Source organism: Trachemys scripta, chromosome 1, assembly GCF_013100865.1.
Source record: "Trachemys scripta elegans isolate TJP31775 chromosome 1, CAS_Tse_1.0, whole genome shotgun sequence".
Classification (NCBI taxonomy): domain Eukaryota; kingdom Metazoa; phylum Chordata; order Testudines; family Emydidae; genus Trachemys; species Trachemys scripta.
Genome location: NC_048298.1, coordinates 59,275,314 through 59,563,671, shown reverse-complemented (window position 1 = coordinate 59,563,671; position 288,358 = coordinate 59,275,314). Strand labels below are relative to the sequence as shown.

At 42.0% G+C, this 288,358-nt stretch overlaps 1 protein-coding gene across 2 annotated transcripts; it reads left to right on the top strand.

Annotated features, from left to right (window-relative positions):
- Window positions 1-85,296: 85,296 nt before the first annotated feature.
- Window positions 85,297-287,756, top strand: PPM1H (protein phosphatase, Mg2+/Mn2+ dependent 1H). Of its 2 annotated transcripts, XM_034770456.1 has the most exons (10): window positions 85,297-85,532; window positions 184,865-185,033; window positions 195,369-195,713; window positions 207,430-207,542; window positions 233,307-233,391; window positions 242,451-242,569; window positions 257,868-257,931; window positions 262,235-262,342; window positions 271,433-271,584; window positions 282,251-287,756. In XM_034770456.1, exons 1-10 carry the CDS (start codon window positions 85,297-85,299, stop codon window positions 282,396-282,398), a joined length of 1,539 nt encoding a protein of 512 aa, XP_034626347.1. In that variant the 3' UTR covers window positions 282,399-287,756. The 2 variants fall into 2 exon arrangements, with proteins under 2 accessions (XP_034626347.1, XP_034626356.1); XM_034770465.1 differs by lacking the exons at window positions 271,433-271,584; window positions 282,251-287,756 and adding an exon at window positions 263,609-266,077.
- The last annotated feature ends 602 nt before the right edge of the window (window positions 287,757-288,358 follow it).

Sequence of the window (288,358 nt, the reverse complement as noted above, 5' to 3'; positions counted from 1 at the left end):
AACCAGAAGACAGCAGTTTTTAATTTAGTCATTAGAGGTCAGTAAATCCCAGACTATTCATCAGTTTGGTTAAATTTGATTTTTTTTTTTTAATATCTTATAACAAGGAAAGACAAAATAATCACAGTAGTTCTGGAGCTCTTTCTTGAAATACTGGGTGTATCTCTTAGGGAGAAGTCCCCTTGAATTCAATAGGGAGCAAACCACTAGATTTCAATAAAATTAATTGTTGTATAGAGATGACGCTAAATGACAGTATTTCATGACAATCTTTCTGTGTGATTTTTTTTTTTTTTTTTTTTTTTTTAGCTGTTCTACAGATTTTGATAGAAGGGAAACAACTACCTATTACATTTTACAGGATTGTTTTCTACATCTTTTTAAAACTTAACTTTCTAATCAATATAGAGGACTCTTCCATAAAAGATTTTAAATCACTACCACACATATCCAACTTCTAATTTGAGATGAGAGAGCCCAGAAGTATTTGTTGGGCATGTGTGATGGGGTGTCCACCCCACATTGGCCTGTAAGGGGTTAATGGAACCCTAGGGAGGCTGCGCAGAAAGCAGCCAATAGGAGAGGGGCTGCAAGGAGCAGCCAATCAGGGCCTGGCAGGCCCATATAAGAAGAGCTGTAGGGCAGAGCAGGTTCAGTTGCTCCCTTGAACTTAAGGAGGGAGGACTGGTAGAAAAAAGCTAGCATTCTGGACAGAGCAGTGCTGGGCAGGATCAAGGGAGTGACAGCGAGCTCCTGGCTGGCTCCTAAGACTGGCATGCTGAGGCCCTGAGGTAAGAGTGAAGAAGGTGCTAAGGCAGTGGGGAAGTGGCCCAGGGAAAGAGATTGAGCAATTGGAGGGGATGCAGCAAGTGGCTGCTATCTACAGGGTCCCTGGGTGAGGACTCCCCATCCCTGTCATCAATGAGGAAGTGACCAAATAATTGGCTGTGGTTGCCACTGGGAGGTGGTGGAATCTCCTTCCTTAGAGGATTTTAAGGTCAGGCTTGACAAAGCCCTGTCTGGGATGATTTAGTTGGGGATCAGTCCTGCTTTAAGCAGGGGATTGGACTTGATGACCTCCTGAGGTCCCTTCCAACCCTGATATTCTATGATTCTAAGTGGCTGGACAGTGGACTACAGTTTCCCAGAAGTGGGAGAACAGAGTGAGACACAGCTGGACAGCTGTGTCCTAAAGAGGATGCTGCAGTCTTTGGAGTGACACGGGTCCAGGAGCAGAGGTTACAGCAGGTGAGACATCACCAGAAGAGGGCACAGAGCTAATTCCCAAGACAGCCAGTAGGAGGCACCGCAGTGGTGAGTCCCACCCCATCACAGCATGTTCTATTTTTTGATAGAGCTAAAACCATACCCCTGAATATCATGTCCACTAGTGGGGTTATGAAGGGGTAGTCCACCTATAGTGGTGTGGCGGACAGTCTACAGCACTTCTAGCAAGCATTCTCCATCAGATAGAGCCCATATTCTACTGAGAGGCCTGACTACATTTGATCTACCAAACTCTTCCTCCTTCAAAGGGATGGTGGAAAGAAATAGATCTTCACTGTCCAGGACTCTCCCACCAGAGGGATTAAGCCAAAGGGAGGAAGAGAAGGACTCGTCCATTGCTGATATTCAGGGTACTGTAGATGCATGCCTAAGGCAATACTCTAACAGATCCCCCACTCTAAACTCTCAAATGTTGGAGCCTTGTATATTTAAAGCCTTTTCAGGTAAATATATTGAAAGGAATAATCTCCCTTTAGCAGAGATGTAGAGAAGCTGATTTAGTAAATCTCTCTTCATCTCTAACTCCAATGATATTAGGCTCATAAAGTTTAAAACCGGAAGGAACCATTAAATCTAGTCTAACTTCCTACAAAAGCCTTTAAATTCCTTTGATAAACATGGTTTCCCCCCATCCCTTCCCCAAAGATTAGCACCTGTGGGCTAAATTCTGCTCTGTCCAGGATGCTAGATTTTTGATCACTGAAGGTAGATGTTATTTAGTCACAAGGTATATAGAAAGTTACGATATAGTTAATATTGAAAAGTGGATGACATATTCTCATATCTTGCCTCCTATCCATGTGCAGCAGAACCTTCTCCAGTCTTGCTGTGCTGAAGGCCCTTGGTACACAGGAGAGGAGGAGGCTGCAGGGTTTGCCCATATGTACTGGGGTTACACAGTTTAAAGTTATATTCGGTTCATTATTAACGTAATTGGATTATATGGCAAAGTATTGTGTGAAAAGTTGTTTTTAAACCAGAAGTTTTGTTTAAATAATATGCCCCACCCACCCCAAATGCACAATTGTTTAACAGTTACAGAGTTTTAAAAATCATCTCCCCAAAATACAGCCTGGAGTAAATGTTTACTACCATGTCTTCAGCTTTGTAGATGGCATAGCTGAGAGGCAATGTGATCTAGTGGACTGAGATTAGCCCTGGAAACCAGTACTAATCCTACTGTAATTCTGGTTTAATGTGATCTTCGGCAAATCACTTAACCTTGCTCTCTCTTTTCATCTGTAAAATTGGGGTGATAATACCTATTTCACAGGAGCGTTGTGAGCATTAAATAGTCTGTGCAGTGCTTTGCGGTTGTAAAGCATTATATAACTGCTCAGTATTATTATGTTTGCTTATATACCCTAGAGGCTTAAATGGAAATACTGACAGACCTTCAACTACAATAGTATTACTGGCAATGGACACAATTATAATTATTATTTTTAGGGCTGTCAAGCAATTAAAAAAATTAATCGCAATCGCACTGTTGATGATAGAATACCATTTATTTAAATATTTTTGGATGTTTTCTACATTTTCAAATATATTGATTTCAATTACAACACAGAATGCAAAGTGTACAGTGCTCATTTAATATTTATTTTTTATTACAAATATTTGCACTGTAAAAAACAAAATAGCATTTTTCAATTCACTTACTACAAGCACTGTAGAGCAATCTCTTTATCATGAAAGTTGAATGTACAAGTATAGAATTATGTACCAAAAAATCCTGCATTCAAAAATAAAACAATGTAAAACTTTAGAGCCTACAAGTCCAATCAGTCCTATTTCTTGTTCAGCCAATCGCTCAGACAAACAAGTTTGTTTACATTTGCAGAAGATAATGCTGCCCACTTCTTGTTTACAATGTCACATGAAAGTAAGAACAGAGGTTTGCATAGCACTTTTATAGCTGGCGTCGCAAGATATTTACATGCCATATGTGCTAGAGATTCACATGTCCCTTGATGATTCAACCACCATTCCAGAGGACATGCATCCATGCTGATGATGGATTCTGAACGATAACGATCCAAAGCAGAGCAGACTGACACATGTTCATTTTCATCATCTGAGTCAGACCCCACCAAGAGAAGGTTGATTTTCTTTTTTGGTGGTTTGGGTTCTGTACTTTCTGCATCAGAATGTTGCTTTCAGAAGTCTTAAAAGAGCATGTTCCATACCTCATCCCTCTCAGATTTTGGAAGGCACTTCAGATTCTTAAATCCTCAGTCGAGTGCTGTAGCTATCTTTATCTCCTTTGCATTTTGTCAAATTTGCAGTGAAAATGTTTTTACAACGAACAACGTGTGCTAGGTCATCGTTCGAGACTGCTATAACATAAAATATATGGCAGAATATGGATAAAACAGAGCAGGAGACATACAATGCTCCCCCAAGGAGTTCAGTCGCAAATTTAGTTCACACACACACACACACACACACACACATATTTTTTTAAACAAACATCATCAGCATGGAAGCATGTCCTCTGGAACGATGGCCGATGCATGAAAAGGTATATAAATCTTTAGCACATCTGGCACATAAAATATCTTCACACGCCAGCTACAACAGTGCCATGCAAATGCCTGTTCTCACTTTTAGGTGACATTTTAATTAAGAAGTGGGCAGTATTATCTCTTGTAAATGTAAACAAACTTGTTTCTCTTAGCGATTGGCTGAACAAGAAGTAGGACTGAGTGGAATTGTAGGTTCTGAAGTTTTACATTGCTTTTGAGTGCAGTTAAATTGCACTTTCATGATACAAGTACTGTAGTGCAATCTCTTTATGAGGTGAATTGAAAAATACTTTCTTTTGTTTATCAGTTTTACAGTGCAAGTATTTGTAATAAATATATAAAGTGAGCAGTGTACACTTTGTATTCTGTTATAATTGAAATTGATATATTTTAAAATGTAGAAAAACATCCAAAAATATTTAATAAATTTCAATTGGTATTCTATTGTTTAACAGTGTGATTAATCATGATAAAAAATTTTAATAGCGATTAATTTTTTTGAGTTAATAGTGTGAGTCTGCGATTAATCGACAGCCCTATTATTTTTTAAAAGGCTCTTTTCCATAGCTTTTTTATCACAAAAATTACTCTTGCTTCAGCTTCACATGCATTCAATAACCTGCCCTAAATCTTGGTGTTTGTAGTTTTCTATAGCCAAAATCATATATGATCATTCTTTCATAGATTCCAAAGCCAGAAGGGACCATTGTGATCATCTAGTCTGACCTCCTGTATAACACAGGCCATAGAACTTCCCCAAAGTAATTCTTAGAGCAGAGCTTTCAGAAAAACACCCAATCTTGATTTTAAAATTGTAATTGATGGAGAATCCACATGTTCCAATTCAAGGACAGTGTAAGCTAAGCGTGATTTGACTTGCTTTCCTTAGTCTTCGAGGTTTTTTATTTTGCTTGTTTTCATACTGCAAACACAAAGCTGAAGTTTTATGTTGTTTAGTTTTGCATTCTCCTTATTCAGTCATTCACCCTATTTGACAATTAATTTTTAGTGTAGCTACGTGCCACTAGCACCTCCAATGCCATTACAATGTTCTATCATTAATGAAAATGATAGCAGCTTCTAAAGCTACTGTTGATTATCGAACTGATCTATAAACCTGCAAAAGACATACTGCTTGAGCTATGCTACTTGATTATAAACTAGGAGGCCTTCTGGTGGGCCACCATTGCCCTGTGGCCCAGCAGGAGTGCTGACTGGTCCATATGATCCTGCCTGTCCTTGTTTCCAGCTGCTAAATCATATTTGTTATGTTATGGCTGCTTCATGTGAGCAGTAACTGTACTTGCTATTAGGGGTGGCCTTCATGATCAGTAAAGGGAAGGCACTAGTGAACATTCTACTCAGATGTGGACCACCCTATTGAAAACTTTGACAAGTCCACTCTATAGACAGTTCTCATTAACAATAGAAGAAACCAGTGCTTGTGATGTCATTAAAAATGCTCTAAATATTTTTCTATGCCTCCTCCTTCCCTCCTCTCCCCGCACATTTTGGTAAGTATAATCCTAAGTAAGCATGTGTAAGTGATGACTCTGAGGCCATAAATAATTAGCCTAACTCTGTAAATGAAGTTGTGACCCTAAGAGCCCCTTTATGCCAACTGGCAAAGGACGTACTCAACTCACTGTTAGAATATTTAGCCAAACAGTGTCTTGTAAGGTATCATAAAAACTGGTGACATGCTGGTCATGAATATCATAGTGTGATGTATGTACAGGTTGTGTATAAAGACTTAAGCATGTGTGCTGGAAATGTGTTCCTAAAATATGTTTTGGAGGCAACCCTGCCTTAGACAAAGAAATGAGGCTTTACCTGTCAGGGTCAAGCTTTGTAAACTATAGACAATAAAAGTACATTTACATATAAGGTAAACAAAGCAATCAGGCTAACAAGCAGTGGAGGAAATAGCTAGGTGACCACACCAGGAGACATTGGAATCTGAACCCTCAGGAGGTTTTCCTTGCTCTTGAAGCAAAGACAATGGACTTTGGGAAATATAAGGGAAGCAAAAAGACTTTCTAGTGATCCATCAGGTAGGAGTCAGCACCCTTGGATTCTGTGAACATGAGATATTCTTTCCAGGAGGGCTGGAGATGCTGGTAGTTTGATGTAAGTAAGAAACTGTTACGCAAAGACGTAGCTTGCTAGAATTAAGTTTTAGCACAGAATGCGTGGTGGGGGTTGATTTGTCTGCTACCCTTTTCTGTCTTTTATTCTTGCTTGGTATCACTTAAATCCCTGTTCTTTATTAATAAAATTATTCTTAGTTTTACTATAAATGGTGTTTTAAGGTAAAGAGCATGCTCTGCAAGCCAACAGGCTGCTGTGTAAGCTATCTTTGGGGGCAGCAAACCTAATAATTTCCGTAAGTGTCACAGTGAGAGGGACTAGACACTGAATGTTATCTTATGACTGGCAGAATCTCCTGGACTATTGCAGGGAGCTAACAAATGGTTCTAATTGACACTCTCTCTCAGGCAGAGCAGTAACATGGTGGTTTATGGTTCTGGGTGTCCAGAGCAGAGCATCACAGAAGTGATGTCAGTTAATAGTACTTTATGGTAGGATGGGAGTTGTTTAGTTGTCTGTCTTTGATTTGTTTAAAAATAAAAGCTCTGTACTGATTTTCAGATTTTGCAAAACAGACTGAATCCTGAGAGGTACTGGGCACCTGCAACTCCCAATAAAGCCAATGAGGGCTGAAAGTGCTCAGGATTTCTCAGAATCAGGCCCAAGCTGATATTGCAATACAACTAAGTAATATACATCCCCGGTGTATATCTGTTGGCTCAGCACAGTTACACCAGGAGATTGTGGTCCAATAAAATAAACTCAGAACAAAACTATGATGGGTATTATCTATGGTATACAGTCTGCATGCTGGAGATGCATCACAATGGGGAGGCCTTGCAAGGCTGATATCCGTATAGTTGGCATTTGTGTACTACAGTCTAGATACATCAGGCTATTTTCATGTGAGCATCCCAGATTTTTTTTCCAAAGTAGAAGCAAGCACTTAACAGTATGGACCCTCCCACCAGCACATGTTAAATGTACTTTAGGCCCCTCCTACACGATGTTGAAATACCCTCTTTCCATGCCCTGCCCTTCTGCCACCCACTCAAAATGCTCCCCCTTCTTATCACAAGTGCTGCTGACTCTGACCCTCTCCTCTGTGCGCTACAAGTCACAGGCGATGCTATATTTCCTGCTTTTGTCTCTGGCCCTAACCTTACACCATCCTACAGGGAGTCTGAGCCTGGGCTATAAAGGTATTTAGGTGCCTGAAAATACAGATAGGCACCTAAGTGCTTTTGAAAATCCCACTAGGCGCCTATCTGGGTCTTTAGGCACCTGAATAGCTCAACAACTCTGCCCATGTGCGCAGATACCGTAGTCAGTCTCTGGTGGTTTGTAAAAGTGGCAACCATTCCCTGCTTATTCCCCATGCAGGCGGTTAGACCCCTCTGCACATGTATTGTTCCCATTGCCATGGTTGATTCAAGGGCCACTATCAGCAGCAGAAGTTGGCTCTTCTACCTGCTCCACATTGACAACAAGTCCTCCTGCAGCAAGGACAGAGATTTGGCAGCCACCTCTGCACCGCATGGTCCTCAAAGGCCAGTCAGAGGCAAGGAGTAACCTGATTATTCCTTATGTGGGAGTAGCATTTCCTACAGGGACATCATAGCACTGTAGAAGTCACTGGGGTGGAACAAATGCTGATGTGTAAAATGGAATAAACAGATACTCTATAAACACTGCAGTATACAGAACCGGAGGTGGCTCAAGGCAATCTGCTGCCCTAGGCAACACTTCAGTGGGTCGCTCTCCCACACCATTAAAATTTGTCCTGCCTGCCCTTCTGTCATGAAGAGGGGAGGGGAAGGGTCAGATTTGAGTAAGTGGCATTGCGACCTGGTACATGGGGTCACAGTGCAATTCAGGTTTGGTCTAGCTGTTCCTCTGTCATGGTGGAGGGATAGCCAGGCCCAATCTGTCAGTGTAGGCAGCTGCTTAGCTTGCCTAGAGCTAGAATGGCCTCTGCCATGAAAGGTCTACCCTTATTCATGCCTTTGCCCACTTCTAAGTAACACCCTGCACTATGCTTTTCATTTCAAGGGTGCTGAAAGTGCAGCCCGAGTCAAATTGCAGCCCTTGAGTCCTAAAACTCGGCCCATTCTTGAAGACAAATGCAAAATCCTGGTCCACTGAAGTCAATGGTCAAACTTTCATTGGTGTCAGTGAGGACAGAATTGCTCCCAATAGGAGCTGTGGGTGCTTAGCTCCCCTCCCCCCCCACGTTTATTTGGGAGGCCTAAATATGTATTTAGGCGTTTAATTTTAGATCTCAATGAAAATGTTGGTCTCATGCCCAGATCCTCCAAGGTATTTAAACACCTAACTCCCATTGATTTCGCTGGGAGTAAGGCACCTAATTACTTTGAGGATCTGAGCCTCCGTCTCTGCAAATGCTTATCAAATACAAATCCTCTCCATAAACTCTAAGCTTTTGTTCTTTTCTGGACCTTTTAACACTCCCATGAGATGAGACTTTTCCTAGTATCTTAGTTGTTCTCCACCATTCACACTGTGGGGAGAAGGGAGTGCCTGGTTGACATCTTGATCCTACGCAACAGCCACAATTGACCCAGAAACTCCTCCCAGATGGTCCTATCCGCTCTCTGTCATGGAATTACAATGCAGCTTGGGGAAAATATTATAGTTATGTGCAAACAATTACAGATGTGCCAACTTTAAAATGGCCTCTCATTCTCACTCCCACCCCTCACATCATCCACTTCTTTACTCCCTTCACTCCTACCATTTCCATATCAGCGCCACACCATTTCAAAGCTACTGAGGCAGCCAAATCCATTAGGCAACTTTCAAAGTCGCCAGCAATGTCTTCATTATTTTGCCTCCTCTGTATATAGCTTCCTCTCTCATTTTATTATTTCTTCTCCACCTCCTTGTTTGTTTATTCCCTGTCCACACACATACACAGACCATGCACAGAACTTCCCAACCCTTTCTCTCTCTTCTTGAATCTGCACCATCCCATAGATCTCTTCCCCTCACTGCTCCTTCCATCCATACTCTGGAATTCATACCTCCACAAAGCCCATAGGATTTCTGATGTTGCTAGGCACAATTCTTCTGTAATTCATGGCTGTTTTCTAATTATGACAAGTGGAACTTAGTATGAGAGATGAAGTAGCCTAGGAAGTTAGTGACTGTAACTATAGCTAGGAAGAGAGGCCAGCAAAAGGTACCAATGTTCCACACCAGCTCCGCAGGAGCTCTGCTGATTCTATGTTGTATTTGGCTTCCCACCATACTACTTCAGTCAGTGGTCTCACAAGCAATGCAGGGTCAGGCCTTGTCAGTACTTAAATGAAAGACCCCTAAGAAAAATCCAGAGGGTGCTGAAAGAGTGCATGCACATATGCTGGCTGGCACCTACCCAGTTATCAGTAGTAGAGTGCACCGACCCTGGCTTGGTGTCCAAACTCACCCCCTTTACTGGTAACCTCCAAAATAATAACACCATTAAAATTTCAGCCTAAGCTTCTACTCTTAGCTTAGCCAGTCTTCAGTTTCCCTCCAGAACCTCCTTTGTCCCTCTACCCAAAATGACCATCACATCCCCTTTGTATCCTGCTTGGAGGTAATTGGACTCATCTGCCGGTATTCTTCAACATCCCCACTGTAATGCATCAGAAGGAAGAATACCACTTACTGAATGGCCCTGTACTAGGACGGGATACCCACAGAGGAATACAAAGCTCTTATGTTACATCATCCTGGCTCAAGTGCTAAAATTCAGCATTAAGGTTCAGGGCACTCTTCCCTCTGATTCAGTATTGAATCAATGCCACAACATGTTTAGGGATAGCATACTGTGCTATTAGAGGTGCCATATTAAGATGAGATGTAAAACTGAGGTGATGATCACTTGCAGTCACTGAACTACTGTGGCATTGTTAAAGGAGTTGAGATGAGTAGTGCTGTTCTCATTTAGTTCAGTGTTGTGTGTTAGAGTTGGACCCCTTCCAAGGATAATGTTGGTATGTACTCATTTGGAGGTTGTATAAATAAATCAGTTCAAGGAACCAACTCTACTCTGAGTAACCACAGTTTCCCTATACTGCACTTTCTTGCAGGCAATAATCTTTCCTCTGTTACAGCGATTAATACTGCACTCAGTATACAACATGGGGTCTACCAAAAGGAATCACCTCTCTTATAGTCTAATCTGTTAACTCGACGTCACTGATCAGCCAGTTTTACTGGAGCTGTCCACAAGGCTAGCGGCTTCAATCATTTTTCCATATTAATTCGAGAACATCCATAGCAAATCTGTTAGGTGACCTTTGTTCTTAGTCATGTGACAGCAGGTGGAAATATGATTTTTCAGTCTAAAAAGTTGCAGACCCTTCATTAGACAAACCTTTATACCAGATTCTTGAACAGCAGTTGTTGCTGCTGCCACTACTCTCAGATGTGCTCATTTGGCCCTGTTCACTCTCATTATGCCATTGGTCTCTAGAACCCCTATTACCCAGCATTTTTTAAAAAGTGCTCTGGGAATTCATTAAAATATGAAAATACCAAACCATAGCTATCATGCCAATTCACCCTGTTGTAATGATAGTACAAATAGCCTCCATATCTATGCTGACAAAAACGTTCTGAAAATATTTTATTTTAAAATATCCCCTTCATCTGAAGTCTTTGTTTTTACAATGCTATGCTTGAAATAGCTTTAAAAATTATACTACATTTATGGAACAATTGACTTTTGTTTAGTTGCAGTTAGATGTTAACCTTTTTGGCAAATGAAAATGGATTAGCAGCATTACAGTTATTGGGGGGGGGCTATCAGTGTGAAAACAAGAATTGGATCAGGAACTTTTAGTTCTAATCCTGGTTATGACTTTCTGTCATCTTCAGAAAATCACTAAAACCCAGATCCTCAGCAGGATTTAGGTACCTAATAGGAGTTAGGTACCTAAATACTTTTGAGGATCTGGTCTTTGCTAGTTTCTCCATCTGTGAAATAGAAATAATATTTACTTAAACACCTCACAAGGATGTTGTGAGGCTTAATCATTTAATGCTTCAAAGAGCCTTCAAGATAAAAAGTACTATCTAAGGCCCCAATTCTGAAAAGACTTGGGTACGTACTTAAGTTTATGCACCATGAGTAGTCCCACTGACTTCAGTTGTAACTACTGGCTGCATAAAGTTAAGCAAGAGCATAAATCTTTTCAGGATTTGGGTCTAATGGCTAAGTATATTACTTCTTGCATGGATATCAAGCTGATAAATATTTTTATAAATATCCAATTATTGTTAATATCCTTTAAAAATAGAAAAAGCAAACTTTGTTACAAAATTACAACCCCCATGAGCCTGATCTTCCAGCTCTTACGCAGGTAAGTAGTTCACTGAGGTCAATTTAAACTACTGAAGGCTGTAGAATCAGGCCTATGGGTTTTGTTTAAAAAAAAAAAAAAAAAACATTTCAGTGGTATTCCCAGTTTAACCTTAATAGAAGTAAAATGACCCCAACATGAGCTTGTAAGGAGCAGGGTTTGGAAGATGTGGAAAAAGAAACTTCATTTCATTTTAAGAGCTGAAGAATATTTGTGCACCCAGATAATTCTAATATGTATTTGAAGTGACTGTGCATTTGAATCTTCAACATTAAAATGATATTTTGTGTTAGAAAATTCAGATCACCTCTATGGGTGTGAGGCTTATTCAGCCCAGAACAATAATTGTGAAGCGTACAAGGAAGAATTTGGCTGCAATATACAATAATAGAGAAGGGGACAGGGTGTCCTTTTTCAGGAATCACATTTGAAGGATAAGATTAAAAGTGCATTATCTTGATGTAGGATTATAGAAAGACCACTTGCACAGCTGGTGCATTTGCTGTTGAGCGAGACAATCTGGCTTCTGCTTAGCTTTCAGACAGTAATATCACACTTTTTTCATAATACAGTAGGATAACATTGGGGGTTTCTTTTTTAAAATAATTGCTGCTTACGTATAATGCTAGTAATGGTCTTTTATTATTGCCAGCTTTTAAACTGTAACATGTAAAGTTGCAATGCTTTTTAATTTCCTTAAACTTACTACTTAAATGTCTTTCATTTGTTGTGCTTTCTGAAGGAAAGCGCCCATAATTACGCATGGTACTGTAACAATTCAGTGCCACAGCTTTCTGGCAGGGTAGGTAGGAGAGGAAAAGCTTTTTATAGTGGATTCTACAACCCTTACTCCCAGGAGTGGTTCCTACTTATTAGAGAAGTCCCATTAACTTCAGTGGAGCTATTCAAATGAGTAGGGGTTGCAAACTACACCCCTAAAAACACTCTGTGGGGTTCAGAGGAGGGGCAAGGGTGCCACAGACAGCTGAGCACCCTTTCTTTGTGGGATGTAGGCATTCAGTGGACAGATCTGTGGAAGGCACAATCCTCCCCCAATAAATACATAACCATACTATAGTCATCCTTTCAGCAATTGATTTGAATGGGAGTTAGGTACCTAAATACCTTTGATCTAGGCCTTACCCCCACTCTCGAAAACATTTACTGTGTGCACATGCTTAACTTTATCTACATGCAGAGTACAGTGGGACTGCCCTTGTATGTGAATTTATGTATGTGTATAAGTCTTTGCCGGATCAGAGCTTTAGATGGATGGCTGACATTTTGGATAGAATATCATATTAGCCAGCCCAATTAACCCATCCCTAAGTATGAATATAAAGAGCAAGAATAGATGAATTCTTGGGAACCAACTAACTTATTATACAAAATGTCCAAAATGCTGGTGAAAAAAGAGGGGGAAGAGAGAGAAGGAAAATATCTATTATACCAGAAGGATGGTTTGTAAATAGTTTCCAATAGTTTTTTTTCCAGAAGTATCTGCAGCTTTACACTTCTACTTACAGCACTGTAGCACCAGCAGTGAGTACAAGCTAATTGCTGATGTGGGACTAAAGCCAAGACCTTTAGTACATAGTGCAAAGAGTTATTGATACACTGAGAATTCAGGACAAGACCTAATCGTGTAATGTAATGGAACTGTTGCTTGCTTCCCTTTTTAGTATGTAAGATATCTTCTATCATGTAGTTTTCTATCCCTTATTCTGTATGTTATCATTGGCTACATGGACCAAAAACAATGTTAATTTCTATTTGGGTCTTTTTTGAACCACCACCAAGTCCTTGCATTGGTGGTCCATGTCATAGTTTGATACAGCTCATATGAGCTTCCAGAATGTTTGCAGAACAATAAAGGGAATAATGAAGAAGCCAGAGAGGAAATTTGTGACAAAACTTTCATTAGTTAATGCATCAGGAAGCATAACACAAAACATTCAGAAGGAGGTCACCAATTTCTTATTGCTCAGTGAATCATTATACTATTAAACTGAAAGTCAAAATGACAGCAATAAAATGGTTACATAGCCAAAGAGGAGACATTTTCAAAATTTCTGCTATGGCTCAATCACCTCTATTTAATTTTTGCCTGACCTTAATGATAGCATAATTACAGTGGCTGATCACAGCTCTTATATTTAAGATAAATTAGTCTTTCCCCTTGATAGTATCTAGAATTCTTCTGGTAATTCCAAAATTTTACAGCTGTCCTAATAACAGCCCATTGGTCAATTCAGGTTCTAATAACAGTCAATGCTGCCATTGATCTGCAAGTTTGCTTTTTATGAGCTTACTAATGTCTTTCAAAATGACTTGCATAGGTAATTATCTGACTCCAAGGAGTCACATTTGATTTCCTGCAAAGGAAATATAGCTTTAATTGTCAACATTTTGTATCTGAAGCATAAAATGTGAACTGCTTGATCATTCTGATTATAGTCATCATTACTCAGGGGTGTAAATCTTGTGCATTTTTTTTGTAGTCTACAAAATAAGAGGGAGAGATCTAGATCTATGTTGAAAGACCCACATGGCTTAAATAAGAATGGAATAAGCACCTACCATCACTTCCCTGTGCCAGCTACTCTTTTTTGGTACACCTATTGGCTGTAGCCAGCATCTCTACTGGGGATGTGCACCCATCTGCTTGGCCTCTTTTACTGAGCACGCCACCTGAGAATTTTGCCCCACTATGCCTTCCTAAGGTCAGAACTTTGTTCTTCTCTTCAGCATTAGCCAATAAAGCAAGCAGTCTTAATAAACCTTGCTTTATTTAACATAGAAAATAAGGCAGATACTCAAAACAGACTGAATGTTGAGTGGTATACAAAATGTCTCAGTTTAGAAAATATGTTCACGCAGCATGCTAGATTCTTGCAAACTTTGGCATTGCAATGACCCTGCAGCATGTCTGAAATTCCTCTCTGACTCTCTGTGATAGAGCTGTTCACTGGCAATTCTTAAAAAAAAAAAAAATCACAGGAGGGACATCATTTCAGGCTGACCCAAAAACAATGTTTTTCAAAATGTTGGTGACTTTTATTAAACTTTGAATTTTGGGTTAAAAGAATGTTTTTTATCGACAAAATTCTTTATTCCATTTTTGACCATTTAAAAACTTCTGAACTTTTTTTAACTAAAGGAAAATTTGAACGTCTTTTCAAACCAAAAATGTATTGACTTCTGAAGGAGGACTTTGACAAAAAACAGTTCTATGAAACCAACATCAATTTATAAAATGCTTTGGTGTCACTGCATTTTTTGCCAAAAAGATTTGGCCAAAGTATTTTGCACAGCTCTACTCAGTACCCAATCATGGGGTGCTTGATTGTTAATTGTCTCACGTTTTACATCCTCAAAGTACTGTTGTCTCTTATAATTAGGTCTCTTTGTTCTCTCCCTCGGGTTGAGTATCTCCTGCCTGGCTTTTTCTTCCCCCTAAACAAGATTTGGAGCATTCAATGTCTCCTACCCATCTTGGAAGGACTATCAGCCCCCCATAGCCTCCTGTCGCTCGCTGCTTTGTTCCAAGGTTTGGCAGGACTCTTTTCATGATCTTTACATGACTTGACATGCAGGATCACTGATTTTTTTTTTTTGGGGTCTGGCAATCAAAATCTAAAGGCTAGTAGGGTTACTATCAATTGCCAGATCCATCAGATAAAATCTAATTAGGACACAGAGGCATCTTCTGTCTATCCTCCTCAGTTATTAGAAAACCAAATTCTATGTGGCATCATGGAAACCTCAGATAATTGTGTCTGAAAACAAACTAATTTAGGGCTAAATTATAGTTTTGCTACAAACCCCAGGAAGGGTCAGCACCTAGTTGCACTACCTGGGAACAGATCTAGAACCAGACTGACTCAGAGAATCACCATTTGGTTCCTGGTCACCCCATTAGGCCTTGTCTGGGATAGATTACTTCCTATGTCTGCCCTATACCTGGTCCCTGGCAAGGCTCCACCAACTCCTCATCCCTCCCTATCCACTTTACCTGCCTGCACAAGAGGGGGAGCAGTGACCCCACAAAAACTGCTCTTCCACCTTACCTCACTGCCTGTGATATGGTTAGCTGGTGCAGTGGGAACATTACTCCCTTGCATCACAACAAAGCAACATTCTAACCCTTCACGTGTTGCTTTAGGCACTCACAGAATTATTGTATAAAAATAACTCCTACCCCAGATTACTGCATTGTAGTTCTCAAAATAAGATTTAAAAACAGTTTAATATTACAATGATTGTTAACTAGCATACTTAAATGTTACTGTTTTGGCTTGACATCCAATACAACAGTTATTCCATATTAATGGAAGTAAGTGACTATATTAAAACAACTGAGAGTGAGGAAGTGGAAGTTGTCCCCACAAGTTCTCCACTGAAATAAGGAAGACTACGCAAGCCAGATATGCAGGATTTTCACCTCCCCCCGCATGACATTCAACAACTCTTCAATATATTGTGACAAAGTTCCTCCTCTACCTTGGTGGGTCCTGCGTTTATTGGCAGATTTGCTCGCTTCACAGATACACCCTGTGGGTCAGGAAACAGTCCAGAGACCATCCCCTCTGGTAGAAGCTATAGTCCAGATCAATTCCTCCTGTGTTTGATCAGGAGTTGGGAAGTATGGGGGGAACCTGGGCCCACCCTCTACTCCAGGTTCCAGCCCAGGGCCCTGTGGACTGCAGCTGTTTAGAGTGCCTCCTGGTACAGGTGCACAACACCTACAACTCCCTGGGCTACTTCCCCAGGGCCTCCTCCCAACACCTTCTTTCTCCTCACCCCCAGACCTTCCTCCTGATGTCTGATAACGCTTGTACTTCTCAGTCCTCCAGCAGTACACCTACTCACTCTCAGCTTCTTACACACCTCTTGCTCCTAGTTCCTCATACACACTTCCTCTCCTTTAGCTCTCTGGCTTGACTGGAGTGAGCCCTTTTATAGCATCAGAGGGGCCTTAATTAGAGTCAGGTGCTTAACTGCCTCACCTGACTCTTAACAGGTTAATTGGAGTCAGGTGGTCTATTAGCCTGGAGCAGCCCCTGCTCTGGTCACTCAGGGAACAGAAAATTACTTATCCAGTGGCCAGCATATCTCCCTTCTGCTACTCTGCTGTTCCCAACTGGTCTGGGTCTATCAGAATATATATTGTAAGTATGTGGTCACCTGGGACATGTTGATTGTCTCACTATGCTACAAACCACAACTAACTCATAGCAATAGCAGAGACAGAACTCAGATGATCTGGCTCCTACCACTTGAGCGAAAGGAAAGCAGCATAAACCAGAATAGTGGTGATGAGACAACTGATGTTCTGATTCTATCAAGGAGGAGCCAACAGCGGACAGACATCCTAGCTAACTTATCACAGTAGTGTATTTTACACCATTTCTGACTGATAAAAGTGTAATCAGCTTTTACTTCAAATGCTTCCTTAAATATAAAGCCTCCTGAGGACTGTTTTAAAGTAATTGCAAAACTCACTTCACATAAACAGCAAGTCATCATTCAAAGGTTATGTCTCTAATAATTAAAAGGAAGAACCTTGTTTGTCTGTTTAAATTTTAATTACCTAAACTAAGTAGGTGCTGGAGGTATTATTTAGGCAAGGTAAATTGTATTGGTTTAAGACCTGCTTATTAAATCGATCAAGACACAAGAAAGTGAATGGAAGATGCACACAAATCCTTCCTTTTCATTAGCACTGGAGGGTTAACAAAGAAAACAATTGCTCACAGAAGCATGTCAGATGCCAGCCTTAGCCATACACTTCAGTTTCCTAGCTTATAAAATAGTGTTTTGGGGGCCAATCCTGAGAGGTGCCACAATGTAATCTGTAACCCTTTAGACAGTGTTGAACGGTGCTCAGCACCTGTTGTGCACCATGCCCATGCTATGTGTTGCTTTTAAAAGGGAAAACAATCGTGCTGATAAAAACACATGTAGGACTCCAGCCTAGTATTCCACTCTGGCTCACTTGGTGCTGCTCCTTCACAGGAAGAGTTACATCTGCATTTTCATGTCTGGATTCATACATTGCATTACATGTCCCCGAATAACCTCACCCCCAGTAAACCACCCACTCTGACAAATTCCCTTCCTCTCCCCAAGCAAACCATCCATGTTCCATGTTCTACTTCCACACTCATCAGTTTGCCTTGGTAGACGGAAGCTCCATTGCCTATCTGATGAAGAGGGAGAACAGGAACAGACTGGAGTTGGGAGAGTCTAGGGCTACACACAGTGCTCCCCTGTAGGATGCCCCAAAGCCCACCCTCCCTATCTGCAGTAGCTATCTTTAGTAAATGGCAGGGCTGCTCTGCTTCTCCAATGGGAGATTATTTTGGTGTGCTTGCCTCTTCACTCTCTCTGTTCAGGCAGGGCTGGCTCCTTGCCTTGCCCTACTTCGTTAACTGCTCATTAACTCTACTGCCTGTTCTGTCTTCCCAGACAGTAGAGACGGAAAATCCATCTTCAGATATCTTGCCCACCAACCTATCAATCTGGAATTCCTCCTGCCAGTTAGAGCTTTGTCCAGTCTAATCTGAAACATCCTAAATGTCAAGAGTTCTCCCCCTTCGCTTAGGAGATTACTCCATAACCTAATAGATCTCACCATTCCGAAGTTTTTCCTGATATTCAAACTAAACTTCTTTTCCCCTAATTTCATCCCCTTGCTCCTAGTTATGCCCCCTTGATCATATGCCAAGCAGTTCCTTTCTGTTACTAGCATTAGGATTCTCATCACATATTTGTAAATGATGGTCATGTTCTCTCTCACTTTATTGCTTAGGATAGTCATCCATTCACATATGTGTGATTGCAGGTTTGGGCAGGATATGATTTAATGTTAAAAAGTTCATCACCATCTGTTTAAAAGCTAACCTGCTTCTCCTCCCCCCCCCCCACAAAAATACACATTAAAAACACTAAATTTAGGACCTATAATAGATTCACAGTTTCCCTTTCTGGGTTTGTTAGTTTGTTTTTGGTCTGACGAGACAGCTACAACACTATGACTCTGTAATTGTTTGTTATGAAACATGGAGAGGGGAAGGAGGTCAGCTGAAGTAAATTGCACAATATATGTCTCTCAGCTTGCCATGGCTGCTTTCCACAGCACAAACAGGTGCATCAATATCTGTTCCCTTAGGTGTTCACTCAACTGACCCTGCTGTCCTCATACATAAGGGTGGGAAATTAGTTCTTTTTTCACGTTTGAAACCTCAGGTAGACGCAAGCAGCCACTTGAGTTTCTCGGCCTTTGTACACAATGACTCAGCCACAACATCCTGAGGCAACAGCAATATCTTACTTAGACTCCTGTTCTATGATTAAAATAGGGGAAGAGCAGTTTATTCTCTGTGAAGCCATTTAGGAGATTAAATACCAAACTTGAACCCAATAGGAAATCATAAAATGCTCTAATGTTTCAGGATGTTTTAAGTTAACAATCTTTTGAAACAAATTCTCAAGCTTGTTTTAGTTTATTTTAACTTCTTTTTAAATGCTTGGCAGAAAGCCAGAGGCCCTGGGAATCTATTGTGTGCTCAGATAAAAACCGGGATGGCTCATGCTCATAATACGTGAACACATTTTCTCTGAGGTTGAGGTGCCACTGGCCAATGTTTTGTTGATGGAGAAGGTGGGGGAGGGGCATCTTCTCTCCTCTTCCATCCCCTGCCTCCTTTCAGACTAAATACTGGGACACTTTACTGTAAAGGAAAGGGTAGGAGAAAACAATGTAACCCTCTGTGATCCTTTTACTATTCTTTCTCTGAGTCCCAACCAAATCCCTTCTAATATAGCTCTTACCCTACTATCCCCTATACTCTACTTCTATGAGTCCAGTCTTACAGAAGCCTATATTCTCTGCACTGTGCCTTCTCTCTCTGCTCTCTGCAGTCTATTGTACAGCCAGGCTAGAAGGCTGCTGGTGGCAGCCAGCTGTCTTGCATCTTCCAGTACTTGCAGCAGTTCCTGACCCACTTGGAGTTCCCAACTGGCAGAAACTGGTACCACATCCTGCCGTACATATGCCACACTTGTGACATTATTGGTGGGGCTTAGCTCCCTTTTGCCCATGTGACATAGGTGCTCCTGATTATCACAATGTATGGCACATCAGAAGTAATCCCACTGAAGTCAGTGGAGATATATCAGTGGAAAACTAGTGAAAATGAGATAAGAAACTGGCCCATTTTCTTCTGAGAACAATATTTTAGTAGTGGAATCTGAAGAGTCCATACTATTGCTTCCCACATTTTTAGATCTCAGATTGGTGCATCAAATCTATTATTCCACCACAAGGTGAGATTAAGCTAGAACAGTGCAGAAAAACTCAGACATAAGGGTACCAAAGACATAGCAAAGAAGAGTGAGGAAGAAAAGAGAAACTCTTTCAGGGACATGAGTAGGAAGCTAGAAAATAATGCCTATAGATAGCTTTGTGGAAATGCAAGATGTACAATAGTACACAGGAATGGGAAACACAATTAAAAATTGTTACCCTATGATGGCTGTTCATTGGCATATCTAAAATGAGATGAAGGCCTCTATTCATTTTCTTGTGGATAGGTTCCACGTTATTAAGCCACCATCACAATTGTGTAGCATCCTGAGCAATACTACTACAGATTAAAAGAGCTTGAAAACTTTTCTACCCTCTCACTCCTAGGATTAGAATCAAAGAAATGTAGGACTGGAAGGGATCTCGAGGTCATCAAGTCCAGCCCCCTGCCCTGAGGCAGGATCATCCCTGACAGGTGTTTGACAACCTGTTCTTACAAACCTCCAAGGATGGGGATTCCACAACCTCTCTTGGAAACCTATTCCAGAATTTAACTACTAGAAAGTTTTTTTTCCTAATATCAAAACCAAATCTCCCTTGTTGCAGATTAAGCCCATTACTTCTTGTGCTACCTTCAGTGGACAGTGAGAACAACTGATCACTGTCCTCTTTATAACAGCCCATAATGTATTTGAAGGCTGTTTCAGGTCCCCTGCTTCAGTTATCTTTTCTCAAGACTAAACATACCCATAACCTTTCCTCATAGGTCACGTTTTCTAAACTTTTTATAATTTTTGTTGCTTTCCTCTCTCCAATTTGTCCATATCTTTCTTAAAATGTGGGACACAAGATTGGACACAGTACTCCAGCTGAGGCCTCACCAGTGCCGAGTACAGCAGGACAATTACCTCCCATGTCTTACATATGACACTCCTGTTAATACATATTACCCTTTTTTGCAACTACATCATATTGTTGACTCATATTCAGTTTGTGATCCATATAACCCCCAGATCCTTTTCAGCAATACTACTTCCTAGCCAGTTAGGCCCCATTTTGTAGTTGTGCATTTGATGTTTTCTTCATAAGTTTAGTACTTTGCACTTGTCTTTATTGAATTTCATCTTGTTGATTTCAGACCAGTTCTCTAATTTGTCAATGTTATTTTGAAGTCTAATCCTGTCCTCCAAAGTGCTTGCAACCCCTCACAGTTTGGTGTCATCCAATGTTTTATAAGCATACTCTCCACATGAATATCCAAGTCATAAATATTAAATAATTCTGGACCTAGGACTGACCCCTGCAGGACCCCACAAGTTTGACAGCAAATTATTGATAACTATTCTGAGTACAGTTTGTCAACCAGTTGTGCACCCACCTTATAGTAATTTCATGTAGACCACATTTCCCTACTTTTCTTATGAGAATGTCATGTGGGGCTGTGTCAGAAGTCTTACTATAATCAAGATATATCACATCTACTGCTTCCACCCTATTCACTAGGCCAGTAATCCTGCTGAAGGAAATGAGGTTGGTTTTGCATGATTTCTTCTTGACAAATAAATTCTGGCTGTTCCTTATAACCCTATTATCCTCTAGGTGCTTACAAATTGATCGTTTAATAATTTGTTCCAGTATCTTTTCTGGTATTAAAATTAGGCTGACTGGTCTGTAATATGCCGGGTCCTTTTTGCTCCCCTTTTTAAAGACAGATCTATGGCTCTGGAGCTCAGAGATGAGGCACACTGAAAGGCAGTGTGGGGAAAACTTCCAGTGCTGTTGTCTGCATTGTACCTTTTGTGTGAATATACAGTGTAGAACAATGGTTCACTTGCTGCGCCCTTTGCTTACTAGCATTCTGCAGAGAGATCTCGCTGTTCCCCTGGCACTTGCTCTTCTCTTTGTTTCCAGCTGCTAAGCCACATTAAAAGAAACTAAAACTTCATTGCAAACTTTTTCTAATATTACTTTTCCATGTAAACAATTGCTGTACTTGCCAGAAGGATTTTGTGTCACAGGGATTTTATGCAGTGGCCCCATTGACTTCTGTACTGCATCACTTTGAGCTTGGTGCACCAGTAGAAGCAATCTTTTCCATCCATTAGGAAGGCCCAATTTCTCACCATGTTGCTCTTTGCAATCTGTTCCATTCATTAGTAGGGATCAGATCCTTCCCCCGGTACAAGAGCCTCACTCTACAGGTTAATGCAGAGGCTGAGTGGGGCCATCATCCTGGCCTTCCCCACCACCTTTTTAGAGTTAATTTCCTCAGTGAAAAGCAGGAGAGGAGTAGAATCATAGAATCATAGGACTGGAAGGGACCTTGAGAAGTCATCTAGTCCAGTCTCCTGCACTCATGGCAGGACAAGATATTACCTAGACCATCCCGGGCAGGTGTTTGTTTAACCTGCTCTTAAAACTCTCCAATGATGGAGATTCCACCACCTCCCTAGGCAGTTTGTTCCAGTGCTTAACCACCCTGACAGTTAGGAAGTTTTCCCTCATGTTCAATCTAAACTTCTCTTGCTGCAATTTAAGCCCGTTGCTTCTTGTCCTATCCTCAGAGGTGAAGAAGAACAATTTTTCTCCCTCCTTCTTGTAACAACCTTTTATGTACTTGAAAGCTGTCATCATGTCCCCTCTTAGTCTTCTCTTCTCCAGACTAAACAAACCCAATTTTTTTAATCTTCCCTCATAGGTCATGTTTTCTAGACCTTTAATCATTTTTGTTGCTCTTCTCTGGACTTTCTCCAATTTGTCCACATCTTTCCTGAAATATGGTACCCGGAATTGGACACAATACTCCAGTTGAGGCCTAATTAGCATGTAGTAGAGTGGAAGAATTACGTCTCGTGCCTTGGTTGCAACACTCCTGCTAATACATCCAACAAAGATGTTTGCTTTTTTTGCAGCAGTGTTACACTGTTTACTCATATTTAAGTTACTGTCCACTATGACCCCCAGATCTCTTTCCGCAGTACTCCTTCCTAGGCAGTCATTTCCCATTTTGTATGTGTGCAACTGATTGTTCCTTCCTAAGTGGAGTACTTTGCATTTGTCCTTATTGAACTTCATCCTATTTACTTCAGACCATTTCTCTAGTTTGTCCAGATCATTTTGAATTTTTATCCTATCCTCCAAAGCACTTGCAATCCCTCCCAGCTAGGTATCGTCTGCAAACTTTATAAGTGTGCTCTCTATGCTATTATCTAAATCATTGATGAAGATATTGAACAGAACCAGACCCAAGTCCGGAAGCAAGTAGTTCCTGCATCACACAACACAGGGAGTGCAGGGACTGTTATTGTCCAGATGTGCAAGAGAGAAGCTTTCTGAGTGCTCTGGCAAAGGGGCTGCTCACAGTGTGGGCCTCAACATTAACAAGCAGACTCTCTCTCTTTAAATCTACAAAACTAAATAGGCTACTGCCATTCAACACTAAAAATACTGTAGTAAGATTTTCTCTCAAGACATCCAGTTCTTGGATATCCATTTTAAGTTCATGCCTTGTCCATTTATGTGTGAGATGGTAAAATTAAATCTCACTGTACAAGGGTGAATGTCAGCAGCATGCGGCAGCCAGTCCCTCTCAGAGCAGCTGAGGCAGGCAGCAAAAGGTCTGCATTTGCTCTTTGCTTTGATTGCTGATTGGATTATCCATTAGACTTATGACATGACCTGGAAGAATTCAAGCCTGGCTACATTCATCAAATCTAATTTCTTTTTGATTAAAAAGAAATGTAATTATGGAGGTGCCTACCTCAAATCACTTTTCCTACTGGGAACAGCATTAATATCTACCTAGAAAGGTGGCCATCAGTTAAAGCTGAGTCTATTCTGTGTAAGAACCTCCCGGATACTTTTGGGGCCATTTGTAAGGTTCTCCTTTATAACACTCTATATTCTTCTCTTATTCATGCACAGATAATTCCTATTATCACTGAGGGGGGAATAAAAGCCCTCTGCCTGTTATCTGACTGCCTTCCCTTAGCTCCTAACTCAAATTAAATCTCACTGAAAATACTGTACCACTTTGGAATGGTCCAAATGCTTCCCTCATGCAGAGAGGGTAAAACAGATGCTCTGTATTTCCAGTTACCTTTTGGCAAAATACATGGGTGAAAAAAGTTTATTTTTAAATTGTATTCAGGATGCCCTAATTTACTGAAATGTTGGAATAATATTTTTGGATAAGAGTCTCTCCACTTCAGGGATTTTCAGGAATTTGGGACTACTTGGGAATATAGGAAAGTCATTTCCCCTCATGTTGGCATAACAAATTCCCCAGCTCAGGAGCTCTGCTTTGATTCACATATTAGTCTCTGATTTACTCTTTGATGAGGAACAAGTGGATTAGGTAGACAGGGAAAAGGTAGACACTTATTTGATGAATAACTTTTAAAAACTGATCAATTCTTTAATTTAATGCACAGATTTCTAACCCCAATAGGTCATTTTTTCAGGTGAGAATGAATACATCACAATATTTACATTTTTACTATGGCCCTGATTCAGCAAGGTACTTAAGCATGTACTTAACCTTAAATCCAATGGGACTAATTATGCATTTCAAGCTAGATACATGCTTAAATACTTTGCTGAATCATGGCCTGAATTAAGTCTCAGTGGACAAAATTCTGCTCTCAGATACAGCTGTGAAACTCCCATTGACTTCAACAGGACATGCATATGTTTATCTGAAGGTATAATTTGGCCCTGTGAGCTGAGCCACACTGGGATGAGAAGAATGAGCAATACCTGAGGAATGGGGGCTGAGGGCATTATGTCTGCAGATGCCAAGAGCAGGTGTAACCCACACACCTCCTGGGTGTGGTGCTCTGTCCCCTCTAGCGGCACTGAGACCACTTAAAGATTAATGAGTCTGCTCTACAGCCTTAGCTAAGAGCCATATGGCTTTTAGCTCATGTGGTAGAGGCTCATGCACTAAGCTTCAGAGATCCCAAGTTTGATCCCGCCTGCCAATGACCAGGGTCTGTCGGTGTTACACAAGCATAAATTTCTCCATATATGCAGAAGAAAACACAGTTGGCCAGTAGAAGGTGTATGGTATGTGCTTCCCGCAACACAACCCTGCAACCAGTTGGTGGTGTGTAGGTTGGGAGGAACCATGCCAGATCCCCTGTGGGGTACTGAGTGCTGTTTGCAGTGCCCCCACACACTTTGTACTCAGGGAGCACAGAACTCACATTATGACCATCCCTGTTCTCTGTGTGCTTGCCAGTCTACCCAAGAAGTTGCATCCATCATTTGTGTATAAATATATATTATAACTTACACACACTGACACTAGTGAAGGAAGAAGATGACCAAGTGATTTATAGTCCACATACTGCACCAGTATCATCAGATACAGTAGAAACTCAGAATTATGAACACTTCGGGAATGGAGGTTGTTTGTAACTCTGAACAAAATATTACAGTTGTTCTTTCAAAAGTTTACAACTGAACATTGACTTAATATAGCTTTGCAACTTTACTATGCAGAAAAGAAATGCTGCTTTCCCTTAATTTTTTTAGTAGTTTAGGTTTAACACAGTACTGCACTGTATTTGCATCTCTTATTTTTTGTCTCTGCTGCTTCGTGATTGCGTACTTCCAGTTCCAAATGACATTTATGGTTGACTGGTCAGTTCGTAATTCTGGTATTCATAACTCTAAGGTTTTACTGAAGTCACAAAACCATGCTTTGTTTATAACAGTATGAAACTGGCTTTCCCCCCTAAAAAACAGAGTGGATGCATGCGAGGACCAGCACAGTGAAGAATGTCTTATTCTCCCACAGTGCAGAAGTCCGTTGAAAACCATGGGAGCTCATTTCCCAAGTCTTTTGTGGGTTTTTGCAGCATGAAAACATGCCATATAAAATTTTGCTGAACCGAAGCTTTAACAAATTGACTTGATTTCCTATTGTGTGATTGGCCTCATTTTTCAGTGTCAAACCAAGAGAACATAATTACCTTGTGGACAAGCAATCCATAATACTAGTAAATGTGCTGCGTAAATGGAAGTTCACCTTGGGCACATTCTGACTGAAATGACTCTCATTTTGTATGAGAAAACCAGAAAAAACAAAGCTTTACAGGAAAGCAAGAAAATCTCACTCCAAAAAAGAACTTGTGTACTACATGCAGCCTTCACATTTTGGGAAAAATTTCTCAGCATGGATTGAGTCCCAAAATAAAATCATTCTGATGCACTCTTTGCAATGAGATGAACAAGGTTATTGTATATGTACTCATTAGAAAATGTCAGGCAGACCATAAAGCATTGACTAGAATATGGTCTGAGAGTAAATCCAGATTTTGTTCCTTTTAAGTATTTCCTTAAAAATCAAATGTTTTTGCTGCTTCACAACAGCTTACTTCAAACTTTGTCAAAGATGGCTTCTGCTTACAAATAAATTGCCAGATTCAACCGTGATTTATTCCATCAGGGATGAATTTGGCCACATTTCACAGACATTTTAACTAGGCTATTAATTGCTATTATTTTATTTATACCCCACTCTCAGTGAGCTAGGCTAAAACAGACAGTTAAGAAAATAATAGTCTCTTCCCCAAAAATCTTAGTCTAGCGGTCTGATTCTGCAAATGCTTTCTGTTGGGCATAGTACCAACCCCAAATATTCAAAAATCATAAGTCAGGCCTCCCACAATCATGTTACACTTAAAAATCATGACATTTTAAAAAATAATTAACATTGGGTTCTTTTTATTTGCCTTCGGATATTTGAGCCATTCAGGTGCACGTCTTCAAGCGTTTCTCTGCAACTACTAGAACCTCCTTTATTTTAAAGAGAGAATATCATAACATAAGAGTGGCCATATTGGGTCAGACCAAAGGTCCATCTAGTCCAGTATCCTATCTTCCAACAGTGGCCAATGCCAGGTGCCCCAGAGGGAATGAACAGAACAGGTAATCATTAAGGCTATGTTTTAGTCATGGATATTTTAGTAAAAGTCATGGACAGGTCACAGGCCATAAACAAAAATTCATGGGCTCATGATCTGTCCATGACTTTTACTAAAAATATCCGCCGTGACTAACTAACTAAAAATGCACATTGGACTGAGATCAAGTATGGAAAGTTTGTGCCTGAAAGGAATTTGTTTGATAAAGCTATGATAAAATGAAAAGAGGGGATGGAAACCACACCCCAGTCTTAACTCTAGCATGGGCTGTGGGCAAATATTATAACTGCAGCTGTCTATACCAAAGCAAAAGATGGAAGCTTATTTAGCTGTAATGAATCATAAGAAACTCACTTTTCCCCCCCAGGCTAAATAATAAATGTCTTATTAGTGTTGTAATCTCAGGAATATGTTAGGACATGAGAGTCATCATCATCATTGTCCACCCACCTATTAGGCCTCATTCTTTTCTCATTTACAGTGGTTTTATAACAGTGGAACTCCAATGACTTCAATGGATTTCAGCCTTGATCTGCAGAAACAGATGTGAATGCTTAACTTTACACACTGCAAATAGTCCCTCTGATTTCAATGGGCTACTCAGTGCATATGTGTGTGAATCTTTGCAGGACTACGGCCTTAGAGGACAATCCAACCCTTTTCTCTCATTCTCTCCAAAATAGTTTTAAAATTGTTAATAATAAGGAGTTAGGATCACTCTGCCTTCTATATTCGATGACCATAGCATGCCCACCCACCTAGCAGTAAGATGCTAGCTGTAATGATCTTGGAGTTCATTAAATAACAAATCAGTGAATGAGAAAGGAATAAAACTATTAAAAACAAACTGGAGACTACTGTGGTGAAACAGCTGCACACAGCCATGCAGTATTCCCAATCCCCACCTCCAGGGCACATCTCCAAATTCCTATGTTCATAATACTGTCCCTTATGAGAGAGCATCTCCAAATTATAATCTTCTACAAACATATCTCTACTTCTTCCCTCTTAAAGAAAAACAAATTAACTCATATACATATATATATATAAACAGCTAACAGCTATCTAATAACACATTCATTAAATTCTCAACCCATGTAGTAGGTTTCCATAAACCCAGTGTGTCAACTACCTAGAAAGGGAGGTTACCAGCACATCACTCTCGAATGAGTCTTTACCACTCCCTTTCCTCAAATACTCCATCTCCAGGCAGGTCAGCAAGTCTCTCTGAGTCCTTCAGAATGTTTAATCTCCCACTCTGATCTTCTCAGTATCAGCCTTTCATTAGAGTCTGAGTTGTTCTCTTCTTCCTTGACAGTTTTTCTTTTGTGTATCAATGGTAAAGGATCAATCAGATGGGAAATGCAAGAGTACACATCAGCTGTCCATGTGTTTGAACTTTCTGGGATTACTCGTAGATCCCTTCGATTATGTCGAAATGCGTCACCCTGGTCTGTCTGGACGACATAAGACCTTAGATGCAGCTGTTCTTTAATGGTACCCCTTTGGCCCCAAGTATTAGAGGTGTGATTCTTCAGGCACACTCTATCACCTGGGTTAAGAGATGGAAGGACACAGGCTCTTTTGTCAAAATAATATTTCTGCTTCCACTTCTGATTTTCTTTCATCTTCCATATGGTTTCATTGTTATGAGATTTCAGCAGGTTATCAGTACTTGGTAAATTAGATCTGATCCTTCTTCCCATTAACATCAGAGCTATAGAAAAAACATTCTCCAGGGGTGTACTTCAGTAAACCAGTAATGCTTTATACAAATCATTTCCACTGTCAGAAGTCTTTTTCATAAGATTCTTTACTGTCCATATAGACCTTTCCACAAGTCCATTTGATTGGGTGTAATGATATTTTGTGATGAAAATCCAATCTATAGCAAACTACCTGAAAACTGCAGCCCATTATTGCTAAAGACTTTATTGGGAATTTCATGTCTGGAGAAGATTCCCTTCATGCTGGCTATCACTGACGTACTATTACTACTGTGCAGTGTGCAAATTTCTGGATACAGAGAATAACAATCTGACTAATTAAATTATTATTAAATAATTCTTTGATTTCCAGGTAAATAAATCAGTGCCAATCTTCTCATAAGGTCTTTGTGGGACTGGATGAAGTTTCAGTGGCTATGCTTTTTCAAGCAGGAAAAGCAGTTTCCTATCACATTAGTGATGTCCTGATTGATCCATGGCCAATACAGCACCTCTTGTGTTCATTGTTTGCACTTCTCAATTCCTAAAAGACCCTCATGGATCTTCTGTAGCCTTTCTTTTTGGAGGCTTATTGGAATCACAACTTTACTGCCCTTGAAAATCACCCCATCATTCACAGTAAATTCATGTCTGCAGTTCCAATAGTCTCTTATACTTGGACAGCAACTGCTTATTTCTTCAGGACATCCTTTATTGCTTCTTTAGGGATTCCCAATAATTCATCTTTCTCCATTTCCTCTTATTTGTTGTAGTTTCCTGCTAGCTATGGGAATTAACTTTACAATCAGATCTACATAGGCTTGCATCTCTGTCTCTAAAGTCTTCTGTGGTTTTGTGGGAGCCACTGCTCTAGAAAGTGCATCTGCAGTGAACATGAAAGTATCTGGCATATAAGTCAAAAAAGTGTTCCCTCTAATTTTTCCCACACATGTGCAGAATGAATTTTGTTATGTACACCAATTTGGAGGTGATGTGTGACACATCACCTTTGTATTAGTGCACCAGTAGCGTAGCGGGGGGTGGCGAAGCGGAGGAGTGGCTGCTCCCCCACCGAGCACAAGTGGCGCCTTTTTAATTTTACTCACCCAGGAGTAGCGGGGGGGAAAGGTGCCACCCGCTGCGGTGCTTTTACTGACGGGGCAGCGCTCCGGATCTTCGGTGGCGGGACCTTCACTTGCTTCGGGTGTCTTCAGTGGCACTGAAGCTTCATCGGCGAAATGCTGCCGAAGACCTGCAGAGTGAGTGAAGGTCCCGCCACTGAGGTGCTGCCGAAGACCCGGAGCGCTGCCCCATCAGTAAAAGCGCTGCAGCGGGTGGCGCCTTTTTTCCCCCACTCCCCCTCTTCCCTCCACCTGGCTACGCCACTGTAGTGCACGTAACAAAATTCATGTGGTGGGACTGGGGTCAAGGGGTTCGGAGTGTGGGAGGGGGCTCAGGGCTGGGGCAGAGGGTTGGGATGCAGGGGTGAGGGCTCTGGCTAGGGGTGTGGGCTGTGGAGTGGGGGCAGGGATGAGGAGTTTGGGATGTAGGAGGGTGCTTTTGGCAGGGAGAGAAGACTCCCCCCAGTTCTCTCTCCCCACAACAGCACCTGGGCTAGGGGGAGAGGAGCTTCTCCCCACCACGGCAGCCTCTACCTTAGCAATAACATTTCATCGCCCAACGAGAACCAATCACAAAGCCTTCTCTCTGGGGTCAGGGCATGTGAGCCAGCGCAGATTGCAAGTTCTAGCACACATTACGTCTTGGAGTGGGCGGGCTGGCTGGAGGTGCCTGATAGTCCGCGCTCCTTCTCGGCTCTAAACCAATCAGCTCTCTCCACCATGAGGCGTGAGAATACGAACCAAACAATGCCCAAATTGATGTGAGGATTTGGACCAATTAGCGCCTGCCGCAGCAGATCCAGGCTGGGGCTGGGTTCGGGCCTCCCCTCCCATGGCCACAGCAGGTCCCGGCTGGGTGGGTTCTCTAAGCGCCTGTGCGGTGCTAAATAGGCTGCTGCATGGCTGCACAGCTTACAGGGAACTTAGGTCACAATCAAATCATATTTGTGCAGCTGTATGACCATTCTTTGAATCCCTACAGTACAGTCATTTAGCGATTTGCTAAATAATATTATCAGGTTGTGATCCATTTCAACTTCCACTGTCTATGCATAAATATACTGATTGAATTTCTGACAGGCAAACAATATTCCTAAAAGTGCCTTTTTGATCTGTGAGTATCTGGTTTCTTCCTCAGTCAGTGATTTGGATACATATGCCACTGGTTGCCAACAATCGTCATATTTCTGTAAAATCACTGCACCTAACCCACCAGACTCCTTGTTGTTGTTGCATCTAACCCAGACTGTGAAGCATCTGCTGAGATTTAAACAGGCCTTCCTGGTGAATAGAATTTCAACACTGGTTCTTGTATCAGTTATTGTTTTAACTCTTCCCATGATTCCTCCTGTTCTGCACCCCAGAAACATTCATTTTTATTCTCTAGAAGTTTTCTCAAAGCTGCTGCTTTGGTAGATAGGTTAGGTATGAATTTTCTAAGATAATTATCCATTCCCAGGAACCACTGGACATCTTTCTTTGACTGGGGACGTGGCATCATTTCAATGGCTAAAATCTTCCTCTTATCAGGTTTTACACCTTCATTGGAAATAATGTCCCCAACAAAAGTCAGTTCTGTAACCCCTAAAACACATTTCTCCCTACTTAATTTGAAGTTTGCAGCGGTAGTTGCATCCAGGACTTCCCAAAGTCTATGATCATGCTCCTGTTTCATTGAGCCCATTGTCATCCATTCAGGTGTCAACACCATTAATATGGTCATAGATCATATATATGGTTTTGTGCTGAAACTATGCCAAAGGGTAAGTGTAAGAATCTGTACCTTCCAAATGGGGTATTACATGTGCATAGTTTTGAGCTTCCTTCAGTAAATTTTAGCTGCCAAAAACCTGAGGATGCATCCAATTTATTAAAATATTGAGCATTTGCAAATTGAGCCATAATCTCTTCTCTGATTGGTAGTTTGGAATGTTCTCTTTTTACAGCCTTGTTGAGGTCTCTGGGAATCTAAGCATATGCATAGCGGCCATTACTTTTCTCCACAATGACTAGGGAGCTCACCAATTCTGTTGGCTCCTCAATTTTTTGTATTACTTGCATTGTTTCTATCCTTGCAAGCTCAGCCTTGAGTTATCACAGAGTGCAAATGGCACCTTTCCACATGGATGGATAACTGGGGAGACCTGCTTGTTTATCCAGATTGTATGTTCACCCTGCAAGTAACCCAACCATTGAAACAGGTCATGATATCCCCAGAAGAGTGCCTCATAGCCATGTTCAATATGATATGGTAGTGAGAGCATCTGTTTTACCAAATTGAGTTTCTCACATGAAGCCAGGCCTAAAATTTGTGTCACCTTCACTGGTATATTTGTTCCAGAATAACCAATTACTTTTATTTTTGTTGGTCCCAGTTTTGGTCTTATTATTAGTCTCTCATCATCTTGTTTGGACAGAATATTAACCTGAGCTCCTATGTCCAGTTTCAGTGGAATAATTGTTCCATTCAATTTCATAGGCCAGTCCCTCTCTTCAGGCTTGCTTGACCCTATTATATCTATGAAAAACTCCTCAACCACATTGTCTTTAACTGAATGCACTTGAATTTTCTGCATTTGGGATCTGAAGAACTTTGCAAAATGATTATTTTTCTCACATTTATGACAGAGTTTCCCAAAGGCAACACAGTTTGAGGCCACGCTGCGATCCACACCTTCCACGTGACCATCTGTACCCAATCTTCCCCTTAGTACTGGTTTTCATAGCAAGTGGTTCCTCTCTTTTCCACAGAAACTGATTCCACGTTTGACCTATTTTGGCTTGATTCTTTTGTACTTAGTACATGGATAATCCCTTCTGGTGAATACATCTTTTTGGCTTGTGCTTTCACAATTTCTGCTGCCCTGCATCTTCGGAGACCTTTTTCTAAAGTTAAGTCTCCTTCATGGAGCAGTTTCTCTCTTAACACATTGTCTTCAATGCCACAAATTATTCTGTCTTTGACCAGAGACTGTCAGCTCACCAAAGTCGCAAGTTTTACTGAGTTTCCTTAATTCTGTGACATAGTGCTCTATGGTGTCATCAGTTTTTTGCATGCATGTGAAAAAATTTTGTGTCTCAAAGGTTTCATTCCTTTTTGGCATTCAGTGTTCCTCAAATTTAGTCAGTATTTTACTTAACTTCATGGTTTCCCCTTATTCAAATTTAAAATTGTTATAAATATCCAATGCGTCCTCCCCAACAACATGCAAAAAGATAGATGATATAACTTTATCATTTTTCACTTCTGCCCCTCAGGCTGCTAAATATAATTCAAATCTGTCTGAATGTTTTCTGCTACATTGCCTGACAATTGCAGACTGGATGGAGGTTGCAACACATCCATTTTTGGCTTTTTCACCTTCTTAAGCTAGTCAAGCTACTATTGTGCTCATCAAATACATGTAAAAGCCTCTGTGCCTGGTGCTCCATGTGCTTCTCTGGTGCCTCCCTTTATCTCTGCTTTCAGTTGCAAACACAAGAGTTAACTTCAAAATGACTGCAGTTTCTTTCTCATTCAGCATTTCTGACACCATGGAACAATCTTGGGGTTCATTAAATGACAAAGCAGTGAATGAGAAAGGAATACAACTTTAATAAAACAAACTGAAGCGCTACTGTGATGAACTGCTACACAAAGCCATGTGGTGTTCCCACCTCCACCCCACCCGCCTCTAGGGCACATCTCCACATTCCTATATTCATAACTGTCCCTTTTGAGGGAGCATCTCTAAATTATAATCTTTTACAAACATATCTGTACACTAGTTACAAACCTCCATATTATCCATAATGTATAAAAGAGAGTAATTTAACATGGAGTCAGTCAACAAGAACATGTTAGCCTTTGACAGCTTTATTTTCTGATCTTCTGTTGCTGCAGTTCCTGTGGGGAAATCGTTCCCAGAGAACTCCTTTCAAGCCTCTGAAAAAAGTAGCTACAGAGAATAAATATATGCTCTCATCTCAATATGGTACTAAAGGCAATCTCAAAGAAAAATAGCTCCATATCCATATCCTACAGTGGATAATACACTACTTGAAAGCAACCAGAGAAATACTACAACAGGAAAGTATCAGAGGGGTAGCCGTGTTAGTCTGAATCTGTAAAAAGCAACAGAGGGTCCTGTGGCACCTTTGAGACTAACAGAAGTATTGGGAGCATAAGCTTTCGTGGGTAAGAACCTCACTTCTTGCATCTGAAGAAGTGAGGTTCTTACCCACGAAAGCTTATGCTCCCAATACTTCTGTTAGTCTCAAAGGTGCCACAGGACCCTCTGTTGCTTTTTACAGATTCAGACTAACACGGCTACCCCTCTGATACTTTCCTGTTGTAGTATTTCTCTGGTTGCTTTCAAGTAGTGTATTATCCACTGTAGGATATGGATATGGAGCTATTTTTCTTTGAGATTGCCTTTAGTACCATATTGAGATGAGAGCATATATTTATTCTCTGTAGCTACTTTTTTCAGAGGCTTGAAAGGAGTTCTCTGGGAACGATTTCCCCACAGGAACTGCAGCAACAGAAGATCAGAAAATAAAGCTGTCAAAGGCTAACATGTTCTTGTTGACTGACTCCATGTTAAATTACTCTCTTNACCTCACTTCTTGCATCTGAAGAAGTGAGGTTCTTACCCACGAAAGCTTATGCTCCCAATACTTCTGTTAGTCTCAAAGGTGCCACAGGACCCTCTGTTGCTTTTTACAACAGGAAAGTATTTGATACTTTGAACCAGGAATGTTTATAACGGATTTTTGATGGCACTTTACCATTATTTGCATTATTGCTTTACCATTTGCTAATGGACAAATTAATGCTTATCCTAGGACTTTTTAGGGGCAGGTTATATTTGTGTGTGTGTGTGTGTGTGTGTGTGTAGATTTTTTTAGCAATGCAACTTTCAATACCGTCACTTGTAACAATTTTGTTAAACAAGGATTGTATTTTAAATGCTGTCATTATAGTATTTTATTTATGTGTTGGGACTTTCTGTATTAAGAGAGAAACTTACCTCTCCCTGTATAAATCTTGAGTAATCGGGCTTTGTGGTAGGTAGTAAATAGGGGTGCATGGGATAGAACGTATCACCATCTCATACTTGCAGGCAGGCTTCAGATCTACAATGTAGTACTTATTTGAGGCTTTTGAACCATGGGATCCAAGCTTATGTGGAATCAGCAGCATCTCCCCTGCCCTGCCCTCTGTGACTCCAAGAACCCTCAATGCCAACTGGCAAAGGGTTCACTGTTCTGTAACAGCAACTCCTAATGGCCCTAACAAACTCACTATATCTAGCATATTGCTTTCATAGCATTTATCCACAAAGAATACTGTGTGAAGTCTTAAATGGAAGCTAGAATCATGCGGAACATTAGACTCTGTACATACATTTCACAATGACATTATGTAAGAAGTTGTGTGTGTGTGTGTGTATATATAATCAAGGCGGGGTTAACAAACAGGTTTCTGCCAGAGAGAGGAAGTATGTTCATCTGTCTACCATAGTTCACATGTAAATTAAGCATTGTAAGTCAACAGAATGGAAACATCATTTACATCCAAAGTCAACAGGAGGATGTGAAGACAACATGGAGTCAGCACACTGAGGAATAAACCACAGGTTGTCATCCTGACTCAGGTGGAAAACAATGAACTTTGGGGAATATAAGGAGAAGGCAAAAGGACACCCCTTTATTCAGCGCCTGAGGAAGTAACTGGGCACTGCGATTACATTAATGAAAACTGAATCCCAACCTGCCCTGGTTGGAAGCACTATAAAGGACATTTAGGTGAGATAAGATTGCTTTTAGACAGATGGTTAGTCTAAGTTTGTTGTTCCTATTATCCTTACTCACTAGTTCTTAAATCTTAGCCTTTGATAATAAACTTATGATTGTTTTCACTATAAACATATCTCAGTGCTGTGATGTTATATAGGAACTGATTCTCAGTTGAATCCAACAGGCTAGCATGTGTACTGTTACCCAGGAGACAGCAGATCTGGTGTTTCAGTGGATCAGTGGCTGAACACTACAGGGGAATGCTTCAGAGGGGTTCAGGGACTGGGGTGTAACTATTGTTAACCTGCAAGGCAACATAAGGGCTGGAAGAGCCCTGAGGAGATTGTTTGGGTGGCTAACAGGTTGAAGGTCTCAGGGACACCCAGTTAAGCACAAGCAAGTCTCTCTTGCTGAAGGCAGAGGGGTAACAGAGTGATTCAAAGTCCTCAGCACCCAGCGACCCATCACACCCTCACCGGGTCATTCTGTACTGGCCTATTTGGAAGAGGCACAGAGAAACCCTCATGATGCATGACAGGTGCAGAGCCTCCACACCACAGCTTTCCTCCCCCTGAAGAATGGCACTGCAGAAATTAAATGGTGTGGAAAACTGTGTCTTCCTCTGCACCTGCTTGCTCAGAAGTGGAAGAAGTTTTCACAAGAGCAAGTGGATAATAATCTCTCTCAGCATTCTGCTTCCATGTTGACTAGCTTAGATTATTTGAAGTATTTAGTATTTATGGAACTGATTCTCTTTTATGCTAACGCCCCTTTATACCACTCTGGCAGCATAAAGGGGTTTTAAAGTGGATGCCGGAGCAGTGCAAAGGGACCTTAATGTAAATGAGAATCAGGTTCTTAGGCTTTTCTTGAGTCAGATTGTCTAGCATAGTGTGGACGCTCCGCACTGCCCTGCCAGCATAATCTGTGCCCAAAACAGCTTAACCTGCCCATGGAAAGATCTCTGCAGTGAAAGAGAGATCCTTCAGTGGTACCAGCTTTATTTCTTTTTCTTATTGAATAAAACAAGCCACTGTTCAGTAGGACTGTGAATAGCCTGGATGATGGTGGCATGCTATAATGGTAGCATAGCAGACAGGGTTTATTTCTTTATTGAAAGGGCTTTTCTACCATTCAAAAAGACTGTTTGAACCTGCACATGCCTATCAAAGTAATCACTCTCCTAGAGATAACTGCACAAGTGGTGTGCACTATGTATACAGCAAGGTTACTACAATGTTCTCATGCCATGAGAAAATGACTGCTTACTATCAGCTGGACAGCAAGAGTCTATTATAGTTGCTATAGCAAATGAAATGTGGAGAAATCATGCAACACTTGCAAGGAACAAAAACAACTTTAAGCTAAGTAAGTTTTGGTACCTCGCAAGACTGATAATCTCCTGATGAAATACAACTGTTAATTATTAACAAAACAGGCAGGGAGAAATCTAAAACCCCATGAATATGAAATTAACTCATATTTAAATTTGAGACATTTTAGTTTTCTCCAGCATGAAAGTTCCTCTTTAATGTCTTATTGGCATTTAGTTAAAAGCCACATTAACTGATGTTTAATATACCGTACTAGCAACAAAGAAATCATTTACAATCAAGACATTATCTCCAGAAGAAAATGTAAAAAGAAATATGCATTAGACAGAGACTCTCACAGCTTTCTTTTCAGTATCTGGCTCATCAAAGGGCATGCACTCAAAATACAGTTTATAAACTAGAGCTCAGCAGTCCACAAAGGATGATGCAAAGCATAAAATTTCAGCATGATGGGCAGGGGAATTAAACCAGCCATTCACATTAACAATAATGAGTTTTCATCATCTATGTATTCCACTGAAACTTTTCTTGCTCTCAAAATAAAACTTAAGCAGAACTTGAGTGAAGCAAAGGCCTTTTACTGGTCCTCTGAATTTCACTCAGCTCTGTAAGTGGCTTGTTCAAGGTCACACAAGAAGTCAGTGGAAGAGCTGAGACTAGAATCCAGTTTTCCAGAGTCCCAGTACTATGGCTTACTCCCAAGATCATACTTCCCCCACATATAAATACACCTCTACCCTGATATAACGCTGTCCTCGGGAGCCAAAAAATCTTACCGTGTTATAGGTGAAACCACGTTATATCAAACTTGCTTTGATCCGCCGGAGCGCACAGCCCTGCCCCTCCCCCCAGAGTGCTGCTTTACTGCATTATATCCAAATTCATGTTATATCGGGTGATGTTATAGCAGGGTAGAGGTGTATATAGACACATATTGTATCTGCGTGAGTTTTCCTGCAACAGTTTAAGGGTATTCCATAAAAGTTCTTCAGATCTACTTTAAAAACCTTTTTGCAGGTGTCAGGGAGGTTCCATTCATATTCTTTTTTTTTTAAATATGCTCTAGGATATCTGATTCTTCCTGATTATGATTCTATAGCTCTTTCTCGACAGGTCAAACAGCAGGAAGCAGCTTATCATCATAATCACTTAACTCTAGTATGGTGCATTTCTCTCATTAAGGAGACATAAACACAAGACTTCCTGGTACTCAACTTAAGCACACTTTCTAGCTGATAATTATCAGAAACAACAGGGTTCTAAATAACAGCAATTCTGTGTGCATTTAACAGTGCTGTGCTAGGCTGTTACATATTGAAATTAACACTGAAAGATTAAATATTTCAGGTACAGGGATGTTCCAAATAGATTTAAACAGTTCCATGAATGTGAATGCAGGATATTCTGTCAGCAGTTTTGTTCTCTGTAAGTAAATAGCCACATATATTATGTACTATGCCTGCGGAGAGGCAGCAGGAAATTAGTTTTACATTTCCTTTCACTTTCTAATCAATGGGGACATTCTTTACTTGGTTTTTTGTTTCAGATGTCTTTGTTTTATTAACCAGTCCCTGCTGCAGTTACAGATCTTTTCCAGATGGCTTTCAACTCTGGTCTTCCTATACCTACAGTAATGTGCTCCTGTACTGGACACAGTATGAATGCAGAGTTTGAGGGGCATACAGATATTTCTAAGAGGATTATAAGAACTCTAAGCAAAGCGAAGAGCTACTTAACTAGGCTCTGGTCCCTAATCCCTTTAGGATCCATTAACTGTTAACCCAGGGTGGGACTACTCAGGGAGAACAGGGGTTTAAAAAGCCAGTTTCTAAGATACCAGAGGAGCTAATGAACATGAACAGCAAACGGGAATTTTGCAAGGGAGTTTAGGAAGGGTGCATGAGAGCCAGTTACACCTAACATTCTCTAAACATAGGCAATAATCATCCCTCTATCCCCCTCCCCCCGCAACAGAACAAAACAAAACAAAACACAAACATAATAAAATCTACAGGAGTAAAAAGAATCCATATGGTTCCAACTGCATTACTGACCAAACTCTTTAGGTCAGGACCCCTTCTCCCCAAGTCCAAAGGCTGTTTTCCTTTGTCTTCTTAGATACAATGCCAGAAACAGACAGGGAGAGGGCGTCTTTGGGTGTTTGCCCCCACTTTATGTAGTTTTTTAGGCTCTCTTTCAAAAGCATTTCCAGCTAAGAACCAGGAGATGGGCATTCTGATGAAGGAAGGAGATTCCATGCTGTTTCTTTGCTAAGATGCAGATCTCTTTGCCACAGACTCATTTCTTTCCAAAGAATGGCCACTTGGTAGGCAATGGCCCATCAGCTTTGTTGACACCTGGGTAGGGTGTCAGCTTGCCCTTTGTCTTTGAGAAATTGGTTTAACCATTCCTTAGACTTATCTGGAAAACATACTTCAGTCATGATTTCAGCTTATGTTTATATCTTTACATATAATGTCACTATATGCATTTTAACTTGATATTACTGATCAGCAAGTTATGAGTTTTCAAATGATACCTCCAAAGGCATGCCTTCTACAAAGATTATTTCAATAGTGTGTATAGTGTGAATACAGGGATGCATTCCAACACAGGGGGAAGATCCACAGGTCCTTACCCAACAAGGAGGTAGAATCTACTCTTGCCATTAGTAGAGCAGGACTGCAGCCAGGATTGCAGTCTGTCTAAGGGAAAGGATTCCTTTACCCTTTGCAGAGATTCCAGATGCTCTGCTGAGCAGAATACTTGGGTTCTAAAGCATGCATAATTGAGCCCTCTACAACAGCAAGATTCTCTCCTGACTGTATATGTTAGTAATGTACAATAATGCAAAGTTGAGATGGTGCATAAACAACTCTACAGCAATTCCTCTAGTTTCCTGCTCTATGTATGTTGTGCTATAGCTTTTTGCTATATCTTTTCCTTAAAATAACAACCATAGTTAGCACCCTGTCATTTAATAACATAATACGTTGTGCTATCTGCTACTAAAAATTCCTTCCTTCTCTCCTCTTAATGTTCAGACTCAACAGAAGTTGGTGCTGAAATCTCTAAGGAGGCATGTTATGTATTTTATGTCAAGGAAACTTTTACAGCTGTAGGACTTACTTCCAGTTCAGCTGGGTAAATCGGAGGTTTGGGAGCATCAGGATCATGGGTACCCTAGGTTGTGGATCTTGAGAGAGTCCAACATAAAGAGATCTCATTCATTATGCAAGCAGCAAATGTCCAGGCACTTTCATTAAATAGCCCAAAGCAGCTCTGAGCATTGTGTCCAGAGACTGTGATCCTTGAATGGTACTTAGACATGTACCTAATCTCTTACACAAATGGATGGGTTGTGGGATTTTTGTTTGTTTGTTTGTTTGATGTGTTTTGTTTAAGGTGTAGCATGAAATATTACTGATGCAAATTCAAACACGGCACACTTTGTTCCAGTGACATACATCCAACACAGCCTATTTCTAGAGAGTTTACCAGGAACAATGCTGATCATATGCTAACCAAGCTGTCATACCAACCACTAGTATGAACTGTAAGACCAAATTTACTGAAACGTTATTGTGAGCTAAATATAGAGTATGTGGACATGAAGACCTCTATTCAGATTGTATAGGATGACTGAGCATTGTGGATAATAGTTTCTATTTTTTATTATTTATTTATATAGCAGCAAAGGTGTATGTGATGTTTTACTGTTGATTAGAAGACAAGGTTCCAGCTCCAAGGAGCTTAAATGATGTCAGGAGTTAAAATAGAGTAATTTCTATTGCCTAGGCAAATCATAATGTGTATAGCTTTTTCTGTTTAATGTATTTTTTCAACCTTATTATGCTGTGGGACCTCAAATTACAATCTGGTACCAGTTCCTGGAGAGCAGAAGGTTTTCACAGTGTAGACTCACATAGTAAAATATTGCTGAAACTTAAGATGTCCTAGAAGCACATTGCACCTGGGACAAACTTATGGCTTTAAGCCACTGGCCAGATTGTGGGTGTGTGGGGAAGAGAAACTGAGCAGCACGAGGAGTTTCAGATTTTGGCTGACTCAGTGATAAATCCCCCTGAGACCGACTGGGAGCACACACTGAGTGGAAGCTCTACCACCCTTGGAAAGGGTGCAGAGTGGGCTCTATCTCTGAATTGAGCCAATGCCACTTTGGGGAGCCAAGCACCAGCAGCACAGTCTATCAGTAACCTATAGCAGTGCCTGTACTCTTCATCAGTTGTGGCTGAGCCCTGCACAGAGACACAAGTGTGCAGGGAGGGGCCCGCACTGAGCCGCCTCATCCACTTTTCACTTCTGAAATTTCCTAACCTTGCTCATTGTCTCTCCCTAAACTACTACCTCCCTCTGAGAGATTCATAGTTTCCATGACTTTCTCAGGCTTCAGAGTTACGGCTGTCCCATCAGGGAGCAGACAAACCACCTTCTTCTGTCTTCTGCTACCAATCACAACTAAGCAACAGAGCTAGAATTTTGTATAATGAGTATCGAATACTCACAGGAAACCATTTATGATCAATCCCAGGAGTACAAAAAATCATTAAAAATGTGAATAAAAAAGTTAAGAAAATTGCAGTCTGCAATAATTCACCATAAATTATTGCTTTACTAGTGTTTACACCTCCTATAATATGTTTACACCACATGTAATATAGCACTGAACCCTTCAAGAACCAAATGTTTCACTGACCCTTCTAATGAGTGACAAGCAGCCAAAATGAAGCACACAGTGAAAACTAGTGGAGGGAAAAATTTATAGTGATGGGAGCTTATCCTTAGCATATATAACGCTTCATACATCTGGAGTTTCAAGAGTTCTTGTGTGTACAATTAACTGTAAAAAATAAGATAACCCCAGATTTAGAGGTATGCTGAGACTGAAAAGAATGACAATATGCATTTTCCTTAGGCACAGCTGATAGGTAGTGTAACCTAGTCAATTCAAATTAACAGAGTGCTAACTGCTGACACAGAAATTGAATGCTTAAATCTACTGTAAATAATGGGCCAGACCCTCACTCGGTGTAAAATGGCAACGCTCCATTGACTTCAATGGAACCATGCCAATATACACCAGCCCAAGGATCCAGCTGAACAAAGGTCTTTAGAAGCATTTGAAAAAGTATTACCATGCAACTTAAAAAGAATGAAAAATGGAGTAGCGTAGAAAATTATTATGAGATTTATAAATTATCTCCAAACCCTTTGTGGGATATGGATGATATAGTTTAATGAAATGTGACACTTTCTTCCATAAGGTACTTTGGAAAGCAGCTGGGAGAATAAAGGTAATGTTTCAGCAGCTCTCCCATCACCCCAGCTTTTAGTAATAAAACACAGCAGCTAATCAGATGTTACTTTAGAAGACTAGTAACCAAGGCCAAGGAGCTCACCTAGGTCCCTGTGTGCAGGTAACTCTGGGAGGGGCACGCTGTCCCTGGTAGGGAGGGGGAGCCAACGGCAAACTCAGAGTCTGTCAGGCAACCCAGAGGGAGAGAGAAGAGAGACTATTTAGAACAACAGGGGCCCTGTTGGCTTGGGGGAGGATTGCAGGCATGCCTGCTCGGAGGAGGGGGGACAGTCAAAGGATTGACAAGGGAAAGCCAGGGAAGAAGAGCTAGCCCGACCAATAGGAAATGAGATGCCCTCTCTTGGGAGCCCTATGTGGGGTGGGAGAGAAGCCATTTTGGGAGTAGTCTAGAGCCAGCCACAGAAAGGGAAAGACTGGTATGGTGAACCCTAAACCTGCATGCAGGGTGTGACACTGCACCCCATATTCTTCATAGTGATATTATCATAATATGATTATAACATAATTATTACATATTTTATGCAAAATGGGTCATGTAAGGTGTCATTGGAAAAATTATGATTCACTGAATGTGATTATCCTATTTGTATGCATGTAAGTAATGCAGCCTGTAAGTAATGGCTTCTGTGACTCTACAAGGACATGTGACCAGGCCACATGATTCTGGACTCCATCTTGGGATGTCAGTATTTTTTTCACAAACCGGTCTGGGAACCAAGTTTTGAAACGAAGGATTCCCGACATATGCTTAAGCTTTATAAGGCACAGAGTATCATCATCTGTTGTTCTTCACTCTACACATGAGAAGACTCCAGGAACCACATGAGGAACAAGAACTGAACCGGGGAAAGTGCTGGATCCAAACTAAAAAGATTTCTAGCCTGTGTATGAAGACCCGAGAAACCCAAGCTATAAAGCTAATGCAGCTTGAACCTTAAGAATCTACAAGTCTGCCTGTACCATCAGTGAGGGTGAGAATCTGCTATTAATTAACTGGCTATCTAATATATTAAGCTTAGGTTGCGTTTTTGTTTATTTGCTAGGTAATCTGCTTTAATGTTTGCTATCATTTATAATCACTTAAAATCTATCTTTTGTTGTTAATAAATTTATTTTATGTTTTAATCTAAATCAGTGAGTTTTGAGTGAAGTGCGTGGGAATCTTAGCTCAGAAAGGCTGTTGCATATTCCTCTCCACATTGGGTGGGGGACTCTATGAGTTTACGCTATACAGTTCCCTGTTCAGTACAAGATGGTATAATTTTGGGTTTATGCTCCAGAGGAGGTGTGTGCCTGGGGAGCTGAGAATTACCTTGGCTTTAGCCTTTCTACTGTTGGTTCGTGCAGTGGCTTGTCAGAGAGCCTGCATGTAACTGGGTGTGTCCCTACCTGTGTGTATGCTGGTGGAAGTGTAAGACCGGGACCGTATCTGCAGCTTTTCACAGTAGCACAGTGTGAGAGGGAGCCCAGTCTGGCGGGTCAGAGGGCTCAATAGTACCCCAGTTCAGGTGACACCCTGGGGGGAACCTTTCACACAGGGTTCCCCCTGAGAACTGGCCTCTGGGGACCTGGAAGCAATATCCCTCAGGTTGGGCCTTTCCCTCTTCAAGGTGACTCTCAGTTTGTAGAATTTTGTTGAGAAAATCCGCCCCGCTCTAGCCAGGCTGAGTTAGTCCTCCAGCTCCCCAGGTAAAATCATTCACCACCTGGCCAGCTCTGCTCTGGCTACTAGTCCAGCACTGCCCCCTGCTGTGAGTGTTCCTCAGCCTGCATTAGAGGCTAAAGTTTGGATTTTTAGTACAGTTTTGTCCTCTGCACCCAGAGCCCCGCCCCTCTTTTTGGTGAGGGGAAATCCTGGCAGCAGAAACAGCCTGACTCCTGCATGAAGAGGATGCCTGCCAGCAGTGATCATCAGTAATGCTAAGATTATGTCGCAGAGGTCACGGAAGTCATGGATTCCATGACTTCCAGAGACCTCCATGACATTTTCCACTTCAGCCCCAGGGCAGTGGGGGCTGGAGCTGTCAGCCAGCTGGACTCCACAGCTCCCAGCTGCCATGGGTGGTGGTGATGGGAGGGGGACCCCGGAGCTGTCAGCTGCAGTTGCAGTGGGTGATGGACAACCGCCCCACCCCCCTGCATCACTCCTGGAGCAGGGCTCGGGCTCTCATCCCCTCCTCAGCCCCATTTTGTCAGTTATTTTTAGTAAAAGTCAGCAACAGATCACAGGCTTCTGTGAATTTTTGTTTATTGCCCATGACCTGTGCCTGACTTTTACTAAAAATAACCATGACAAAATCTTAATTATCAGCCTCTCTACAGTGACTGAGGAGTCCAGAGCCACCTCTGAACCTGAGTATCATTCTCAGAGCTATGAGTCCCCATCTTTTAGTTAGCTAGTCAGGGAAATTGTTTGGGAGACACCCTATTCCCTGAACTTTGCCTCAAGCCAGGGGTAAGCGTTTGGGGATTTTATTACCTGCTCCTATTACACCTGTGGAGGGATTTACCATCTTATCTCACATGTCAGTCGTCTGGGCTGTACTGAACCAAGTCAACCAAGCTGCTAACTGCTGCACAGACGATGTGGTCATAGGTCATCGAGGGCCCCTACAAAGTACGCGTACCAATGGGACACTAATTTTTACATTTGCTATATCAGGTCACCTCACTGGGGAAATTCATGAGTATTATCAGCATGGGCACTGGTGACCCTGATAATAGTGTTTTACCCACTTATATTATATTTACCTCCTGTTTAATACAATTATGTATTGAATATATTGTATGTGTTTCTATTATTTCTTGGGAATATAAAAAATAAACTCTCCAACTGTTTGGCAAGTAAGTGGGGGTTATACAGTGGTTAGAATTTTCCTCCCAAGCTGCCCTGGTGACCTTGCCAGGAAGGAGTGAGGGTGATGGAGACACTGCCAAATAAATTCTGGGAAGAAAATAAAGAAGTTGCACCTGCCTAGTGGGAGGCGGGATCCAGAAGAACCCAGGCCTGTCCATCAATACCCGAAAGGAGATTGGTGCTAAAGGAGGTAAGTGGATGGATAGGGGGCACTACACTAGTAATACAAATGGAAGAAGTGATCCTAATTCTTGGCAGTATAATCATCTAGTGTTTTGTCTTACTGTCAAATATGAAATGTGAGATCTCAGTAACTTAAGATACCTCCTCTCTGCATTAATGTGACTGTGTTTACATTATACTGATCCTACTTCAGTGTTCTATATGTTTTTCTCTTTGCCTTTTTACAGTTGTCCCACTAAGAGGCCACAGCATAGGGTACCCCAAGAACCGAGCATTGTCTTTCAAATTAAAACTCTTTCCAGAGAACACATAATATGGAGTTCTTTTCTCCAAGTTGTGTTAGAGATAATTATAGAACTAGGACATAAATTTTCAAGAAAAAAGTGACTGTGTATAGTATCCTGGAAGACCAGGAAACTTACAGTCTTAGGGCTGGTCTTCAATAGAAAATTAGATTGACCTAGCTACGTTGCTCAGAGGTGTGAAAAATCCAACACCCATAAGCAATGTAGTCAAGACGACCCAAGTCCCTTTGTAGACAAGAATTCTTCAGTTGACCTAGCTAACATCTCTTGGGAAGACAGATTTACTGCATAAATGGGAGAACCCTTCCTGTTGCTGTTGTAAGTGTCCACTATAACTCTTCTGCCAGTCAGAGTTGGCAGCAACAAGGGCCAGGTTCAGTATCTAGGGGTTCCTTTTCAACAATACAACACAAAACTGGCTTGAGCCCAAACCCAGTGACCTGGGACAATTACACACCACCCCCTGGGCGCCTCTAAGAGGCAGTACTTCCCCTCTCGCAAGCACAGAGTCTGAGTGTAGCAAAAAACTTTTACTAAAAGGAGGGAAATAATGTGGCATTAATTTGGGGAAACACCACAAATAAAGTTTATAAACATAAACCATGAGCAAAAGACCCACCCCCAAGTAAGTTGGACAGTGTCCTTCTCCCCTCACTCTCAGGTTCTTAAGTCCAGCAACCCTTAAGTCTCTTTAACATGCCCTCCCCTTCTCTGCACCCCACTCACAGTTGTGGTCCTTGGACAGTGCAGACCCAGAGTTCAGAGGTGCATCTGTACAGTCTACCTCCCACCTGGGTGGAAGGGGTGATAAGGAGGCACCCTACTTGCTCCACTGCTTGGGCACTCACTCACCACCTCTCTCTACAGGGTTCTGCTCGGCACTCTCTGCCAGCCACCCTGCTGGCCCCTCACCAGGCCTCTCCACCAGCCATCCTGCTGGCCGCGCCAAGATGTCTTCAGGGCCCTCCACTTAACACAGCTCTCAGTGATTTCAGCTATTAGTGGGGGAGACTTACTGCTGGTGCACACTGAGCAGTCGCTTGCGTCAGAGACACTGTCCCAAAGCAGGTCTAATATGTAGGCCTAGGTATCAGTGATTTCAGCTCTGCAGCATGTAACAAGACTCTCAATTAGCGCTGTTATTACACAGTGGAGAGAGGAATGGTCAAATGGTGTGTTAGCCCTTAGGCAAGGCCCACATCACCAGGTACAAGTACCTGTCCCCACCCTCTCTCAACTCACTGGGCTTTGGAACCCATGTCCCCTGCCTAGTGAGCAGAGCTGGCTCCAGCGTTTTTGCCGCCCCAAGCGGCGAAAATAAAATAAAATTTAAAAAAGCTATGATTGGCGGCAGCTCTACTGCCGCCGCTTTGTTCTTCGGCGGCAATTCAGCTGCAGGTCCTTTCCTCCAAGAGGGACAGAGGGACCCACCGTCAAAGAGCCGGAGGTGCAGCCCTCTCCGTTGGCCACCCCAAACACCTGCTTGCTGTGCTGGTGCCTAGAGCCGGCCCTGCTAGTGAGTGTCATTTAGTTGAGGGTGAGTCCCGCAATTGGGAAATGCCAAGTACAGTTCTGCTGCCCTTGATTCACACAACAAGGATAACAACCCTTTATTACTCCTGCCCCAGAAACAGGGAGACTGGGGATCCCATACCAGCCAAAAGTGACCATTTGGGCAAGCAATCCCATCATGCTGAGCACCTAGGCAGGGTGGGTGTCAGGGGAGAGCTCATTCAGACTCTGCTTACAACCTAGCTAACGCCTCTTGAGAAAATGGATTTACTGCACCAATGGGAGAACCCCTCCTGTCGCTGTAGTAAGTATCCACACTGAAGTGCTACAGCCGCACAGCTGCAGCACTCTGGCTGTAGCCTTAGTGTACTATGAAAGCAAGAATGTACCACTTCCTGTTTTTACCATAGCTTCTGTCTTGAGATCAAGGTATGAGATTTTAGGTGCCTCATTCTTTGGTACTTAATAGTAAACTACAGTTTGATGTTTTCAGTGTTCTGTGATATGATTGGCAGAAATTCCCAACATTCCTCTGCCAATTCACAGCCTTCAAAACCAAAATGATGGGGAAAGCTAAGCCAATCCCCAAACAGATTTAAAACGTAAGGATATTCATCACCCAGATGCTTTTAATTTGTGCTGGGCAAGCTTACTTTTATGATAAGTATTGTAGTGAGAAATTATTTATGAATATTTTGTCAACTTCAAAATAGAATTACACTTACTGTATTTACATCCCATTTTATTAGATTTTCATTAACTTCTGTACAAAATATGTTTTATTCATAGGAATCCCATTTTGGAAAGCAATTTTTCAGACAATAGCTAAGTTTGTTCAGTCACAAAATTAAATTCAGGGATGAAAAAATTTCTATTCGACTTAGTATTCAAAGGAATGCTTCCAGTGAATAGTACATGGACAATCCATTCACTGAAATTTGTTAACAAAACATATGTTGAAGAAACTGGGAGGGATTGCAACTGCTTTGGAGGACAGGGTCATAATTCAAAATGATCTGGATAAATTGAAGAAATAGTCTGAGGTAAACAGGATGAAGTTTAACAAAGACAAATGCAAAGTGCTCCACTTAGGAAGGAAAAATCAGTTTCACACATACAGAATGGGAAGAGACTGTCTAGGAAGGAGTACAGCAGAAAGGGATCTAGGGGTTATAGTGGACCACAAGCTAAATGAGTCAACAGTGTGATGCTGTTGCAAAAAAAGCAAACATGATTCTGAGATGTATTAACAGGTCTGTTGTGAGCAAGACACGAGAAGTCATTCTTCCGCTCTACTCTGCGCTGGTTAGGCCTCAGCTGGAGTATTGTGTCCAATTCTGGGCACCGCATTTCAAGAAAGATGTGGAGAAATTGGAGAGGGTCCAAAGAAGAGCAACAAGAATGATTAAAGGTCTTGAGAACATGACCTATGAAGGAAGGCTGAAAGAATTGTGTTTGTTTAGTTTGGAAAAGAGAAGACTGAGCGGGGACATGATAGCAGTTTTCAGGTATCTAAAAAGGTGTCATAAGGAGGAGGGAGAAAACTTGTTCACCTTAGCCTCTAAGGATAGAACAAGAAGCAATGGGCTTAAACTGCAGCAAGGGAGGTCTAGGTTGGACATTAGGAAAAAGTTCCTAACTGTCAGGGTGGTTAATCACAGGAATAAATTGCCTAGGGAGGTTGTGGAATCTCCATCTCTGGAGATATTTAAGAGTAGGTTAGATAAATGTCTATCAGGGATGATCTAGACAGTATTTGGTCCTGCCATGCAGGCAGGGGACTGGACTCGATGACCTCTCGAGGTCCCTTCCAGTCCTAGAATCTATGAATAGCAGACAAATCAGCAAACATTGAAGTCTATTCATAGACGATTCACAAACAGAAAAAATGGGTTCCATTTGTTAAATTAATTGTTCATTGTGAATTGTTCACCAGCTCCATTAAGTGAGTGCTGTAGCAGGGACTGAGATATAGGTGTCACCACACTCAGGTACAACAGTGGCTAACATAAGTGTTGTTGTGTTGTTTTCTGGCACCAATAATGGAAAGGAGAGAGGTGGAAGCTGCTACTGAGAATGGCTACCTAACTCTACTGGCCAGAGTTGCCTTGGAGACCAAGCAGTACTAGAGGGAACTGCTGCTTAGAGCAGAACAGTAGCCTATGAGAAAGGCAACACCTGATTGGTAGAGAGAAGCCAGCAGGAAAAGGGAGTTACTATTTCTGACTAGAAAATCTGTCCCTGTAATATTTACTCCCTTTGTGCTCCAGGAAGAGAATATCATTGTATAGCGGTAGTCCGCTTTCCATTTCAGTTTTACAAAGAGGAATCTGTCTTCAAGTTTTGTTCTCTAGTATTCTTTTACAATCCTGTTCTCTAGTACCTCAATCTGATACCTGGCAACACTAACAAACATGGTAACCTTAGGTATGGGAACAGTCCCACTGAAAGACTGATTGAGTATCATCAGCCCATGTGTAATGTAGCTCATGTGCACAAATGTTTTGCAGGATTGAAGGCTATCATTCTACTGCTTTGTTAAACATCTCCTTGCACTCTTTATGGAATAATTATGGTAGGTATTTCCTGCAAGGTGACAATATTTGCTTTCTTAGTCTTTTTGTCTAGCACTTTTTTATATACCTACTCATCCAACTCTTATCTACCAGTTGACAATTAATTGCCTAAATACATGCGTAGGAGACATTTCTTATCTGATGGCTATTTCTTAGCAATATCTCTCATCATTTAGCACTAATGAGTACTATCTCCCACCTGTGGAATTCAGAGGCCGTCCAGTGTTTGTGCGGGAGGCTCCAGAATTAAGCCACACCCTTCAGCTCAGGCCACCAGAAAAGTTCTTCCAAAGTGGCAGTTATCGGCATTGAGATGACGGCTTGAAACAATTTGCAAATAACCTTAAGGAAATTATATGTTCAAGTTTTCTTGAAGAGAAAGTTTCAATTGTTATAAATTCTATTCCAGGGTGGATTGAATGAAGAACGAAACTACTAACATACAGAAAATGATTGTCAGGAGGGAGCTCCTTTCATCTGAGATTGAGGACTAGCCAACCCAGCTTCAAGACAAATTAATGAATTTAGCTAGGTTGCAGTAGGACTGTCTGAATGGCCAGCCTGCCTGATTGGCTGAAGGGAACCAGCAGGCCTGCTTTTAAGTTCAGCAGCAGGTCCCTGATTTATGCCTGCAACTGCAACTACTACTGTGCAGGCCTTGCTCCTGTCCTGCTCCAATCCTGCTTCCCTGCTTATTCCCAACTCTGGCTCTCACCCCTGGCTCAACTTCTGGTTCTTGAGTCTGTCTCTGACCCTCAGCTCTGCTTCTGAGCTGCTGACTCTGGCTCCAACCACTAGGCCTCACTCCTGTTTTAGCCATTAGGCCTGATTGCCCACTCACAATGATCAGGTAAGAAATTTCTCATTCTGCTGCACAGCTTCTCCTTTCATTCATTACTAATGGGAAATAGTGAGCAGTGAATCACAGAAATAGGGAGAGAAGCAGAATAATTATTAGAGTAATAGACAGAAATAGAATTTCCCCTGCATATAGCTTTGTCATTTAAAGAAATTATATGGAAACCAGCCCAGCAATTCCTTCCTATCAATGGATGCCTCAGTAGAGGAATGGAAACCTACTTTGCAAATCTTCCTCAGATGAGGCGCATACACTTTTCCCCAAAATGCCAGTAGGACCGTAACTCCTTCTTCATAAATAGTAGCCCAGATGCCTAGCATGCCAACTGATGCAGGATTTTTACATCTTGCCTGCAGCAACTTTGGAACCCAAATGCCCTGGCATTTGGATAGAAAGAAATGAACAGGAATGGGGTGTGTGCGTCATATGCGTGAGATATATCTTTAGAATTCCAGGTATGCCCATTTATGCCACAACCTTCTAAAGGCATGCCGAGGATTGGAATCATATGAAAGGAGAACTATTTCCCAGTTATTTGGGGAAAGAAGAACTTACCTTCAATGGACAGGTTTCTGGAGCTATAAGAATAACTTTACTCATGACCACAGTAGGGTCTTCCATGGAAAGAGAAACTAATTCCAAACCCCTTTCTTTTGGAGGCAATGGTAACTAGAAAGGCAAACCGGAGTCTTGTCCAATCTGCCATTCTGAATAATCTTGACATTTTGTTGATACTCAGCTGGGGAGTCTTATATATCCACCTAAAGAATGCTGCTGGAGGTGTTACTTACTTTTCTATGGTGCTTAGTTGTAAGACTCCAGTTGAGCATCTTGGAAAAACTCTAGTGAAGCTGAGCTCACCAGAACGTTTCAGTTATAATAACAACTTGTATTACAGTAACATCTGGAGTCCAAGACCCCATTGTGTTGGGCATTGTATAAATAAAGAAATGGTTCCTGCCCCAAGGAACTTTTTGTTTCCCTTCACACTAGAAATATAATTTGACCTGATCAATGACGGAAAATTTCTCGTTGACTACTGTCTAGATCAGGGGTCGGCAACCTTTCAGAAGTGGTGTGCCGAGTCTTCATTTATTCACTCTGATTTAAGGTTTTGCATGCCACTAATACATTTTAACGTTTTTAGAAGGTCTCTTTCTATAAGGCTATAATATATAACTAAACTATTGTTGTATGTAAAGTAAATAAGGTTTTTAAAATGTTTAAGAAGCTTCATTTAAAATTAAATTAAAATGCAGAGCCCCCCAGACCAGTGGCCAGGCCCCGGGCAGTGTGAGTGCCACTGAAAATCAGCTTGCATGCCGCCTTGGGCAGGTGTGCCATAGGTTGCCGATCCTTGGTCTAGATAAACAGAATATATTGATGAGAGTTTTGGAGAAACCCTATTGAACTATATTTCTCTTCCAATCCCAGCCTATAAACTGTAGATCATTCAGTTCCAGATGAAGGAGTCCCTGCTTCAAGGTAAAAAAGGTAAATGGGATGACCTAGATAATTACAGGGCCTGTCAGTTTGACATTAATCCCAGGCAAGATAATGGAGGAGCTGATACGGGATTTGATTAAAAAAAAAAAAAAATTAAAGGCGGCATTATTTTTATTATCCTAACAGCATGGGTTTATGGAAAATAGATCCTGTCAAACTAATCTGATACCTTTATCAACCAAACTTTAATATAATAAAAAAGTAATAGTGTTGATGTAATAGACTTAGATTTCTGTAAGGTATTTGGCTTGGAACCACATGGGATTTTGATTAAAAAACACTAGCATGACATAAAATGGAGATGGCAACATTAAATGGATTAAAAGCTGACTAACTGATCATTTATGTTTGGATACTAAAAATGTAATTGTAAATGGGGAATTATCAATGAATGGGTGTGTTCCTAATGGGTTCTGCAGGGATCTATTCTTGGCTCTATTTAACATTTTTATTAATGACCTGGAAGAAAACGAAATCATCATTAATAAAGTTTGCTGATGAGACAAAAATTGGGGGAGTGGTAAATAATGAAGAGGACAGGTCACAGATACAAATGTATACATCTAGGAACAAAGAATAGTGTCCATACTTATAAGAGAGGAGATTGTATTCTGGGAAGCAGTAATTCTGAAAAAAGATTTGGGGGTTGTGGTGGCTAATCAGCTGAACATGACCAAAAGTATGATGCTGTGGCCAAAAGGGCTAATAAGACCCTTGGATGCATAAACAGGATTCTTGAGCAGGAGTAGAGAGATGATTTTTACCTTTGTATTTGGCAATGGTGCAACTGCTGCTGGAACACTGTGTCCAGTTCTGCTGTTTGCAATTCAAGAAGGATATTGATAAATTGGAAAGGTTTCAGAGAAGTGCCACAAGAATGATTAAAGGATTAGAAAACATGCATTATACCGATTGAGCTCCTTGAATCTATCTGTTTAACAAAGAAAAGGTTAAGAGGTGACTTGATGGTAGTCTATAAGTACCTACATGGGCAGCGGGCAGGGCCGGCTTTAGGCCAATTCCACCAATTCCCCCGAATCAGGCCCCGCGCCTAAGAGGGCCCCGCGCCCAGTGGCAGGGCTGCCGGGGTGGGGGCAAGTGGCCGAGAATCCCTTCCCTGGCTAGAGGCTCCTTTTTAATTTTCACTCACCCGGCAGTGCTCCGGGTCTTCGGCGGCACTTCAGCAGCGGGTCCTTCACTCGCTCTGGGTCTTCGGCAGCACTTTGGCAGCAGGTCCTTCAGTGCCACCAAAGACCCGGAGCGAGTGAAGGACAAACGGCCGAAGACTACGAGTGCCGCCCGGTGAGAACAAGCCCCACATGTTTTTTTATGTTTTTTTTTTTCAGTCATCCCTGCCGGGGCCCCGTCAAAACTGTTCGAATTGGGCCCCGCACTTCCTAAAGCCGGCTCTGGCAGCGGGTGCAGGTGCCCTTGGGGGAGGCTATTCCCCGGCCCCTCCCTCTCTGCCTGAGGCCCCGCCCTTCTACTTCCCCACTGGAGCTCGGAGCACACTGCCCCCCTGTGGCCACTGGCCCCTCTGCATGCACCCAACCCCAATGCTGGGTGGGCGGGCGACGCGGCTGGAGCCCTCGGGCCCAGCGCTGGGGGGGTGGGCAGGCAGTGCTGCTGGAGTGCCCCCAGCCCCAGCATGGTTCTAGCACTGGGGGGTGCTACCAGAGCGGCCCCGGCCCCAGCGTGGTCTCAGTGCTAGGCAGGCAGGCGGCACCGCCAGATTGCCCCCGGCCCCAGCATGGTCTCACTGCTAGGCAGGCAGCGCCGCCGGAGCACCCCTGGGCCCAGCGTGGTCCCAGTGCTGGGAGGACAGGTGGCGTGGCGTGGTCTTGCGCACTATGGGTCCCATCTTGCCTGCCCCAGCCTCTCAGCCACAGAAGGGAGCAGCAGGCGGGGGAGGAGGGGAGGCTGGTGGAACATAGGCAGGGCCATGCTAGGCTCTTTGGGGAGGCATGGCCGCCCCCTGCCTATGATACCCACTACCCCTGAGTACCTACATGGGGAAAAAATATTTGATAATCGGCTCTTCGGTGTAGCAGAGAAAAGTATAACATGATCCAATGTCAGGAAGTTGAAGCTAGATAAATTCAGGCTGGAAATGGTGTAGATTTTAAACAGTAAGGGTAATTAACCACTGGAACAACTGACCAATGGCCATGGTGGATTCTTCATCATTGGCAATTTTGAAATCAGGATTGGATGTTTTTCTGAAAGCTATGCTCTAGGCATTATTTTGAGGAAGTTGTGTGGCCTATCTTATATAGGAGGTTAGGCTAGATTATCACAATGGTCCCTTCTGAACTTGGAAACTATGAATAAAAGGTCTGATGGGTTTTTTTGCAGGTGCAATGAAGGTTCTACGGCTGCCCTGTCAAATGTCAATTATCTTCTGAGCTAGCAGGGGACTAGGAGGAGGATTTCAACTCTTCCTTTTCCTATTGTCTGCATCCTTTATTCAAACTATCTTTGAAACAGCAGGTTCTTCTCTGTCTAGGACATGCTTTCCATTGCCACAGAGAAGCTGTGGCCTGTGGTTTCTCCCTAGTTTTGGAAGAGATATAAGCACTCATGATTAATCATGAGTCAACTTCTGGTGGGAAGTAGGAGGAAATTTCCCCTGTAAGCACCATAACTTCCCACTACATGATGTCTTGAACCTTCTTCTAAAGCAGTTGGTATTGGACGCAGTGGCACACTGGTGTGAACCCATGTGGCCATGTCTGTATATGTTTTTGTTCAGACATGCCACTGATAGGGATGTCAAAGTGAAATAAAAGGATGTGTACTCTGAGCTTTTGGAAACTTGTCTTCCAGGTAAGGTCCTCACCCTGCAAGGCTTGCTTCCATAATGGATATGCAAGGCCCTAAGCAAAAATTGCTTTGTCAGTATGTAGTTTGTACTTTATTTGGCAATGGAGAAACATTCATATGTGATCTGGGAATAACTCATAATTTTGCTTTGTAGCTAGTGAATGGGTGTATTTGTGGAGGTGCAGTTTGAGAAATCCCATTCAGGATTCACTGATGCACCAGCATGGAAAACCTATCTGCTGGAGATAACTGGCAACATATGATCAGTGCCAGGAAATGGCTGACACAGTGAAGTTTTGGATCTTTGCAAATCTTTACCATTGTGGTAAAATTATGTCCACCTGAGCTATATCTGTTTTGACCCATGGATATACTTCTGTGTATTGTGTTCTAAAGGTTCTTGATTTTAAATTGGTGGGAATGAATCCTTTCCAGCAGCTGGCAAGTATGAGTGGGTCTGCTTTTCTGAACTGGGCACTGATTGGCATGTTGCCCATGAATGGGTATAGATCGGGTCAGCAACCTTTCAGAAATGGTGTGCCGAGTCTTCATTTATTCACTCTAATTTAAGGTTTTGCATGCCAGTAATACATTTTAACATTTTTAGAAGGTCTCTTTCTATAAGTCTATAATATATAACTAAACTATTGTATGTAAAGTAAATAAAGTTTTTAAAATTTTTTAGAAGCTTCATTTAAAATTAAATTAAAATGGAGAGCCCCCTGGACCGGTGGCCAGGACCTGGGCAGTGTGAGTGCCACTGAAAATCAGCTCGTGTGCTGCCTTCGGCACGCGCACCATAGGTTGCCTACCCCTGGTATAGATGCACATCTTGTGATCTGAGCCTTGCTGTGACTACTAACCGCCATTTTTGGGTGCAGAAGGTAGATCAAAAAGAAGAATCTTGTGAGTTCTCCTACACAAATGTTCCATTTTGTTTTCGTCGTTCTAAGGATTTTACTGATGTTGGAAGAAAACTTATATCCAAGTTTTGTTGGGAGCGTCTGCTCCAGATTTTTTCCTCTGCTAGAGGAATAGTCCCTTCTTGAATACCTATGGTGATGGTGTTGATCAACAGATTGCTCTGCGGGCTTTGCTAGTTAGGGTTGAGGCCTCTCTGCTGTCTCCGCTATTAATTTATCTAATATTTTCCCAGACAGCTAGTCAGTTGTAAATTTGGATGCCCAAGGTATCTGTTTAGGATGAAAGATTGCTATTCATGGGTGTAACACAGTTTCATTATAGCCACCAACTTAGAAGTCATTGCTTTCGCCATAAGTCCCACCAAGGATTTGACAAAAATAGAACCCAAGAGCTCCCATTCCAAGTGAACATACCCCTAGTCAATGAGACAGTTGTTTGTCTCCTAGTAGATTTTCCTGACTAAGCACAGGAAAAACATTTGGTCTGAGAGCTACAGTTGAGGCTTTGAAATTTCTGTGTAGTGTGTCAGGATCTTTTGAAAGGAAGTTGCCTTCTGATGATGTGACTGTCTTTCATTGGTGATGCTACTGCCACACCAACATTATGTTCCCAAAATGTCTGAAATCCCTTTAGTTATATCTATCTATCTAAACATTTTAATGTAACTCTTTTTTGTTAGTGCATATGCAGTACTTCCCCTGACCGTTTACAGGAGGGAGCTAGCATGCTGTTCATCCTGACCTCAGAACACCCCAGCTAATTAGGGGAACTGGCAAAAATATTTTTATTGTGGGAATAGTCTGCTAGGTAGGAACCAGAAAGGATTCCTGTCTGTTTCCTCAGGTTGGCTAGTGCCTATCTGAGTCATTTAGGAGACTCAGGGCTTTACTCAGTAAAACAGGAGTTGTTTTGAACACAGGAAGGGATTTCTTACTTATCTCCCAGTAATCTCATGATGGTGCAGCTCCATGGGGAATGGAGTCCTTACGTGCCTCTTCTGGGCACAGACTACTTGAAGCGCTCCTTACACTTTAGTGTCGAGCCAGCCTCTGAAGCGGGGGGGAGGGCATAGAGGGAGACCCCTTCCCATGCATCAGACTCTGAGCCCCTTGACCTGGCAGAGAGAGGATCTGTGGGCTGAAAACCAGAGAGGCACAATTTCCATTACACTTCAGTCTGAGACAGGACATCACAATGGGACAGGCTTGTCTGAATAGCCAGACATGCTGCAGGGTGGGGGAGGGGCAGTGAGCCTGATACGAGCGCTGTGAGGGAGCTTCTGTGAGGAGAAAAGTCCCAGAAACTCTCTCCCAGGGTGGGAAGGCAAAGGAGAAAGGATTTAAACCCTGATTTTGACACCACTTGCTTTTTTAACAATATGTATTGCTGCCTTCCAAAGGAGACATTTAGTTTTGCCTTTTGGGACCAGGAGTCTCTGGAGTTTGCAAGACTCACCTGAGCAGGCTGTGAGAGGTTCCCCCATCCATGGAAATCCTCACATTACTGGTTGAGCCTCCCACAGTGCAGTTGTAGTTTTGGGTGGGGGTTGAGAGCGTACATGCCTGTCCAACTCAAAGCCTCATTCCCTGGTAGAGTGAGGGTCAACAGCCAGTGGCAGTGGGGCATGGCTTGCTTCCTCAAGCCCCATGCCATAAACATACAGCTAAAGGTAGCATAAAATCCCTCCTTACCCTGTAAAGGGTTAATCCATCCTTTACCTGTAAAGGATTAAGAAGCTCAGGTAACCTGGTTGGCACCTGACCAAAAGGACCAATAAGGGGAGAAGATACTTTCAAATCTGTGGAGGAAGGTTTTTGTTTTGTGTTCCTTTGTTCTCTCTGGGTCAGCGAGGAACCAGAGCAGGGAAAATACATCTCCCTAAGCCCTATCTGAACTAAGTATCTAATATTACAGAAATAGTAAGTAATAGCAAGGAAATGCGTTAGATTATCTTCAGTTTTAGCTTGTGAATTTTCCCTGTGCTAAGTGGGAGGTTTATCCCTGGTTTTGTAACTTTAAAGTTTTGCCTAGAGGGGAAATCCTCTGTGTTTTGAATCTTTTGTTACCCTGTAAGTTACCTTCCATCCTGATTTTACAGCGATGATTCTTTAATCTTTTTTTTTTTTTAAATAAACTTCTTTTAAGAACCTGATTGTTTTTCAGTGACCCAGGGGGTTTGATCTGTGCTCACTTTGTAACAAATTGGTTAGGATATTATTCTCAAGCCTCCCCAGGAAAGGGGGTGTAGTGGCTTAGGGGGATATTTTGGGGGAGGTAGGGCTCCAAGTGGCCCTCCCTGAATGTTTGTTTAAATCACTTGGTGGTGGCAGCGATACCAAGGGCAAGGAAGGACTTTTAAACCTAAAGCTGGTAGAAATAAGCTTAGGTTTTTTTTCATGCGCGTCCCCACATCTGTACCCCAGAGTTCAGAGTGGGGAGGGAAACCTGACACCCCATCTTCTTGAAGTACAGGGATCAGGGGCTTACAGCACAGGGCATAGCTTGCTCTCTGAGGCTCCTGAAGAGCTGCCTATAGCACCTCCTGGACATGCTTGCAGGACTTCTCTGTCATAGTGAGGGGCAGACAGAGCCTGCTTGAGAGGTGCTTAGTCCTGGAGCCTCCAGCAACAACACTGGACCATTTCTGAATTCATAGAATATCAGGGTTGGAAAGGACCTCAGGAGGTCATCTCAAAGCAGGACCAATTCCCAACTAAATCATCCCAGCCAGGGCTTTGTCAAGCCTGACCTTAAAAACCTCTAAGGAAGGAGATTCCACCACCTCCCTAGGTAACCCATTCCAGTGCTTCACCACCCTCCTAGTGAAAAAGTTTTTCCTAATATCCAACCTAAACCTCCCCAACTGCAACTTGAGACCATTACTCCTTGTTCTGTCATCAGATACCATTGAGAACAGTCTAGATCCATCCTCTTTGGAACCCCCTTTCAGGTAGTTGAAAGCAGCTATCAAATCCCCCCCTCATTCTTCTCTTCTGCAGACTAAACAATCCCAGTTCTCTCAGCCTCTCCTCATAAGTCGTGTGCTCCAGCCCCCTAATCATTTTTGTTGCCCTCCGCTGAATTCTTTCCAATTTTTCCACATCTTTCTTGTAGTGTGGGGCCCAAAACTGGACACAGTACTCCAGATGAGGCCTCACCAATGTCGAATAGAGGGGAATGATCACATCCTTCAATCTGCTGGCAATGCCCCTACTTATACAGCCCAAAATGCCGTTAGCCTTCTTGGCAACAAGGGTACACTGTCGACTCATATCCAGCTTCTCATCCACTGTAACACCTAGATCCTTTTCTGCAGAACTGCTTCCTAGCCATTCGGTCCCTAGTCTGTAACAGTGCATGGGATTCTTCCATTCTAAGTGCAGGACTCTGCACTTGTCCTTGTTGAACCTCATCAGGTTTCTTTTGGCCCAATCCTCTAATTTGTCTAGGTCCCTCTGTATCCTATCCCTACCCTCCAGCGTATCTACCACTCCTCCCAGTTTAGTGTCATCTGCAAACTTGCTGAGAATGCAGTCCACGCCATCCTCCAGATCATTAATGAAGATATTGAACAAAACCAGCCCCAGGACCGACCCTTGGGGCACTCCGCTTGAAACCGGCTGCCAACTAGACATGGAGCCATTGATCACTACCCGTTGAGCCCAACAATCTAGCCAGCTTTCTATCCACCTTATAGTCCATTCATCCACCCCATACTTCTTTAACTTGCTGGCAAGAATACGGTAGGAGATTATATCAAAAGCTTTGCTAAAGTCAAGGAATAACACATCCACTGCTTTCCCCTCATCCACAGTCAGTTATCTCCTCATAGAAGGCAATTAGGTTAGTCAGGCATAACTTGCCCTTGTTGAATCCATGCTGACTGATCCTGATCACTTTCCTCTCCTCTAAGTGTTTCAGAATTGATTCCTTGAGGACCTGCTCCATGATTTTTCCAGGGACTGAGGTGAGGCTGACTGGCCTGTAGTTCCCCGGATCCTCCTCCTTCCCTTTTTTAAAGATGGGCACTACATTAGCCTTTTTCCAGTCATCTGGGACCTCCCCCGATTGCCATGAGTTTTCAAAGATAATGGCCAATGGCTCTGCAATCACATCTGCCAACTCCTTTAGCACCCTTGGATGCAGCGCATCCAGCCCCATGGACTTGTGCTCGTCGAGTTTTTCTAAATAGTCCTGAACCACTTCTTTCTCCACAGAGGGCTGGTCACCTTCTCCCCATACTGTGCTGCCCAGTGCAACAGTCTGGGAGCTGATCTTGTTTGTGAAGACAGAGGCAAAAATATCATTGAGTTCATTAGCTTCTTCCACATCCTCTGTTACTAGGTTGCCTCCCTCATTCAGTAAGGGGCCCACACTTTCCTTGACTTTCTTCTTGTTGCAGACATTCCTGAAGAAACCCTTCTTGTTACTCTTAACATCTCTTGCTAGCTGCAACTCAAAGTGTGATTTGGCCTTCCTGATTTCACTCCTGCATTCCTGAGCAATATTTTTATAGTCCTCCCTGGTCATTTGTCCAATCTTCCACTTCTTGTAAGCTTCATTTTTGCATTTAAGGTCAGCAAGAATTTCATTGTTAAGCCAAGCTGGTCGCCTGCCATATTTACTGTTCTTTCTACACATTGGGATGTTTTTTTCCTGCAACCTCAATAAGGATTCTTTAAAATACAGCCAGCTCTCCTGGACTCCTTTCCCCCTCATAAAGAACAGGAGTACTTGTGGCACCTTAGAGACTAACAAATTTATTAGAGCATAAGCTTTCATGGGCTACTGCTCACTTCTTCGGATGCATATAGAGTGGAACATATATTGAGGAGATATATATACACACATACAGAGAGCATGAACAGGTGGGAGTTGTCTTACCAACTCTGAGAGGCCAATTAAGTAAGAGAAAAAAATTTTTTTTGAAGTGATAATCAAGCTAGCCCAGTACCGACAGCTTGATAAGAAGTGTGAGAATACTTACAAGGGGAGATAGATTCAATGTTTGTAATGGCTCAGCCATTCCCAGTCCTTATTCAATCCTGAGTTGATTGTGTCTAGTTTGCATATCAATTCCAGCTCAGCAGTCTCTCATTGAAGTCTGTTTTTGAAGTTTTTCTGTTGTAAGATAGCCACCCGCAGGTCTGTCATTGAATGGCCAGACAGGTTAAAGTGTTCTCCCGCTGGTTTTTGAGTATTATGATTCCTGATTTCCCCCTCATGTTGTTCTCCATGGGGATCCTGCCCATCAGTTCCCTGAGGGAGTCAAAGTCTGCTTTTCTGAAGTCCAGGGTCTGTATTCTGCTGCTCTCCTTTCTTCCTTGTGTCAGGATCCTGAACTCTACCATCTCATAGTCACTGCCTCCCAGGTTCCCATCCACTTTTGCTTCCCCTACTAATTCTTCCTGGTTTGTGAGCAGCATGTCTAGAAGAGCTCTGCCCCTAGTTGGTTCCTCCAGCACTTGCACCAGGAAATTGTCCCCTACACTTTCCAAAAAACTTCCTGGATTGTCTGAATTCCATAGGTGAGAGGCATTAATCATTAGTGATGAATGAGGAGAGAAGCTGTGCAGCAGAAACATCTTTAGCATCTGAGAATTCAACTAACCATTATTTGCTCAACCTTATTGTTCAGCCAAATACATCTCTTTATTGGCATATTGGGTAAATATCCCATGTCTTCTACTCCTGAATTCCTTCTGTATTACATAGGATTTGCTTAGGTGATCAGACTGCATAGCTCAATCATGCCTGGTCTTCCTCTGGATGTCAGTGCATCCAGTATATCATAATACGAAGGCTTCTCTATTGTGTTACCAATCATTCCTGGTCTGGGGCAATTATAGCAAGTAGGCAATCAGACTATAAAAGATCATCAATTAATGTTTCCATCTTCATTGCTGTTTGCCATGGTAGTGCCCACAATACGATTACTGTCTTCTGTCTAAATATAATCAGCTGTTGTTTCTTCTTATGAAGCTAGGTATCACATCTCCATTGTAGATTAGTCACACTTTTAAAAACATCTTTCTCCTTGGTTTGCGCTTTCCATTTGTTTGTTTTCCTATCTCTCTTTGTGATGCTGAGCATACCTCTTTCCATGCTTGCTAACCATATTTTGCTGTCTCCTCCATCTCCTGGGTTTCTAATTTACATGCCATGACTTACATGGGCAGCCAGTATAATAGGCCAAGGGGAGGCTAGGCCTCCCCTAAGTCAGGCTGTGGCCCCGCCCTCACTTCTCCTCTCCCCCGAAGGCAGTGGGGGGGCTCAGCTCAGGCCAGTGGCCTGGAGCTCGGGGCTTGGCTGCCCTGTGGCTCAGGCTGGCTGGTGGCCAGGGGTGGCTCGGGCCTGCCCAGAGGTCAGACCAGTGCTCGAGTGGGCTAGTCCGGGGTGGCTGGCAGCAGCCTGGGGCTTGGGAAGACTGGGGCAGTTCATCCAGGGCTTCTCCAGCCATGGGTGGGGAGGAGTTCCAGGGCTCTGGCGGGCAAGGGGAGGCAGACAGGGCAGGGCCTTAGGCAGAAGGGGCAGTGCCGGGGTCTAGCTCCCAGAAGGGGAGGTTCACGCACCGCTCATGATGACTTAGCAAGAAATAGGTTAATGAATCACACAATCAAACTGTTGGAAAGAATTATCAAGAAAAGACTTTGTGAGGAACTGGAGCACCAAGTAAGTGACAACCAATTCAGGTTTATGCCAGAAAGGTCCACTATGGATGCAGTACTTGCAGACAGAATATTGCAAAAGATGTACAGTTAGAAATGCAAGGAACTGCAGTTAGTGTTTGTGGACTTAGAAAAGGTGTCATAGGGTAGCTGGTCCTCAGAGGGAGTCTGATAGGGTCTGCAAGAGAATTGAGCCAACCCAGGTCCTCCTGGTTATAATTAACTGCCTAGGTAAATGGCACAGTTAACTAAACAATGAAGCATTTGGGCCTAATAAAAAGCTTCTGATAGCTGAGTTGAGGGAGACTCCAGAGGAGGGGAGCTCCCAGAAAGCCTGAGTTAGGCAGACGCTGTGCTCCCGGGGTAGTTGGTGTGAACTAAATCGAAGCTGTGCTCCCTGAGCAAAGAGCTATTCTAGGGTGAACTGAGCTGAACCTGTGCTCCTAGGGCAGGGAACGTGAGTTGAGTGGAAGATATGATCCTAAGATGGAGAGCCTGGATGAAGGTGAATGGTTGACTCATGTAAGGGCAAACAGACTGAGTCTCTCAGAGAGGAATCTGAGACAAAGGATTTTCTTTGTGCTTTCTGCAGAACTTTCTGTTAAATAAATGAGACTCTCAAGGGATGGTGCACCTTAACACCTGAAGCTTGTTTGGATTTAATTGTACTCCAGGCTGTAGGGAGCCGGGTCTCCTGAGATGTACTATGTCCAGATGCAAGGGTGGGCACTGGGGACACCCTGCATGGTGACACATGGCTTATAACAGAGTTCCGAGAGAATTGATATGGTGGTGTCTGTGGTCATGCAATCAGCTGGAGATATATGTTCAGACAATCATGAATATGTATGAGGGTAGCACAACAGTAGTGAGAAGCAGCTGTGGCTACAGTGAGCCATTCATAATGAGGGCAGGGTTGCATTAAGGATCAGTTTTAAGCCCATTCCTCTTTCTGATTGTAATGGACATCTAGATGCAGGAGATTAGGGGTGAGGTTCCATGGGGCATGCTTGTCACTTATGACATGTTGTGTTGCAAAGATAAATACAAACTGGAAAGGGATCTAGCATGATGGAGGGCTGCACTAGAAAAAAATGGTTTACAAATCAGCCAACAAAAGACTGAATACATGCGATGCCTTCTTGAAACAGAACAACAAGAAGCCAGTAAAACTAGATTATATAAAGCTAGTCTGTGCAACAATTCAAATACCTCAATTCAGTATTGAGTTATGATGGAAGTCTGGATGTTAGGAGTTGCATGAAGAGTGCTAGGTGCAAATGCAGAGAGTTGATGGGAATCTTCTGCAATAAGAATATGCCAAATAAACCAAAGAGCAAAGTGTATAAGACCATGATTAGGCCAGTCATGACATACAGGTCGGAATGCAGGCTAATAAGGAAGAGAGAAGGACAACTACTTCACACTGCTGAAATGAGAACGCTCAGGTAAAAACAAGAGCTACACAGTAAAATTGTACGAGCGGTGGTGCAGGTAGCCCCCATCATGGAAGATCTGAGGGAGTATCAACTGAGGTAGCTGGGTCATGTGAAACTACGAGATACAGGATATATTGGTCAGAAGTACAAGCTCTAGTAGTCATAGGACTAAGACCATGTGGAAGACCTAGAAAATGATGGGTTGAGTTGCTAAAGGAGGATATGAAGAAGGTTGGTGTCAGCTTGGAAGGTATACTTCACAGGAATGCTTGGAAATGAAGAACAAGAGCTGCCAATTTTTAAAATGAGCTTGTTTGACTAGGCTCTGTCCCCTTTTTTGTTCTCCCTCTTTTTTTTTTTTTTCCTCTTTTTACTAACTTTTTACTCCAATTTTTACTGGCACCGGAATATCTGGAAAGTAAAGTTGAATGATAGAATTTCTGTCCTGCAGGAAATTCTGATAGTTCAATGTTTGTTTTTGTCTCAATCAGTATGAAACATAAATATAATTTTTTCATGGAATGAAAAGTGCAGAAAATTTCAATCTGGAAATGTCCAAATGTTTTGATACACCTGCAGTCGTGTATGTATTATGGAAGTCACATGGCTTAGTCAAAGAGACCATGGTGCATCATAGGAGATCTAGTCTGGCCAAGGAGGCAGCTCCAAAGAGGAGAATGAAAGCATGAGGCACTGCAACAAATCAAATTTGGGTTGAACACAAAACAAGATATTTCACTTAAACTTTTCTGACAAAAAAAAATTCTGCTAAATCAGTTTTGAGAACTCCATTTTCTGTTGAAAAATCACTTTGACCATTCCTAACCAGCTCTAATGGAAAGAGAATTTCAATTTGCAGGTAAAAATATGAACTGAAACGGAATTTTAAATATGCACATGCAAGTATTGGCATAGAAAGTGCATATTCATCCGATCAGGGAACAGAAACAATACCATGTGACTTGTCTGACCAACTGTGGTGTATTGAGGACTGTGTTGGAACTGCAAGCTATCACATAAAGACTGTGGCCATGGCGTGGAGGTGGCTGGGGGTTCCTGGTCCAGCTTGCAGGTTAGGGAGCTCTGTAGGGAAGTGTGCAATCACAGTCAGTCTGGGAAAAAAACAGCCTAGAACTATGTGCGATCAGTTGTCCCCCTCTGCCTTAGGGAGCAGCCTGCTCTCGCTCTCTCTCTCTCTCTTTGGTTACTGTGTATTATCATTCTGGATTCTAAGTATAAATAATGGTACTTTGCAACTTTCCAACAAGAGTGTTTGATGTTTTTTTTCTAACATTTCTCTGTGTATTCCATGAACATAACACCAACCATATCCAACCAACAGAGCCTGAACAGATAATACTGGAAACTCAGAACTGTTGGTGTTCAGTCCACAAAGGAAGACAATTTGCAAAATGAAATTGTCCAATGAACTGAAACAACAAATACATTTGAAGAAATTATGTTTTGCTCTCAAATTCTACAAAAAGAAAGAGGCTAAATTTGTCAGATAAAACATTCGTTGTGAGTCATTCACCCAGCTGTATTGTCCATAAAATGGTTTCAACTGCAAGATAGCAAGGAAATGATTACATCTGATTCACCGAGAGAAATGATTCTTCCTAAGCTCATTCTACTATATTAATTTGCATTTGTATCCTGTGTGATGTCCAGCATAAATATTCAACCATGAAAGAGATATTACAAACACAATATCGTTGCTGCATCAAATGGTTCCATAACACATTCTTCTTTGAAATAGAAACAATCCTTCTTTCACAAGGTTAAACTTCATTATTAATACCCATAAGGGTATAGATAAAGCATGAAAATATAATGAGCAGTCTAAAGGGAGGAAAGAGGAAATGTGGAATTATAGATGCACATTACAAACCTCAGCTGAGGACAGAGAAGCCTATTTTTAAAATAGCTAAAAAAGTTTTAAGTATGCTGATCAATGTAAGCATGCTGTTACATCAATATTCACTTTATTGCAAATACAGTCCCATTCAATGGACAAAGTCCAATAACGGATATATAACATAGGGCTATGGGTTGCATTAAAGGGGTAGCACAGTAAATAGTTCACATTTCCATTGCCAATGGTCTTAATTCTCCATATCACTAGTTCCTAACTACTGTACTGGTATGCTTAGGCTTTTGTGCCTCTGATGGAGCCCACTACTGGTTCCATAAAGGAACTTAATGACTTCTTACAACTATCTTAAATCAAGGAGAGTGGTTAGACTTTTGTAAATCATTTGACTTAGTACCACACAACATTTTGATTTAAAAACTGAATGATATAAAATTAACTTGGCACACATTAATGGATTAAAAGCTGACTAACTGATGGGTCTCAAAATGTAATTGTAATTGGGGAATCATTACCGAGCGAGTATGTTTCTAGGGGGGTTCTATAGGCATCAGGTCTTGGCCCTGTGCTATTTAACATTTTTTATCAGTGACCTGGAAGAAAACATAAAATCATCCCTGATAAAGTTTGTAGATGACAAAAAAAATTAGGGGAGTGGTAAATAACGAAGAGGACAGGATACTGATATCGACAGATCTGGATTGTTTGGTAAGGTGGGCACAAGCAAACAATATGTGTGTGTGTGTGTTTGTTTTAATGTGGCTAAATGTCTTAATGTATATGTATAAGTCTAGGAACAAAGAACAGAGGCCATACTTACAGAATGGGGAACTCCATCCTGGGAAGCTTTAACTCTGGAAAAAGATTTGGGGATACTGGTGGATAATCAGCTGAACATGACCTCCCTGTCTGACGTTGTGGCCAAAAGGGCTATCCTGGTCTTTGGATGAATAAACAGGGAAATCTCAAGTAGGAGTAGAGGTAATTTCACCTCTATATTTGGCACTGGTGCAACCGCTGCTAGAATACTGTGTCTAGTTATGGTGTCCTCAATTCAAGAAGGATGTTGTTAAATTGGAGATGGTTCAGAGAAGAGCCACAAGAATAAGAATAAAAAAAAGAGCTCAATCTATTTAGCTTAACAATGAGAACGTTAAGGGGTAACTTAGTTAATCAGTAAATACCTTCATGGGAAACAATATTAAATAATGGGTTCTTCAGTCTAGCAGAGAGAGGTATAATATGATCCAGTGCTGGAAGGTGGAACTCAACAAATTCAGACTGGAAATAGGCTTGAAAATGTAGAAAAAAATCCAGAAATATTTAATAAATTTCAATTGGTATTCTATTGTTTAACAGTGAGATTAATCATGATTATTTTTTTAATTGCAGTTAATTTTTTTGAGTTAATCGTGTGAGTTGACTGTGATTAATCGACAGCCCTAATGGGAACAGAACTGTAGTGTCAGTAAAACTTGTCTTTAGCACACTTTTATTTCCTTGGATTGTTCTGGTAACTTGCACTGCTGGTTGGTAGCGCTGAACTTACAACCTGTACTTAAAATAAATTCCTCTGCAAAGCACATTCATTAATTGGTGATCTACACCCCTGGGGCATCAGTCAGAGCTGGATAGATAATAGGCCTGATTCTAAACTTGCTTACACCTGTGTAGGTCAGGAGTAACTCCAATGATATCAATGGAGTTAAAACACTGTAAGTAGGGAGAATCAGGCGCGCTGAATATATAATCCTTGAAGACCGAATTAGTTGAAATGCCATGGCTTTTGTTTGCATATGCAGATTGGTTTTGAGACTGTGGACTTTCTCTTTGAGAATTCTATCATTTAAAGAATTTGAGGACAATTGTCTTTACAGTATGTGACCCCAGGCAAAATGTATCATATTAATTGGTACTTTATTATGTATCAGTACACCAATGGGGTGTGGGGGTCCTTTGGTGGTCCAAGCAGAGAGCTTTTGTGCAGCCTTCTCCTAGGAGAATCAAAGGGGTGGGGTACAGTAGGGTTCTGAGTTCCCTTCCAAGGGGCACCTGTACACCCCTGTCAGAGTTACCTACTGACTGTGTTCAGAGCACAGCAGTGAAATCTGGAGCTAACATGGCACTGAGTGATATGGCTTCATATATCAACTACAAAAACATAATGCGGGGTTTTTATATGAGCAGTATATTAAAACCTCTACACAGAACATTTCCCATCCATACTGGATAATGACAGGTTGTAAGCCTTGCAGCAGCTTCTTCACTATTACTACACAGCACATAAAACTGATATTCAAATAGAAATTTTACTATGAATCATATGGTCACTTTGACGCATCAGTATTTAAGTATGGAACTCCCCTTGGCTTTAATGAACGTTATGAAAGATACTTTAAATGTTAAGAAGTGCAGTATTGTAAGGTAATATTTTGTCTTCTGTCTATTTTTACTATTGCATTTACCTTCTGCAAATGGGGGGGTGGGGAGTCAGACTGGAAAGACTTACAATATCTTTCTGTGTATGATCCTCTTGCTGCCCTAAAGGCGACTCTCACTGGAGAGGAGTTTGTCTCTACCTTAAAGAAAATATCAGTTTTCTGAGTAGGTCTGTTCTATGATGGAAATTATATATGTAAAGCTACTCGTGTGTAAATTTCTGCAGGGTTAGGGACACAAGATGAAATTGCTCTTTCAAACCTTTTGTTTAAGGCACAGTGTATGGTAGGTGTGTTGGTGGGATTTCTCAGGTGCTGAAGCCAATGGCAGTTGTAATTTTATCAAAAATGGAGATAATGTCAATGATAGTTATAAAAGTGACTATTTACTCCAGACAAATATGTCATACCTAGATGCCTAAATCCAGATCCTAAATTCATATTTAGGCAGCTAAACATCAATGACTTTATTTTCAGAACTGCTGAGCACCCACAAATCTCACTAATGTCAATGGAAGCTGTCGGTGTCCAGCACTTCTGAAAACCAAACTTGCTTTCTCAGAGAAATAGAACCTGAGTTCTATCTCCATTATCACTGGGACATTCTGATGCTCATGTATGACCCAGGGACCTCTTGTTGCCAACTGGCAGAGGGTACGGGGTGCATAGGGTTTTACAGAGAACCCTGGGTCAGATATATGCATAATAGTTCACCAAAAGGTGGCAGGTAAGGTCTACTGAGAGCTACTAACCCACAGATCATCATAACCATTGTGAAATGTATGGATGGATAATATTTAAGAAGTTATGTATCTATACGGAAAATGATGTTCTTAAAGTTAAGGCAAGTCACCAGAGGTCACATGCTTCAGACCGGTTCCTTTCAGGTGGAAGGTAACAGATACTTTTCTCCCTGTCTGGTCATATGTGTATTATGTTTTGTCTGCCTCACACTGGAGGCCTTTGTGTCTAAGCCCAGCGCCTGACAAAAGGTTGTAAAATCCACAAGAGAGAAAATCTACAGGAAAAAACAAAACAGCACTCCTGGTTATGAATGAAGACAAAGAATGGGAGGCAAGGGAACACACTTGCTCCTTCACTTAGCAGACGAACAGCAAGCTGACAGAGTTTCTTTCATGAATGAAGGACCACAGCAAAGCCTGGCTGTAAAACACCACAAGGATTCTAGGTGAGCAATACTCCACAAGACATGAGATTATCTTGTTAATTAAGACTAGGTTATAGAATGTGTTATGAATTCATTTTATATGTAACTATTTGTTTCCAATGCTACTGCTTGCTATTACTTGAATCTCTTTGCTTTGTTAAATAAACTTATACTTGATTTCACTATAAACATATTTCAATGCTTTGTGTGTTAAGTGGAGCAGTGATCTGAGGTAGAACTGGCAAGCTCTGGTGTACTGCCTCTTTGGAAGCAGTAAATCTGATTACTGCAAGTGTTTACTGGAGCAGGAGCTTGGACCTCCAGGGAGACGCTCAGAGGGCACAGGGATAGGAGTGTGCCTCTTGCTAACCTGTAGAAAGGCAGTGGGGCCTGCGTAGACCTAGAGGGGAGTGCTAGTGTTGCCTGTAGCCAGTGGACATGGAGAACTGGCTCCCTGAAGGGCACAGACAAGGCTTCCTCATGCTAAGGGCACATGGTAGCAAGGTGCCTCACAGCCCTGGGTAACCCCAGAAAGTGTCTCATCAAGTTGTGCAATATAAAGGCAATTAAAAAGTCCTAAATGGCCAGATGTTGCAATAACAGCATTTCATGCCTGGATATAAACATTTGGGAGAGGTATTGCTGTTTACATCACTAGCATTTGTTATTATCTGCCAAGTCAATCTGAATACTTTTTTAAAAAAAAAAACAGCTTCTACTACTGCCTTCTATGTTGTTGGTGCCACTGCCCACCTCTGGGAGCTAGGTTAAAGCGCCCCCTGTGGATCTCAAAATACTATAATGATGAAAATCAATTTCAATCTCTACTTCTGAAAGCTGCTGGTACAGAATGTTACTTAATGCCAGCAGGGACTTTATAGAAAAGATAGATAGAAATATAGTCCTGTATTGCAAAATCCTATATGAGGAACTCAGGGAGACAAACATCAATGTGGAGCATGATTTTGTTTGCATTTTTTCCAATAGGTTTTTAAAAAATGCTATGAGTGATAGATGTGCCACATGCAGTTGAGAAACTTTTCAAAAGAGTTTCATCCTTGAGAACCTATTATATCAACCTGGCTGCCAACAAGGTCAGGGAGACCTTTTGTTATCAACATCTTAAATACTTGCTGTGCTGTTAATCTAGACCTGTCTTAGGCTGGAGAAGCTTTGAACTGTTTTCTCAGGTTCATGGATCACTGTAACCCTTACTGATTAAATGTTTTCTTTGATCTCCTTTTGAGTTTGTGAATTATCACCCCAACATCACACTAAGTAACTCTTTGAACCTGATTTTCAAAAGTGCTGAACCTCTGTAGCTCCCTTTGACTTCAGCTGGGTGCTCAGCACTTCTGAAAATCAGGTCCTTTAGTCCTAGGTACCCTATATGGACATGCCCTTTTAGTTCAATTACAGTCATTTTACTTCATCATGCCATTAAATCATTCATAATTGTAGACCTTACACTTCCCATCTTTCTTTACACTGTGCTTCCTATGAAATTGTAACTTACTGTAGGTCACTCCCTTTTGATACAAAAAGTGTAAACTGAAACAATGCAGGTGTATATTTTTATACTGAATTTGGGGAAAGGGACAGTCCTTTTGGTATATATTTGTTCAGGGCTGAGCAGTGCAGATGTAGGGGTGTCCAGGTGCTAACACAATATATATAATAATAATTAATAATCCATTTGGTCACTATTTTTCACAGAAGCATCAACCTCCAAGGTGATGAGTGCAAGCCAAGTACCTTCGCCTCTCATTAACATCAAGGGGGGTCATGCCAGGTATGCAGGGCCGGCTCCAGGCACAGTGGAGCAAGCAGGTGCCTGGGGTGGCATTCCGTCCATTCTTGGGGCAGCAGAGTCCGGGCGGCTTTTTTTTGCGCTTCGGCAGTTTGGGCGGCAGCAGTCCAAGCCGCCTTTTTTTTTTTTTTGCTTGGGGCGGCAAAAATGGTAGACCCGGCCCTGCAGGTATGGGGTCTGGCCTCATACCTGTAGCTGAAAACACCGGATTAAGTAAATTATAAATCTACCTAGCCCATCCCCTGCCTCATGGTGGGAATTCTTTTCAAGGGGTATATCCAGAAATAGTGGGCCATATTCAGCCCTGCTGCAATGAGGCACACAAGTCTATTGAAGTCTAAGGAGTTACTGGGATAAATTCAGCTCCAGAGAATGACACTCTAAATTTTTACCTGTTAGTTCCTTAATATAATTGAGAAAAATTCACAACTCACATAAGGGAGTCACTGAAGACTTGTTTTTAAAGCACAATATATTAAAACAGATAAGGAATTTCATTTTCAGTAGCTGAGGATACTTACCAGATCTCCCATTATTTAGCAGGAGCTTGTAATTAAAATTTTATCCATCAGAAAGTGTCTCTTCTATTTAACTTGTTGTATCGCACAGCAGTTGAAAACTTATAAAGCATAGATTTCAAAAGTTAATTTGGTTTTCAAATAGGTCAGCTGGTGATTAACTGGCAAAACTGACAGGTCGTGGAGATTTCTTATTGTCAAGGCAGTTTGATGGCTTAGAGCCAACATTTGTTGAGGTGATTTGTCTAGCAGAGCTGTAGGTGATGTGCAAGTGGTGCTTTTTTGCAAATGGAGTTTTTTGTTGATTATCCAGTCCAGATTTTGCACAGACTGACTCGCAGTGAAATCTCCACAGGGTGCTAATCAGTGCAGAATTTGGCTCTTCATTTTCTTCTATTGTGGAAGCACACGTAATGTAGGGTTCACAATTACTGTGATCGGAGAACTCCTCCTAAATCAGCATGAAGAATATGGAAAGACACAACAGCAAAAACAGTCAAGCATTCTAACAGTCTAGAAAGTGAAATGTAGAAGTTCAGTTTGACATTCAGGATGACCACAACTAACTTATTGATAACTAGAGATGAAAAATCTGGAAAAAAAAAAAGTCTGTTTGGTTTGAACTGATTCTGAAAATTTTGGAATTGTCTTGCCAAAGTGAGAAACCTAGAAAAAATATTCATTTAGAAAACACCACCATATCCTGTTTCCAAAATGATATTTGCTTCCTGGTACCAGCAGCTACTGAGTGAAATTGACATTCCTGTGTATTGGGGGGGACGGGACATCATGAAACTAACAAGAATATTGGTCTCACTAAGAAGCTAGCAGGGATCCCAGGGTCTGCAGCTCCAAGGTAGCCCCCTCTCCTCAATGTGACACCAGTGCTTCCAGATTCCTGGCCAGCCTGGAGCTCCAGTTAGTTGGATCTCCCAGTGTTTCTATACTTCCCATCTCCTCAGCAGGGAGCCTAGAAACCCCTAAAGCCCTGGCATGGGTCTGGCCAAAGCTGCACACCTTGGAAGCATGCAGGTCTCCAGCCTTAGGACAGACCACAGGTCAGGCTGCCTCAGAGCCATGGAACCTGGAAACATGGAAGCCCTGGTGGGTCTGCCCTAGAGCCGTGGAGCAGGAAGCCTACTAGCCCTGACAGACCCAGCTCTTGCCAGGGCTCTGCAGGTTGGCAGACTCCCTGATACAGAGCTGTGGACATTGGAAACTAAATTTCATCAGAAAATTTCCAACCAGCCCTATTGATAACATTCCATTATAGGACAGTCCCTCAGTTTTGCTACTGCAATACAAAATTAAGTCCGGAGTTGCAACCACTGATCCAGTTCAACTCAAGAAAAAAAATGGCAAATTAATCCGCTGCATCTTTTTGTTCTCAATGCTATTGGGTTTAAGTAGGAACATAGCTGAAACCATACTTGGAGAAAGAGTGGCTTTTTTAAAATATAAAAATAAGCTACTGTAAATAAAAGATTGTAAGAAACCAGACTTTCCATGCAGTAGAAAATATAAGGAAGTAAAAATAAGGAAAAGTCAAGCTAAAAAAACAAGATGAAGAAACAACGCATATAAATAAATAAGTTCAAACCTGTTTGGACATCATAAACTCTTAAATAAAGAGGATCAACCCATGAAATACAGGACTAGGAACAGGAAAAAATGTTTCATGTCTAAGATCAAAAAGGACCTAGAGCACACACTAGTGATACACATCTTTGCAGAAAAAGCAGCAGATTCTATGCCAAGAGACCTTTGAAAGGGTTTGTAAAATAAGGAATTATATACTCAATGCTTTATTGGAGAACCAGTACAGGAGAGCTCATAAGACTAGTCAATAAAGCAATTTTTTAAAGCCATGTCTTAATAAATATTTAAGTGCTTTCATCTGCTCTGCTTTCATCAAGAGCTCTGTAAGAGCCTATACATTTTAAATGCTCACCTTTGCCTGGAATTTAATGTGTTTGTTATGCTGTGCTTTGGGGATGTCCTTGCTTTTCTTAATATTGACCAGACACTAGGGGCTGATTATTCAATACCATAGCAATCTGTTCATTTAAAATGGAATGCTCAAATCCTATATATTTGGGGTACCGGTAGCCAAGCTGATTGGTATGTTGGTCGTCTTCTTAGTGTATGCACAACATGCCTCAGGTGGCACATGACCAGGATTCATCACCGAATTTGGTCCACTGGTTGGATCATTAGCTTCCCCGGCCCAGACCGGGTACTGATGGGGAGTGCGACGTGAACGCTGATCCATGCCCGGTGACTCTGCACAGTCAGAAGGATAAGATAAATGGGGAAAACAGTTCCTAAACTCCTGCTTTACAAAAGACTAGCAGGTCAAGATTCACATCTGGGGATTAAGTGAAAATATAAGACTATTTTTAACTGACCAACACCATAAATTGGCTTGAAACTCCTTAATCACAACTCAGTTACAAATGTTCATGAGGCCCAATCTTTCAGATGTTACTTGGGCAAAATCCCCAGTTACTTCAATGGCATTTTATCTGGGAAAGACTGCAACATATGGCTTTATTTGGCACCCTGTGTGCCCAGGCTGACTTTAAAATATTATGGCTGTCTTGCCAGGAGTATTTATTTAAATTTTAAAAAAATCTAAACTCCAAAACACAAAATTAGAAAAAATTAGGAGAAAGTACCTCCATCTCTTAAATTTATAGACACAATGGGTGGGATTTTCAGAAGACATAAAGGTGTTAAATGTCCAGCTCCAGTTGAAATTCAGTGCAATGTGGGTACCTTGCTCTTAAGACACTTTTGAAAATCTCACCCGATGGTATCTGCATAGTAGATCACAGAATGTTTATCATTAGTACTTCCGATTCATGGTCACGGTCTCGCCACAGCAGGAATAGATCCTTCTCCCTCTCCTCATACCTGGAACAGACTCCCTCATTTTCTCCATCTTTTTGTCAAATTGACTCCCAGACCCCCTCCAAATTCCCATCTCAAGACTTATGTCTTCTGCCAGGCCAAAAACTCATAAGTCTCATTCTAATAAGAAAATCACCTTTTTTCCCCCCGAGCTTCCACTTTTTCAGATACTCGGTCATTTTCCTCAGACTTTGGCCCCTGTAGTCTCTACACCTGTCTGCTGCTCTGCAGATAATATTTCTTCACATTTATTTAGAAATGGGTTTGCACTGTGAAGTTTCACTCCAGATCTAAGTGCCCCAATGTTCCAGTGGCTGGAGTCAATATCACCACCCTCGGATGAAGGGTAGTGTGGCCTAGTGGCCGGAGTCAATACCACTGCCCTGGGATGCAGCGTTGTGTGGCCTGGTGGCCAGTACCTGGGGGCCATCACAAGGGGGGGAAGCAGCCCCAGTAGGGGGGCCTGGGCCCACTCTACTCCATGGGGCCCCTACCTGGGGCCCCTACGCAGGGCCCTAACACTGGCTGAATGATCAGCCATTGGGTCAGTGGGGAATCCCACCGAAACATGCTGAACTCATGAGGGTGGAAGGTACCACTCACTCACCCTCTCTGGGTCACTTCCTACCAACTTTCCTGCAGCAGCGATACATAGGGCATCGGGGCCTCCAGGCTCCCCAGTGCAGGACAGTCCCTGGGGTTCTGATGGTGGCAAGCCTCTGGTCCGCGTCTTGGGCTCTTCGGCTCCTATAGGTAAGGGCTGTAACAGCTCCTGGGCTGGAGCCTCTACCAAGCATCCTTCCTCCTTGGCAATCAGCCTGGACTGAGCTAGGCTGCTCCCTTTTGTACTGCGGCAGCAGTTGGAGCATGCCCAGCAGGGTCGAGGGTGTGTGGCTTCTGCTGCTAAGAGCGCTGCCTTAATCCCTGCCATTCCAGTGCGGGGCCAGTCCACCCCATCACAAATCCATTGCATATCTCAGGAGCCACCCCGTCCCTCTTGAATGCCCCCACCCCATACATGTATTTACTTTCAACATTATACACTGAGGTCAGTAGCACAAAGCTTATCAAGATATTCTCTTGCTGAAAGCAGAGCAAAGAAGCATAAAAAAAGTAGCTGATCATTTTTGCTCCATGTCCAGCACAAAAAGTGGCCAGTTAGAGCACATAAGCAGGCTAATTCCTATTCCATCCCACTGTTAGCAGATATAGCCACAAGCAGAGAAAAAGGAGAGACTACAGAAAAGAAAGTAACAGAACACTGGCTGAAGCAAGATCGCTCTGGTGACATTTACAGCAGTATTAAGTGTCATTTCTGGTACTTGCAGAGGGATTCTCTGGCTCCAGGTAAATTTAAAATGCCTGGAGAATCATGAAAATCATCCACCCCATTTATAAATGAGTACAAAGGGCTCCTTGATAGTGGTGATGCTTCTCAGGCACCCAGGGCTGTGAGCCACCTTGTCACCACTTGCCTCTGGCACAGGGGAGTCTTGCCTATACTAGCTGGGGGTTCGTTCCCTTCCACAACTAACCCATCAGCCACTCAAGCACTCCCCTCTGGGCTACACCAGCCCAGTCTTTGCCTTGCAGGTTGGCAACAGATGTTGCCCCTGAATTATGGTTGCATATACAAGCTTTATTCTGGCATTTCCTCACTTGAGTGCTTGACTTTGTAACTAAATAATGTTGTTCTCATGTAGTTTTTGTATTGAATACTTGCCTGGGGACAAATCACACAGGACCAGATTCTGCTACCTTTATAGCACCTTAGTCTTCAAGAATCCCAAGCAGACATAATAGGACTATGTGTGGAGTAAGGTTCTATTCAGTGAGTAAAGGGATTAGATTTGGCTCACAGGCAATCTGAACATCATACTGGCATATACATTGCCAGAAAAACTAACTCTACCCTCCAAACCCTGAACTTTCTCAACAGCAGAGTCCACATATCAAATTAATATTGACTAATTCATTTCTAACTTTTCATCTTCTGAATATGCTGCCACAGAGGTCAGGATCAGATGAGGAAACATATCCCCTTAAGTATTGCTGGTGGTTATTTATTTTTAAAGCCGCCTCTATTTATAGAAGAGCACTGACAATAGCACCTCTGGCAGCAAACCTGTCATATCTGATAAGCAAAGCAAGGCTGGGCTTGCTCAGTGTTTGGATGGGAGCTATGGTACTGCAGGAAGTGGTACTGATGATTTAATACATGGCATTTTCCTTGCTGACTCACTGTGTTGCTGTGGGCATCATGCTGCTGGAGGTTCTGTCTCCCAGATGAGATGTAAAACTTCTTATTAAAGATCCCATGACACTTTTGTAAAAGTAAGAACGACTTCATGAGGATGCTGGAATCTCCTGAGCAGAGTCATTTGTAGTAACAGGTTTCATTTTGTCTACTAACTCACGGGACAAAATTTGTCCCTTAAAATGACTTTATCGGCACAGATACTTGTATAACCCCATCACCATAATAGCCGAACAGCTACTCTGACATACTCTCAGACCCAGTTCAGTAACAGCTCTTCATACTGGTGCACTCTTTGTACATTTTTTGGTTAGTGTTCTTCATGACTGAAGATGACACTGATAACAGTATTACATCTTTTGAGTACGAGTGTGGCTAAATAGGCCAATGTGCAAGTGGCAGTCCTTTCTGCACTGAGTGCATATGTAGCTCAATATCGAGAAAGGGATTACAGTCTATGCCTGCTCAATCTGCTGCTGTTTACAACTCAGTCTCTGTGCTTCAAGATCCATACGGTGGTTAATCTCAACAGAGTATCCCCATCATTGACTGCTGCTTGGTGGGATGATCTACCTATATCTGAAGACTCCCAGCTGTCGACATGAATGTTGCTCTTTTTTCAAATTATGCTTCACTGCATCTTTGAAGTGTTTCTTCTGGTCATCTTGTATGCAGTTGCCACTTTAAGTTCACCATACAGCAACTTATTTGGCATTTCACTGTCATCCATCCTCAACACCAGCATAACTGTGATGCGATAAGCATGGCTTCAATCCTTGTGGACTGACTACATTCCAGAACCTCATTATTGGTAACTTTATCCTGCCATTTGAAGCAGAGTATGGCATGCAGCTGTCATAAATGGAACGTATCTAGAAGCTTGATATGATGCCTGCAGCAGGTCCAGGTCTTGCACCCATACTACAAATTGGACAGCATAACCGCTTGATAGATTTTTAGCTTGGTTTGAAGCTTAATACCATGTTGCTGCCAGACTCTGTCTTATAGTCTGCCAAATGATGAACTGGCTTTATTGCTGCGACTTGTCAGTTCCTTGTCTATAGCAGCATCATTCAACCATGTGCTGCCAAGATAGCAGAAGTCTGTAACAGCTTTCAGTGTTGCTGATGGTGACTTTTGGTTTCGTGTAGGTATTTCCTGGTGCAGGCTGACACAACTTCTGTCTTTTTCATATTGATTGTCAGCTTGTACCTTTCTGCAGACTCTGCAAATCTACCCATAATCAATTCTCTCTCTTCTGTAGGATGTGCCACTAGGGCAGTGGTTCCCAATCTTGGTTCGCGGCTTGTTCAGGGTAAGTCCCTGGCGGGCCGCGAGACGCTTTGTTTACCTGAGCGTCCGCAGATACGGCCGCTCGCAGCTCCCAGTGGCCGCGGTTCGCTGTTTCCGGCCAATGGGAGCTGCGGGAAGCGGCGCAGGCTGGGCCACCGCTTCCCACAGCTCCCATTGGCCGGAAATGGCAAACTGCAGCCACTGGGAGCTGTGAGTGGCCGTACCTGAGGACGCTCAGGTAAACAAAGCGTCTCGCGGCCCGCCAGGGACTTACCCTGAACAAGCCGCGAACCAAGATTGGGAACCACTGCTCTAGAGCACAATCATCAGCATACAACAACCCATGAACAATTGCCTCAAAGACTTTTGTGGAAGATCGCAGCCTGTTGCGGGTTGAATAATCTTCCAGAGGAACTATGAGTCTATGAATATCCTGATACTCGCATTCAGGTCTCTTGTAGCATCATCGACAATTGCTACATAAAAGAGATTGAACAGGATTGGACCAATTATGCAGCTTTCTTTAATACCATTAGTGACAGGAAATGGGTCAGACAGAATAGCTCTACACAGACTTCTCTGAGCATTCAGTCATGAAACAGCCTCATAATGTCAGTGAATTTTTCTGGACAACCAAACTTACATAGGAATTGCAAAAGTGTAGGTCTACTGATGGTGTCAAATGCTTTAGCCAAGTTGATGAAGACAGCGTAAAGGTCCTGTTGCTGTTCTCTGTATTTCTCCTGCATCTGACAGACTACAAATATCGTGTCTGCCATTCCTTGCTTTGGTGTGAAACTGCACTGTGACTCAGATAGCACACAATTAGTGATGTTACGTAATAGACAATCAAAGCGTACTCTGACCGGAACATTTCCAGTGATAGAGAGTAACAAGATACTGCAATAGTTGCCACAGTTGGACTTTTTACCTTTCCTGTTGTGTATATGGTAACAATAGTGATATCTTTGAAGTCATATAATATAGTATATCTTCAGTTCTCCATATATTGAGAAAGAGTCCAGACAGTTACCTTAACAAGGTCTCGCCTCCATACTTGAATATTTCTGCAGGAATGCCATGAGATCTTCAGTACCATGAAGCGTTGCCCACTCACAATTTACATTAGCATGAGTAGTCAATCCTGCAAGGTCAGACAGAGCCACGGTGATGTTGTTGCAGAGCTGTGCTTGTGTAGCTTCATCTTGTAATTGCTTTACATTGAGCCATCTGATTGGTTTAGATGATGACTTATGATGCACTGGTTGTATTATCAGTAAGAGTTTTGAGCACATCATGCAATGGTTTGTCCAGCAGCCTGTCCCACGCATGGCTGTAGTGATTTGTACATCCTGTAGAATTTGTCCCAGAACAACGATGTAGTCAATAAGATGGCATTGTTTGGATCTTGGGTGCATCCATGTTGGGTTGGGTATTTTTGTCTGGTAGGTGGAAAAAGTATTAATGATTGCTAATTGCTGCTTGTTGCACTCACTGAGTAGCAGAGTTCCATTGCTATTCTCTTTCCCAGTCCTTTGCTGTTCAATGGGTATGCTGCCCGGTTACCACATTACTTACAACCCTTGCATTAAAGTTCCCCATGATGATCAGTTTATCTGATGCTGCTGTAGATGTTATGAGTTTGTCTAAATCACCGTAGAACATTTCTTTCTCATAGTTTGCATTTGTCATGGTGGGAGTGTAAGTGTTGAGGACGGTAGTGTACTACTCGTGTTTCAATTGCAATCATAGAAACGTAAGACAGTTACTTATGCCATCGGGTAGACTTTCAAGCTTGGCAGCAATGGAGTTGCTAATGGCAAAGCAAACACCCGATTGTCATGGCTGTATGGATGGGCAGCCTCACCAGAAGAATGGGTACTCTGCACCGATCTCTGAGAGCTACCCTTCATCAGTGAGTCTGGTTTCACTCAGTGCAGCACTGTCGATCCTATACCCAGCCAGTTCTCTTGCAACAAGTGCTGTGCCTATTTCAGGTCCACTGGTGGTAGGGTTGTCATATAGAGTCCTAACATTCCACAAAGCTATTGTGAGTTTGCTCATTTTCTGACTGCACACCTTTTCTAGCCCCATATGGGATAAGCAGTGTAATCATGAACAGAGCTGCTCAGATGCCCAAGATGTTGCCGAATGGTTGTGCTACTTCCAGGCACAGCACCAAGGGACCAGCCCATGAGGGCTGCCTGCATGACTATGACCACCAGCGTCACCATGCCTGTCACTTCGCCCTTCACTATCACCGTAGGACTTTCCTCCACCCTCAGAACTCATATGCAAGACGTGGTAATGGCTTGCATGGCACCATCCACACCCACCCACCCATTCTCTTGAACTCCAATGACACGAACTCCCAAGACAACTGGCAGGGGGTAGGGTGCAGTTTGTGGCCATGAATACAGAATCATTCAATGTGCCCTCTGTAGTAGTGGATAACTCCTATGCCTGCACCTGCTTGTTACACTGTTTGAGTGTAGCTCTCATCTACCATAGAGACCGTTGAGGTCTTCACCATCAATCCAGTAGCTGGGAACATGGGTTAATGAATGTCAGCATGTATTCCACACACTGGTGGACCTGCTCATTACACCGATGGTGCCCCATGCTGCTGCAAGATCCCTTGCAGAATTAGCCTGGGCAAGCAATGTCCTAGTTACCGGGTCTTCCTGGTGGAGAGGCTGTGTACTATTTTATGCATTTGGTCTCCTTTTCACCATACGAGGCTAGCTGGTGGCCAGTGATGATTGTCATACACACACTACATTGGTCACCAGCACTAGGTGTGGCACACAGTCCTGTGCCGTGGCACTAACTGATTTTGTACATATGCAGCAGGGTAATGACACTTGGTCCTATTAGAAATGCTGTATTCCTCTCATATCAAATTCTGCTTCTGCTCTCACTGAAGTCTTTGGGAATTTTCCCCTTGATTTCAATCAGAGCAAGACAGAGGCCAGTGATGAAAAATTAAATAAAAGAAAGTACTAAAATGTACAAGCAAGTAATATTAACACTCCTGCAATAAATGCTTTGGGTCCAATTATGCTCTCGTTGACCTTGAAGAGTGCAGAAGTAGGCCTTTGGTGGTATGGTACACACACTATCATCCTTTCTTTATACATGTAGAAAACAGGTGTATTTGAGAACTTATTTAAGGATTTTCAGAAGAACTAGTGCCTCTCTTGGAATATATTCAAGAACATCCTTAAACTCTGCAAAAGAAACAAAAAGGACCTGTATCAGGATTGTTTTTATGAACAGTGATTGAATAATCTTCCTCCAGAAATACATTGACTTGATGCTCATTCTTTACATACACCCATTCTTCCAGTAACTCCTATAGGATAATCTCTGCTTAAGCACTCCCACACTCTTGACAGACAGAACAGTGTACAAATACACCAGTATTCTACATCATTTATAGGGGTCTTTTTTGCAAGCACTATTTTTTAAGTTGTATTTTGTTGTGTTTTCTTGAAACAATGAATGATGATAAGAATACAGTGTAAATCACTTGGGTGGTCTAAACAGAAATTGTGATGGCTTAAAAATATTGTATCCTTTTATTTTCTTTAAAACATCCCTATGCATAGTAGAGCTGTTTCTTTCCTTTCTGCAACATGGGGTTTCGTATTAGTACCCTGTTTGTAAATTTTATTGTATTTTTTCTTCTCAATAAAAAGTTATTTCTTCCATTTAAAAAATGTATAGGGCAAGGTGGCAAACCATGGTGAGCTCCATGAGAGTATATTTCTGGCCCTGACTTGCAGATGAAAGGTTCAGCCTGTGTAGAATTCACTGCAGGATCAGGATCTCTGTTTTGTATATATATCAGTTAGAGCAGTGCAGCACTCAGAGAGAATATTTACAAGTGATGTAGGATAAAAAAAATTCAGTTTGAGTGGCCTTTTCCTGGCTTCAGCCACAGGGTTTTAGAGAGGGAGAGAATCAGGTTTAAAACATTTGGCTAGACAGCTTGGCACTTGGATGTTTCTCTGAACTAAATCTCCATACCTTTTGAGGTCTTTCTCATCATCATATAAAGGTACCAGGATTGGGCAAGCTGGATCACAGGCCAGGATACTATTCTATATGCCCAGGCCACATAGAACATATCTCCAATATGGCCTGACCATGATCTCCTGCAGTTTGATGTTGGGGCGCACTGTTTATGTAAGAATGAGGTATTTTTTAATGGCCTTCTCTCAGGTAGTAATGTAACTGGAGCATTTCCACGGGACTCTGTGGGACACAATAGATATGTTTACCATTTTACAACAATCAGCTGGGCTCAGCCATAGTATAGGGCCAGCCTCTTCTGTGATATCCTCTGATTCACAGATCAAAGTCAAGTCACCTTGATTTGCAGATGATGTGAGAGGGAAGATGGCTAGAACGCCAATTATGGAAATGTTGGGTTGAAACTGACAGACTGTGTCAAACATTTTTTACACTATTACTGTGGCTCTGTGGGAGGCAAATACGAGGTTCTTTGCCTCCAACATAGCATCCACAGAACCTCAGTCAGCACACAGATTTGTTTTGTTTGGCAAATAGAGTAGTTAGTCCAGGCTGTTTCCACTTGGTGTCTGATTGGAGTTCCTCCCGCTGTGAGGAAATCTCTTGTTATCTTGTTGAGAAAATCATTCAGATTCTAACGGGCCGATGTTTCCCTTTGTTCTTCTTTACATTTTGTTTAAAATGATGCCTATCAGGGCACGGGGGACAAATACTACATAATCTCTATCGAAATTTTGCCCAGTGATGCTCTCCAAAGTACTGGATTTGTTGGGGAAATTTCATGCAACAAGATGTGCTCTGAATTCTGGATCTTCTTGGCCAGTAATGGCCAAAGGGGTATGGGTGCTGGGCCTCGTGCTAATGGAGACTGTCAATGGCTCCCTTAAAAAGTAGGCTCGCTGTCTTCTCTTAAGGAATCATTCAGGGCTTTGGAGTGGCGCCCGGAGCTGGAGCACAGCTCCAAAGCCCACAGATTTTGTTCAAGAAATCATGTTAGTGTTGACAATCTGATTTTCATCCTGTAGCTAATCTTTTCTCAGTGGTTAAGATTATTGAAAAGGTTGTGGTGAAATAGCTCTTATGGTATCTACAGGCCTCACATTTCCTTGGTCCTTGTGAATTTGGGAACCAACTGGGTACAGCACGAAGTCTGCATTGTGGTTGCATGGGCTGATGATCTCTTCCTGGTAATGGCTGAAGATGACATCTGGGCTGATATTACATGTCAGCTGCCTCTGACACTGTTGATCATAAGGTGCAGTTGATATGCCACACTGGAAATGCGTGAAGTTGCTCTTTAGTGACTTTGTTCTGCTCACAGAAAGATCCAAGATTGCTCGTCTTCCCCACAGATACTTGGGTGGAGTTCTACAAGATTCCATCTGCTTGCTTTTCCTATTCTGCATGTTTAGGGACTCTTAGAAGGGTTAGTGAGGCAACATGGGCTGCAATGTTCATCCAGTGAAAATTATAGGTCATTTAACAAGCAAGTGAAAAGGATAGTGAGTGATCTGCAGCTGGAAAGAGGCTGGCTGAGGGATAATTGTACCAAGACAGTCAAAAATACAGGACATTTAACAGAACCCCAAACATCCTGGGCTTGTCTTCCTCTGTCAAATATGGACAACCCTAGATAATTTTTTTGCCAGTAGTGACACCCCAGTGGAGACATTTAAATTTTAACATGCCTCTATTGAACTTTGTTTTTTCTTCACATTTTGTTTAAAATGATGACCTATGCAACTTGACCAGGGAGATAAAACCTGAAATGCACAATTATAAGTACTGGAAGGTTTACAACATGTTTCTATCAACCTGTGAGGCGCTAATTTCAAATACTTTTGCATGTGTAGGTCCTAGAATATCAATAGTGAAGTACTAGCGCCATACCGTACTAAACAAACACACATGTATATCGGATATTTGGTGTTTGTGGTTCTGTATTTCATGGGGCCCTTATCACATACTTAGTCTTAGCTTCATTAATCTACCTTTGGTTGAATAGGCTTAATTAATGTCTCGAATAAACAACTTTGAAATGAAAAACTAATGAATATCCTTCAAATTCCTCAGGCTTCCAAATAAGGGCTCTGAAACAGACATAATTATTGGGGTTTAGAAATTATCATTCCTATCTAAAACACTCACCCTGACCTGTTGTTAAAATTAAGACAAGAGAGCCTACAGGTAAATAAGGTCTTAGATCCCAGTCCTGTAAAACATACATGCATTTACTTGCCTATGTAAGTGTTTTGAAGGATTGGGATCTTAGTTAATGACTAAGTTTTGACTTACTTTGTCCAGCTTTTTTTTTTTTTTTTTTTTTTAAACAGGAAAATGTGCGGTGGTGAACTTTATAAGGGAAGGAGGAAGAACTTTATCATTATATAATCCACTGCCTTATACAAATGTAGGCAATATTAAACTGCACATGTTATATATGACCCACATGTTTTAACAAGTTGGTTCTAATGGTGTAACCCAACAGACACCAGCAGTTCTGATCCAAACTGCCACCAGTCCTTGAAGTATAACAATCCATACAATTAAATTTAAATACTGTAAACAAACATTCTTTTAAAATATGACCTTCAAAGGCTTTTGTAAGGTATCCCTTTTGTCAGGATAGTTCTGAGCTTCCTACCTTTGACTTTTAGATTTATCCCTGATTTCAATATCACAGGATTCAAAAATAAAATATCCCACAACACTAGCTGCACTGCATTGATTGTAAAGTTGAACCCACAGTTAGATAAAATTGCAGTGTTAGAGGGAAAATGTGAACATACCGTTTTACCATGATAGGGAAATATTTTTCTTTTTAATCTCTCCCCAGAATTAGCCACTGCCTCAGGATTTCCCTGTTTCCACCATGCAATCCTAATTGCGGGGCTCTTTATTTACTTAAAGGGAACCCCACTCACACAATCACTTTGGCCGGGGCCACATTTTGATGTCTTCATTCAAGCTGACTTTAGGGGGATCACTGATGTCATAAGGTGCGCTCCCAGAGCCCTCCGGGCAGGGCGTGAATTCACACCTGTTTTATTGCCAGCTTTCTGATTACCCCAACCTGTCCACGATCCTAACCACTCCTCCCCCCTGAAAACATTCCTCAGTGCACCTAACGTGCCTGCATTGCTGCTGCCGGGGAAGGGGTAGAAGGGGTAGCTGCTGCCCCAACCCCTCTGCTGCCCCTGCTAAGCCTGTGCCAGGAGTTTTTTTGCAGCAGGAGGAGCAGGAAGCTGCCCGGGTAAATCACATGACACAGCCGCCGCCGCTGCTCCTGGGCTTAGTTCAGCGCTCCTCGCACTGGGAGGGGGAACCTGCTGCTGCTGCAACCAGCGCTCCACAGCCGCCGCTGCTCCTCGCTCGTCCCTGCTGGTGAATTTCCTGGCCGCTCGCTCCATGCAGCTCCTCCATTGCGGAAGTGTCGCGGGGGCAGCCTGAGGAGCGGCGTACCGGCTGGGCTGGCCCTTGGTGCGCCCGGCTCCCCGCGCTGGAGGGTGCTGCGGGGGCGGCCGGCGGGAGTAACATGCTCACTCGGGTGAAGTCTGCCGTGGCCAATTTCATGGGCGGCATCATGGCTGGCAGCTCGGGCTCGGAGCACGGCAGCGGCTCGGACTTGCCCCTGCGCTTCCCCTACGGGAGACCCGAGTTCCTGGGGCTGTCTGCGGACGAGGTCGAGTGCTCCGCCGACCACATCGCCCGGCCCATCCTCATCCTCAACAAGGAGACCAAGCGCCTGCCCTGGACCACGGGATACGCCGAGTGAGTACAGCAGCCTCCCCGGGGCCATGCGTCTGCCCCGCAGCCCGGGCAGGGGGTGTCACCTGGAGGGGGTTATCGGAGGCGCTCCGGGGAGGTGTGGGGGGCAGCGGAGTATACACGCTAGTTGGTATCCGGGCCCATCAAGGGTAATGCATATCAGCCCCTCACTGCTCCTGCCCCCTTCTCTTCTCGTGCCATGGGGCTAGGCCCCCTGGGGGCCCGGCAGTGTCTCTTGTAACACCCTCTTCCCCCACCCCCCACACACCCACCTCAGCATGCCCATCTAGCCGGGATGGTTTCTGTCCCTGCTAAGGGTGGGTGGTGCATGTGTTGAGTTGAGTAGGTCTCTTGTTTGGAGCCTCTCACAGGGCAGGCTGCTTTCTCCCTTCCTGAAGTGAACCCCCTGTTTTGCAAAATAATGTTCTGCTTTTCTCTCTGGGCTGCCCCTTTAGGCCCCGGGGCAGGAATTCTTATAGACGTTTAATAACAGAATTTTGGCTAATCCAAAATTGGTGCATAAGCGTGTTTGAGTGAGAGGACTGTGTTAGGTGGCTATCTCTGGTTGTGTTGCTGGAGAGGATGGGGAACTAGGATTTAACACATCCCTTCCCAGGCCTGTGCAGCTCAGAGCGCAACACCAGTGTTTGTTATTGATCACTCCCATTCTAAAAAATTTCCATCCTCCTTCCTCCAACATATTGGCTCTGGGAGCTGGGCTAGGAAGGTGGAATGAAGGAGACTACAGTAGTTCTCTGGTGCTCTTGCACCCCAGCTCATCTCCTGTATCTCAGGCTCCTGCACAATCACAACTGATGTTTACAGCTGTACTACATACTTCCTTTTCCTCAGTAAAGGATTAAAATGATAAACTGCTCTTCTAAACCTCGGTGATAATTGCTGGTGACCCGATGTATTGTGAATGCCCAGATAGGAGGGATTTGATGAAAGTGAGACTTACTCATTTTCAAAGATTTTCAAAGAGAATCAGCATTGGGCTGGGGGAGGAGGGGGGAATAAATCAGTTGAGCAGCTTTATGTGTTTATTGCTGACTTGAATGAAAATATGCACCGACACTAAACTTGATTTAGGTAGTTTGTGGAGACGCTTATTAACGAGGAATGGTGAAGCGACACGTTCTTGGGCAGCTTCCTTTAGAGCTAGCTGCATTCAAATACATTTTGTGCTAGCCTAATATCCTCTCTCTGATGCACTGAAGATCCAAGACTTCCCATTGCAAATATTATATTGAGATCCATGTTTAAGAGGGACTTGAGGATCCCAAGCTCTAAACGAATGAAAAGGAAACATACTGTGAAGATACAGACAAGCTGAGAAATGAATAGTTTTGGCCACTCACAGCAGTGCCCATAGTTCATTGCCTTGAGTCGTATCATTGCTGTTTATTTTGGAAGGAATTGTGTATCTGGTCAGTAGCCAGTTCCAGTCTTAAGCAAAATCAAGGCAAGTGACCTCTTAAGGCCGGTTCTTCAAGAGCAGGACACAAAGTGCAGAGCTTGCTTGGATGGGAGGTCCCATCCCACTGTTCAACAAGGGAACCAGTTACAGAGAGAGTTATGTGCTGGTGCATGATTTAGCTCCCGTTGAATTCAGTATTAGTTTTACCATTTGCTTCAGTGGGAGCATGATTGAGGTCTGGAGATTACAAACTGTAAGGCCAACCATGGCAATAGCAATGCATATTACAGAAGCTACAAACAATCCAGGGGTTGGGGGAGAGGTATCTTCTCTTCTGTGAGGCTCTGTCTCTTAGGATCTAATGCAATGCCGTGTCTACGCTAGAGAGCTTATAGGGCACAGCTGTACTGATGAGCTGCACTGCTATAAGGTCTCCTGTGTAGCCGTTTTATGCCGACAGGAGAGAGCTCTCCCGTTGACATAATTAAACCATCCCCAACGAGTGGCAGTAACTATGTCGGCGAGAGAAGCTGTCCTGCCAACATAGCACTGTCCACACTGGCATTTCTGTTGGTGTAACTTATGTTGCTCAGAGGGGTGTTGCTGTTTTTTCACACTCCCGAGTGACATTGGAAGCTCTTCCACTGCTGAAGAAAGAGTGGAAAATAGTCTCCTTAGCAAACTTTTCCACTGTTTGTCTCTGAAACGAATTTCTAGAACGTTCAAAATTGGGTTTCACAGAAGAATACCAAGGTATTGGTTACAGAAGCTGTGGTGAAATAAGCAAATGTCAAAATTGCACCATCTTCCCAATGCAAAGCAGGAAAAACAGTCATTACTGAGCAAAGAAAATGGTTGTGGGTTCAGGGAATTGTTGTGTTACAAAGGAAACAATGGCAACTTCAAATTTATTTTTTGCGGGGCGGGGGGGGATGTAGGCTAACAACTTTGACTTAATCATGACAGTATTTGGTGTTATATATAAAATGGCCTGTTCTTCCCTCAGCTCAACATACAATTTGGTGATAATGGGTGTTATGCCCATATATCAAAGGAAGAATAGAGATGGCAGAAATTTAAAATTGCCTGGAAAAGGGATAGGAAGGTGGAATGTATTTTTTTCAAAAAGTTGATTTGCTTTATTGTAAAGAACTAAGTCCTCCCACAATACTTTTTAACATTTGTACTGTAACGGAATGTTTTCTTTTCTATAGAGATCTCCCTTAGTAATTAATTGAAGGGATATCAGCATGGAGTCTGCTATCCCTGTGCAGTAACTCATGACATAATATTTGAGGAAGTGACTTAGTCCTTGCTTCTCTAGTTTTCGCTCAAAAGGCAAGGCTAGAAAAGACTGTTCTCCCTTAACTCCTTTTCCATTGTGTTTTAAAGTGCATCTTCTAGATGCAGAATTCTCTATCTGTGATCAACTCAATGTCTTTATTTCCATATTGGAATCCCTTTACTAACTTCTTTACTGCAATATCTTGTCAGCTCTTTTCATAAACAAGTTCCCTACCTAGAAATCAGCAACAATTATGAAAATCTAGGCATGAGTAAAGAAAGCAAATGCACTCTTACTGTGCATAGGGATGAAATCAATTTTCCTATTACAGATAGTAGGATCCTTTTTAGGTTTCACATAATGTGTAGTAATAGACATGGCAGTTTACTTATGGCTCCAGAGGTCCTTTTCTTGTTGGCATCCATCTTAAAGACATCATACAAATTTGAGTCGGCATTTAGAATCTATTCTGATAGGATAGGGATCTTTATATAGATATATATTTTTAGTACTGGCTGAACTCAAACTACTGGGGCCACAGACAAAATAAGGACTCCAGTCACAAAGATGAAGGAAGCCTTTACTTCAATGATTTCTTCCATAAATGATCCCCAAAGAGACGGGATCTTCATGATCTCTCAGTATCTTGTGACTAAAGTGATGATGGTAACTGCTTGGGTCCCACCATATATTGCCATAATGAAATGGTATTTGCTGTCAAGTCTGGAGTTATCCCTTGGAACAACCCATCCTTCTTTCCCCTTTTCTCTTGCATCTCCCATGTTAGAATTTCAGGATGTTTTCTTTTACAGAAATGTTACGATTTGTTCACAATTTAACTTATTTGTAAGAATTTGCTACACAACAATTTATTAAACTCAGCAAAATTAAGGGACAACATTCTAGTTTGTTTCTAATTTTGATTAAGCTACCCTTTCTTAAAATCTGAGATTTGCAGTCTGGTATCATTCTCTACATTCCCCATTCAGGTGGAATTGTACAACAATGTGGATACTATGAAGAGCAAAAAAAGAAAAAAATCCTCAAAAATATATCTTAGAGGCAAGGGGTAAAGTATTGTTCCTTCCTGGTATTTGAGTACAGGATCTGCAGGGACTTGCTGAGGTTTCCTTATCTGCTTATTCACTGAACAGTTGGAAAACAACCTCCCTTCTGGCTGTTACTTCAGCCAGAAGAATTGACACCTATCAAGCTTTGACAGTAGATCCACCCCTTTCTTTAGAATGACAAAAGATAGTTATTTCTTTCAACTAGACATTTCCTTTATTCCAAAGGTAACTTATAACGTTCATGCAATTTTGTGCAAAGAAAAAAAAAAAAGGTCTCTCAAATCGGTGGTGTTTTGGGTTTTTTTTTCGTTTGCTTGTTTTTACTTTATGATGAGAGATGTTCTGACTCACCTGATACAGGCCTATCAAACTATCTTAAAGCACTCGTAACGTTAGAATAAACATTAGGCCAATGTTTCTTTGATATAACACCACTGACTTCTGTTGATTTACATCAAGGATTAATATGTTTTTATCAACAATTCAGGATACAATTTCTTTTTTCCTAGATGTACCTCTAATCAAAAAGAGTAATTGTTTTAAATGCACTTGCTCTTCTCTACCTAACATGCCTTCTTTCTTTTTTTGAGAAGTGGTCAGCTTGAGCATGGAAAAGTTCCCATTTGACATCTAGCCATCTGACATTTTGCAAAGTACCTTCTGTTTTCCTGAGTGTTGGGCCATTCTCAAGAGGCATTAGGTATGTGATCTTGATGGCTTTACATTCTGCCATCCATAACTTGTCTGTTGGTCTTTTGCTTATTTAGATTACCCTGTTAATAGGAGGGAAGCTCACTGTGAAGTTATTCCTATTTTCTCTTTACAACAGTTTCCTCAATGTATACTGCTGTCCCATCACCCCCTTCTCAAGAGAATGTGTGCTGACTCTGCTTTCAGCCTTGGTTTCACACTTGCTAAACAGACTAATGAACTAAGGCTACTAATATAACTTTATAATTTTAAAACTATATGATACAAATAAATAACCTGTTTGACACTCAGTGGTGTCTTAGCTGTGCACATAGCTAAACTAGATAACTACATGTTCCTATCACATTTACTCTCATCCTTCCTCCTACATTCCCTTCATTTGTTTTACACTCATTTGTTGTTGTCTTAAAGTAGATCAGAAACTCTTTAGTACAGAGGTGTTTCTTCTATTTTGTGTTTGTATGGGGCCTTGGTACTGGTTAAGGTTTTTGGGCTAACCTATAATACAGTAATAAAGGTCAGTCCACTTTCTTTTACTCCAGAATATATTTAGGGCTAGCAAACTTTTCTTGGACTTACTGGGGAATAGCCCAGCTAGTTGTTCGGAAGGAATTTCATTCAGGAAATAAGCAAGCACTTTCCCGTACTAAGAAATCATTCTTTAACAGCTTTGACAGTAAAACAATGTTCTAGTTCTAGTCCAACTGGCTTAAATGCTAACGTGCACTTCTTGTAGCTCAAAACTCAGTGCTATAATTTCTTTTGTAAATTAATAAGAGTCTAAGTGATGAGGTCCCAGCCAGCCTTGTCTGGCCTTCTTATTTCCTCATTTCTCAGTATCTCACCTTCCTACGATCTCGCTGAGAAACTCCTGTAGATGCCCCTTCAAAGTATTCAATGGTTGTCTTTGATACTGTTCTGAACTGGATTATCTATGACCATATGCAAAAAGCAAATTTTGCCTTAACTCCTTTCTAAATTGTGCTTTGATCTCTGCTGTTTGTTTGAATAGTTGGTATGGGCAAGGTGGTTGGGGGGTGTGTGTGTGTTTCCTTAATAGCTTTGAAACACTGACTTCTTATTATCCCAGTGGTGCTCTTCTTTTTTTGATGAAACACATGTCCAGTGTTTCTGGCCTCTTTTCATAATGTTACACTTTAGATGTCTTGCAATATTATGTTTTGTCTGCACTGCAGGCCTGCACTAGCAATTACATTTTCTCTGCGGTGTGGTGATCACTGACCCATAATGGATGTAGAGCTCTAGGTGAAGTATTGTGTAACTGTTGCCTTATACAGCATCATTATAGTGCCACGTTGTTACAGCAATAATTTTGTGGAAACAGGGAGGAAAAACAGGATATGATTTTTTTTCTTGATGTGCTGGTCCTTTTCTTAAGCTGATGACATTGCAATTAATTTTCTCTTACTGTATTACTTAGATTCATTGCCTTTAAGCTGGGGGTACAAGAATGTTGCTTGAAAGACTAAAGATCAAAATATAAAGACTGAAAGTGTCAGCCCAAAGTTTCTAACTTATCAGACAAGATAGTGAAGATATGTTGTATAGGAATGACTTGAATTACCCTTCATATGAAAATACTTAGGATCTTAACATTACATTAAGCCTTGTAACAACCCTCTGAGGTAGGAAAGTACTATTATTTCAACCATGCCAATGGGTATACTGAGGTTATTACTTGTCTACGGTTGATGGAAGAGTCTGGAATAGAACCTATAAGTCCTGACTCCCAGTCACTTGTTCTAACCCCCAGACCACACTGTTAACAGGAGATAACACAGCAGTTGTGCTCATGTGAATTAAAAGTAGTTTATCATTACTGGGAGCTGCTGTTTCCAATAGTCAGTTAGGAGCATGACTCATGTTCCCACTGTAAACAGGTTTCTTATAGGCAGTGCTAATTCTGTGATTTCAGTAAGAAGTACGTATGATAAAAGAAGAACTCTGAAACAAGCCCCCTGCTCTTGTTCTCCTGGCCTCTGTCTACTCAGGGATGAACACACACAAAGTTGAATTTCAGTATTTGATTTAAATTATAGAGAACGATGAATTCTTGGTTTCCTTCTTTAGTTGAGCACTAGATTTAAAGTATGGCCCGATGAATTACTTTAAAATTCAAATCCTCTGGGTATGTGGTCTTCTTATGTAATGTAATATATTAAACTTCTCTTCAAGCCCATATTCCTTCAGCCTCCTGCAAAACAGACTACAGAAATGACATATTTACAAGGGCTTTAGAAAGTCCACTCCTCCCATGAGAGCTAGCACTTAACATTTATGTAATGCCTTTAATCTGCCAAGTGCTTTGCAAATATTAATTTATTTTCAAAACAATCTGGGGAAGGGCATGTGTAGGTTAATATTTCCATTTCACAGGTGAAGAAATTGAGGCAGAGAGGTTGAGACCTGCAAAGGGTATGAGCACTGGAAGTGGGTCTCAGGAGTTCCTGGCTCTCAGGCCTCTGCTTAGACCAGTGCTTTCCATGCCTTTGGGCACTTGGCTTTTGCGGCACAATTTTTGTCATTTTCAGAACTAAAGGGAGTAAGGTAAAATCATATGTCTTAACATTTTCATTGTTGTGTAGTGTGAATGCATGCAGTTCTGAAGGAAACAAGGTAGGAATGCAGCCCTGAACTGTTTTAATTGCCCATCTACAGCTGGAATGCTGGAGCTATGACTTATGAAATTCAGAATGAAGTTGTGAAGTCTAGGTTGGAGAGAGAGGGTCTAGAGCAGCAATCCAGGACTGCTGAACTATAGTAAGAACTGTATCCTAGGAGATCCTGTGGTTTCATGGAATTAAAGAAGAGATAAAAGAACTGTCATCTGAGAAGCCAATGCAAGTCATTTCAGTTGTTTAGAATCTGTTTCCTAGTTCATTGTAATTTTCATTCTTCTTTTCCACACTGGGGCTTCCTTCACTAGCTGAATTCCGTGAAGCTCTGGCATTGATAAGCAATCTCAGAGGAGGAGTACCACCCTATAACCATCTCTAAGACTGGTAGGAATGGAGCAGATCTGGTGCAAAACTGTGTTACTCTGTTGTCTTTCCCTGTTGTTTAGAAAGAACAGTCTGCCAGTTTCACTCTGAGATAACGTCAGTTTCTTATTAACTCCAGTGGACATATCTGTAGGATAAGAAACACTGTCAAATGCTTTGGGCTCAAACTTTGACTCCATGTTTCTTCAAAAGAATTATATTCTGGTGGAGGAAGTTCCCAGATCCCGATATGTTTAGTTTTTTTTATTTTTAATTCTCCATTTTACCATTGAGAAATGTATAGCAGCCTCCAATAACTGTTGCTTTGGAAGAACCAATATAAAATGATCTGTTCTTTTTGGTTCCTTCTGTGTGTCCCTGTGCTGTTAAGGTCCCTTTGCAGTTAACAGTTTTCAGAGCATCCACGTTTGTGGTGACATTGCTGATGCAGCTGCATCACCAACTAATAGTAAAACTAAACGGAGCCAGTTTGTCTTCTGCTGTAAGAGGTGTGTGTGTGTGTGTGTGTGTGTGTGTGTGTGAGAATTAGTTTCTCCTGAATAAAACAAGTAAAATTCGTAGGAAAAATAAATATTATAAAATTTCAACAGTTAAATCATAAAAAATAAGTCGTCATTTGTATTTAACTTTTTTTTTTAAATAAGACACTATCTTGTATAACCCATAACTAGTAAGAATTGTTTGCATTTCGATAGCATGTTCCATCTGTGGTTCTAATACCACTTTACAGACACTAATGAATTAAGCTTCATGGTGCCAATGGATGGAAGGTAAGTACTGTATTAACATGCCCAATAGATAGAGGGAGAAATTTAGACGGGGCTAGGGTGGCTCTAAGGTTAAGCCCTCCTTATCCTGTCCTGCTATGGGAGCTAGAAAGACCCTCAGCCTAATTTGGAGAACCCCTGGGGGCCTGTCGAAGATATGGTAGTCTGTTCCCAGCTGCCTGTGGTGAGCAGTGCTGTTTGGAATCTCTGCAGTGCTTTGGGCTGCAGATAGATCCCTGAGATTCTGCTCTTACCTGCAGCCTCATTCCGGCACACCCCCTCTGCTAGGGTTTGTTTGTGGGTCCTTAGAAGGCAGCCTCACAACAGTCATCTACAATTCTTGAACTGGGGGAATCTGACCCTGGCTGGAATTGCGGCTTTTAAGGCCCCTTTATGTCTCTGTCCCTTTTACCTGGCATAAAGGGACTGGGAAAGGGGTGAGGATCTCACCTAGGGAGATTAAGACCTGCAAAACGGGGTGCTTCAGATTAATTTTCTAAATCCATTTTTAAGCATCTAAATCAGTGGCTTGACTTTTAGAAGTGCTAAGCACCCAGAAGTTCCCAGCCCACTGATTTAAGGTCCAATCTAAGGTCTTTATCCTCCAAAGACTTCATTGTGTGCATAACCGTATGCATGGGGGTAATCTCCTTCATAGATACTATAACACAGGCTATTGAATTTCCCAGAAATAATTCCTGTTTAAACTAGAGCATATTGTCACAGTTCAGGGCAACTGCACCTGTATTCCCCATCTATGGTCTACCAAGGGCACCAGCTCTCAGGGTTCCAGCTCCCTCTCCTTGGGGGTATTTCAAGGCTGCAAAGTTCCCTGCCTACATTGTGAATTCCCTAGTAAGTCAGACAGCCTAAGGAGGCCTGCTTTGCCTTCTCCTCAGAGGCTATAAACAGCGTAATTGCCTATTGGAATAAGTTACTGAACTTTTCCTAAGCAAGCACATTTATTTCTAAGGTGAAAGCATTACAGAGAGAACCTATTTAAAGAACCTACACATATGCAATAAGATTAGCAGTGATCACTCCAACTCCAACAAGGACTCCAGCTGGTGGTCAGTTCTTCACACCCCACCAAGGGGTTTTCCTGTGGTTACAAGTTCCTAATAGCTGTTAACTCAGAACAAGCCTACCCCTGAAATTAGGTTAAGTCCTTCCAACTCTTCCCAGAAAGGACTGGAGCTTCCCTTGCTGGATCAGAAAGTAAGTAAGTTTAAACTCAGGATATTTATCTTAAAGTTCTTTCTTTGTCTGTCTGTTCTCTAGAGAATCCAGTTTGAACTAGTATATATGTCAGCAACCAGGATGTGGGTGGTCAGGCCTAGTGGTCAGAACAGAGTTGGGCAGAGCTGGAGTCAGGGCCAAGGGTCAGAGCTGGAATCAGGAACTGAACATGGCTGGAGAGGATTGGGCAGCGTAGGAGCAAGGCAGGATTGGGACTGGATCAAGGCTAGGAGCAGGGCAGGCAAGATTTTTAGCTCTGTGTGTGTGTGGGAGGAGGAGGTGTTGAGCAGCCAAAGACCAGTTGTTGCTGCTGGGCTTAAAAGCAGGCCTTTTGAGTTCCTCAGCCAATCAGTTGGCCCTGTTGTGGCTCGGCTGTGTTCATAGGCTGCCTGGAGACTGGGCAGCTGCAAATCTGCATTGCACACAGTACCCTCTCTCCCTCAAGGACACGGCCTAGAACTCCCCAGATCCAGCTTCTCTGGATGAGCTCGGTGCTCATACCAGCTTGGGGGCAAGTACATTTTCCGCCGGTTCCCACAATCAGTCCTTAAGGTCATAGACTTTTCAGCTCACCAAGTAGAGAAGCTTACCACAAACTCATTTCAAGTTGAAAATCTGGTGGATGAGAAATCCTTCTTGTTATTGCACCATGATGGGTATTGGCAGTGGGTTGGATTGACCCGAGAGGGGGTTCTCATGATCGGAACATGGGGTGGATTTTCATTGATTCAAGCAGATGAAGCATGGAATTACAAGTCTGTCTCATCTTATGCTGGGGTTACGTTCCGCAGTCAGCACCTAAAGCGAAAATCGTGTATAGTCAAAATTACATTGAGTGTAATGGAGGGCGAAATTGCCCGCACTACAGAAACCGTATTTAAATTGTTATTTTTCTCTTTTTGTTTTTGTTTTGTTTTTTTTGCCCACCATGTAAAGCTGAAATCGCACATGTTAAATGCGCCTAAGGTGTGACAGACCAGTACATACAATCTCTGGCCCACAATGGTACATAAATTTAATATAGTAAGATCACCCAAAGATATTGCAGGAAATTGCTGGATTTGTCTTACGGATCTTTTAGAAAAACATCTGATCTTGATTTGAAAACTGCCAGTGATGGAGAAACCACCACAACCATTGGTACAGAGTTCCAGTAGTTAATGACCCTCATGTTATGCTCCTAAATCCTTTAGTTCTAACTCTGAGGACCAATTTTTGCAAATTTTGACCTAAATTAATTTACTAAGGTCACAGAAGAAATATGACTGGCGATAGAACCTAGCTCTTCTGACTCTTAATCAAATCATACCAGATGTTACACTTAAAAGTAAATTCTATAGAATTGGTGTTTTATTCTGATACATCAGTATGTCAGTGGACTGCCATGAGCAGTACAGGCCATGGTCCTGCAGTTCTTCGCAGGCGCACAGACTGAGCCCATGTGGGTCATGACTTGAGTCACATGAGTCCCCACTTGTACCTTCCACCAAGAAAAGTTGGTCTAATAAAAGATATTAACTCACCCGTCTTCTCGCTCTCAAATGTTTATATCGCAATTTGCATATATTGGTCATAGGCTTTGTTTTTATGGTACCTCGCTGTCTTCTCCTTGAGCACATTGGGTCTGTTGCTGATCTGCTACGTGTTTGTGCAAATCCTAATAACTCCATTGTTTCACTGAAATTACTACGGTTTTACACCAGTGTAGCTGAGATCTGAATCTGTCACCTTCTATTGTTGGTCCAAAGTCTGTAGTAAGCTTTAGCCTTTTAAACATGGTTCATGATGTTTTAACGTAGTTTTTATGTATTTTTGGGAAGAGGTAGTATTCAGGGAATGCTAACTGATCTTGTCAGCTGTGCTCTAATTAAAAACATGTATCTAAGCAGTACATGGCCTTAGGCAGCAATTTATTGAGTAAAAATTTCCAAGTTCCCTAAATTATTGGTTATGGACACTTTTAAATAGCATGAAAATGTTGCCTGGTCTCAGTGCTACCATTACAAATCTGATATTTCAGGGGTATGTACCATTTGGACTGAAATTTGGTGTAAGATCTTAACCCAGAATTTTATTTAAGATAAATTTTATTTTCCTTGAGTTAAATATTTGTAAGTGGTATGTGGCAAGAGGAGGCAGTGGTTAAATAAACTACAGTTGGACCGAGTGCTATAGATAAGGTTTCAGATTAGTTTCCGTTCTAACCCCCTGTCTTCAATTTGTCATAACTTCTTGAAACCTTTGTTTTTCAGAAGTTTTCCATGTCTGGTTTCTGCCCAAAGCTAAAATTATATAAAATTTAAAAAAAAAAATCAAATTTTGAGCATTTAACAATGCAGCTGGATCACTGTATAAATGTTCTTTGTATGGAATACATCCTTGGATTCAGATGTTTACAGTTCTATAACTTAAAAACTAGTGATCACAAAGTTAAATCATGCCAGTGATCACTGCTTATATAATCATGAGTTAAATCATAAAGTTGTGAAAGCTGTTAGATGGATGAGTGACTTTGGAATTCTTTAAGTGGCTGCAGTAGCTGTTTCTGTAACACTGTAAAGTTCCATGGTACCAAATATAAGACTGCCGGAATCTGGTGAATGCCAGGTTCTTGCCAGCCCTTTCCCTCCAGCTCATATGTTTGGGCAAATGCTCTGAACAATGGGGTGCTGAATTTCATTCCTCCCAAGAAAGTCTTTAATTGAGATCTGTGTCCTAAAATACCTTTGCAAAACAGCCTTTCCAAAATGTACGCTGAAATGCACCTTCTTTCAGATTGCGTCTCCCTCCAATTTACTCCTCATTGTCTGTTTAAGGCCTCTTTACTCTTTACCAAAAGCACAGAGCCCACAAGTACTTCTTGGTGGATTATTTCAGCATCCCCTCCTAATCCTCTAAAATCCCAGGTCTGAAGATGATAATTCTATTACTTATTAATAAACTAATGTCTCACAGAATGCAGTTGGCATGTGAAAATGTGGGAAGTTTCATATCTCTAACTTCAATACTTTTAAAAAAAGCAGTTCTAGGCTAATATGATTAGCTATAATCCTGTTCCTTACTTGGTCTCAGAAAAGTTTCTGATTTGTAATTCACCAGTTGTGAAATAGCCCAAGTGCTTTTATGTATGGTGAGTGAATTATTTTGCAATTCAGCTGATTCAGCTTTGAATATACACTATTAGCTACAGTGGGAAATAAGAACCCTTGCAACCTACTGTATGCTATAGTATTGTTACTCAGCATAATTTACGTTATTCTGTTTTTCAGCTTTCTAAATGGAAATGGAAGAACAATGTAAAACTTTGCAATAGAGGGAATTCCCAAGCACTCGACATGAACGAGAAACAATTTATGCACAGGCTATGATTGCTCCATAAATATTGGTGGGTCCAATGGTTGCTATACATTGATGGGATCCTATTTGCTATTTATTGTTGGTGCAGTGGTATGTTAATCCTATTCAGGGAAAATGTAATATTTTTATTCAGATCTGTCCCTCCTAAATTTTGCAATTTCTGGTACACAAAGTAAATAAACTGGGGAAATATTTTCCATTGATGCACATATTATTCCCAATGATGCTAATAGCCTGTATGCAACCATATGTTTGCATATCAAAGACAAATTTGCTCCTTTATGTGGAAACATGACATAATAAAGGGCTACAGGGAGTAGTAAACCAACATACCAGAGATATGGAGGGAGAATGAGAGTCAAAGGTGAGGAATGGTTTAAAAACTGCACCAGTATTCCTGTGTGCAAGCAACATTGGTGTGCAGAGTTGATTAACAAAATATTTAGAAGTCATTATCTTATGATCTTTATGGCAAGGATTGTCTTTTGATTGTGTGTATAGTGCCTCTCACAATCAAGGGTCTGGGTCTTTAGATGCTACCATTCTGTAGTAATAAAGAGCTTTACGAAGTTTAAATCATGCTCATGATACCCCTGTGAGATAGGGAAAGAAATCATATCCCCCATTTCACAGATGGGGAAACTGAGACAGGTTATCACCTGCTCAAAGCCACACAGAAGCAGTATCAGGGCTGGGATTAGAATTTGGGAGTGTTTTGGCTCCCAGTCCTGTGCTTCAATTTACACTGCTTTCCCATCAGATTGAATTTCAGTTTGTTTGCAGAAGGCAGGGCTGAGGTGATGAACAAGAGAGAGAAAAGATGTGGAAGCTTGCAGAAAATTTCCCTTTGTGTAAAAGGACTGACTAACTTGGAAATTAATTGAATAATATTTAACTTCAAGATTAGCCAAAGACTTTAGGATTTTATCATGTGACATAATCTATATACTGGATGGATTGAAAGGATTGCATTAGTTCATTTTAAGCAATACATTGTGTTGCTGTAGAGTGATCCACAATTTTAGCTGGGGAGAATTATTATTATTATCTCTTTGCAATACGAACTAGACTTCCTTCTCCTCCCCTCCCCCTCAATTTCCTAGGGGTACGACTCCAACAGAATTGTGATATCAGGTTGTGCCTGCCTCTGGAATCTCTGGAGGCGGAGGGAGAATAGAGGTTCCAATTAAAAGATTATATAGACACAAGCTGTATTATCACTTCTGGGTAAACTCTGTGGGGCTAGGGAGGGGAATGATTAGTTGGAAGCAACTGGAATTAATTTTGCCCAATATTATTAACGGGCTGTCATAGGCCTACAACTTCAAGATCCACAACGTTGATTCCAATGCAAGAAGAGACATTGCTGGTGCAGAGATCATAACAGTAATTGAAGACTCTCATACACATAAAAGGGCTGGGTCAAGGTTGCATTTTTGGGAGGTACTTTGATTTTACTGCATTTACAAATTAACTCTAATCTAATAAGAATTAATAGTTGCTTACAGTATTAACAGGGAATTTCCAGGTGCTTGTGTTTTTTAACTAGAACATTCCTTCAAAGCCTTTTTTCGAAGTAATTGTAAAAAACTAGTTTTAGGACTGGATAAGGGCTGCAATTTAAACAACCACTGTATAACATCTCCTCTCTGATCACATCTTAAGAGAAGCCTGTCTAATAATTAAGACTCAGGTTTTTGAATGTCCTTTAAAATGTATTTTACTGTCTGGGGAAACAACAAAAAGGGAGAGTAGAGAACTGCGTAAAAGGATTATTTCAATAATTTCAGGCCAACATATTTAGTGGTTGAAGTAACAAGGAAGTGGCAGTGCTGTCTATACTTGCATTCTGTTTCATAGTTCCATGTGATGTGGTGGCATATATACAAAGGAGCTGAGCAGCCCAATCAAATAGAGACTTGGCTCTCTCAAAGATCTGAATAGCCTGAGTTTCCCTTTACATTCACTGTATTATCACTTCTGGGTAAACTCTTTGGGGCTAGGGAGAGGAATGATTAGTTGGAAGCAACTGGAATTAATTTTGCCCAATATTATTAATGGGCTGTCATAGGCCTACAACTTCAAGATCCACAACGTTGATTCCAATGCAAGAAGAGACATTGCTGGTGCAGAGATCATAACATTAATTGTTTACATTTACATTCACATGACCTTCTCCTGCTCTCTTGCTGACCCTATAGAGTTCAATTACAACTTTAAATTAAATTACCCTTTCCCCATCATATTGATTTTTCTTGAAATGTTTCTTTATACAGGCAAGGCAATGTGAGCAGTTGGGAAGAACTGTGAAAGGTTCTGACAGACATCTCCACACTGACCAGTTTATCATTCCCAAACACTGTAGATGAAACACAAAACTTGACCAATAATTGTTACGATTTATGTACACAATACCACATACACACGCAGCTTTTCAGACAAGAAAATGTCCCTTTCCTTAAACAGGTATAGTTAAAGTCCCTGATATTGCAAACATATATACATGTTTAACTTTTAAGCATGTGAGTTGTCATTGAAGTCACTGGGGCTATTCAAATGCTTAGTATGTGTGTAAAGGTTGCAGATTGGGCTCTAGGTTGTCAATAAAATCTAATATCAAAGTTTAAACATACATATACAGTGGGTGACATTAAAACCTTAACAGTTGTTGCCTGGCAGTAGTTAAACTTACTGCAGTATTTCTAGTTTTTTCCCTTTCTGACTATATGGAATACCATAAGTACTCTGGCAGTAGTACATACACCTCTACCCTGATATAACACGGCCCGATGTAATATGAATTTGGATATAACGCGGTAAAGCAGTGCCCCAGGGGGCGGGGCTGCGCACTCCAGCGGATCAAAGCAAGTTCGATATAACGCGGTTTCACCTATAATGCGGTAAGATTTTTTTGTCTCCCGAGGACAGCGTTACATTGAGGTAGAGGTGTAAGTACTCTGATAAATACTACAGAGTAATAAAAATCCATTTTTTACACATTGTCCTCTATATGTACTCTATAGAAGCTTTTCCTTTAAAGAAGCCATTCAATCTACTAATTTTTTTTGAGCATGTTGGCAAAATAGTGGATAAAGAAGAACTGTTAAGTTTCCTTAGTCCAAATTGTATTAAGTTGTCATGGGAGAAGAGAGAAAGTTCTGCTGTGGTTTATAAACTACTTAAAGGTACGGCTCACTAGATCTGGAGGGTGTAATTTCTAGCTTGAGTAGACAGATCTGAGCTAGCATGCTAAAAATAGAAGGGTAGCCATGACGGTGGCAGCCAGACGGGGTTATACTCAGAATGGCTATCCCATCCCGCTGGTCATGCCACTATGGCTATACTTCAGTTTTTAGAGTGCTAAATCCATGAGCACTAATGTGGGTATGTCTAGTCGAGCTGAGGCTTCCAGCTCCAGCATAGACATACCCTAAGAAAGAGAAAACAGTGAGTAGGATTGAAAGGCCTATAGTCAACATTGCCAAAGGCAAACAGTAGGGTGTCCCAGAGTTCTGTGCTCAGACTGTTAGTATTTAATATAGCAATCAATTATCTAGAAAAGGGAATAAGCAATGAGGTGGCAAGTGCTGGTCACATAATTATTTAGTGAAAACGGTTGAAGTTCAGAGGGACCTAATAAAACTAGTTGAATGGGCAACTGGATGAAACTCATGGATAAATGCAAAGTAATGTATGTGGGTTCTGAAATTACTGTAACAGCTCAGGAAAAAGACCTGGGCATTGTTATGGTGAATTCTCTGAAAATATCTGCTTATTTTGACCACCACTGCACACTTAGCAAACAAAATGTTAGAATGCATAAGGCAGGGGATAGAAATAATATTGAAAATGTATTGCCTTTCAAGCATCTGGTACTGGTGACTAAAGCAGAAAGTATATTGGACTTGCAAGACCACTGAATTGATCTGCTGTGGTAATTCCTGCAGTCCCATATATGTATGTGGGGTTTTTGTTTTAAATAACCACCATTTTTTAGTCAGAGACCAAAATGGCTAACAGAGGACAGGCAAACAGGGGGAGTTTGCCGGGGAACTATCTAAGGCTTGGTCTACACTACCCCCCTAATTCGAACTAAGGTACGCAACTTCAGCTACGTGAATAACGTAGCTGAAGTTCGAAGTACCTTAGTTCGAATTAGTTCGAACTTACCTTGGTCCACACGCGGCAGGCAGGCTCCCCCGTCGACTCCGCGGTACTCCTCTCGGCGAGCTGGAGTACCGCAGTCGACGGCGAGCACTTCCGGGTTCGACTTATCACGTCCAGACTAGACGCGATAAGTCGAACCCAGAAGTTCGATTTCCAGCCGTCGAACTACCGGGTAAGTGTAGCCAAGGCCTGAGAGGAGCGACGGTGAGTGCTGCATTAAGGGGTCTGTGTTGTAAGCTGGTGGGGTGAATAGCTGAGTGTTTGTCTGCTGGGACCATTTGTTTCACTGGAGCTAGTTGTAGGGACTGTTTGACTGCGTGTTTGTTTGTTTGAAAAGTGTGAATTGGGAGTGCTTTGTTTCAGGTGGGCCTTGAATGGCTGATTGGAGGGAGGGCTTTGAGCCAACAGCCTTATAAAAAAGCAGCCAGTTGTGAACTAAGTGAGCGGCAAACAAAGGACAGGCAAAAGAGAGAAGAATCCCCCCATGCATCGCTACAGGCTAGGGACTGACTGGCTAAGCAGCAGTTCTGCAGAAAAGGACCTGGGGATTAGAGTGGAGGAGAAGCCGGATATGAGTTAACACTGTGCCCTTGTTGTCAAGAAGGCTAACGGCATATTGGGCTGCATTAGTAAGAGCATTGCCAGCAGATCAAGGGAAGTGATTATTCCCCACTATTCGGCACTGGTGAGGCCATATCTGGAGTATTGTGTCCAGTTTTGCCCCCCCCCTCCCCCCATTACAGAAAGGATGTGGATAAATTGGAGAGAGTCTAGCGGAAGGCAACAAAAATTATTAGAAGGCTGGGGCACATGACTTATGAGGAGAGGCTAAGGGAACTGGGCTTATTTTTGAGGGGGGATTTGATAGCAGCCTTCAACTATCTGAAAGGGGGGTTCCAAAGAGGATGGAGCTTGGCTGTTCTCAGTAGTGGTAGATGACAGAACATGGAGCAATGGTCTCAAGTTGCAGTGGGGGAGGTCTAGGTTGGAGATTAGGAAAAACTATTTCACTAGGAGGGTGGTGAAGCACTGGAATGGGTTACCTAGGGAGATGGTGGAATCACCATCCTTAGAGGTTTTTAAGGCCCGGCTTGGCAAAGCACTGGCTGGGATGATTTAGTTGAGGGGGGGGGGGGGTGGGGCTAGATTTGGACTAGTTTGAGCATAGGGTTGGACTAGATGACCTCCTGAGGTCTCTTCCACCCTAATCTTCTATGATTCTATACATCTTGGAGTGCCTCCTGCTGAGTCTGCAGAAGCATAGCAATTAACATTCCCAGAGCTGTTCTGAGATGGTGGCTGATGCTGTACAAAGTGATAAAACAATTTATTTCCAGCACCGGGTGGGGGGGATTTTTAATAAAATGGTAGAGAAGGAAATATGTCCAAGCTTCTATGAGGATATGGGTGGGACATTGGGCAACTTAAAAATAGTTTATCTTCTAAAATATATTCAGTCCATACTGATTGCTATTGTTTAAAATATAATCACTTAGGCATTGCGGAAAGCAACATTTTTGGACCAAGAGAGGGTGACTTTGATTATGGGATACAGAAGTAAGAGCTGCCCTCTTTGAGCCAAGAACTCTGATAAGCTATAGTATAAAAATATAATCTGTGTTGAGATGCTTCTTGCCAGTGGGATTTTGTCATTTTTATTCCTTATCTATCAATTCTTACTGGCTTAATCCTCCACACCACATTTCTGAAAGCAATAGTAATACAGACATTTTAGAGAGAAAGCAGGAATAATATACGCAAATGTCTTCCTTTCTGTTTTTGTTCACTGTGCAACCTCTCCCTTTGCGTCCCTGACGTGTGCTTGAAAATGTTTGGTTTAATTGGTTGTATTGCTTTGAGTATTAGGATTTACATTGAAGTAGCCATCTGAAGTAATTTTTCATGGAAAATTCTATGTAGGTGAATGGGAAGTATAAGAGTAGCTACTGGAGTAATTGGATAGTGACACTTCGTCATATGGTAGGGGTCTTAACCTTTTGTATCCCAGACTCATGACAGGCATCTGGGACCCATGAAATAAAGTTATTTGTTTCCCAGCTCTCTTGTACATGTCACCCTTATTACAGGGTGTCAGAAGAAAACTAAATCTTTGCAAAAAATGGAGTGAATGAATCACTTAATCTAGAAGGAGACCTGAAAGAGAACTGGAAGCAATGAGTACAGCACTCCTAAGCTTTCCTGGAATCAAGTGGTATTGCAAAGAGATCTGAGCAGGTGAAATTCTCCATGCTGCTGCATGTGTCAGGCCCAGAAGCGTGGGAGGTTTGCAGTTCAAGCCAATGGGAGCATGAAGGGCTTGCAAAATGCTAGACAGTTTTTCAAACATTTCTTCTTTTTGCGGATACAGACTAACACGGCTGCTACTCTGAAACCTTCAAGAATATTGTGATTCACACAAGAATGGCATTTAGGAAGGACCTTTTTTTTTTTTTTTTTTTAAGAAGTAATGAACTGCCAGATTAGACAATTGAGCATTGTTATAGACCTATGTAAGGTAGATAAATCCTATGAATTTGAAACAGTTAACAGTTGGACTAATTATAGACTGGATTATTTGTAGTATAATATAATAATTTCAATAAATGGACTTAACTTTGTAAAGAACAGATGGATTTTGAAAACTGCTTCCCAAATGAAAGTTTTAAGAAGTGAAAGAACTGAAGTGCCTTTAATTAAAAATTCTTACTGAGACGCCCAGATGGAAGATAAGGGTAAGCAAATGGGAGAGACCAGATTTGTTTGCAATAAATAAGGAGTCACTTGCAATATAGTAGTGTCCAACACTGTCTCATGCACGTAGTAAAATTAACCATTTTGCAGGAGAGTTTCTATTAGCACAAATTGCAAAGAAATAGAAAGGGAAATACGTTCATGACCGTGCAGCCAGAAAACTAGGAGGAGATACTGATGCAGAAACAGAGCTTTTTGTTGGTTTCCATATATTTAATAATATCCAGTGGAACCGGTGATTGCTTCGTTGCACTGGAAATTAACAAAAAGTAAATGAATACTGGAATGGAATGCAATACAATCACAGTGAGAGGATATGTAACGCTAAAATTGAAAACTAAGCATTTTTAATAGAAGAGAGACTTAATGAGTTCGTGTGGGAAAGCTACACTGGAATGTCTTTACAAGGACAGATGCCACTCACTAAAGGTGGAACAGGAAATACCTTGTGTTGGTTGATGAGCAGTCTGCAAATGCAGGTGGGCGTAAAATTTCAAATGAGTGCAAAAAGTTTCTACAGAACATTATGCAAAAAATATTTTAAGGAATTTATTGAGGCATTTAATGGACAAGGACATTTTGAGGCTATAATGCATTACACTGATATAGTTCTAGTGTGTGACCAGAAATGTATATCTTATCATGTCCTATTAGCAGTGAGCAGTAAAGTAAAAGCGAAATTAGACCAGATGGTTAAATTAGATGCTGTTGCACAAATACAGACGTCACCTGTCAGTTTTCAGAATGGAGAGAGGTAAATCGTGGTGTCCCGCAGGGGTCTGTTCTGGGAGGAGTCCTATTCAACATATTCATAAATGATCTGGAAAAAGGGGTAAAAAGTGAGGTGGTGCAAAACTACTAAAGATAGTTAAGATTCAGGCAGATGCAAAGAGCTATAAAAGGATCTCTCAAAACTGGGTGACTGGGCAACAAAATGGCAGATGTAATTTTATGTTGATAAATGCGAAGTAATGCACATTGGAAAGCATAATCCAAACTATACATATAAAATGATGGGGTCTAACTTAGCTGTTACCACGCAAGACAGAGATCTTGGAGTCACTGTGGATAGTTCTCTGAAAACATCCACTCAATGTGCAGTAGCAGTCAAGCAAACAGAATGCTGGGAATAATTAAGAAAAGGATAGCTAATAGGACAGAAAATATGTTGCCTCTGTATAAATACTGTGTGCAGATGTGGTCGCCCCATCTCAAAGATATATTGGAATTGGAAAAGGTACAGAAAAGGGCATGATTAGGGGTATGGAACTGCTTCCGTATGAGGAGAGAGTAATAAGACGGGGACTTTTCAGCTTGGAAAAGAGACAGCTAAGGTGAGATATGATTGAGGTCCATAAAATCATGACTGATGTAGAGAAAGTAGATAAGGAAGTCAAGTATCAGGGGGTAGCTGTATTAGTCTGTATCTACAAAAACAACAAGGAGTCTGGTGGCACCTTAAAGACTAACAAATTTATTTGGGCATAAGCTTTCGTTGGCCCTGTCAACACTGGTTCTCCACTTGCTAAGTAACTCCCTGCTCTCCATGTGTCAGTATATAATGTCTGCATCTATAACTTTCACTCTATGCATCCGAAGAAGTGAGGTTTTATCCACGAAAGTTTATGCCCAAATAAATCTGTTAGTCTTTAAGGTGCCACCAGACTCCTTGTTGTTTTTGTAGATAAGGAAGTGTTGTTTACTACTCATAACACAAGAACTAGGGATCACCAAATGAAATTAATAGGCAGCAGGTTTAAAACAAACAAAAAATATTTCTTCACACAACGTACAGTCAACCTGTGGAACTCCTTGCCAGAGGATGTTGTGAAGGCCAAGACCATAACAGGGTTCAAAAAAGAACTAGATAAATTCATGGAGGATCGGTCCATCAATGGCTATTAGCCAGAAATGGTGCCCCTAGCTTCTGTTTGCCAGAAGCTGGGAATGAGCGACAGGATGTATCACTTGATGATTACCTGTTCTGTTCATCCCCTCTGGGGCACCTGGCACTGGCCACTGTCAGAAGACAGGATACTGGGCTACATGGACCTTTGGCCTGACCCAGTAGGGCCATTCTTATGTTCTTATACCTAAGTAAACAGTGTGGTCATTGTAATAAAACCAGACTAGTTAAGGATTCAAATAGATCTAGAAAATTCAAATTAGACCTTCAATATGAGTGTTACCCCCATGGAAATACTTGAGGAGGTCTTGGCTAGACTGGAAAATGTAAAAATATTTTCAGCTTTCAATGCAAGCCAAAGGTTTTATCAGGTCTGACTCAGTACAGAAAGTGCAAAACTCTGCACTGTATACCACCCCCTTGGGATAGATACAAATTTAAGGGTATATCAGGATTACTTTGTCACCAGAAGAAGTTGCATCCGAAGAAGTGAGGTTTTTACTCACGAAAGCTCATGCCCAAATAAATCTGTTAGTCTTTAAGGTGCCACCAGACTCCTTGTTGTTTTTGTAGATACAGACTAACACGGCTACCCCCTGATATTTGTCACCAGAATTATTCTAAAGCATCATCTCCTGGATCTCTGATCTGCATGGTATGGAAGTCCTTATTGGGCTGCTGATTTGAGATGAAAATGATCAACATCGCAATGAGAGCATGCCAAAGGAAAGAATCTTAAATTGAACAGGAACTAATCCTCCAATGGGCTCTGTGAGATTGGTTATGTTGCAGGTTAAACTACATCAGGGATAGTGGACTTTTCCAGGTAATGCAGAAGGGGGAGAGTTTAGGAGAAGATGGGAAGTTCAGATTTTGCCTTATTTTAGTTTAAGGAAGTGGTGGGAAATCTTTGAGGAAATACAGAGAGACAGGAAGTATCTAAACTATCTAGATTTCAGTGCAGCTTTGGTAGTGCACTGATCTGAAGTCTGCTTTTCATGTCACAGGGGCATTGGGTTGTGAGCACTCTCCACTTCTAGATGCTTGTGCTGATTGAGTGAGTGTTTTCCTCCTTGTCCTGTGTACACAATGCCTTGCTGCTGTGGGGCAGGGGGCAGGAAGCAAGCAGCCTTCAGCCAAGTATTCCTTTTGCAGCAGAACTTGATGGCACATGCTGTTCCTTTGTGAAGCCTGGTTAATTAAGCTATGTTCCTTGTTTTAAAAAAAAGGGAAAGTTATTAGTTATTTGCCTTTTAGCCAAAACCGCTTCTCTCCTGTTTTTTTTTAATATTATTCAAATTATTTTAACTTGCAAATATGAATTAAAAGTATTCTTCTGTAGCTGGCTTTATTGGTGTTAGAAATTCTCTTCCAGTTTTCTTGCTGTTATCTTGGTTACCGCCAGTTCTCCTGCATAACGATTGCTCCTTGCTCCATTTTTGTTTTTTCCCCCTTAGTCATTTCCTGGGAAATGAAACATAAACTTGGAATTCAAGTAAGTAAATAGGCAGTAAAACCAGTTGTGTTGGTGCTCTTAAGGTAAGTGTTTTAAGACAAACCCATATGTGAAGTACATGCTGTAAGTAGTTTTCATTGTAGGTGATTATTAAGGGCTCAGTGCTCCCCATTTGCATGGGTGATGAGTGAAGAAGCAGTTCTTTGGGAGATTTCCCCCTGCAGCCAGAAATGCATGGAGGTGCCCCCATCGTCATTCTGTGTGTTGAGGGCTCCATGAGTTCAGATTTCCAGGGCCGGGGGTCCCCATTGTCTGCAACAGGCTCCACTTGGGACCTGTTGAATATCCATGCAGATGTTAAAGCTGCTTGCAATTTGAGAAAAGGGGATTTTGTATACTGGGGAGTCAATGGCGGCATGGCTCCTGAGACAGATAGAATTAAGTGGGAGGTATTACAGTACATTCCCGTGGATCTGACTGGCCTGGGAAACATCAAAAAGTTTTAGATAACCAGGTGTTTGGATAAACAAACATGCTATTTTGAGCTGCAGTTTCACGAATACAGAAATATGGGGAATGAAGGGAGTACTGCCAATGTTTAATAATGTACAAAGTATTTAGCGAAGAGTGTAAAAAAACTTCTTATAACACTAACATTGTATTAAAACCTCTGTGTACATAATTTAATTTTGAATTATTTATCTTTTTGAAAACAATTGTCATTTGTGAGCATTTCTTTTTGCACAGCCATGACTGATGCAAAAGAGCTGCTATACAAATACAAAGCCACTGATTAGTGCTAACAGGTGCTAAGAGGCTAATTGAGCAGTTATTAGTAGGTGATTAAAAAAGGGCTACCTTGCATGTAGGATACACTGGATTTGGATAACTAGGATTTTCTGATCAGATTACTGGAATTATACAACATGTCTGTTGGTATATTGCTAAGAGGAAGCATTCAACACCAGAAAGGAGCTTGCACGTCACCAGTTTTCCATGGGGTCTGAAGGCTGTGCCTGCTTCTGTAGCCCTTCAAATCTTTCTCCACTGAGCATCAGAAACTCTGCAAAGTGAACCCAGTTGATTTTCCTTGGTTCTCTGTCCTCCTGCCTACGCTCCCACGCATGCAGGTTTTACCATTGGAGGGTGAAATAAGGCTCCCAACCTGCAAAATAATCTAACGATGCTTATGAAATTACATTTCAGCTCAATCATAAATAATGTATTTACTCTCATTTGGTCAGAGTCTGGGAATTTAAAAATAAAAATCTGACCACTAATTGGAATCTGTGGTTAATAATGAGCGTTGCTTTATTATAAATCTAGGCTTTGTCCTGGGGGGGCTTCTGAAAAGGAATCTCTTCCTGTATAGCTTTAGCAGACCTCTGTAGTTGGAGAGGGGAGTGAGGACACCCAGTAATTGGCGGCATAGGTTTCATCTGTATATGTACTGAGGATGACAAGAATCAGGTGAAGTTTAGAGGACCCTTTGTCATTGCTAGCAGAAATTGCTCTCCTAACCTTCTCCCCAAAGAGAACCTTTTAAAAGGAAAAAACAAACAAAAAACTCTGCTCTTTCTGAGAAGCACAGGCTTTATGCCAGATGGTACTCGGCCTTCTGTCAATACACAGAGCACTTGTGTTCTTGAAACGCTGTTTATCTTACTCCTTCTCTCACCCAAAATAGCAGGTATAAAAACAGTTGATTGAGATTTCTCCCCAGCATGGGTTGCAAACACTTGTGTAATATATGCAGCTAAAATGTTCTTGATGTCTCCTTCCGTAAGAATGTTGCCACTCATTAGTTAGCAGTTGGAAGATATAACTGAAGCCTTGTTGTTGCACTTCTCAGCTGGAACATTGCTCTGGTGAGACAGGACTATTTTATCTGAATTTCCCTCAGTCTCTCTGAACTCTTATTGTTCCTCTTTAAGTGATGTTCCCTTCTAGAATCTTCATTGCTAGACGATCAGATCCAAGGGGAACCAGTTCGATTTTCCTAAACTAGGGTTACCATATTTAAAGATTTAAAAAAGAGGACACTCCCCTTTCCCTGGCCCTGCCCCTTCTCTGGCCCCGCCCCAACTCCACCCCTTCTCTGCCCCCTCCCCTGAGTGCCCCACATTCCCCCTCCTCCCTCCCAGCCATGCAAAACAGTTTCCCGAGCGCTACTGGCTTCACGGTTTGCCTGGCAGTCCCCAGACCTCCAGACCCTGCGCCCCCGGCTGGGCGCTTCCCCAGTGCAGCCGGAGGTCTGGGGACTGCCCAGCAAACCGTGAAACCGGTAGCGCTCGGGCAGCTCGGCTCTTCAGCTACACAAAGCTGAGGTGTCTGGGGGCAGCAGCTGCAGCCGCCGCCGCGGGGGAATCGCCTGCAGCTCGCAGCCTGATGGAGCCACTCTAAGGTAAGCAGGGGACGAGTATTTTCCCAGACATGTTCGGCTTTTTGGCAATTCTCCCTGGACGGGGATTTAAGGACCAAAAAGCCGGACATGTCCGGGGAAAATCCAGATGTATGGTACCCTACCTAAACTAGAATCTGTTGTTACAAAATCCTTCTGAATGCCCTTATGAATTGTGGCAATGTGTCAATGGGAGACTCTCCTGTGACAATGGTTGTCTGTTTTTCTTAGGAACCTAGTGTAACCCCCGCTCCTGTTTTCTGTCCCAGTGCGAAGTTGTTCAAGATAGGGTAACTCTGCTTTGGGGCTTTTTGCACAACTTTGGGAAACTTGGCCTAAGGGTCCTCAGTGTGCTCTGTGTTGTATGCCAGTGTGTATTCACCTCAGACCAGATCCACTCAAACCACCAAGAGCAAAGTTTTCTTCTGTAAGGAAACATAGAACAGGATTCCAGTCCAGCAGCCTCCCCTCTGCTTGACTGCCATGTGCTCCCAACTTCGGTCAGAGCTGAAACTACCTGCTGGGAGGGCGGAGGATTCTTCCTGGCAGGACCTTGGAAGTTCTCCCAACGTGCCGTAGGTGGTAGTTCATAACTTGTAGTTCCTGCTGCTGCCGTTGAAGCACACTAGACTTTGGGCTACCCCAGGAAGGGAAACAAAGGGCATATGGGATGGGGGGAATCATATTCTCACTTCTGTGTGTCTCAAAAAATTCTTGGTGTCATCAAGCCTCTCAGGCCCTAATACTTCCTTTGTTGTGGTTGAAAATACGATTGTTATAATATTGACTAAGGACCAGGCTGTTATAAGACCTGGCAGAGGTACAGCAGGTGTGAGAGACCAGTTTGCAGGGTTGATGGTGATGTCCTATGCTGAGTGACACACAGGCCTTTTCTACATTGAGGTTTTGTGAAAATCTCCTGTTGTGGTAGTAGTGCTAAGGCAACTCATTGGCTCGTTATGATAATTGCAAAGAATAGGGTGTTCAGCAGGCTCCATGACTTTCAGTTTTCAAACAGTTCCAATATGCAGCTTCCTACGCCCACATTCTGATACCCTTATTCATTCTGAATGTTGGTAGTCTCCCTGAAATCACCAATATTGTTCCTGGACTGGTCAGTACTGTTCATTGGGAGTCAAGATATTGAAATCTGGCCTTAGTGAGCACTGTTTCTTCCTATTAGAAAAAGCTGCTTCCCTTTATCTGAAATTTCTCCCTCTGTTTCCAACCAATGCTACTTTTACCTGTGTATTTCTTAGGTTTTTAAAAAAGGAGTGGAACTGGGATTAGTGGGTTTTTTTGGGGGGAGAGGAGGAGGGGAGAGCAATTGATGTTTAATTCTTCATATATTTTCTAATATTTGTATGTGCACCTAGAGCAAATGGGGACACACATTTAAAAAAATGGAATAAAATATGCAATAGTTTCCTTGCTTTAAACAGTAGACACATCACCATTTTTCAGGGTACCTTGGTTTGGGCATGCTAAACCTGCCTGGTATGTCTACTTATTTCTGAGTGATTCTTACAAGTGAGAGAGTTTTAATAAAGGATATTTGTCAATCATTGAGTCTGTTGATCTTTACTTTTCATTAGGTTTTTACAGGTTGTAAAATGCTGGCAGTCATTGTACCAGATAATTGTGATGGTGTAGAAGCAGAGACCATGTTAGTCTCGGGTTGTGATCGATCTCTCTCTCTCTCTCTCTCTCTCTCTCTGAGAGCAAGAATTTAAATTGTTCATAGTCACAATGTACCAAACTCTCTAGTCCAAATGTGGTACTGGTATAAGCCTGCACAGCTTCTATTAATTCAGTTGCATTGCAACCATTTGCTCTAGGGCTGAATTTGGTCCTTGCATCTATTCAGTCTTTGAAGGCAGAGTATCTCTCTTCTAGCATTATGTGATTATATTCTTTGCTGCAGGAATTGAATGATTGCATGACCCAGAGAGTGGTCCACAAAGGGGATAGCCGTAACCAGCAGCGCTGGACTTCTGGGCAGAGGATTTCATTTGATTCAGGTCGTAATGCGTTAGCTTCTAACTTTGCTATCATTTGGAAGCTGAGGAAAGGAGTAAAAGCAAATAATCTCGCCTGTTTTCATGTGAAATAATAATAAAAATCCATCATGACAATGAATTTTTTCCACATCATTCAATGATTCATTCCTTGATAATTATTGTTGTAGAATAACACTGCCACTGGAACTATTGCCCAATTAGTCTAAAAATCTACAGGGACTAAGATAGCTGACACTTAGTAAAGGGAATAGATTTAAAATATAGATTTGGTTTACTGTATTTCTTCTGGAAATTTTAAGATGCAGAATTGAGGGAGCATGTTCGTTTTGCATGTTAGATAAGATTTTACTTTGAAATCACAAACTGTTTTTAACATTTTAATGCAAATTAAGATGGTCATGCTTGCTAATAGCATCCGAGAGAGGCTCCTCAATCATCTTAAGAGGGCAAACAGTCATCATGGGTGACTCCATAGAAGAAGGGAAAAGGAATTTAGCAAAGGACATAAGGACAACAGGAGGGTGAGTTGTCTCCCCAGAGTGAAAATATGAAATGTAACCACAGTTTTGGATGAGATTATGAAGGCACCTGGCAGATCTCCGCTGGTGGTGATATACCTTGGAACCAATGACTTGGTATCACATGGAACTGCACAGATTATAGACTTCAGGATCCTTGGAAGGGAGCTGAAGAAATAATATTCTTGGAGATCTTTCCAGTCCCAGGAGTGAGAGAAGGCAGAAAGTACTGGAGGTGGACTATTAGCTGCATGACTGTGAAGCTGAGGCTTTTATTTTGTAGAACATTGAGCCACATAGTAGCAGGGAGAGGGCTGTATGAATGGGATGGACTGCTGTGACACTGGCAGGCCAGATGCTAGCTCTTGCCCAGGCTCCATGCATTAGCTAAGAACTGACAAACTTATGTCTGGAGACAGGACCCGTTCACCTGTATGTTAATTTGCTCAAAATAGGTATTAGCCTTATAAGAATGCATTTAGTGTTTAGCCTGTATGAAATGCTTGTACATTGCTGCATGCATTAATCTCACTTGCAATGTCTGTATTCCATGCTATAACAAAATATGTATGTTTTGCTGTATACTAGGGCTGTCGATTAATCGCAGTTAACTCACGTGATTAACTAAAAGTGCAATTAAAGAGGTGGGGCAGGGGCGGGGCCTCATGGAAGGGGTGGAGTGGAGGCGGGGACGAGGGCGGGGCTTTTGCACCTTTGTGTGAAAAGGTGTCAGTGATGCGGCTTTCGGGCCAATGAACTAGTCCTCATGTGGCCCTTGTGGTGATTTGAGTTTGAGATCCCTGATATATGCTAAACATTCGTATGTCCCTTCATGCTTCGGCCGCCATTCCAGAGGACATGCTTCCATGCTGATGATGCTCATTTAAAAAAAAAATGCGTAAATTAAATTTGTGACTGAATTCCTTGGGGGGAGAATTGCATGTCTCCTACTCTGTTTTACTCGCATTCTGCCATATATTTCATGTTATAGTAGTCTAGGACGATGCCACAGCATATGTTCTTCATTTTAAGAACACTTTCACTGCAGATTTGCCAAAACACGAAGAAGGTACCAATGTGAGATTTCTAAAGATAAGTACCGCACTCTTCCCAAGGTTTAAGAATCTGAAGTGCCTTCCAAAATCTGAGAGGGAGGAGGTGTGGAACATGCTTTCAGAAGAGTTAAAAGAGCAACAGTCCGATTTGGAAACTACAAAAAAGGAAAAAAAGAAAATCAGCCTTCTCCTAGTGACATCTGACTCAGATAATGAAAATGAACATGCATCGGTCCGCACTGCTTTGGATTGTTTTTGAGCAGAACCTGTCATTGCATGGACATGTGTCTCTGGAATGGTGGTTGAAGCATGAAGGGACATATGAATCTTTAGTGCATCTGGCACATAAATATCTTGTGGTGCCGGCTACAACAGTGCCATGGGAACACCTGTTCTTACATTCAGGTGATGTAAACAAGAAGCGGGCAGCATTATCGCCTGCAAATGTAAACAAACTTGTTTGAGCAATTGGCTGAACGAGAAGGACTGAGTGGACTTGAAGGCTCTACAGTTTTACACAGTTTTGTTTTTGAGTGCAGTTATTTTTTGTACATAATTCTACATTTGTAAGTTCAACTTTCACGATAAAGAGATTGCACTACAGTGCTTGTATTAGGTGAATTGAACAATACTATTCTTTTGTTTTTTATAGTGCAAATATTTGTAATAAAAATAATATAAAGTGAGCACTGTACACTTTGTATTCTGTGTTGTAATTGAAATCAATATATTTGAAAATGTAGGAAATATCCAAAATTATTTAAATAAATGGTACACCTCTGACCCAATATAACACGAATTCGGATATAATGCGGTAAAGCAGCGCTCCCGGGGGGTGGGGCTGCGCACTCCGGCAGATCAAAGCAAGTTCAATATAATGTGGTTTCACCTATAATGCGGTAAGATTTTTTTTTTTTTTTTTTTTTTTTTTTTTTGGCTCCCGAGGACAGCTTTATATCGGGGTAGAGGTGTATTCTATTATTTAACAGTGCAATTAATTGCGATTCATTTTTTAATCACTTGACAGCCCTACTTTATACCTTTTGAAAATGTTTGCTCTGAACTTGTGAACCCAGGCATGGTACTCCTCTCCCCCGCCCCGCCCATCCAGAATGACTATCAAAATCAGATGGGCCATCAAGGAACATCCCAATACAAAGGTTTGGTTAATGGCCCTATCACACCTTGGAAATGCTATTGCACGGAAACTGGTCCTGTGGACTTAGAAGCTGAATGAAAGAAATAAAACAGTCACAGGAAAATTTTCCCATCTCTGTTCCTGTCAGAATTTACACAGTGAAAAGAGGCTCTAACCTGAAACCAGGGATTCCCCAAGGGCTGCCTCCTGGGCCCGCCCTGAAAGACACTTTTAATTGACAGATCACTACAGCTTTGTCACTCTTAAGATTTAGATGGTAACTCATTTGTATGTATATGTTTACTTGCTTTAACCTGTAAATAATTCTCTTGGTTTTTTTTCTACTTAATAAACCTTTAGATAGTTCATTACAGGATTGGCTACAGGCATTGGTTTTGGTGTAAGATCTTCTAGAGTATCAATTAATCTGGGTAGGTGTCTGCTCTCCTGGGACTGGAAGCGACCTGAATATTGTGGTGGGTTTTTTTGTTTTTTTGTTGTTTTTTTTTTTCCGTGTAAGGGACCATTTATCACTAAGTCCAGTTTGTCTGGGTGGCAAGATAGAATCTAAGGGAACTGTCTGTGACTCCATGGTAAAACTGTTCTAGTGAGCCAGGAGTTCCCATTTGTTACTGGCTTGGTGAAGTCTAACACACCTCTGGCTTGGGGTGTTTTTGCCCGTTTGCCTTGAGATAAGCACTCTGTCATGAGCCACTCCAGACAGTGTTACTCCTACATCTCACCGGGAGCAGGAAATCTTAGTTGGGAGACTAGCTAGCTGCAGTACCCAATAGGGCATTTAACAATGCAAAGGGAGGGTGATAAGGAGGCAAATGTGTGTCAAATTCAAACTTAGTGAGTTGCAAATAAATTGAACTGATGCTTATATACCAATGCTAAATGTCTAGGTGACAATCAAGAGGAATTAGAAAGCTTCATTGATGAGAAGAAATTTGATATAATTGGCGTTACTGAGACCTGCTGGAATGAGTCACGTGATTGGAATGTCTCTAAATCATTGGTTATAACTTGTTTAAGAAGGATAAAGTGGGTAAAAGATTGTGGGGGTGGGATGGCAGTACTCTACATTAAACACGCCATTACCTGTTTTAAGACTATTGGAAAAAGTCAAAAACTTGGGATTTTAAAAAAATCATATGGATTCATGTGCTAACAAAGATCAGGAGGGATCTGTTACATATGACTAAATCAAGCTAGAGAACAGAATGAATTATTCCTTAAGCACCTGTTAGCTGTAACATGTAGAAAGAAAAATTGTGTTGTTAGAGAGGACTTCAGTTTGAGGGAGACAAGCTGGAGGTCGCATTCAGTCATTAGACAAACATCATTCTATAATTTCTAGAAATTATAGATCATGGTTTTATAACACAACGTATTACATCCCACAGTAAGTACATCTATGTTGGACTTCCTATGACAAATAAAAATTAATTAATCACTGGTTTGGAGGCTGGTCATTGCCTGGGGGCCAGTAATCATGACCTGATTACATTAAATATGATCAAAGAGAGGACAGTACCGATCAGTAATTTATGTTTACATAATGCTTCAAAAGCACTAATTTCTCAAATCTGACAGAAATTATGAGCAAAATTAATTAGGAGGGAAAATGCTAATTTTATTTAGCTTATCAAAAAGAATATTGGGAGGTAACTTGATTACAATGTATAAGTACCTACACAAGGATAAGATATTGAGTACTAAAGGGCTCTTGAATCTAACAGACAAGGGCATAATGAGAACCAATGACTAAAAGTTATCGCCAGACAAATTAAAATAAGGCACACATTTTATATGGTGAGGGTGACCATTGGAAAGAACAACCAAGGGATTTGATAGATTCTCCACCTCCTGTTGTCTTCAGATAAGACTGGATGCCTTTCTGGAAGATACGTTTAAGTCAAATACTAGGAATGCATCAGTTATACCCAAGTTATTTGCCTCAGTACAGGGGTAACTGGGTAAAATGCAATGGCCTGTTACATACAAGAGGTCAGACTAGATTATGGTAAATAATCAAGAGGCTAAGTCACTGATACAGAGCAATCTGAATTGCTTGGTAAGCTGGGTTCAAGCAAGCAATGTGTGTTTTTAATACAGTAGAACCTCAGTTATGAACACCTCGGGAATAGAGGTTGTTCGTAACTCTGAAATGTTCATAGCTCTGAACAAAACACTATGGTGATTCTTTCAAAAGTTTACAACTCAACATTGACTTAATATAGCTTTTAAACTTTACTATGCAGAAGAAAAATGCTTTCCCCTTTTTATTTAGTAGTTTACGTTTAACACAGTACTGTACTATATTTGCTTTTTTGTTTGTTTGTTTCTACTGCTGCCTGATTGCATACTTCCAGTTCCAAATGACGTGTGTGGTTGACTGGTCAGTTTTGTAACACTGGTGCTCATAACTCTGAGGTTTTACTGTACAGCTACATGTATAAACCCAAGAACAAAAAATGTTGGCCATATATACAGGATGGGGGACTCTATTCTGGGAAGTGGTGACTCTGAAAAAGACTTGTGGGTTGTGGTGGATAATCAATTGAACATGACCTCCCAGGGCAATGCTGTGTCCAGAAGGACTATCCTTGGATGCATAAACAGGGGAATCTCAAGTGAGAATAGAGCGGTTAGTTTACCTTTCTTTGGCACTGGTGCAACTGCTGATGGAATACTATGTTCAGTTCTGGTGTCTACAATTCAAGAAGTATGTTGATTAATGAGGGGGTTCAGAGAAGAGCCACAAGAATGATTCAAGGATTAGAAAAACATGCCTTATGCTGATAGACTAAAGGAGACTATTTACCGTAGTTTAACAAAGAGAAGATTAAGGGGTGACTTGATCACCATCTGTAAGTACCTACATGGGGAACAACTATTTGGTAACAGTCTCTTCAGTTTAGCAGAGAAAGGTATAATAAAACGATCCAGTGACTAGAAACTGAAGCTAAACAAATTCAGAATAAGGAGTGCATTTTTAACAGTGAGGATAATTAACCATTGAAACAGTTTACCAAGAGTCGTGATGGATTCTCCATCTCTGGCAATTCTTAAATCGCGACTGGATTTTTTTTTTTAAGGATATGCTCTATTTCAAAAGGAACTATTCGGGGAAAATTCTATGGTCTGTGTTATACAGGTCAGGCTAGATGGTCACAATGGTTCCTTCTGGTCTTAAACAACCTGAATCTCTGAATTTCCTAAAAAGATATCACTACCAATAAACACAGTAATTGGTACATTTTAACTGTCCAGAAAAGAATCCCCTCCCAGCTAGAGATTGACTTTGCAGTTGAAGTGTTAGTTTATAGCAACATGGCTATAAATCTAACAACGTAGCTGGCCTTAATAAGCTTTTCTACAGTTCTGAGTACGGATTGCAACACTGTACGAATATAAGTGTAGCGTACCAGCCTTATTAGTAGCCATGGAGACACTCTGCACTTTCACCTTTTAGAAAAATTATCCAAAATAGGTTTATAATTGAGCAAGAAACCAAATCAGGTACTGCACCCCCAAATTTGATATATGTACCATCCAGAATAGTTGTGATAAGAAAATTCTTGCACCTGATGACAGTTATTTTTAAAAGCCTGAGTTGTCATCCCCTACCACACTAGCATTGGATAATAGTTCTCAAGAAATCATTGCTTAGAGATGTGATGGCAATGATACTTCTAGCTCTGTCACTGATTTGCAAAGTGGTAGCTTTAATACTTCAAAAGAGCAGCAGCCTACAGTTTGAAACTGCCAAGGTTGAGTTTTAAATTTAAACATTATGGTAGAAAAGATCTTTTTAGCAACTACCATGAAAAGCATCCACCTGAAAGGACTTTAAAATATTTCTGTCAGTTTATAGCTTTGAGAAACCTTTTTAATTAGAGAGCATTTGTATTTATTCGGGCACACATTTACCTTTGTGTATCTTTGACAGCTAGAAGAATACTGATAGTGTTGTGTGTTTTTTCCCTTCTCTGCTTAATGAATGGAAAGCTTTTTCATAAGATACTGTACTATTACATCTCTCTCCTTTTTACATTTTCCCAAGCAATCATAATATAATATAATCTTCAATATCTACATAAATATTTGTCAGATGAGTGAATAGAAACTTTTTGCTCCTCATTTTAGTTTGTTATATATGTTGTTTGATAGCAGCTGAAATTAAGGCCTTTTTATTTTCATGTGTGAAAGTACCACTGGATTTAGGGTAGATGGCCCCTGGGATAGGGCACTGGATTGACATTTGGGAGATCTGAATTTCTGAGAGAGCCACTGAGGGTATGTCTACACTGGAGCAGGATGGTGCAACTTCCAGCTCAAGGAGACATCCCATGTTAGCTCTGATTGTGCTGGCATGCTAAAAATAAAAGTGTAGCCAGTGCTGTGGGAGGGACAAGCCACCCTGAGAGTGATCCTACCTGAGACCCTACGTATATACTCAGGTGGCCAGCCCCTCCTGCTGCCAGAGCTGTACTGCTATTTTTAGCACACTAGCTTGATCGGAGCTAGCATGGGTATATCTACTTCAGTAAGCAATTACACCTTCCAGCTCCAGTGCAGACATACCCTTAATCTACTCTCTGCTTTAGTTCCCTCTCAGCCTGGGAAGAGATACTAATACCTCTCTACTTCAGAGGAATGTTGTTAGGATAAATTTAATGAGTGTGAGGCGCTCAGATATTATGACGAGGCAGATCATAAAAGAATATAGATGGATAGCTTGGATTGCATGAACCCTCCTTATTTGGGCTGGGAATGCTGCAAAAGTAGCAAGGCTTATCCCCGCCATGCAGGAAACAAATTTTTTCTTCGCTTCCACTCATGACCTGTACTCAGATTTTCACTGACAGGCTCTAGAGAGTGACTTGTCCAGCCCTTCTCAACTCATGGGAGCATCACCATAGCAGAGGGCCCTTTAAGGAGGCCAGTGCACATAGGAAGTGCAGGAAAGGTAGGAGCCCAGAAAAGCCTTCCCCATTTCTTCACTCAATCTCAATCCCAAATAATTATATGTAGACAAAAATGCATACCTTCTGGTAAAATACACCCCCCCCTCCCAACATATGGTGGGAAAGGGGTGAAGAGTATGAGATATTTGGGAGATTTTGCTGTTGAAAGCAAACACTCGATAGCCTGTCTCCAGCCAATGTTTAGTACATGCTTCCTCACAGAGATCTGCCAATAAAGTTTAATTGTGACCTGCTACTTAACCGTGCTTTTCCAGCCTTTAGCCTAGAGGCTAGTGCTTGACCACGAGACTCCTTCCTCGTGTTACCTTATCTCTAATGCTTAGATACCGAGGTGCTAGGCACCTTAGAAATCACCTAGATGGATAGAAAGAACCAAAAGAAGTGCCCTCACTTATTCTAAAATGCCATCATTACAATAATGTGGTAATTCTCTGTATAGGATCTGTATCTACAGTGTTTCTTAAAAAAAAATACCATAAATATATAATATTTACCAAATATACCCCCAAAATGCCCATAAACCTCCACAAGGTTGCCACTTTTGCAGCTGACCCCACTTGGGCCAACAGCAGGGCTTAAACCTATGTCCTCTTAGACTGAAAGCATATCTCTACCACTTAGATCTAAGATTGATGGGGGAGAGACTCAAGGCATGTACTGAGGGAGGAACCCCAGAAGCAGCCAGTCCTGAGAGAACTTTATTATTGTTTTTGCTAATAATTTCAAACTGTAGGAAGGGGGTGAGTTTTTACTTCGTCCTATGTGGGCTGTATTTGTAGAGCTGTTTGGGAAAGTATCTGCCCTGAGTACCCTTGTTAGCTTTGATCAAGATAGTGCACTAAATATAGCAGTGTAGCTGGGGATATACTGGTGGCTAGCTCATGCCACTAGCTGAGTACATACCTAAAGCACTGGGCAACGTTATAATCTCCAGCTGCAGTGTAGATATAGCCATGAGACCAATTGGAGAGAGGATGAGATATTGTGGGTTCCACTGCAAACATGTGAATGACGTACAGCTTTATATACTTCTGTATACTCATGTAGTTCTATAGACCCAACCAATGCCCTCCGAAAAATGTCCTAATGTCTGCAAGCACTTGGAAGAAGGGCAGCTGTCTCCAGCTAAATCATTTGATGCTAGGCCGGAGAGGGGACGTTCTGATAGACTGAAAAGGCATTTTGTGACTCTTATCACTTTCTAGGTGTCCTTCGTGTTTTATTTTGAAAATGTATTTAGCTGGTTTTCTGAAATATTCCACTCCCATAATATGAATTTGAATAAAAAAATAGTCATCAGATGGAGCTTATCCATGTTTGCAGTTAGTGTATCTTTTTGTTCATAGCAGAATAGCATCGATGAAATCATGCTGACATTTAGAAATGAAATGTTTGCAGTTTAAGAAAATGAACCATCAGCGAAAGAACTGTTGATTAGAAACCTGAGTTTGAAATAAAACACTTAAGGGAATTCTTCGGTAACTTTGTAGCTGAGTATAATCTGTTTTTTTACAATATTTCTTTAACTGTTGGAGCATTTGTTAAAAAAGGATTGTTTGGTATAAATTTATCCTGGAGTTTATAATTAAATTCAGAGATTCCAAGTGAACAAACCTTTTGTATGTGCCAGGAGGGCAGAGGGAGAGTGGAAGTGCACCGACTTTGGGGTTCAGTTTCCTCTCTTTATATCTTTAAAGATAACACTGCGACTGCCGTAACCAGTTTATTCCCTTCTTCCCCTTGGCACTCCTTTGATCAAAAACTGGCCTATAAGAAATGAATATGTTGTCGCTGACTCTTCTATGGGTTCTTTATTGGAACAACATAACTGCTTGGGTACCACGTGACACATTACTATGAAGAAACTTTGTGTTTTGTTTTTTTTTTAATCTTGTAAACTAATCTTGGAAGTCGTCATTTCAACCCAATTAGTGTCTTACAATTAAAAGAATTTGCAACAAACATGTTTACAGGCTTGCAACTAGCTAAAGCAGAAGGGTTCCGAAATAGTCACTAAACCTCTGGGTGTTAAAAGCTGTTCTTTTTTTCACTTGTAACAGGAAACAGCCCAAGGAACCTCCTATAAAAACACTTTGATTTAAAAAAAAACAGAATATGTAATTAAGAATAACTACATAAGTAAGTGTAATAATAATGTGGTCTCTGTGTATATGTTAAAACTCATAAAAGGTAAACAATTTACCATAAACATAACCCAAATAATGTAGATGTAAAGATTTCATCCTCCCACACTCTACTTACCTTTTGTGCTCTGAACACTGGGAGTGGTGTAGTATAGCAGATTTTTATCTTGCAAAATATTTTTTTATTCCTTTCTTGACACTTCTAAATGTCAGGAAGAAAGTAGAGGTTGTAACTCCATCTACCTGAGCAGAATTTAATCTTAAAGTATGATTAAAACTATAAAACAGAGTCGGATTTTGGACAGATGGGCCAACCTTGTTTTGTAATTAACTGTTTAGACATTTCAGTTGATTTTAAACTATATAACTCCTGGATTTTCTGTAGTTATTTATTGCTATTTGCAGTTGTATCAGGGGTTGCTACTTTAGGGCCTAATTTAACTCTTCCTGACACCAATAAGAATCTTTCTGTTGGATCAAACCCTCTGAGAGGATAAATTATGGGAGACACAAGTGAGTCTGAAAAATAGCTTTTAAAATAATGGAGAAAAGCTTCCCCTGTATTTTAGCATTTGCCTGGTTTAAAGGATGTTGGGTTTGAAATTAGAGACAGGTAACAACTCTAGATTTGCTCCTCTATTTATCATTTTGCTACATGGGAATAACTTTACTACAGTCTGGGGAACTGGGAATAAATATCTGATTGCCGTACTGCTAACCAGAAAATCAGTATAGCTAAGAATTATGCATCCTACACACTTTATGCATGTATACAGTAGAGAGAAAAACAAACAATCTTAATAACAAAAACATAGAACATCGTTGTAAAACAAATGCTGCTAATGAATTGACAAGACTCTGCAAAAAGGGATGTGCGAGCCTAGAGGTAATGTCTTTGCTGAGATTTAAATGAGCTTCTTACTGATTAGAATGAAAGTCTCTTATGGTCCAATGAGTGTTGCAGGCCTAGCACACTTTGTGTTTCTTCTTTTCATGGGGATTATGGAAGCTGCAGTGTAGACTGCAGACACCAGTGCCAGGGGTCACACAATAATAATATATTTTTCACTGCCACTTTGTATGGTGTATGTACACTGTGTAACCTTGGGTGCCTCACAATGCTTTGGTGCTGTAACTCCCAACCTGAGCCTCTCACAAATAGCCTGCAGATCACACCCTGAGTGTCTGTGTATAGCTGCAGCCTACCAGCACACTTCAGTCATACTCTGGCTTTCACCAGCCCTGGTTACTGCTTGCAGGGTGACCCCAGCACACTCCCAGTCCCAGATTTCCTCCCAAAACATGTGTTCTGCACTGTCCAGCCCTCTCCTGCACGGTTCAGATATTAGAGGTCCATTGCCCCTGTATGGGGTCATTGTACAACACTTTGCTACTTTAATTGGAGTTACCCACACCGTTCAATTTAAATGCAACACTGGATTAGTTTTGATTAAAGAATAAAACAAGTTCATTTAACTACAGAGAGATTTTAAGTGAGTACAAGTATAATGCATTAAACTCAAATGGTTACATGAGAAATGAAGTTAAAATGACGGTAAAAGCCTTACCACATGTTCCCAGCAACACAGCTGACCAAATTCTCAAGTCAAGATCTGCCCTCAAAGTCCAAAGGTCTGGTTCCTCTGTCTTTTTAGGCAAAAGAGTGAAGTGTGAGAGAGAGACAGAATACCTGGGGTGTTTTTGCTCCTCACTTTTATAGTCCAGTCCCCCTTTGAAATGCATTTTCCTGAGGCTTACCCTATATACTTTTCATTCCAGCTATGAGGATGGAGACATGGAGTCTCGTGGTGAAAGAGGTTCCATGTTTTTTAGAATGCAGATTGATCTGCTCCTGCCCCACTCCATTGCCAAAGAATCACTTGACAGGGGATTGGCAAATCAGTTTTGACACCTGGCTAGAGGTATCGCTTGTCCTTTGTCTTTGAAGGACAGATTTACCCATTTCCCCCAGACTAGTTTGGCAAACAAACTGCAGTTATAATTTCAGTGTATGTTCACAACTTTATACACTACACACATTTCACCATGATATTATTGACCATCAAGATATTAGTTTTCAAATGATACCTCACAAGGCATATTTTGTACTAAGATTATTACAATAGCGTGCAGGATGTGAATCCAGAGTTGCCTTTGGTCACAGCGCATCATTTCTAATGATATGCAAATAGTTAATCAAATGTTATCTTTCCAACATGTGACGGTAACTATTTTCCATTCTGGCATCCTGATCTTTTCTATAAAGAATGTGTTTGTGGTGGAACCACAGCTTGTTTGCAATAATTTATGAATACTGTATGTTTACCTGGCTATTGGGATGTTTACTGTCTGAATATATTGGTTTAATTTAATAGAGATCAGTAAGGAAAATCAAGCAAGAAAGAAAAAGTATGCGTTAAGATAAATTACTTCCCAGCAGACACTAGAGAGCTGTTAAGAAACAAAGCCAGGATAAGAAATGACCTGGGAGAGCCAGAAGATCGAAAGGACTATGGCAGGTTTAAAAAGGAACGCTCTCTCAAGTGAGCGGGAAAGTTCTTTGTGGGAAACCAGCAGGGCCGGCTCCTGGCACCAGCTTACCAAGCAGGTGCTTGGGGCTGCCACTTCGGAGAGGGGTGGCACATCCAGCTGTTCGGCGGCAATTCGGCGGACGGTCCCTCACTCATGCTCGGAGCGAAGGACCTCCCGCCGAATTGCCCCCGCAGATTGCAATCGTGGCTTTTTTCTTTTTGTTTTTGTTTGGCTGCTTGGGGTGGCCAAAACCCTGGAGCCGGTCCTAGAAACCAGACTGACACAAAGCTACCTATTGGGGTGTCTGAAGAAGTTAGACTTGCCTAAGTTACCCGCAGGAGATGGAAAACATTTAGGGAAGATAGATATGCAAGTAGACTGTTTTTAAAATCCTCTTTTCTCTGGTGTTAAAATAAACAATACTTTGGTTTGAGGAAAGCTGTTTTATCACTGGATACCACTAGTCACAGATTCACAAAGGGAAGAACTGCAAGTGCCAGAATTCAGTCAGACTTGTTGGGTCAATACACAGGGCTTTGTAGTCCAGGGCTCAGTCTAGGAGTGGGAGAATTGCAGAATTCCACCCTGTGATAAGTAAAGGCACAAGGCTTGATGCCTGAGGGGGTGCATTCAGAGAGACCAAGAAGGGGACAGAGATAAAACTAGCTCTGTAACTCTGATGGGATAATGAAAGAAACTTTCAAAATGGCAGGTGCGGGATCAGAGTATGGTACTATTAATGTTGTAGAATTTGGATTCGAAAAACAGTTTATGCTGAACTGTATCTTTGTTCATTCAGAAAGCTTTCCACTTCTCATTACATTAAGATGTTGACAGTACATACTAAAACATGGAGACTTTATTTTAAAATTATAGAAAATTACTTGCAAAATATTCAAGCGACACATATACAGTAAGAAACATTAGAGAATGCTGCAGTCTGCGATGCATCTTAATGACCTTCAGACCAGTCTGGTTACTTCACCCATCTGATAAAATTAAAAGTCTGTGTTCGAGGATAGGTTCTGATTTAGGGGGAGAAGGTCCAGGAAAAAGGGAAAAGAAGGTTGCAAATGTATGCTGGGCTAAGAGGAAATTCATTCCAAATCTGCTATTTTTCCTCCCAGTTTCCCCTGGATGAAAGATGCTAATATCCATGCTCAGGTGTCACTAATATAGAGGGAAGCAAATCTGAGAATGAAAACAATAGAGAGAGCTTAACCAAGCAACTTTCCCTTGGTGACCATCAAAGTGCTCACAGTTCCTGTAATGGCTATGAAAGTACAGAGCCATGTTAGTGTTTAAAAAACAAATGCTGCTAGTATAGCTGGGACTGCTACAGGTCATTGATCAAGAAGCTGGTTGGATAGCTCAAGGCTGTTCTTTTTCTAATATGAGTTCTTTAAATACCATTAATGTGTTCTTTAAGAACATAAGAATGGCCATTGAGGGTCAGACCAATGGTGCATGTAGCACTGTATCCTGTCTTCTGACTGGTCAGTGTCAGATGCTTCAGAGGGGGTGAACAGAACAGGGCAATTATCAAATGATCCATCCTTGTCATCCATATTCCCAGCTTCTGACAGTCAGCGCTATAGAGACAACCAGAGCATAGGGTTGTATCCCTGACCATCTTGGCTAATAGCCATTGATGCACCTATCCTTTATGAATTTACTTAATTCTTTTTTTAATCCATTTATACTTTTGGCCTTCACAACATACCCCAGCAATGAGTTCCACAAGTTGGCAGTGTGTTGCATTAAGAAATACTTCTTTATGTTTATTTTAAATCTGTGCCTGTTAATTTCATTTGGTGACCCTGGTGCTTCCGTTATGTGAAGGGGTCAATAAAAACTTCTTGATTCACTTTCTCTGCAAGTTTCATGATTTTATAGACCTCTCTCATATCCTCCCTTCATCATCTCTTCTAAGATGAGCAGTCCCAGTCTTTTTAATCTCTTCTCATATGGAAACTGTTTCATACCCCTGATCATTTTTGTTGCCCTTCTCTGTACCTTTTCCATTATATCCTTTTTGAGATGGGTTGACCAGAACCGCACACAATATTCAAGGTGCAGGCGTACCATGGATTTATATAGTGGCATTATGATGTTTACTGTTTAATTATCTATCCCTATCCTAATGATTCCTAACATTCTATTAGCTTTTTTGACTGCTGCCTCACATTGAGTGGATGTTTTCAGAGAACTATTCACAATGACTCCAAGATCTTTCTTGAGTGGGAATAGCTAATTTAGACCCCATTGTTTTGTGTGTGTATAGTTGGGATTATTTTTTCCAGTGTGCAGTATTTTGCACTTAGCAACAGTGAATTTCATCTACCATTTTTTTTCACCCATTCACCCAGTTTATTGAGATCCCTTTGTAACTCTTCACAGACCGCTTTGGACTCAACTATCATGAGTAATTTTGTGTCATCTGAAATCTTTTCCACCTCCCTTGTACCCCTTTTCCCAGACCATTTATGAATGTGCTGTTCAACATAAGTCCCAGTAGAGATCCTTGGGGGACCCCGCTATTTACCATTCTCCATTTGAAAACTGACCATTTATTCCTACACTTTGTTTCCTATTTTGTAACAAGTTACTGATCCAGGAGCCGACCTTTCCTCTTAGCTCATTACTGCTTAATATTCTTAGGAGCCTTTAGTGAGGCATGATTTCCCTATACAAAAGCTATGTTGACTCTTTCCCCAATGTATTGTGTTCATTTATGTGTCTGATAAATCTGTTTGTTTGTTTTAACTATAGTTTCAATCACTTTGGTACTGAAGTTAGGCTTACTGGCTTCTAATTGCCAGGATTACCTTGGGAGCTTTTTTAAAAAATTGGCATTAACATTACCTATTCTCCAGTCATCAGATACAGAGACTGAGTTAAGCGATGGGTTGCATACTACAGTTAGTAGTTCTGCAATTTCATATTCAAGTTCCTTCAGAATTCTTGGATGAATACCCTCTGGTCCTGGTGTCTTACTACTCTTTAATTTATCAATTTGTTCCAAAACCTCCTTTGACACTTCAGTCTGGGACAGTTCCTGAGGTTGTCACCTAAAAAGAATGCCTTGGATGTGGGGATCTCTCTCACATCCTCCGCACCGAAGACCGATGCAAAGAATTCGTTTAGCTTCTCTGCAATGGCCTTTTCTTCCTTGAGTGCTTCTTTAGCACCTCAATCATCCATTGTCCCCATTGATTGTTTGTCAGGCTTCCTGCTTCTGAAGTACTTAAATTTTTTTTTGCTGTTAGTTTTTGTGCCTTTTGCAAGTTGGTCTTCAAATTATTTTTGGCCTGCCTAATTATACTTTTACGCTTGATTTGCCAGAGTTTATGCTCCTTTCTATTTTCCTCAGTAGGATTTGAGTTCCAATATTTAAAGGATGCCTTTTTGCCTCTAACCTTTATTATTTTACTCTGGTTGGCCATGGTGGCTTTTTTTTTTTTTTTTTTTTTTGGTTCTCTTACAATTTTTTTTTATATGTGGTATACATTTTAAGTTTTGAGCCTCTATTATGGTTTCATATAGCTTGCAGGCATTTCACTCGTGACTCTTCCTTTCAATTTCTGTTTAATTAGATTCCTCATTTTTGTGTAGTTCCCCTTTCTGAAGTTAAATGCTACCGTGGTAGGTTTCTTTGGTATTTGCTCCCCTACAAGGATATTACATTATGGTCGCTATTACCAAGCGATTCAGCTATAATCGTCTCTTTGACCAGATCCTGTGCTCCGCTTAGAACTAAATTAAGAATTGCCTCTCCCTTTGTGGGTTCCTTGACTAGCTGCTCCAAGAAACAATCATTAATGGTGTCTAGAAATTTTATCTCTGTATCCCTTCCTGAGGTGGCATGTACCGCATCAAGGTCAGACTAGATGATCGTAATGCTCCCTTCTGACCTTAAAGTCTATGAATATGGGGATAGTTGAAATCCCCATTATTACTGGATCTTCTATTTTTCGTAGCCTCTCTAGTCTGAGCATTTCACATTTAAGCATCTGCTATTGGAAACCAAGTTTGGCTGGAGAAGGATTTGTAATGCAACATTCTTAATAGTGGCAAACTGTTATGGTTTATGATTTATAGTGTGGGATCACCCAAAATGTGCTAGGTGCTGGACAGATAGAAAGGAAAATGCAGGATCTGTTCCAAAGAAGTTTCAGTTTGTAAGACAAAAAGAATTAGTGTGGAATAAATGGCTGCAACATACAAGCAAAGTTATTGGGTGATGACAGGGACATGTTTTGTGGGGAGAGGGTGCAGTAGAAGTGGGATTTTAGTTGTGATGGGGGGGGAAGTGGTAGATGTGGTATATCTTGACTTTATTAAAGTTTTTGATACTGTCTTGCATGATCTTCTCATGAACAAACTAGGGAAATGCAATCTAGATGGAGCTACTATTAGGTGGGTGCATAACTGGTTGGAAAACCATTTCCAGAGAGAAGTTATCAGTGGTTCACAGTCATGCTGGAAGGGCATAACGAGTGGGGTCCCACAGGGATCAGTTTTGGGTCTGGTTCAGTTCAATATCTTCTTCAATGATTTAGATAATGGCATAGAGTACACTTGTAAAGTTTGTGGATGATACCAAGGTGGGAGGGGTTGCAAGTGCTTTGGAGGATAGGATTATAATTCAAAATGATCTGGACAAACTGGAGAAATGGTGTGAAGTAAATAGGATGAAGTTAAATAAGGACAAATGCAAAGTACTCCACTTAGGAAGAAGCAATCAGTTGCGCACACACACAAAATGGGCAATGACTGGCTAGGACGGAGTACTGCGGAAAGGGATCTGGGGGTCATAGTGGATCCCAAACTAAATATGAGTCAACAGTGTAACACTGTTGCAAAAAAAGCAAACATCATTCTGAGACGTATTAGTTGGCGTGTTACAAGCAAGACACGAGAAGTAATTCTTCCACGCTACTTAGGGTGGCCAGACAGCAAGTGTGAAATTGGGACGGGGATGGGGGGCAATAGGTGCCTATATAAAACAAAGCCCCAAATATTGGGACTGTCCCTATAAAATTGGGACATCTGGTCATCCTAGCTCTACTCCACGCTGATTAGGCCTCAATGTGAGTATTGTGTCCACGTCTGAGTGCCACATTTCAGGAAAGATATGGATAAATTGGAGAAAGAGAAGAGCAACAAAAATGATTACAGGTCTAGAAAACATGACCTATGAGGGAAGATTGAAAAAATTGGGTTTGTTTAGTCTGGAAAAGAGAAGACTGGGTGTGTGTGTGTGTGTGGGCGGGGGAATGATGAACATAACAGTTTTCAAGTATATAAAAGGTTGTTACAAGGAGGAGTGAGAACACTTGTTCTTCTTAACCTCCTGAGATAGGACAGGAAGCAATGGACTTAAAGTGCAGTAAGGGCGGTTTAGGATGGACATTAAGAAAAACTTCCTAAATGTCAGGGTGTTAAGCACTAGAATAAATTGCCTAGGGAGGTTGTGGAATCTCAATCATTGGAGGTTTTTAAGAGCAGGTTAAACAAACAGCTGTCAGGGATGGTCTAGATAATACTTAGAGTCCTGCCATGTGTGCAGGTGACTGGACTAGATGACCTCTTGAGGTCCCTCCAGTTCTATGATTCTATGATTTGTGGGAGAAGGACACACCAATTTTTGGCAGGTCATTCCAAGCACATAAAACAGCCTGGAAGAAGGTGCAGTGGTGATTGAGAGAATGGGTTTAAGGGAGGATTAAGGCTTCTGTCTCCAATGGATGGAGAGGAGGAGGGACACAAAAGGATACCAACCAGAGATGTAGGAAGGGGATGCAGTGTGGGCAAAATGCTTAAATGTGACACACAGCACAATGGGGAGGTACTTTAGTGACTCAGAAGGGGCGACATGGTTGAAGAAAAAGGGGCTGCAACCATTTGAATTAACTGGGGTTAGACAAGGTTAGTATCACAAAGACTGGAGGAGGAGATGACAGGGCACAGATTAGCAATTTCACAGTGGAATGGAGGGGAAGCGCTGAATTTTAGATAACATAAGGGAAGAAGAAATTGGACTCTGTTACAGCCTGGGTAGGTGGAGAGGCAATAGAGGGAGGAGTCTAAGGTGGCCCTGCATCCATGAGTGACAAGAAGCATGGTGGTGCTGTCGTCTGTAATGAGCAAGGGTGTAGCTGATAAGGTTTGGGAGGAGAATTAAGTAGTTCGGTTTCGACAGGGTTACATTTGAGATGGTATCAGGCTACCCTAGAGGAGGTGTCCAAGAACAACAAGAGATGACAAGATTGCCTGACAATCGTCACCTTTTATGTAGTGTTGGGGCAACTGACGTAGTGACTCAGCAGACGAACTCTATATTCCAATGCAGAATCATTGGAACCTGCCACTCTCTGGAAGTACTTTTCTATGGAATTAGTGCTCTCAGCTCCTGAATAAGGGAGTGTGTCCTCTGTTCTTCCCCCACCCCAAACCCCAGGCAGCCTTCGTGTTTCATGGGGGCCAGAGTGAGTGTCATAATACAGAGTCTTAAGGATGGGGGAAGTAAACTGAAAAATGGAGGGAGAATCCTTCAAGACTTTGTTGTACCTTCACTGAGAAAATGGGTCTATTTGCAAATATATAATTTAATTGCCCTATCCTAGGAGAAGGCTGGAATCCAGTACTAGACATCACATTGGTGTCTTGGGGGCTATTAAAAGAGTTCCAGAACTGTGTGGTAGCTGAAGTCAATTGAACTCAGTTTGGCTTGAGAGAACTGGAGAGTTAAGAGTGGGCTTTCCTTTCCAGGTTCAAGAGAATTGGAATTACCATTTGTATGTTTCTCTTAACCAGAATGCCTCCCAGAAAGGAATAACTACAAATCTGCTCCTCATTCGTATCAGCACGTTTGTGTATTGGTTGTTTCTGATGTGTATAAATGTACATGTGAAAGCTGCAATGCCATGACCTGAGCACTCTGCTGGCTGCTTGTCGAGCTCAGAAATTTGCAGTGGTTGGGGGAAGTAGAAATGCATTTGAAGCATATAACAAGAAGTAGGCCCTTTGAGGGTGCTGTGCGTTAAGGAGGGAGAATTAATGGATGATTTAACTTCTGTATGTTTATTCAGTAACTTTAAAAAAAAAAAAAACTATTTAATTTGTAGCAGTCTCGTAGTCCAAACTAACACCATGTAATAAAATTTAAGAGCACCAAAAGAGCCATTTCTGTCTATCACATAATTGATATGTATTTAAAAAAATGCATGAAGTCTATTACGGCTCTGAAAAGCTGTTACTCTCTCAAGTGAGTAAAACTAACTTTACGGGGGAGAGAAAAAACGATAGCAGCTGTGGAGAACTTGAATAAAAATATTGGTTAAAAAACTTAATTAATTAATAATCAAAACAAGGTCATTAAGGACATTATATCTCACTCACTGTTCTGGCTGAAAAATTGCAGTACATATGATCTGTAATAGCACTAACTTTTCAGATTTCTTTGCAGGAGCCAGGCACTGAGCAATGACTTAGAAACAAATGTCAATCTAATTCTACTCTTAATTCTGAATGTCTTTGTTTTTGTGGATTCATCACACTCTTGGGATTAGTTTTTCAGCTGAAGCCTCTATACTTGGGAATATATTTTATCATACTCTAAGGGCTTGATGATGAGTCATTGGTTAAATGCAGGTTTTGCCATTCACATCAATGGGAGCAGAATTGGGCCAGAATTGTGTAAGTAGTCTATTGCATGATGCAAACTCTGCTGTCTTTCTTCCTTCTCCCAGGGTCAGACAGTCCTTTGGAACTGCTTTTTGATGAGATGTTTTTCATGGTTCCTGATATTTCCTCAAACTATCTTTCTTGCAGTTTCTTTTACTGTCTCAATCTCTTCTGTCACACTGGATGCACACTTGCTCCTCTTTGGGTTTGGACTGTGTTTTGTGCCTTCCACTTCTTCTGTATTTGGTGATAGGCTGCCTTGGCTTTGTACTTTTCACTGGAATTCCAGTGCAAAAGGATGGCATTATGACAGAATCTCAGAGGGGAGAGCCAGAAAGTGTGTACTTCAATAATAATGAAACCAAACAAAATAGAAGAGAAAACAAAAACTGTAAAAGGCTTTGACTTCAGGACATTTTGCTGCATCTTCTTGCGGGTAATTCCTGAGAGCTGTCAATACTCTGGCAGCGTTTACTTCTTCAGTACACCGTCACATCAATAAACATAGTTTAAATTTTGAGCAGTTGGGCCATCAGGACTTCACCATGGAGTTGTTAGTTTTATTGATAACCTGTTTTGGAAATCAGGAATTGGAAGCATTAGTCTAGAGACAGGTTTGTTACTAAACCTGGAAATTTTGTGCTTCCCAGCTGTGTAGACAACGTGACCTATGCCATATACAGGGCTTTGTTACTCTCTTCATTGTTGAAGCATTATCTGTTGTCCTGCAGGCCAGGTCAAGATGCATCCATCATAGGATCAGCATTTCCATCTAGAAGATACAGAGAAGGAGAGGCCTCTACTTGGAGGAGACAAGCTAACACAAATACCGATCTGTGAACAAAGCATATTGTGTTTTCTGAGATCTTTCAACCTAGAGATTTTGACCAGACATCCCTTAGATTTATACTTTTAGGCATTAATGTATTGCTCTAAAATAATTTTTATAATTTCTGCGTAAATTAGATTAAAAAGTCTCTAACCTGTTGTTCTGTCAAACACCACTCTCCTTCACGTGTATTTAATACGTTGTCCTGTCTGATAGTAAGACCGTAGACAGGTCTTCATGTTTAGCAGCATCTTCCAGTTGCTACTGCACATGCTCTGTCTGTGTGGTCTGGCTTGAGGCTCAGCAGTTGCAGACAGGACCTTCATTGTAGCAGCATCAGCTGAATGCAGGGGAAGACTTTTTCTGGCCATTGCTTTTTGGAGTTGTGCTTAGTTTCTCTGTCGGAATCACACTACACACATCTTTAATGTGTGTATGTTTCAACCTTGATTATTGGATAAACGTATTGAAAACACCCTCCATTATAAGAAATTCAGTGTCCCCTGTGATATTTGGAATGATCCTACTGGGGAGAAGAGCATCAGGAGCTACGTTAGGACTGAGTGGGTGGGATGGTGTGACAGTTCTCGGGGTTGAGAGTTACCTTGTTAGCCCCCTGCCTCTAGCATGAGGGACACTTGCTTGTACTTGGTATCAGCTTCCTGATACCACTAGCTTGTTAGCCACCCAAATAATCTTCTCTGGGCTATACTAGCCCTTGCTTTGCCTTGCAGGTTAATAGTAGGGGTATCACAGTCCCTATTTGAAGCATTCCCTGTAGTGTCCAGCCCCTTATCCACTGATCACTCACAGAAATACCAGATCTGCTATTTCCAAAGGGACAGTGCATGCACCAAACTGTATGATTCAACTCCGGATCAGCTCCTTGTGTAATACCATAGCACTGAGATACATTTATAGTGAAAACAAGAACAGGTTTATTGTCAAAGGTTCAGTATTCAAGAGCTATTGAGAAAGGATAATAGAAACAAGGGTTTCATATAAAACAAAATCATAACCTGATTTCTAGACACTATACTTAAAACTTCTCGACGGCAGATTATCCTGTTATCTCACTCCAAATGTCCTTTGCTGTTTCAGCCAGGGCAGGTTGTGATCCCATTTACATGAAGATAATCACACTGCCCAATAAATTCCTAGGTGCAGGGAAAAGAGGTGTCTTCTTTGCCTTTTCCTTATATCCCCAAATGTTATTGTCTGGACCCAGAGTCAGGATAACTCTCTGTAGTTTATTCTCCAGCGTGCTACTGCCCGATTGATCTCCTATCGTCCCTGACTTTGTATGTAAATAGATAGGGCCTTACCAATTTCATGGTCATGAAAAACATATCACATACTGTGAAATAAGAAGAAGAATTGTCCTTCCCCTGCATGGCTGCTCTTGGTGGAGAGATCAGATCCACCTCCAGAGGCAGCGCCCCCCATTGCTCCAGCCAGGGTTTGGGGCTTCTGCCCCCCACAGCTCCCAGTGGGGCTCGGGGCACCCAGGTTTCTTTCCCCAGGGCTTCTTCCAGGGCTCAGGGCACCCATTTTTCGGGGGGTGGGGGGAGAGGGTGCACAAAATTGACCAGGGTTCCTGCATTAATCCACCGCTGGCCAGGACTAGCAGCTAGGGGCCCTGGTTGGGACACACTCTCACCAGCATGGAGGAGATTGTACCTACTTAGAAGTGAGGGTGGCAGTTTTGCAACCCCCCCCCCCCCCCCCCCCACTATCCCATTTTCGGTCAGGACCCCCATAGTTACAACACTGTGAAATTTTATATGTAAACATCTGAAATCATGAAATTGACCAATTTAAAAACCCTCTTGCTGTGATATTGACCAGAATGTGGTTATTGACTGGGAATTTGGTAGGGTCCTATAAACCGAGCTTTCCACTTGTTAGCTTACAATGCATACTTTACATGTCAATCAGGAGACAGGTGAATACAAATTCTTTTGTCTGACAGAAAAGCTCTTTATCAAGTCTGCCTTGATACAGACTTCAAAACATTTTCAGCATTCAAAACTCTACACATAGCATCTGTACATACATTTCACAACAATATTAATGACCACTGTGACCCTGGCTTTTATTTAAGACCTCAATTGGCCTTCTTTGGTGACTCGGAATGTACATATCAGAATCAGAATATTCTTGTAACCCCATTACCAGTTGGCCTTGAGGGTTTCATGGGTTACAGATGGCCAGGCACCCAGAACTGAGTGGAGTTTTCCCACATTTAGAACTCTAAAATTTCCATGTGATTGGCTGCACCTAATCTTTCCCTCCCAGCCCTAGCATGATAGTTGGAGTGGTGATGCTTTGGGGGGAATAGGAAGGCAGGACTCAAAAAGGAGGTGAATTAAAACGGGTTGGGAATGGCTGGTTGGGATCACTGAGAGAGCTGCAGTGGAAGTTGGTGATTAAGTTAAGTGAATAAGTAAAGCTGAAGGTACTTAAACTACTAAGTAGAGAAAGAGTTGAGGTAGTTAATTAAAAAATAATAGGAGGTAACAGAAAACAAGCTTATCCCCCAGATCAATTTGCTTGTGTGCTTCCCTTTTCTCACGCTCCTCTTTTTTTAAGATCGTATGCTCTTTAGCACAGGGATTGGTGGAGATGTTTTTTCCCTGTGTTTTGAAAAACACTATTGATATTCAATATACATGAGTAAATAATCATCACAGTGGGGTATGGCTTTACTTAAAGCTTACAATTCCTATTGCACCTGTCAGAGGATCACAAAACATTAACACTACTTAGTCCCTGCCCCAGAGAGCTTACTGTCTATCTTTTTGTCCTGTAATTGTACAGCACCTGGCGCAGTGGGGTCTTGGTTCATTACTGGGGCTTCTAGCTGCTACTGCAATACTAATTTTAATAATGATGATTGTACAAAATAAATTCAACTTCACAAAATCCTGTAACGAAGATAAGTATTATCCTGATTTTGTGGCTGGGCAAACGGCAGCTCAAAGAGGTTAAATGGTGAATCTGATAGAGCTGGGAATAGAATCCAGAGCCCTGACTTAGTTCACTGTTCTAATCCTCCTACTGCCTTCTCCAGGTAAGTAGAGCCACAGTTCAAGTTTGGGGTCACTTTGCTCTAAAACACTCATGTTTGCAATTTGAAGCAGCACATGGAACAGTTGTTGATGGTTTTTTTTAATCTGCTGGAACAGTATTCTACTTAAAATGGGTAGCTCTGAGCAATCAGAAGTTTCTTTGAGCCCAGTGATGCAAAATATACAAACCAGATGAGTAAAGACACGCTTGAACCCTTAAGGTATGTACCCTACGCAGCTCTCCATATGCCCAAGCAGTGCCTTACCTGTGTCTTTTTAGCAGTGTAGTGTCCTGCTGCTAGTCTTTCCCTGCCTTCCTGTGAAAGGGGAATGTCCCACAGCCTGGACTGCAGTCCGAGCCTGAATGTCTACACAGCAATTTTTAGCCCCGCAGGCTGCAGCCTGACCCCGAGTTGGCTGACCTGGGTCAGCTGCGGCTGTGCCGTGCACCTTTTTTTCCAGTATAGATGTACCACTAACTGCACACGGATCAGCCACGTGACATATTGTGGTTACAAAGAGCTTTACATCATTGAAATGCCACCTGCCACTTCATTAAGAGGCAACTAGTGAGAACTACTGCAGCTACTCTTGCAAAACTTTGTGTCTGGTACTTAAGTGGTTGAGCGATCGCTCTAAGTAATGTTTCATTTCTTTTTGTGTAATATTTCACAGTAGTGCTTAGCTACATTGATATTCCCCTAGATCCCTAGCCCGTGTACTTCTGTTCCTATTATAGCGTACTTTAGGCCATAGTGGAAACTTGGTAGCTGTTTGTAAGAATATTGACCTTTCAACTCAAGAGCATGGTTGTAAGAAATAGTCATCTGGATTTGTGAAATGATTACAAAAATCCCCCATTAGTCTCTGTGCCAGCAGGCGAAAGTGCTGATTATATCACTGTGGATGTAAATCTTACTTTGCTTTGCTTTTGCATGTTTAGGGACCCGTGCATGAGGATTTTGTAAATCAAAAAAATGATCAGGAAGGATTATCCTGCCTAAGATATATTGACCACCTTAAAAAAGAGAGACTGTTAGCAATGAGGTGGCAGTATTCCCTAGAGAACTATTTTTTAAAGCTCCAGAAGTGTTTTGGGAAACTTCATTATTTTCCTGTTAAGTTTCTTTTTCCAGATCCATATGTGGGACTTTATTAATACAGATCTATAATCTGGTGAGAGGGATTGAATGAAAACGGTTGAATGTTTAAAGGTTTTTTGTAAATAACCATTGTGGTTGTTCCCCTGTTCCTCACACCTTACTGTGGAGTTTTGGACTGTTAACAGTTATGTGGAAATAATTCAGAATGTGTTTGTCCAATGACTGGCATAGATGGAACAGAGCCTGACTGTGGCCTTTAGATAATGAGCACATAGCAGATAGAGGTCTTTCCTGTGGGTAACTGGAAGCTCTGAAGGGCAGCTCTCCTCAACCTCTAATGTAGCAGTAGCCTCTAGAACAGGCATCAAGGCTGGCTCCCCCACTTGGCTTCCAGCTGCTTCTTACAGGTATTCACATTCTCCATTGCAGGATCAGCACTGTGTGAGCCATCAGCTCTCCAGCGGTCTGATGGGAGCTGTAGCCTCAGGGTGGTTATCTGACGACAAGTGACACTCAGAGCACTACATAAAAAAGAGCTGCTTATCCTCAGTAATGGGCAGGAGGTGGCAGGAGAAACTAGCCAAGAGGAATCAGCCTGATGAATGGCTAGAAGAAATCTCCAGTCATAAAGCCCTGGTTTAGGATTTGTAAGGCTATATAGGAAATGGTCCAGAAAAGAACTCGGGTTTGGAGTGAAGGGACGTGCTGCTTCATAATTGTCTTTGGTTGGAAGGCACCCAAAGTTGAGGGTGGGGACTGGGTTTCCCTACCCTGTATCAGCGCCATCAGGAGGGATGAACTGACAGCCCCAGCTTGAACAGGTATAAGAGGGATTGTCTCAGAGCACACAGTCCAGTATCTGACAGGACTGACTGAACTTGGCCAAGGCTACTGGCCTATAGAAACTGGAAAGGGCAGAGTGAAGGGACTGTTTGTTTTTGTTGACCCTGGAAGAGGAAGGCCAGAGGACTAAGCCCAAACCCCATCTTCCCACCCATCTACCAGGGGAGGTGGTGGGCCAATAAGAAAAGTAGCTAAAATGAGGAAACAACGCCAGAGAAGTGAAAATGCCATTCCACTAAGGCTGTGTTTATGTACCGAGATGACAGTACAACAGTAGAATTACTTGCAAACTGAAATTAAGCTCAAGCCCAGTATTTCTGTGCAGGCATTTTGTTACACTTATTTTTCATGTTTAGGCTGTTTGTTACTGTGACACACTTTATCCCCACAGTTACCAACTTCCAGCCCCTACACGCACCCCCACAAAGCAAGTTGTGCTAGTGGCAAATCATGAAGGAGAGACACTCTTCAATGCATTTGCAGAGATTTCTAAACATTAATAAATTACATGGTATTATGTAAATGAGCTTCAAAGAGACACAATGTGATTGGCCTTCTCCCTGCCTCCCAAAGGAATGGAAGGAAGGAAAGACAATATGGAAAATGTTAATAGAAGGGAAATATATATATATATAGTCCTCTTGTCTGCTCTTGCTGTACCAAACATTTAAATGATTACTTTGCTCATCTCCTTTATGAGCCATTTTGCCAGTTTTGGCATTGCTGAAATACCTAGTGATTTCCACTCGTATTCAATGTGTGCAGCTCTGAGTGCATGTAAGATTTTGATATTTTTACGATAAGAGCCAGATGGTTACTGTAGTGTCTGTCCAGGAATGACGATAATGTCCAGTTAAGCCGTTCACGATGTGTGTCAGCTGCTGGGGATTCTGTTTACATCACAGTCTTTAAAACGAGCAGCATTAGCCTGGGCCTGCCATATTAGCTAATGGAGTATTAGACTTTATTTTGTAACCATGATGAACCCTTCAGAGTCAAAACTTATTTCAGAGGGAGTCAAGGTTTTAATTACAAACTCAGGGCGCGACAGCTGTAGAGGTGGGCATACCTGTTGTACAATATTTTACGTCTGCTGTGGTTATTTTGTTCCAATGTAAACTGATAGTGAAATAGTCCATGTTCTAGAACATGGTATCAATGTGGGAGTTATGACCCCCAGGATAGGTCAAAAATGGGTCTAGGGTAGTGTAACGGGGCTCGACTCACCACTGTGGTGCCTCCTGCTGGCCGTCCTGGGAATTAGCTCTGGTTTACTAGTGCGCCTTCATTTAGTGGCATCTCGCCGCCGTTGCTTCTGCCATCAGGACTCGTGTCACTCTCAGGACCACGGTGTCCTCTTCTGGACGCTGCCCTCCAGCTGTGCCCCCACTCAGTTCTCTCACCCTTCCTACTTCTGGGGGGCCGGCAGTCCTCCACCCAGCCACTTATCTCAGTGGCAACTGGGGCCAAAGGGGGTGACTGGCAGTCATGCGCTGCATCACCTCCAGGGCCGGCTCTAGGATTTTTGCCGCTCAAAGCAAAAACAATTTTGGCCGCCCCCCTCCCCCCCGGTTCTTTAATTACCCCACCCCCGGCCCCGCCTCAACTCCACCCCTTCCCCAAATCCCCAGCCCTGCCTCCTCCCCCCAGGCTCTCAAGCCTAGGAGGGAGGGAGGGGGAGAAGCAGCGCCTGCACCGCGGCCGCTCGGGATCTCCCCCTCCCTCCCAGGTTTGAGAGCCTGGGAGGGAGGGGGAGACCCCGAGCTGCCACGGCGCGCGAAACAGCTGATTCGCGCTTCTGCTCCCTCTCCCTGGGAGGGAGGGCGAGTAGTGGCGCGCGAATCAGCTATTTCGCACGCCATGGCAGCAGCAGCGGAGGTGAGCTAGGGCGGCCGGGGCACATTTTTAGGGGCAGCAGGGGCAGCATTCTGGCGCCGGCCATGCCGCCCCTAAAAATGTGCCGCCCTAAGCACCAGCTTGTTTTGCTGGTGCCTAGAGCCGGCCCTGATCACCTCCAACCCCTGATGTCTGTTTCCCTGGCCCACTTCCCTGCAGCCCTAGCACCTTCTCCGCCCTTGTATCAGGGCCTCAGTCTGGCAGCAGTCAGCCAGGAGTTCACTCATGCTCCCCTGACCCCGCCCAGCACTGCTTGGACTATGGTGCTGTCTCTTCTCCCTCCTTCAGGGTTGCCAGGCCTCCTTCCTTGAACTTCAGGGAGTGACTAAAGCTGCTCTGACAGGTTTCAGAGTAGCAGCCGTGTTAGTCTGTATCCGCAAAAAGACACAATCAACTCCGATTTGAATAAGGACTGGGAATGGCTGAGCCATTACAAACATTGAATCTATCTCCCCTTGTAAGTATTCTCACACTTCTTAACTGTCTGTACTGGGCTAGCTTGATTATCACTTCAAAAGTTTTTTTTCTCTTAATTAATTGGCCTCTCAGAGTTGGTAAGACAACTCCCACCTGTTTATGCTCTCTGTATGTGTGTATATATATCTCCTCAATATATGTTCCATTCTATATGCATCCGAAGAAGTGGGCTGTAGTCCACGAAAGCTTATGCTCTAATAAATTTGTTAGTCTCTAAGGTGCCACAAGTACTCCTGTTCTTCTTAAAGCTGCTCTATTCAGCAGATCTTACATGGCCCAGCCTGGCCCTGATTGGTGCTCTCTCCTAACCTTCTCCTGATTGACTGACTGTCTCTCCAAATTGGCTGCTTCCTGCGCAGCCTACCTGGGGCTGCTTTAACCCCTCTTCTGCCAGTGTGGGGCAGACACCCCACCACAGGAAGTTACATCTCTTTCTTTGTGGCTAGGTGGGAGAGGAGTCCCAGAACGACCTTCTCCATTTTGTGACCCTGTGTTACTAGAGAAGTTTGAAAACCGCTCTTTTTAGACAGATGTGTTTTTAACTCTTCAAATTGTTTCAGGTTTGTCACAGCTTCTCCTAGGCAGACAAAAGGCCTGAATATAATTGCTGGAGGTTGCCTATATATAGGGTGGCGAGGGGGCAGTTTATCCTTGTATTATGAGGCCTTTGGGACTACGACCACCTTCTTGTTCTGTTTGTACAGCACCTGGCATAGTGGGGTCCTTATCTGTGACTGAAGTACCTAACTGCTATAGTGATACAAATAAATGATTAATAATAAATAATTTTGCTACTAGTTCTGTTTTTCTAAATATAATGCTGTTTGCGTGACTTTTTATTATTTGAAGACTGTGATGGTGTAATGTCCCAATCCTGTAGCACTCCTCCCAAGCTTATTACAGGATCAAGACCTAGATTTTTTTCAAAATGTTTAGGGTTTGCGCACACACAATGCCAACAGTAACGAGTGCATATCTGCAGGCAGCCATCTAGGGTACTGGGAAGTGGGGGGAAATTCTCAAACTGAGTGCAGAGAGGCATGCTAGACAGAGTTATTTATGCCTCACCTGAGTGGAAAGTGAATGGGAGTGGGTGTAGCTACAGTTATTGTTGTCTGTCTATAACTGGTGAAGGAAAACTGTGTGGGCAGCTTCCACTATTCCTGGACAACTCTGTATGAATGAAATAATTGATTAAGGACCTCTTGATATTTAGGAATCTAAATTAAGAACAGAAAGACCTCAGTACACTCTTTTTCACAGCCAAGATGCCTTACATGCTTTTGATTTAAATAATCATAAGGCAATAATCCAGATAGGACAAATTGTACACATTGGAACAGCAGCAAAATCTTTTTGGATCTTGCAAAGGAACAAGTTGTTGATATTTTCCTAATGACTTTTTCAAACCAATTCTAAGAATTATAGGTTTTTGCCTTATACTGTAGAAAACTGACACAACCTGAGAATGAAAAAACCACGTGCAAGTAGGAAAACACTTCATCCATTCAGAGTGCATTGTGTACAGGAGAATTGAGATCGTCTGCCCTTTGGTAAATTGAAAGCTGGATTTTATTTCTTTAATTTTGCTAAAATAGAATTTTTTTGGTTATACTGTTGTCCTCCTTCCCAGTAAGGTTCTGCTATTGGATTTGGTGGCTATTAGGTTATTTTATGTGGCATTAAGCTTGCCAATCAGAGAGCACAACTTTACATTCTGTCTCTGCCGTGACATTTATTCACTGCTCTTCCTGGGGACCAGGCAGTCAAACCACAGCTTTCCTGGCTCTGAAGCAATGAAAAGGAAACCAACCAGGTACAAGGTGTCACTCTTCGGGTCCCAGCTGTCAGGAGTGCTTCCATTAGCCGTGATTTTCCACTAAGTCCTGCTGGGATAGCAAGTGAAGACTTTATAGTCGCTATTGCTTTGTGTTTTATACATGGCAATATAATAAAATAATTGATTAAAAGTTAAGTAATTGACCAAAATAACATATATGTTGAATAATCGAGGTTAAATTCTAATGGAATTGCATTATTTCCTCACTTCTACATAATGGTATTGAAGAAACATAATAAAGTGTTTCTTTGTACATTTCTTGCATAATTTCTACAGAATTTATTTAAATCCTTTGCAAACTTTCCACAATTATTTGAATTGTCTGATCATAATTTTCAATAAGTTTTGGATTTAAAGCGTTCTCATACCAGGGAAGAGGAATCACTAGTATTACTTATGTTTTTCACTCATTACAGAGTATAAATGAAAGAAAAAAAATCTTGTTATGGATGTTCTGCAGTTTGAGGGGGGTAGCGGTCTCTGGAACCTCTTCTTTAAAAAAACATTGATTGCTTTAAAATCTTCTGCATTGGAAGACAATTGTATAATTGCTTAGAGGAGGAAAAAATGATTACCAGTTCAATCACCAAATAGTTTTATGGGATACTTCACAAGTTTACTAAAGCTACCCTAGATTAGTTACCAAAACATCTGTGCAGTTTGGATTATTATTATCCACTTAACCAAAGTTCCTGTCCTACAGAGACTGAAGTACGTGCTTAACTTTATGCACATGAGTAATCCCATTGCACTTTAAACAGATATACACATTTTTGCAGAGTTTAGGCCCAGGTAAGCCATCCCTCAACTTTTTATTCTTAAATTATTTCCTCTTAAAATTTAAAAAAGAGAAACGCTCCAGAAGGGATCAGGGCGTACGTTGCAGTTATGAGTTACTATTTACTTTACAAAACATCACATTTTTGCTAAAGGAAAATAGTTAACTCCCTTGTTATCATGTACCTTTGGTATTGCAGCAGCTCAATATTCATGTCTCTATTATAAAACATGCAATTATTACACAATAAATGCTTTTGTTCAAATTTAAGCAAATGAAAAGCATTTTCACTTTTTTTTGGTCTTTCAGAGGATTCATTGTTTGGCATACCAATATTACCGTAACTTAAATTAGTTCTGGGTCTCTAACAATTTGCACTCACTAAATTGGGCTCTTGACACTGGGTTTCTTTTTTAACCAACTCAAATTATTTAAGGGAAAAGTGATTACAGTTCTGAGTAATTAGCATTAACTGCTCTTCCAAACTGACATTAAAAACTCCTTAGTTATTCCCCGGTAGGCAAAGCCTAAATCATTATCACTCCATTTTAATCTGCAACTGATTTTAACTGTTCTATCTGTTAGACTGAACACTTCCATTTTAAATTGCGATTCTTTTCTAGAAGAATTATGGACCTGGCATCTGCCTCATTCAGAACCCTTACAGCTGAAAGGCACAGTTGGCAGTTTTTCTTCTCAGCCAGTCAAATTCTGTTTGCTTATTTATTAGCCAAACTCTTCAGCAGGGTTTTGTCACTCCTTTTTACTTCACTTCTCTTTGTACTTGTCCTGTCTCTTGGTGGTGTTGGATTTATTTTTTTAAATCCAACCCACTCAATTACAATAGGAGGCAGATCAGGGAGAGACCTTTCCACAGCGAATTACATTTTAGGATGGAAAGTTATTTTGGAGCTGCCAGTGCTTGCTCACTGTCCCTCATAGGTCTGAGAGGAAAACAATAGTACTACGTGCATTTCCTTTTGTACTCCCTCCTACTGGGGTTTTCAAAGCTGTTTCCTATTTATATCCAGTAATTTAGGCGTAAAGTGATCCATGAAAGCAAATATGTCCGATTAGTCCTCCCTGGTTTCACGTTACAGGACCAGATCTTACTTTCTTGGAGCTTTAAATGTTGATCCAAAATGACATTACTAATAATCAAAAGCTTATTGTGTTGAAACAGTGTCCACCAGCTAATAGGAACTGAGTCTTGAAATCCATTTGCATGATCTGTTGACCCACGCCATCATTTTTGTCCTGTGTATTGTCCGTGCAAATGCCTGTTGGTTTTAGCTTTCTCTCCTGAACATGTTAAAGGTCTATCTTGTCTCAATTTGTTCAAATGTTTCTTATAGAGAGTTCATTTTCCTTCCTCCACCATGCTCCCAGATTGAAGAGGTAGGGAATGCTCAAACCTACCAAACAGTTTGCTCAGCAAGTCAACTCCAGAAGCATAAATTGACCTAAGTTAGTACATCGCTTGTGCGCGTGCATACTTGGCTCCTTGTGTTGGCGGTATGTGTGATCACCAGAAGTGCTGGTACTAATGCAGAGTGCAGTGCACCAATGGTAAGAATCCCACTGTGCAACTCACCACCATCCAGCGTGGTGTCTTTTGGGAAATTTTTGTAATGCCTGATGGGGCCAAAATGAGTCACACGGGGTGACTGGGAGCATGGGGTTGAATTCCCATAATGCAATATTCTCTATCCCATAATTTCATCTGCATCCTGTATTTTTTGCGCCTTTTCAAACTCCCACAAACCCGCACCTCTCTCCTCGCTGTCCGCCATCTCTGACAGAAGCATTAAGGCCTGCACAGCTCTATACTATTGTCATGAGCATTGCAATCATAGGCCGCGTGATCCTGCAGTGTTTGCAGAGTCTCAAGAGGAGCAACGGGGAACATGACGATTCCTTGAAGGCCAGATTGCAGTGGGACACAGAAAGAAACAATTCAAGGTTGTTGGTTGAATTCACAGAGCAGCTGAGATGGTGGGGCGCGAGTTCTGTGCCCGAAAAACAAACACTGACTGCTGGGATCGCATTGTAACACAGGTTTGGGTTGATGAGCAGTGGCTGCAGAACTTTCAGATGAGATAGGCCACATTCCTGAATCTGTGTGCAGAACTCACTCCAGCACAGGGACACCAAAATGAGAGCTGTAGTGACAGTTGAGAAGCCAAGTGGTGATTGCACTGTGGGAAACTTGCAATACCTGATTGCTACCAGTCAGTCGAGAATCAATTTGGAGTCGGGAAATCCACCAAAGGGGCTGTTGTCATGCAAGTGTATGGGGCCATTAATCACCTCTTGCAACACAGAACCGTGACTCTCAGCAGTGTGCAGGGCACAGTGGGTAGATTTGCAGCAGTTGGGTTCCTGAACTGCTGTGGGGCAAGAGACAGCACACACATCACTATTTTGGCACCAGACTACTTTGCCACAGAAAGGACTCGGGTTTTTATGGTTACGTAAGCTCTAGTGGATCACTGGGGATGCTTTACCGACGTCCATGTGAGTTGGTGAGGGAAAGTGAATTGGCACTTGTGTCTGTAAGAACACTGAACTGTTCAGAAAGCTGCAAGCAGGGACTTTCTTTCCGGACTGGTGGATTACCATTAGGAATATTGAAATGCCAATAGTGATCCTGGACGACCCAGCCTACCTCTTGCTCCCATGGCTCATGAAGCCATACACTTCAACAGCCCATGAGCTGCAGGATGAGCAGGTAGAGAATGACAGTTGAATGTGCCTTTACTTATTTGAAGGGTCACTGGTGTTGTTTACTCATGAAATTGAGCCTCAGTGAGAAAAATATTCCAGTGATATTTCCTGCATAATATCAGTGAACCAAAGAGGGGGGAAAGCTTTCGCTAGGGTGGAGGTGGAGTGGCTCTCTGCTGAATTTGAAAAGCCAGATACAAGGGCTATTAGAAGAGCTCAACACAGAGCTATACGATTCAGGGAGGCTTTGAAAGACCATTTTAATAGAGATCCCAGAGTAGTGTGTGTTACTGTAGCATGTTCTGGCTGGCCTTGCTCTTTTGTGGCCCGGTATGAATCTTGCAGTGAGTGCTGTGTGTGTAGGATATTGTTTGTGAATGATGTTATGCGACACAGTTCGGTAACGAGTAATTGGTCACTTTCAGACCTGCTCAGCACCAGCCAGCATATGTTGTGAACTAATAAAGATGGATTATGTTCCAAAACATAGAATTTTATTCTGTAACATGAACCAGGCAATTAAAAATATTTAGAACTTAATAAAACTTAATAAATTAAGCAAACAAAACTTCTGAAGGGGAAAGAACAAGCATGTCTGTTTCAGGTACACACAAACCAAGCATGGCTTTCACAGGTCAGTGTACATGAAGCTGTGATTGTCTCTGTCTCCTGTGGGTTGGACTGGGATGGACTGGTAAGGGTAGTGCATGGACCCCTGATGCCATGTGGAGTGTTGGGCGAGGGTGGGGTATAGGGAAGTCCCGATACTGAGTTCTTAATGGGCTGCAGAGGGAGGCAAGCTTGGGATTGTGGAACCTACCAGAGTCTGCAGTATCTCTGTTGCTGTTTAAGAAGTGCAAGCATTTCCTGCTGCACATACTTCTGTTTCCTGCACCTTTCTCCTCTCCATTTTATCCTTCTCCATGCTGCCTGCAAGGGAAATCCTCTAGGCCTGTGCTCATTCTCTGATACAGCACTGGCTTGCAGAATCTCCTGGAACACGTCATTCCAAGTCCTCTACTTTCTCCTCCTTATCTAGTTCAGACATTCCGTGGGTGGGGGGGGGGGGGGGGAGACCCTGAAGGCCACAATGTGAGCAGTTGCAGATACAACACATAGAGTGCACCATTGTCAGTGTATTTATGATGGAAATCAAAACGTACGATGTTGAACTCTCTCCCCTTGCTCCCCAGAAGTTGTAAGCTCTACAGTCTCACTTCCTCTGCTTGGGATTGATAGAGCTTGGCACTAGTCACAGAACCAGCCGTGATGAGTATGGCTCTCCAGGGTTGGGGAAATGAGGATAGAATAGCTTGGTTGCATGATTCTTGTTGTACAGGGCAATGGAACTGAATACTAGCTCTGTTTTTCCACAGGCAGTGGTGATTTTAGCATGTATCACACCCCTGAGGGTAATAGAGGCAGAGACCACAGCTACTGCTAGGGTCCTCATGCCACCTGGGCCTATATGCTGCTAGCCAGTGTTCTACAATGGCGCCTGCTGAGGTTATGTCTGAGTGGCGTGGGAAAGTGTCCTACTGCAGCAGGAGAAATAAGGCAGCGCTCCCCAGAAACCCTCAGCAGAGGGTTGCAGAGTTCCTCCATACAAGTTTAATCAAGATCTATGGAAGATTCACGGGACATCCCAGTGCATATAAACAAATTACTCCACGTGGTCCCACGGCCGGGGAATGAAAAGCAGATAATAGCTCTGCCTTGCTTGGTTGTTCCAGTATGTCTTGTAGTACAATTAGAGATTAGTAAATCAGAAGCTGTGTCCTGCTACTTTGGGGTGCCATCCCTGTAATTTCAAAGTAAACTGCATACCTACCCAGGGTTCTTTCCCTTGCATCAGGCTTGCCCATGTTCTACTGTCAGGATTGGCTGGACTGCAATGGAGTCAAAAACAAGTCCTGTCTCGCTGTACAGCTGGATCCCCAGGTCACCTGTCCCCCATACTCCTCCTCCTCCTCTTCTTTGTCCTCCTCCTCCTCTCCTTACTGTGCACAGCAGGGGCCTGTGACTTGGGATCCTCAAAAGTATCCAGGTCACTTTTAGGGGAGGTGATGGGGTCTCTGCCGAGGATAGCATGCAGTCTTTGTAAAAGTGGCAGGTCTGTGGCTTGGTATTGGATTGATTGTTGGCCTCCCTGGCTTTCTGGTATGCCTGCCACAGCTCCTTTTGCTTTCACACAGCACTGTGGGTGGTCCTGGCCATAGCCCTTCTCCTGTGAGAGGAGGAGGAGTAATCTGCTCGTAGATGTCTACATTTCTATGGCTGGTTCAGAGCTGTGCCTGCACAGCCTCTTCTCCCCATTGGCTGAGGAAATACAATATTTCCTGTCTCCTCCAGGCATGATCAGCTGGGCAGTCAACAATGGAAAGCTGCTACGTGTGCTGGCCAACCCAGGCAATCAGGAAAAGGACTTTCAAAAATTTGTAGGACTTTAAAGGTGTGTGTGTGGGTGGTGGTGCTTCCCATCTACATGACCCCTGGGCATTGGAGTTCACAATGTTGACCAGAGCGGTCAGTGTGGGGCACTGTGAGACATCTGCTAGAAGCCAGTAATGGTCGACATAAGTAACATAGTATCTGCACTCAGACTGCATCGACCTCACTACATTGATTGTGACTCTACGTCTCTTGGGGAGGCGGAAGTTGGTGTAAGGGGGCATTTATGTTGGTGGGAGCCAAATTTAAGTGACGACACATGCACAACCAGGTCAACATAAGCTGTTTTGTGTCAACCTAACTTTGTTATGTAGACCAGGTCTTAGTAACTTTTTTTTATTTTAAGAAAATACTATTTCTGAGAGTAGAGATAAGATGCTACCTGTCTGTTTTATTTCTCACCAGACTTGACTCCATTAATACTGATTTTTGTCCGAAACAGAAAAACAAACCCAGCACTCTTCCGGATCTGGGCTTCGTTTTGTCACACTCCCAAAGTTCAGGGAAAAGGTTGTGTTTAGGATAAATGGTTCCTTGTTTTGGATCATCTGATTTCTTACCAATTCTTCATCTTAGAATCCACACTGCGAGGAAGTAGGAAAATAAAGAGAACTGTGAATTTCAATATCTGCTTTCTGCCAATGAACCCTCTGGGAAAACGCTATTTTAAGCAGCTGAATGTGTTCAGTAATTTTTTTAAAAAATCTGGTTTGGGCTATGTATAGTGAAATGAAATTTATTTGACCTACCTACATTGATACTGTTCCACAAACCGCGGTACTATTCTTCCTATGTGATCACAGGAATAACTTCTATGACTAATAGATTTGGTAGAACTCAAGGACACTACCTTTTAAAATCCATGGAACAGTAACAGCTGTAATATGTTTTGTGTTAAGAGTCACCCAGTATAGAAGAGTCAAGGTACAGGAGTAACTGAGAACACTTCTCAGCTGTTAAATGGTAATGATACTAATTTAGAATCCTGTGGTATATAGCTTTCTATTTGGTTCAATGCACAGTTTTTAGAAGAAACAATAAGATGCAAATTACTGAGTTGCATCAGCTGGCTCTTCCAACACTGTCCAAACAAACCCTAAATTTTAAAGTTTTTTAGTATGTTACCTCTAGCTCAGCACTTGTATCCCAATTTAGACTCCATTTCTACAAATACTTACTCTGCAAATAGTCCTATTGAACACAAGTATTGAGGTCAAGAACTAAGCAAGATTCAAAGATGTTTTGGAAATATACATGAATAACGAGCATATTCCAAGTTATAATGCTGACAAAAAGAGTACTGGAAGGGAGATAAAGCTTCGTGTTTCAGAGTCTGACTATCTCTAACTATTAGGAAATAGGAGGAAACCTTCATGAGGGGCAGTTTACCCAATAACTGCTTCCTCTGGGGTTTCTTGCACCTTCCTCTGTAGCATCTGGTGCTGTTTAGATGGGCTGGACTAGATGGACCATGTATGGTAATTCCTATGTTCAGTGGGGCTACTCATGTGCATACTTAGTCATGTGTATAAGAACTTGTCCACCTGAGAAAATTAGATGAACCCAACTGTGCTGCTCAGGGATGTGAAAAATCCATACCCCTGAGAGACTTAGTTAAACTGACCTAAATTCAGTGCTTAATTTGTGCCAGGGCTGAGTCACAGCACCTCTAGGCTTAGCAGTTCATAGTCTTGCACCTCTGGGCTTGCTGCGTCAGTTAGGAATGTTTTTTGTTGTTGTTGTTGTTGTTTTTTGTTTTTTTTAAATGCTTGAGCCCCAGCACCTCTTTATTACAAATTAAGCATTGCCTAAGTCCCTGTGTAGACAGTGCTAAGTCGACAGAAACATTTGCCCGTTGACCTACCTGCTGCCTCTTGGAGACGTGGGTTACCTTCGCTGATGGGCGAACCCCTCCTGTTGGCATAGGTAGCATCTATATTGAAGTGCTACAACTGTCCCGCTATTTCAAGTGTAGACAAGCCCTAAGCGTTTGCAGGCCTGTGCCTCTGGAAGTAGTTAAAGAAAAAAAGGACTCCATTTGGTGTCAATATCAGACTAGAAACTTGTGGCATTAATGAATATAGGAAATTGTATGCATTGTTTAATGTGGAAACTATAAACAAGTTGGAGATCTTAGGGAAAAACTTAATTTCTCCTCTTACCAGCTGCAGTGCTACTCTCCTGCCACAAACCTAACCTGTCTGGTTTTCACTTGGAACGTTAGTGTGACTGCACTAGCCCAGGCTAGTCACAGTGCACCCAGCTTCCTTTATAACGTGTCCTGTGAATGGAGGAAGCTTAAGCCTTTCCTATCTAGACAGGGCAGTTTCAGAAAATGCTATATCCAGCATGTACAGATTGGAAAGTAGGATAAGCTACGCAAACTACTTATGGACATTGGCTGGGATTTGGTGCCCAACACTCTGAAGCTCATTTGGAAATCTCGGCCGTTGGGGGGAGGGGAAAGTGATCAGCTGGTTTTATTATTCATCCAGCTGGAATGATCTCTGCCCTCCCAAGAGGAAATCTATACCCTGATGAGTCCTTGCACAAAGATGTAAATCCTTCTTAAAAGCTCTTCTTGGAAAAATGTACACTCTTAAGTTTTCCTGTCATTGTGATTGTTGTGCCATCTAACTCAGCTCAGTGAGCAATTCAAAACGTGATTAAATGTGGCTAAATAAAGATATTGCTATAATTGTCATAGTTCAGCTCGCTACCTCTCCGTCAGTGCCTGTTATGAATGCGTGTTTTTAATTCTGAGTAGCCCTGAGAATGACTTTTACAACTCTCCCAACTGTTCTCTTGAGGGATTATTTACCCCCTCTCTCCCCCCACCCCCCCAGCTGGGTTTAGTTATGCCCTCAGCAAGGATTGATTTTGATTTTTCTAACCTGATTAACATATTTGGACTATGGCAGTAACGTGTGGACTATATAAATCTATTGATTTAGCACTTTTTGAAAAATGTAGAGCAATTTGCAACGGTCATCAAAGTTAAAACTGCATCCTTGTCAGTTCAAATCAAACTGTGTGTGTTGCGTTAAAAGCTTTCTTGCAGGTTATCAATGACTCACATGCCAGCTTTGCATCTTTTCAGTTTGATTTTTTTTAAGAGTACAAAAAACTCCTCTTGTATTTAATAATGTTAGGATAACTTTTAGCCCTTTAGTTTTAATCCTTAAAATGTTTTGCTTGAGTGAATGACACTGAGATTAATTCCCAATGGACAAGCTCTTTTTGATAGATAATTTCAAGGCACAGGATGTAAGTAGAATCTATACTTCAGTATATACCTGCAGTACATGAGCACAGTGACAAGTGCCAAAAGGTGTTTAAAAAGTCTAGCTTGTGCTCTGTTGGATTTGGCGGCTGGTTATTTTTAGTAGAAGCAGGCAGATACCAGAATTCTCATTAACCCCCTTTTAAATTACAAAGAAAACAGAAAATATTACATGCCTCATTTTCCGGCACCAGCTTTACCGCATTAGAGTTCAGTGTCCATTTTAACTGTGTCCATTTCTTCATTTTATGGTTATTTTCCACCTCTATAAAAATTTATTGTTTCCCCTAGATTTTAAATTGTTTATGCTCCCTGACAAGCTTAGTAATAACTCCAGTGAGTTCCATTTATATCAGCTAGTGTTGGACTCTTATTATTATTCTCCTCGCTTCTGGTTTTTATAGAGCATTTCTAAAACATGCAGCAACTGCTGGCAATTATAAGTAATGAATGTCCAGGAAAATACTGTGAATGTGGGCCATGTTGTGTCCATTTTTTGTTAATCAAAATGTGGCTCTGGACACTGTCCAAAGGCGAGCCCTGATTAGCTGGTTCTATTGACTTTTTTTTGTTGATGTCACAGCCATATATCAATGTCCAGCTGTGCCTGTGACGATGTCCTTGCCAATCAAAACTCACAGCCATGTGCCTTTTATGTTAAGTGGGTTTAAATAAAAAGGTAGGAAAAGGGGAGAGGAAATGGTTTTGTATCCTTCCTCTTTTACATCCATTTTTCGTAATAGGCACAGAGATTTTTTTCCTCAAAATATTTTATATCAGATTGTGCCTGCATTAAGCCATCACGCCTACAGTTAAAAACAAGAAGAAAATAGTAAGAGTTTCATATAGAGAGTACAGCACAAGGCTCCTGTTTTTATAGTTGCATCCAGTTCTTTTTCCTACTCTGCTGCACAGAGTTCTAGACTTTAAAGCTGCACAGATAACAAATTCATCCCAATACATAGCTACACACATCTCACCTCAAAGCCTTTATCTGCAAAGGCAACCAAAGTCTAGGACCCCCTGTCCACTCGGCCATGCTTCCACACAACCCTTTTCTCCTTTGTCGTCTTCTGCTACTTACTGTCCCCATTCCTCCATCTAAGCTTGGCTTGGACTCTTACATCTAGAAACTGAACTAGCAGTGTTTAAAGCAACGTCTTCATTCAGCTTCCTTCAGTTAGGGAGCAGCCTGTGAAGTACATGCATTTTGCAGACATGCTGTTTTATGTTAATATTGGAAAAAAGCATTCTGATCTACAATTGAATTTATCTGGCCTTGTCATTGTTTTAGTGTCCTTATTCTGCTCCTGGATGTGTTGGATTTTTGTCCTGGGAACGCAAGTGTAATTTAAGAAGAGTTATCTTTATTCTCTTGGACAATCTCTACAGTTGGAAGCAAAATAAGAATGATACCACCCAGAAAAGAATTGTCCTGTAAAACAGCTGAGTGTGATTTCAAGAGGTTTAGATGAACTTGAGCAGAGCTTCAAGCATGGACCAGGTAGGGTTGAAAGGGATGCTTCTGGAGTTGACTTGCTGAGCAGACTGTTTGGTAGGTTTTGAGCATTCTCTACCTCTTCGATCTGGGAGCATGCTGGAGGAAGGAAAGGGTTTTCCAGTGATTCCTTCCATTTTCCTATCTAGAGAAGCTCCAAATAGGGCACCAAGGACATTTTGGAGGGTAAGTGGGTAGGATTGTGTTCTCTCAAACCTTCACCTACTTTTGATCCTTTTTGCCTGTTGCAGAAGTAAAAGAGAAGATGTTTGCCATATTACTTGAGAAGGGAAGGAAGGGTAGGTTTAATAGTTTGATCGCCCTTTATTTCACCTCTGGATTTATAATTTTGAAATGGCATTTGAAAGCGAGGAAGGAAACTTTCGCTAATATAATAAGCAACATGCCACAAGAAATGCAAAGGACAGCTCTCCAGGACTCTGCCACTTCCGTCATGTGGGCCAATAGTAGGGGAATGTGCTGAGCATGAGACCTCTGGATACAAACGTAGGTTCCTTTTTTTCTACTTATCAATTTTAAGGGATCTTGGCAGATTTATCAGACAGTCGTCATTATCGGTTTTATCCGCAGTATAATCTTTGATTGTGGAAGCAGAAAACTGGATTGGACAGTTTTGAAAGAAAATAGACCATGTATTTGGTAAACAGGTGCTATTAATTAACATTGTAGACATTTGGAGTTAGTCTCAATTGGCAGAATAGAAAAATTTGTCGCTACAGTAGTGCAAAGTAAAAAAGTTGGTATAATTTGGTGGGCATATACACCAGCTGGGGAGTTAAAATAAAGCCCAAACTCCACTTTAATTTGAAGTCCTTTCCTCAGGTCAGCTTTATTAATATAAAGAAGATTACAAAACAAGAACAAAGTAACACACAACACTTGGTAACAGCCAACTGAGGCCCTTCCAGCAACCTGGGAGCGGAGAGGATACATCCTTTCCTAAAACATCTGCTCAGTTTCTTTTATAGCCCCTCCCCAGACCACAGGTGTAATGGGCAGGGAATCTAGATTCTATTTGAAATACCTTACATTCTGGAATGTAAAGAGCTCTCCTCTGTGCTTCTTGATGGTGAGGGACGGAGCTGAGCTAAGCGAGGAGTCTTGATATAAAAGTCACTTGCTAGGGAAACTCAAGAGCTGTGAACAGAGACAGCTAACGAGAGTTTCAGATGACAAGCTGCCGACTGTGCTTGGAAGTAGCAGGACATGGCGAGCATGCAGTTGGTCTGTCTATGGATTATTTGGTTGACTGTGTGGTCTCTGTGTACAGTCTGTGTAGCTGAGCCAAAGGCCCTGAGTAAGCAGCTAAGAAAGGTCCGTTTGGTGCCTTGGTAAAGGCTGTGAAATTCTGACCTTCCCCTGGAGCTTTGATCATCCCTGCTTAATCATCAGAGGTGCTGGAACAATTTATATAGTGGGAGTGCTGATAATGGTAACCATGTTTGGTGTTATTACTTCAAGCCAGGGGGAGCAGCAGCCCTCACCCTCCACCCCACCCCCGCCAGCATCCCTAGTTCCAGCACCACTGTTAATCACTCCCTGGGACAGCTCTGAGTGAGCAGGGAGATCTGGTATAAAAAGTCACTTGCTAGGCAAGGTTGACTGAGCTATGAACAGAGGAGAGTTTCTGAGGGAGTTGAGGGAGGCAATGTGAGAGGCTTTCCTTGTAGGTTCAGCTCTGTATGATTCCACATCAGCGGGTGATGGAACAGTGCTGGTGACCTGCAACGGATGTGCCATATTTGGAAAACAGATCCTGTCAAACTAACTTGATATCTTTATTTTATGGGCATAAGCTTTCGTGAGTAAAAACCTCACTTCTTCGGATGCATAGAGTGAAAATTACAGATGCATATCTACTCTGGCAACAGCATCAGAGGACCCAACCACATCAGCCACACCATCAAGGGCTCATTCACCTGCACATCCACTAATGTCATATATGCCATCATGTGCCAGCAATGCCCCTCTGCCATGTACATTGGCCAAACTGGACAGTCCCTCCGCAAAAGAATAAATGGACACAAATCGGACATCAGGAATGGTAACATACATAAGCCAGTAAGTGAACACTTCAATCTCCCTGGTCATTCTATTACAGATTTAAAAGTCACTATCATTGAACAAAAAAACTTCAGAAACAGACTTCAAAGAGAAACAGCAGAACTAAAATTAATTTGCAAATTCAACACCATTAATCTGGGCTTGAATAGGGACTGGGAGTGGCTGGCTCATTACAGAAGCAGCTTTTCCTCTCCTGGAATTGACACCTCCTCATCTACTATTGGGAGTGGACTACATCCATCCTGATTGAATTGGCCCTGTCAACACTGGTTCTCCACTTGCGAAGTAACTCCCTGCTCTCCATGTGTCAGTATATAATGCCTGCATCTGTAACTTTCACTCTGTGCATCCGAAGAAGTGAGGTTTTTACTCACGAAAGCTTATGCCCAAATAAATCTGTTAGTCTTTAAGGTGCCACCAGACTCCTTGTTGTTTTTGTAGATACAGACTAACACGGCTACCCCCTGATACTTTATTTTATGATAATCCAAGTTTGGTTGATAAAGGTAATGGTGTTGACATAATATACATAGCCTTCTGTAAGGCGTTTGACTTGGTACCAGATGACATTTTGATTAAAAAAAACTAGGACAATAGAAAATTAGCATGGCACACATTAAGTGGATTAAAAGCTGGCTAACTGATAGGTCTCAAAATGTATTTGAAAATGGGAAATCATCAAAGAGTGGTTGTGTTTATTATGAGGTCCCACAGGGATCAGTTCTTGGTGCTACACTATTTAGCATTTTTATTAATGACCTGGAAGAAAACATAAAATCATTATTGATAAAGTTTGCTGATTACACAAAAAATGGAAGCATGGTAGATAATGAAGAGGACAGGACACCGATGCAAATGATCATTTGGCAAGCTGAGCGCAAGCAAACAATACGAGTTTTAGCATGGCTAAATGTATACCTCTAAGAACAAAAAATGTAGGTCATACTTACATGATGGAAGACTTTATCCTGGGAATCAGTGACTCTGAAAAAGATTTGGGGGTCATGGTGGATAATCAGCTGAACATGACCTTCCAGTGTGACACTATGGCTAAAAGGGCTAACGTGATCCTTGGATGCATAAAGAGGAGAAGCTTGAGTAGGGCTAAGGGTTATCTATATTTGGCATTGGTGCAACCAGTGCTGGAATACTGTGTCCAGTTTTGGTGTCCATAACTAAAGGTTGTTGATTAATTGGAGAGGGTCAGAGAAGAGCTAGTAGAATGATTGAAGGATTAGAAAATATGCCTTGTAGTGTTAGACTCAAGGAGCTCAGTCTATTTAACTTAACAAAGAGAAGGTTAAGAGATGATTTGATTACATTTCTAAGTATGTATATGGGAAATAAATATTTAATAATGGACTCTTCAGACTAACAGAGAGGTATAATATGATCCAGTGTCTGGAAGCTGAAGCTAGATAAATTCAGACTGGAATAAGTTGTACATTTTTAAGTGAGGGTAATTAACCATTAGAATAATTTACCAAAGGTCATGGTGGCTTAGCCATCTCTGGCAATTTTTAAATCAAGATTAGATGTTTTTCTAAAAGCTCTGCTCTGGGAATTATTTTGGGGAAGTTCTATGGCCTGTGTTATACAGGAAGTCAAAGTAGATTATCACAATGATTCCTTTTGGCCTTAGGATTTATGAATCACCATAATTTGCTTAACCAACCACCTGGAAATTTCCACTGGCCACGAAAATGTGGGTGGCATAAAGCAGGCTTAATGGTTTTAAGTGTTTTAGCTGGGCTTTTGGCATAGGAGGGAATATTTGTGCTTTTACCCAAGCTTGGTGAATTTTAGATCGTGTAGAAAGGCTGTTTTGTTCAGTCAGACTTTTAACTGAATGCATGTTCTGTATTTGATATTTTAAAGCAGATTAATTCTATGAGTATTGTGGGCAGTGGATTTTGAGTCAATTTTGATTTAATGTTACAGGTTTTTAATAGTATAGTGCATTGTATAGTAACATATAATAATAAGAGATATATATGAAAGTTGAAAAATACTTAACTCTACAACTTCAAAGCACTATATACCAGAACTAATTAATTTGGACTTTCATAGATGTTACTAGAACTTAAAATTGTCTTCCTCTTCTGGAGACCTATCCATGGCCTGAAAAATTAACTCACCAACTTTCTCTCCTTGGATTTGCTTACCATTTTGCCAGTTCATTCATTCATTCATTCATTCATTCATCTTCTCCCCTCTCTCACAGTTAGTGTTCCTGACTCCATTTGGCCTGTTACTCTGTGTAATTATATAGTTACTGTGCTTGAGGGAATTACCTTACATGGGTTCAGGTATGCTTTGCACAATGGGAATGCTGCTCCTAAGTAGCTCATTAGCACTCAAGACAGTTCACTGCAATGTTGCCTCCCTATGGAAGTTATTTTAGGTGTGCAGCATATGTGAAGCTTGTCTGTGAGGGAGATGGATCTTTCTCAGGGGCCATGCTCAGACTGTGGAATGATCTTCCACACAAACTAAGGATTTGTCTACTTGGGGAAAAGCCTGAAGTAGCTGGTGTACACTAGCTACTCGACATTTTTACTGTGCACCGAGTGCCTTTGTGCACATTAGCTTAATGTACTTTGGAAGTGTACTAATCTACACTGCTTCAAGGTAGTCTTAGGCTATGTTTACACTACCACAGTAAGGGTACGTCTTCACTTACCGGAGGGTCCGGCGGCAGGCAATCGATGTTCTGGGATCGATTTATCGCGCCTGGTTAAGACGTGATAAATCGATCCTGGAAGTGCTCGCCGTCGACACCGGTACTCCAGCTCGCCAAGAGGAGTACGCGGCATTGACGGGGGAGCCTTCCTGCCACGTCTGGACCCGCGGTAAGTTTGGACTAAGGTACTTCGAATTCAGCTACGTTATTAACGTAGCTGAATTTGCGTACCTTAGTCCGAAGTGGGGGCTTAGTGGGGACCAGGCCTAAGTCGACCTACACTACGCAACTCCAGCTACATGAATAACGTAGCTGGAGTCGACGTACCTTAGGTCAAGTTACCGTGGGGGGTCGATGGGAGAAAATCTCCCGTTGTCTTACCTTACTCTTGTCGTCGGGGGTAGAGTACAGGGGTCAACTGGAGAGCAATCTGCTGTTGATTTGGCGGGTCTTCACTAGACCCGCTAAATCGACCGCCGGCGGATCGATCTCCGAGCATCAATCCCGGCTGTAGTGTAGACCTGCCATTAGTACGCAGTAAGAATGTCCATACAGGACATTAGTGCAGAATAGCTAGTTCACTTTAAATTCACACCGTTGCTTACTGTGCAATAACTTCCCCAGGTAGACAAACCCTAAGGATCATCACAAACCTCACCACGTTCCACTCCAAGTGCAAGGTTCACTCTTCAACCTTACCTTCGTCTCTTCATGGACACATAGCAACATTACAAACAACCCCCACCGCACCAAAATAAAATACTCCACTGCATACACAGGTCTCCCTTTGGGGAAAGGATGAAAATAAGAACAAATGACACGTGACACATATTAGTCATGCTATTTATTGCACTACTGAAAGGTGCTCAGATAGTATGGTGATGAGCACAGTATAAAAACCTATGTAGGATAGAGTAGAATAAAATGGTGGATTGTCCAGTAGTCAAAACAATAAAATAAACTTCCCTTAGTAGTTGCAGGAGAAGTCTAAACCTAAACACTACTTGGCATGTGCCATGATTACAGATCTCTTCAGCAGTTCCATATGTTGCCAAGAGTTTGCTCTTCTTTTAGGTTGATACAGCATTTGTTTTACCAGCTGAATAAGGATCCAGTTATCGTTTTTGGACCAGACTGTACCATTTAGTTTTCTCTTCTTCCTAAAAAGGAAAATTTCGCCTACTCTTGTGTACCTGCAGAACAAGGGTTTTATTGCCTGCCAGATTATTCTGTGGTGAGTTGAGTTGCTGTAGGCTGCTGAAATAATATTCTAGGCAACAAAAATAGAATAAATCATAATTTCTGAATGATATTTTTGGGGGTTGTTTTTGCTTTGTCTAGGAGACAATCTGCTAGTATTTCATTAATATTGTTAATTCTGCATTTATCTGGCTGGCACAGTCTCTTAACGGTCAACTGAAAGGAGGAGCTGCACTTAATTCACTTTTACTATATATTAGAGACCTAGATAATAGGAAATTTACACCAAGTATCAGATAAAATGTCCCATTAGAACATGAAGTAGTCTCCCAAGGGAACTGGTGGAATCTTCACATCATTTAGGCCTAGATTCGTCAAAGCTCTGGAGAATATACTACTGGCAGCAGTCATGCACTGCCAGGGAACAAATGTGGATGATAGGTCTCTTCTATTATGGCCAATCTCTAATGTCCATTAGTTTCTTCACCTTCTTTTCTTAATCTTCCTTGCCAATTCTTCCCTCCCTATTTTTATTTCCCCTTTGTAGATTACACAATTACATCCTTATTCCCATAAGCTGCCAAAGCAAGTCAGGTGAGCTTTTTTGTGCCATCAGGAAGTTTAATATTTCTGTGTGGGTTCTTGGCTTGTTCTTAAGGATCCCATAATCCTTGATCAAGACCTTCTAGAAAAGATGAGGAATAAATGCAACAAAGGAACATAGTCCAAGCTCTATCTCTCTCCCTTGAGCTGATGAACAAATGATTAATGCATGAAAATTTGCCAACTTTTCATGACCAAATGAGCATCTCAATCTCTTTTTTTCTTTTCCCCTCTTGTGTTTGGCAAAAATATTCTGCATTTTATTTTGTGTTTTTATTAAAATTTAATGGAAAGGTGTCTCTAGTGACTGGAATCAGGGAGAAAACTCTTAAACAAGAATTTTTAGGATTATTTTTTGAGGCCACAAATTATTTAAAAAGATCATTGGGCAGAAAATTAATTATGAGAATCACTTCTGTTGCTAATGTAATGATATACAGATGTAAAAAAAGCATGCAGCTGACTCATATAATTATTTTTACATATATTTTAAAACACAGAAACCCAAATTTAGTGTTAATTTGAATCCATTGTAATAAGTTGTATCTCTCAAATGGATATAGAAACATGATATAAGAAATATTTTTAAGGCTAATAAGTTCGAGCCCAAGGCTCTGCTCATTGTTAAAACATGTGATTTTAGGAGCCTAAATTGACTTTCAATTATGTCTTGGATGCATTAACTTTCAATGAGACTTAGGGGCTTGTCTACATGGTACCACATTGTGGTCTATGAATTATAGAGCACTCCAGTGTGCTATTCTCTAACTGCCCCCAGGTAGACCCTGCTGGTGCAAACTAAAAGGTACCTAGTTTGCGCTGATGTAGTCCCATTTCAAACAGGACTACGTTAACATGCACTAGGTACCTTTTAGTTCTCATCAGCAGGGCCTACAGGGACAGTTAGAGCAAAACATAAACTACAGTTGATGCTACCACAGACCACGCTGTGATACCATGTAGACCAGCCCTTAGGCTCCTAAGTCAGTTAGTCATTGCTACACTGAGTGGACCAATTCCAAATACAACTTAAAATCTGGGCCTTACTTCTAAGAAGAAAGGAGAGTATCCTGGGTGTGTATGTGTGTACATACATGTACGTACAGCAACTAAGAGAAAGGGACCCTGTTCCTGATAAGGGCTTTTTGGTGCTATAATAATAAAAAGACTTGTCCTACAATCAGTGCACTAGCGTTTTTGGTCAATGACTCTTTAGTGTTGCTGCCAATCATATTTTTCTGCTGTTTCTCTGCATCCAAAAGATAAATCCTAGGTCCTCATATCTTGTACATGACAATGTGTCTGTGAGAACCCTGTGTAGCCATCTCGTTCATCTGTCAACTACTGGGCATTATTGCTATAGCCTACATCAATAGATGTAACCTTGTCATCTTTTGCACAAAATGCATTTTATTTTGAATATTTAGACATGGTTTGAAGAGCATTTTTAAGAAAATTACCTTAGGCGGGATGGTGCTGGTGTACTTCTGAAAAGAAATTGTGTGGGGGGAGGAGGGAGGGAGGAAGGAAACAGAGCTGGCAGACTAGAGCCAAAATCAAATATTTCAGCTCACAGCTGAAATTTTTGCATATATAAGTAAATGTGGAAAAATGAGCTGGCAGTTCGCTTAATCCTCAGGATATCCATAGACATGACTTTATGGAAGATGGTCTATTTCTTTTTAGTATCAGAGGGGTAGCCGTGTTAGTCTGAATCTGTAAAAAGCAACAGAGGGTCCTGTGGCACCTTTAAGACTTGCGTCTGATGAAGTGGGCATTCACTCACGAAAGCTTATGCTCCTATATTTCTGTTAGTCTTAAAGGTGCCACAGGACCCTCTGTTGCTATTTCTTTTTAGTCAATTGGGTTTGCAAAGTACAATAAATCCAGATTTAGTTTCCTGTGTGTGAAAATACAGATATTAAACAATTTTCAATAACTTATTTGTGCTAATAGGAAATCCATGTGTTCTTAAACAAAAAATTTCACATAAAAACAAAAGCCAATCATCCCACCCCAAAAAAATCCTTTCCTTGCTAATAAATTTTTTTCAGCCAAAATAAATTCCATGAGAAGGGCCAGGATCTCACATATGGGGACTGTAACTGATGTGTAAACTCAAATGATAAAACTTGGTGATTCAGATGAAAATGGAGGTACTATAATATCCATTAGGAGAAAACAGAGTAGGAAGTAGGCAAGTATCTAAGAGTTTAGTTTGAGATGTCTGATGGTTTTAAAAATTCCCCAAGAGGTTTAAATTCCACATTTAAAAAAAGTTTTGCTGTTATTGAAATTATTATTTTTTCCCCAGAGTGCGACCTTCAAACATTCTGATTGCAAGGATAATGCAAGTATGAAGGTAGCTATGAAGATGGTTCAAATGATGGTTCTTTTGTAGTACCTGCTATAAATAGAAACAGGTGCTGAGAGAACAGAGAATTCTGAGGAGCAGCCTACAGTGAGAGTCAGGGTAGGAAGCAGGCCAGGAGAACAGTAAAGGATTGGGCTGGACCCCAGAGGAGTGGATAGGCCTGGATTCCAGCAAAGGGGCTTATTAAGGCCTTGAACAAATGAGGCATGTTTGAAGAGGTTAGGGACTGTGTGACCTTCATCTAGGGCAGGGGTGGGTAAACTACGGCCCGCGGGCCACATCCGGCCCATGGGACCGTCCTGGCCGGCCCCCGAGCTCCTGGCTCAGGAGGCTAGCCCCCGGCCCCTTTCCTGCTGTTCCCCCTCCCCCGCAGCCTCAGCTCGCTCGCTCCGCTGCCGGCGCAATGCTCTGGGCGGCGGGGCTGTGAGCTCCTGGGGCAGCGCAGCTGCAGAGCCAGCATGACTCCGTCTCTGTGCTGTGTGGTGGTGGCGGCGGCGTGGCCCAGCTCCAGCTGGGTGCATGGCTGTAGCGCCACCTGCCACCGGTGCTCCAGGCAGCGTGGTAAGGGGGCAGGGAGCAGGTGTGGTTGGATAGAGGGCAGGGGAGTTTGGGGTGGTGGTCAGGGGGTAGGGGTGTGGATGGTGGTTGGGGGGGAAATGGGCTTGAATGGGGACAGGGATCCCAGGGGGCAGTCAGGGGCAGGGGGTTCCGGGGGGCAGTCAGGGGACAGGGAGTGGGTGTGTGTGGATGGGGCAGGCATCCCAGAGAGACTGTCAGGGAACAGGGGGGGTGGATGGGACAGGAGTCCTGGGGGGGGGCAGGCAGATAGGAGGTGGGGGCCAGGCCACAACCCCTTCCCTTAACCGGCCCTCCATACAATTTACGAAACCCAATGCGGCCCTCGGGCCAAAAAGTTTGCCCGCCTCCAGTGACCAGCCTCCAGACACACTGAACTCTTTACCATCCTGAGAGGGGAAGGGACTACCAACAACTCAGCCAGAGGGCTGAGGTTGTGACAAGTCAAAATTGACTCGATGGTGATCAGTCCATCAAAGAAGGAGGGAAACAGAGGCAGAGGGGTTTGGAACGGGTCCCATATGCGGAGAGATTAAAGAGGCTAGGATTTTTCAGCTTGGAAAAGAGGAGACTAAGGGGGGATATGATAGAGGTATATAAAATCATGAGTGATGTAGAGAAAGTAAATAAGGAAAAGTTATTTACTTGTTCCCATAATATACGAACTAGGGGCCACCAAATGAAATTAATGGGCAGCAGGTTTAAAACAAATAAAAGGAAGTTCTTCTTCACACAGCGCACAGTTAACTTGTAGAACTCCTTGCCTGAGGAGGTTGTGAAGGCTAGGACTATAACAGCATTTAAAAGAGAACTGGATAAATTCATGGCGGTTAAGTCCATTAATGGCTATTAGCCAGGATGGATAAGGAATGGTGTCCCTACCCTCTGTTTGTCAGAAGGTGGAGATGGATGGCAGGAGAGAGATCATTTGATCATTGCCTGTTGGGTTCACTCCCTCTGGGGCACCTGGCATTGGCCACTGTCGGTAGACAGGATATTGGGCTGGATGGACCTTTGGTCTGACCCAGTACGGCCGTTCTTATGTTCTTAATTGCTGTTATCTTCTGATTGCCACAAGGGGGTGACCAAAGGTCAAAAGCAACCTCCAATGGAGGCAGCTTTTATTTTTGTATGCTTATAATTAAATTATGTTGTTCAACTTATTGTAATACATTGTCAGTGCCCCGCTGCATTATTATTATTATTATTATTTATTATTATTATTATTGGGAAGGGATCTCACAACCGTAAGTGATCTCACACACTAGTGCCCTGATCCTGCAAACAGTTGTTTAACTTATGCCTATAAATAGTCTTACTGACTTCAGTGGGACTGTTTATCTGTTAAGTGTTTGCAGGATAAGGGTCTATAGATGCTCCTATAGATAAGAGGGTGAGTTAAATATAGAGGGTTTTTTGCAATCCTAATTGTAACTTTTGCAGTTTAGTTCAGACTCTTAAATAAGGGATAAACAATTATAAGTTGTTGAATCAACTAAAAAACAACTGATTATTAAGAAACTTTCAACACTTCAAATTATTTTACAGTAGAACCTCAGGGTTACAAACACATCAGGAATGGAGGTTGTTCGTAACTTTGAAATGTTCATAACTTCGAACGTTATGGTTCTTTCAAAAGTTTACAGCTGAACATTGACTTTATAGAGCTTTAAAACTTTACTATGCAGAAGAAAAATTCTGCTTTTAGCCATCTTAATTTAAATGAAACAAGCATGGACATAGTTTCCTTACCTTATCAAATCTTTTTTTAAACTTTCCCTTTATTTTTTTTAGTAGTTTAACACAGTACTATACTGTATTTGCTTTTTTGGTCTCTGCTGCTGCCTGATTGCATACTTCCAGTTCTTAAATGAGACGTGTGGTCGACTGGTCAGTTCGTAACTCTGATATTCCTAACGCTGAGGTTCTACTGTATGTTAACATTTTTGGTTCATTAATTGTCAATTTCCTGCAAAAGGAAACCGGTTATATGAAGTCTCTGAAGATTGGTAAGTTTTAAATGAATGGTTTAGTGGCAGAAGAGCTGATGTAATGAAATGAGTGAAATGATGGGAGAGTTATGTAAGCAAGCTGGGCTAGCAGGACCTTTATAGAAATTATGGTTAGAGAAGAACAGCTCCTTTGTATTATTCAATAAGAGTGATTAGTTACCATATCAGAAAATCAGTCTTGGGTATAAAGCTGCTTATAAGTGGATCAAAGAGGGCAGGAGTGGCGAAAGCTCCCGAACTGTGAATCCCCCGTCCCACACTGCCCCTTCCCCTGAGACCCTGCCCCTGCACTGACCCCCCCCCCCCCCCCCCCCAACATCCCGCCCCGGCCCCCCCCCCTCATGTCAGTTGCCCTTATAGCTGGTAAAAAGTCTCTCTCCCCCCCCCCCATTCCAGTACCCCTGCAAATCCTGAGCTACAAGAAGAAACAAGTGTGCATTGCGACAAGCTGAAACCTTGTAGAATTGCTCCTGAAGGGTTTGTAGGTCAGATTGAGTAAGGGGAGGAAACAAGGGAACGAAACCTGAACCCTTGTTCCTCTGGGGCCTAATTCTGACCTGGTATGCTCATACAAAGCACACGGGCGCTTTATAGAGGAAGGTAAATACACAGCATTTATTGAGAATACCACAGTTAGCATATGCTTTTCAGTCTCTCTCTCTCTCTCTCTCTCTCTCTCTCGCATACTCACTCACTCCTGCCAGTGATGTTCATAGTTACCAGTCTGTTGTAAATGGAGTCAATCTAATGGCCAGTTAGATTGAGCACGAGTGTGGATCTGGGTTCTGTCGGTCGCGATCCGATGCTCCGAGGCCTTGCAGGACTGAACCCAGAGTTCCATGGCAGCTTTATAGTTCTAAATTCTCATTTGAGTTCATGAATTTTGCAATGTCATCCTGTAATCATTAGTTCTTAAGTGGTGTTATCATTTGATGGTTATTATCTGGCTTCCTATCGTTATCTCCTATTTGTTGTCTCGCCTTCGGGGGTGCCTGCCTCACCTCCTGAGTATCAGAGGGGTAGCCGTGTTAGTCTGAATCTGTAAAAAGCAACAGAGTCTCAATCTGCCTCAATGTGGTAGCCACCAAAGCCTTCCTCCCAACACAGAGGTTTACCACCCTATTGAATTTAGTCTTTATAGTCCAAATCAGGGTCCTGTGGCACCTTTAAGACTAACAGAAGTATTGGGAGCATAAGCTTTCGTGGGTAAGAACCTCACTTCTTCAGTCGTCAATGCTGCTAACATGTTTAACATCGGATACAATGGATGTTTTCTGATTGTCTCCTGGTCTTTCCAAGTCTCACTTCTTCTTGACCATCTGGACATTTGTGATGGCTTTCACACCTTATCTTTTCCTGATGCATGCATTCCTCATTCACACAAACAATCTCTTAAAGAAACCTTCAAAGGTATACAGACAGCAGCATTGTATATTTAGCAGGATACATTGTAAATCAAGCCTTGCTAAATCTTATAACTAAAACAATTCACACTGGGGCTTCAGGCTCTCAACATTCCTCTAATCTTCTTAACATAGATACAATAGAGAATCATGTCTCTTACTTCCTAATTTGTAATACATATAGGAAATCATAGTAGCTTTATAACTCATTCTAAAACAAAAGGGTGACCATAATTAGTCATAAGGATTGTTCTGTCTGTCATTCCTTTCTGCTATTCAAAAAGGGTGGCTGACAGGATGAAATCAAATCATACATTAATTCTCATAGTACATTATAAAATCCAGCTCCTACACTGGTGCCAGTGAATGCCAGGCCATTACAGCAGAATTGAATTTGGCCCCCTCACCATGGTTTCTGCTAAAGCTGGAGGTAAGTCCTGAAGCATGAGCTGTAATATACTTTCAAACATTCTGATTATCAGTAATTATGATAACTGGATATACTGGATTTTTTAATTTAATGACTGAACTAGTGAATTTCCTTCCAGTTTCATCCCTTGGTCTGCTTCCCTGGTTCCTTTAAGGAGAAGTTGTCAGGATAGCTCAATCAAAATCATAAATACACAAATAGTATTTGGATTCCTTGAAGATGACTGACCCACTTTTGTGGGTAGAGGATACAAGTTGAGTGTAGACTTTCAGCAGAGAGGCAAAATTCCTTTTCCCGCTCTGAATTTCTTGACATACATCAGAGGACAAGTACATTCTTCTATCCTGGAAACAAATTTCTCTTTTTTTCTATTGTGGCATTCATAGTTTTTACCTATTTAACTTCTCACGACAGAAGTCACAACAAGTAACGTTGGACAGCTAATTTTAATTTAGAATGTGGCATAAACTCTTCATGGTTTTCTCCAGTCAGTCATCTATGTCTTGAATACAGCCAGAGCATTGTACAGCCTTGAGGATTAAGCCCCATCACACAATCACCTGTAAGGTGGGGAGAGAATCTAATTATTTATGCTCCACACCAGGGAGGTTATTGATTGCTTCCTGGCCAGAGGAGGTGGAGCTAGGTTGTATAAGGAGCTGGGACTCAAAAGAGGAGAGGGATCCAGGAGAAAGGAGCTATGGAGCATTCCCTCTCCCTGGGAAAGGCCTAGAGCAGGGGTCCCCAACGCGGTGCCCGCGGGCACCATGGCGCCCACCGGGGCATCCATGTGTGCCTGCTTACTGGCCGCTGGACAAGCAGCCGTCGAAATGCCACCGAGAAGCGGCAACGTCAAGAAGCGCTACCGCCGAAATGCTGCCAAATTTCGGCGGCATTTTGACGGCGACACCTCTTGACGTTGCCGTTTCATAGCGGCATTTCGGCAGCTGCTTGTCCGGCGGCCACAGTCCTCGGCGGCTAGTCATCTGGTGCCCACCCCATGGAAAAGATTGGGGACCATTGGCCTAGAGGAAGATCTGGTAGCTTGGGAATGGTGGTGACCAGAAAGGTAGAGCCACAGGAGCAAGGTTAACTCCTGCGATGGGCCCCTAGAGTGGAGAGCAACTCCAAACTGGGGTCTGTGAGGATAAGCAATTGAGATAGAAGCCCATGAGGTGCGGAAGGCCAGCTTGAGTGAAAAGTGGAAAACACATGGGGGGTCAGTACGCTGTCAAGTGGGAAAAACTGAAGTTAAGTCCGGGAGGGGGAAAGGATCTTTGGCTTGGAGCTGAACCCCAGAAGGGGACTGAACTGTTGTGCAACTTGGTTGGAGGGCTGAACAACAGAAGAGTCAATAAAGGAGTCTGGAGTAGAGATCAGCTGGGAGTGGTCACTGCCGCTGAGCAAGTGGCCACCAGAGGTGGTGAAACAGGCAAAGTCCCCTGCAATGCTGGGTCTCCAGGCAGGAGCGGGTGCCCTAGAGATAAGGACATGAGCTTACACTTGGCAACTTATTTGCAAAGTTACTATACTTAACACTGAGCATTTTCGACCTGAAAGCAGATTCTCTGTTTCTTCTTTAGTAGCAACATTACCTCTTAAATCTCACTGGTTTATCCAACATTCTTGTCTGTCTCATTCTATGTGCTTATATGACCTTAATCACCTTAGTATCTGGGGGCCTTGTATGTATTTAAAAATAGCAATAGGAATGGCAATCTCTTGCTTTTTTCCTTCCCAGCCTGTAGAAGAAATAGAGTGATTAGCTAATAGTTGTATTTTTTGCTTTGGGTGAAGAATAACTGGAGGTGCAGCTATGTTGACATCTGTTCATAATCCTAATTTCCAGGGTTTCTATTTCCCTGGGAAGAAAAATCGTTCTCCTTCATTAAACCCTCTGAAATTGTCCATAGTATTTGTTTTCACAACCAAAGTTTGCACGCTTTACAAAATGTGCTAACTTTCTGCTCCACTGAAGCTAACTTTGGCTTTAATCCCTTTAAACCTATGTGTAGACATCCTCAATGTCACCACTATGCTGAAAGCATTTAGGGTTTACCCTGCTGGCCATGTTCAAGTTGATTGCACAGTTGCTGCTCCCCCCCCCCACCCTGTAAAAGAAGGGTAGGGACTGAGATTGTTTTACTCAACAGACCCAGCTCCACTGTTTGGTGGGTACATACAAGGAGGAAGCAGAAAGGAACGATCCTCTATAAGAATGACTGATGGAATTCTAAAAGCTAAAATCTATAGGTTTTAGCACCTGAAGGTGTGATGTATCCTGTTCTTCATAGCTCTTTACTGTAGGGCCTGTGGTAAAGTACCAAGGCTTGTTTTTTTAGAAGTATTTGTTGTTGGAACAAAGAGTTTGAAAATTACTGGAACTTAGCATGTGTACATGAGGCGCATTCCATATATTAATTTACACATTAAGAGCTTGGTCCAGCTCTCATTGAAATTACTTCGACTTTTGTCGTTGACTTCAGCAGGAGCCAGATCCGAACTCTAAATATACCTAGTTAGCCTAAAAAGCAGACTCTCCTCCTTTAGAAACTTAAGGTTTCTAAATTATCATTATCATCCTTCCCTAAGATACGACCTCGTAAATACTTGTGGGACGGAACCTTATGGAATGAAGATAAACTTTACTGAATTAAGTTAAACCTTATTGATTTAGGGTTAATATCTTTGGGCTACGTTGTATATGAAAAAAGCAGTTGGGTATGTGGTGTTGTGGCATTGTAAGTTTCTGCTTTAGTACAAGGGAGATGCTAATTTACTACTTCTGCTATCAACCCTTTGAAGTTATCCCCTGGAGAGGTTCGCATATATTAGTTGAAACTGGATTCTCCATGGACCACCAAACAAAGAAAGGATTTATGGATAAACACCCTGGTTTTAAACTGGTTCATTCCTGACTCTTCCGGATCCAGCAAATGGACCAGGGTCCCGTCCACAGAAGACCCCAATCCTTAGGGTAAGGTTGGAAGGACTGGGCCTGCTGAGATCCCATAACGCTGAGGGCTTGTCCTAAGCTGAAGCTGTGATGAACTCGTAACCACAAGGAATTCTCTTGATTGGGGGGTTGAAGGACGGCATTCTGCCAGAATCCATGTTAGAGTTGGGGTTAGCTCAGGTAAGCTTATTAGCCTGCAGGTTCTTTTATTGTTGTTTTTTAATGTTTTCTCTAATGTAATGCTTTTTCTCTTGGGAATAAAGTAGGCGTTCACAGGAACATCTTTTCTGGAAGATCACACAGGCAAAATTTCAGGTGGGAAGGGGGTGCAGGGGATAAGGTAAAGCAGGCATATAAGTCAAAGTTGTGCTTACAAATGAAAAGGAGTCACAAACTTAACTATGGGGTTTGTACCCCACCATCATAATACAGAATAGTAAAGAAACAAGTACATCACTTTATAGAACTGTTGACAATCTGTTATGTGATCGTGTGCGCCTCTCTGCAGTTATGCCTAGGCACTCACGCTAAAATGAAGCTTCTCTGCTTCATGTTGGGGGAAATAAATTGCAGGGGAAAAAACTTGAAAGGTTAGCACAAAAACAGGGACAAACCAACTGGTCATGTAGCCTCTAACTCCTAGTCTGCAAATAAGCACATCAAGTTGTCATAGTTCAAGCCAACTGCACCTGTATTTCCCCTCAGTTGCCCAGCAAGAGTACCCACTCTCAAAATTCCCAGCTGTTTCCTCTCTTGGGCAGAGACCTGCATCTCTCCCCCTGACCGGGGTATTTCCAGCCTGCACAGTTCCCTGCCTTTACTGTGTATTTACTAGCACAGTCAGGTTGCCCATGGACACCTGCTTACTTTCTCTTCAGAGATGGTTACCAGGAGTAATTGCTACAGTTGGAAGGAAGATACTTGGGTGATGGGAATTTGAAAAATTAGTGTTTCAAATTAGTTTACATTTAACATGATACTGAATTTCAAACAGCTGGACTGAGAAACTGCAATTGTTTTTTATTCAGCTGTATTAAAAACCTCACTTTCATTTTTAAAATTGTGAAGGTACTTTTTGGAGACTGCAGTGACCTAGGATATTTTCCAAGCGGTCACAATGAAGCTTATAAAATACCTGCTAGGTCATTAACATTAAAAGGCAATTCATACCTCTGTCAGCTATTGTTTCAGGCTGCCTACCTGTTTAGGAAGACAACATTGCATTGGTTTGCACTTGGCTTTTGTTTTTATAGTTTTCATCCATGGGGGCTTTAAAGTTGATTTTAAAAAATAATAATGAAAATGGAAAACTTGGATTCTGGACCACAATTCTATGGCAAAGAGTGAATCTGTGGTATATTCTGTGCATGGTTCCCTGCCTATAGAGCTGCCATTTAAAGTGCTTACAAAGGAAAAGTTATTAGTTGTAAAATTCCTGCATTAGTACTTACTTCTGCTCTGAGCTATTCCACCATGTGTCAGTGATTTCTAGGGTTCCGAGTTCACTTTCTAGGTGCAGATTCTTGGAGGCAGAAATTGTACTTTTTTTTTTTTTTTAACTTGCCTCTCAGATTTTTGGGTGCTTTCATACAGATGTCTGCTATTCTGATTTTTTTTTAAATAAAAAAAGTCAACTTACTAATATTACTTTCTTTCAGATAATACAATTTTACAATACCTGCTATGTTAGATGAATATTGTGAATAAGAAATGAATGCTTATCTATGGAAATGTGTAAACTCTTTCTGTCACACTTGTGAAGATTAGCTTTGTGCTAATTTAAGTTGACAGCTGTATAAAAGGGATTAGTACCATCACCATCAAACCCTTGAGGTTAACTTTCACACATGTTAAATATGAAAGATAAATTTCAAAAGCTTGGAACAATTTTGCATAAGCCATTTATCTTGATTCTCTTTAACCCTGGGAGAGCTGAGACTGCACTTCGCAGCATTGCAGAGTGATGTTATGGGAACTACTGCAATTTCTTAAACAAAGGACTGGCTTCCATGTAAGAACAAGGAGAGATTATATAATAGCTGTGAGAGAAAAGGCCATGTCTATGCATAAATCTTCAAAGAGAGCAGCAGCAAGGGAAATATGAAAAATAATTCAAAGGTAAATGGCCTGTGTGTTTTATTTTTACTACTTTGAGTGCAATAGTTCACTTTCAGATCTGCATTTTGGAACAGAATATTTAGTCCTGACTTTTCAGAATTCAAGTTAGCAAATGTTTGGATATTTCTGGTTTTGTAGTGCTGGTTTCTTAGCCAAAGTTAATATTACTCATCCTAGCGTGATATCTGTTAAGCTGACAAGTTTATCTTCGGTAGGTGTACATGGAATAGGGTGGCTCAGTGGACTAGTAATGGGATAGTGTACTCTTTCACCTCTAAGTTATTCATTTGAGTGTGGGCACGAGTATGATCACAAGACACTTCAGTCTGATGGACAATGAACTTCCTTCCCTCCTAAAGATTGATGCAACAAGGTCAGGCTGGCAACAAATTGGTAGGACAGCATGAAGAAAACTCAGGCTTCCACTGCCTATGTCAAACCTCTTCTGCAGATCAATGGAGTACTTCAGTTTCCAGAGCTGTCAAAGACATCTATAATGATCTTATAAATGTCTTCCTTACAAATTATTCCTTGACTTTGTTTTATATATGTATTATATATACATATATAAAATGTTTTATATATTTCATATATATTCAATATAACAATTTTTTTATTTATACATGATTTTGTACTAGTCTAGTCCCTTAAATACACACATTTGCCTTTCCAGTTCTCCTTCCTTGTTGTTAATTTCTGCTGCTTCAATTTTAAGTCCCCTAACATCTTGTTACTACTTATAGCCTTCACCAACGCTGATAGGTGCTCTTTGTTTGCCTCCTAAATAGCAGAAACCTAGAAGTGAGATTTAGTTCTCTTTGGTGTTTTGATTTGTTGTTTCATAAACACAAATGTCCACCAGTCTGAAGGCAGAGCCTACCAGGTTAGATCCTTACACAGAAAGCTCCACTAAAGATCTTCCTAGGTGTTAGAGATCACTGGTCTTGAACCTGGGCCATGGATTCAAGGGGAGGAGGGATAGCTCAGTGGTTTGAGCATTGGCCTGCTAAATCCAGGGTTGTGAGTTAAATCCTTGAGGGGGCCACTTAAGGATCAGGGGCAAAAATCAGTACTTGGTCCTGCTAATGAAGGCAGGGGGCTGGACTCGATGACCTTTCAAAGTCCCTTCCAGTTCTATGAGATAGGTATATCTCCATGTTTTTGTCCCCAGGCAGTGATCGGACTGTGGGTGCCACCTGGCAGCTCACCAGTGGAGAAGGGGGTTAGTGGAGTTCTAGTTCATAAAGGGCTCAGCTCGCAAAGCTCCTGATTGGGGGAGACATCCAGCCCCACCAATTGCTCAGATGCACTACTTAAGCCAGGAGGAGATGCAGGAAGTTGTCAGAGCAACTAGGTGGATCTCTGGTTGGCTGTCATTTTGGAGCCTGCCTACTCAACTGAGCCCTGTCTTCCTACTTGTTCCTGGTTCCTGCCTCCTGGCCTGTTCCTGCCCTCCTTATCCCAGATCCTTCTCCGCTTCCAGGTTCCTGCTTTCCTGCCTCGCTCCATCACTCTCCCCCTGACCCTTGGCTTGACTCCATCCATGACCCCAGCTCTAGTCCTGACTCTGACCATAAAGCTTGACCACCCGGGCCCCAGTCCTCACAGCTTGCTCAGACCACTCCAGCTCCTTGGGACCGAGGATGGGACCCACTGGATTCCCTTGTTCCCTAAGGGGCATTGGCACTGCATGAGAAGGCAGTCCATCTGCAGACAGACAACTGAGCATTGCAAGCGCAGAACGAGCAGCCGGCTGCTGAGAATTAGGCACTGGGGGAGAGGCAAGCCCACCAGCTCCATGCAAAGAACAGTATGCACAAGACCTGTCCAGCTGCACTGTCACCCAAGCTGGTACGTGCTGTCCCTCAGCCCGTTGAGTCAATGCAGGTAGATTTGACCCGACAGCAACTTGCTCCTAGAGAGAGCACCAATGACACCTTACTCTGCCTTAGTATGACCTGGCTCACCATAACAATATTTCCAATTGTCCCACAAGGAGCCCAGCCTGAAGGAATCTGAGAAATGAGCCAGCCCAGGCTCGGAAAAAGGGGTTAACCCGGGGCATCCTGACAGTGTTCCTCTGAACCCTGCACTGAGGTCCTGGCTGGAACACACGGCGGTTCCTGTTACCAGCACTGACCTACAAGTGCTAGTTGAGTTATGAATCCTGGGGAATCCCCAACCACAACCTCCAAAGAGGACTTTTATGGACTGATGTAGCAGACAACTTTATTAATACAGAAGCAGCCCAGGTACTACAGATTCCCCTGTCGACCAAGCCTTTCCAGGGCTAATAGAGACGTTCAATGGGTTCTTCTTATCCTCTGCACCAGTGATCATGGAAACCGTTCCTCTCAAGTTTACCTATCCAAAATCATTGAGAGACCCTACAGTTCAGTACCATCCGTTCCCCAACTTCCCTGTGACCTTGGATATATTGTGGTGGCCCTCCACAACCCCCTTGTCTGCTGGCAAAAACTAAAAGTTGACTCCCCTCCCCACCCCCGAATCCTGCCAGCAGCACTGCTTGAGCCCAGGAAATGGGCAGCGCTCAGTAGTTCCCCAGCTGTTGCAAGCTGGAGTAGCCCAACAGAGCCACCCACTGATCCTGGTCCTTGATTTCTATCCAAATACCGTGACTACAGTGATGTCTTCAGATGGAAAGAAAACAAAAATGCAGGCCCCTTGCCACCACACAAAGACTTTGATTGCCCATTTGACTACAACCAGGGGCAAACATTCCATTCAGGCATCTATATGCCATGTCCAAGCCTGAACTAGCCGGACTGCACACCTACGTACAGGAGAACGTAGGGCTTTATGCATAAGTCCACCTTGCCTGCCGGGGTGCCAGTCTCCTTTTTATCTCTGTCTGTCTTTCTGTCTTAAGGAAGCCTCCAACTGTGCATCGATTACACTGCTCTACAGCCAAAATGCTTCTGAAATAAATGTAGTCAAACTTTACTAATTTTGGGTCACTGAGAACGAAAATGATGCTTCAAATTGTTGATTGGCTCTAGTTTTCAAGATCTGCTATTGGGTCAGTATATACGACCCTTGACTTGGGAATGGCAGAGGATAAGTGAGTTATAAAGGAAAGGGATCTCAATTTAAACCAGAAATGACTAAAATACATCTTTGACTGGATCTATGAATAAATCTGACTGGGTTTGGACAGTACTTGCTTTTTAGGCAAAACAATGAATGATGCAATCTGAAGCTGGTATTGCGTCATACATGATATGAATTGCATCATGTTATTCCTAGAAGTCATGGATGATGCAATCATAACGAAGTTTACATCACTCTGCTGAACAAATTGCCCTATATCAGCTCTAGAAATCATACAGTGTTGTGCTCTCTTATTTGTCAGTGTTTGATTTTGCAAAGGGACACATTTCTGTTTAGCCAAAGTGAGCAGAGATGCCTCGTACTTGTGTGAACAGTGCAGATAACTTCTGCTATGTTTGTGGTCAAGTGACTTTTGCATCACAAAAGTGCAGTATAACCACTATGGTTAAGAAAGCCTATCCCCTTTATTTTGGCTGCAAAATTGGAGATCAGGAAAGAGGTGGGCTCCACACATATGCTCCAACACTTGTGCAACAAATCTTCACCAGTGGTTGAACAGGAAAAGGAAATCTATGCCTTTTGCAGTGCCAATGATTTGGAGAGAGCCAACGGATCATACCAGCAATTGTTACTTCTGCATGGTGCCTCCAGTTGGGAAAAATGTGTCAAAAAAGAAAAAGTGGACTGTGCATTATCCAAACATTCCATCAGCTATATGCCCAGTATCCTACGGAGAAGGACTGCCGGTTCCTGATGCACCAGAATCATTCTCACTTGAGTCAGACGAGGAAGAGGATGAAACTTCTGGTCCTGAACCATCAATGTCACAGGACCCACATTTTCTCCCATCCTTCTCCTCTGAATCACACCTCATAAACACAAGGTGAACTGAATGACCTTGTCAGGGATTTGGAACTACCCAAGAGTAAGGCAGAGCTGTTGGGCTCCAGACTACAGCAGTGGAATCTCCTGGCAGGTGATGTTAGGCTTTTCATGTTCCGTGATAGTCAAAAGGATCTTGTTCCATTCTCCTTCATGGAAGGTGATCTTGTCACCTGCAACAACATCGATGGTGTGATGGCAGCCCTCAACATCGTTCACGATCCAGATGAGTGGAGACTGTTCATTGATTCATCGAAGATGAGTCTTAAAGCTGTTTTACTGCATAATGGCAATGTTTTTTGCCATCAATTCCAGTTGGTCATGCAGTCCATATGAAGGAAACCTATGACAATATGAAACAACTTTTGAGGTGCATAAACTATGACCAACATCAGTGGCAGCTTTGTGGCGATTTGAAGGTTGTTGCTCTCTTGCTTGGTCTGCAGACTGGATACACAAAGTACTGCTGTTTTCTCTGCGAATGGGATAGTCATGCAAGAGATTCCCACTACGTCAAGAAAGATTGGCCACTCCGACAGTCATTGGAGCCTGGGAGGAAAAGTGTTCAGCATCCACCACTTGTTGAATCAAGAAAGATTTTTGTTACCATCCTTACACCTCAAGCTGGGTCTGATGAAGAACTTTGTCAAGGCCATTGACAAAACACAAGCAGCTTTCAAGTACCTCCATGGAAAATTTACAAGGTTAAGTGAAGCTAAGATAAAGGAAGGTGTCTCTGTTGGTCTTCAGATTCGTGAACTTCTTCAAGATGATGCATCTGACCATGCACTGCGTGGCAAGGGAAAGACGGCATGGAAAGCCTTCCAGTTAGTGGCAATAAATGTTCTCGGACACACCAAGGCAGACAACTACAGGTTGTTGGTGGAAAACCTCCTCAAGGCATACAAAAGCCTTGGTTGCAACAGGTCACTAAAGATACATTTTTTGCACTTTCATCTAGATTTTTTTCCACTGAACTGCGGAGCAGTGAGCGACGAGGACGGCGAGTGATTTCACTAGGACATTGCAACAATGGAGAAACGCTATCAGGGCAAATGGAACCCAGCAATGCTTGCAGACTATTGCTGGTCAGTGACAAGAGATGCTCCATTTAATGAATACAAGAGATAAGCCAAGAAGTGCCGAGTAGACACTGAATAGGACTAAACTATGTACATAATAGTTTTTAGCCTTTTGTTTCATAATAAATTTTATTTATATAACCCTTTTGCTGATTTTTAAAGTGTTACATAAACAGGACAGGTGAAATATTATCATGTAAAGCAACCATAAACCCATGAAAAGACCTAGGTTTACAATTTATGATTAAAACTCTACTATCTACACAATATACATAGACATAAAATGTAAAAACTTAAATATCTTAGAAACAGTAGCCAATCAGTTGTTTTAATTGTCATATTTGAATTCAGCCCATCAAAATACATAATAAATAGCACATTTTATCTCTGAAGCAGACGGCTTCTCAAAAATTGTAGACCAGTGTTATCAGGCTGTGAAACAGGTCAACATCTGAAATCAATACCTATTAAAACTACCCTGAACTAATGGACTGAGTGAATGCTGCTCAGGAATACACACAGCTGGACCACAGTGGGTCATACAGCCTAGTATGTGTTAGAGTTGGGGATGAATGGAAGACTGCCTTTTGAACTCATTACAGTCACTTTGAGTATCGTGTGATGCAAGGCAAGGTTCCAACATTTTTATTAATGATTGTATTGCGAGACATTCTGGATCAATATGTGGTTGCATACCCGGATGACATGCGTTTTTTTGTTTTTTAACAACACACCATGCATGTCCATTCCATCCCAAAGAGGCCATACCAACATGGCCTCTACAATAAGCTAGAAAAATGTACCTATGATCAATCCGCCATAGAATTCCTTGGATTCATCCTATCTCCTGCTGGTATTGAAATAGCCATGCTAGGTAAAGACAGTCCTTCGGTTGCTAGTGCCATAGAACATTCACAAATTACAATGTTTCCTGAAGTTCACAAACTTTTATCGACTATTCACCCTGAAGTTCTTGGAACTGATCACTCCCTCACTGCCCTTCTCTGCAAAGACACCATGTTCCTCGGCATTCCCGAGATCCACCAGGCCTACAAGCAATTAAAACTTGCATTTACCACTGCTCCTATATTAGTCCACACAAGCTTTCATCATTGAAGCAGGTGTTTCTAACTTGGCAGTTGAAGTGGTGCTATCCCAAAAGCGCAGTCCTCAATGATTGCTACGTCCATGTGTCCACTTTTCTTTTATTTCATGAGACTCTCACCCACAGAACAAAATTTAAAAATTTGTAGAAAACTCCTGGCAATTAAGATTGCCTTTGAAGAGTGGTGCTCCTATCTAGAAAGGGTCCTGTACCCTGTCCAAGTGTACTCTGATTATAAGAACCTGGACTATAGACTTAAAGGCCAGAAGGGCCCATAAGGATCATGTAATCTGACCTCCTGCACATTGCAGGCCACAGGACCTCACCCACCCATTCCTGAAACAGACCCATAACCTCTGAGTTACTGAAGTCCTCAAATCATGATTTAAAGACTTCAAGTTATAGAGAATCCACCATTTACACTGGTTTAAACCTGCAAGTGATCTGTGCCCCATACTGCAGAGGAAGGCAAAAAACCCCAGGGTCTCTTATAGTCTGACCTGGGGGAAATTCCTTCTCGACCCCAAATATGGTGATCAGTTATACCCTGAGCATGTGGGCGAGACCCACCAGCCAGACACCTGGGAAAGAATTCGGTGTAGTATCTGCATAGAGCCAGGTTTCTCAACCAGTGACCACTTCGGTGGATCTTATTCTTTTTGTGCTTTGATTTTGTATTCTTAATGCCCAGGAACCAAAAAATAGCAAGATCGACACTCTGACCCAGAAAAGAGACTGTTACGCTGACTTAAAAGATGCAACCACTAAAACCTTCTGAATCCTCAAGTCTCATAACTTTCTGGCCGCACATCTGTCTCTATAGGTTCAATATCAATCAGTTTTGGACTATTGCTTATTGCTATAGAAGTAACAAAATAACCACCCACCTGGGTACCTACTCTTCATTTTTGCAGAGCTGGCAGGAGGTGGTTGTTGCTAAATGCTTATTGCATTTACCTAATTTTTGCTTGCACTTCCGTTATTCCAAATGCTTTTTTTTCATATTCCCTGTTGCTTGGGAAGCATAGTTAAAGATGTTGTGACATTGAACAGCTTCTTAAGCAATCCCTGTGCAGCTAGATTTTTTTTTTTTCATGGCATGAATAACTCTTAAATATTCCTCGTTTCAAGCAATGTCACTTTCTTTAGTCCCAGAGTCACTTCTATGGTTCATACCAATTTGGTTTCCCCTCACTTTTCTTATTCAAAATTAGTTACAACAGAAATTTAAAAAAATGAAACTGATCATAGAAAGGATTATTTGCACTAAAGGAAAGAATCCCTTGCCATTTTGAGTTCCCAGGATTAATAGTTTTTAGTGGCCTTCATTTTGGGTCTTTGTTGTACATTGCATCTAGGGTGACCAGATGTCCTGATTGTATAGGGACAGTCCCGATATTTGGGTCTTTTTCTTATATAGACACCTATTACCACCCACCCCCTGTCCTGATTTTTCACACTTGCTATCTGGTCATCCTAATTGCATCCCACAGTTTTGTCCATGGCAGGTTTATATATATGGTGGAGTGGTCTCCCATTAGTTCACAATGTGGACTTAGTCCAGCAGTTCTGACAGAAATAATATCAGAAGCCAAATTTTCACTATAAAAACAAAGTTTGTTGTACTTTCTCCAGTTCATAGAGCAAAATGCAGGTACACTGACATTTGAAACACAGATACACAAATAGAACACTTGTGTCGGGTAACAGAAGGAAAGATTGTACTGTTTCAGTGTGGAAAAAGAAAGCATATTCTGCTCTAAATAAGGTGAAAGGAACTTTTCTGAAACTTAGTAATACATCTTTATATTATCTGTTTCATGCACTATGGTTGTACACCTCTACCTCGATATAACACTGTCCTTGGAAGCCAAAAAGTCTTACCATGTTATAGATGAAACTGCATTATATCGAACTTGCTTTGATCCACTGGAGCATGCAGCCCTGCCCCCCCCCCCCCGGGAGTGCTGCTTTTCCGCGTTATATCCGAATTTGCGTTATATTGGGTCGCATTATATCAGGGTAGAGGTGTATAAGCAAGAAACTTGGATGTTTTGCTGATGTATCTTGTTGGATTTCCTCTCCTTTTTATATATATAAAGTCTTTGTTTATTTTTACAAATATTTTGAGTTTTTTTAAAGCTCTTTGATCGTATTCTGCTTTCTAAAATACAATTAAGCAACCACATTTTGGAGTGATATTGTAGTTTTAAAGCCATAGCTTTGTGGGAGTGGGAAGTGGAGGGAAAAAATACCAGCACTATTCTCTATAGTCTGATGGTGGAGGAGAGAGGCAGACTCACGACTGCCTTTGGGAGTCGGAGAGGAGGGGAGCATGCACATCAGTAGCATCTACACCTGCTTGTACATCATCAGCTCTGGGCCAGTTATGATCTGGATCTTTAATAAATAGGCCTCTTTTAAAATCACATCCATAAGGGAGTTAGGTGCCCAAATCCATTGAATTTCATTGAATTCCCATAGGTTCAGGTTTTCAAAGGAGCCTATGTCTTTAAGGTGACGTACAGTTTGTTTAAATACTTTAAAGACAATGTTTTGCATACACTAGTTATTTGAGTTATTGGGCAAAACTTTAAAACACTGATTTCTAGCTTTAAAATATTTTGTCATCTCAACTCTAAGCCAGCAGATACTTATGAATTCCAAATTCAGGAGCAATTTTCTTTTGTCTTCATGTTGCAGTGCAAGGCTCATCTCTTTGGCCAAGAATTTGCTTAAAGGATTTAAAGCAGGAGAAAACACCCAGAGCTGCTTGAAGCTGTCCAGAAGGTGTTATCGGTTTCTGTGCTGAGCATGAAAAGTTGGTATTACCAACAATATATGCTCCAAATGCACCCCAAGCTTTGGGGGAGGACGGGGAAGCCTGGACCTTCACTGAATCCCTTTCCCAAAAGTGGCAGAAGTTCAAGGCCTTTTTGTGTGAGGGTACGGGGATGGTCCAGCATCAGGTTAGAGCCACATTCAGTGCCTGGAAGCTGCAGCATTTGATGCCTAGGCACTGAATGGAAAGAACTGCTACATTGTGATATTTCAAGTTTCCATCAGAATTTCCAGAATAAGAGAACCTTTTCAGAGAAGACAGAGTGGAGTTAATCAGACAAAGGCTAAAGAGGCATTGAAATCCTTCACAGAAGAGTTAGATGGCCAGACCATAGCTTTCAGGGTCCTCCTAAGCCGTAATTTGAACGTGTCCCAAGTTCCTTTGTTCATGTCCCTTTCTACCAACTAGTTCCACGCATGGGCACATCTGACTAGTGAAGTACAAAGCTTCAGATATTTAATGGTAATTGCCTTGCCAAACCAGGTTACTTACTATTGGGTCACTTTGTTTTTTCAGCCTTTTGGAACCATTCAGTTCCTTGAGAGGTTTGCTTGATAAAGCAGCTTTATAAAGTGTGTGTGTGTGTGTGTGTGTGTGTGTGTGTGTGTGACCTAACAAGCCCTGAAGGGCACAATATGTCTCTCAATAGTAGTTCTTAGTCTAGCATTAAGTACAGAGTTAGGGCAGTTCTGGGATCTATGCAGAACAGGTGCAGCTAATAGTATTGACTCACAGTAAAGAACACCCTATGTGCTCAGCTTTGCTGCTTTAATGTTTCTTTTCCTTTAGCTTTTTAAGTTCATGATTTAAATGGTGCTTTCAAGCCACGCTGAGGAGAAAGTGATGGGCTAAGCTACTGGAAGATATTTAGAAGCCATAATACAGTACTTTAGTTAGGCTTTCTGTTGCTCAGTGATGCTTTTAGCTAATTGGTCACATTGGCAGTCAGGGAGTTAATATCCACTGGCTTATTTACCCTGATGTCTTTGTACTTTCATGTCTTCTGTTTCAAATCACACCGCAGCCTTCCAAATGCATCCAGAAAATGATGTGCATTCAGACCAGAAACCCATTATACCCAAAGATCTAAACTCCATCTTGGCAAATATTGGGCATAAGAGTTAATCAGAGTTGCAAAACTGCTGAAAGATAGCTTGAAACTACACATCCTTTAATCCCTTACTTGCAAGTGTCTCAAAATGGTTTCATCCACAGTTGATATTTATGTACAACAAACCCTTGCAAACAGCTGGTGGTATATGCATACAGATGTTAACTGCAATCAAATTCTTGTATGTCAGATTGCAGCGTAGTAACATTTGGTGGTGTTCAATGATCTGTTCATTCACGAGTATGGTTATGGTTAGTGGCTGTGTCGTTTTTCAGGGTACAATTGAGTTGCTTTTACTAAAAGAAAAAAATATTCATTTATATACAATAAAGAAAGATATTTGTATCTTAAAATGGGGTGACATGAAATTTGGAATTTTTCTAATCTGGTAAGAATAGGTAAGATGATGCCCAGAGTGGACTGTTGGTCTTTTTGTGTGTGTATGTGTGTGTGTGTGTGTGGTTCTCCTTCTCCCTCCCCATTTAAAAAAAACCCACCACAATTTGGATTAAGGATTTTCAAAGAGTGTAAAATGTGGTATACAAATTGTGGTAAAAGTATCAGCGACCGAGGAATCAGGTGTGTTTGATTTTATTAAATGGGTTGTGAGATGCCTCCAGGTTGTTCATGTACTTTCACATGGTTATCAGGAGTGTGCAATGTATTTAAATAAATAAAAGCCCCATCTGGCCCAAAACTCCCTCCACACAATGATTTGTCAAGAACACTTAACAGTTTGGAGAAAGGGTGGGATGGGTTAGAAAATGTGTTCTTGGAAGAAGACAATCATTTAATCAAAAGGGAAATAACTTTATATTATAACGGGACATAATTCCATGTTGTACAGGTTCCTCACACATCTGAGGCTATTGTACATCCAGGTCAGTACACACTCACCTTCCAGGACTGTTGAACATACATAGTACAAACACACACATTGAAACAATGCATAATTAATCTGCATCTAAGGTTGGTTTGAGCTTGTTCATTTGTTTGTTAACTGACGTCCAAGCTCTGAAATACTCGAATCAAATACACCTCTACCTCGATATAACGCTGTCCTCGGGAGCCAAAAAATCTTACCGCATTATAGGCGAAACCGCGTTATATTGAACTTGCTTTGATCTGCCGGAGTGCGCAGTCCCCACTCCTCCCCTCCTCCCCCCGGAGCACTGCTTTACTGCGTTATATCAGAATTTGTGTTATATCGGGTCGCGTTATATCGGGGAGGTGTACTTATGCTCATGGTTTTAAAGCTCTTTTTTATGGAATTCGTACTTCAGAGTATCTATCATTTTGTTTCATAAAGTGTCTGATAGAGCTACTGTTAGCAAATATTATGACCTGTACTTTCTGTTTGCGGACTATTGGGTGTTGAGATTATCGTCTATCTTGAAATTCACAGAACTGCCCTGGTTTCATGAGTCTGCCCCAGGTTTTACAGGCTTGGCACGCAGAACTATGAGAATTCTGCATTTACTTGGGCTATTGACACAAATGTGATAATGTTGCCTCTGAAAAACAATGTTCTATCATGCAGTGACACACATTGATGCAACAATACACCACCATGTCCCAAATGCGCACGGCATTACAAACTTTGTGCCTAGAGAAATGAATTTGGAAAGAGAGAGCTGTAAAATGCACGCCTTTCACTTCATCATAGTACAAGTAACCTCTGGCAGCCTGTCAAAGCAGGAAACAGGAGTACCCTTTTTGAAGTTTGCATCCCACATACCATCTCTCCTACTGTTTCTTTATTTTTTTAAATTTAAGAGTAAGTGCTTTATAATTGTCACTTCCTTCCATTCTGTGCCATCAGTATGGAGAGCATTCTATTTGGTAGATATGTTCTGCTTGTACCACTCAGAGGAACTGGACAGAGTAGATTCCTGGAGCTGACCTATCCATTATGAACCATAGCTATTAGAGGGTGATTGTAGGTATATGAATTAAACTGAAAGAGCAATTATAAATTTCTTTTTTGTATTTTAGCTGGGAAGTACAAACATTACCAGACTCATCCATTCATCAGACATCTGTCCAGTATAATTTTGGTTTAAAATTGTTTTCCTTGTATGGATAAGTCGTAGAAATATTCAGTTAATTAATGCTCATGTAGTTGTCTGGAAATGCTCATTTACATTTTTCAATTTGTACTGCTCCAAATGCTTGCTTGTTTATGAAAAATCTCATAAAGAAATCTTGTGCTCATAAATGTCAAAGGTCAAACTTTAAGTTTATGAGTATTTAGAAACCTTCTGGCCACATTCCTTTGATTTTTGGTAAGTCACTTAGCAAACAGTGATAGAAGCTTCTGAGGTTTGCTAAAACTAACATGCCTTTTGCTTTTTCTAGGGTAATAAATGCAGGGAAGAGCACACACAATGAAGACCAAGCAAGTTGTGAAATGCTTTTTGTAAAGAAGAAAACTGGGGGCACCAATTCCACACCAAACAAAAACACGTCCACCAAACGAAGATCCTCATTGCCAAATGGAGAAGGACTACAACTGAAAGAAAACTCAGTAAGTAACCTCCACTCATCTTGCTGTCAGAACAGAAATACAAACTAACATAAGTAGACAGTGGTGTAAGACCAATGGAAAATCCCAAGAATTCTTGCTAAGTGTTGCAGATTTTCTTGTTATCCCTCTGTAGCCTAATTGGCTCTGCGCTATCAAAGAAAGCTTCACTCATTTTACTTAGCTCCACTTTTGGATTTTGAATTTCACATACTGCAAAATGTTTCGCACTTAGAGGGCTTTCTAATTTAAAGAGGAGACAAAAAACGATAGGGGACATGCTAGAGGTATATAAAATAATGAAGGATCTAGAGAAGGCCCATTGGGTGGACCTGTCGATCCTTTCTCATAACACAAGCCCTAGAGAACGTAACCAAAACTTAAAGGCAACATATTTAACACAGATAAAAGGAAATACTTTTTTACTATAATACATATTTAACAAGTGGCATTCACTGCCACAAGATATTATAGCGAGAGCTTAGTAGGATTCATAAAAGAAATAGTCTCAATATTTATATATAAATAGGAGTTAAAAGGATATATGTATTTCATGATATAAGCTAATCATTGAGAGCCTTGGGTATGGAAGAAATTTCTCCTGTGGGCAGATTTTGACATAAATAGTCAAATAGAGGGTTTCTTGCAATCAGTGGGAGATTGGCCATTGTTAAGGCTCAGATTTTGTCATGGATATTTTTAGTAAAAGTCACGGACAGGTCACAGGCAATAAACAAAAATTCACAGACGCCCATGACCTAGCCATGATTTTTACTAAAAAGTATCCTTGACAAAATGGAGAGGAGGAAGGTCCAGCAGCCACAGCGGCTGTGGGCTTTGGGGTCTCCTCCCTGCCCACCGTGGCTAAAATGCTGTGGGGGGTGCACCGCCGCGGCTGAAATACTGCGGGATCCCCCGCCGCGGCTGGGCTGCTGCAGGGAGCCAAGTGGCGAGTGGGAACTCTGGGGGACCCTCAGGGAGCGCCGGGATCCTTCTGCTGCCCAGTGCCTAGGAGCTGCTGGGAGCTGCCACTAGCAGCGGCTGAAAGCTGCGGGGCTGCCTGCTGACAGCTCCAGCCCTGGTGCATAATCGTAGCCTTAGCCATTGTAGAATATACTGTATGTGGTATGTGTAGGCAGACACTATACGACACTGAAATGTGATGTGTTGATAACAGAATGCATGCGTTGGTGCCATTTAGGTGCTTGTTTGCCTGTCAGATCAGCAATCTTCCCCATGATGTTTTCAGTTTCATTTCTCACTCAGTCTTTCACAAACTAGGATTATTATTTTAAAGGCACCATAAATATATGTGGAACTTCTCAATTACAGAAACGTATGTACAAACAAGTAGAAGACAGTCTCTGCCCTGAGGGTCTGAACAGGTAAAAGGTGGTGTGGGAAGGTCTTAAACATCAAAACCAAGAAAACTGGGACAGAGGAATCTTTTTATTTGATCAGAGTGGGTTTGAAATTGTTCAAGACATCAGGACAGCAGAGAATGATGACATCAAATAGTAATAAGACTCTTTTTTAAAAATGTTATTCAAGCTCCTCAAGATTTTGTCAAGGTCCTAACAAGTTAAACTTTCAATTGCATAGGCAAAATAGTCATTCAGTTATGCATTGAACTAATCTTGCTTCAAACAAACACTGAGATTCAGCAAATCTATTCAGTATTTGCATGCACAAATGATCATAATAGCCATGTAAACATGCAATGCATGACTTGTACACACAGTAATTGCACATGTGTACCTCATTTGGTATTTCATTTTAAAACAAGTGAAGACCATGCTAGTATCCTGCAGTATAGTACTAATTTGTTACATATACAGTTAACTGTTGCATCTGTTTTTGTCTTCCTGCCTAATATACTGTTTTGATGTTCATGGAGCATAGGAAGCATCATGCCAGATCACACTAATATTCCATCTAATCTAGTTTCTTGTCTCCAACTGGTGCCACAATCAGATGCTTCATAGGAAGGTAAAAACCTTATGTTTGTCTATTTACGTAATAGTTTACCCAAAGGGAATATGTTTTTCCAACTCAAAGGCAGTTAGTGGTTTTTTATCCCTCGTTTACACGATTTTTAATTCTATCTAAATGTAACTCATTAATCAGTAGATGTTCTCATTGTCTTCTCCATGACAGAGTTCCACAAGTTAATTACGTTTTTAAACTATTTCTTTTTATCAGTTTTAAACTTGCTGACTTCCAGCCTAGTTAAATGTCCACATGTTCCCATGTTATGAAAAACGGTTTATAGAATCTGAGGTTTACTTTCTCCATACTATTTGATATTTAATTTACTACTCTTATGCCCTTTCTTCTCTGAAGTGAACAGTCCTAATCTTTACAATCTTCCTACACACAGAAGTTTTACCATAATTCTAATTTTTGTTACCTGTGTGTGGGCCTCTTCAATTTCTGCTGTATTTGTCTTTTTGAAAGAGGTTGACCACAAACACAGTATTCCAGGTGAGGCACCATAGGTCTCTGTGATAGCATGACAATATTTACGGTATTATTTGCTATCCCATCCTTGATACATTTTCTTTATATATCCTGTCTACAGATCTACCTCCATATTTGCTAAATAGAGACCACAAGAGGATGCTATAATATGTATTAGCACTATGGGGCAGTGCACCTTACAAAGTCATGTATCTGACTAGTGCTTGCAGTTTTAAAATTGCAAATATAATATTTTCCCAAAAGAGGGAGCATATGGCTAGAGAAATTTTGCTACTAGAGGGCAGTCTTGCTCCAGCAGATAGCAGAGGTGGTTTTTTGGTTGTGTGTGTTCTGGACTGAACCTATGAAAAAAGACAAGATGTCACATCGTTGTTGTTGTTGTTATTATTATTATTAATTATTTGTATTATTTAAAGCACAGCAGATCTTTTATCTGTATCTGCCTTTGGTGTTGTCTCAGTGCTAAGGATACTGTATTTTTAATATGATAGGATTTTGTTTTTTAACAAAAGGAAGATTATATAAATTCAGGCACTTCTGCATCACATTAGTATGTAGAATTAAAGAGATGAGACGCTTCATGCATGTGTCTTGCTGGGGTGTTATTTCACCTCATGGGTTGTTAGGAAAAAGGCCAAAATTGAGTTCTGCAACCACTCAGTAGGGATATCCCAGCATGACACACACTCTGAAATCTTGCTCGGATTATTAAAGGGTTCCATGTAAATAGAGGAATGAAGAGGGGAAAAGGAAAGGATTTATTAAATAATTGTTTAAGGAAAAGGTATTTAAAATAGTTAAAACAATTAAAAAGAAAATGCAAATTAAATTTTAAAATCTTTTGATTTATTAATACTGTTTCTTTTCTTCAGATTCTTTACTACTTGACAGAACATGCTCTGCAAGCTCACATGCCTTTTCTTGCTTCTCCCATCTTCCATTTTTCTCACATTCCCTGGGACGCTTGTATGACTTTTAAATGGCAGCCAAATTTGGAAGTTGTAAAATCCTTGTCATTTAACATTTGATCAAAGTAACTGGAAATCCCCGGCCCCCACAAACCAGGGTGATCGAAGTGTTGCTTGGAGATGTGTGAAATGCCTGCCAAGCAATACTAAAATGTAGTTTTCAAGAGAAGTTGCCATCTGGTGCAGTATCACCAAGTGGCTTTCAAGCTGTTTGCACACGTGTGGGAGTCTGTCCACATGGGGAATCCCCATTGAAATCAGTGGGGCTCTGCATGGGGACAGGAAGCTGCCTGTGTGCATCAGCTTGAAGGACTGGGACCCGATCCCTCAAAGCTGAGCTGTAAAGTTAGAACCTCCGAAGAGGAGGAGGAGGGGGAAGGTGAACTATACAGAGGAGGAGAATCAAGAAAGGGATGCAAGGCTACTTTTTTGCCCACAAAAAGCAAGGAAACCTGGAAAAAGGAAATTAACATTTTTTTAAAATAAAATTGACAAAATAACGACAAAAGCAGAAGAAGAAAAGAATCCAAAAGCCTGATCCTAAAGTAAATAGGATTTTTCCCATTGACTGACTGACTTAGGTTTGATCCCAGATTGGACATTTGTTTTAATTGCAAAGATTATACTTAGAAACTCTATTAAAATATCATTAAATTCTGTGTTTTGGATCGTCAGCAGCTGGGAGGAGGAGAGAGTGCCCTGACAATATTAGATACAGTTAAGTAAATAAAACAAGTTCCAACCTATTATATTGTGTGAGGATATTGCCATGGTTGCTGACCAGTCAGAATGCAGGATTTAATATTAGTACGTATAATTCACTAATATAAGACAATATTAACTCAAAGCAGGATAATTTTGATTAGTTAATACTATAGTGTCATTCATGCACATCCAGTTTCAAAGAATATTTATTTTTTGTGTGACTTAAGGTTCATTGCACAACAATGCCTACTGTACATGTCATTTGTAACATCAGGAAGTGTTTCACCAACCATTTGGTTAGTGAAGGTGACAACTGACCCACTTCTGTTTATTGTTAGACCCACAGGTATATATTTTCAGTGGTCCAGCTTGCATTTTGAGGGTGCATTTTGGGAAAAAAATTGGGTGCATTTTATTGCACTTATGATTCATTGCAGGAGCCATTTCTAAAGAATACATTTCTAAATACCAGATTGCAGGTGCTAATCAAGTAGTTGGCTATGTAACTATTGAGATTTGCCCCTGCATTTCATCTGCAATGGGAGGCTAGTTTCCAGCCTGCTTGAAAGTTTGCCCCAAATTGTATTGCTGCGTACTGTATGATTTTGTCAGTGATTCAAGCTCTTATTGTGCACATACATGCAGTCTCACATATGATTCTTTGTCTGTTGCTTTGTTAAAAACAAAGGCCACATCTCTAAAGCCTGCATATTTTTAAAAGGTCAAAATTAATTTATCTTATAATTACAAAACCAGGTCCAGTAGCAGAGGAGCCTGAAGCTGATTACATTTCACAGCAGACTAGAAATGCATTTTGGGATTCAGTGCAGTGAGATGGCTGCTTCTTTTTATTTTATTATTATTATTATTTCTCTGGTGCCTAGTCAGAGATCTGTATCCTTCCCAAATTTAAAAAAGAAACACTTTCGATTTTTTTTCATATTATTATTACTGTGTTTTGATTAATTAAATTTCCAGTTGAAGGACTCTGACCAGCCAAACAAGAAGTGGAGGGGGAGAGGCCGGATGGAGAGACAGTTACTTTATAGAATACAACAGACTGAACCGATATTTTTAAAGCTAATTTCACAGGGAAAAAATTTGTTTGTGAACTGTGTGCTTCACTCTTTCACTATCCTGCCACAAAAACAACTAGCTAGCCATTCCGGCTACTCAAAGCTTTGCTTTGTGACGGCCACTGAAATAAAAAAATATGTGACCAAGTCACTAAGCAGCAGCAGAAGAAAGTATTTTTTGGCCCTCATTACCATAATATCTGAATGTCTCATAATCTTCAATATTTTGATCTTCACATCTCTCTATTGTAGGGAACTACCATTATTCCCATTTTACAGGTGGGGAACTGAGGCAAAGAGAGTAAGGACTTGTCTACACTGGCAAGTTTTTGCACAGTAAAGCAGCTTTTTGCTCTCAAACTGCAGACGGGAACACACTGTCAAGCCACTTTGTGCGCAGAAACTTCTCAGTTGCAGTGCTGCAAAAAAAAAACACTTCGCTGAGAGTCGTAAGGCTATTTGCACAGAGGCTCCAATGCTTTATTGCCAGTGTAGATACTTGATTGCTTTCTGCACTGTAATTGGCCTCCGGAGCTGTCCCATAATGCCTCAAGTGACCTCTCTGCTCATTGTTTTGAAGTCGGCTGCCTTGGAGACGTGCGCCCCTTCCCTTTCAAAGCACCGTTTCTGACAGCCTTTGCATGTTGTGCCGATCTGCTCTGGGACACAAAGCAAACCATTAAGGTGGGATGCTCGTGCTGTTGAACACAGAGGGGTGTGTAGAGAGAGATTGCTATGCAGAGAGCTCAGGGAGGGAGGCAGAGGCTGATGTCGGGGGGGTTCCCGCTCCCCCTGCCTCAGGACTGATTGCTTCCTGCCGCTGTCTGAACTTACAAGATGGCATGCTGATACACTCTGTCCCCCCAAACACACAGTCTCTCTCCCCCCCTCCATACACACACACACTTCTTGTCACACACTCTTCCTCCCTCCCCCCGCCCCCCACACCTTCAGTTGAAAAGCAGCTGGCAATGTAGTAGGATGCCCATGGAATAATGGGATTGGGAAACCTGCATCATGTGACGATGTGCCTGCTCCATGAGGCATTGCAAACCCTTCCCAAAGGACCCTGCGGCCCGTTGCACTATGAGATAGCTACCACAATGCACTGCTGTGGACTCAGGAGTAGAACTTCTAGCTCTGCTCCTAAATCACCTGAGGCAGCAGTTCTTCTCCTCTCTGCCCCATCCTGGCACCTTCCCACTATAGCAGACAGACAGCCACCAGAGCATTCCTATGGTAACTGAAGACGAAGAATTACACCACCAGTAAATGGCCAAAAAAAAAAAAAAAAAATGTAAGCGCAAACTGCCAAACAGGGAGAGGCAAAATGCGGTCTGCTGTGGACATCTCTGCACAGGTCTTAATGACTTAGTATGGGTGTTAATATTTGTTCTCCTTTAAAGAGCGAATTAGAGCTAGTCAGAATGGGGGGGGGGGAGGGCTTCTGCTGAAAATTTTGACAAAACCCTCTAAACTTTTTGGAATATCAAAAACCAAAATACTTCAGCTGAAAAACAAGTATTTTTATTAAAAAATGGAGCCACCTAGTCTCATGCGAGTTGTAGTTCAGTTATGCTCTCCTCTATGGTCTTGGCTCTTTGGCCAGACTGCATCTTCCAAGATGCACCACTTTCTCCTCTCTTTGTGAGGGAAGGGCATCTGTGATAGGGGTCACTGGCCACGGTACTTCATGGGAAATTATAGTCCAGCCAGAGAGCCAGGCCTACAGAGGAGAATGGGAGCATAAGTAACTCAAACTACAACTTCCATGAGGCCAACAGCACCATTTTGAATAGAAATATTTCTTTTGGTTTGTTAATTTTTGTTTTTTTTACAAAATATCAACATTTTCCAAGGTAAGCAGACAATAACCCAATTTCCTATGGAAAAACAGCTTGAAAGAATTGTTTCAACCAGCACTAGTGTGAACTTTGAGTGATTCTAAGCCATGGGTGAAATTTTGGTCCCGCTGAAGCCAAAGATGCCTGAATTTCACCCCGTATTTCTAGTTAATGAGATTGGATGGGATGTTGCTTTCACAGATATCTAGAATTTAAGGCCAGAAGGGACCATTAGCTCATCTAATCTGACCTCCTGTATATCACATTGCATTAAATTTTTCCCAGTTACCCCTGTACTGATCCCCATAACTTTGGTTTGACTGAAGCCTACTTTGCATTTGGCTAAAGCATATCTTTCAGAAAGGGAGCCAGCCTTGATTTGAAGATATCAAGAGATAGGAGAATCCATCACCTCCCTTGATAGTTTGTTTCCGTGGTCAATCACCCTGCATGATAAAAATGTGTGCCTTATTTCTAATTTGTATGGCTTCAGCTTCCACCCATGTGTTCTTGTTATGCCTTTCTCCTCTAGATTAAAGAACCCTTTAGTATCTGGGTTTTTTTCTCCCCTTGAACATACTTATACACTGTAATCAAGTCACCTCTCTTCTTTTCGATAAGCTAAACAGATTGAGCTCTTCAGATGTCTCACTATATGGCATTTTCTCTAGCCCTGTAATTGTTTTTGTGGTTCTTTTTGGCGCCTTCTCTAGTTTTTCAAAATCCCTTTTTAAAACGTGGACACCAGAACTGGATTCAGTATTCCAGTATGGGTTTCATCAATGCTGTACAGAGGTAATATCACTTCTCTACTCCTACTCACTTCTCCCCTCTTTGTACATAAAGGGTTGCACAGTGGTTTGAGCATTGGCTTGCTAAACCCAGGGTTCTCAGTTCAATCCTTGAGGGGGCCACTTAAGGATCTGGGGCAAAATCAGAACTTGGTCCTGCTAGTGAAGGCAGGGGGCTGGACTCGATGACTTTTCAAGGTCCCTTCCAGTTCTAGGAGATAGGATATCTCCATTAATTAATTAACCCTTTTTGTGACAACATTGCACTGGGCGCTTATGTTGGGTTGCGTGTCCACTATTGACCGCTAAGTCCTTTTCAGTCACTGCTTTACAGGAGGCAGTTTCCCATTCTGTAAGTATGGCCCTCATCGTGTTTTGTTAAGCTAGAAAAAGTCATAGTCAGAAAAAGACAAGGTAGGTGAAGTAATATCTTTTATTGGACCAACTTCTGTTGATGCAAGGGGACAAACTTTCGAGCTTCACAGGGCTCTTCTTCAGGTCCAGGGAAGGTAACCAGATAGAGAGAGGTTTACTTAATCATTTTATAATTCATGTCTTGAAAGATGCATGCAATTAGAGCAGCATTAGGATTAATAATGAAATGTTAATTTCAGCAATAGAGCTCATTAGCATTTTGAATTGCAAGAATTTACGGTGATGGGGTAACCATGTGATATTGCAAAGGGGATTTTGTGCTAGGATTGGGATGTAGTAGCTCAGATTGACTGCCCTTTCTTGACATGCTGATTTGTGACACGCCTCTGAGAAATTATCTAAGTTTTTTTGTTTTTCATATGGCCGCCTTTGCATCTTGGTGCGTCTTGACTCATTGCTCATTTTGGGTAAAAATGCATCCTGGTGTAGCAAGCCAGCACAAATCCTATGGGACTTAAGTTGTGTGTAGGCCTTGTGCTTGTTTGTGGTGGGGTGGAGGTGGATTTTTTTTTTTTTCCCCTTTGTGACAGAATGAAGTAAATTTCTATCACAGCAGTGGCTGTGGCTATAATCACATTGCCTGTGGGTGTCTGTCAATTTAAAGGTTTCAGAGTAGCAGCCGTGTTAGTCTGTATCCACAAAAAGAACAGGAGTACTTGTGGCACCTTAGAGACTAACAAATTTATTAGAGCATAAGCTTTCGTGGACTACAGCCCACTTCTTCGGATGCATCCGAAGAAGTGNTTTTCCTCTTTTGATAAGGTAAAGACACTGCTGGAAATGATATGGCACATACCTTCATATCATTACATCCTGCATGTTCTCTGCAAGTCACAGGGCAGTAATATATATTTCCCAGATCTTTCTCTTTTTAAAAAAATGAATGATAGAAAAATACAGCAATAAGAAATTTGTGCTCCTAAGTCACTTTGGCACTTCTGAAAATCCTACCCTAAAATCACCACTCAGTACAGCACTTCAGCATGTGCTTAAAATTAAGTCTCATTGATGCCAACAGGACCTAAGCACCTGTGTATGTGTTTTGCTGACTCAGGGCTTAATTTAAATTGACAAAAAGAACAGGAGTACTTGTGGCACCTTAGAGACTAACAAATTTATTAGAGCATAAGCTTTCGTGGACTACAGCCCACTTCTTCGGATGCATCCGAAGAAGTGGGCTGTAGTCCACGAAAGCTTATGCTCTAATAAATTTGTTAGTCTCTAAGGTGCCACAAGTACTCCTGTTCTTTTTGTCAATTTAAATTAAGCCCTGAGTCAGCAAAACACATACACAGGTGCTTAGGTCCTGTTGGCATCAATGAGACTTAATTTTAAGCACATGCTGAAGTGCTGTACTGAGTGGTGATTTTAGGGTAGGATTTTCAGAAGTGCCAAAGTGACTTAGGAGCACAAATTTCTTATTGCTGTATTTTTCTATCATTCATTTTTTTAAAAAGAGAAAGATCTGGGAAATATATATTACTGCCCTGTGACTTGCAGAGAACATGCAGGATGTAATGATATGAAGGTATGTGCCATATCATTTCCAGCAGTGTCTTTACCTTATCAAAAGAGGAAAAAAAAGATTGTAAAATTATAAACCAGCAAACTGATGGAAGCAGCAAAGAAGTGAGATTTGATGTTTATCTCCACAATGAGAACTGAAAAGTTACATTTGAATGAAACAATGCAGAAGTATCTAGCCTCACTGCAAGTGGCCCATTTGTCATTCACAAGGGAGAGAGATGGCGAAGATACAGTGGCATATTTAACTAGCCTCCTATCCCAGAGGTGTCTTGCCTCCTGGACATATTTGGTGCAGTATGTTGAAGACTGTAAATTTGTCAGCCTTTTCAGAAGAGGGAAAAAAAAAGCCAAGTGACATGACATATTTCTCCTTTCCAGAAAGAAACCTACTCTTTGTATCGTGGAACAGTTAGTTGCACCTTAACGACTGTAGCTGACCTGTCAGTGGTGCTAGGGTCACTGACAACACTGATAATTGTGTACATTGTGATTTTCTTCTTTTCATAAACAGGAAAATGATGGCATCAATTTGTACTACTGGTCACTGTTTGACGGACATGCTGGATCTGGGGCAGCTGTTGTAGCATCCAAACTGCTTCATCACCATATTGTGGAGCAGCTGCAGGAGATTGTGGAGATCCTGAAGAACTCTGCTGTCCTTCCCCCAACCTGCCTAGGAGAGGAGCCAGAAAGCATGGTCACTAACAGCAGAACTCTAACCAGGGCAGCCTCCCTGCGTGGGGGGGTTGGGGCTCCGGGCTCACCCAACACCCCTCCAACACGCTTCTTTACAGAGAAGAAGATCCAACATGAGAGCCTTGTTACTGGAGCTATTGAAAGCGCATTCAAAGAAATGGTAGGTGTATTTCAGTGCTGTTGACTACTTGTTACTCAGTTTAATGAGTAACATGGGTTGGGGGAGATGACTTTCTTTTCACCTGTTCAGTCTAAAATTAGGTGTGTATTTGCTGGCTCTCAGTCCTGTGGTATCTGAGCACCTCACAATTTTCACGTACTTATTCTTGCAACACCTCTGTGAGTGGGGCAGTGCTATCATCCCCATTTTACAGATGGGGAGCTGTCGCACAAAGAGGCTCCTTAGCCCAAGATTATACAAGAACAAATAATTGAACTTAGGTCTCCTAAGTCCCAGGCAGCTGCATTAACCATTGGACCATTCTTCCTGTCACATTGTTGTCTATCTTACTGACATGGCTTTTAGAAGCTGTTTTTTAAAAAAGGAGATGTATTGTGTAGAAAGCTACATTGCTCCACAATAGTAGATATCCGCTTTCAATGATGAGATAAATTATTTACGCTAGTCTGTATGTTTCCTAATAAAAAATGGTGAAATTTACCCTGGTGCAGTGGGATGGCCTCGGGCCCTGTATAGGGGGTGTGGGAGAAAGAGCTGCACAGAGGATGCATCTGTACCCCTCATGCCACAGGCAGGGTCTCTGCACCAGCCCTGCCTGGGCTGATGTAGGAGGCCATGTTCTGGCAGGTTGCGGGTGGACCAGGGGAAGAGCCCCAGTACCCACTGCATCTGGGTGGAGAAGCAATGGCGGTTGTTCTAGCTCATAGGCTAGAATAGGGGCTGCACAGTAGCTTTGTACCCTGGCCCATTGTTGCGGGGGTGGGCCTCACCCCTCCACTCATTTATGCTTTATTCACATGAATACTTGGGGTGAAATTCTGGCTCCACTGAAGTCCGTGGCAAAATTTCCATTTGACTTCAGTGGAGCTAGGGATTCACCCTTGAGTGGATATCCCCTGCGGGAGCCTGGTTCTGCAAACTCTTGCCACTACGCATAGTGCTTGCTCGCCTGAGAGCGCTCCTAGCAGTTAGAACTATGCCTGGTAAGTGCTTGTGGGATCAGGCCTTAGGAAATGACTATATTCTATGTCTTTAAAAAAAGCTTCCTCTTTGTGCAGAAAAGTTTTAAACTAAGCATTTCCCAGAGATTTTATTCTCAAGGTGAAGTACAAAGGCAGGACTCAATCATAGTTTTTCCTCATATATGTGAATTAGTCTTAGTACATGTGACTAATTGGCAGACTGCAGCAGTCATTCCAGAAAAGAACTGTTTCATTTCTGCACTCAAGTACAGTAATTACAATGATTAGCTTTTTGTGTAGTGCTTTCCTTCCCAAAGAATCAGAAAGCTTTTTGCAAACTACCGTACAACTGAAAATATTCACTGTAAAATATGTTGTACATTTTTATTACAAATCTTTTTTTACTATTACACAACACGATGATAGAAGTTGCACAGAATCAACTATATTTAAATTAGTATTATGAAGTATACACCACAACATCATAAAAAATGCACGTGGCTTAGTATAGCACTGAGGACCCTGCCTGAAAATTGGACTCCATTGTGCTAGGGACTGTGCACACAAATCATGGCAATTTGTCTTTCTCCATGTCACTAGCTGGCATTGTGGTAGGCTTTATTCAGAATGAGCATCTCCTGCCCCATGCCTTTGATCAAATGCTGTAAGCTGGGGCCCTTTTACCCCCACTTCTGCCTCTCCATCATTGTCTCCAGGAATGGCTCTCAGTGGTTACCCCAGTACAATAACAATTCTAATTAAAAAAAGCAGTTTTATTAGGGAAAAAATAGGAGTAAATACAATATATCCAGTCTAAGGTCTGGATAACATCTTGTGCTTATAATTAAGAATAACATTGCAGTGTGTGGGGGAGGGTGTGTGTGTGTGTGTGTGTGTGTGTGTGTGTGTGTGAGAGAGAGAGAGATTTATGTAACAGCCTTTCTAAGGCTGACACACTCCTCCTACCTCTCTAACTCTGTCCTTCTTCTTTATACACCTGGCGCTCTCTGAAGTAACGGTGTGAGCCTCCTTGATATCACTGTGGTCATTCTGTATTAGTACCTCATCCGTGTTTTGTCCAACCCTTTTGAGTTAGCTTATTTACATGGGTTCCTTAGTAGCACAATGTATCATTGCACCCAATGTTTAACAAAAAACAGCATTCCTAAAGTAGGCAGGCACAATTCTCGGTTGTCTTTCCTGCAACACACAGCGCTTCACGGGAACCCTTTGAACCTGGATAGAGTGTTGGGTAGGTACATATAACCCTCTTTGCACATCCCTTCAGGTACTGCCTAATAGAAGGCCTTCAACTCTTCTCTTCCCCTGGAGTGTTGTGTGCCATTACTCCTTTCTGCCCAGCCTCCTTTTAAATGCTAATTAGGTCTTCCCTGTCTTGCCTGAAGTGTCAGACTCCGTGTAACTCCCTTTTAGTCATAACTCAATTAATAATTCCAGTGTCTGTCAAATCTGATTTCTTCTGGAGAGTGCTCACTCTACCACACCCCGACACAGTAAACCACATGGCACCCTGTTTATTTTCCATGGAAGGCTGTTATCCTACTCAGTTATTTAAACTACTAACCTCTCTCCTGTCTGTTTTTTTCTAGAGTACAAATGTGTTAATTTATTTCCATGTTGTAACCTGAGATCACAAATGTTTATTCCAGGCCACATTCAGTTGAGTGTTCACTGTTAGTATTTACAATTATATTTGTTAACTCGAGTTATAGTACAACCCAAAACAGTAGTCTGGGCAAACCCTGAGTGGTTTATAAGCCATGTCCTGGGGAGCTAGAAGGGTATTGCCAAGTGTTCTTCTATATTAAGCTACTCAGATAATGTAATCAAACTCAACTACATCAAACTTAGCTTGCTGAACTGAGCAAAAGGGGGCTTATCTGAATTTCACCTGTTGGGGGTGTATGCATCGCTTTGTGCATCACAGGTGAGCCATCTACATCGTCTTTCTTTTTTTGTTTTAAAGAGAGATTAAAGGAAAGAGCTTCCACTCCACACTCAGCCTTATGTAGAAAAAGTGCCACTCAGAGTACACTCCCATCTGAAAGGTATATCCTCACCCCCAGTTATCCTGCTCTCAGGTCATGACTTAGTTAATAGCTTTTTGTTTTTGTTATATTGGGGTGAAAATTAGTGATACAAAGCTGGCTTACTGCTAAAATAACAGATGGGCTGAAGAGGTAGTGTTCAAATCCAGAACCAGGTTTGGATTCAACTTGAGATTCTAAATCAGGACTAAGATTTGTATTCCGTGTAGATGAAATATAGTAAACTGTTCTTGTAACAGATCAAAATGGTGACGATCTTGAGAGATGAGAATATGTCGTCATATTTCTGCCATTTTGAATGGTGGAAACACTTGAAAGAATCCATTGTTTAAATAACTGACAAAACAAGAGGAGGGTTGACTTGGTGATGCAAACATTATATTTCAGAATATCGGGTTTTTTTAGCATCACTCCTGGAGCCACAAGTTCAAATCCCAAGAGAGTTACCTCAACCCTTCATCCTTCTAATGTAGATTAAATAAATTCCCATGTTTCTTTTGGGAGACTGAGAAGCCTGGAACCTGCATAGAAACAGGACATTACTTTCTGGATGGTCTGTACAGATAGACTTGCATCTGCTTGATAACCTAAAAAGCAAATGAATCCATATGTGATGTTTACAACCATGTTTAATTGGGTCAAGATCAAACTTATTTACAAGCCCTACTTCTGAGTCTTACTAATGGATTTCAAGTTCATTGAAGGGGGGGAATAGGTATCGCTACTCTGTTTTAAACTTCTGCTAAGGACAGAATTGTTGCACAAAGAGGAAAGATTGCTTGTTCTTTTGGAGGCCATGATTAGCACTGCTTGGCCTTCCCTTTTTTGGAACTGCGAGGCCCAGGCAATGAATGAACAAATACCCTTTTATTGGTCTTATACTGTGACCCATCTACACTACAACTCTGACAGTATTAGCTCATGGTTGTCTGGCTTGGCTAAGTGAGTCTGTATTCTAACAGTTTTTCCTGTAGCACTGTGGTCAGGACAATGCAACCTAAACTATAAATAGCATCCCTGTGATGATTCTTACAACTGTTTTGGCACATCCATGCTACAAACAAAAATCCATTTTTTTAAAAAAATTAAGTTTTGATTTACATACAAAAATAGATGGTTATCTCAGGCTCTGGAGGTTTAAACACTTTAAATTGCAAATCTGTACAACCAACATAGCAAACCCCACACACAGGAGAAGCACCAGCTGCCTAGGATGTCAAAGTGAAAATGCAGGTGTACCCCCCCCCCCCAGAAAGATCCTTATCCCACCCTCTCCACAGCCCTCCCCCAACCCTGAACAGATAAATGGGCTTTGCAGTGTGTCCTGGAGATTAACATATATGGACAGTTTTGGAGCAAAATGGCAATGAGGTCCAGAGCTGAGGAGCCCTAATGGAAAGTGTCTGCCAGAAGCCCCCCTCCCTCTTTTTTTAGCAGAGATGGCTTCATCTTGAGCATCTAATTTTAACAGTAACAGTCCTAAACCATTTCTGATCATGACTAAAACCAACATGAAACTCCAGCTGGAAACCAATAGGCAGGCGGGCTAGTTCATGAAGCACTAATGGCATGTGCTTCTAGTATGGTACTCTGCTTAACAAGTAGACAGCAGCCTACTGCACCAGCTTCAGTTTCCAAAGGGATTTTAGGGACAGCCTCATGGACAATGCAGATGTTAAAGTGGCAAAATATGGAAAACGGTCCATATCCAAGAGACTAGGTCACAACCTTGTGGAATTTAAACATCTCTCTTGCTGAGTGCTGTAATTTTAATCCTCTAAAAGCAAATGGTGATCTAACACCACGCTGAAGTTGTGAAGTCGGGCAGTAAATAGCAGATGGATACCACTGAAAGATGCCAATACAGTCTCTGTCATGTTCTCGTGATGCTTTCCCTAATCTACCATCACCTCCGTATTGTCTGGACTGAACCTTAGCCAGCTTGCCCACATTAGTGTCCCAAGTTCAGCCAAGAACTGGGTCAGGCTTGTATGGTGTGAAAAGTGTACTGAAGGCACTGCCACACATGCTGAATCATAGATATGTTGAATGAGAGGGGTAAAAAAACTGAACCCTGCTGTACCTCAAATGGGAGCCCTTAGGTAGAGCACCAGTTACCCTCTGTGGCCACTCCAAGGGAAAAGAACAGTCATCTAAGAACAGCTCCATCTGTTCCCCACTAGGTGGCACAAGCAAGCCAAGCAACATATCATGGTTGATGGTATCAAAGGCAGCTGATCTGCATAATTTGAACTTCGATACCTGATCTGCATCCACTATCAGGAAGAGATCATCCAGTGTAACCAACACAATCTGTGCCAAACCCAGTCTGTATTTGGCTTGACACGGATCAAGGCTAACAGAGACACCGTGAAGGTTCTCATCAGAACCTTCTCAGCAATCTGAAGAATGGAAGGTGGAACAGTGGCCAGAAAGGGTTATTCTCTCCACCTCAAGTGACAGCTGGTTGATCAAAGGCTGCAGAATGCTTTCTTAAGAGCAGTTGGCTGCCAGCTCTCTGTAAGGGCAGTGGTGGCAATCTTTTACCACAGATATTTCCCCACTGGCCTTCACCAGCCAGGAAGAACATAGATCCAATTCTTAGACTGGAGCATAAAGTTCTCCCAATATCTGAGCATCTCAGGGAGTGGCACTGGGTGAAATTCAGGCAGAGAAGACTTGAGATTTGTCCCATTACAATATTGCTTGGCTCTCAGGGATGCAGGCAGCTTGCTCGCTGTGAGGTGGTTGCAAAAATTCACTGAAAGATTGACCTTGTCACAGTTGGAAACGAGAGAGTTATTGAGATGTGCAAGTTTTCATGGAAGTCAGTTACTGTAGATAGAGAATCTGGAAAGTTTCATGCCCCACGGGCTTTACCCAAAATGAATCCCTCTACGGTGCTTCAGAGACACTGAGCAGTTGAGAATTCTATACTCTGTCAATGCAACATACATACTGTGACAAAGATTTTCCAAGTAGTATACAGAGACTTAGCTATCTTTCATAACATATAAATACCTTATCCAGCAATGTGGGCACAATTTGAGGTCACATTTCATTTAACAAACCATGGTGACTTTGGCACGTCACAGTAGTAAAATTTTGAGCTCTGAACAGAAGTTGTCCCTGCATCTACAGATGGCTACACGAGTCACTGTCAAAACTGGTAAGGAAAAAAGATGGTCATTTTTTCAATGTATCTGTTTGCAGAATTAGTGGTGTTATTAAAGTGCAGGCCATACTTACACACTCGGGGACTCTATCCTGGGAAGCAGTGACTCCAAAAAAGATTTGGAGGATCATGATGGATGATCAGCTGACATGAGCTCCTTTTGTGATGCTGTAGCCAAAAGGGCTAATGCAAACTTTGTTATGTATAAACAGGAATATCAAGTAGGAATAAGTAGGGTAATATAAACTCCCATACTTGGCACTGGTGCAACCATTGCTGGAATACTGTGTCCAGTTCTTTTGCCCACAATTCAGGAAGGATGTTGATGATAAATTGGAGAAGGTTCGGAGAAGAACCATGAGAATGATAAAAGGATTAGAAAACATGCCTTATAGTGATAGACTCAAGGAGCTCACTCTATTTAGCTTAACAAAGGGACGGTTATGGGGTTACTTCATCACCATCTATAAGTATCTACAAAGGGAACAAATGTTTGGTAACAGGCTCTTCAATCTAGCAAAGAAGGGTATAACAATTCAATGGCTGGAAGCTAAACAAATTCAGATGGGAAATAAGGTGTACATTTTTTAACAGTGAGGATAATTAACTCTTGGAACAATTTACCAAGAGTTGTGGTAGATTCTCCATCCCAGGCATTGGATATTTTTCTGAAAGAGATTCTCAAACAGGAATTAATTCAGGGAAGTTCTATGGCCTGTTATGGAGGTCAGTCTAGAGTGATCCCTTCTGGTCTTGGAATCTATGAAACTATTAACGGCCAGATTCTCAGCCCTGGTCAATGCAAGGCAGCTTACATAGACCTAACTCTGAGTGTCTACACTAAAATGTCTCTCCCACCGATGTAGCTTGCGCGCTGCGCTCACTTAACTCCACCTCCATGAGAGGTGTAGTGCTTAAGTTGGTGTAATTCGCTCAGTATTAATGTAGTGTATGTATGTAATGTAATGTAGACACTGCATTACATACATTGACTTCAGTGGCTTCCAGGCGGTGTCCTCCAATGCCTCAGCATGACCACTTTGGTCACTGTTTTGAACTCCGCTGCCCACCGGCCAGGTACACGTCTCTCCCCTTTAAAGCCCCATGAATTTTTGAAATTTCATTTCCTGGTTGCTTGACATGGAGAGGTCACCTAGCAACTGCCCAGCTGACCATACTGGCTACACGCTGCAGACGCGCTTCTGCCTGGAGTGCACAGGAGGTGGTGGATCTGTGGGAAGAAGAGGCTGTGCAGGCACAGCTCTAATCCAGCTGTAGAAACATCATTATTTACAAGCAGCTCATTTGGGACATGAGGGAGAAGGGCTATAAGAGGGACCCACAGCAGTGCCATGTGAAAGCCAAGGAGCTGCGACAGGCGTACCAGAAAGCCAGGGAGGCTAACAGTCATTCTGGTGCAGAGCCACAGACCTGCCACTTCTACAAAAATCTGCATGCCATCCTTGGTGGAGACACCGCCCCACCCTCAAGAGCACCATGGATACTTCAGGAAGCCCAAGTCACAGGCCCCAGCTGTGAACAGTGAGGAGGAGGAGGAGTATGGGGGACAGGCGACCGGGGGATCCAGTGGTACAGCAAGCCAGGACCTGTTTTTTGGCTCCTGGGCAGTCCCTACAGTCTAGCACAGGAGAGCCTGTTACAAGGGAAGGAACCTCTGGTAAGTATACAATTTGCTTTGATATTGCAGGGACACCTCCGTTCATTTACTTTTTTTGTTGTTTAAACTTATGCTAGAAGAGGTAGTGAAATCACCAGTAGAGTGAGAAGCAGATTGTCTAACTATAGAGGGGAAGCAGAGCTGCTGAGGGGGTCCTGCAGAATAGTTTTTGTGTGTACCAGGTTGTCCCATGAATCCTTCATAGAGATCTCAAGGAAACTTTTGTGAAGGCAGTCTGCAATCCTCTGCCAAAGGTTTCTGGGGAGGGCTGCCTTATTTCTCCTGCCGTGGTCAGACACTTTCCCAAACCACTCAACAATTATTTCAGCAGGCACCTTGCAGCGTGCAGGCTAGCAGCATATGGCCCCGATCTACAGCCGGATGCCTGCAGGAGCTATTCCCTTTCACCTACTGTTACCCTCAGCAGTGGAAGTTCAGCTAAAATCCCCACCACCTGTGGAAAACAGTGCCAGTATTCAACTCAGTTGTCCTATACTCATGCCTGTGAACTATCCCCGCTGCTTATTTTCCCAACGTACTGACCCTCCGTCACCATCACTGGGACTGCCGCTCTGCTTTATGAATCTCAAAGAGAAGTGAGAATGTAGTGCTTACAACTTGTGTGGATAAAAGGGAGTGAATGCAGTATACCAAGTTTTAATTTATCTTGTGAATACACTCACAATAGTACCTCTGTGCATGGTAACTTTTGCAGCTGGAAATGTGGCCTTGAGGATCTCTGCATCCGCACCAGCAGAGTGGCACAGCCAGATAAGGAGAAGGAAGAGGACGCAGGATGGCATGTTCCAAGAGATCCTGCAAGCCTCTGCTGCTTTCGATACTCTTGCAGACAGCATGGATGGGGATAGAGTGGAAAAGAGAACAGAGAGGGACACGCAGCAGCAGATGCTAGCACTTTTCAAGCAGCAAACAGACATGCTGTAGACTCTTGTGGACCTTCAGGTTCAACAGTTCCATGCTCACCTCCCTCTGCAGCACATAGAGAACTGCATTCCATGTGGCATCCGGGGTCACTGCACTATGCCTACCACTCCACCCTGGGGGAGAGTGCAGGCAATCATAGCAGCACATGCACTGACCTGTGAGAGACATGGTTGGTGTACGTGTTTGTGAAATGGAAATGACTGTTCTTTCTCCTTCAACAGTTCTTTCCCCTGTATTTATAAAGTTTAATTCAATTATAAACATGTCTGTTTGCATGGGTTTGTAATAAAAGTCTATTTATGGAAACTTAATTCATCTTTATTAATTTACAGCATATGCTGGTTGGGGCTGACATCATTCACAGTTAATAGCAATAGCTGCATATGCAATGTTATATTGCTACACACACGGCACTCATTACAAGGTTCATACTGGGGTGCCAAAAAGCAATGCAAGGCTGAGCACGTTAAAACAGCACACATAACCATGGCTCACTATTAAAATGGTATTTCAAAGCCTCCGTGAGCTGTATAGCTCCACATTGAGCTCTTCTTATAGCTCTGGTATCTGGCTGCTCAAAATCATCAGACAGCCACTTCGCTAAGGCAGAAACTTCTCTCCCTTTGTTTCACAAATATTATGAAGGACACAGCAGCCAGCTATAACCATTGGGATATTTTTTTCACTGAAGTCTAATCTCAAGAGTAGACAGTGCCAGCGGCCTTTCAAACAGCCAAAGGCACATTCAACTGTCATTCTGCACCTGCTGAGCCTGTAGTTGAAGCACTCCCTTGCAGCTGTCCAGGGCTTCGTGAGCCACAGGAGTAAGGGATCACTATTGGCATTTCAACATCCGCAGTGATAGTCCTCTGGTCTGGAAAGAAAGTCCCTGCTTGCAATTTTCTGAACAGGCCTGTGTTCTTAAAGATGCATGTGTCATGCTCCTTCCCTGACCAGCCCACGCTGATGTTGGTAAAATGTCCCCAGTGATCCACCACTGCTTTCAGTACCACACAAAAGTAGCCCTTTCTGTTGGTGCACTCTCTGGCAAGGTGGTCTGGTGCCAGAATAGGGATGTGTGTGCCATCTATTGCCCCACCGCAGTATGGGAACCCCATTACTGCAAAACCATTCACTATGTCCTGCACGTTGCCCAGAGTCCTTTGTAGCGAGATGTGATTAATGGCCTTGGACACTTGCATCACAGCAACCCTCACGGTGGTTTTCCCAATTCCAGTTGATTCCTGACCGATTGGTAGCAATCTGGTGTTACAAACTTCCACACAGTGATCGCCATCTCGCTTCTCCACTGTCAGTGCAGCTCTCGTTATGGTGTCGCTGAGCCGGAGGGCAGGCGAAAGCTCTGCACGCAGATCCGGAAACGTGGCCTTGCATATCCAACAGTTCTGCAGCCACGTTTTGTCATCCTAAACCTGCATGACAATGTGATTCCACCAGTCAGTGCTTGTTTCTTAGGCCCAGAACCGGTGCTCCACCATCTTCAGCTGCTCTGTGAACACCGCCAACAACTTTGAATTATTTTTTCCTGTGTCCCACAGCAATCTAGCCTCTAAGGAATCGTCATGTCCCCCACAGCTCCTCTGGTGACACTGCAAATACTGCAGGATCAGACGTCCCTTACTTGCAACACTCTTCATAGTAGTAAAGAGCTGTGCAGGATTCATGCTTCTTCTCACTCAGATGGCATGCACACAGGTTTATGGGGCTTTAGAAAAGAGGCGGGAAACATTATGCGATGGAGAAAACTGCATTATGGAATGTTGAAATCATGTTCCCAGGCACCCCTGTGCAACTTGTTTGCCCCCATGAGTCATTGCAAACCCTTCCCAAAACACCCTGCACTAGGGGGTGGCAGGTTGCACAGTGGGATAGCTATGCACGAGTGTACTGCTCTCTGCTCTTATATTGATGCAGGTAGTGAAGAGGTGCACTGCTGACACAAGGAGTGTGGACACGCAAAAGTGATTTTAATTACTGTGGTGTCTGTACATCGACATAACTTATGTTAACATAATTTTGTAGTGTAGACATACTCTCTGAAAAATCAGGCTCATTGTAGTAATCCCTCTTTTGCATCATAACAAATATTTTTGAAGTCATCTTATTAAAACGAAATAAAACATAAATGCCGTCATCCTTACAGTCCCAAAGCATATGCACGCCAAACTGAAAATGGGTAAGGAAACAGACAATGATTTCAGATTTTAAAAGGATCATTATAAAAAGCCAGTGAATAAAACCGTTTTAACATACTTGGAAATGCCTTGAAAATCCACTTTATGGGTTGAAATTATTTTGATGGTTAAAAATTTCTGCTTCCTTTGAAATACTTTGTAGCTTGCTAAAATTGTAAAAATTCATAGGGGGGGGATATCAACTTAAAACTTGTCTATGGCAAAGATGATATAAAATAGGTATTTTTAGTGTATATACGTGTGTATGTCTCTGACAAAAGACTGTAAGATTTGATTTCTTTTGGATTTTCTTCCTCAGCATTGATTTGTAGGCAGTAACAGAAATTGTGAATGTAACAGAAACCAGAGTGTAATTCAAATATTAGTCAGAGGATGGCCTCCTTGGGTAGCACTACACTTGGTTCTGCTATGCCTGGCACGATATTAGCCAGGTTACTTTATCCATGGAACAAACAGGATTGGGCCCTATGTACATTGCTCTTTGATGTTCCGTTTGTTTCTCTGAATATACAGTTGTGGCAGCAACAAGTAAACAAACTCAACAGGAATTTTGATTTAGCAATACGAATATGTAAGGTTTTAATGAAAATCTTCTCTTCCCAAATGCCAGTTGCAAAGCTATTTTATAAACTCTCTTCTGTCTTCCTTAGGATTTACAAATAGAGCGAGAGAGGACTGTTTACAGTATATCTGGTGGCTGCACAGCCCTTGTTGTTGTGTATATGCTGGGGAAGCTCTACGTGGCAAATGCTGGTGACAGTAGGTAAGCAAAGCGGATCTCTAGGCTTTTTTGCCTAAAAATAATTATTTCCTTTGCAACAGGCAGTTAGCAAAGTAGCTCAACGGGGCCCTGCTCCTTGGTTTCTATGAATTGAGATGCATTCCAGAGTAGTAATAATATGCCTTACTGTTTATATTGAACAGTTGCAATAAGTATTTCATAGAAACTAAATCTAACGTAAGCCCGCTATTCAGATAAGAGTGGTGTTTAGAGAAGTTGAATTTTCTGCCGTTCCTTATTAACAGGCTCTAAATGACTCAATGGCTCTTGTGCAGTGTGAAATAAAAAATCATTTACTGTGTGTTCTAGTGGAAGTTTTTTATTAACCACTGTTTGAAATGGTTCTGTGTTTGTTTATGAGAATTGAAAGAACATTTTGAACTAGAAGTTGCTGTTGTCCCCCAGCCTAGTCTTGGAGGATCTCCTAGCTAATCCTTGATGGGTTCAGAGCCAGTCAGTTATGACAGATTTGGTTAGTGCTTTTGTAACTGGCATATGAACAGCTTAGGATAGAATTAAATAAATAAATCCTGATTCAGATATTCACCTACCCCTCAGACTGAAACTTGATGGACTCCTCGGAAATTCAGGTCATTTAGCTACCCCCTTTTATTTAATAATAATGATGATAATTATAAAATGTTGGCCACTGGAAATATCACAGAGAAAAAGCTGTTTTTCAAAGTCTTCTGAATAAGTCAAAACCAGGAACATACTGGAACACTCTCTCTTTCCTCCCCACATGACCCCCAGAGAGAGAGAGAGAGAGACCTTGTAGATTTCCAGTCTTTTTGCTGTTTGTGCAGCAGCCCTGTCATATTGGGAAAGAAGAACAAACTGAGAAAAGTAGGGAGGAGAAGAAGGCTATTCTCTGGGTGGTATGGAGCAAGACTTCATAAGCCTGAAAAGGGGAGTAGGCAGCCCTAATATTAGACAGAAAGTCATTAAAAGAAGAAAAATGTATCTATACTTGTGTGTGCACACGCATGCTGGTGAGTATATATTTTTCACAATTTCATTATGTATATGCATGTAGTGACTAAGATAGTGAGATAACAGCTGTAGTGCTGCTCAGAAGCTTTCGATTTTTAAGGGGGCAGCAGGTCCAGAAATCTCACAGCTAGCAAGAATAATCTCTTGTGCACACTGTCCCAGGTCTCTGCATGCCAGTGCTATGATTCTTCTTGATGTTTGTAGGCACACATTGAATTCGGAACAAGGTATTGCATGCTTTACTCATTAATTCCATGTTCACAAAAGAGACTAAAATGTGAAGCTCAAATCCCCCTTGGACACACAGCATCAGGCCAAGGTGAACCAGGGGTGACAGTAAGCCGGTATGGGCCAGTACCGGCTTGTATCCAGCCTCCCCTTTTGCACCCCCCGTCGGCAGCCCTGCTTAAAGCACTGCCGCGGCTTTAATGTTGTTGCCCCTTTTGACCCCCACCTCCCCAGCCACCGTACTGGTAAGTCTTCGGCTTTACTTTCACCCCTGAGGTGAACAAATAAGTGACATGCACATACACATTACATCACACTGATACTAGAGTTAAACAGTCCTCATAAATATTAGCCGCATCACTCTTAATGTCTCTTGCCTTGTATTCAGAACAATTACAGCTGGTTTCTGCTAGCTCTATGGATAAGAAATTGGATCTCTGACTCTTCCATTGAGCTGGCTAAGTTAGAGGAGAAATTACGGTGTTGTCTTTTACAATCTGAACAAAAGTCTCCTCGTCTTCTGCACTTCCTAGTGCTGTTCACACAATACATGCTCAGACTTAGAAGCAACTGGGATCGTCAGTCCTAACATTGTAACTAAAATCTGTGCATCAGCTCCTTTTAGATCTTGCTTCCAGGATTAAATTTCTCTAGGCAGACTACAGACACAGGGCACCCTTTTTAATCACACTAGTAAAGCTCAGAAGACACTATCCTGAATTCAGCTCCTGTCACTTCAGCTATTCACTCAATCAGCTAGAATTCTCCCTTCTGCATGACTAAAGGAGTATGATTAGAAAGTAGCAGTCATTGACTATGTCATATGTGATCTTATTGGAGAGGGCTTTGCTTTTTATTCTGCCCCGCAGATTGTTCTGGAACAGGTACCTTGATATCGTAAAACCCTGTATGACTGCCCCTAAAGGTTTTTTGAGGTGTTCTTTTTGCTCTGCAGTGATTTTAATTTTGTACCATCATTGCCAAACCTTAAGTGTTTGGAAAGAAGAGAGCACTCATCAGAGTGTACTGCCCCTGTATCTTTCTCATCAAGACCTGAGTGAGAATAGACCACAGCCTCAAAGCCTTCTTTATGTAGGAGGCCTTGGTGGTTCTCGGAACTGAGTAGAATTTTTCTATTGGGGTGGGAGGTGCTCTGGGTGTTAGGCTTACTCCAGAAGATCCTTTTGGCATTGTGTAACTAAGTCCTCAGATCCAGCAGGGAACAATATGAGATGTTCCAAGATTTTGAACGGGAAGTGAGATTTTTGATTATTCACTTGAGTTGAGTTACTGAGAATTCTGATGGATCTGAGTGCCCTTGGGGTCCCTCCAAAGTCCATGCTCAGAAGAAGAGGAAGCATAGGAATAGAGAGGGAACTAATTGGGCTACTGGGATAATCAGAGAAATGGAGAACCTGCCTTACAAAAGGAGACTTAAGGAGCTTAGCTTGTCTAGCCTAACAAAATGAAGGCTGAGGGGAGATATGATGCTCTCTACAAATATATCAGAAGGAGAAACACCAGGGAGGGAGAGGAGGTACTTAAGTTAAGGATCAGTGCTGGCACAAGAACAAATGGCTATAAACTGGCCATCAACAAGTTTAGGCTTGAAATTAGATGAAGGTTTCTAGCTATCAGAGGAGTGAAGTTCTAGAACAGCCTTCCTAGGGGAGTACTCGGGACAAAAAAACTAATTTGTTTCAAGATTCAGCTTGATATGAAGGGGATGGTATGGTGAGATTGCTACTGTGGCAGATGGCCCATCCATCCATGTCTGCTATTAGCAAATATGTCCAATGGCCAGCGATGGGACACTAGATGGGGAGGGTTCTGGGTTACTACAGAAAATTCTTTCCCAGGTGTCTGGTGAGTGGGTCTTGTTTACATGTTTGGGGTCTTAACAATTTGCCATACTTGGAGTGGGGAAGGAATTTTCCTCCAGATCAGATTGGCAGAGACCTTGGAGGGTTTTCACCTTCCTCTGCAGCATGGGGCACAGGTCATTTGCATGTTTAAACTAGTGTAAATGGTGGATTTTCTGTAATTTGAAGTCTTCACATCAAGATTTGAGGACTTCAGTAATTCAGCCAGAGGTTATGGGTCTGTTACAGGACTAGATGGTTGAAGTTCTGTGGCCTGCAATGTGCAGGAGGTCAGACTAAATTATCATGATGGTTCCTTCTGGCATTAAAGTCTGAGTCTAATAGCAATCATAGGTCTGATGGATTGGAGTTGAGTTGCTGCCAATCATACATCAGTGCATATGACCTCCTTGGATCCCAGGGGCCCATAGAGTGAATAGGGCCTTTTCAAATCACTGGCAGTTGGATCTTTTATCTGTACCAGTGGGGCCATCACAATACGTTTGTCGTGCTGAGTAATGGCTAGAGGCCTTTTCAGAACCTAGAGAGGGAGCGCTCTTTGACTGGCATGGTATCTCCTGCATCCAGTTCTAGATCTTTGAAAACTGAACAAGTATCTCCAACAAATAAAGTTATGCAAGGTTTTGCTGGAAAAGCTCGTTACTGCTTTAAAATCTCTAGATTGAGTTGAGTGTCTCAAGCACCTGATGCATACTTCTCACACCTCTGCAAGGTAGAAGTAAGAGTACCAGGTTCAAGTCAGGTGCCAATCACCAAGATGGCAGCAGCTGAGAGAGTGCCTGCCTATTGCCAGGAACTTCAGGCATATCCACATAGGGACAATTGGACATAATTTGTCACATGGCTAATAAAAATACTGGTTCTCCACTGGCTTACACCTTGGTGGTCCTTTTGGCCTATAGAAAGTGGGTACAAAATTCTACTAAATCAGAATAGTTGCTGTTTACACCCACTTTGCAACTCCTTTTGAACAAATATGAATGACTGCAATGAAAACGGGAACAGAGAAATTGTAAACTAAAAGGGTAGGCTTATCAAACATAAGTGGGAGACTTTTCTTTCCTGGTGCTGCATCTACATTGTGGAATTCTCTCAAGAGAAAAGAAATTCCTCACTACTTCCAGAAGTAAATGCAAAACTAATGTATTTAACTTAGCTTTCGCTCAGTTTTTCTCATGCCACTCTAACTCCCATTCTCGCACACCCCTATTCACTTGCATGTTAACGCTCTCTCTCGCTTGCTCTCTGTAAAAATCTACAAATAAATCAAGCTCTGTTTCCTATAGGCTAGAATACAGTACATAGAAGATCATCACGTGTTGCAGTGATTGGAACTGCATACATACTAAGTTTCAGCGGGGTAGCCGTGTTAGTCTGTATCAGTATAAACAATGAGGAGTCCTTGTGGCACCTTCGAGACTAAAATTTATTTGGGCATAAGCTTTCATAGGCTATAACCCACTTCAGATGCATGGAATGGAAAATACAGTTAGCAGGTATAAATATACAGCACATGAAAAGATGGGAGTTGCCTTACCAAGTTGTGGGAGTTAGTGCTAACAAGGCCAATTCAGTTAGGGTGGATGTGGCCCATTCCCAACAGATGACAAGAAGTGGATTATAGCCCATGAAAGCTTATGCCCAAATAAATTTGTTAGTCTCTAAGGTGCCACAAGGACTCCTCGTTGTTTATACGTACCAAGATAGATCTAATTTGTACAGACTCTCTTGTCCTGAAATAGACCTAGGCTTGAAATTCAGTGCAATTTCAAAACAGCAGGAGTTTACAAAGGTGGGTTTTAAAAGGCTTTCTGGTATCATAGAAACAAGGTAAATGAAGGAAACTGTTACTATCACAATGAGAATAAGGAAAGACTAAGCGTGAGACTTGAATAATAATGGGTTGTGCAGTGCTAACTACACTTTGGAGTTATGTCTTTGGTATTCAGTTTAACCACTAAAGCTTCTCAAATCTAATCATTTCATGCCATGTACCCTGGCACTGTTGTATAGCAGCTGTCCCTTTGTAGTTGATATGTAATTACATCATGAAAAGACTTTAATTACCATATTACTAAATTACCAGCAGGCAGTCCTCTGGTACAGCCCTAGCTCACTTCTGCATGGACTAGTAGGCTTACCCAAGCTGAACATTTTCAGTTGGGTATGGAAGGGAGGAAAACTGTGCTAATTCTAGGTTTTGTGATGTACTCTTATTGAGCATGATGTTGTGTCCTTAGCAGATAATACTAATGTCAATGATATAATTAATTTTTTTGCTAACCAAGGAGTCACAGTTCTACAGTAACTGAATATGATGTCAGCATCATACTAAAAATGAGGTGACATCTTCACAGTCTGATAAACTACAGAGAGAGCCACTTCCGCTCTTTAATTGGTGGGCCTGGTCATACTTAGATTCTGTCATAAATATACCTTCTTGTACAGTGAAAATCTATATCTGAACCTTGGCCAAAGATTTTTAATGTGTCTCTTTCTCTCTAAGCTAAACATCAGCCTACTTGGCACACTTTCACCTCCATGGGGGAAGGGAAAATGAAAAGAAAGTCTTTCAGTGCTTTCCTTTTAAAGGTACAGGTCCCAAGGTCAAGCCATCTATTTGGTTCCCTTCAAACATTGTGTGAAATGAGTGCTGGCAGGAAGGATATTCAGCAACATTCATGCAAGGTTATCTGGGTAGCTGACTGCAGCACTATTGGTCTTGTATTCAATAAAGTTTCCAGTTTATATTGGTCTCAGTCTATTACACCGCACTTTGCATACCAGTGATACGTACACAATCTATAGTCACCAGGCCAGAGTGTCTGAATAGCTGCTTTGTAAAAGACAGTAAAACTTCACTGCTCACTTAATTCAAATAGAATTATGTAATTGTGTATTGTTAGAGTAACTTCTAATTTTAAAAAATGACAACAAGTCTTTAGTTTATTTTTTCCTCGCTTTGGTGGGTTTATTTGTTTTTGTTGCTGTTTTTTTTTTTTTTTTTTTTTTTTTAAAGTCAGTCAGTAGTTTAGCGATAGAGGGATAGTAAACCAGGAAATGGACGGATGTTCTTTGCTGATTACTAGCCAAGTACAGTGATGGCTGACTCAGTGTAACAGTTGCCCAATATCACATAAGAGTCATCGGAATGATATTAAGAGATTAGCCCTCTTTGCCACAAAAGTTCCTTTAGTTTTCATGGTGGCCCCAGCATGGATCTGCCCATTTTATCAGAGAATGCAAGTATCACTGTTTTGTGCTGCATTATATACAGTGGTGCTACGAAGTCTTTCAACAGCTGCACTTTTATCACTCCATTGAGAAACAAAAGACAAGCTGATTGGTTTCCCCACGAAGTCCCCAAACTCTGGCTAATCTGCAAATAGATTCTTGAACTTTTTTTATTTGTGTGCAAAAGAAAGGATCAAAACAAGGGATGAGAATTTCAAAGGCTTTCACAAATTGGAGGGTCATTGGACTTTACTTCGCTTAATCAGATTTTCTTACTGATATTTTGTTTTGTTCCCTTCTCCTCACTCCACCCCTCTTGTTTATCTTTGGAGAGCTCTCTCCTTTTAAAAATGTCGGACATACCTAGGTTTCCAGGAAAAAATGTCTCTTCCATTTTCTAATGTACTTCAGATAGTTAGATGACAGTAACATACTGGGTAATTGCTTTACACAGGGTATTCACATTTGGGTTAAGAATAATCTGTCTCACCACTGTTGGAAAATAAGTGTGTCATATCCACACTTCTTGCCATTCACAAAAGAGGAGAAAAATAAAATAATGAATAATGAATATTGGTTGAAGTTGAAGCTATCTTCTCCCAATACCAGCTTTGGAGCTCACTGAGTTTCTTCTCCTTTCCCTTCTGGGTCATATCTACTTGCTTTCATTTCATCACCAGTCATTAATAGTCCTCAGAAGGCGAGTTCACTTTTAGAGTTAATGATTGTACAAACTAGATGAGAGAGGCAGGAAAATAGCCATGTGTCCACTGGCTGAAGCACAGTGCTATAATGGAAACAGAATTTTTAAAAAGGGAGAATTGAAGGAGCACTATGATTGCACTACTCAGGACAGTGTTAGCAGTATGATTTGTCCTTATATCTATATGCCTATTTAAAAATAAAGCATGGGGAGGCAATTTACATAGCCTCATACTATTTTTGTTTTATTCTTTAAGGTTTATAATTAGGACCCTACCAAATTCACAGCCATGAAAAACACATCACAGACTGTGAAATCTGGTCTTTTTGTTTGCTTTTACCCTATACTATATAGATTTCATGGGGGAGTCAAGCGTTTCTCGAATTGGAGGGCCTGACCCAAAAGGATGTGGCAAGGGAAGTCACAAGGTTATTTTAGGGGGGGTTGTAGTTATTGCCACCCTTACTTCTGCACTGCCTTCAGAGCTGGGCAGCCAGAGAGTGGCCGCTGCTGACCAGGCATCCAGCTCTGAAGGCAGTGCCCTGCCAGCAGCAGTTCACAAGTAAAGGTGGCAATACCATACCATGCCACTCTTACTTCTGCGCAGCCGCTGGTGGCAGCTCTGCCTTCAGAGATGGGCTCCCGGCCAGCAGCCACTGCTCTCTAGCCACGCAGCTCTGAAGACAGCACCGCCGCCAGCAGCAGCACAGAAGTAAGGGTAGCAGTACCACAACCTCCACTACAATAACCTTGTGACTCCCCCACAACTCGTTTTTGGGTCAGGACCCCTAAAATTACAACTCTGTGAAATTTCAGATTTAAATACCTGAAATCATGACATTTACGAGTGTTAAAATCCTATAACCGTGAAATTGACCAAAATGGACGTGAATTTGGTAGAGCCCTAGTTATAATAGTATTTAAAAAACCTGTAAAATAATCTTATCTTTCTCTTCTGATTTTCTTCATTCCCTATTAGCTAATCTGGATTTACTTTGTCCTTTTTATTAATCATTAGTCTGCATGGCAGTCTTAATCGTCTTATTTATGTACCACTAAACAATAATAATAATCAGCAATAATAATCATACTTCACTCTGAGAGTCCATAGATCCCAAAGTGCTTTACAAAAGAAGGGAAGTATCATTATCCCTATTTTATGGGTTAGGAGACTGAGGCTCAGATAAATTATCTGACTTGCCCAAGGTCACATATTGTGCTGACTCAGCAAAAAAATCCACAGAACCTTTGGAATAGCACCCGTGCTTGCTGCTTAAGTCCTCCTGCACGGGGAGCAGAAGAGATCTAAGCCATTTATTTTGTGTAAGCCTTTTTCTCATTTGAACCTTAAAAATTTCTAGGTAACAGGATTATGTCTGTTCTTTAAAATCTATGGCCATTTAGAATCTTCAGGATGCTCTCTCACCAAGTTCATTATTAAAAATAGTTGTAGGTCCTATCTTGGCCAAACTATCTGTGCCCTTTTTAGATTATTGAAACTTCCTGGGGCCATAACTGAGGTGCAAAGACCACGAAGATATTGAAATCTTTGATTGCCTAGCTTTAGCCCATCCAGCTCAAATGCAGTGCAGACTGGATTGAAACTACCCTTTTAAAACAAAGCTGGTGTTTTAAAAATAAATTTGAATTTCTCTCTCTCCTCCGGCTACAGTCTGGTGTGCAGAACAGTCTGTCTTCACTCAGCAGAAAGTCTTGGAAATAAATGTACTGTCATTCACCCTGGGAACATATAAGCAAATCCCGCATTCCCTCCATTTTTTCTTTTTGCCTCCCTTGCTTTAGAAGCCTGGCTTGTATGCATGTGGGAGTCACTGTTGCTCCCAGTTTTCCATCCTCTTTGTGCAAGAAGTTAGAATTGCAGAAAGGTTAAAAAGAACAGTAGCAACTTCAGGTTTTACAGCATTTTATCCTGATGAAACTGTTGGAGGTGATTTCGAATAATTGGCTATCCTCCTTTAATGATTACTTGAATTTAAAAGTAAATAAAAGTAGTTGACAAGAAATAAGCCTTTACATTTAGTGGTGAGAAAACAGAGACTTTCCTGATCTCAGTGGACAATGCGTTTCAGAAGACAGGTTCATTATATCTGAGTGACTGCCTACAATGATCCATTTTGCAATGAAGAGGCACAGAGGCCTGTATCAGCAGGTCAGGAGAGTTAAAGAGAAAGGAATTAGGTTTAAAGACAAAGCTGAATGAAAAAGAAGACTCTATTGAGGATGATGCTGTGGCCTTAGCAGATAATACTAATGTCAATGATATAATTAATTTTTTTGCTAACCAAGATTAGAGTCCATCCCACGCATGGATTCCTTTGAAGACAAAACAGCCTTCTTACCTCTTCCCCAAAGCTTATTCATTTCTATGAGAGGACTTGTATTATGTTCATAGTCCTCTAGCATAGTGTTTGTGGCATTGCAAACAGCCCTGCATACTTGGTAGTTTGTGTAAAATGGGTCTTCAGTCCTGACCATCTCTCCTTCTTCCATATGTGAACTACTGTCATTGCAGGTTACGTGGAAGTGGAGGGTATTTACTTTTGCAGTAGCCTCTGCTAGCCACTTTCTGCTTGTTACCAGCTCCCAAAAGGCATGCATTTTCTTGCTTTCTCACTCCTGGGATTTCCCTTTTTTTAAGCTACATTAGCCACTGTAAATGGAATCACTCCCTATTTATTTATATTACAGTAGCACAAACTGAGATTGTGTTGCCATTGCATTAACATTGTATATGTACATAGTAGGATAGAGAATCCATGCCCTGACAAGATAGACAAATGATGGGAGAAAGGAAGTTTTCTCCCCACTTTATAGTTGGAGAACTGATGCAGAGAGGTGAACGTCATACAGGAAGTCTGTGGCACAGCTGAAAACTGAATCCAGGTCTCCCAATGCAGTGCATTAACCACAAGACTATCCTTCCACCTATGCCTTTTTGACACATCACACAAAGGAGGTGTGACGGAGCAGGGAGCAGGGCAGATTTGACCTGGGAATGTTGCAGGGGGGTTGCAGTGGGGATGTGGGACTTCCCTTGAAGGAAGCTACCTGAGCTGTAACCTGAGCCAGGAACGGGGGTGGGGAGAATTAACACCTTCTGCCCGGGAGACTGAACAAAGGAGAGGAGCAGCGGGAGGAGTTGGGAGTTTAGTTTCGGTTGGGGCTGGGTGGTGCAACGCAGGGAACCCCAAGCTGGGGTCTAAGCTCCCTGAACCTCCCAGAGGGACCTAATTGAGGGGGTCTGGTCGTACCTACACGCTCTGCTTGAGACTGTGTTCCTGTCCTTAAATAAACCTTCTGCTTTACCGGCTGGCTGAGAGTCGCAGTGAATCTCGGGAAGAGCGGTGCAGGGCCCTAACTCCCCCACAATCCGCAACAGGAGGCTCTTGTGGAGTCTTCCTTAATCTTTTCAGAACCAATGCTAAGGCATATCAAGTAGGAAAGAGTTTAGAGGGAAGCTTTCCAGATTCACTTGGAGTGTACCTCAAGTCTGAGAGCCCTGCTTTGCTGGAAGCCTCTTTCAATTTCTCCTGGCCCTTGGAGCCTACAGGCTTTTCAGGTAACTTAATCAGTTACAGCTCATCAGCTTCTAGCTAAACTACCTTGAGTCTAGTTTCTTAGAGCTTTATTAGAGACAGAGGTTCCTCATCAACTCTGAGTGTGTATATGTGCAGGAACCCTAGATGAAAACTCTTCCCATAAGATCAGGCAGATGATATTGCCCAGGCTATAGCCAAGGAATGGAGACTTCCACTGAGGTGAGCTGAGATTACTTGTTTAGGTGGGTTGTAGAAAGCTGTGCATTGTTCCCACTGGATCAGTACTTAGTGGTATGTGTGGTGACTCTAATGTCCCCTTTTACTTTGCATGTAGGTTAGAGGTTTTCTTGTCTGTCTGCAAGGGTACCCTCCGGTCCAACCTGTCCACACATTCTATAATCATGCCTTGAAATGTTATACATAGGTGGATCTATACCAACATAGACTTAACTTTTTCAGGTAGTTTTCAGCCATAGGGATCCTTCTATATTATTCCTTGATGCTGGATACCCAAACAGGGACAGCAACAAAAAAAACCCTTACCTTTATTCCACTTTTAGGTGGCCAGGAAACTATACGCCAATGTGAAAGATATAGACTTGCCCAGGGATCTGATCATTCTGGCTTATTACTATAGGGCACTTGTCTTCGGAACTAAAAAAAATTAATTAACCAACCAAAACTGTCCCAAAACCGCCAGTTGGTACAATATGTAGCAGCCCACCTCCTAACAAAAGCAATAAGGTTATACTACTGAGGTTCTCCTGATATTTCTCCAGCATACCCAATAAATAATAAAACATGCTTAAGGTCATAGGCTTGATATTCAAACCTCTCAACAAGCTGTTCTGTGCCAGAGAGACACAGTTGTGTACTGTTCTGTGCCAGAGAGACACAGTCACTGTAACACTGTTGTCGACTTTTACTACTGCTTCTTCTTTCTTGCCACTTCCTTATTCAGGGTCAGCAACTTTTATAGCTTTCTTCCAAAACTCATGATCATCCACCAGTCTGTCACACACATCGGTCTCTCTGAGATCCACTGAGATATCCAGTCCACTTACCAAGCCTTTGGACTCCCACTTCGTTGTCTTCCGTTCACAATCGTTGCAAGAGTCATCCTACTGATATAGTGGTCCTATATCCAATCAATATGCCCCTACCAACATAGCCTACCCTCCCTCAACTTGTCTTCAATAGGAAAAACCTACTTTAGGTGACGTACAACCTCATTTTGTTTCCTGTCATTGAATGTCCAACCATTTGATGATATCAATATCTTCATTTCTGTGGCGGAGACGTACTGATTTCCTTTCTTGTGGCTGGTCAAGTCTGTGTTCCGTATGTTAAAATGGTTCAAATTACAGTTTATACACTCAACTTTATTGGCATATTTTTAATTTCAGAGAACTGGGGTCATTTCCCACTATTTGCACCAAGCAGCTTTGGTACAATGCCAGATATCATGCAGGAGAGCACCATTGTCAGCCATCCTATGTATTTAAATTCTTTCACTCTTCTAAGCTGTGTGCCTGTGAAGTGTGGGCACGATCCCCTCACTCAAAGAAGCTAGACCCTGTATTTAATGCTGTCTGCCAGTATGTTAGAGGATGCTTTAAGCCTGCCCATGTCAACAGCCTATCCATTCTGGCAGGTATTGCTCTTCCTAATATACTCCAGGAAGTTGCTAGTAGAGTTGAGTCCACAAGGCAATGCACAGATCCAAGACATCTGCTATGTGACATAACACCAATGTTGAGTCAACTGAAGTCACAACAAAGCTTTCTTGCCGCTGTTAAACCCCTAACACTGTCACCCAAACAGACAAGGGTTCAGTTATGGCAAATGAGTAGAGAACAATCCTGTAGCCTGTGTGCTTTGGCATCCACAAGTCAAGCACCTTCCACACAATACAGATTAGCCCTGGTCTATCTAGCATTGCCTTAATTGACTCTGCACTGGAGTTGACTGGTCTGGGGAGGCAGTGATTAGGTGGGACTACATCACTAACCCCAATACCTCTGACTGTGGCAGAGAGCCTCAAAATATGAAGCATCTCCTGAAATGCCAGCAGCTTGAGTGTAGTTGCTCTTCCAGTGACCTGGTGGAGTGCAGTGATTCGGCAATTGCATGGGTGTGGAGTGAAAGCAGTATGAGGACACAAGAAGTAGCAGCAAAGCATGGTCCCGCTATTTGTTTTAAGTAATCAAATTGGACAAGGATCAAAGCTAAAGCAAGGAGTCCAGATGAATATGGACAAATCTTTTCAAAGCTGAGATGAACTCCATCAGAAGAATACCCCCTGGGAGCAGCTTTTGCAATCAAAAGGCCAGTGAGACCAGCCTGGAGAAGACTCGTCCTGAAGAAGACACATTCACTATTGGAATCATTTTAAAAACATCTATTAATTGTGAAAGCCAGTCTGAATTAGTCAGTCTGTGCTGGATAGTGTACTTGCAGAGTTGACTATTGTTTGTGCAGATAACATCTATTGACCTCAGCCATAGTTATTCATTCTGTATACCTGCATACAATCCTGGTATAGAAGTTGATAATCAAACTCTATGTATCTTTCCAGACACATTCCCTTCAATTCCAACAACTTCCAACTCCTGGAGATTCCTGCTAAACCATGGCAACCTCTGCACACAAGAAATAACCAGGGCAGAGTGAGTGAGCTAGGAGTCCCCTCTAATTGATGATGATAGGTGTTGGTGTGTTGATTGACCAGGGGAGTTCAGTATGAAAATCCATACTCATTATTCTCTGAGGCAGTGAGAAAGCCGATCAACTCAGGAGTTAGTATGAATGAGGAATAAGCCCTCCCATTGAAATGCACAAGGACTGCTCCTCTACTGTAAACAGCTTCTACTTGGCTATTGTTATTCTGCATTAAAAGTAGAATAAATCTTTTTGTAAAAATCAACCAATCAGAATAGAGGCTTTGAAATATATTAGCAACCCTTATTTTGTCCAGAGTGCCATACAAGGAGTGTGAAATAAACGTTCAAAAGTAAATGTGAGTAAATCATACAATTTGAAAGAAAATAAAAACTGAAAATTCTGTATATTGTGTTGCAGACTTGTGCTTAGGGAGATCTGCTAGGTTTATAAGCTCACCTCTTCCACAAAATCCATACAGTGGCAGAACCACGTAGCTTCTCACTGCAGCTCTCTGACCCTGGGAATGCAGAAGGAAATAGCTGTATATCAGCTATATTGGGGGGAAGGAGGGGAATCTATAGTAGATGCTCTTGCGCATCTTGCCTTCCTCTTTGGTTTGTTGGTTGGTGAGCACTCCCCCTCCCTGTTTCAATCGGCATAGGGAGCTAGCCCAAGAGGTTATGGAGCAGGCCAGAAGATTGTACTCCCTATCAATGAGAACTACAGTAAAAGAAAAACTTTTCTGTTCAGTTGAAAGAGAAATTATCCAGTATTTGTGATCTGTATATGAATAATTATATATGCAAGGGTTAGGTCTGCTGCTGCCACTAAGGAATGTAAAGAAACCAGGGTTGAGAGATTGTCTTTCTTTCCATCTACTCTCCTTTCACAGTGAATTTCATCTGCTCTGACTCTTCCTGATTCTGGGTTTTGTTGATTGTATGTTATGCTTGTGGAGGCATTGAGGAGAGATGAGGCATTTGCAAGCTTGTCTGACATGAGTGGGTGACGCCTCCAGTGTAAATGGAACATTCTTGTTGAATTGTGGGAGTTTTGCTATAGCCTTCATTGGGACAAGGATTTCACCCCTTGTGGGTTTTGATAATGGACATGTCACCATTGGAACTCATCCTTCTTAACCACTAACTAAATTTCACACCATGGTCTATTTTAGTGTCCTGCTGGGTCCTCCTTAATCTGTAAAATTATAGTGCTGGTGCTATGGTTCCATGAATGTCGCTGATACAGCAAGATGTTTGTAGAAGCCAGCTGAAGTAAAACACTGAGAAATTAATCTGTCGTATTAAAAGCAGACTAGTCTAGTTAGTAGTAAGGGAAACAAAGGTTGTGTGTTTTAATATATTTAAACCCCATCAAAATTCTTACACAATATTTCTCTTTTATATACGGGAACACCTAAACAATTTTATTCTGGTCATTTTCTAAGCATTTGTATTTATTAGAAATTTGTTAAAAAGATAAATAGAGCTGATTTGTTTTAAGCATCGCAGAAACCAGCAGTTGTGATTTCTGATCTTTATTAAAAAGTACTCTTTAGACCAATTCCACAGTTACAGGATTTACATGTTTTTCTCAGCTATTTTGTGACACAGCTAATTAAAATCTACTTCTTTGTTCCCCTTTGAATGTAATAAAACCTTGCCTTATTCTTTCTGTCATTCTAATCCCTCTTTCTTTTCCATTGACACATTTCTAATACCTCTTCAGATAAGTCAGACACTTCTGCCTCACATGTACAGAATCCCCACTGCTCAACACCTTTGGACAAAATGGATACATCCTCCCGTGGCTTGGAAGTGATATACGCTGTCAAAAAGTGTTTTCCAAATGGTTTCTCTTTGTCACCTCTACCCGATTTTATCCTCCATTGTAGAAATGTGCAGTTTAATGTTGCATTTCACATCATTTTCGGCTGAAAAAGTGTGTAATGGAATCACGGCGTCCCATGAATACTCTTAACAGTAGGAGATGCTTCTTTTGTTTTGAACACTAGATTCCCAACAGACCCGCGACAGCAGTGAAATTACACTTTTGACCTTATTCACTAAAGTGTTCCTTTCTCTTTATGATTAAATGAGAGTAACCAACAATGACTTTCTATAAAATGCATGAGTTTCCCTCTTTTATATGGTTTTTACACGAAAGGATGCCTGGCAGTTCCCAGATGATTGCCTCCTCTTAAGGGGACTCCTCTGCCCTGTGCGTGCATTCTTTCTTTCATGGTTTTATATAAAAAGTGTTTTATGCATTTTTTAAGGGATAAAAGATTGATTTTCCTCATAATCCTTAGTAGCAGGAACAACACTGAAATGCAGTGACCAGTTACCCATTTTTGTTGCCTCATGAACCATTCAATTTAAAGGCAGAAAGTAAAAATCTTGCCCCTACTATTGCTTTAGGGTATTGGCACCGAATATGACAAATAAACAGAACTTTAAATGTGTGTGGGAATGCATTGGACACAGTGCTCACGTGCTTCAGAGATCATTCAGTTGGCCATAATGAAATGCACAGTTGAGTCAAACTGAAATAAAAATGGTAACATTTTATGAAGAATTCACATGTACCCCTCTTACGCTTCCACCTTGTGCATGTTTCCCTTCATATACTTGTGCACTGGGCTTTGGCCCATCCAACCAGTAGGTAAATACAATACTGCTTGGATTTCCCTCTGCACCACCTGAAGCATGGACATTCGGGCACATCAGTTGTATGGCTTTTTTGGAGGAGGGAGTTTATTAGATCAGGCAATATGTTCCAGGGATTAATCTGGTCAGAAAAGAGGTAGCAATAACAGGTTTTGGTTCATCCAGTTTTAAATACTTGAATTGGTTTTTATTTCTTAAATACATATTTTTCTCTATATTTCTATCAGCTCTAGGCTACTAAAAATAACTTCCCTTATTTGTAGAACCCACGTAGATGTGCTGTGAAATGCACATGGTGCAATTTCACAGTATTATTTATGTAGGGTCTACACTAAGAATACAAGTTATTGGGCTCAATACAGGGGTAACTGGGTGAAATTCTATGGTCTGTATAATAAAGGAATCTAACAGTGATCTAATGATCCCACTACCCTTAAAATATATGAACAGTTTTTTTTCCCCCATTTATTTAATTGCTATGGGATGAAGTGGTGTTTTTCTGGGCGGGGAACAGCACAAAGCCAATAAGCTGGAAGAAAAGTGAACTTTCAAAGTAAATACAATTTGGGGCCTAAGGTGTGACAGTGCACCCCATAAGGCTTTATGGGGAGGGGGTGCTTATAAATGTATGTATGACATAACTGGAATATGTTTTGTGCTGCCTGTGCCACGTAACATATCTCCGTAAGGGTTATGGTCTACTATATCTATTCATCCTATTTGTACATATATATCATTTTCTACTCGAGGTTAAGAATATGGGCTGTATGCTTGCCTGATTTCTAAGTAAGCTTTGTGAGGCATTTGGTCAGCTTCTTTAGGAAGGAATTTGCCAGGTTAAGTACCTGATCAGGAGACACTTAGGGAACAATGCATCTTGGAATGCTCCAATCCACATGAGAAGCCATCATGAAGAATCCCCTAGCTACCACCTGAGCTGCAACAAGAGCTGTACCAGGGGAAAGAATTGTGCCCAGGCCTGGAAGGTGTCCAGTCTGAGAAAAACTTACTGAAACATCTCTGAGGGTGAGATTATCTGTATTTAGTTTGATTAGGCATAGATTTGCGCATTTTATTTTATTTTGCTTGGTGACTTACTTTGTTCTGTCTGTTACTACTTTGAACCACTTAAATCCTACTGTCTGTATTTAATAAAATCACTTTTTATTTAGTAATTTACTCAGTATGTATTAATACCTGGGGGAGCAAACAACTGTGCATATCTCTCTGTCAGTGTTATAGAGGGCGAACAATTTATGAGTTTGCCCTGCATAAGCTTTATACAGGGTAAAACGGATTTATCTGGGTTTAGACCCCATTGGGAGTTGGGCATCTGAGTGCTAAAGACAAGCACGCTACTGCGAGCTGTTTTCAGGTAAACTTGCAGCTTTGGGACAAGTGATTCAGACCCTGGGTCTGTGTCTGGAGCCAAACAGGAGTGTCTGGCTCAGCAAGACAGGGTGCTGGAGTCCTGAGCTGGCAGGGAAAACAGAAGCAGGGGTAGTCTTTGCACACCGGGTGGCAGCTCCCGAGGGGGTTTCTGTGATCTAACCCGTCACAGAACTAAATACAGATAATCTCACCCTCAGAGATGTTTCAGTAAGTTTTTCTCAGACTGGACACCTTCCAGGCCTGGGCACAATTCTTTCCCCTGGTACAGCTCTTGTTGCAGCTCAGGTGGTAGCTAGGGGATTCTTCATGATGGCTTCTCATGTGGATTGGAGCATTCCAAGATGCATTGTTCCCTAAGTGTCTCCTGATCAGGTACTTAACCTGGCAAATTCCTTCCTAAAGAAGCTGACCAAATGCCTCACAAAGCTTACTTAGAAATCAGGCAAGCATACAGCCCATATTCTTAACCTCGAGTAGAAAATGATATATATGTACAAATAGGATGAATAGATATAGTAGACCATAACCCTTACGGAGATATGTTACATGGCACAGGCAGCACAAAACATATTCCAGTTATGTCATACATACATTTATAAGCACCCCCTCCCCATAAAGCCTTATGGGGTGCACTGTCACACCCTCCCCCTGAACTTACTGCCAGAGACTTGGACACTGTCCATGGCGGAGGCAGTACCTGTAAAATTTCTGTTTGTTTCTGGTCACACTTCCTTTCAGTACCTTGAAACCATATGTCACTCCTGGGGGTTCTAGCCCGTTTTGGGGTCCCTGGTCCCCAGATGCTTGCAAACAGGTAGGGATATAGTATTGCTAACAGAATGCAGGCAGCAATACTCATTAACGTGGAGGTATCTTGGCATTTAGCCACCAATGCCATGAGGCGGTGTGCCTCAGTTTCCCCTTCTACACAGCAGCATAGGCCTGTTATGCTTTTGCTGCTTTTTACAGGTATGGGCTGTAAAGTAACATGCTGGTGGGGCTGTCCAGTCACCATCCCCAGCATGTATAACAGCTTATTCCACAAATCAAATATGTTCCACATCTTTAAAGGGTTTACCACTAGTGTGAATTCTTTTGTTTTAACCCATAGGTGAATTAGCAAAAGACACAAGGTTAACAGCAAATCTACAGTGGACAGGCTTCGTTCACTCAATTTGACTTGTTTAGCATCTATTGCATTTTCCCAGTTCTCTGTGCCCTCTGGTAGACCTTCTGATGCAGATTCCTCTGCCTCTTTGGGGGAGACTTCTAGTTCGGGCATGTGCTTGGGTCTTTGGCCAGGAAAGGGTGTACTACAACCATACTTGTCCTCGGCCCCTCCCTCTGGAGTTTCTCTGGGCTGGGCCCCACTCCCTCGTGAAGTTCCTCCCATGAAGAGATTTCCCCCCCCCTGTCTTGGAGAGAGAGTTTTATCTCTTGCAAGTGTAGCAAGAACAGCAGCTTTCCCTGGGGTGCTCTGGACCCCTTTGGGCACCCCACTTTCTGTTTCCAATGGGTCAGCTGGATAGACCCCCTCATCCTGGAGACCTGACCCCCAGGTTTCCCTTAAACCCTGATCCACAGGAGAGGGGGCTGGCATTTCGAATGCAGACTTTTCACCCTCCTCCTGGGAAAGCCCCTCCCCACAAAAGGTGGGTGGACTCTCTGGCCCCCCCTGACCTTCCATTTGGGCTTCCCTCTTTGGGCTCCCCGCTGGGTCCGACACTCTTGTGTCCCCTGAAAGGGAAGGTGATCCTGCCCCAGCTGTGGACTCACAGCTACCAGCTACAACAGACCTCTCACTGGCCCGCAAAATCCCTCCCCTTCTACTCGGGTTGGGCTGGCACTCAGCTATAGAGTCCTTGGGGCCTGTTCCCACCACAGTGGTCCCCAGGACCCCAACTTCCACCTTTGGGACACACACCTCTGTGCACCCCAGGGCAGGCCCGGCCCTCTGCTGACCTGCAACTTCCTGGCAGTCAGCAGCTGTGGTGGCCTCCTTGCTACAAGGTGGTACATCCCCCTCCCCCGGGGAGATGATTAGGGGACAGGAGCTGGCTTCATCCAGCTCCTCCCTCTGGAACTTCCCTTGAGCCCCAGAGCTACAGGAACCCAGCTCCTCCCTCTGGAACTTCCCTTGAGCCCCAGAGCTACAGGAACCGGCTACAATCAGCCCTGCCCCCGAAGCTGCATCCTTTACTGCTGCAGAGGAATCTAAGAGACACTCTCCTATTCCCCCAGCAGTCCGTGTGACTTCACCCCCCCCTCTGGGGCTTTTAGCACAAGATTCCTTCTCACTGCTAACCAACCCTGGGGCAGATTCTGCCACACTAAAGAAATCATTCCCCAGTAGAAACGGTGCAAAATTGTTTGCCACCGTTGCAACAGTCAGCTCAGCCTGCAAATCCCGAGTTTGCATGTGTACTTTAGCTAAAGGTGCAAGGACTTTGTAACCCCCTACCAGCTCTAATTCTGCCATTTTACCTGGCAACAGATCCTTCTCCTGGATTAGGTCCCTCCTGACCACAGAAATCTCAGCACCCGTGTCCCTTAATCCAAGAAGCATTTGACCATTCAATTTAACAGCATGCATATGCTCATTGCTTGGTTGTGTGGAAGCAAGCTTTACAAATCCTGTGTGGAAAGAGGCCACAGCCTGGCTCTGAGAAGCCGCAGCTTCACTCAGTAAGGGACACTTATTCCTCAGGTGCTCAGTGGACTTACAATGATAGCACCTCTTGGGCTCCTCTGCTTGCACAGGAAATTTGGGTCGAGTACCAGGGTGTTAGAACAAAGGCCATATACTCGCCTATTATCCCAGCTGTTCCCCATGGCTATAAACTCCCTTTCCCATATATGAACATATAGCACGACAATCAATCAAAAAGGCTCAACAAATGTATCCTATTTACAGCCCCAACAGATGTATTCTATTTACCCCTAAAAAGGAATTTAAAAATTCCTTTGGTCAGCAGAATGTATGCACGTTAAGTCATTTGTTAATGGGTATAAAAAGGCTTGCTCTACGCTTGTAAGGTGTGCTCCTCCCTCTGGCATGAGTCGAGGGGGACACCCGCTCAGCTGACTGATCAATAAAGAACTTGAAGCCGTCTTCTAGACTCCCGTGCCTCCTTGGGGTAATTGGGCAGCTCCAGGGGGAAACGAGCCCATTTGGCTAACAAGGGGAATGGGGAGGTGACCGCCCAGCCTCTTTTTTCCCAGACCCAGGGGTAAAACGGTGATTCTGCTTTCCCCCAACCTTATACCCTTCTGCCAGTGGTTTGTGTTTGATTGCAGCTTGGGCTTGTTCATAAGAGTCAGCATACTCAGCTAATTCACCCACTGCATTTACCTTTTTGTCCCACAAATACTGTTTTACCTCATCACTGCACATATTCAGGAAATGTTCCTGAGTAACTAGATCACACATCCCTTCAAAGCTGGTAATGCCTCTCCCCCGCACCCATTTATCTACCAAATCTCTCATTTCATTGGCATAAGCCACATTACTTAATCCAGATCCCCTCTTAAGGCTCCTGAATTTAACCCTGTAGGTTTCAGGTGTAACCTGAAACTGTTTCAAAACCAGTTCCTTAAATTTACCATAGTTTGAAGCATCATCAATAGGCATCTTATTGAATATGTCCAGAGCTCTGCCAGTCAATTTTGCTATCAATGTGGTCATCTTCTGATCTTCAGGGATGGCATGGAGGGTGCACAGTCTCTCAAAGGTGATGAAATATTCGGCGATATCACTGGACTCGTCATACTGTGGACATAGCCGCTCCCATTTGTGGATTTTTGGGGAAGTGGAGCCAGCAGGGGGAGGGTTTCGTCTCTTTGACTCCATAACAGCCAGTTCATGCTTCCAGGCCTCCCTCTGGGCCTCCATAGCCCTCTCGTGGGCAGCTGCCTCTGCCTCCGCCGCCGCTCGCGCCCTCGCTGCCTCCCTCGCTGCCTCTGCCTCCATGGCACTAATTTCTAATTGTCTTAGTTCCAGCCGTCTCTTATGTTCACTTTCTCTCTCTTTTGCTTCTAACCTGGCCAGCTTTAGTTTAATAGCAGCGTCACTGGTACTCATTGTCCTGCTTTCTCGTGCTGGGCTACAACCCCTCTGCAGTTCACTGGAACTGAGATCACTGGTACTCATTTTCCTGCTTTCTTGTGCTGGGCCACAACCCCTCTGCAGTTCACTGAAACTGAGATGCACTCAGCTCAGGGGATTCTTAGTTAACAGAGAGCTTCCTTTTCTGTCCCTACTTCCCTTGCCCGAAATAAGCAAACAGAAAATAACAAACCAGTAACCAAGTGAAGGTATTTGACACTTCTTATTTCATTTCCTGCAGTAACTGCTTTTTTTATTTTTTCATAGCTGATAAAAATTAATGATTGCTCTGGATCTGAAGTAACCTTGTCATCAAGGAATATTCTGTTAGTGTTGACATACTCGTTCCCTACAAACATGAATCACCCAGCCTCATATAGCAGCCTCACCCTCTGGCTGTACTATAATGTTTCACTAGTGTAGTTAAAATTAAAATGTCAGCATTAAATATGGCAGAACCAGATGGGCTGTGGGAACAATAGCCTCTCCAAATCCAGTAGTTTTCTATCTAGCTATTCCCTTAAAGAGGGGGACAGCCTCCAAAACATAAGTGTTCGGCCAGTTGAAATTCTAGTATAAAATCACGCAGCCACAATCCCACAATATTCTGGGACCTAGCACTTCCAGAAGCCATTGTGCTTCATTTTACACACTTACACACACACACACACACACCCCTTTGTGTGTGATGAAAGCAATAATGCTATAACATGACATTGCTGGTATGTGAAATACAAAGTTAAAAGCGGAGTTCCCCGAGCACCGTAGAAATGTGTATTTTATACTTTTCAAAATAGTTATTTTAATGTTTTTAGTTCCTACGTCAGTCTTCAAGATTGCACCTTTAAAATTAAGTCATTTTTAAAGTGACTGTAGTACTGATGTTGATCATACTGGAGATTGAGGGCCTTGTCCACACAACAGACTCTGTTTAGGCAGCAGCAGTACTTCAAGGGTCATGGAGGGGTCGGTGAGAGGGTACTTCAGTCTCCATGTCCAATTAGGGCTGATCCAGTATCCTTTGGATTCATTGGAAAGATTCCCTTCTACTTCAATGAGTACTAGACCAGAACTTTAATCCTTAGCTTCCTTGGTGAGATCGCCAATAAGCTTGCCAGTTGTGGTGCCAGCATCTGTGATGTGGACTGAAAGTAATAACCTTCAGCGATATGTAGCTGTTAAATGGCTTGGACCTGAGTACTGGATAGCTTGAGAGAGTGGTAATGGGATATTGAGCACTATTATTGATCTGAGCTGAATTCAAACCGGTGACCTAGAAGTGAAAGCCTGAGTGTCCCATTTCTAATCTCTTGAGCTATCTAGTCCCTCAGTCCAAGCCATTTTACTCTTATGTGCAGTTGCAACTCTCTCTCACGTTAAGATAAATTCTAGATTTTTATATTTAACACTAATAAAATTCAAGGAAATTCAGGACTTAGGCTCTGTTCCATCCTAAAGTCACCTTTTTGCTTTGATTGTTCCAAGGTTCTCATGCTGGGCTGTATTGTTTCACACCATATGGCTGTAATATCTAGTCAAACCAAGCTGGGCCCCTGAAACACTGCCTTTCCTACCTTAGAATTTCATTGTGTGTGCGCAATATTAGTCCCTTGGGCTCAGTTGTACCCTCAGATATATGCCTGAGACAGGCATAGAACTTAAACAGGAAATATTCCAGTGTCTTCCGGGAAGGACCTAAACCCTAAAATGTATTTTGATATAGATCTCTTAAGTGGTAGCTTTTTGAAAAACAGTAGAACTCATAAGTTAATAGTCTAACAATAGTACTGATGTGAGTGATGCTTCCATTGACTTTAACACTAGCTCCTTCAGACCAAATTTAGGATCCATGGAATCCTTCCGATTCATTCTTTTAAGATAAAAAATTCTGTTAACGTCTGTTGATCATTCTAGCATGGCTCACTACAGACTATTTATCAACATGCTGAAACCCTAGACCCTTCAAACTGTGTCAGACCATTACTCACGAGTCAAATTACAGATGAAAGGGTTATGAAAACTGGCTAATGTATTTGAGCAGTTGTCTCTGTTTCAAAGCCACATTAAATTAACCATTAGCAAAAAATAAAGCAAAGTTGCCAGCACACAAAACAGTCAGTGCTGTTCTTATTTCAGTTTTGCAAATGAAGGTGTTGCACTGGGCATACTGCAAAGCCTAATTGTGACTTCCACCATGTCATTTTTACCAGACTGGAATGAGGAAGGCGGGGGGGATCCATTACTAATTTAAACTATATTTAGAAGAAGATTCTGCCAAAATTTCTCCGCAGTGTTCTCCCCATTTTAAAATGATTGAATTATTACCACTAGGGGAATCCCTCCCCACACAGAAAATACATGAAATTTCTGGTATTAGTAGCAATGGGCTTCTTAGCTTTCATGAAGCAAATGTGATGCTGTTGGGTGGGTTTCTGTGTGTACCCCTCTAACTTCCACTAATAAACCTGTAGCATCATTTGCATGTGGAGTTCAGAAAAACCAATAAGCAATGAGCTCATGGTCTCTGTCAAAACTATTTCCCCTCTTCCTGCCCCCCCCACATTTTCCTCCCACTACAAGACCCCTTGCAACTGAAGCCCCACATTTCTGCATTCTCTGCAACATAGATTCAACCTCTCCACGCATCCCTGTTCATTTCCACATAACCCCTACAATCCCACCCAACCCATTTGTTCCCTCTATCATTCCATTATGTCATTGCTATATTTGCATATTAGCTAGTGATTTGGCGGTTACATTCATCCAATATAGCATTAAATGACTCATGGGGATGTGATGTATTGTAGTTCTGCCATAGACCTAATTGTGAAAAGCAGCACTTTAACAGGTGTTTTCCAAGGAGGGTCTGTCTTTTAAATCTCCGCTTAAGGTTCATCAAAACGTATGTGTGTGTATATACAATATACTTTGATGGCTTTTCAGTGCCACTAGGATACCCAATGTAGGGTAGCAGTCAACAAACGGATCAAATTATCAAAGGAATTAAGATGTGAATAGCACAAGTAAAAAGGGCATAAAGGATCACAAAAGGAGGGATCAATATGCTGTTGGAACTGTAAAGGCTTGCATTCAAATAACAGTAACTTGTGTATGCGTAGTGTAATGTCAAAAAAGGGGGGAAATCAATACAGCACCAAGTGTTCCCATTTTAAGATACACCTCTACCTCAATATAACACTGTCCTCAGGAGCCAAAAAATCTTACCGCATTATAGGTGAAACCGTGTTATATTGAACTTGCTTTGATCCACTGGAGTGCGCAGCCCCACCTCCCCACCGGAGCACTGCTTTACCGCATTATATCCGAATTCGTGTTCTATCGGGTGGCATTATATCGAGGTAGCGGTGTACTCTAATAATCTAGATGGGCAGATTTGAAGCTTATAAAATCTTTGGGACCATGTATGTCTTCTCTAACCACAGTATAAAGTACGATGAGTGCACCACTTGAGGGACTGCATAAATAATAAAAAAAGTATGAGAATAAAATTCTATTATTAGAATGGATACATGAACAATAAATACAGTAGAAACATTATGGACCAAATTCTTCCCTGGTGTATCTCCCATTAGCTGAAACAGTTACAGAAGGGACAAATGTGGCATTTTATTTTATACAGATATTTTATAGGGATGACAGAAATATATTCATTGTGTGGTAGAATTTTCTTTTCTCTGTGCCATTTGCAGAAATGTGTGTGAAATCTGCCAGATGATCTATAGCCATCCCATTACCTGTCTTCCTCTGGCAGGTAGCTAGTTAGATTTGTGTTAAACAGGATTTGCTTTGCCATTTCCATTTGCTGCGAGAATGGAAATGTTCTGACATGACATACGACCAATCAATAACTGGAAAGTGGCTTGCATGAGTCATCTGAAGCCAGCAGGTTGGAGAGTATCAGCCCCTACTGGGATTAAAGCCTGCAAAGGGTTGTTCTGCAATCAGTAATTCTGCAGTATCTCCTCTGGGTGTCTGACTTTCACGAATAAGAATATACCCTGTAGACTTGGGTTGAAATAACTCCTGTCCTTATTATTTGGGTGTCTGATTTTTCTGAGCTCTAAGAATGAGGTGAATTTGACTTAAGCAAATCTACAGTTTTGCTATTCCACCAAAAATAAAATGGGGCAAGAGTTGGCATCCTGTTTTTATAATGTTTTGGGGGGGGGGGGGGGGAAACTTTTTTGTCTTGCTCTGATCCGAGCAGAATAAGCACCCAGCTAATGTTAGAAAAAGACTACATGTCCCAGTATTTTCTGTAGTCTCTACTGACAATGTTTTATGACAATTGCAGGGCCATAATAATCAGGAACAAAGAAGTTATTCCAATGTCTTCAGAATTCACTCCTGAGACTGAGCGTCAGCGACTACAATATCTGGTAAGAGATCTGAGGATTGTACAAGCTGCTGCTGAATGTTGCTCTGTCATGTGTTCACAGGATTGTTAAGTAACATTTTACTATAGCACATCTATGAGCAAACTAAGTAGGGTACTTAACTCCCTCCCAGTGTTTACTGTGCAATGGTATTTAATGTAGCAGTCTGACATTTGTGTGTGAGAGACACTGTGCATATTGTTTTCCCGTGTTTTATTAGCATGGCTGACAGAGATCTCTTACCTAGGTTGGATCTACCATAGAAGTGGTTTCATTCAGTGTGGGTGGTCTCATTCAGTGTGGATAACTGTGGATTGGGAGGGATGGATGCTTTACTAGTTTGCTTAGGGCAGCCGAACCCCCTGCAGCCAATGACTAGCTGATGAGAGACAGGATGGTTTATGTACAAAGCACTATTAGCCTATAAGCCATGTAACGAATAACTAAATATATTTTTACTTCTTTCTGACTCAAACCGCCATTTAATTTTTACACCATTAAAACTAACAGTTGAGCCCATTGATTGCTGTATGATTGTAACAGGGCGCCGATGGGCCCCTCTAGCTTCTGCCCCTGCTGCACCCACAAAGCAGGCTTAGACCTCTGCTTTGGTGCAATCACCCGTGCTCTTTATTTAGGGTAGAAGTTCCCACCACCTTGTAGCTACAGAAAGCATCAGGCTTGCAGCCTCAGGGACTGTTGGCTTCTGCAGCCAGCAGGGGAGAGCGGCCACTAACTCCCTGGCTCCTCCCTTTCCTCTGCCCCGGCTTCCTTCCTGCCAGCGTTTATGTAGCCGCTGGCTAACAAGGCCAGCAGCTGTTCCCCCATTTGCCATTTAGGCCTGCGCTTACTCCACCTGCTCCAATTCCCCTTTCCTGATTGGAGCTGTTGTGACAGAGGGCTGGCTCAGGGTGTCCTAGCCAGCACCCTGTCACACACCTACCCCCTTATGAACCGTGAAGTTCGTCCTTCCTCGACCTCTCCACCCACATCCAGTAGGGTTCGTCCGGGGAAGCCTCTCCCCCTCTTTCAGGCAATCACCGGCATCATCTCCTGGAGGTTCCTTCATCCCCCACCCACAAAAAGTACACTGGTGGAGGGGTGGATGTCCCCATAGCTCTGCCGCCACCCACAGGTCCTCACACCAATCGCACCCCAGCAAGCATCCCTTCTCCTTTATCCCCTTTTCTTCTGGTTGAGGGTCAAGGCCAATCCCAACCTCCTGCAGGACCCCTCGGGTTCTCCCAAGCCACCATGCGGGGTCCTTGTTTCTTCTCCTGGGAGCTGCATTGTGGCGAGCTCCAGTTGCTCCTTTTCTGCCTCTAAGGGACTTGGGCTAGCCATCTCCCCTGCACCTCCTTCCCCTCGATCTACCCTGTCCGGGCACTGTTGTCTAGAGTTCTCATGGTAGCTATCCTGAGGGCCTTGCTCCTCTTCCTCCCCAGGGCTTCTCAGTCTAGGGGTCCCCACCCCTTCTACAGGGAACCTAGGCCTGATGGTCTTCTGTTGTTCCTAAAATACCTTTTACGTTCAGCCTACTCAAACTGTCTCAGTATTTGGCGGGGTAGAGAGGCAAGGTTGTTGGGATTTTAAAAACATTTTTTTGAAGAAAATGCCTTTTTGTTTTTCTGTTCAGATTTAATTCCTATTCCAGTTCATTGCTTGAGTCTGAACATTTCAGAGGAAAGAAATACTTTGGGATGTATTCATATTCAGAGAACCAAATACAAAGCAGACCTAATAAATATTTATACTTAGTTATATTTAAAATAATTTGTTTTCCTGTAAAATAAAGAGAATCTGTAGTATCTTGGGAGCCTGGCACTTCTCTAGGAAAATAAGAGATAAAGCATTGCCTACAAGGGATTTTGCTCTTTTGATGTCCTTTCTGGCTTCTATTTGAAAAAAGCAACTGATTTGAAAAGCACTTCTGCTGTTTCCCCTGGAATTTTCTTTACCTTTTTTTGTTTATTTCATTTGTATATGTAGCAAATGTGCCTGGGCCATGGGTATCATGTTCAAAGGAAATACACGCAAGACAGCAAGAGCGTGAAACAAAATTAGAGACAATTTCAAACGTTCCATCGGTAACACTTTTACTCCAGTGTTTAAAAAAAAAAAATAGTAGTAGCCATCTAACAGTACTTTTGAGGCACTTGGAAAATGTGTTAATTAGGGAAAACCTCAAAAGAACCCCAAGCTTATTTAGCATGAATAAGCATCCAATTCTAAAAGTTCAAATGCTTGGTTATAATGTATCTAAACCACCTGAGATTTCTGGTCATCCTCCTTATCTGTCCAGGGCTATCACCTGTCTCTCTTCATCCTTACATCTCTGGAAACCAATATTAACTGCACTTCCTTGTCTTAAGGGTATTTACTTTGGATTTGTTTGGATGCAAGTCTCTGGCTTCCAGTTTAAATGTAGTTTCCCAGTTCCTTCTCCCATGCATATCGAACAACAGGAAGAAATGCACATTCTGGTCATTTTAACATAAATGTTTCACTCTGCAATTGTCAGTCCCAATGTAATCTTCCTTCTCGTAATATGTGTTTAGCTCAAATGAACTATAAACCCACTCCAGTCTTGTCTCCTCCAGAAATAGAGAAGAAAGTGGCATGGGTCACTGTTGCAACTAGAGCTAGTTTAACAATGCAGAAAAACCATTAGACAAAAGATCTTCTGACCAGGCCAAATTATAGCATAGTTTTTGGTATGGCCTGTCCTACAATATCCATGAGCATGAACCTCTTTCTTAGCAGCTCCAAGGAGCACTTGGGCTTCCATTGATAGTCATTCTCACCCCAACCATCTAGTAAGGACTAGTCTCACCTAGAGTTTTACTTCTTTAGGAGAAAAGTGTACATTCAAATGCAACCTGCGTTTAACTGAATGCAGCCCCTGGATTCCTCTCACTGATTCCATATGGATGTTTGCAGCAGAAGCAATCTGCTCTGTCAATGAGCTAGAAACTTCTTGGAGCTTCCAGTTATAGATCCTCTCCTAGCAGTCATCTCCTCTTCAAGATATGACACCTTAAGACACAGATCATTTAGCAAAAGATGTACAAGTGTTACATTCACATTCCCTTCCCTCTCCAGATTCACAGCACTTGTCTTCTTGCTCCCCAATAGGTTCCATTCATGTAGTAGGCCCTTCTTCAGACAGGCTTTTGCCAGCCTACGAAGCGTTGTCCTTTTGCTTTGAAGTTGTAGGGCTCAGCATTTGTGACAACCTTTTTATTATGATCCGTGAGGCACTCTGGAAGGAAATCATGGTGCTTCCCTTGCTAGCATGCTGTGAAAAAGATGACAAAATCCAACCAGATATTGACTGTGCACTGATTTGTTGACTTCTGAAGTTTTCTAAGACTTCAGCATTTGGGCTGGCAAAAAATATATCTGTGGAGATTACCCCAGTCAATTTCCCTTTTATCTTCTGAAGAGACTTTTAATATGAATCATTCTAGATTTTGCCATTTAGTGCATTTTTGCAATATATATTGTATCATGTATTCCCTCTAGAAACTTCTGTTAATATTGACTTTTGCAGACAGGTACAACATTATCATTTGCATTACAGTCAGCCTAAATATTGTCCGTACGCAATTCAAGGCAGGGTTCCTGCTTCAGAAAGTTTGCAGTCTAGAAAGACCAGGAGTGGGCAGAAGGAATTATTGCTATTCCATTTTACAGATGGGGAACTGAGGCTCAGAGACATTACATGACTTGCTCTACAATACACAAGAATTTTGTGCCTGAGCTGGGAATTGAACGCAGATCTTCCGAGTATGTCTAATGCATTGACTACAAGGCCACCCGTCCCCTCATGTAATTCTTTTAAATAGATACTTCTCTGTCTGAAAGATTAGTTTACAAAGTATTACCTGAGATATGGAAATATTTTGTATGGTTTGGGGAGCGGGGGCTCCTTTCATCTTCCTAACAATGAGTGTTGGTTAATGGTAGTACAGTCTACTTCCAAAATACCCATTTTGTCCAAATTTCTTACTCTTGTGTTTCTTTACACACTCCCCTTAGATCAAAATCCTTCAATCCAAATCTTCAGAGGCACCAGAACTCTGCTTGGTACATTGGGCAGACGGTGTCTATAGGCCACTTTTTGTGCTCATCTTGTGCTAGAGACAGCCGGTGTCAGTTCTCCACCAGTTGGAAACTTTCCCATATAAAGGGAACTACAACTGTCCACCAAAGACCTGGCCCTATATTTCTGATCCTGGAGACTTGTTTTCTTTTTCTAATGTTTTCCCCTATTTAGATTTCCTGTTGTTTGGCTTTGAATATGGATCCAGCCCTAGAGTAACTGACCAGTATGCTTGGAACCTCTCCTGGATGCATCACACTTAACCTTTTCCAGTTTGAGTGTAGGGTCCTGAACTAAAATGTAATGCTTGAGGAAAAGGCACAATGATAATTGTCCTTGTATTAAAGGAACAGTACTATTCCTTGAGGCTTGGCTATATGTATGGGTGAAAATGGCAACCCTGATAGTACCATGAGTTGCAATGAAACTTCTGATATTGGATGTCACAGAATGATGCATTCTAGGATAGCCTGAGTGAAGCAGTCAACATTAAAGGACTTCGCAAAGAGAATTGTAAGGCACACAAATGCTTTCTACAGCCTGATTTGTTGGGATATTGGTACATAAATGTGAGTTAACTTAGTTTTCACATTTGCTTTCCAGATCAATTTTAATAAAAAGGAAATGGGGAAACCGGCCTGTTGAAAGAAAAGTGACTCATATTTCCATGAGTGGGTTCTTTTCTACATGGCTAACTGTTAAAAGAGCATAACTAACACTGAATTTTTAATATAGACAACCATAAAATGGCTGATTCCCAAAAGCATATAATACAGAATACTGTAGATTTGTGCCAAAGCAGACAGTAATAACTGTTGAAAGACCAAAATGGTGGAAAATATTTTTTGTACCCTAAAGCCAGAATAGTAGAGTGAAGCTTTCTTAACTAGCCTGGTAAGGATACAGAAAGTAAAGTATTTGATATTCACCAAGGTTGGTTGTTTTTGCTTTAAAGCTAAGTAACATTTTTTCTGTGAAATATATTTTCTCCTTAGCATATTTTTAAACCTAGACTGAGTATATGTAAAATCATTGATAAATGTGATGTCTAACCACTATTTAAATGTTGTTAGAATTGATTCACATTTTGCTTTTGTTGATCAATTAAAGAGATTTCTTTGTGTCTGCTTGTGGATCTCCTTTAAAGATCTGCAGATGTTGAAGATTTTTGTTTTGTATTTATTTTCTTTTTCTATTGCAAAGCACAATCTGTCACCAGGAGGAAGGCGAAGAGCCACGCCTCGTAGTAAATAGGGAACAGTTCTCAATAAGTCACTCTGAAAGGAGTCAAGCCTGTGTTTTATAGTGGCACATTCATATCACTTTATAGAATTACCAGGGAAACTTCAAGAATAACTGCAAAAGAAATGTTTCTTCACATAAGAATTCAGCTCACATTCAGACACCAGCAGCTTCCAAATTCCTCTTCTCCTTCTCTGTTTTACTGACGTCAAAAATACTAGAACCAAGTTAAGATTCTTAGATTGTAAATCAAACATTGAGGGTAGGCTGCGGAAGAGAAATCTTATTTGAACATTAGCAGTCCACTGGTAGCTCTGCCAGCTTTATTAATCTTATTTCACGTGTGACCTTAGACTTTCCATCTGAGCAAATCTTTATGAAACGCAGTCTCTCACAATCACTTTCCCTTTGCAATAAGGGAAATTCGTATTTTGCAAGAAAAAATGTTGCTAAAAGCCTTATGGATTTAGTTTCTTTTGGAGTTGTCTATACAGTAAAACAAGCAATTTGATAATCTAAGAGGGAAAAAACTCCATTGGTGGTAGGGTGTTTTTGTGTTTTAAATAGTGCTGCCTGTTTTAAAGGCAGAGAACACTAAGCTTTAAGTGGACTGGATTTGTAATTATTTGCTCAAGATAATCCATGTATTTTTTACAAAAACTGAAATCAACAACATTCTAAACTGATTATTGACTTCATTTTTTCAACACAGCAGATGAAAAAAAAAGTGAATATTGGAAAAATCCAGAAAAAAATGTAATAGAATACTGAGTTTCTGGAATTTATTTAGGACTTCAGTAAAATATAAAATTATCTATTAAAATTAGAAACCAGGTTTCTATTCCATCTCTTGGATGTCAAAAATTACCAAATATATTTTATACTGCAATATACTGAATCAAACTCTTTTAGATGTGTATAGTTTTCAATATAAAAGAAAAAAAGATAAACACAATGATTATACATAAATTTACATATTGGATATCTAAAATACTAAAGTAAAAGTACAGAAGACCTCTTTCCAAGATGTATGCTATAGGTTTGATCTCACTAGACATTTTTAAAAATCAGTAATACCTTACAATAATTTCTTTCTTTTAGCAGGGAACAGTGATCCATCTACATGGCCCGTTAGGACAATATTTTAGGGGAACTTTATTGAAGACTACAGTTTGCAGATAAAGTAATATTGTCCTGTGCTGAGAAGGGATTTGATGGAACTCTTGTTCCAGCAAAAGAGCAGAAGGTCTCCATCAAACTTGAAAGTTGGGCCTTGAAAGTAGACTGCACTCTAGTTAGCCAGTCAGAACGTCATCTGCCTTGACTCCATTTCAGTGAAGCTGGAGGTTTCTTCTCAAAAGATATCTGGATAAAAGAATGGAAGCAATCGGTTTCTTTAGGCTAGAGAGGTGATGTGTTGAGCCTGATCCAACTCCCACTGAATTCAGCAAGTTCACGCCTTAAATGAAGGAAATATTTTATTTTGACGTATTTGTATGAGAGCTATTGGGTAAATCAGTAAAGGTTTCAGATACTCCCAACTGCTCACTTTTTATGAGTACTACATTTATGTCATCGCTAGAAACTAATGCCAACTCATTTGATCTTCCCTGACTGCAGCTGCTGCTGAAGATAAGGCAGATTTTATTCCCTTAACCAGCTGAACAGGGGGGAAAGGGGCATTTCCAGAAGGCTAAGGGGAAATGCAACTTTTGTCTGTCCACCTTAGGCCCAGTGATCCCTGGCTAATTTGACTCAGTTTGTCTCAGGCAGGAGCTCACTGTCAGTAAATGCAAAAACCCCACCAGAATGCACATGTAATTAAGCCTTAAATGTTTTCTTTCGTTTGTCTTTTTGCTGCTGCTTATGGTAAGATGTGTAGGGGAAACATAACTGTTAATGTTGTATGTGAGCTCAGGCACAGTGTTAATAGATTAACTTTTCACATCTGGAGATTTCGGTGTAACTTCTTTCTAGACCCCAAATGAAAACCAATGGTTTAGTCTGAAGTTGGTCCCCATCACAGAATCACCAGACCCTTTAGTAACATTAGCAAGTAGTCTTTGGTAGAGAGACCAAAAATCTCAATAGCTGGAGTGCAGCAGGGCACAACTGAGGCACGTTGGCAGAGCTGTGTAAATATTAGGGCTGATCAAAAAATTTTCGCCAAAGCTGTTCTTGACAGAACATTTCGTTTTTAACTAAATTAAATTTTCTGTGAAAAGTGTCCACTTTCCACAAAAAAAATCAATTTTTATTTAACATCTGAAAGCCAAAACCCAAAATATTTTGGCAGAAAACAGAAATATTTTGATTCTGAAATGCCGCCATAGTGCCTCATGAGAATTGTAGTTATGGTGCCTCATGCTCCAGTTCTTTTCTATGGGCCAGGGTCATTGGATGAATTTAATCTCCCATGATGCACCACTGCCATGCAGCTACCATGATACACTGCCTCCCATCTCCAAGAACTGAGACCACGGTGCTTCATGTGGAAAGATGTCGTTTGACCAGGGAGCCGGACACACAGAGGAGAAAGGGAATATTAGGCACCCAAACTACAACTCCCATGAGGCAGGACTGGAATATTTCAGTTTTTGGCTGAAAACTTGATATTTTCTTTCAGGGGGAGGATTCCATTTTCTGACTAGCTCTAGTAAATTTGTTTACCCATACTATGATTGGATCTGTCCAGCATGAAAAATTATTAACTTCCGGGAGGACCAGATATACTCATGGTAACAGAAAATATTGTATAACCCAGAGTTTATTTGTTATAGGCAATTTGTCAGGAACTGGTCCAGGTTTAACAGGAGAAATGGGGTCAGTACTGCTTTTTTTTTTTTTTTTTTTTTTTCTTCCCTTAGAAGAAGGAAAGCAATTAATAAAAATGCTACAAAAATGGGAACTGGCTGGCTGACTGAAGATGGGCCTTGATCTCTCTCTGATTCTGCAGATGTAAAATGGGATGATAATTAAGGCTATGATTCTGTCACAGAGGTCATAGATTCCATGACTTTCCAGGATCTCTGTGACTACTTCTGGGGCAGGTCTGGAGCAGCTGTCAGCCCCAGGGCTGCTAAAGCAGTGGCTGTCAAAACAGCTGGCCAGCAGCCAGCCCTGGGGCCGCCAGAACAGCTGGGGTTGGGTCAGCCCCACTGGGGCTGGAGCAGCAGCGGTCAGCCCCTGCCACAGGAGCAGCGGCGGGAGCAGCTGCAAGCCCCAGCTGAACTTTGTTTGCCCCCCCTCACATCTCCAGGTATTTTTAGTAAAAGTCAGGGACAGGTCGTGGGCTTCTATGAATTTTTATTCATTGCCTGTGACCTGTCCGTGTCTTTAACTAAAAATACCCTTGACAGAATCTTACCCTTAATGATAATGCTTATCCACCTTGTCAAACTGCCTTGAGATAAATGGATGAAATATGCTATACAAGTACTAAGTATTAGTATTTATTAAGTGGGAGAAAATAGAAGACTTGGGGGAGATCTCACTGCTGATTATGGAGGTATCTGATTAGCTTTCTGCGCTAACCACCAAATAGTCTGTCAGATTTTTGTTCATGTGTATGAATACTGTTTGCTAGGATAGTTACTCATCGCCTCTTTTTAAAAAATTAAAAAATACATAAAAATGGGAGAGGGGGAGAGAAACTATCTTGTAGATGAATTTTGTTGTAAGCTATGAGCATGGCTTCTGTTTTTTTTGCCCATAGGCTTTCATGCAGCCCCACTTGCTGGGTAACGAGTTCACACATTTAGAGTTTCCAAGGAGGGTGCAGCGTAAGGAAGTTGGGAAGAGGATGCTCTACAGGGACTTTAACATGACTGGCTGGTAAGAACGTGCCGTTTCTGAGCATTGAAAGGGGGGAAAAATAATGCATGCATTCTTGATTAGCATAAATCTGTCTACATCAAAACAGCAGTGTGTGTGTTGTGAAAGGGGTATCTCCCTCTATCCAACCTTTTATTCTTTTTAGAAAACAAAATCTTAAATAAATCAGAGATTGTCTAGAGTTATGACCTTGGCTCATTCTTGGTGTGAGGAGTGATAGTGAGGCAAGACCCTCAAAGGACATACCATGCGAGTCTTTCATGTGTTTGAAATCATTCTGTTTTATAAATATTGTAGTCTCTGGTTTAACATAAATTCATTTTCTTTAATAATGTGCTTGAAGAACTCTTCAATAATGTGCCACTGAAGTGGTTGTAGGGTAGATACCCCTAGACTTTCAAAAGGACTTGGACAAGGTCCCTCACAAGAAGCTACTAAAGAAGGTAAGTAGTCATTGGGTGAGGGGCAAAGTATTAAAAACTGGCTAGGAGAAGGGAAACAAAGAGAAGGAATAAATGGTCAAATTTCCTTTTGGTAAAGAGTTAACAGCAGGGTGACTCAAGATTCTGTAACAGTTATCGCATTGTTTAATATATTTATCAGTTCTCTGGAAAGGGGAATGAGCAATGAGGTAGCGAGATTTGCAGATAACACAGTCATTTAGGTTAGTCAGGAGCAGAGAATAATGGGAGGAACTTCAGATACCTGAACAAGCTGGGTGAATGGGCAACACAATGGCAAATGAAATTCAGTGTTGATAAATGCAAAGTAATCCACACGGGAGGGAAAAATTCCAACTACTCAAACACCTTATGGGGTTCTAAATTAACTATCGACTCAGGCAAAACCTGGGCATCATTGTGAACTGCTCAGTGGAGCTGTGCAGCTGTGGTCAAAAAGGTAAACAATGTCAGGATGAATAAGGAATTGGATGGTGAATAATACAGATAATATTATAATGCCATTATATAAATCAATTATGTCCTATTTCAGTCATCCCAGCTAAAAAGAACTTTTGCAAAATTAAAGGTGTGTTTAAGGAAGGGCAACAAGAATGATCAAAGGCCTGGAAACACATTCATATGAGGAGATTGGGGGGATGGTATTTTTAAATAGCTTTAAAAAGGAGATAAGTAAGAGAGGACAAACATTTGCATAGCGTTTACACTACAGTTTACAATCCTGTTAGTTAACATGTCTTAAACCATGACTAAAAATTCACCTATAAGTACACCACAGGTGTACTGACAGTTGAAGAACAAGGGCATGGAAAGAGCCACAAAAATGCAAGTGGAAGATGACGCCACGTCTTCCCTCTAGTCCCTTTATTTATAAATGTGAGCAAAGAAGGGGGGACCACTTTTGTACTGGAGTCGTTGGTCAGCAGTTGAGTATCTTGTAGCCGTTTTCTCAGACTAAGTCCGGTGCTGGAGTATCAGCAGTCTCTCTTGTTTCTCTGCTTCAGAGCTGAAAACAATCTAATGGTGAAGGGACTGCTATGTCCTCGTGAAGCTTAGCTGATCAGATAAGGGTGCCATTTCCATTTTAAATGTGCTTGGTCAAGGAAGTTGTGCTTCCCACTACCTGTGTGTTCTTATGTAATAATCTTCTAGGCAGGAGTCTTCTGTTTAGCTCATAAAACAGGCCCCTGAGGTCAACGTTTGGAATCCTTTTAATGGCTAAAAATATGGTTAAGATGTTAGATTTCTAACATACCTACAGGCTCAGTGATTGTTATTTCATGATGATGATTTTTCTCCTCAGGTTACTTACTTCTCCCTTTCCCTCCTTGAGTTAAGGTAGCTATTATAGAGTTTAAACCAGCATATATTTCCTTACCTTCTCCACAAGACTCACTATAGTATAACCTGGTGTACTAAGCCACTGCCAAACCTAGACCTCTTCATGCCAAATTTGAAGAGAGAGAGGGTCATGGGGGGGAGGGGATGAATTAATTCGCAAGATCTTTGATCAGCAAACCTCCTGCACAAGTGAGTAGATGTGTGGATGGTTTTTGAAAGAGAAACACTCACTCTCACACTTAATTATTGAATGCAAAGAAAACTAACAAAGTCCAGTGGTGTAAAACATAGCCCCCAGGGTTTCTCTTGAAAAAGGAACTGTGCTTGATTTTAAAATTCAGGGCGTTTTTCTGTGTTTTCTATTAGAAGCTATAGGATTTTTTTTTTTCCCTTCTACTGTGCTCTGGAGTTTTTCAGAGGCTCAACAATAGATTGGCTTGGCTAGCTTGTTTGGATTACAAAAGGTTATTGTCTCTGGAACTGTCATAATGCAGTTGGGCTTCTTTTTTCATTTTTTTTTTCCCTGTGAAGTTTCCACATTGGCTTTGTTTCAGCAGCTCACAGTGGTAGCAGAGCTGCCAAGCTTCCTCATAGCATAAGGACAGCCACCGATCCGGCAACATACACTGCCTCACACTAGTCTAAGGCTGCCTGTAATTGCTTTGAGACCAACCCTTTCCCTTCTCCCCCAATCCTTACCCGACCCCCACCCCAACCTTGTCTCCTTTCTCTGTCTCGTGTGTTCAGATTTTGTGCCAAAAATTCCACTATAGCCTTAAGGTGGGAGCTTAATGCAAGTCACCCCCCTCGGCGTTGTGTTGAGCAGCCATCACGGGATATATATTGTAGCTGGCATTGTATCTTAAGAGCTCTGTCTCCTGCTGAACAAGCCTCTGGGCTATCTCAAGCTGCAATTTTCTGGCAGACGTCTGTATTACTAAGTTGAAAGAGCAGTTTCTCACAGCTGGATCTGTGGTACTGGGTTCCCAGGCCTATGGCTGGGAGAAGTTAAACCTTGTCATGAAGATGGCATGTTTGGTATCTTTCCACATGTCCTGCTGGGCTGTCCATGAGACAACAGAAACACCAGTGATGTTTCTTCACTTGTGGCCATAAAGTCTAGCAGCTGCCAACGTTCCATTTCATGGCAGCTCGTGAGGTTTCAGAATTTATTTTCAATCCGTATGGGAACAAAACCCAAACCTTTGGAACATTTTCACAAAAACAGAATTGTGTTGAAATGGCTGGTTTGAAACTGATACCTGAGCTTTTTGACTCAGGAAGATTTTTTTTGTGTCAGAAGTGACCAAAACCTTGGACAAAAAATCCTTCCTGGTGAAAATGTATGTCTCCGCAAAATATTTTGGCTTTGACGAAATTGCATTTTATTGAAAATGTTCCAACCAGCTGTAGTCCCAACTACATGTAAGGGATTAAAAAGTAGGAATAAAGTGAATAGAAGTCATAAGCAGAATCTGAGCATTCTGTGTACCTAATGGTACAGCTGTTCCCAGATCATTTGTGTCTGTGAGGTTTTGTGGTTGTTGTATACAATTAGCCACCAATGGCCATCACGTTTTGGGGAGGGATCTCTGTGTGCAACTTACTCCATACCAAAAAGGCTGGTATCCTACGACTAGCACTAAACAAAAAACATTTTACTCTAGGGTCAATATTGTCCACCTCATGGAATGCTGCCAACCTATTTAGTGCTCTCTCTTTCCTTTCTAACAGGGAAGATCTTTCAGCCTCTGATCATCTGATAAAATGAGTTTAAAGCGAAGTTGTTTTTTTAATTTTGTTTAGGGCGGATGACCTTTGCTTTTATTGTGCAGCCTGCACTGGCGTCTGCAGCTCAGACTCCAGCTCTTAAAAATAAGGTCTCATTAATCACTTAACGGGGACCCAAAATCCCACACCCAAGAGCCAATTGCACACGTTTTGCTTGGGAACACGCAAGTTGATTTGAACAATAATGTCAAGGTGGATGCTGTCCTATTCGTTATTGCTCTGTTCAATGTCCTCTGACAGCACATTCAGGTAGCCTGACAGAGAAGTGGATAAGCAGATTGAGAAATGCCACAGAGTGCTTTATGAAGCAGACGCCAGCGCTGCACCCCTGTTTAATATAAATTGATTTATTGAATCAAGCACAGAAGCCTTGTTACAGAAACCTCAGGCTTTATCCTCTAGAGAACCACCTAATAAAACAGCCCCAACTGACACTCCTCATTAGCTTTCCCTCGGATCCCAAGGCAGTATTTAAAGTGGCAGTGTCCCTCTTTTAGGCCTGAATTTATCTGCTGGTCAATGCCTGTGGGTCTAATTAACTTAGCATTATTAGTCTTATTCAGATAAGCTGCATTTCCTAACAGCTTGACTCCAAGTTGTAAAGAGTAATTGGAAGTCTGCAAACCCTGCATCTTCACCCACTTGATTACACCTTTTAGCCAAATTCATGTAATTTACAATAAAAAGTTCATATTTTTATGAGTATTTTATGGGCTTTTTTGTCTAGTGGAACCCTGTGTGCTTCCTCTGTTGAAATTCTGACTGTATTGTTGTGCTTAGACCTCAGTCTCATATCCTTTGTAGAACTGCCAGGGAGAGATCAAATTTTAATTTCATAATTACTTCACAAGAAAGCAGCCTTTTCCTGGTCGTGCCTGGTATTAATTTCCTCCCAGCGACTTACATTTTCATAATTTAATGATTATGGCAACCTTGGCAGCTTTAGGCCTTTCTAGAGAACAGGGGGGTAGGATGTCATTTTTGCAGCAGGAACTGTAATCCAGAGCTACTAGCAAACAGAGCAAGAGGGAGAAAATAGCAAGGCGAATTAGCCGCTTGCAAAGCTCCTGTAATGGGAGAGGGGCTGGAGAATGGTTCTTTCACATGTGCGGATGAGGCAGCTCATTGCCTGGTTGTCTGGAGCACAGCTCTGGAATGATAAATGGTTGTTTGCAATGTGCATGTTCTGCATCTTTTCAAGATTTGCAGCTCTAGCTGCAGGAACAGCGGGGGATGAGACCTGACCTGCTGTGTACAGCACATCTCCTGACAGTGACGAATGACTCTGCTTTCCCCAAGTGCACACATGCCACAGGAACTGAGCCAGTGTCTTTGGGGCAGGATAAAACAAAGACAGGACAGAAAAGTAATAGTTATTGCTGCACCAAAAGGAGAAAAGTAGAGCCACGAGATGCCTTAGCAGTTCCCCACCATTTGTGCAACAGACCCCTCTCCGCTGGGTTCTCTGTGTATAAAAAAAAAAAAAGGATTTTACCTCCTCGAATATATTTTAATGTGAAAATCTTTTCTTTAGTTTGTGTTGCTTATTTCTGACATCTTCCCCTCCCTCACAACCACCACTCCGTTGTACAGGCTTTTTGAGTATTTTTAGCTCCTCTTTAGCACCTTCCATGTTAGGTTTTCAGTTTACTTGTACACACCCATTCAACCTCATGACATGAAGATGACAGCTTCATGTCATGAAGCATCAGCCGATTACAGCAAACGTTTTCAAAGACTGCTTAAAGTCAGACACCTATATCCATATATAGGGTCCTAACCAAGGTTCTGATCCAAAAAAAGCAAATAAGCATGTGCTTAAATTTAAGCACATATTTAAATACTTTTCTGGATCAGGGCCTGAGTTGCCTGATTTTCAAAGATAGTGTGGTTAAGGAACACTATCATTCCTCTCCTTTGAAGGCATGGTAATAAGTGGCTAATTATTCTGGTTCGGTGACAGTAATCAAATATACTATATAGAGAACCAGTTCTTGTAGATTAATGATTTGAACACCCTTTATTCAAAGAATTAGTTCCAACCTTTGTTCCCCTTCTATCCAGAGACAGGTAAATAAGGGATCATTTCTAGTCAGTTTCATCTATATGTTGCTCAAGGATTAAAACCCCACTTTCTAGCTGTATGAGCTGGGAATGTTGGTTAGAGAGAAGTAGTGTAGGGGTATTGAGAACAGCTTGTGTTCTCAAACCTGTCTGGCTTTGTCTCTCAAACCTGTCTTAAAGGGATGCTCCTAGCCTTGTTATCAATGCAAACAGAACATGTCTGAAACTGCTGTCCTTTCTTTTTACTTAACATAAGTGGCTCGTGAAGTTGCGTGTCAAGCGATATCCCCTTGAAACCACGCCACGTGCCATTAACTGTTTCCATTGGGTTGTTTGTTCAGGTTTGTACTGGATGTCTCATTGGGGGGACTCAGCAGTGCAAGTAGGGCAGTATGGTCTGCTGTGCCGTACCAGCAAGGTATTACAGCCAGTACGGCATACCAGAAAGAGACAGGAGGAGCAGAACATGGGGCTGACGGGAGGCCCCACGTCGGCAGCTCCTCTGGCGCACCTCCAGCCCTTACACTCAGGGTCTCTTCTGTCTGTACAGCAGCCCTGCCAGAGGTCAGGGCGGGGGGCGGTACAGAGGCACCATAGGAGCTGCCTGCGTGGGGCTGCCCTCTGGCTCCACGTTCTGCTCCTTTCCCCGCTGCAGTTCCCAGGAGAGCTGCGTCTCTCTGGGATCTGTACAGCAGCCCCGCCAGAAGACAGGGCTGGGGGAGCGGGACTGGGGGTGGTAGAGCTACGCCGGAGGAGCTGCCGGCGTTTTGCTCCTTTCCTGGCTGCGGTTCTGAAGTCTCCGATACACACAGCAGGAGGACGACAGAGACCCACTTCCTCCCAGATAAGGGGAATGTAGGGTGACCAGACAGCAAATGTGAAAAATCGGAATAAAAATCGGGTGGGGGGTAATAGGAGCCTATATAAGAAAAAGACCCAAAAACCAGGACTGACCCTATAAAATCGGGACATCTGGTCACCCTAGGGGAGTGGGTTACGGGGAGGGGACGGAAAGAGTGTGGGGGCCCCGGGCTGGAGGAAGGATGGGGAGGAGTCACGTGAGGGGGTCACGTGCCCCCCCCGTTAGCTGCTCCTCCCTCTGCCCCCGTACTGGTAAGAAATGGATTCCACTTGCACCACTGGAGGAACTTGCAATGGGCTCTGGCAACTTTGTAGTCAGTCTCAGTAGAAAAGGAAAGCATGGAATGGATGTGAAATCTGAACTACCCTCTCATCCGCAGAGCTGATCCTTCCCAGAGTAGGGCTGAGGCCTGTTAGCAGAACTGCAAGGGATAGTTTGTGTTATCAGTGCCAATCTGTTCATGCCCAAGGGTGTCAATACGACACTTTTCACAAGTGATAAATTCACTCAATTTTCTTTTTAAATGAGTATATTTAAACAAAGTTGATTTAAAATGCAACATATTTTTTCATGTTTTATAAAGCCAATTTAAAAATTGTGTCTGTAGAAAACTAACAGATGAGACAAAACTCGATCCATATTTAGGCACTAACATGTTTTTTTGTTTGTTTTTCTTCAAAATTCAGCACCAAACGGTTCCCACTGATATCAATAGGATTCACTGGGCACGCAGGAATTTTGAAAACCAGACAGGTTCCTAAGTTTAGGTTCCTGTTTTTCAAAATCTGGGTCTTTGTGCCTAAAAGAGAAGATGTGGACATTCATAACCTTTTAGAGGATTTTAACTATTTAAAGAACACTTTGTGGTAGCTGCTGTCATTATCAACGCATGGGAAGTTTGTTCCAGAGATTGCCCTGTGCAGGACATTTAGCAGTGTCCTCCTAATTTTCTGCAGCGTGCTTAGACCAGATTCCACTTAGCATATGAGTAACATCATCTAGGTCAGGGATGGGCAAACTTTTTGGCCCGAGGGCCACATTGGGGTTGCGAAATGATATGGAGGGTCAGGTAGGGAAGGCTGTGCCTCCCCAAACAGCCTGGCTTCCTTCCACTTCCCGCCCCCTGCCTCCCCCCCCCGGGACCCCCCCCCCTATCCAACTCCCCTGCTGCCAGTTCCCTGACTGTCCCCCTGACCCCTATCCACATCCCTGCCCCCAACAGGCCCCCCGGGACTCCCACCCCCTATCCAACCCCCCTCCCTGGCCCCTGACTGCCCCCTCCTGGGACTCCCTGCCCCTAACCGCTCTCTGGGACCCCACCCCCTAACTAACTCCCCCTTCCCTGTCCTCTGACCACCCCCTCCTGGGATCCTCTGCCCCTAACTGCCCCCCTGGAGCCCCTCCCCAGCCCCTTTTGGAATGTGGCCCTGAGAACATGGGCAGAGGACTCGGGGGGGGAACAGGGGTAGCCGCACAGCCGGAGAGAAGCGGCAGTTTCCCCTTTAAATGCCACTTCTCTCCCGCCGGCTGCGCGGCCGCCCGATGCTTCTCCTGAGTCCTCCAGCCCGGGCTCGCAGCACTCCTGCCACCTGCACCGTCTGCCTGCTCCCCTGAGGCTGCGGGTGAGCCTCCCTCCCTGCTCTCCCCTGCCCCCACCCCCTGCAGGGGGTGCGCCAGTACTGAGCTGCCCGGCGGCGGGGTGAGCTGAGGCTGGAGAGGAGAGGGAACAGCAGGGGAGGGGCCGGGGGCTAGCCTCCTGGGCCAGGAGCTCAGGGGCCGGGCAGGACGGTCCCGCGGGCCCGATGTAGCCCGCGGACCATACTCTGCCCACCTCTGATCTAGATCTTGGTTGCTTCTAGTTTTGGCGCTTCTTTTGGCTCCTGATGCAATTTGGCACTGTTTTCCAAAATGTTGGTACTGAATCCAAATGTAACTTGTGGGTGGTGTGTATGCTAGGCCTTTACTGAGTATTTCTGGACTGCAACAGTCTTTCACAATTACTTTCTTTTAAATGAAAAAAAAAAACAAAAAAAACCACGAAACCAAGTAAAAAATACCAGTTAGATCCATCCAAGTACATGCTACCCTTCTTTCTTTACTTTTTCCTTTTTCCCTTTTAAACCCAGTTTGTGATGGAGGCATTGAGAGGATTTAAGGAAGCTCAGAGCAGTAAGCAATATCACAGCCTTGCTCTTACTACTACTTTTGTCATGCTCTTGTGGCCATTGCTTTTTTCTGAGACATTGGTCAGGAAAATAAGGAGAAAACTGAAGGGCTGTGTCATGCACTTCATATCTGGTACAAAACTGGCTACAGAGCTTGCTTATACACACCAGATGTGTTCATCGTGAGATCTTTTAATGCTCTGCTAGGTATGGCTGAGGTTCATTTGGATAAGGTAAATATTGTGCCACCTGAAAAGTATAATACAGTTCAGCATTCCATTCCATTTCCCCTTGCAAGTTCTACATTCCTGCCATTTACAATATTTACACTATCATGCTGTCTTTGAGGTTGAGCACATATCAGTCTGTCAAGTGTCTCTGAATCATACTTGTTTTCTAATTATATGAACCAAATGTGTAATAACTTGGTCATTTGGCTCTCCATTAGTTGCAGCGACTGGCTGTGGTCAGTTTGAGTCATCATCGTCTTGTTCTGCGTCTGCCATCTGTAGAGTTTTTGTTCTGTTGTTCTGTCTGAGGAACAAACTGTAGATATCAATGGTTTCTGCTGTACTCTCCACTGTCAGTCTCGATCACATATGATCTGGGTGCTGAATTCTTTTTCTTTACAACAGTTCGAGTTGTCCATCCTTTTCTCCATCCAGTTTGACATCAACACAGTCACCAGGCTCTAGACCTGGCAGTTCTCTGAGTGACATCTGTTTAAAAGTGTACATAAGCTCTTTGAGCCTTTTAATCCAATTTGGCTACTCTCCATGTGTGGCCACTTTGGAAACAGGTTCTTTTCCAAAGTTGGAACAATAGTTCTGAGTTGTCTTCCCATCAGGAGTTGTGCTGGACTGTATCCTATAACTGTTGTGTGTTGATCTGTAACTCAGAAGAACAAGTAATGGATCTTTCTGCTGTAAGACTTTCTTGGGTGTCCGTACAGCTCTCTCAGCCTCTCCATTCGCTTATGGCTAATGTGAGCTGCTAACAATATGATCAAAGTCATATTTCATTTGGAATGACTTAAATTCTGCTGCAGTGAATTATGGTCCATTGTCCATCACTAATTGTTCTGGAACACTAATATGAGCAAAAGCACACTTCAATTTCTCAAAAGCACTGTGACATGCTGTGTCTTTTAAGTAAATTATTTCTATATACCTGGAAAAACAGTCCACTATGACCAGGTAAGGATGTCCTCTGACTTTGCATAAATCTGCAGCTAGTCTCTTCCAAGGTCTGTCTGGTAGAGGTGTTTGTACAATATATGGTTCAGCCTTGTCTCTTAAGTTGATTTGTACTGGATCTCTTTTCAAAAGTCTGATATCATCAAATCCTCTGTCAAGTTCTTCCACCTTTCTCCATAGGCCCATTGTGACTGGTATGCTGTCTTTGATCCTTTGATCACATGCATTCTAAAAGCATTGCTGTTGTCTTTGTAATTTGTTTCTGTGGTGAACAAGCCCATGTGGTTCAGAATACCTCCAGGGCTAATCAGAGCTGTGTCAGATGACTTCAGCTGTGGAAAGGGCTGACGGTGATTGTAAGTCCCTTCTGAGATGACTGTGACATCAACTCCTGAGTCAATTTTAAAGTCAATAGTCCTGCCACGAATATTCAATTTAAGTGATAGATCCCAGAAACAATGGCTCTTGATTGTCTATAATACGAGTCAATTCCCTAACTGCGTTGGTGAGGCAAACAGCTGAAAAATATCCATATTTCATGCATTTATTATACTCTGTGCTCTGGCTGGACATGCATCATTTCTTGGAATATGACTTTTTTTCCACACCTTGTGTATGTAGGGAAGTTCTCTCTCCTTGCCTCAGGGGTTTTATGATGATGACTTTTAACGCATAAATGTCTTTTTACAATTTCTAAGCTAGTTTTAGGTTTTTTAAGTTTGTCAGATTTCTCTAGGTTTTGCTGTTTCACCAGTTCAGAGTGTTTTGCTATTTGAATAGCTGTGACTAGGGTTAAATCTGTCTTCAATTGTAGCTTCTGGGGAGGGTTTTCATCTGCTAATCCAATAGCCAGCCTGTCTTTGATATTTTTATGTTTTGCATTCTGAAAATCACAGTTTTCAGCCAATGTGTGCAGCGCTCTTATAAAACATTCAACATTTCCCTCTCGTTCTTCAATTCTCTGGTGAAAACATGCTCTTTCATAAACCACATTTCTCTGGGGTATAAAGTATGTATCGACATAGCCTGAACCCTTTAGCATAGACACCTTTGTGACTGTCTTCAGTAAAATCTAAGGATTTAAAGAGATGCGCTGCTTGCATCCCCATAGTATAAATTAAAGAAGCTGAAGTTCTCTGGGGCATTGAAGAATGGCATGTTGATGAGATCCTGCAACCTTCATTGCCATAGGTGCCGACTCCATGGATGCTCCGGGACTGGAACACCCACAGGGAAAAAAAGTGGGTGCTCAGCACCCACTAGCCCTCTGTCAATCAACTGTTTGTTTGGTGGCCCCCTGCCAATCAGCTGTTTGGTGCCCACTCTTCCCCACCAATCAGCTATTTGGCGGCAGGCAGGAAGTGGCAGGAAGAGGTGTAGTGAGGCCAGGGCACTGGAAGAGGGGGTGGAGCAGGGGCAGGAAGAGGCGGGGCGAGGGTGGGGCTTTGGGGGAAGGGGCAGAGTGAGTGCGGGGCTTTGTGGCAGAGTGGGCATGGAGCACCCACCCAGAAAAATGAAAGTCAGCACCTGTGTTTATTGCTGTTTTCCTTCTTTCTGAAACCAGTGTTGCTCTGTTCCTTCTGTTTCTGTTCTTAATTTACTCCTGACACCATGTCATGTACTTCTGTACCAGATGTGAACTGGCTACAGAGCTTGCTTATATACACCAAATATGTTCATCATATGATCCTTTGATGCTCTGCCAGGGACGAAAGAGGTTCATTTAAATAAAAAGCCACCTAGTGGCTGAACAGTATAATACAGTTTAGCATTTCATTACAAGTCGCAACGAAACTGCATTTGTTTTGTTATCAAAGGGAGCTTAGGTTGAATTATATGGATGTTTCAAGGGGGCTTGTGCTGGCATTTTTTACAAAATGGAAGGTTCCTCTACCTCCGCATGCATCTGTTTTATGACATACCAATGGCCATATAGTATTTTTATATATACAGTGTTCTCTCTATAAACAACACAGGCAAGCATAAATGCAACTTTATTTCTTAAAGTCAAGTGAAATAGCCCAGAAGGTTGTAGCCTATGTGAAATCAACAGTAGGTTTCACACAGTATAAATCAAAAGGAGCTTCACAGTTTCCTTCCTCCTCCCCAGTGGAATCACTAAACTACTGGCTGAAAAGCTGTCCTTTATCATTCTCCTGCGGTCTGAACTTCCCTACACACGCTTCTCCCTCTGGGGAGAGGAAAAGAGACCAAACAACATTGCTTAATGCCCAATTGAAAGATTCTCAGTCATTATGGTGATGAATATATAATAAAATTAATGATGAATTAATAACAAAAGTTATTAATAATGTTATCTTATTTTAGCACCAACCGTGTGTCTAGCACTGTCCATTAAGGCATAAGGACAGACATGCTCCTTGCTCCAAGTAACTTACAGCATTGTAAGAGAATGGGAGAACCAGAAGCTTAAGCATTTTTAACTTTTCTGTAGTCTTGTGGCTCAAGATCAGGCTCAGTTTGTTATTAAAAAAGGAAATTGTCAGGGAGTTAGTGCCATGGCTTAGTGGTGTTTGCTATTTGAAATATAACAAGCCAAAAATATTAGTTTAGAAATCTTTCGTGGCTTGTTGGCCTTACTAGATTATGATATGAGAGCCATTTGGATCCATCCGGTATGTAATATGGAATCACATAACATCCTGGTTACTTGGGGTCAGATTCTGACTGGCCATATTACAGCCATGCTGGGAAATGAAACCTCCCCAGTCCTCTATGGGGCTTGCTTTGGGCTCCTCCCTGCATTTTGGGTTTAATTGGGGGTGGGGAAATGTGCTTCAGAGCAGGTGGGGAGTGAGTGGAGCTGTCGCAACCGTTCCCCTCAATATATCAGCCAAGTTGGGGGAATGGGAGGAAGTAATCTGCATCCTTTTCAGGCTATAGTTAGTGACTTTCTACTGGAAACAAAATAGAGAGCAAGTGAGGGATTTGTGACTCTTAAGACCTTGCACCGGTTACCTAAGTTAAAGGCGGTCACCCTGTAGCTTTTTAACGGGCAGTCAGGAAGCTGCCACTGTTTCCCTGTCAGCTCTGCTCAAACACAGTGGGAGAACTGAGCCCACCTTGTACAGTGGTGATAGGTGTTATAAGTCCTTCCCTGGGCTGCTCCTGGGCAACACACCTACATATGGCTCCATATGCAGACGGGTCTCATGCTAGCCCTAAGGTTGCACATGAGGTGATCTATGACTCCTTTTCCTTTCAGATTCTGGATCTGATCTGCTTCTATCCCCCATAGAAAACCCCAGGAAGACATCACTCAGATGCTTTCTCAACAGTACATTGCTGCTGTGCACTTCAGCTCAGTAGCCCCACGTGCTCTCCTCATTGAGATGTTCACCATGTATTAACTCTGTTCCTCCAGCTCTAGAGCATCCCCCGTTCATTCACTCCTGTAAAAAGACACCCTCTGGGCTGTCCCATCATGGACTCATGACTCCTGTTCTTCCACAGATTCTGCTAGTATCTCATCTTGGTTCTTTCTGCTGTACAACTGACTTTGTTCCTTCCATCAAGAAACTAGCTTTGCTTTTGAATTGAATCAGTGCACTAAGTTTACTTGGTGTGTCTGACAGAAAAATCTTTTTTTTTTTTTTTGGTTTATTTAGGGTGTGAGAATCACATAATTTTTGTAATGGACAGTTATTTCTCCCCAAGAAAGTGGAAGAACATCAACCCAAGAAATCATCCTTTGGCTGTACTAGCTCAATAGCTTAGAGCATAGAAAAGACTCAGTTGTGCTTCCTACAGCAGAGCCAATATTTCCCCAGTTTGTAGCTGTACTTTTCAGTCTGTAGCACGAATGCCTTCTTTAACTGTAGCATCTGGGCAGTAGCAGCTACATAGAACATAGATTTCACCAAAAAAAGTGGCTTTCATTGTATGATAGACTTTATCTGCTCCAGGAGCTTTATTCAATGCACAGGGTAAATATGCAATTATTATTATTTTCACTCAAATACATTTACCTAACTTTTTAATATGGAAACAAAAATTGAAAAAGCTAATTTTGACACCAGCTGACCATGCAAGGCAAGGTAAAGATGAGGCTTAAATATCATGCCTGTGTCACTGCCTCTTGATCATTACTTGCCCGTGCTGTGCCAAGGTAGTGCAGCACAGGTACGTAATGTAACACCCTGTATTAATCCCAGCTCTATACAATATTTCAGGGTAGCAGGTGGGGTTGTTACAGGCGGGTTTCAGCATAGGATTTCAGCCTTAAACTTTAATTTCCTGGCTTCTGCTGGTTTGTGTCACAACCTTAATGTTGTTTAAACCTAATTGCATTTGATTCCCATGACTTCAAACAACCAGTCCAGCTCCAGAGCTGAACATTAGGTGTTGAGGCTCTGGGTGAGACTGACAAGAGGGTGCACTACTGTGCATTCTTTTTTCACACTCGTGCATTCCAGTTCAGTGCTGAATACTGATTTGTTCTCTCAGGTGATGTGTCCTTAGGTAACTCAAATGGTGGGGAAAGGGAGAAAATAGCAAAGGGAAAAAAATGTTTGTCATATAGAGAAGGCGATGGAGGTGAATCCTGTTTGATGTTTCGGGCTACATACCTAACCCCAGCGAGCACCCCATTTCATTGATCTGAGAATATGTTCGGTAATACAAAAGGATTCTCAAGAGCTATAATAGTTACAACCGTCTATGTTTCTTAATTTCTCACCAGGAAAATTGCTAACCTTTTAACCCCATCAGTGCTAAAAAATCAGTTGTGTAAAAGGTAGAGTATGCACACATGGTGTAAACACATTTAGAGGATGAACTCATTCTTCTCTCATCTCTCAGCCATTTGAAAGCTGTTGTGAAACACAGAATTTCTGGCAACCTTGAAGGTCCTAGCCAAGGTCAAATGGGCTCTAAATATCTTCTCACGCCCTCCACAATATGAAGCTTGCTTTGATATAAACAGCTCCTGAAAGCGAGAACTGGATCTGAGAACTGTTTCACACTTCAGCCATCTACAAACTCTGCTGTTTCTCACAGTTTCAGATTATTAATGTGAATCCAATCCCTGCTCTTTATGGCAATGTATAATTGTACGGCTGATGCCATGCCCAGCAATATATCTCCCCTCCTACCCCCTTCGCTAATTAGGATATTGTTCCAGTTTACCTGTACTTTCTTCTGCTTAATAGAAACAAGGACAGCTTGGTGTTAAATACTGCATGTTCTCTGGATTAGCTTTTCTTTTGTTCAAATAGCACAGTTCTGTAAGGAAAATCTCTACACAGAAAAAACAAAAACAAATTGGCAGCTTGCTGCAAAGATGGAGTCTCTAGGAAAAAATAATAAAAATATACACAGCTGCTTGTGTTAGGGCACTGGGTCACTAATTGAGTGCAAACTTTAAAAAAAATATGTTGTTTATCCCCCCCCCCACAGGGCATACAAAAGCATTGAAGAGGACGACTTGAAGTTTCCCCTTATATATGGAGAAGGCAAGAAGGTAGGCATGTGAGCTTTCCTTGAACCAAAGGGATAAAGAACTCTGTGCTGTTTACCACTCAGTGTAGCCTGTGGCAGTCCAATGTTTTCCACTCAGTATCTCTTTATTTTATCATTTTGACAGCTTGAAAGAATATTGTGTCTGACATAAATCAGTCTCTGCTGTTTTCAGGGAGGGAAAAGTGCAGTGTATTAAAAGGTAGTTTTATAACAAACTTAGTCATTTGTTGCTCAATTTACTTTTGTTTTCTTACATGCACGCAGCTCATAAGAGTGTTTTGCATTGTTGCAAATAAGCTAAAATGAGACAATCTTAAATTGCTGTTCATGTGCACATAGTTCTCATGGCATGGTTGCAAAATGCATTTTTAATGTGGATTGGTTGGGTGAAGAAGACAAAAATCTATCCACTTTGCTGAATAAAACAGCAGTTGTGTGTTTAACCATGATTTACAGTATATTGAGATAAAGGAAGCTGTTGAAATTCTGACATAAGGGGAGGCATAGGTGGGTGTGATCTCAGGGAAAGGTAACACATTTGGAGTGATAAGAACTAATTTTTTTTTTTAATGATAATTTTATCCAAGTGCCACCGTGTTACCAATTGCATGATTATGAACAGCAAGATTATTCGCTCTGATCCCAACAAGCCTAGCTAGACATAGCAATAGGATGAATATAAGGACAGAGAGGTCTCAGTTTGCTGACATTAGTATGCTCACTGTGTTTCCAAACAGCATTTCCCCACTGTTTGGATTCTTATTTGAATACAGAAATATGCAATCTTCAGATAAAATCTAGTTATGAAGGATTCAAACCTGCTGTAGCTTATCTGCAGGTTTGATGGGATTGGTTCTTTTGTTTGCAAAGTGTTTGTGCACCTGTTATTTTTAAATTTATTTTCTCTTTGTTTTGTGGATGTAGTGTTTTAATGTATAATGTTATTGAAAGTAATCTCGGTCACTAGCTGGCATCCATAGCATAAGCTTCCTGGTTCAGAGGTGGCCCCAGATTCCCATCCCCCTGACTTGAGGGTGGTAGGAAGGTTGTTGGGAGAAGATGTTGGGTTCATTGCCCTGTGAGAGTATCTTGCTGGCTGCTCTGTGGCATGGTATTAGTTAAGGAAGACTCAGGAGTTTCTTGGGGGAATGGCTGATGTTTCAGGGGAAAAGTGCTCTAGCAAGTAGGTGAGGTGTCTGAGGTAATTGAAGATCTTGTCTGTACTGGTTCTGCAGTCAGGAGAAGCACTTTGAAAGAGGGTATTGGGGAGTGAGGTGCATCTCTAAAACTATTGCTGTTCCCAGTAATGACCCTGTTCATATTATTGTCACATCAGCGATCTGAGTTTGCCTCATGGTTCTTGTCTTGCCAAAGGAAATATGTGGCAGCACTCCATTATGAAGAGACATCCTGCTGCCTTTGTTATTAAACCCCCAGGGTTGTTGGGTTTTTTTTTACTTTTTATTAAGGCAAAATTAAAATAAAATGTTAACATACTAAACCATATATTACTTATTCAGGATCAGATTAATATTCAAAGAAACCGGCTAAAGATTTTGGTTTGCTGGTTGAGCAGCCCCCCTCCTCTGAGTATGCTAAAAAGAGTGCCAAGTGTCTAAATACCGATCTTCTTTTAGGCACTTCTCTTGTGTACATTCTTGGTATGAAAGCTTTTCCATTACAAGAACCGTCCATATTTTATTACACAACAATTGTATAGGAGGAGGGGGTCACATTTTTCCAATAATGTGCAACACAAGGTCTAGCTGCTAACAAAAATGTAATTAATTTGTAGTTCTGCTTAAAAGGCCGAACCTTTACTTGAGCTTTAAGGAAGCAGATCAGGGGATCTCTAGGATGCCAGCATTTTGTCATAAAATGAATCTCTTTAATAATTGCCTCCGCAAACCATCTAAATCCTGGACACATCCAGCCTATGTGCAAGTATGTTTCCCTCTACCTGCAATCCCTTCAAAAGAGCTCTTCCCTAGTAGCAAAAATATTATTGATCTTAACTGGAGTCTAATGCCATCTATACAGTAATAATTTTTATAAATTATTAATCTTTTGAGCTACACATATTGAAGATGAATATCCCCTTTCCCACAGAGAGACCCACTCACCTGCATCAATTTCTTTGTCCAAATCCTTCTCCCATCTTTTCATCTGGATTGTTTTCTTATCAACATCTTTTTCAATCCAAATTGTATATGTTTTAGAAATTAAACCTTTTGTTTCAGCTTGCTCCTGGCTCAACTTTTCAAATGTGGTTAAAGGTCTAGATAGAGCCACCTCATATCCAGCTTTCACAATAAAATGTTTGACCTATGGGATATTGACAATATGGGATATTTATATCACTTACATTATTACATGGTATAATTTGGTATGATTTCAAATCAGTACCGAGGAACAGCTGTCTGAATTGAATAAGCTCAGCTCTCACCCACAGTGGACAGCCACTTTGATACGTCCTAGGGATAAATTCCTGATTATTAATGAAAGTAGTTGAGGAAGAGGGTCTTGGTGACAGGAATTTAGAAAATTTGTCCAGAGCTGCTAAGGTGGTCTGGATAAATGACCACCTTTTATTTTTGGTGACGTATGTTTCTTTTTAACTCAACAATTACAATGAATAACCATATTTGGGCTATAGTCTGGTTAGAATTTTACCCCATGTTTGGATGGTCTATTGTTAGCCTAGATGACCCCATATTTTAATTGTGATGCATAATAATAATAAACCAAAATAGGGAAAGCTAGTTTTACGGAACTTAGAACTCACCCGTGGCCTTATGTTTCCATATGAATTTTAATAGTGCATCCTGCCATGTTTCTGATGTCATGTCAGGGATACCAACAGAGATGTACTGAAAAAAAATTACTGGGAGGACATTAATCTTTACCAAGGCTACCCTACCTAACCAAGTTATTTCTTATTCATCTATTCTTCCAAGACTTTCATCATTTTATTTCACATTGAAGGATCACTTGTCTTAAAATGATTTTTATGTTTCTCCACAGTATTTATTCTCAACTATTTTAAAGAGTCCTTTACCCATTTAAGTTTATGTAGATGTGACAACAGTTTGTTTTGACGCTTTTGGGACTATTAATTCCTAAAATTTCAGATTTATCGTAGTTTATTTTGAAGCCTGATGCTTGCCCAAATTCCAAAGCTCTATAATTTTTAATGAGGCTTCTGGCTCCGGCAGATATAACAAGATGTTGTCGGCATGAAAAGCTATTGTGTGTTTAATCCAGAAGGCCTTCTGATGCCTTTTACCATAGGACTGTTTCTCTCACTCACTGCAAATGGCTCCATTGCCAAAGCAAAGCATAACAGCCATCCTTGTCTGGTACTCCTAAACAAAATGAAAGGAGGGAGGCACCCTCAATATTTAACTTACCTGCCTTTTTTCAAAAGCTGCCTACAGCATCTTCCCTCTTCCCAGGTGGTCAGGGGCATGTTGCATATAGGAAATGACAATACTTCAAGAAAGAGCTATCAAAATATTCCACTGACAGAGTGCTCTCATTGACTAACATGCTGAGTGCTTCATACACTTAATATAATTTAGTCCTTCTAGTGCAAGTAGTACTTGAGGTCTCTTTCAGAGAGATTAAGGCTCCATTGTCCTAGACCCTGCACAAACAACTGTCCCAGAGAGCTCACAATCTAGGCCCTAGACAATGCATAAGTTAGAATAAAGAGAAATGGGGAAATAGGGGAGGCGAAGGGAGAACAAGGAAGTGATAGGGAGAGGTGCATTAGGTATTTTTAAATTCCTGAAGACTTAGATTAATGAGAGAGAATTTTTATTCTGGTTGAGATTAAACGTTTTTATTTTACTGACCTTTTTCTCACTTACACACACACACCATTCATTCATTCTCTTTCTCTCTGTGCTATATATAATTTTGAGACAGCAAGTATTTGCAGCATTCCCAAATTTCACAAACCACCTGAGGATGCAGTGGATGTTAAACCCACTCCTGAACTACTCAGGGGAATTTAATTTATGGTCTAGAATGATAGGCAGGTTTTTTCTTGGCCCTGCAGAAAGAGAGAAATTGAAGTCAGAGTGATCCTGGTGGGTAGTCTTTTCACTTTCACAATTTTAGCTGCTTAAAGGTCACTGTCTATGTTAACTCCCTCATACAGGGGAGGAGACATTGAAAAAGAGAGGTAATTCCTCCAAAAGCCCTAGCAGTTGTGTGGTGGGATCAGTTTTTAATTCTCTACTACATTAACATTGTGTGTGGAATTGGCTTTGATATTAATGCGTTTCTCTTGTTTCCAGGCTCGGGTCATGGCAACTATTGGAGTAACTAGAGGACTTGGAGACCATGACCTGAAGGTGCATGACTCCAATATCTACATCAAACCTTTTCTGTCCTCATCTCCCGAGGTACGCCCTCCATGTTTTTGTTACATGATTTATGGGAGTGAAGGAAAATTAATTAAACTAAGCGCACTTTGTTCATCCTGAATTACCCTCAACTGTGGACAATGTCCAGAATGTTATTTGATCACTTAAATAAATGTTTAAATGAAGGGTGGAAATAATGACAGGACTGATGCCATTCGCTACATAGTAATGTAGTTTTCATTCCTCTTCCTACTGCCCCAGGAATGTACATATCCCTGTCAGGCCCCTGATGCCTTCCCGCCTTCTAAGTGTCATAGTTAATGTCCTTCTGCCCGAGGGGCACTAGATGTGACTCTGCAGCTGCTTCATGGTCAGCCCAAGGATTCACTATTCAGTGGCACAAGATGCTCTTCCCTCTACATTTCCCTTTCCGTGACTGAGCATGAGAATTTAAAGCCCATGTCCGCTTCTGAAATAAGAGAATAGAACCTAGATACTGGAGTCTCTGATTTCTTGCATGGCAACATGGAAACCACAGCTTGTACACAATGTCTAAGGAGGAAAAATAGCCAGGGCACATCAAAATATGCTGCACACCTGCCTTGATCCACTTCCCTTGCAGACCCAATGCTTAATCTTTAAGGCCTTCAGTCAGTTGGGACCTAACTTCAGAACATTTTCAGTTCATCACTATCCAATACATGGTAGCTGATGGTATTTGGAGTAAAGCACTTCAGAACAGGATGTAGGGCATTTTCAGTTGGTGGTCCAGGATGTTGCAGTGGCCTACTGGAGGTTCTTAGAATGAGCCTGAGCCTGGTTGTTTTCATCGAAAACTCCTTTTTTGCATAAGCCACCCTGGAATAACAAAATATACAGAATCAATAATGAACATTATATTTAAAACAGTAAGCAATACATGTCAAGCCTACAGAGTTGAAGAGTAAAATCCACTGTGAACACACATGAATCTTAATTACCATGGATCAAATCCTGAGGGTTCTGCACCTCCCACTGGCTTCAGCAAATACTCAACAGTTGCCAACATTTAACCTAGTTGTTGAGACCTACATACTATGGTGCTGAGTGCCCTAGTAAAGACTACAGAGAGGGAGCAAGCGAACTTGCACAAACTGAAACATAGTGTTGCTGCCAAACTAACAAGTCCTGACTTAAAAGTGCTTGCACTGAGGCTTGAAAAGACAGCTGCAGAGAGATTCTGGTCACTTAAAGAAAAGAAGTCTATTGACAGCACCCGTCATCCTTACTCACTCTCATTCTGCTCCTTTCCCTGTTTTTTTTCAGTGTATGCCATTTCTTACTTTGGAACCGTCTCTGCTGTCCCAAGCCAGGGAATCAGCATTTCTGCCCTCATGGTTGTAATAGTTTTGTTTTGTGCCAGTGTAATGCTGCAATTCTATCTCCTCTTTCTGGCACTCCAAGATCTGGCTCTAGTGTAGTATCTCGACAGGATTGACCTCGCCAATTGCTGCAGTAACAGATTTCATTTCCTGGACACTACAGTGCTAATAAGCAACGGTCACATAAACACCACCCTATACCGGAAACCTACTGTCAGCTATACTTACCTACATGCCTCTAGCTTCCATCCAGGACACACCACACGATCCACTGGCTGCAGTAACATTCATTCATGCAATATAAAGATCTCCTAGGCTTCTGCATCTTGTAGGTTTTTCCAATTTGTGTTTGAATTCCAAAACATGGTGCGCACAACACATACTCTGAGTCTCAGACTCTGCAAGTGCCTGATCAAATGGCAGCAAAAAATGTCCTTGTTTCCGTAGTCTTTTGGCAGTTAAGGCTAGCAGAAATGTCATAGGGGCCAGTAGCAGGAAATGAAGAATACCAGCCCTAACAATCTTGAGATAGAGCCAGCAGAAATCAAATTCTATGAGAGAACAAATACGTGTGCCAAAAAAACCCACACACCGAACAATGCTCTTGTCTCAAATATTGTCTATATATTGTCAGGAACCTGCAATACATCTTGCAGACAAAGCTATATTAAGAAGCAATGCCTTGTGCTGCCATTTGGGGAACTTGCATTTGGAAGTAAATTTAGTAGTAATAATACTTGCAACTTCTATAGCACTTGCTCATCAGTGGACCTCAAATAATTATATAAAGGTGGGGGGAAATAATTTCCATTTTACAGACTGAGAATCTGAGGCATAGAGAAGTTAGTCACACAGTGAGTCAGTGACAGGATAGAACTACATCTTCTGACTTCAGGTCCGGTGCCATAGCCACTGCCCCCTTTCCCAGGCCAGGGGAGAACATGGCAAATTTGTTTCAAATCGTAAAACCAAAGCTATGATATAAGATTGCAACAGAAACGCTTCTGAAATCATAACCATATAAATATCTGAAGAAGCAGACTCAGAGTCTAAATCCAGAAGTGTAGGTTTAAGTAACTTTTGGATTAATCAAATTTTATTATAATAGACGTACCAACCCATGAGAGGAGCAGACCAGTATCCAAGTCTGACCATCAGCATTCAGTGATTCAGCTGGTATGAGACAAAATTTGGAAGACTTTCACAGCTCTAAAAAACTGAACCACTTATAATGAACTGGAAAAACACAAAACAGACTTACCAGAGCTGAGGCTATCTCAGTTGTATTACAGATCTATTTTTCATAGTGAAATAATCATTTGACAAATCTTAATATGAAATTCTGGCATTAGAATTCAATAGGAATCTTGTCCCTGTATCTGGGAAGTAAGGTTTGGTTTTAAGATTCTTCAAATGATTACTCACCCATTCGTTGGAAGAGGCATGCATTCAATGGCGCCATTTGGCCCTTGTTACTTCATCTGATCACTCATCTGACTGAATGATGTGGAGATGGAGAACTGAAGAACCTTTTCCCATACAGGCTATGATAAAAGAGCTTGCTGAACACTTCACAGTATGTAAAAGGAAACCACACAATGTTAGACTGACATCAGTGTTTGGGAGAAAGCTTTAGGACTTCCAGTTAAAGGAACAAATCGGGTAAATATTTGGAGAGGGACTGTTTGATTCAGGAGAATCGAGGTGATTTCAGGAATAGCAGGTCAAATCTGACTAGCTTGGAATTCTTTTAGGCTACTACTGCCAGGGAAGAAATGAAAAATGCAGTACATGGTCTTACACAGGACTTGGATTTCTCAGAAGACATTTGAGAAAATGTTCTGCCTCGTAGGTTAATATAAAAGACAGCCATGGAGTAAGTGGAAAGTTGGCACAGTACACTGGGAATTGGCTAAAGGGCAGGAAACAAAAGGTAGCAGTAAAAAGCTAAAAGAAGGTTAATTGGTGAGTGCTGCAGGGAACAGTGTTGGGACCAGCTTTTCATTATTTACATATAAATTACTTGGAAGATGGTATTGAAAGAGATTTCCGTGTTTGCCAATGAAACTGCATTGGATGACGCTGCACGTACAAGGAACAATACAATTAAGAAAGGATTTAATGTATTGAAGTAGCTGTGCTGATTGATAGTAAAGGCAGCTGAAGATGAATATAGAGTGTTGCCCCTCTTGGCTTGAATTCCACTGGGCCAGGCTGGTTCAAGAGCGTCTCAGGTAAGTGCATTAGAATGGCCACACACAATTCTCTGGGATCATCACTTCACCCCTCTCCCCACCGCGTGGCTAACAGCAGGGAACACTTCTGTTCAGCTGCACAGCCGAGCAGGACCGGGCACCTCTGAATGTCCCCTTAATAAAAGCACCCTATTTCAACCAGGTGACCGTGAATGATATCACTCTCCTGAGGATAACACAGAGAGATAAGGAATGGATGTTGTCTGAATGCCAGCAAACACCGGGACCATACGCTGCCATGCTTTGTTATGCAATGATTCCAGACTACGGGCTACCGGCCTGGCGTGGTAAAGTGTCCTACCATGGCGAACGGAATAAGGCAGCCCTCCCCAGAAACCTTTTGCAAAGGCTTTGGGAGTACATCCAGGAGAGCTTTATGGAGATGTCCCTGGAGGATTTCTGCTCCTTCCCCATACACGTTAACAGACTTTTCCAGTAGCTGTACTGGCCGTGAATGCCAGGGCAAATTAATCATTAAACACGCTTTCTTTTAAACCACATCTAATATTTACAAAGGTACACAAACCAGAGGTCCCTTGTCCTCCCTCAGGGGCTGGGAGCACGCCTTGGTTGGGTTTGGGGGTTACTGGCTCCAGGTCCAGGGTGAAAAACGTATCCTGGCTGTTGGGGAAACTGGTTTCTCTGCTTCCTTGCTGTGAGCTGTCTTCAATCTCTTCATCATCATCTTCCTCGTCCCCAAAACCCGCTTCCATGTTGCGTGATTCTCCATTGACGGAGTCAAAGCACAGGGTTGGGGTAGTGGTGGCTGCACCTCCTAGCATGGCATGCAGCTCAGTGTAGAAGCCGCATGTCTGCGGCTCTGACCCAGAGTTTGCCTCTCTGGTTTTGTGGTAGGCTTGCCTTAGCTCCTTAATTTTCACGCAGTGCTGCTGTGCGTCCCTGTTATGGCCTCTGTCCTTCATGCCCTTTGAGACTTTTTCTAATGTTTTGGCATTTCGTTTACTGCAACAGAGTTCAGCTAGCATGGATTAGTCTCCCCATATGGCGAGCAGATCCCATACCTCCCATTCGGTCCATGCTGGACCTCTTTTGCGATCCTGGGACTCCATCATGGTCACCTCTGCTGATGAGATCTGCACTCACCTCCACCTTGCCATGCTGGCCAAACAGGAAATGAGATTCAAAAGTTCGCGGGCCTTTTCCTGTCTACCTGGCCAATGCATCTGAGTTGAGAGCGCTGTCCAGAGCGGTCACAATGGAGCACTCTGGGATAGCTCCCAGAGGCCAATACAGTTGAATTGCGTCCCCACTAACCCCAAATTCAACCCAGCAAAACCGATTTCAGTGCTAATCCCTTCATCAGAGAAGGAGTAATTCGAAAACGAAAAGGAGAAATCGATTTAAAGAGCCCTTTAAGTTTAAAAAAAAAAAAAAAAAAAGGGTGGGGGGGCTTCGTTGTGTGGACGGGTCCAGGCTTAAATCGAGGTAACGCTGCTAAATTCGACCTAAAATCATAATGTAGACCAGGTCCCAGTCTTATTAATCTCTCCTCAAATGGAAGCTGTTCCCTGCCCCTCGTAATTTTTGTTGCCCTTTTCTGAACCTTTTCCATTTCCAGTATAGCTTTTTTGAGACCACATCTGCACACTGTATTCAGGATGTGGGCGTACTATGGATTTATAAAGAAGCACTATGATATTTTCTGTCTTATTATCTAGCCCTTTCTTAATGATTACCAGCGTTCTGTTAGCTTTTTTGACTGCTGCTGCCCACTGAGTGGATGTTTTCTGAGTACTATCCATGATGACGCCAAGATCTTTCTTGAATGGTAACAGCTAATTTAGATCCCATCATTGTATATGTATAGTTGGGATTATGTATGTATGGTAGATCCTGTTGTGATGTAAACACAAACCTGACGCATCCTTTGTATCACCGATCCAGGATTTGGTGCTGGAGTATTTCCTCTGCACACATTAAGAGCTTTGCTGAATAACAAAATGCACAATCCATATCCAGATAGAGAGAGTGCATAACTGTGAGCTGTAGTACAGAGCATCCACTGCTAAAACTTAGCAGAGGTCTGAAGACCCGCATCATGGTGTAATTCATCTTGACCCACCCTCTCCTTGCTGGCTGGCTGTGCAGAAGTGACGCTACTTCTTTGTTGCTAGCTTTAAACATTCCTACTCTTAGATATGAAGTTGTGGTATGGGCTAATTAAGACAGACCACTAGGTAAATCCCAAATTGTCCATCCTTCCTGATGACCATTGGAGGTGGACAGAGGGTTTCCTAAATGCATAGAGGGAGCAGGGGGAGTTTAGGAAGTAAGAGGGAGTGGAAGCCATACAGAGAGTCCGTCTGGATTGGGAAAATGGCTTTTGCCCAGGTTGCCTGGTGGTCTGGCTGGCCAGCCACCCACGTCTGTGTGAGCTGGAGAGTTCTGTATCCATTTGAAGCGCATGCAAGTTTGAGTGATTTGTGTCACAGCCGTAACATCATTTAAATCTCATATCTGCTGAATTTCCTGAATTATTATTGAGGAAGGGCAGCAAGCAGGGGGTAGCTCAGGGGTTTGGAGAAAATGGCTTGTGAGCTGGAGTTGATAACTAGCTCTCGGCCTCGTAAAATGCCTGTAATGCCATATGTATGCCACATGAGAATGCTAGTGTTGTGCTACTCCACTGTAAAATCGCAAATAACTAATACAAGACAATAGTATTAAAAATGAGAGCTGGAACAGCTCCGCTAAGTGGGAATGCATCTGGGCAAGACAGCCTGCCTCTGAAATACTGTGATTCTATGAACAGCTCTAAATTAACTCATTTCTATTAGTGTTTTCTAGCTACCCATAGATATATTTTAGAAAACTGAAGGAAAAAAGAAATATTGTGGCCACCCTTAAATACTTTACTTTGCGACCAGGTGACATCACCAGGACATGGGACATGTCCTCTGCTCGGTATAGGAAATAATATGAATACTGTAATATCCTACCTATCTACAAAAGTTTGGAAAGTTTATAAAGGTGACTACTTTATTACAGTAAATAGATGTGATAATCATTCTTTGGGTGAGAGCCATATCTGACAACTAACCCAATCTCCTTCCATAACTTCACATTGTATTTTCCTTGAACTGCATACTAGTCAAATAGCCAGTTCTTTGTTCACGCCATTGCCCATCCCCCTTAACTACTGTGCATCATTAGGTGTCTGTCAGTATCCATCTCCTTGCCATCTCTTTTCAGGATTGATCATGTCAAGCTTAGTCTTTCCTCATAAGAAATAGCCACTAGTTCCCAAATTAGTCATATCATCTTTGCCTGAGTTTTCCCCAAAACCTGAATTTCAAAATCGTCTCTCTTCTCAGTAATGTACACTAGAGTTTGCAGAAATATATATCTTGGGTCCTTCATCTGCTGCATCAGCTATAGTTTTGACAGGATTCTGTTGCCTTGAAGCTGCAGCCATAGGCTCCAATCTTGCTCCATACACATCAATGGGAGATCTGCTATTGACTTCAGTACGAGCAAGATCTGGCCGATAACATTTTCCCCCAGTGCTAGCAGGAGGAGCTCTGTTACTTTAATTTGAACTTTCTTTATCTAGGTGAGGGAGATGGGACAGAGATGGATTTTAGAAGTCTGCTGATTTACAGGTTGTTTTGTTCTGAGGGATTCACTGCTAAGTGGATAATTAACATTTAAGTATCTTACTATCTGTATAAAAGTAGCTGACATCCAAGAGATCTGACTTCCAAACGTGTTTTTGTGTGATGACCATCATCTCGGCCAATACACTGGGAGTTGAGCTGCTGACCTCCACAAACAAAAGCATGAGCTGCTACATTTTGCACTAAAGAGCCAAGGTTCTATAGTGTGGGGGCTGCAAACACTTGTATCCTCTGTGGATTGGTACAGAAGTGTACCTGTAACACTCAGTTTCCATAGACTAAATTTGCTGCGCTGGAGTTCTATTCCTGATAGATTTGAATCAGGAGGTAAAGACAGATAGGAGTGTTTTAGGTTGACTACTTTTTTTGGCTCATCTCAAGAGTCCTCACTCAGATAGACCTTAAATAATAAAGCAATTGATACATTTTACAAATGACCCTCTTTCCCTTTAGAGCAAAAGGAAAAGGGTGAGGATTAGCACTGAGATCTACATTATTGTTTCTCCTATCCTGGTTCCAATCCCATAAAAATCACAATTAAGTTGAAAGGTCCAAGCATTTTATGTGCATTTCCTGCTCCGTGGCACCTAATGAGAGAGTGCGCCAAGAGAGAATGAAATAACTCCCCGTCTTCTAGCTGTGCCAAGTACATGTCCGAACAAATTTGTGGAACACCGATGCTGCTATTGAAGCACAAGGATAAAGCAGCATGTGTGACCAAGTGCACTATTCCCAAATTCTATTACAGATCATCATTTCTTCTTGTCTACCTTGCCAAGGTTGTCACACGTCTTTCAAATTACAGTCATTGCTGGCGTAATTAAAGTGCTCTGTGAGTGGTTCCCGAGGATTCCAAGTTTTAGTTTGGGGAATTAAAGGAGCAGGCGGTTTGACAGTTGGAATGCAGGGCAGGCTGGAAGAAGACTTACGTCCAACAAAAGACTCATTTGAAAAACTTGCATTGACCTTTGTTCGTGTGCTGACCTGATTTCATGGTTTAGACAGCTCAGTCAAGCAGGGGGTTACGGGAGGCCATTTTAAACATAGAATGTCAGATTCTTCAGCATCAGAGGCCTGATGGAGAAGTCGGTTCAGTTCTTGGCTATGTGACTGCAGCCTTAAGTAACAAAACCTATGGGCATTTTAGGGAAATAGCCTAGTATGGAAGAACCTTTTCCACTGATATTTTATATGGTTCCTTAAATTGGCCCCAGTCCGTCAAATCACTTAAGAATATGATCCATTCACTTCAATGGAACCACTCACATGCTTAAAGTTAAGCATATTCTTAAGTTCTTTGCTGGATGTGGGCTATAGAAAAGACTTTAGGTAGCAAATCCTTATACAATGCACTAAGCACTTCAGAACACGTGCAATTTATTGGGCATAGTTAATGGGTTCTGGGCAAATAGTGAAAAGTTATTAAAAATTCATCAAATAAATTATTAAATTCTTATTTGACCAGCTATCCCAATGATGGAGAATAGCCAAAATGCAGAGCATGGCCACAAGAGGAGAAGGGAGAGGAATAGGTTTGATTGATTTGATCACCGCTGTCAGCATTACATAAATGCATTAGAACCCTGATTCAAGAACACTCAAGTCTGTTCCTATTCAGGTCAACACTTAAGCACCTGATTAAGCGCTATCCAGCAGTAGGGTATGCTATTTTGAATCCGGGCTTAAGAGAGATTGCCAGCTCGATGAAGAAGTTGCCCTACTGGGGGCGGGGAGGGTAGAGCAAAAGTGCTACATCTGGGAGTTATTTGAGCGCCCTGTCTAAGTTGCTAACTCAAGACCAGCATCAGTAGATTTTCACAAGAATTGGAATATTTCCTCCTTCATGTGACTGAATGTCTTGTTTTGTGATTGTAGGTGAGAGTCTACAATCTTCTGCAGTATGAGCATGGACCAGAGGATGTGCTGATCTTAGCTACCGATGGACTCTGGGATGTATTATTAAATGAAGAAGTGGCAGAAGCTGTCACAAACTTCCTACCAAACTGTGACCCTGATGATCCCCACAGGTTTGTGCTCTTACCTGACAGAATTCCTCTGCTGCAGCAAGCCTGGGGTTTGTAACTCATTTGTTTCGAGAGAGTAACATGAAGTGAATGAACCTTCTCTTGTAAGTTCTTCTGTATCTTTATGGATAGGTTTGCAGCTTGGAGGCTCTCAAAGTGGGAATTATCAAAGATGTGTTAAAAACCTGCTGACTGTATGGGGATAGGCTGAGCAGTAGCTTGGCACGGGTTCTGTTTTTCCCACCACACTAAAGCTGTGTGGAGACCTCAGCTTCTCCCAGTGAAGGACATGGCATATTTGTTTGTCTGGCTGATCATTTCCCTCTGGGAAGCCATTTCCCACTTAAGAATAATTTTCTCTTTCCCCTGAGGAATTTAGCAGCTGCAGTGCCACAGCACCAACCCAGTAGGCGTTGTTGCTAGGGAGTGCTGGAAGGAAAGGTAGTTTGCCCACGTTGCCCCTACAGATTCTGAGCATCTTTTCCTCAGTGCAGTCATGTGGTGCAGGAGCCTTGAGGCTACATGTGGTTTTTGAATGTGGGGCTCCCGTACCATTGCTCATTGTGCGTTTACTTTACTGGTCATATTATGTTCTTAAAACCAGTCTTTAATAGCACATGCCCGGAGTGCCAACGGCTGGATAAGTTGAGTGAGAAGAAGAGATTAAAAGTTTGATTGCAGCCTGTTTCATCAATAATATTTGCTATTTTCCTGGCTTTATCTCCTCTTCCTGGTCAACATTGCTCTTCCCAGTATCCTATTATCTAGCAATACAAATGTTCCCAAAGAGCTAAATGTCACATGTTCTCCCTTGAGCGAGTGGGTCAGTCTGTTTTATTGTGAATTAAAATATCAGAGTGAAGGAGGCCTCATTGTTGCTTCCCAAATTCAGGCCCCGTGGTTTCTATGCCCAGCCACCCCTTTATCCTGAGCCATCCCCTCTCCTGGGTTGCATTTTTCCTTTTATGAAAACTCCCACTCGAATACACCAGAGAAAAGAGCTTTTTAAACATTTTGTTCCCATTTCCCTTGGGAGGGCAGCCCAGTGTCAGACACCAAATCTGGGATATTTCGGCACCCAAATGAAAATGTGTGGAAAAATCCATAGAGCTCTAGTTACATTAGTCTGTTGATGGCAGTTGGTGTGGGAAAGAGGAGAGCAAGTCTGAAAATGCTTCATGGGTTTGTTTCTGAATCATCATCTTTTCAGGCTTAGCCCTGTATTACCACACAAAGGGAAAACGGGGAAGATAACCATGGGCAAAGGCACTCTGGCAGCCACTTGGGTTTTTAAGTGACAGCCATTCTAGAGAAAATTGCAAACAGTATTTTCTTATACCGACACTTACAAACATGGAATGTAAAATAGCATTTCACTGCAAGGGCTGGATTGTCAGGTGAATGGATGATTAGCGTGAAGCTGCAGCTGTGACATTCTGACCTTCACAATCTCCTCTCTCAGAGAGATGTGGTAGAAATGAGAGAGCCTGGGCTGCTTGACTTCCCTACAGCTTATTAGTCCCTTTGCTAAGATAAATAGATAAATAAATACTAGGTTTTGCAGGAGAGGCCAGGGCTATGGCATCCTACAGCCTGCCCAAGAGAAAAGAAGCAGCAGCAGCATATGTATATGCTGAACAGCCAACACAAAATGGTGCTTTTCATTTAAAAAAACAAAGTCTAGGGATGTGCCAGCAGGATTGGGAAAATCCATCCCTCTTTCTCCTGCCCTGTTCCCAAAGAGGTAGATACCAGCCAAACCAAGTGCTAAAAGGCTCCCCATATACTGTAGTGACCTTTTGTCTCTTCTATAAATAAGTTGTTTGAGGGGTTGCTTCCTGGAACCTCCTCACCTCTCTGGGACTTCATTCACCCAGCTGTTGCTTCCTCTTTCCCTGGTGCACACCTGCCACACCCACCTGCCCCCCCCAAAAGGGAGAGTCTCACAAGAACTGTCCACAAAACCTGGTGCTGCCCTTCTTATCTTGGTTGCTTCTTGCTCACTGCTAGTACGTGCATCTAGTACTACTGAGTGCTGACTCCAACTTGCCATCGCAATGGGGGGAATCTGAAAGCCATGATGGAGGCAACAGCTGGTCATGTGGACATCCAACCCACCATCCTGGGTTGGGAGGAAGAGAGGCTGGGTAGGTGAATAATGCCTAGTAACAGGGCCTAAAAAGTAGGCACTGATTACTTAAGAATATGCACACAATGTTAAACTAATGGCCATACATGGGGTTGGGAAGGAATTTCCCCCTGTGTCAGATTGGCAGTGACTTTGAGGAGATGTGCATTGGCTTCTTCTGCAGCATGGGACATGGGTCACTTGCCAGGATCATCTGGGTATTTCTCACTTAATCAATTCCATGCCATTACCGGGGCCTTGGCCACTGGTGCACCTCAGCCCCTCCTGTTCTCTACCTATGGCACACTATAGTTTAGTCTTCCTAGGGCTATAATATTTTGGTCTAATTCTGGATGTTGGCCTTGGTGTGGAGGTGGCTGAGTGGTGTTTAGTTGCCTGTGATATGCAGGAGGTCAGACTAGATGATCTGGTGGTCTCTTCTGGCCTTGAACTCTATGACAAACACTTGTAGCTCCCAGGGCAGCTGCCTACAATCACCCCATTCATTCCCTATTAGGCAAAATGACTTTCTCTTGGAAAATCTGAGGCACAGTTGTCTCTAGGTGGGTAGCAAGGATTACCTTAGCAAGCAGTTAGAAGAAGGGGCTGGCTGCAAATCTTAAAGTGAGCTTGGTGACTCAGCCAGTCAAAAACCATAGAGAACCCCAGGGAAAGTCCTTTGCTGATGAGAACGTATGGCTCATCTGAGTCTGAAGTAGTGCTCCACGGTGGACAGACAAAGAGCAGTGTTGACCATCCCCCATCCTAGAGAATTTTCCTGTAATTTTTCTCCTCTTTTCAGGACATGATTCTACTTGCAACAGTGCAGGAATATGCCCGGGGGAATGGAGAGCTGGGTTTTGTGTGCCGTTCAGTTTAGAAACGTGTTGCTTGATTGTTGATTTCCCGGTTTTGGCATGGCCGCCATCTTTATTTAAAGAAGCTTTCCCAAAACTTTTGTTACAAACTAATGAAATCCTATCAGTTAGTAGCAGACCCAGAACTTCTCTAAGCTCCGGTGAGGGAAGTAGTGGAAAGAGGAGGAGAAACTAGTCAGGAATCAGTTAGGAACAGAGGGATCCTCAGGGTGTTAGGCGATGGCAGAGGAAGAATGGTCAGAACTTTGAGGTGCCTCACCTAGTTGATAATGTGGGGGAGGGAGTCGCCAAACAATATATTATTTAAAACTTTATCCGGGGAATCTCAGTTTATCCGAGTTGACATCAGCAACACTATCCAAGGACATACACATACCCGGAATCATGAATAGCTTATTGTAAATTAACAGTGGAGAGGAAGCATGGTCGTGAGGGTAAGTCACTGCACAGAGATCAGATTTAATTTCTGGCTCTGCCACAGACTTCCTGTGTGAACTTGGGCAAGTCACTGCATCTCTCTGTGCCTCTGTTCCCCATATGTGAAATGGGGGTGATAATACTCCCTTCCTCCCATTCTGCCAGCCTTATCTATTCAGATTTCAATAGATTCTGGGCAGAGACCGTCTCCTGGTACATTAGTGTACAGCAGCTAGACCAATAGGATCTTGATCTCTCTGGGGTCTGCTACCACAATACAAATAATAGTGCCTACCTATTCAGCAGCTAACCATTTACAATAGGTCTCATCTTTCAATCATTCAGAAGTTGATAACTTTATTTTTATTTCAGAGTGGCAGCCGTGTTAGTCTGTATCAGCAAAAACAAGGAGTCCTTGTGGCACCTCAGAGACTATCCAATTTATTTGGGCATAAGCTTTTGAAAGCTTGTGCCCAAATAAATTTGTTAGTCTCTAAGGTGCCACAAGGACTCCTCGTTGTTTTTATTTTTATTACCATAGTGCAGAGTTGGGCAAACTACGGCCCGCGGCCACATCCAGCCCACGGGACCCTCCTGCCCGGCCCCTGAGCTCCTGGCCCGGGAGGCTACCCCTAGCCCCTCCCCTGCTGTTCCTGTTCCCCCTCCCCCACAGTCTCTGCTCACTGCACCGCCGGCACAATGCTCTGGATGGCCAGGCAGCACAGCTGCAGAGCCACGGCCTGAGACGGTGCTCTGGGCGGCGCGGCTGTAGCGCAGCCCAGCCGCCGGTGCTCCAGGCAGCGTGGTAAGAGGGCTGGGGAGTTCAGGGTGGTGGTCAGGGGGTGGGGGTGTGGATAGGGGGCGGGGCAGTCAGAGGGCTGGGGGCAGGGGTCCCGGGGGGCAGTCAGGAAGGAGGGGGGGCGTTGGATAGGGTGCTGGGAGGCAGTCAGGGACGGGGGTTCCGGGAGCGGTCAGGGGACAGGGAGCAAGGGGTGGTGGATGGGGCAGGAGTCCCCAGAGGGGCTGTCAGGGGGTGAGAAGCAGGGGCGGGTTGGATAGGGGTTGGGGGCCGGTCCACACCTGGCTGTTTGGGGAGGCACAGCCTCCCCTAACCGCCCCCCCCCCATTCAATTTTGGAAACCCGATGTGGCCCTCAGGCCAAAAAGTTTGCCCGTCCCTGCCATAGTGCCTAGGGGCCCTACTTATAGATCTGCACCCCATCTGTGGCAGGTCTGTACACTCATAACAAAAAAGGTGACAGTCCGTGCCTCAAGAGGTTTACGGTCTAAATATAAGACAAGATATACCAGATGATGGATTAGACAGTTGGGGGAGTACAAGTAAACCATGAAACATAATTGGTCTGCATGGTAGGCACTGGTCTGTGCATGCCAGCAGCCTAATCACTGTCAAGGTTTTTGTAGGTATCATGGCAAAGGAGAGTTTTGAGGTGGAATATGAAGGCGGATAATGAGGTAGCTTTGCCACACATTTCTTGCACTAAGAATGAAGATTCTTTGTTAAATGTCACCAATGAGTTAGCTGAACTAATTAGTAGAGGTTATTATACAGTATACAAAAGATTAGGAATCCTAAAAGGAAAAGCAGATTTTCTGGGTCTCATTCTGATCCATCTAACATTGGTTTAACTCCATTAAATTTAGTGAGGTTACTCCTGAGCTATTCCAGTGTAAGTCACACCAGAATCAGGACCTTCTTTACTTAAGTCTCAGAACAAACACATTTATTAGTGTTTGACCTGGTGTTTTATGAATGGACAGCTGAAGTGAATGTTAATTTGTTCTTTTAAGTAATTTTGTGCCAGATCATTTAGGGACTTATAAATAATAGCGGCAAGGCATTTTTCATGCCAGCTTGCAAGAGGTAATTAGAACAGTCTTTCATGTGGCTTACAATGATATTTATGAAAATTACCTTGCAGAATTGCTCTTGCTGCTTGGTTATAAAGAATATTTAAAGGGTTTAAAGTACTGTGTGAAAGATTTTACCTAATTACCTCACAGTAGTCCAAATGAAGTATAGCTAATGGATTCATGATTGTATAGCAGTCCTGACTATGAAACTGTGTCCCATTCTTCGGAGTAGTCAGTTAAGGAGAGATCTTACGTATTGATCACTTTGCAAATATGTTTAAAATAATGTTGTCTAGCAAAATTCCAACTTGTTTGATAAGTTTAGTAACACACTGTATGGTAAATTCATCAACTTGAATTTTTAAATGACGGGGAATGTGGAAATGACCCATGGGAGAAATTGTATGGATCCTGTAATAGCTTCCACATTGTGGTCATAATAAGAACCTCCATGTTGGGTGAGATTAGTGGTCCATCTAGCCAAGTTTCCAACAGTAACCAATAGTAGAAGCTTTAGAGGAAGATGCAAGAAACACTAGAGTAGGCAGTTATGGAATCATCTGTCCACAGGAATGGTTTCTTACTAACACCCATTAATTAGAGGTTGGCTTATGCTCTGACACATGACAGTTTACATCTCTCCCAAAACTCTTGGGGCTTTTGTTAGTTTGTTAATTCTTAGTATTGGAACTCTGGATGTCTCTGTTATCTATATAAATTCTTTGTTGAATACTAAAGATGGGCCCAAACTGCAAAATACCTGTATGCACTCTTCCTAAAATGAAGCCGTATTCAGATTCAGGTTCTAGTTCATCCCATTACAAAAATGGAACCTCAGATCCAAGCTTTCCTGTGTTTCAGGCATAGTTTGATATGAGGTTTTGGTTCTATCTCCTCTTTCAAAAACTATGGCGGTGCAATCACGTGGAAAGCACAGTGGATTCATGAGATAAACTGCAGAAGTTTTGCATTGTCATGTGGTACCTGCCACATTGTGGTCGTCATCTGGAATGTCTTCCAAGCTGTGTGGCTGAATCTGAAGGCTTCATTTTCTACTTCAAGTGTCCATTAGAGTACTAGCACAGTGTCGTCATCCTGATCTCACTGTAATATAGGCCACTGGGCTCTAACAGAGGTCACCTCCTATATGTAAATATAAACCTGCTGATATTCTGCTGTCCTCTGACTTGCCATGCAAGTGAAATTACACAACAGTGTTACTAATTTTAAACACAGTGAAGGGATGATGGGAAAGCCCTTATGTGGCAAAAGGGAAGGAAAAGAGAAACAGAGGACAGTGAGACATAAGACTATGCTTCAGGATTATTACGTTTTATAGCTGATGCTCTGCATCTCCCCAAAACAGATTACATGATCCCTGCCCCAAGGAACTTGCACAATGAGATGTGAAGGAGCAAGACAGTAGGGAGGGTTGATCACTTTGTGGTTTCCCAGTGCGGGCTAACCAGTGGCGTGATGGAGTAAGAAAGGTGAGGGGTTAATATTTACACAAAATGGACATCCTAGCTGGCTAATTTATTGTAGGTGTTGTGGCAAGAATGGGCCTTAAAGGGGAACATGAATGATGATTGGAAGGTGGCCTTGCAGATCAACCCAGGAAGTGCAGCCCATATATAGGGAGCGGTGAAAAAGCGTAAATGAAGAAGAGAATGAAGGAGCATCAGTATCATACTGTTTCCTCGTATGAGGCTGATACAGCTCAGGCATTGCAGCTGTGCTCCCTGATTGCTACTTCAAAAATCTTTCCTTCTCACCTTTCCCCATGTCCTGTCCCCACTCTCAGGCTGTGCGGGATAGGTAGGAGGTTCTGGGGAGTCTCTCTACCTCCTTTGTGCTTGGGAGTCTGGGAAGCAGGCCATACAGTCTGCCAAGAGTGTATTTCCCCCACTGCAGCCATTTCTCTTTGCAGTACTTCGCTGATCAATACTGAAAGCTTCAGCAGGAGGGAAAAAAATACTCTCAAATCACAAAAGTTGCATTCCGGTGCAGCTCGTCATTGGGGAAGAAGTACTTTAAGACTACTTCAGCAGTTCTCTAATGCTATCTTGACAGTTGAATCCCAAGTTCACAGCATTAGTGGATAAAGCATTCAATAATGGATTGCTGCTGCTATTCATCGCCAAGTGCCAGAAATTCACCCCATTTCCTCTGATGCCCAGCTGAACAGCAGTGCTCTAATTCAGCTCTGCATTGGAAGAGGAATATGTTCCCTCTTTACTGTCTTTACCTACTCTGTTTTCTTAGCTTCAACATCCTCGTTTTCTTGTGTATTTCATATTCTGTCTTTGTGAGAATCTCTGGCTTATTGAAGGCTTTTGTAATTTTGTCATTTCAGAACACCAGTTTAAACAGGAAAGCCCTTCAGCTTTTATACAGCAGCTTAAAAGCAATAGTGACTCCTTTGTGTTCTTGAATTGTGGGAAGCCCTTGTAAATTAGAAACAGGTGAAAGCCAAACTTTCCCTTTCACTGGCTTGCTGGCATTTTCTTCTCCTAAATTCTGACAAAAATTGAGAAATCCTTGAAAATATGCTCTTAGCTGCAACTCTCGTTGATTGTTTTTATTCACCGCATGTCTGATGCAAGTTCTGGGTGTGCCATGTGGAATTTATGAGTTCTTTAGCCTCGCATTGGATGTTGGTATATGGAAGCTGAGGCATATCAATGTGTATTTCTTTAGAAAATGAAATTTCATTTTGTATTGGGGCAATAGGGTCAGTGCTTCTTGTTATCTTCTCTCCCTGGTCTTCAGGATCTTTGCTATAGAACAGATCTTGGCAACTGCAGCATGTTTGTGTCTAAGAGAGAGTTTGTGCCTATGTCATTACCTCTTCCCTTGTGTAAAATGACCCTTAGACCCCTTTCTTATCACAGAGAGAAAATCTCTTGTTAAAACTAGTGAGGCCTAGAAAATCTTACCAGTTTCTCAGTGCATCGCCAAAACACACCATTCTCTGCTTTTAATCCGTTATTTGCATTTGACATTGACCCTTCCTTTACATTCCGATTTTCAATCTCCATTTACTGTGCAGTGAAGTTTACACTGTATTTTAAAAATCCCTTCCAACTGCTGCGTCGTTGTGTAGTGTGTCTTAATATTTCCTGGAGGGCTAAGACACCAACAAGTGTTAAAATGAAAAATAGTAATAATGACCACCGTCATACTGTTTCTTGAGTATTCATCTTTGCCAGTTACATACGATCTTTTCTGATTCAAGCTTTGTGCCATTAAATAATGCATTCTCAGCTTATTCTAACCTCAAATCCTGTAGTAACCATCTCTTGCATAATGAGCGCCCTGCCATTTATGATCATTTGAAGTGTCTGCTCTTTGTCCTTAGATGAGTTCTGGTGCAGGTCACTTCCCCAAAAGGTTTCCCTGGAGTGCTGCCCTTAGAACTGGTTTTGGGGCCTTGTCCCTTGTACTTTGTGTTGTTCTAGGAAGGGATCCCTCACAGTTGGTGGGGCGACCTACCTGACGTCTATGGGGTTTGCCATGATGCCAGAGTCTTTGGTTCCTGTTCCCTGTATATTTGGGCCAGTGTTTGGTGCTGATTTTATTATACAGCCCCTAGATACTTTCCCACCCCCAAAACACACACACTCATCCTGCTGCCCCTTTCCAGGCAGAAGCAGCCAGGCACTGGGAAAACAGAGATGACAATGATTATCAGCATTGAGATAGCCTTGTGATGGGTGAAAATGAACTTTGTCATGGAAGTGTGGATCCAGCTAATGCAACTAGGATTATGTGGGATATTCTTCATGGTAAATATTGCATTGGCACCAGAGGTAGAGTTGAGCAAGGACTCGTGCTGTAAAAATAACACTACTAAGCAGCTGATCTTTCAGACTCAGGGCTAAGTATCTGAGAAGTTGTAAGTGAGCTGCTTTCTCTTGGAAACGGAAGTGTCCTGCACTGATGCTCCAGTGCCATTGCGATCAGTTTTGTCAAGATCCTCTGGAAGGTAGAATTAGTCCTGTCAAAATCACAAGTTAGCCATTTAGGGATTTGTTGTTGTGATCATTCCCCTAAGTGTCCTGCAAATGTGTTTTAGTGTAGTGCAAAACTGCAGGCCTCCATAGCTGAGCCTATGGTCCTTGAACTGACAACATTTCAGTTATGTGCAGGGTTGTTGTAGCCATGTCGGTCGCAGGATATTACAGAGGCAAGGTAGGTGGGGTAATATCTTTTATTGGACCAACTTCTGTTGGACAGAGAGACAAGCTACACAGAGCTCTTCCTGCTTTGGGATCTGAAGAAGAGCTCTGTGTGGCTCGAAAGCTTGTCTCTCTCTCCAACAAAGTTGGTCCAATAAAAGATATTGCCTCACCCACCGTGTGTCTCTAACATTTCAGTTATACACATTGGCCCTGACTGAGTTCTGCTAGAGAATCATGCAGAACAAGAGCTGGGCAGGGTCCAAGGTTGGCTATGTGCCACGTTCATGCTTCTGGCCCCCAGAGCAGCGTCCATTGTTTCTCAACTGTTTCATGAAGCTGGGGGACAACAAATATCTGCAATAAATACAATGCAGCTCAGCTCAATGGAGTGCTGCTCTGTTTCACAGTTTTGTAACTAAATGAAATGGCTAGCAAATATTTCCAATACAGTAAGCACCTGACGTGTCAGTTTGGAATGGTCTTCACTGAATTAATAAATTTAAAGAGATTGCTGATTTCATTAATCTGACTATATAACTTCTATGTATTTTGTCAGTTTTAAAATAATTATAATGGTTTCAAAAATAGGATACTGTTTCAGTGGAAACTGACAATTCATCCTTTTGGTGTAAGGTATAAATTGAAGTAAAGATCAGGGAGTTCCTGGATTTTATTTTTGGCTTTGTAACCAACTCACTATGCGTCGCTCACCCTCTTGCCATAGTGTATCAATCTATGAAATGGGTATACTTCTATTTAACTTTCTTTAAAGAGGTGTTTGATGCTGAAGATCAAGGTTTTCAAAAGGGGTTTAGTGATTTTTTGGGGTGCTCCATATAAGATCCCTTACAAAGGCCTAATTTTCTGAGGGATGTTCAGCACTTTCTGCAAATCGGGCGACCTTAAAGTGTCTCGAGTTGGGCACCCAAAATCGCTAGCCGCTTGTGAAAAACTTGACCTAATGCTTTAAAATTTGTAAAATGCTTAGAGATCCTTAGGTGCTAAATAATTTTTACTAGTAGTCAACACTTGTTCTTTGATTGCTGATGAACGGATCTGACAGCTTGTCTTTGTATCTCACAAATGTAAACCTCATGAGCTGTGAAAACACATTCTTCATAATACTAGCAACCGTGATCTCTGCATGCTCTATTTCTGCAATGTAACTGTGTTCCTCCTCCTCCGCAGATACACGCTAGCAGCTCAGGACCTGGTGATGCGAGCCCGGGGAGTGCTGAAGGACAGGGGCTGGAGAATATCCAACGACAGACTGGGCTCAGGAGACGACATTTCTGTCTATGTCATTCCTTTAATACATGGAAACAACTTGTCATGAAAGTAGCACTGACAATGATAATGGGAGGGTGGTCTTTTTAGGAAGAGCCTTTGAAAAGACATGATGTTCAGATCTGACCAGGACAGTTCTGATTGATGTAATTTAATCTAAACTCATGCTGGAAGGCGATGTTTCTGCCCAAAGGTAGGGCTCTGCACATATCCTGTACACGATTAAAGGTATCTCTTAAGGTTACAGCTTCCCTATATTAATGGTTTTTGGTGCTTAACAGGAATGGACTTAAATGCTGCTAATATGTTATGGATTGATGGTTCCCTGTATTGTCCCTCCAAGTGAGGACCCCATTGTGACCTGAAACAGGACTTAATCTTTTTCAGTTTACCATGTGGCTTGAAACAGCCATTTTCAGTTTTGAAAATAGAAACAGGGATTGAAAGCCAGTGAGGCTCTCAACATCCCCAAGATGACTGAAGTCATGGCCTTGGGATGGGTCATTTAAAAAAAAAAAAAAAAAAAAAAAGTTTAAAACTTGATCTGACACTTGACGTTATTGGTCATTATGAGTAATTGTCATTCTTTTTCCATGAAGACCTTCCAAAAATTGTACATGTATGATTGAATTCTCATTTTTCCCACTTAAACCCCCTTCAGAACTCTCTGGAGACTTTACAGCTCCTTATTTCACACGTTTTGGTGGCAAAACCAAGACTGTCCTTGTGACTTGGTCTAACTCACCACAGCCAAGCCATCTGCAAAAATTGCCCTGGCGAGTAGGGCACATTGTGTCGTTACAAGAATAAATCTTGCAACAGGAATTTTGTCAAGATTTCCTTTGATGTGTAACCATGATGTACCAGATCTTGACTTGATGCAGAGTTCCTCTGGAAGCCAAGGTTTCTTTGGGTCGGGCTACCCTGCAGCTCAGGTAGACTGACTCGTGCTAGCAGGGCTCGAGGTAGTGCACTAAAAATAGCAGGATCAACATTTCAGCTCAGGCTGGAGTTTGGGCTCTCAAGTCTAAGAGGTCCGTGGGCTTGAGAGGCTGAGCTCCAGTCTGAGCCACAATGTCCACATTCCTATTTTTAGCACTCGAGCTTGAGTCCGTCTGCCCAGGCTGGGAGGCTTGCTCCTCGCTGGAGGGTAGACGTACCATTTGGGACCTAGGATTTTCATTCTTTGGCTGGTTCTGTCTGCTTTATGATGCATCCTGTTGAAAAGATCACTGGACATACAGCTTAGCGATCAGTGTTCAGTAAATGTATTTTGTCTTCGGAGTTTGGGTTTAATTGGGTGTCTATGGTAAATGTTATTGTTCTAGTTATTAACCCAGAAATACAGATAGCAACCTTATTGAAAAGCCTTTCACTTCTGTCTCCTTTATTATTCATCATAAAAGCCCTCTGCCCTGCCCCCATCATCAGAGTCCCATGCTCAAAAGGTGGCAACACACTCATAACTCTGCACCTTTTGGTACCAGGGGTCGAGGATTAATACGTTAGTGGAAGTCCTTGGCTTGCTTGGTCTCCTCTGCCATTTGCACTCACTTGATGTTAAGAAAAATCTCTCTAAATAAGATACCAGCATAGAAGCAACAGTGCAACAGGAAACCATTCAGGCAAAATGCAGTGCAGACATAGCCAGTGTAGTGCAATAATTGGAGGTGTGATTTGCAGTTCATGTAGCCATACCCACGCTAGCCTGAATCTAACTAATCTGGCTAAAAACAGCAGTGAGCTTCAGCATGGGCTAGCAATGCCAGGGTGTGCCCAGAGGTCCCGGGGAGCTTGGACAGCCTCTGACACCCACACTGCTGCGTCTTAACTGTTATTGGGACCTGGGCTAGCTAGATGGTTATGGCTCCACAGACCGCAAAGCACAGCTCCGATTGCAATGCAGACATAGCTGCAGTTACTGGTCTATAAACATAGAACTCTCTTCACTGCCAGTGATTTCAATCCTTTTTTTCAGAATCTGCTAACAGATAGCTGGGTCTTCATAGCTAGCGAGCTCCCTAACTGTCTACTGCTGGAGCTGCTGATCCCAGTTTGTAAATAAAATTGGCTAGCTAGGAGAAATGCAGTTGACATAATCCTAGAAATATGGGAGAGCTAACTAGACACCTCACAAATGGTAAGTTTGTCCCAAAGGAGAAAGTGCCAGCTTTAACAAGCGGATGCCGCGTCCTTTGCATTCCCTGAGGTGGTCACATTTTCTTCTAAATAGGACAGACCTGGAGCCTTCCAAAGGAGTAATTTATTATGTGCTACGTAAACAAGGTACCGTGTGTTTTCAGTGAAGCTCAACAGGGGTTTAGTTCAATCCGTGGCACTACAAGGGCTGCTATGCCACTTTGATGTGCAAGTACAACAATCCCAGTGCACCAGACTTAAAAGCCCCTCCCTGTCAATAGTAAGCAGGAGTTCCAAGTTGAAACGAGACAGTGCTGTGTGGATAATTTGGCTCAAACGTGCCCCAAGTGTATGATTGTAGCCTGCAAACCATTCCATGGATTCCACAGTGCCTGCGTGTGATAGCACTGCAGAAAACACGGCTGGTTCACAATCCAGAGCCTACATAAATCAGCAGCATATCTGCTTATGTATTGCTGTGCTTTACCTTTTTTGCCCTTACCCCTTTTTCTTTATGCAAATGGAAAGAGAGATGCAGATTTGAAATCTCACTGAGTCTAGAACATTTTCCACATAATCTCTCATATGTTTTATAGTTCAAGCAAGAGCTTTTTCCTCATGCACCTATTTATTTTTTCTTTGTTTGGCCTAGTAAACTTATCCATGTACTTTTTCATGGGTTTTGTAGCTGTGTAGTCCTCAATGATTCAGTTCACTTAAATCAGGAGGGAAACAATGGCAAATCCTTTTGAGCGGTACTAACAGGAGGGAGCACTGGTACATCTCAAGATAATGCCTATGGTACTGGCTGTGAGCCTGATTGATACAAATCCAATGCCAGTGTGTTATCCTTGATTTTAGTTAGAAGCATGGTGTCTACAGCTGCCATCATTCGGAAGACAGGAAGAAAGATCTTTGCATTGAAACTCATTCATCTGCAGTGCAATATGTGACTCTGCATTACAGCAAGATTTAAAGTATTACTGTCCTTAAACTGCAATGGAAAAATATACCTTCCCATTTAACAGCCTTTTTAAAAGTAACCTTAAAAGTGTTTGGCACCAACAGTGAGGTGCATAAATCAAAAGTAGCAAAATGACTCTTAGCAAAATCTTCCCAGCATTGCTATTGCTTTGTGAATTGAGCTCAGTAGGTTTTCTTGTTTTTTCATTCAGACTTCCACCACCATTCACCTCATCCCTTTGCAGCTAGCATGTCTAGATCATGGTGTTGGCTTCCAGAGCACTTCCTGGAAAGGCCAAAAGCACGTCACTCAGAACACTGAGAAAGAAAACAGAGACTCTCGAATTCTGTGCAAACTGAATTGCAGTCAAGTCCTTGTTTTAATGAGCTCTAAGGATGTTCTAGTTTAATAAAAAGCTTCCCAGTCAAACATAAGTTTACTGTAATTGTGCTGGTGTGTTTTGTTTTGCTCTTCATTCAAAACTTCTTAGGCATGCACATGCTTTCCTTGTGAGAAATATCTGCCCAATATAACGTGCTCTGATACAATTCTGTCGTAGCCTGGCGTTTAGTATAAATACCTTCTTACCACCTCTGTATAGCATTCCATACTTTTCTCCAAAATGTGATGCTTTTAGGAGGCAGGAGAATATTTGGGGGTGGGGGGAGAATTATTGAAAAGATATTCAAGTACATCTTGTTTTATCATAGACTCTTGCTTCCGTTCGTAGATTTAAGCATATTATGGGTCACAGCAGCAAACATTTCTGAAGGCAAGTAGAAAGCTTTGAAAATTTTCTTCCCACCTATGACCATGCTGTTGTGTGCATGCCATTTTCCAGCAAGAAGATTTTGTGCCTTAAAGGCACTACTTCAGTAATAAGGCACACTCCAGTGGGACAGCAAATCTCAGTCCCTGTGCTCCCAATACACACATGCGCCGATAAGGGATCAGCACATAGAAAAGCTCTCATTTTGATAGGATATTTGACATGCAGGAATTGGACTGCCTAGGAATGATCAACTATGGTAATAATCCTGCTGTGCCAATCAATAATGCTGCTTCACAATGCTATCCCCCTCCAATCAAGCAGTACTATTTACAAAATCAGGCAAGTCATCAAATCATAGACTAATACAAATTATATATGGAAAATGACTAATAAATCATTTAGTCTATCTCTTCTGCAAATGCTGGATAACTCCCTAAGCTTTTTTCCCAAGTGCTTGCTCCAGTCTTATTTTAAACATCCCAAGCAAAGTGACTTCCTCTATTCTCCTTTGAATACTATTCCGTACGCTAATACAGCTGCCTCTCAAACTTTCTCCTGCCTATGCGGCCAAAAATTTCTCTTGCTTAATTTAATGGAAAGCCCAGATATTTCATTAGGTAACCAACAGAGTTAGATTCTCTGAGTGAATACATAATCATACCACCTGAGAGAGCTCGTTGTCAATAGCCCCTGCACCAGAAAAGAGAGAGATTGCCTAATAAATTGAAAAGCAACAAGGCTGCCTGTGTAAAGCAGACATGGTTTTTAGGCCATGGGACTGAGAAGAAATTATTTACATGATCAAATGTGACTAAAGCGGTCTCTGAATTACTGTAGTAGCTATGCCTTGTCTCCTTGCTGATTTGAAGCACAACACTTACAATATCTGGACAGGTTTTGGCTTTGAACTGTACTTGTACATAGACTTGGTTTTAAAGGACACTACGCAACCCAGCCAACTCTGTCCTATTTGTTCTTGCCTTTTTTTGCACACATGACATCATGGCTTGTATCTAACATGAATTCCAGACTCTGGTAATTTCTTTCCACAACATTCTAATGTGTAAATAACTTTTTGTTCTATCTGGCTCTTAGATGTAGATGTAGTAATGTGGCTATCATATAGACAGTGACCAAACAATGCTGTAACTGTGCTGCTGTTTTCTACCTGTGATGTACTTGAAGGAGGCTCCTTTGTCAACCTCCACCTTTTTTTTTGTTTTTCCATGGGTACTTTATTTTACTACTTTTTTTGTTTCTTAAATTTGGTAGCTGCCACTTTCCTCTTTCCGTCATTAGCATATTTTGAGGAATGTTTGATTGTCTAAACTTTGTATAGCCCAAACAAAGAAGAATCTGTTGGAGGAAGATGTTTTGGACCAATGTACTTTTGCTTTGTGACTGTGAAATGTTACCTTTTTTGTAACCCGAGAACAAAAAATGTTTAGTAAAAAATATTTTGTGGGGGGTTTTGAAACTTTTAAGTGCAATGAAAAAAAAAAAGGAGGATGTTGAAGAAATGTATGTGCAAAGAAGTTTTAAAATAAAAAAATAAATTATATATATATATATAAACACACTTTATTTTGATTGTCATTGTCATGGAGATTACTGTCCCAAATTCCTTTACTGTGGAGTTGATGATTGGCTAGTAATGACTATTGTTAACATGCTGTGTCTTACAAAAGATGGGATGATTGATTCACTGCCAAATAGTCTCACATCTCAAAGGAATTTAGGGAGCTCTTGTGAAGCAATGGCATGGTCACTGGCTTCTATGAGAGACAATCTGATCTCTCAGCCTCAATGGATCTCTAAGTCATGGTCAGTGGGCCACAGCCTGACACACAGGATATCCTGCAAAGTGCTCAATCATCAGCTCAGTTTATGGCAAATGCAAAATGGTAGCAAGTGAATATGAAATTTAGACATGAAGTGACTTTTGAAAAGTGTGATGTACTTCCCCAGGGGGGCAACCTGGAACTGCGTACCACTGAGCCCTCTGTCTCACCAGCCTGGGCTCCCTCACTCACTGTGGTGCTGTGACAAGCTGCAGTCCTCTCCTGGACTTGCACCTACACAGCCATACACAAGCAGAGACACACCCAGCTGCAGTTACATGAATGCTTTCACT

Excerpts from the sequence above, each read along its gene's own strand:
- PPM1H (XM_034770456.1), top strand. The coding sequence starts at position 85,297 with ATGCTCACTCGGGTGAAGTCTGCCGTGGCCAATTTCATGGGCGGCATC. Across the intron at positions 207,543-233,306 it reads GCAAATGCTGGTGACAGTAG|GGCCATAATAATCAGGAACA; the intron begins GTAAGCAAAGCG and ends TGACAATTGCAG. Across the intron at positions 242,570-257,867 it reads GACTTTAACATGACTGGCTG|GGCATACAAAAGCATTGAAG; the intron begins GTAAGAACGTGC and ends CCCCCCCCACAG.